General features: G+C 31.1%; 18 protein-coding genes across 22 annotated transcripts; 11 read left to right on the top strand and 7 right to left on the bottom strand.

Moving 5' to 3' along the window:
* The first annotated feature begins 6,182 nt into the window (after positions 1-6,182).
* Positions 6,183-29,638, top strand: LOC129911432 (protein cueball). Its single transcript, XM_055989239.1, has 4 exons — positions 6,183-6,666; positions 23,560-24,862; positions 26,860-27,163; positions 27,238-29,638. The coding sequence occupies exons 1-4, from the start codon at positions 6,597-6,599 to the stop codon at positions 27,340-27,342; spliced, it is 1,782 nt and encodes a 593-aa protein (XP_055845214.1). The 5' UTR covers positions 6,183-6,596; the 3' UTR covers positions 27,343-29,638.
* A 10,130-nt stretch (positions 29,639-39,768) lies between these two features.
* On the top strand, positions 39,769-40,251 carry LOC129909370 (pupal cuticle protein Edg-78E-like). The gene is made up of 2 exons (XM_055986456.1): positions 39,769-39,780; positions 39,846-40,251. The coding sequence occupies exons 1-2, from the start codon at positions 39,769-39,771 to the stop codon at positions 40,218-40,220; spliced, it is 387 nt and encodes a 128-aa protein (XP_055842431.1). The 3' UTR covers positions 40,221-40,251.
* A 1,031-nt stretch (positions 40,252-41,282) lies between these two features.
* On the top strand, positions 41,283-41,795 carry LOC129912147 (pupal cuticle protein Edg-78E-like). Its single transcript, XM_055990275.1, has 2 exons — positions 41,283-41,359; positions 41,422-41,795. Exons 1-2 carry the CDS (start codon positions 41,348-41,350, stop codon positions 41,767-41,769), a joined length of 360 nt encoding a protein of 119 aa, XP_055846250.1. The 5' UTR covers positions 41,283-41,347; the 3' UTR covers positions 41,770-41,795.
* Positions 41,796-50,321: 8,526 nt separating this feature from the next.
* On the top strand, positions 50,322-160,335 carry LOC129910893 (formin-J). 3 transcript variants are annotated; one of them, XM_055988488.1, is made up of 18 exons: positions 50,322-51,230; positions 74,351-74,446; positions 131,764-132,115; positions 132,241-132,400; positions 136,737-136,770; positions 144,060-144,207; positions 144,325-145,161; positions 145,503-145,564; positions 145,626-145,814; positions 145,879-145,979; positions 146,039-146,288; positions 146,354-146,480; positions 146,556-146,808; positions 155,169-155,465; positions 155,778-155,946; positions 156,011-156,144; positions 156,208-156,351; positions 156,416-160,335. In XM_055988488.1, the coding sequence occupies exons 3-18, from the start codon at positions 131,918-131,920 to the stop codon at positions 158,356-158,358; spliced, it is 5,046 nt and encodes a 1,681-aa protein (XP_055844463.1). In that variant the 5' UTR covers positions 50,322-51,230; positions 74,351-74,446; positions 131,764-131,917; the 3' UTR covers positions 158,359-160,335. The 3 variants fall into 3 exon arrangements, with proteins under 3 accessions (XP_055844463.1, XP_055844461.1, XP_055844462.1); XM_055988486.1 differs by having other exon boundaries at positions 156,205-156,351; XM_055988487.1 differs by lacking the exons at positions 50,322-51,230; positions 74,351-74,446 and adding exons at positions 126,733-126,816; positions 126,873-127,021 and having other exon boundaries at positions 156,205-156,351.
* LOC129909369 (probable serine/threonine-protein kinase DDB_G0291664) lies at positions 104,331-113,730 on the bottom strand. Its single transcript, XM_055986455.1, has 2 exons — positions 112,617-113,730; positions 104,331-104,630 (listed from the first exon to the last, which is right to left on the bottom strand). Exons 1-2 carry the CDS (start codon positions 113,100-113,102, stop codon positions 104,331-104,333), a joined length of 786 nt encoding a protein of 261 aa, XP_055842430.1. The 5' UTR covers positions 113,103-113,730.
* An 891-nt stretch (positions 160,336-161,226) lies between the features above and the next one.
* Positions 161,227-166,900, bottom strand: LOC129910897 (protein male-specific lethal-3). The gene is made up of 8 exons (XM_055988493.1): positions 166,651-166,900; positions 166,171-166,349; positions 165,893-166,053; positions 165,535-165,835; positions 162,846-163,175; positions 162,569-162,786; positions 162,426-162,510; positions 161,227-161,448 (listed from the first exon to the last, which is right to left on the bottom strand). Exons 1-8 carry the CDS (start codon positions 166,750-166,752, stop codon positions 161,319-161,321), a joined length of 1,506 nt encoding a protein of 501 aa, XP_055844468.1. The 5' UTR covers positions 166,753-166,900; the 3' UTR covers positions 161,227-161,318.
* Positions 166,901-174,983: 8,083 nt separating this feature from the next.
* On the bottom strand, positions 174,984-178,818 carry LOC129910894 (heat shock protein 83). The gene is made up of 3 exons (XM_055988489.1): positions 178,639-178,818; positions 177,570-178,515; positions 174,984-176,454 (listed from the first exon to the last, which is right to left on the bottom strand). The coding sequence occupies exons 2-3, from the start codon at positions 178,513-178,515 to the stop codon at positions 175,253-175,255; spliced, it is 2,148 nt and encodes a 715-aa protein (XP_055844464.1). The 5' UTR covers positions 178,639-178,818; the 3' UTR covers positions 174,984-175,252.
* A 2,672-nt stretch (positions 178,819-181,490) lies between these two features.
* LOC129910898 (UPF0235 protein C15orf40 homolog) lies at positions 181,491-182,188 on the bottom strand. The gene has a single exon (XM_055988494.1). It carries the CDS (start codon positions 182,032-182,034, stop codon positions 181,621-181,623), a length of 414 nt encoding a protein of 137 aa, XP_055844469.1. The 5' UTR covers positions 182,035-182,188; the 3' UTR covers positions 181,491-181,620.
* Positions 182,189-183,288: 1,100 nt separating this feature from the next.
* On the bottom strand, positions 183,289-187,803 carry LOC129910895 (heat shock protein 83-like). The gene is made up of 3 exons (XM_055988490.1): positions 187,668-187,803; positions 186,656-187,592; positions 183,289-184,781 (listed from the first exon to the last, which is right to left on the bottom strand). Exons 2-3 carry the CDS (start codon positions 187,590-187,592, stop codon positions 183,574-183,576), a joined length of 2,145 nt encoding a protein of 714 aa, XP_055844465.1. The 5' UTR covers positions 187,668-187,803; the 3' UTR covers positions 183,289-183,573.
* A 5,708-nt stretch (positions 187,804-193,511) lies between these two features.
* On the top strand, positions 193,512-206,394 carry LOC129910896 (cleavage and polyadenylation specificity factor subunit 6). Of its 2 annotated transcripts, XM_055988491.1 has the most exons (8): positions 193,513-193,872; positions 193,941-194,150; positions 194,215-194,670; positions 200,328-200,480; positions 204,610-205,097; positions 205,161-205,448; positions 205,508-205,576; positions 205,647-206,394. In XM_055988491.1, exons 1-8 carry the CDS (start codon positions 193,795-193,797, stop codon positions 205,855-205,857), a joined length of 1,953 nt encoding a protein of 650 aa, XP_055844466.1. In that variant the 5' UTR covers positions 193,513-193,794; the 3' UTR covers positions 205,858-206,394. The 2 variants fall into 2 exon arrangements, with proteins under 2 accessions (XP_055844467.1, XP_055844466.1); XM_055988492.1 differs by lacking the exon at positions 200,328-200,480 and having other exon boundaries at positions 193,512-193,872.
* A 7,015-nt stretch (positions 206,395-213,409) lies between these two features.
* LOC129910891 (bax inhibitor 1) lies at positions 213,410-220,025 on the top strand. Of its 2 annotated transcripts, none has more exons than XM_055988482.1 (4): positions 213,410-213,673; positions 218,889-219,342; positions 219,411-219,581; positions 219,643-219,755. In XM_055988482.1, exons 1-4 carry the CDS (start codon positions 213,615-213,617, stop codon positions 219,673-219,675), a joined length of 717 nt encoding a protein of 238 aa, XP_055844457.1. In that variant the 5' UTR covers positions 213,410-213,614; the 3' UTR covers positions 219,676-219,755. The 2 variants fall into 2 exon arrangements, with proteins under 2 accessions (XP_055844457.1, XP_055844456.1); XM_055988481.1 differs by having other exon boundaries at positions 213,415-213,673; positions 219,728-220,025.
* An 8,348-nt stretch (positions 220,026-228,373) lies between these two features.
* On the top strand, positions 228,374-235,700 carry LOC129910606 (protein ST7 homolog). Its single transcript, XM_055988041.1, has 3 exons — positions 228,374-228,736; positions 228,846-229,082; positions 233,901-235,700. Exons 1-3 carry the CDS (start codon positions 228,598-228,600, stop codon positions 235,031-235,033), a joined length of 1,509 nt encoding a protein of 502 aa, XP_055844016.1. The 5' UTR covers positions 228,374-228,597; the 3' UTR covers positions 235,034-235,700.
* Positions 235,701-239,587: 3,887 nt separating this feature from the next.
* LOC129910704 (eukaryotic translation initiation factor eIF1) lies at positions 239,588-246,001 on the top strand. The gene is made up of 3 exons (XM_055988192.1): positions 239,588-239,757; positions 244,809-244,966; positions 245,029-246,001. Exons 1-3 carry the CDS (start codon positions 239,730-239,732, stop codon positions 245,173-245,175), a joined length of 333 nt encoding a protein of 110 aa, XP_055844167.1. The 5' UTR covers positions 239,588-239,729; the 3' UTR covers positions 245,176-246,001.
* Positions 246,002-250,655: 4,654 nt separating this feature from the next.
* LOC129910145 (EKC/KEOPS complex subunit TP53RK) lies at positions 250,656-251,504 on the top strand. The gene has a single exon (XM_055987416.1). The coding sequence runs from the start codon at positions 250,728-250,730 to the stop codon at positions 251,409-251,411; it is 684 nt and encodes a 227-aa protein (XP_055843391.1). The 5' UTR covers positions 250,656-250,727; the 3' UTR covers positions 251,412-251,504.
* A 1,477-nt stretch (positions 251,505-252,981) lies between these two features.
* LOC129911263 (charged multivesicular body protein 2b) lies at positions 252,982-253,832 on the top strand. Its single transcript, XM_055988994.1, has one exon. The coding sequence runs from the start codon at positions 253,090-253,092 to the stop codon at positions 253,720-253,722; it is 633 nt and encodes a 210-aa protein (XP_055844969.1). The 5' UTR covers positions 252,982-253,089; the 3' UTR covers positions 253,723-253,832.
* On the bottom strand, positions 253,823-255,103 carry LOC129911262 (dehydrogenase/reductase SDR family member 4). The gene is made up of 4 exons (XM_055988992.1): positions 254,776-255,103; positions 254,309-254,711; positions 254,114-254,248; positions 253,823-254,050 (listed from the first exon to the last, which is right to left on the bottom strand). The coding sequence occupies exons 1-4, from the start codon at positions 254,823-254,825 to the stop codon at positions 253,880-253,882; spliced, it is 759 nt and encodes a 252-aa protein (XP_055844967.1). The 5' UTR covers positions 254,826-255,103; the 3' UTR covers positions 253,823-253,879.
* Positions 255,104-257,508: 2,405 nt separating this feature from the next.
* Positions 257,509-260,219, top strand: LOC129912015 (DNA repair and recombination protein RAD54B-like). The gene is made up of 2 exons (XM_055990096.1): positions 257,509-260,013; positions 260,076-260,219. The coding sequence occupies exons 1-2, from the start codon at positions 257,629-257,631 to the stop codon at positions 260,142-260,144; spliced, it is 2,454 nt and encodes an 817-aa protein (XP_055846071.1). The 5' UTR covers positions 257,509-257,628; the 3' UTR covers positions 260,145-260,219.
* An 8,941-nt stretch (positions 260,220-269,160) lies between these two features.
* On the bottom strand, positions 269,161-270,071 carry LOC129909958 (probable prefoldin subunit 4). The gene is made up of 3 exons (XM_055987140.1): positions 269,860-270,071; positions 269,535-269,753; positions 269,161-269,462 (listed from the first exon to the last, which is right to left on the bottom strand). The coding sequence occupies exons 1-3, from the start codon at positions 269,887-269,889 to the stop codon at positions 269,313-269,315; spliced, it is 399 nt and encodes a 132-aa protein (XP_055843115.1). The 5' UTR covers positions 269,890-270,071; the 3' UTR covers positions 269,161-269,312.
* Positions 270,072-270,398: the final 327 nt, after the last annotated feature.

Genomic DNA, 270,398 nt, shown 5'->3' with positions numbered 1-270,398 from the left:
TGGATCCGAACGAAGATATCGCTTGCGAATGAAAGAAGAAAACAAATACTTCGATTGCAAATAATTCTACAACCAGAAATCCTAGAAACTTTTGGTTTTCAGTTATGAATAGAGCCTAAAGAGGCCTTTCTTTTGATGTCTCATTTAATGGATTTGGACAATTTTTTGAAAATTCAGTTTTTTTTAGACAAGGGTACCTACCCCTTGGATAATTTTCGAAAATCTTAAAAATAAAATTGCAATTTTTTTAGCTGAATGCATGGCCTGTTTACTTTGATCTCATGTCTGTAAACCAAAACTTGTTTCGAGGCTGCTTCCGAATGAAGAAAGAAAAAAAAATATTTCGATTGCAAATAATTCTACAACCAGAAATCCTAGAAACTTTTGGTTTTCAGTTATGAATAGAGCCTAAAGAGGCCTTTCTTTCGATGAATTTGGAGAAAATTTTTGAAAATTCCGTTTTTTTAGACAAGGGATAATAGGTGTGTTTTTTTGTTTATCTATATAGATTTTGTGCAAAAAAACGACATCGAGATTTTTGAAATCAAAACAATTTACGTGTTAAAAACAACAAAAACTTTATCTGTATAGATTTTTGAAAAATCCAGATAATTATCCAGATTTTACTTTCTCTCGATAAAAACAGTAGTGCCAAGGTACTTTATTTGTTGTGTTCATACAAAAATATCTGAAAATATTAACAAAAAAAAAAAAAAGCGGAGAAAACGAGATTTGAAAAAAACTCTCATAGAAAAAAATAATCAAAAATTTGTTTGACATGGTTGCATTGAAATGTACAGTAGCGAGCAAAAAAAATGCAAACGAAAAAGGTTTAAAGAGTTTTGAACCAGAACTAAGTTACCAGATTTGGCAAATTGAAACTGTTTTATTTTCATTTAACAGAGTCAATTTGAGGAATATTTTACTCCAAAACCATTATTTGGTCAGAAGTCTAACCTAAATATGCATTTTTAGACGAGCAAAAAAATGCAAATGTTTTTATTGTTTGCATTTTTTTTGCTCGCTACTGTAAATATCTCGAGATATACGCAATGCACTTTTCAGATAAAAGTCTTAAATGGATCCTGATAAGATTGTTGAACAGATATGTATATAAAATTACCAAAGTTTTTTCGAAAAATTAGAAATAAAAATAAAAAAGTTTTCACATTTGATTTTTAAAAAATCGAAAAAAAAATTCAATATGGCTACCTTCAAACGCCTATAACACAAGAACGACGCAACCAATGTTAATGGTCATGGTCTTAAAATGTAGCTAAGAATATACAGATAATTTTTGGTTTTTTGTGAAAAAAACAATTTTTTTGAATCCAACATGGATGCCATGGCCATATGAAAATTTTTGTTTGCATCCAACATGGATGTAACGGCCTTCCCACTTCGGAGTTAAAATAAAAAAAAAACAAAAGCAACATTTTTGACAGACAGCTGCCAAAGTATATGTACAGTGGTGCCAAATGTTTGCATGGATTTCAAAAATCCCGATGTCGTTTTTTTGCACAAAATCTATATAGATAAACAAAAAAACACACCTAATTTTCGAAAATCTTAAAAACAAAAATTGTAATTTTTTTTAGTTTAATGCATAGTCCTGTTCACTGTGATCTCATATCTATAAACCAAAATTTGTTTCGGGACATGGATCTGAACGAAGATATCTCTTCCGAATGAAAGAAAAAAACAAATACTTCGATTGCAAATAATTCTACAACCAGAAATCCTAGAAACTTTTGGTTTTCAGTTATGAATAGAGCCTAAAGAGGCCTTTCTTTTGATGTCTCATTCGATGAATTTGGAGAAAATTTTTGAAAATTCCGTTTTTTTAGACAAGGGGTACCCCTTGGATAATTTTCGTAATTTTTTTTAGCTAAATGCATAGTCCTGTTCACTGTGATCTCATATCTGTAAACCAAAACTTGTTTCAGGACATGGATCCGAACGAAGATATCGCTTGCGAATGAAAGAAGAAAACAAATACTTCGATTGCAAATAATTCTACAACCAGAAATCCTAGAAACTTTTGGTTTTCAGTTATGAATAGAGCCTAAAGAGGCCTTTCTTTTGATGTCTCATTTAATGGATTTGGACAATTTTTTGAAAATTCAGTTTTTTTTAGACAAGGGTACCTACCCCTTGGATAATTTTCGAAAATCTTAAAAATAAAATTGCAATTTTTTTAGCTGAATGCATGGCCTGTTTACTTTGATCTCATGTCTGTAAACCAAAACTTGTTTCGAGACTGCTTCCGAATGAAGAAAGAAAAAAAAATTTTCGATTGCAAATAATTCTACAACCCGAAATCCTAGAAACTTTTGGTTTTTAGTTATGAATAGAGCCTAAAGAGGCCTTTCTTTTGATGTCTCATTCGATGAATTTGGAGAAAATTTTTGAAAATTCCGTTTTTTTTAGACAAGGGGTACCTATTGGATAATTTTCGAAAATCTTAAAAACAAAAATTGTAATTTTTTTTAGCTAAATGCATAGTCCTGTTCACTGTGATCTCATATCTGTAAACCAAAACTTGTTTCACTACATGGATCCGAACGAAGATATCGCTTGCGAATGAAAGAAGGATTGCAAATAATTCTACAACCAGAAATCCTAGAAACTTTTGGTTTTCAGTTATGAATAGAGCCTAAAGAGGCCTTTCTTTTGGTGTCTCATTCGATGAATTTGGAGAAAAATTTTGAAAATTCCGTTTTTTTAGACAAGGGGTACCCCTCGGATAATTTTCGAAAATCTTAAAAACAAAAATTGTAATTTTTTTTAGTTAAATGCATAGTCCTGTTCACTGTGATCTCATATCTGTAAACTAAAACTTGTTTCAGGACATGGATCCGAAGATATCTGCTTCCGAATGAAAGAAGAAAAAAAATATTTCGATTATAAAATAATTCTACAACTCGAAAAACTAGAGACTTTTGGTTTTCAGTTATGAATAGAGCCTAAAGAGGTCTTTCTTTTGATGTCTCATTCGATGAATTTGGAGACAATTTTTGAAAATTCCGTTTTTTTTAGACAAGGGGTACCCCTTGGATAATTTTCGAAAATCTTAAAAACAAAAATTGTAATTTTTTTAGCTAAATGCATAGTCCTGTTCACTGTGATCTCATATCTGTAAACCAAAACTTCTTTCAGGACATGGATCCGAACGAAGATATCGTTTTGCGAATGAAAGAAGAAAATAAATATTTCGATTGCAAATAATTCTACAACCAGAAATCCTAGAAACTTTTGGTTTTCAGTTATGAATAGAGCCTAAATAGGCCTTCAAAAAATTTTGAAAATTCCGTTTTTTTAGACAAGGGGTACCCCTTGGATAATTTTCGTAATTTTTTTTAGCTAAATGCATAGTCCTGTTCACTGTGATCTCATATCTGTAAACCAAAACTTGTTTCAGGACATGGATCCGAACGAAGATATCGCTTGCGAATGAAAGAAGAAAACAAATACTTCGATTGCAAATAATTCTACAACCAGAAATCCTAGAAACTTTTGGTTTTCAGTTATGAATAGAGCCTAAAGAGGCCTTTCTTTTGATGTCTCATTTAATGGATTTGGACAATTTTTTGAAAATTCAGTTTTTTTTAGACAAGGGTACCTACCCCTTGGATAATTTTCGAAAATCTTAAAAATAAAATTGCAATTTTTTTAGCTGAATGCATGGCCTGTTTACTTTGATCTCATGTCTGTAAACCAAAACTTGTTTCGAGACTGCTTCCGAATGAAGAAAGAAAAAAAAATTTTCGATTGCAAATAATTCTACAACCCGAAATCCTAGAAACTTTTGGTTTTTAGTTATGAATAGAGCCTAAAGAGGCCTTTCTTTTGATGTCTCATTCGATGAATTTGGAGAAAATTTTTGAAAATTCCGTTTTTTTTAGACAAGGGGTACCTATTGGATAATTTTCGAAAATCTTAAAAACAAAAATTGTAATTTTTTTTAGCTAAATGCATAGTCCTGTTCACTGTGATCTCATATCTGTAAACCAAAACTTGTTTCACTACATGGATCCGAACGAAGATATCGCTTGCGAATGAAAGAAGGATTGCAAATAATTCTACAACCAGAAATCCTAGAAACTTTTGGTTTTCAGTTATGAATAGAGCCTAAAGAGGCCTTTCTTTTGGTGTCTCATTCGATGAATTTGGAGAAAAATTTTGAAAATTCCGTTTTTTTAGACAAGGGGTACCCCTCGGATAATTTTCGAAAATCTTAAAAACAAAAATTGTAATTTTTTTTAGTTAAATGCATAGTCCTGTTCACTGTGATCTCATATCTGTAAACTAAAACTTGTTTCAGGACATGGATCCGAAGATATCTGCTTCCGAATGAAAGAAGAAAAAAAATATTTCGATTATAAAATAATTCTACAACTCGAAAAACTAGAGACTTTTGGTTTTCAGTTATGAATAGAGCCTAAAGAGGTCTTTCTTTTGATGTCTCATTCGATGAATTTGGAGACAATTTTTGAAAATTCCGTTTTTTTTAGACAAGGGGTACCCCTTGGATAATTTTCGAAAATCTTAAAAACAAAAATTGTAATTTTTTTAGCTAAATGCATAGTCCTGTTCACTGTGATCTCATATCTGTAAACCAAAACTTCTTTCAGGACATGGATCCGAACGAAGATATCGTTTTGCGAATGAAAGAAGAAAATAAATATTTCGATTGCAAATAATTCTACAACCAGAAATCCTAGAAACTTTTGGTTTTCAGTTATGAATAGAGCCTAAATAGGCCTTTCTTTTGATGTCTCATTCGATGAATTTGGAGACAATTTTTGAAAATTCCGTTTTTTTTAGACAAGGGGTACCCCTTGGATAATTTTCGAAAATCTTAAAAACAAAAATTGTAATTTTTTTTAGCTAAATGCATAGTCCTGTTCACTGTGATCTCATATCTGTAAACCAAAACTTGTTTCGGGACATTTCTTTTTTTTGATGTCTCATTCGATGGATTTGGAGAAATTTTTTGAAAATTTTGTTTTTTTTAGACAAGGGGTACACCCCTTGGATAATTTTCGAAAATCTTAAAAAAAAAAATTGTAATTTTGCATGTAAATGCATAGGCCGGTTCACTGTGATCTCATATCTGTAAACCAAAATTTGTTTCGGGACTTTGGATCCGAAGATTTCTGCTTCCGAATGAAAGTTAAAGCCTAGTACGCTGCTGAAGCGAAAAGAAGCCGCACGATATGTCGGTCAACTAGGATTTTTCTATGGGGAACATATGTCACTTTAGACGCCTGCGACTTACGTTCACACGAGTCGAAAAGCTTCGCCGCACGGCAAAAATCGACTGGTGAAAAGTCTTCATTAGCATTTTCGTTGTCGACTTTGGAGACTTGAAAATTTTTCGTTTCGCATCAGCAACGTACTAGGCTTGATTTAATTAGCAAAGTTGTTGCTGACTGTTTAAGGACTCCTGTTAAATTGATTTTTTTATTAAAAAAAAAAATAACTTAACAGTTTTCATAAATGCTTGCTAATAGAAAAAAAATATCAGTTTCATCAAAGTGGACAGTTTGATGTTTGAGCACTTCCTGCTTAAAAGCCCTATTAGGCTTAATAGAAGTTTTAACCTTGCCTTTAATTGTATCAGCCACATCCTTCTTACAACTTTTTAGGACTTCAAACTTTTTATAAATCCGTTTTGTTGAACACAAACAATTTTTGTTTCACTTTATCTCCGTTTTTGGGACATTAAAAAAAAACAAAAACATCCCAAACTACTTTGATAGTATAAACGCACCCTTATATTATCATTAAAAATTTCCCACAAAAATAAAATCCACAGGTAATCCACATGGTATAAAAAAAGAAGGTATGATCATTAGAAAAAACTCAGTATCGAGAACTGTCAAATGAAAGAAAAAAAGATGGCTACTTAGTGTTTTGACAGCCCAGCCCATTGAAATTGTTGTTGTAAACAAATTTGTCTTGGAAATTGTTGTTGCTTTTGACTTTGCCAAATGCCAGACGTCAAAACACTATTACCCCATTTTGTAAGATGGCGGCTCTAATGATCATACCTTGTCTTTTTATACCATGGGTAATCCATACAACATGGCAATGCTTTTAACTGTCAAAAATTAATTAAATTTTGACATTTATCTCTACTGCCGCTGCGCTATGCAAGAAATAATCCACACAACTTCACTTTAACCGATCTCTTCCTTGCTTTTGCTTCAACAATTTTACAGCAAAAATACACACGAATACGAATAAAAATTCCCACATCACATTTTACTTTTACCATTTATATATTCAATGATTTGCGCTGATATTGCTTTAGTAGTCGATTAAATTTTTACTAAACAACAACTTTGGTTTTTCTGTATCATCATCGTCGTTCCGTTCGCGTATCGTGTCACACTCGCGGTCTCACGGTTACACAAGTTGAGTGCGGTTGGTTCATGCTGTGTGTTTTTTTTTTGCTATCCAATCCAAAAATCCTACTCTCGAAGAAAATAAAAGAAAAACCTAAAATTTTTATTTTATAAATGTTTGAATAAATAAATCAATTTTTAAATTTTAACTTCAAAAATAATTCACAAAAAAATAAAAATAAAATGTACAAAAATACAATCCTAATAATTTTCAGTATGCTTTTATGCACGCGAACAGTCTTTTCCCAATGGGGTAAGTTTTACAAAGTTCCTTCAAAAAATATTCGTACTTATTCTCTTTTTTTTTTTTTTTGAAAGTTTAGGTTAGAATTGAAATGGTGTAATAGTTTTTTCTATAAAAAAAACTTTGCTAGCAAATAATTAAAAATCTATAGATACATTAGCAATTATTGTTGTCTCGCGAAATTAGATAATAAATCAGTTGCAAGCGAGTACCACCTAATTGCAACCAATTTCATTCAATTCACCTCATTACATAATTTAAGATATGAAATACGGATACACTCAACAACACTACGACAGTGTTGTCACCTGGAATCTATTTCTTATCAATGGAAACTTATCGATTTAGTATTTTCTTGTTTTCTATGAATTCTTAAATGATCCATGAAAAGATACAAAATAATTTTGTATCCATGGAATCCATCAAAACAGTAAAGATTCGAAGAGAAAACAAAAATGTGAAAGGTCATCGACGGTCTCTTCTGGTTTTACTTATTTGCAAATTGCCGGCTATAGTTCGCCATTCTGTCAATATCTTCTGTCACGTAGACCAAAGTTGCAGAATTCCCTTCCCTTCCCTTCCCTTCCCTTGTGAAACCATTAGAAAAAAAGTATCGTCAAGTAGTTGTTTCCCCATCGAACCGGGAAATCAATCAATAAAGTCTTGGTAAACAAAAACCAAACCATCTTAATATACAATCCAAGCTATAAACATTTAGAGTGGAAGAGGCTTTGGCTATATGAGTTGTGAAGTTGTGATTTATTTTTTTATTTAGATAAATTTTAATAATCTTATCTTGGGCTTGTTTTTTATGTTTTGTTTTTGTATTAACCTTGCTTTCACAAAATCGTAAGTGCGAAACGGACGAGACACACTAAACTAAAAAAAAAAAAAACAACAAAAATAAAACTTGCCATCGAAGGCAGCCAAGTGAAAAGTCGCAATAGTTTGGACGATTATTTCTAGCTACCTAAAGTCTCAACTCTCCGTCGTACGCACTTGTATTTAAAAATATGTATACTCTAACTAATTGACTATTTATGAATAAAAAAAAAAAACGCGTCAGTTGATGTGCCTATGTTTGATATTGTTTCTTTTTTGCGTATTTATCCACGTGGTAAATCTGCGGCATTTATAGAATCAGCAGTTGGTTGTTGGATGGAATCTTCTTAAATATTGTCTTAATTATCTTAAGTGAAAGCATTTCTCTTGATAAATTTAGAATTTGTATGCATATACATATTCTAGTAGATCTGCTACTTTTTCTAGAATTTCAATCAAATCTCAATTGATTTAGATATCTTGATAGTGCGGGATATTCCTAGCCAGTTGATGACACACTTTGAAACTTGTTTTCTTTAATTGAATTCGTGTTTCATTGACCCTAGTTGAACATTGATTTCAATTTTCTTTTTTGTTAACAATTTGGTTTTTAGATGATGATGGTGACGTTGAATTGATCAAGTTTATGTATATCGATTTGGTTTGCATTTACGTCGCCATTTGAGTTTAACATGAAACAAAAATAACTTGAATTGGGAAATATTTTTCTATCACTTCTTTCTATTTGTTCAGGCTCGCAAACAATAAAGGGTTCGTTATAAATCAAATTCATATTACCTTAGATCGCTAGATCTTCATCTTTAGTCTTCAATATTGAAGATGAAATCTACTTGTGTGTTTTTTTGTTACAAGTGGCATGTAGAGCAGTTCAAGTTTGCTCGATATGTTTCGACAAATGTTGTTTTGATTGATGTTCAATTCGGATCTTAATTAGAAAAGAGCCATTATACCATAAACCCGGATCAAAGTGATGTCCAGCTCAAAAAATAATAGCTGCGTTGCTTTGGAGAAATTTATCTACTGCTTAGTACTTAAAGCTGCTTTAAACTACTTTTACTCTATTGAAAAAGTAGTTCAAAGCTGTTTTAAGTACTAATATCATCACAGGTTTAAGCCAACCTAAAAGATATCAGCAAGGAGGCGTTTTTTTTCACCACGTCTTCAATGCAAATCGATGGCAGTTGATTAAAGGAGATATCGTCGGCACGAAGCCAAATTTGCTAATCTGCATTTTTGTACATTTTCACTTTAATTCGGCATTTAACTTGTTATCGGTCCATCTATTCACTGCTTCGACCCCAATCCTTCAATTGTTGCATATCAGCCTAAACTATTAATGCCCTTGTTGACTCTGGTGTATACAAAGTAGAGATCTTGGTTCTTTATTGTTTGTGTTATTTTAATAAGCAATAGAGCTAAATTTTCTTTATCCATTTCCATTTTTTCCAATGTACCTAATTCAAATATAAAGTATTCAATAGTTCAAAAATCCTCCCTATTTTTTTTAATGCTCGTACTGTGATCACCATATTAAGGGTAGATTTATCCCTTTAGTGCGCGCTTATAATAATAAAAAAAATCAAATACAACCAAATATTTTTCCAAAGCAGCTGAAACGTTTTGTTTATGTCTTTTGACTCTCTTAGGCCTAGTTTTTCATTTAAACAACTATTTTCTTGAGTTAACTCTTGATCAAGTAAACAAAATGCATACAATATTCTCCTTTCAAAATTTGTAGGCAAAACTATTTAAACCAATCTATCCGGATACTGGTATACACAAATCTTTCAAGTTTCTTGGCGGTTTTTTTGTACTCCACCATCTTACAAAATTTCAAATATGTATTTTAATTGAAATTCAAATATACGGCCGTATTCTGCTATTCGATTCACGTGAAAGTCTTAAGCGAAAAGCGTTTAAATGGGCAATTTTTTTTTTTAATTTATAAAATAGACGGAAACAACGTTTTGCTTTCGAAATTAAAAATTTTTCAAATCGCATACGAATTTAAAAATTTCCATTTTAAATGGCGACTTTAAATTTAATGGAGAGTGAATAAATTGGGCCTTAATTACGGAATCTTATAAAAACACAAAATTCAAATAATTTTTAAGAAATAATTTTTTTTGCACGCTGACCTTTATTCTAATCTTAAGTGAGTAAAAAATAAATGACAACGATAATTTATTCTATTTCCCCACTAAACAAAAAAATCTCAATTGAAATCAAGTCAAGAGCTTTTTTATCATTATATCAGCTGATTGTATAGTTTGATAAATTCACACCAAAGTTGAACTCTCTGTGCGTTGAAATTTAAGTAGGTACATACTTCAATAATAGTAGTTTCTGAAACTTATAAAATTATTTTTATTTTGATTTCACCAGTTGAAGAAAATGTTTTGATTTTGTTTGGGTCCTTGAATTTGAGAAATGTATGGGGTTTTCGTTTTAAAATTATATTTTGATCTATAAATTAATTTTTTTCGTTTGGATTTTTGCCCCAAACGAAAACCCCAACCCCATTAGTTTATGCAATTAAATATGAGGATCTTAAATAAAGTTACGAATTTTAAATTTTATGTCATATATGTATCTTAAGTTCACTAGTTCCCTTAATCAGGGTAAATTGCTGAGTGCAAATTAAGTCTCTTATACTTCTCGACCAAATCTATCAGTAACTGATAAGTTAATTTGCTTGTTATTGTAAATAAAACATATTTTGAAGAAAAACTAAAATATTGGCTATTGATTAGAAGATATTGTGTACTTAAACGATATGGGAGTGAAGTTTTTCAAAATAGCTACTTGCTACTTTAAGTTAGTCCAATGGAGAGCAAATTGAAATGTGTATCGACGATAAGAAGAAATCCGCCATTATGGGTCAACCATTTGAATTGTTTGTCTTCGGTTGGTTCCGTGCGACAAAGTTAAGAATCAAACAGAAAGTTGATAATAAAAATGCAGACGAAAAAGATCACATCAATTTCGAAAAAAATGGGGGATACCCTTTTGCATTATTAATTTGTAGATACTGAAGGTTATTGTTAAATTTTTGAAATATATTATAAAACAAATATTAAATAATTAAAAACTTATTTGTTTATATTTATTTGCAAAAGATGTTATCTATAGGATTTAAAATAAAAATAAACAAATAAACCAATTTAGGAATTCAGTAAAGTTTCCGGAATCGATAAATTAAAAAAAATACCTTATTTGAAATTCTGTTTATTTAACTTATGTTATGTATGTAGATCTAAACCACAAAATGTACTAACGCATTTAATTATCTACAACTTAAACTTGTTTGGTAATTCCACATTTCGTGTTACTCCATAATACCCTTCAATGCATTTTTAATTCTTAACTTTTATTTAAATACCGGCTCTATATACGGATGCGATTGGAATGCTACCTACTCTTTGTGTTTTCATGATAAACGAAGGTGATATTCTATTCGCCATTGATGAATTTCAATTGTTTATTTTGGTTATAGATCTTTATAATGAGATGGAATATTGGTTTTCATTTTCCTCATAAACAAAAAATTTGCATTTCAAAGTTTCGATTTTTTTTTTCGAGATAATACACTTCCTATCGTGTGTTCTTTTTTGTTGAAAATTTTGTCATCATACAATCAAAACAATTTACAATATAATACACGTCACATTGTTTATTAAAACAAAATTGTATTATATTTATATTGATTAGTGATGAGTGCAAATGTTTATTTTGCACGAAGCCGATCAATCGAACGCCATCGATCGAAGCTAGCCAACCAGCCATATTGTGGCGCCCCTTTTGATAGAGGTCAAGATTAAGCAAGAAATTAAAAACGATGTCACCCGTATAGTATCAATTTAATCAAATTTTTTTGTTTACTATTGCAATTATTATTTTTTTTTTCGTTTTCCCAAAACACATAATTTATTGTGAAATAGAAAATGAGAGATAGTTTAAATAAAAAAATTTAAAACATTTTGTATCAATTAATTTAATCAGATTTATGGGATGTAAACAAAACTTTAATAAATGTGGGAATTCCTTGAATTTTGTTCTATAATACAAGTTGATAAGGTTTTGGGGGATTTTAAAGGATTAAAAAAAGATGTCAATAGTGTTAAGTTGACACCCTCAATAAGAAAGTTCTTGGCTGTTCTGATTTTATTCGATAGCACGTGATTGAATTGACGCTACCACAGCGTCATGGTTTTTATGTATATGTACATGCAAAACAAAAAAAAAACAATACAAACTATCTATCTAAAAAGAAATTTAATTGAAATCAATTTAGAAGAAGATGTGTGTCTTGCCTCTTCTCTTTTTTTGTTTGTTTTTTTTTTTTTTTATTATTTTTTATTGTGTGTCAGTCAACTATAAGAACTATTCATTCAACACGTTTGTTTGCTATTTCTTTTGATGAGAATGAATTATTTTGCTTCAGCATATTCAATTTAAATGAATTAAATTTGCCTTTTTTTATCGTGTATCTTGTTTGTTGTTGTTGTAGTCTTTTCATTTTGTGAATTAGATAATATCAAATGATAAGAAATTATTGTATCTTCTTTGACTATGATGCCTACTATAAAAAGTTTACAACACTTTCGATTTAATTTTTTGACTTTTTGAATACAACTGAAATTTAGGTAAAGGTTCTATTTGTTTTGAAAAAAATTATCAACTAACCTTGATATAAAAAAAAACTAAATCTCAATACCTTGATTTTGTTTCTTTAATAGTAAAGTAAGTAAATGAGTATTTTTTTTATCATGTCTGATTTAAGAATGTCAAAGTGTTATTTTTTCAAGCATTGATTTTTATCTTTTTGAACGACTGGCAAATAGCCAGAATTTATTTAATATTTTTAGCACTTTTTTGTTATATGATAAAAAAAAAAAAACGAGTCAGGGGTCGGTTGTAGCGATCAGGAAAACGCATCAAGAAAAGTTGAAACAACATAAAAATTGGATAATTGGATGGGATTACATTTTCAACAAAAAAATTATTGTTCAATTGAAACATATTGTGTAGCATTTGTGTTGCACATCGAATAAAAATAGTAAAAAACCAATTCAAACAAATTTCCTAATTTATTGTCTTGATCGCTATAACCGACCCCGTAAGTAGAAATAGTATCTTCACAATAGCCGTTCAATTAAGTATGAAATATTGAAAAGATATGTTTGGCAAAGTTCATTAACAAAAGTCAGTGCCAACTTCTTGTGGAAGACGCCGAAATTCTTCACAGGTGGTGACAGTATTGTGACAGACTTCTATGTTAATAGTTTTCCCGACTGAATTTTTTAATGGTTTTTGTAAAAGAAGAAAATAAGGTAACGTCACAGTCGAAGAAATAAGTTTCGTGGGAAAAATTTTCAAAAGAGAAAAGGAGAGTGCTCTTCCTTGTATCAAGGTTTATATCAGGTGATCGAATGCTAAGAAAGAGAAAAGTTGGCACATTATGCTCCATGAACATCATCGAGCAAGTATTAGGTGAATGAACTATGAAAGGGGATTTTGCATTTTTCTCCCAGTTTTGGGATCATAAGAATCCTTCTACTGCTTTCCAGTGCCCTTAAGCATTTAAATATTTGGAGTTATCCGAGAGATGACATTTACCTATTTTTATGGTCAAGTGTCTCTTCGTGTCGAAGCAGAACTTGCAAGTGGCACTGTTGTGTATTCTCAATTTAAGGTAGCCTGTGGGAATATGTACCTCTTGTTATTTTCAGGTTGTTTCTGCTTAAGTACATGCTAATATTTTTTATATAATCAGAATGATCTACCGTTGTCATTACGATATGTACATATCCGTTCTGGGTTGATATCGTTTGCTTCACCTTGACATTGAAAATAAAAAAAGTGGTCATATTTGACGGTCTTGATAAACTCCGGTTAAGACATAAAATTACATCCGAAACTACTAGATTTAATCTGATTTAACTAAAATAAGCATTTTGGAAACTGGTGTTCGCGTGGTTAACAAACTTCAAGCTTACTTAAAATCAAAGTCAGGTGAGGTACAACAAACAACTGTTCCTTTGTGCGTTTTATTTTACAAGATTGGGATTCATAAAATTTTCTGCCAAGATTGGGATTCGTACAATTTTCTGCCGATTTTGAATGGTCCATTTTTTGATGATAGTGATACTCTTGCAGGTTTTTTCAGTTCCTTACAACAAGAGTTTTAAGGTTTCTTCTGCAAACGTATACAATTGTTACTTTTCAAATAAAAATTATTGAAAACTACAAGATTGATTTTTTTAAAAATATAACTGATAATTTGAAATGGGTTCAGCAACATTGTTTGTGGTCATTGGAAAGTCGAATTGCATATTGCAATAAGGAATTGCATCGTAAAGAATCATTAAGATGAGAATACACTTTTAAGCATAATTTATGTAACATATATGCAGAGCTGTTTCTATTCAAAAATCAAAAAGATCTGAGGAAGTCGAATGCATTAAAACGAGAAAGAATTTATTTCATGTTTCAAATTTTATAAAAAAAAAAAAAAAACAAACTGCGAATCTCAGCATTTTGTTATTTATATTCCATGCTTAGTTTGAAAACAAGCTTCTAGTTTTAAAGTATCGTTTTCGTTTGTTCGCTTATCGTATTTTTTTTTTTAAAACCAGACAGTCACACGAGAAATTATAAACAAAAAAACACACACAAACATTTCAAATGATCAATTAGAATGAACCAATTATAGTTCAAGCTGGCGAAAAACCTTCCAAGACACACTGCACGTGTAGATATCAATTTTAATTAAGATACGATTGAGACTGATTCATTTGATGCGGTAGCACTTTGATTCATAAATATTCAACATTTATGATTTTCTAATGACAGTTGTCTGCGATTTAATTCATTTATGAATGTATGAAATGTTGAAATGTGAGAAAAAAAAAAGAATGTGCTTAGTGAAAATTGCAAAGGGTTGTTGTGTGAAGTTTTTCAAATAACTTTGAGGTTTCTATAAAATTATGCACTTAATGGTCTTGTTTGTTTTAAGTTTTATTTTGTTTAAGTTTGTAATCTAATGAAAGCTATCAAGGTTTTTTAAAATTACTGCAATAATATCTGCAGTCATTTACTAAAAAGAATGGCACAATTATTTTTTTTAATTTTCTTAGTTTCGCTTCTAAAAGAAAAAAAATATAAAATAACATAATATTTACGAATAAGTTTGTCCAAGATACAAAGAATTAAGACTAAACTAATGATTGCCTTGTAAAAATTTTTAACATCTGTTTTTGGGAGACTTAATTTAAAAATTAAGTATTTTTTTTTTTCTTAATACGCATTTCTCTAACATAAATTAACAATTGATACAAGCGGTTACTGTTATGGCTACTTCTGTTGTGTAAAATGCATTTCGGTCAGATAGAACCGGAACAAAACTTACTAACAAAAATGCAACGTAAATTATGCGCTAGTCACTGGAGTATAAATTAACAAAGTTCAATATCCAACAAATGCTTACTTGCTATAAAACAAAAACAAATAATACAAAAAAAAAAGAAAACAAGAAAAAAAATTCAGTTTACATTTGTAGTTGAGTGAGTTGGTAGTTTCGTAAACTCTGTTAGCGTGCTTAAATTAAGAAAAAAAAATGGTATAAAATAAATTAGGTAATGGCTACATTGACCTTTCCAAGGTAACTAAGCAATAAAAGTTGTATCAGTCGGTCATAGGAAAATAGCGCCAACTTGGCAAAGAACTAAAAAATATATTATTGTGTTTTCTATTTTGATTTTTGTTAACATTTTTACAATTGCACTAGCAACCAATGACATGAGGCAAACTTTTATGTTTTTTTTTTTTTTTTAATTATTATTTATTAGTAATATGGCATTAACAAAAAATGCTTAGTAGTATTGGTTGTGGAGTGTTACCATCTTTCTTGAGTTTTTTGGATTTATAAAAAACCAAATCTACTGCGTAAATTTTTTTAAACATTTGATCCATAAAGGTCTCGGCCATTACAAAGTAACGGAGAGGACATAATAATTGTCTCTAGTTTATCTCGTTGGAGAATCAATCTACTTTTTTAAAACTTGGTGAGACTAAAGTGTTCATCATTAAGTGTTTTTTAAGACGGTAGCGTAGAAGTTTTTTTCGAAAAGTATTATTAACGGTACCATAGAACCATTTTTTAAAATTTTTGAATTTTTTTCTTAAAAGGTTTGATTAGTGTTAACAATTCTTTTTATACAGATGCACTTTATAGTTTAAATATAAAATAAAAATAAAACTTTGTAGAATTAAATTTTTAGATTTTTGAAAAAAAAAAATATTGTAATATTTTTTATTTTTTTAAATCAAATCTGAAAATGTAACCTTGAATTTTTTTTTAAATTTCGTGTTTTTTTCCAAAAACTTTTTTTTTTTTAAACTAGTTAAAAAAAAGTCGCCAACGGTTTTGAAAGATTTTTGCTAAAGATGAATCATAACAACAAAAACACAAAGTTTTGTTTGTACATACAACCTTTTTAATTTATTTCACTCGAAATTTACAAATGTAGTATCTTGATCGTTATTTAAAAGTTAAGACAATGCGAAATTAAAAGGCAAGTTCATAAGATTACCATTTATTTCAATCCCTTTTTGTAACTATGACGAACATAAATCATCAATCATAAATCATATTTCAGAAATTCATAACTATTTGAATTCCAATCGGCATTTTGCCAAATGTCTTTTTGCCAATTGTATGAATGACGAATTGATAAGTTGGGAATAAATAATAATAATAAAAACGAAACAATTCGCGAGAACAATTTGACAAAACAATAACATTCTAAGGGCCAATTTTTCAATAGTCAGATAAACCTCAGTTAGAGCTTATTCTTAGGAATAAAAGTTTTTTTTATATTGATATTTATTCCTCTGATAGTCTGACGATTAAAAATCAGGGCTAAATCAAATAAATGCCAACCGAAAATTTCCGGAATACATTTCTTCCTTAAGTTTTTATCATTGAAAACAAATTTAAAAAAAAACTTAAAAATCCTGTTATGGCCATATTACTTCACCATCAACTACTAACGCATTTTATTTTAACTGCTATGATTATTTTTACCATCAAAAAGGTACGTAAGACCCAGTCTTGCATTCTATTTTTTTTTTCGGGCTTAAATTATTTTACCTTCTTATCATTACCAATAATAAATAAAAAAAAAATCCGGTGTCCTTGGTCTTGTGGAGACATAATGCAATAATTGGCAAGAATCATAATAGGTCTGTGACCTCAGTACCTGAATATATGAATTACAATGTCTTGAAACATTTTCCAATAGATATCAAACAATCATTTAATTTAAACGGAAACTTTCAAAGAGCTTTAATAGTCTTTCATTTACTACTTTGACAGTAATTGGCTAGTAACATTTTGCCGTTTTATTTCAGACCTTGTGTTAACAAACTTTCATACCTAATCTTTGTTGGTCTAACAAGCGAAACTTCTTTCTAACAAAACAAAAAATCTTAGACTTTTGTATTTTGTAATAATACAAGCCTTGTAATTGATTACAAATAATTTCATTTTGTATGGTTTGTTTGAAAATCATTGATTCTGTATAGCTCTTAAATTATCTGGTTTGAATAAATTCAGACCTTCCAACAAATTAGCATCCTCATACTAAACCTGGTATTATCCAAAATAAATTTATTTTCTTCAACTTTCCAAGTTGTAACTTTTGTAATATTTTTAATAAATATACCAACAAGTGGGTGTTTTTTTTTTAAATAATTACTATGTATTAATTTGCAATAATTAAAACGTATTTACCCACAAAGACCTGAGAAAAACAAACAACAACTCCTCGTGTATTTTCATAATTATGAAAAAAAAGTCTATTTTGTTGCAAACAGGTGCACGATATAATAAATTCTCGTGATCTAATAAATCAGATCATAATCAAATTACCAACATTTGATACCTGTTGTGTCAGACAAATCAATTTCAAGGTTGATATCTTTCATACCGTTACAATTGTTTATTCAAATCTAGTCAAACGGAAGTAGGAAATTTCTATCTGAATTGATCATTAAAACGAGAAAATACAATCCAATCAAACAAAAAAAAAATCTATGTAAACAAAGCTTTGTCGCGTGACTTATTTTTTTTAATTATAGATCCGGTAGTTTAAGAGTTTAAGCGCGTGCCTGCAGCCACAATCGGTTCTGATGTTTATACTTTATAAAACTTTTACTACATCAAAGGTTTTTGAGTCACTTTCGAAAAGTATATAAATAAATATCGTTAAAATATTTTAGCGCCCGCTGAGAGGGATTCCCTTTGTTTTATTACAATAATGTGCTCATTTTAAAGAGACAAATCATCCTTGTCCCATCTGCGGGGGTTTTCCACAAATATTGGATACAGAAGCGTGGTGTTTGATAAATTGCATATCTGTATCCAAGTGGAATTCTGACGACAGCAATATAACGAAGTCCATTTTATTAACTGTTTTATCAATAAAAGATACTTTGAGAATCGTGACGCAAGTGCAAGCAACGTGGTTATAAGAATTATATCACACATTTACATTCGTTCAGTTCAGTTTTATTGTTTTTTTTCTGAGTTGTTTGAGTGGTCTGATTTGTTTTTCTCATCGTTTCTGGGTACTTCTGTTAACAGTGGTGTGTGAAGTTTTTCTTATCAGTTGTTTTTTTATTTTTTTGTAATATTTTGCAAAAATTTGTTTATTTTTAACATCTTGTGGCAATAAGATTTGTGTTTATGTTTATCTGCGGTTGATAAAACAATTACATATAGGCATAGTTTATATAAATGTTTTTTTCTTCTAATTTTCTATCAGCAAATCACATTTGAAATGTCAATCTTCTTATCAATATTAATTCAAAATATCTTCATCGAAGATTCATTTCATGGAATGGGCACGTTCAGGAAATATTAGGGACTAGATATTTAGGCAACGTCATTTTCTGAACGGAAATTTGAGTAAATTGACTAAATTAGTTTGGATGTAATGCTATTGTCAAATTCCGAAATTTATTTAAGATTTTTATCGGTCGCATGGGTAAAACACCAAACTTCCCTTAACTATAATGAATAAATAAAATTAATTATAACCGATAATGCACTTTTTAGTTGTTTTTCACACAAATAAATTTAATTTTGCTAAAATAATTCTTTAATTAAAAACAATCTGCTGTCATGTTGACAAAAAAAACTTTCCTAAATTTTTAAGGGAAAATTTTCTTGCCTAACTTTCCAGTCAGCTTTCCAATAAAATTACCTAAATTGGAAGGATTTTTTTTGACAGCTGACCAATCAGAGACCGAGAAATTACCTAAATATTTAGTCCCTAACGTTTCTGAACCTGCCCAATATTATAACAAAATTTAGGGAATGTTATAACAATCTTCTCATCCTTACACTACCAATCAATACGATGACACAGAACTGTTCAAAAACCTTGATACTCTTAAAATAAAAAAAATCAGATTATGATCTTATTTTAACGAAATAACACTTTTTTATAATAAATTTGGATACTTGATCCAATACCAAAACTCCACTTCTGTTAACGACATTTTTCCGTTTTGTTTTATTTGTATTAAAGGCTTCATTTCCTCCATACTTTTGAACTCCTATTTCAACCCGAAATGTTGAATTTCGACTCATTAAATATTAATTTATCCCAAAAATCAATATTTTTGTTTTCATATTTTTTGTGAAAATAACACTTGGGCTCTTGATACAATTTTAAAGGTCTCAACATTTTGGTGCAGACTGTGACTGTACCTGAATTTTAGTATCCGGAACGATTTACTAACCATGAATAAAGGTGCGCATTCTTACCAAATAAAATGCAAAACTGGGTCCACGTAAAAGTTGCTAAGAACGTTTAAGCTTGTTATGTTTATAATTGTTATAAAAAAAAAACGACTTTTATGGATCGGAACTTATCTTATAGTTTCTCATCAATGCCATAGTCTGAACTAGAACAAATGAGACTACACCGAAAGTACCAGCTTTTATTTACAAAAATTATCATCAAAATCGATTCACCCAATTCACACATCCTGTTATTTGAAGTCGACTAAAATATTAAAAGATGAAATTTAATTCAATTTTGTAAAAAAATTGTTTTTAGAGTTACAAAAACGTTAAATTACTACAATGGCTTTAATCTCTAAGTGAAGCATGCCATTTAATTTCTTGAAAAACAAAATTAAAAAAATACTTTTTTGTATATACAAATTTTGAAACATTAGAAAAAAATCAAACAAAATCATCGTTTTCAAAAAATTGGTCAATTTATTATTCTGATGCGTGATAATGACGAGAGAGAAATCTTGATCCGCTGAAAACTTCAGTCAAAGAAGTACTCCGATATACTATTGAAAGACCACCCTAATATACATATATTTTAATACAATCCACGTACATGTTCGAATTTTAATATAGGAATGTTAGTTATACGCTCAAGAGAAACCCCAGTTATGAATCATATCGAGAGTATTTTTAGGTTAAGTTGGGGTCGTTATAGTATTGTATTTATTTTTTTCGTTGTCATAGTTTAAAAACTTTAAAATTTCTGTATTATTCATTAATAATGTTAATGTTTTTTTTTTTTCTCAAAAATAAATACCATTATCATTGTCCTTGGATTACTTTAAAAAAAAGTTGAATCTCTACACGTTTTTTTCTATGTTTTGTTTTTCCTAGTTTAATGAACTTTTCCATTGAACTTGAACTTGATAGCTACTTATAGCATTGAACTTAAAGTGGTTTCAACTACAACAAATTAGAGTTAAAGTAAATGTTTTGTCTAAGTAATAGATTTCAAAGAGGCGGTAACCGGCATCAATATGAAGTGATTTGTTATTTGTATTAACTTGAGATATTGACCTTTGTTACTATACCTAAAAGGTTTTTAAAAGTTTGAAATAAAAAAAAAGAAAAACAAAAATTTGCATTCTGCATTGCAATCAACTTTTGAAACAAACCAATAAATATGACGTACAAGGCCAAATTAATTATTGTCTAATGACTCGGATTACCTTCGTCAATCTTAATTGCAATAAGACAATTATATGTCTTTGAACTTTAAAAAATTCTTTTCGTCTATGTAAATTTTAAAAATAACATTATCAAAAAAAAAAATGGGATTTTTTTATTGATTGAATTTTATAGGTATTTATTAAATGTCCAAAGTTCTGACCTCTTTTATAAGATTTGAGATCAATTTTAAATTACAAAAAAAAAAAAAAAAAATTAAAGTCAGTGAAAGACACTTAAATATTTCAAGTTCAGTCTCATGCGAGTTAAGCTTTTAATTCTTATATTGATTGTTATTTTTGTATCGCAATTACACAAGAATACCATAAAATTGGTCCCTTACTTCTTATCTGATTTTATCAAGAAACGTGTTTATCAATTTCAAAAAATCAGATTAAAATTAGTAGGTAGTAAACAATTAAAGTTATCAAACTACGTGCATTTATCGAAGTATGTATTTAAGTACACTAAATTTAGAATGAATCATTTTAAGAATTTGTACGATAATGTGTAACCAAATTTTGAACTTCATAATTGAAATGTTTAATGTAAAAATAACTTGTTTTACTTTCATATTTGGTATTAATATGCTTTTTTTAATATTAATAAGCAAGCCGTGGTGATTTTATTTGGAACGCAACTTTTGTGATAATCTTATTTTGAATAGGATTGTATAAGATTTCTCAACGACAAAAAAAAAAACATGTATCAATCGAAATAAACTTGTCAATCAGGATTCATAAAGCTTATCAAGCTGACAGAAGGATACCAAAGTGGTTTTTTCAGTTTTTATTAATTTTTTTTTTAACAAGCCAATAGTACTTACTTAAGAACTTCAAAAACTAAAATAAGAAATTTCACATTGCCCATTCCTTTTTGTAATATGGCTTCTTGACATTAGACTTTATTAAAATTCCGGTTGTTTTGATTTTTAGCATTAAGTAAATTAAGAAATGTTTAATATTTTTGTTTCTGTATCCATTCTCTGCATCCATTCTCTTTTCCTCTCCCGTAATTCTTTTCTTGTGTTTTTTCTCTTTTTCTCTACCTACCTCCCACCCCTTTATTCTGCTAGACAATTTTGGCCCAAACATTTATAAGCTGCTACTTGCCTACTAAAGATTATTCCCAAAAAAGACAAGTATTTGTAGTACACGTTTCTTAACATTTTCAGTTCGCAAATTGATTTTTCGTTTCCATAACAGATTGTCACTTTGGACATGAGTAAAAAATTATCAGTCATGGTCGATGATATCTTCGCTAATTAAATTCCAAATTTGTTAACTTTGCATATTTAAAAAAAAATCAAATTTATCCTTTTTTTACTATACTGAACCACAACTGGACTCAAACGCAGATTATTAGCATAATTTTAACATGAGAAAAGAACAAAAAAATTTACATTCATTAAAACTCTGGAATATTATGGTAGAGTAAAAAAAAAATTAGGCCTACTTGCACAAAGCGTTTTTTTGCGCAAAATGACGCAGCAGTTCCTTCTTGGGGAAAAAAAACTCAGATTCCCAAATCATTGTTTCGTAATCACGAGCGGTTTACATCTTAAAATTTGTTCAAGCAAATTGTGTTTTATCACAACACAAGAAGTTGAACTTTATAAATATAGACTGTGTTCTCGGTTATCTAAAATGTATTAGTCACCTGACTCAAATTCTAAGGAAACGAAAAAGTTCAAAACATCAATTTTCAAATGTTTACTGAACGTTATCAATGTATTAGCTTTCTTTTACATCAAAAATAAAAAAAAACCTCTGATTCTGACAGTTTTCAAAAGCCTATCAAGCTACTGAGGTAAATACTGGTTAAGATCAATCGATCAATGAAAAAGCAGATAAAACCTGTTTAAAAAGGAATGATTAAAAGTAATTCCAAAAACTGTAACTATTATCAGGAAACCAAAAAAAAAATAATTAATTAAATAAAAAGATGAAAAAAACGATAAAGTATTAACAAAAAAAACTTTTGATATTAATTTACAAGTAAAAGAAACTGAGTAGAGTATACCAATAACCTTTTTATCAGCAATGCTCACATAATAAACTCAAACATTTTCAAACTTTTATCTTAAAACCAGCCATTCGTTTTTTTTTTTGTAAACGATTCCATTTCTGCTTATTAAAATATTAATTGAGTACAAATACAACCCACAGCCAATTTCTGAAAAGAAAAAAGGGAATTTATTATTAACAAAAGTTAGAAATAAAAAAAAATAAAGCGATAAGATTCTTTTTTTATACCATGAACAAAAATACTAATGAATACCTCACTACGTCATCAAACACCAATTTTAATCATTAGCTAAAATTGCCATGACGCGAATGAAATTTGAGTTTGTTGTTGACCCACTGTTGTAGCTTAGTATAAATATTTGAAACTTTTCAAAAGTTCTCCACTTGATACTTCAAAAATCAAATCATGAATCGGCAATTAAATCAAAATTGTTGACAAGTCATTTTTCTTTCATTCTTTTATCGCCACCGTTCCTTAGAAAAAATCAATGATATTTAATATTACTCGTAGCTAAAGAACTTTGAAATGATGAGAAATCAAATATTTTTGATTGATAAAATAAACAAACACACTTAACCTTCGAATATATCACTATATTCAATCAAATCGCCTGAATGTTTATATGTCACGTGGTGGAAGCTCTAGCAACATTCGAAACGAAGATCCATCCAAGTCCATCCACTTCATCTTGTCAGAAACTCGAAACTACCCGAATAAGGTTGCCATATTCTTAAAATTGTCATAATTGAATAAGCTAAGAAAAACCATTTTCAATATTAGTACCGAGCCGAATCTGGAAATTGGCCAAAGTGATTGGTAATAGTTAACAGTCACATATCACAATCACAAAAAAGGGCAATGTGACTATTAACAATTACCTTAAAAGCTTCAGTCCCATGTTTTTGGAATCTCAGATACTTTAACTTCAAAATTCTTACTTTTTACAACCTACTTTACTGCCTCTTATTGATATCATTTTTCTTTCTTTCCAGATTTTGCAGTTGCAACCAAGGGACAAATAATTTTCTACGATGAAACATGGGCTGTTCTGGAGTCGGCCGCTCATCAGTTCAATTCTATGTCAGCTATAACATTTGACGAAGTTAAAGAACGCATTTACTTCAATGATCACCAGCACAATAATGGCAGTATATTCTCACTAAAGCTGCCTCTAGGCAAAGGCAATCCTCATATTATTGAAAATGTCTTAACAAGAACACCCAACGAATCCATATCCGGCTTGGCCTACGATCCGTTGGAAGAGAACCTCTATTGGACAGATAGTGGCAATAAGAAGATTTTCTACTATCCAGTGAATGCGCCTGAAGGCACTGAACCGAAAGTCCTTTTTAATTTCAATAAAAGTTCTACTATCCCAGATGGCATTGCCATCGATGTATGTCGACGCAAACTATACTGGACCAATTCGAATAATTCAGAGCCAAGTATTCATGTGGCGTCATTGAATGGTGAAGATGAAAAGACCATTGTCAACACTGGTCTGTACTTCCCTCATGGTATTGTTGTGGATCAATTGACTGATCGAATTTATTATGTGGTCGATCAGATGGGTGTGTTCTTTACAATTGAAAGTTGTAATTTAGATGGATCAGATCGAGAAGTCGTCTATAAGGGCACTAACAATGTTCCAATCAGTTTGACTGTGACCAAAGATGCCATTTATTGGACAGATGGTATACACAAAGCAATTTGGACTGTACCGAAACTAAATGCTACCAATGTGCGCCCGGTTAAGGTCAAAAGTAACTATATCGATGTAAGAGGAATTGTTTCTAGAGTTGGATTAATTTCTAAGCTCCGAACAGATAAAGATTGCAGGGAAGTTGTGAAGAAGTTGGAAAAAAATCTCTTCCCTCTAGACAACTACACTACCAAGAAACATGAAGAAAATCATGATAAAATTTGCCTCAGCAACGGTTATTATAGTAAAGTTAGTGAAGCTTGTGCGTGTAAGGCTGGTTTTAGTGGAGCACGATGTGAAACCTATGAATGTCATAATTATTGTGTTCATGGAACATGTGAAATTTCTGATGGATTCCCAAAGTGTACGTGTCAAATTGGTTTCACTGGAGAACGCTGTCAAACTTCGAAATGTAGTAACTATTGTATGAACGGTGGTGTTTGTAAAATTGATGAGGAAGAACCCACATGTGAATGTCCGAATGAATTTATTGGACGACAATGTTCGGTAAATGCAACGGAAGAGTGTGTACCATTTTGTTTGCTTATGCAAAAGGACATCGATGTTAATGTGCCGCGACATTGTTATAAAATGTAAGTTGTCGTCTTAATCAGTTTTTCATATTTAATTCAGTTTTATTCTTTATTTAGTTCTTGAGGGAAAAGTTATAAGATACATCTCAATAAGAACCAATTTGATGAATTCAAACCATTGCATAGTAAAATATCCTTCCTCTCTAAACTCTTTGGGTTTTTTGGAAGATTTATGAATTTTTCCAAACAAGCCTTACAAGTGCTCTATTGCTGAGAGTCCCTCTTAGCAAGTTGTAGGATTCTTGGCCATATAAATCAAATTTCCCTTAGAATTAAAGAAAGGTGCTTGAACTTGATTTTGCAAATTTTGACTCTGATGGTTATGAATACTTGACTGTATGAATTTCTTTTCGCAAATCTCTAAGAAGGCATCAATAGCTCTATAAATTCTTTCATGTGTTCAAGTGAAAGAAGTTTTTATGCGGTTTCAAAAACGCTCTATTGATTCTATTGACTTTATGATACACAACATCTATAACACTGCACAACAAGGTTTTGGATGAATAAACTATACAGTACTTTTCCAAGGGTTTTTGGTGTGCTGAACTCGAATCCGGTTTGAGAAACATTCTATCAGCTCTAGTTTTTAAAATATTGATTTTAGAAAATGCAAGAACACGTTTTTTGGCTGATAGCTCTGGTCAGCAAAATTGGACGTTTGGAAAAGTATTTTTTAGTTTATTCATCATACAAAAACTTTAATTTTGTTGTGCAGTGTAATCTTTCTTTCTCCATAAATTGAAGTTGAAAGTCCGCGATATAAACCTCCCAAATCAATAACATGCAAAAGAACTAAGATGAAAACAAAAAAAAAAGCGATTCGAAAAAATAATTCGTCATTTTATCTAAAGAAAATCCTTATCTTTTGAAATAGTGATGCACAAATAAATCGGTACGCAGCCTCCCCACTTCTATTCAGTTCTTACAAAAGTGCTCCTAGCTGCAAAAAACTCATGTATTGTATGTGAATTGGACGAACTTTGAAATGTTGTTCCTGTTTTAACTTTCGTCCATTTTTGCACTTACACACATCGTTTAGGCTATAGAATCAATCTAATTTGATAATGTTAGATCATTGCTTATTATAAGGTTTAGATTCTCTTAGATTAAAGGATTTAATTTTTTTTATAAATGTATTAATTAACAGACAAGTCCTTTCAAGTCGAACCTTTTCTAAATTGAATACCTATCGCATTATTTTTTTTTTTTTTTAATTCTCTCTTATTCGAAGTAATTTTGATATTCTGTAAAAGTTTGGAGTAGAAGAATTTGTCTATTTGTAATACAATAATCGAGCAAATTGCTGCAATTAAAAATGAATGCTTCAGGAAACTACTTAGTCCTCTCATATAAAACACCAATCAAAATATATTGAATTCCATTGATATGTACATCCAAGCTTGATCCTTTATCAGTCAGTATCCCGAGTCTGGCTAGCTTCTGAAAACGTTTTTTCACCCGGAAAATACCTGGCGCAGATCCATAACACATTTTATTGATCGGGGATTGTGACTAAGCGTTAGCTTACATTCTTGAAGATCATAGTTCGTTGCTTAGGTATTGTTTTATCACAAAACAACACCTAAACAGCTGCAGCCGTAGTAGCTCTTAATCTATTAAATGTCACAGAAGTCTACCTTCAAAGTACTTTTTCGATTATCCCGTTGTCAGCATTGTATTGCTTGATAAATATAATAAACTAGTGCAAAAAGGATAGGCAAGAGTCCAAATCAAATTCTAATGTTTATTGAAGTATTTATATGCCAAACCATTAACAACAATATATTGACGTAGCATTGTGTGTTTTTAATCCTAGTTACACTGTGGCGGTGTTTATTCAAGTAGCAAATATCTATCAGTGACTGATTGAACATTTAAATTTTGTTTCTTTTTAAACCGTTTTTTTTTTTCGAATTTTGCCTTCTTATTCTTAGATGATTTTTCTGAATATTATACCCAAATATAAAAGTTCTATATTTCTAATTTTTCCATTTCAGTTGTAAAAACCTCCATCCAGAAGATTTAGTTATTCAAAATCTTAAGAGGCCAGATGAAGTCTGTCGAGGAACATGGAATAAATCTATCATAGTTCTAGTTTGTGGTGCCCTTGGTGGCTTAGTCCTCATCTATGTCATAATTCAAGCAATTCGCCGCATCTATAAACCAGCAAGGCCAAGAATAAAGAAGACCTTTGTTGTACAAAAGAAAGTCTCACAGACACCATTAACGTGTCGACCCATAGCCACCGAACAATGTGAGATTACGATAGAAAATTGTTGTAATATGAATATTTGCGATACCGTAAGTTAAAATTGTTAATATTACTATAAACTAACAAATATAAAATAAATCTTGTTTTTTTTTTTTTATTTTAGCCCTGCTTCGATACAAAACTGTTGCAACAAAATATGTCTAAACAATCAAATAAAAAAGAAGACAAAGAAATTCTTATTAACAATATGGAAGATGAACTATATTAAGAAATAGAAAACAAAGAAAAAACAATATCCTAAGCCAAGCAAATACATAAATATAAGTTTTATATTTATTCCAATGCAAAAGCTGAAAAATTAATAAGAAAAAAACAACAGAATAGAAATCGAGGCCTTATCTTACAACCAAATAACAAAAAAAGAAAAAAGAAAACTAACTTAATTTTTTATTATTTTTGTTTTAAAAAAATGGCTTTCAATGAAAGTTTTTATTCGCAAGAAGGAAAGTAAAATATCGTTTTCATATATTATTTTTTTATAATTTTTTAAGTCTTTGTTGCGATATATAGTATCATTTATTAGTTATTTAAGAAAAAAACAAGAAACAAATATTTATTTACAAAATTAAATACATACAAATCAAATATTTTATTTTTGTTATATAATGTCGTTTGAACTTCGAAGATACGGCTAAGGATAGCTTGTAAAACATGCAATAATACACATTGAAAGTGACCAAAGCAATAATACATTATGAAGCTATTATAACTTAATTGGCAAAAAACTTAAAACAAAATTGTATACAAAATTGTAACTAAAAAAAACATTAATTGAAAAAATAACACATAAATTGATTTCGCCATTAAACTAAAGTCATTTTAAAAAGGCATTGATTTCTTTTTGTTTGGTTCGAAACTTTTTTATGGAGGAATGTCGTGTATATAGAATTAAAAGAAATAAATTCAAGGCTTAACATTGCGCTCTTGAAACTTTTCATGAACAAATCGAGTGATAAGTCACTGCTTGGTAAACCATAAAATCTCTTCTATTGTCATTTCTCTGAAATTCTGAATGAAACTCTGCAAGACTCGAAAGAATGAGGCAAAGATATAAGACCACGAGGGTTCTAAGAGCAAGTTTTCAGTGGTAATATAACTCAATGTAGCATCTTATCACAAAACCTAGACTCATAAAAGTTGGCTATATAACTTCTATCCGGCATTAAAAGACGGCTTTAGTCTTAGTTTCACTGCGAGATGAACTTACTCTGGATGAGTTGAACTATAGCTTTTGATATTTTATCCTCCATGTTTTCAGACTCTTTCACATGTCTCATTCCTTCAAAAATGCTCCTTTGCTCTTAACCTTGAGGTAAGAACTTTTTGTCTTAAAAGACCAGACGTTCCACGGTCGAGCATAGAGCCAGAGCACGTGGTGCAAGAACCATAATTGTCTGCAGACCGATTCGAGTTTTGAGCTTTATTCCAACATCTAAGTGGAGTTTGTACTTTTATTGCGGGTATCCAGAGTCAACATCAATAAAAAATTATCAATTCTGTATTTATAATTTTTCCCCTTTTTGTAAAATCCGATTGGAATAGTTTTTACATTCTGACGTTTTGCAATGGCAAATATTTTCTTGATACTGTCTCTAAAACAATCGAAATCAAATTTGAGGAGTCTTCAACTTGAAGCTTAAGTGTTTTCCTAGGCTTTCATCAAACTTCTTAAAAAGTTTGGGAAGGATTTTGACTTAAGTCAAAAGGTGATGAAATCGGATAGTGATGTAATCCGAACTTTAAAATGAACTCGATTTTTCAGGAGTAAGTTTTTAAAGTTTTAAGATAAGTGCTTGACTTCAACTGGGTTAGTTAATGAAGTATGATTTCTGTGACAAATTGAAGAATGTGTAATCCTAATTGATCGAACTTTATGCCAACATTTATTTCTTTTTTATTTAAATAGAAAGGATTTAACTCTCTTTATATAATTTGTACATTCTTAATAAACAACAAATGGTTAAATTTTAAACATATCAAAATTTAAGCTATTCAATGCATACATTTATGTACTTATTTTGGCTTTTTAATGGCACTATTAATATATTTGGAGAATATTTGTATATTTTGGGTTCACAATAAGACATAAATAAAAAAAAATAATTGCAGCTTCTTAGTTTGTATTTTTTTTAATTCTAGTTATTTTTTATTTTAATTTACTAATTACAATGTAAAAGTTCCTTTTCTTTGCTTTTTGTCTTCAAATTTGTAAGCTAGAATTAAAATTATTTAGTTTTAAGTCCATTGCGCACTGTTTTTTTTTTTTATTTAACACAACGAAACCAAATAAAACGAATTTAAGTTAAATTTGTAAATTCTTTTTGGTTTAAAATTGTTATTTTAAAAGAAAGAAAAAAAAAATAAAAAAAAAGTTCATCATGATTAAATATCACAATTAAAATCATTTTCTTGAGAAGAGAATATTAAACAATTACAAGTAACAACGACAACTGCCATTATTATTGATTTTGGTTTTTAAAAATTTTAATTTTGTTTTCCTCATTAAGGCCCAATTTATTCACTCTCCATTATTTTTAAAGGCTCCATTAAAAATTATAAAACTGTCAAATCGCATACAAATTTTAAAATTTCCCTTTTTTAATGGCAACTTTAAATTTAATGGATTGTGAATAAATTGGACCTAAAATAGTTAAAAGAAAATAGTTTTGTTTACAAAAATATATCTTCCAGTGCATTAATTTTGTTCATCATTAAGAAACTAAAAAAGACAAAAAAAGTGTAAATTTTTTATTTTATTTAAATAATGTACAATTGTACTTAAATAGTAAACTTTTTAAAAATTGGCGTTGTTTTGTTTGTAAAATATAAGTTTCATAATATAAAAGAATTATAAAGAGTGAACAAAAGCAACAAAAAAACATAAACAACATAAAAACAACAACAAGAAACTAATAAATGTAAATTTGATCGTTAAGTTTAACTAATGATAATATTAATGATGAACTTAAGAAAAGTTATTGTGATATTATTAAAATAGGTTAAACAAATATTTTGTTTATACAAATATAAATAAAATATAATATACAAAAATAAAAGTGAAAAAAATAGTAAAAAAAAAACGCTCAAATATGTGTGTTTTATTTCATATCTCGGAAATACGATATAAACCTGAGAACAAGCTGACTTATTTATCACGTCATAATTAATCGGATTTGAAACATTTTAATTCCGCTTCATCTGATCAACATGATTTGATTCTTTCGAAAACTGAGAACTAATTTATGAACTAAAAATCGGATTTGAAACATTTTAATTCCACTTCATATGATCAACATGATTTGATTCTTTCGAAAACTGAGAACTAATTTATGAACTAAAAATACCCTTTTTGGTTGAATGTTTAAAAAAAGGGTCATGAACGTATAGACTATAAATCGATAATTGAGACTTCATTCTCAACTAAAAAACTTATTGCAAAAAATTCAAGCGGAAAAAGTTAAAATTTCAACTTCGAACTATCGCAAGAATGGAAAACCTGACTCATAATACCAGTTGGAATTAAAAAAGGAAGGTTAGAAACAAAAACTGTTCAGACATCAAAAGAAAGGGCTTTTTAAGCTCTATTCATAACTGAAAACCAAAAGATACTTCGAGGTTTAGCTGCTGAATTATTGGTATCCAAAATTCTTTTTGAAATTGTAATGGCTCGTTCCAACACGAAATAAAAAGAAAGGTAGGCCTAAAAACTCCTGGTACAAGCAAATGCAAAAACACCAGCATTCAGTTGGCCTCAGAAACGGAACAATACAAAACCGGGAGGCTTGCCGCCGATTTCTGAGGTCAACCCGGCGAACCCCACAGGCGGATCACTAGTGTGAAGCAGTAACGTGGGAAGGTTATGATCCCCTCGACATCGAGATCATAACAGCGCCGAGAAAGAGGAAGAAGAAGAATGGCTCGGAGAGGGGTTATGCGCCAATTTGTATTTTTATATCTTAGATTTCAAGAAACAATAAAATGCAGAGAAAGTCCTGTGAATAATTTTTTTTTTTAATACTCCCTAGTGTTGTCTAATTTGATTGTACTTTAAATAATTCACTATACGTAACAAAATTTAAATTAAATGCAATATTGTAAAATATGTTGATTCAATATCTAATAAAAATTCTTACATGATGCCTATGTATGATTTATGATAGTATTAGTAGTTAATTTTGTTGAGCCTTAAAATGTTAAAGATGGAGAGAATATTCACAACGATGTTTCATATAGTAAATAGGCCCAACGAAAAGGTCCAAATGTCAGCATCTTAAGTTGAAACTACATAATGTGATTTTCAGGTGTAAAAATAAGCTATTTCAATTGAAATAGGAGAAAAACGGCAAATGTTCACTTTTGGTCAAAAATTAACAAATGATGAGGTCTTGTAGTAGTTGTTACTGAGTATTATATGATAGCATCCTCACTTTTAGAAAAAAAAAAAAAATAAATGATGTGCCTTTAGTACTAAGTTGTATGGAGAGCAAATGGACTTGTGCTGTTTATTTCCTGAACCCTTCAATTGAGTCTTTATATTTGAAAGTAGTAAAAAAAAAACATTTAATTGACTTTGTAAGACCAGGTTTTCGTGCTTGATCTTTGTGGGTGTGATAACACACTATTGTGTAGTATCAGTTTTCAAAATATCTGTCACAAATCTAGAAATCGCAGCTTTGTTTATTTATTCTGGGGCGCTTATACTGTCCAACAAAGATAAATAAAAAGACGTTGTTGTATTTTCAAATATAACAAACAATTTTATTTAAAAAATAATTGAGAAATTTAAATTACGTTAAATGAAGTAAGTTGGCAACCATAAACGTCGTTGAATTAATTTTGTTAAATTATTTAGTTGGCTTATTATGAGGACCCCTGGTGTAATATTTTTTTGAGAACGTTAGCGCTAGGCAACCATTGCTAAATGAAATACAATGAAATATCAAATAAGAGTGATTTATTTTGAATCAAGCTCTGCCTCTTATATGATTATTGAAATAATTTTAAATCAATGAAATCTATGAATACAAACATAAATTATTTTAAAGTGATTAAACATGAAGTATTAATTTTGAATTAACAATGATTTAAATACAATATTTACAAAATTAAACATTGAAATGAAAATTACAAGTATTAACAGTAAATATGTAGGTTGAAAAGACCGACAACTGCAGGATAACGAAAAACACAACCGATCAATCTGGTAGTTAAAAGTATTCTCTTTTATTCAAATTAAATCTACTCTACTCTATAACTATATCTTATCTCTATTTTACAAATACATTTACATCTACTTAAATTATCTTATCACTAGTTTTCTTAGGATTCTAAACTAAAAATAAGTGTACAAATAGATAACGACGCAAGATACGATACATCCCTTTATAACAGCCATATTGCTCACAGATGTGTGTCATAAAACACAATCTCTGAGTAATTACGGTTATGTTTGCAAGGGATCAAAGTTACCTAGCGTCGCTATTTATTTGTTCTTCCAAATTATCTAAAGATAATTGAACATACTCCCGCCATTGGCATCATTGAAAATGTGGCAATTTAATGGTGTTAGGGTTATGCTGATCTTCAGAAACGTCGTCGTTGGAAATTGGTAGAATTATTGTGGTAGGATTCGCTTTTATGACGATGCTGTATGCCGCAAGTGGTGCTTCTGCAAGATATATCAACTGGATACAACGATTTGAGATTGTTCACCAGTATCTTCAAGAGTTATTTCATCCTATTTTAATTTTACTTCAAGGAGGCACCGTGATGTCTTCATATGCCGTTTTTGCGAGAGTCCTTGACTCCATATGCTAAAAACGGTGTCAGTATTTTCTTCTTTCAGAACTCAATCCGATTGCTAGGATATGCAAGTGCTAACATCTGGTTGCCAATGGTACATCGATCGGGATTTGAATAGTCGATAAATAAGACCCTTGTCATTATTTATATCCAACATTCTTCATCGTCGTTTATTTACCATTTAAACTTGTCATAATATCGATCAAGGGTGATTAAGTCTTTTAAGCAAGTGTGGTATTACTGGAAAATTGGGAGCAAACCAAGGTCATCATCTCTTGAACATTCGTCTTTACTGGATTCGAATTTTATCAGTATGTAAATCCTAGATGATTCTATCAAATACTCCACTGCACTCACTGGTGATATCACATCAGCATACAATTTCACTGAATCAACCATTCAACTCTTGTAGTTATACCAATTCCATAGTCCATAGTAGTTGTTTTTTGGTCCGTCCAATGCTTCCTTCGGTTCGACGGTAAATTTAGGTGTAATTCTAAGATAATGTTATTATATTTCTTCTTATTATAAAACTTAATAAATAATGCCAGTTTACAATTTTTACAATATTTTAATTCAAACAATTTTTTAGTAAAGTCTATAAATTCTTCAATTATTCAAGATATTACAATGAATTAGACCGATTTTTTTACATTTTGAACCTGTTTGGAACATGAACTTAGGAAACCAAAATACTTATAAATTTTTATAAAAACACGAAATACCTACATGAATTTATTGTTCTCAACATGTACTACATCAATGAAATCATAAACAAGATATTTTTCTTAAACATTATAATATGTTATACAATTTTAAATGTTTTGTTTGACATATTTTAATTTCTTTTTCAAATAACTATACAACTTTTTATAATTAAATTGAATATTATATTGTTCAGTTAATTTATGCTAACAATATTGACTACAATTTATTTCAATTCATAAATGCGAGATATATTTTTCAGTTATAAATATATAACTTGTTTTGTAACCTTCCTAGGAAAAGGACGAGCAATGTACTTGAATTTGTCGAAGTCCCATTGCTTGTCCTTGCGTCTAGTGTGGGATAGAGGCCAATTTAGCCAAAGATATTCTTTGATTCCCTGCCACTTTCCCAGGGCATAGGTATAAATAATTTTTTGAAATGAATTAGTTTCATTTAAATAAAACGACAAAGTGTCATTAATTTTATTAAAATTAAAGATTCCTTTTAAATCTTTTGGAATCAGACTTAACCATCTTGATTTGTGATGGTTCATATTTAAATAATTGCCTTGAGGATGCAAGGTAACTATGAACTTTCCTGTTTCAAGTTCAATGCTTCTACACTGCGCTTGGGATCCTGAAAAGTGGAAATGTATATTATAGACCAGGGTCGATAATTTTTGAAACCAAAAAAAATCATAGTAGAATGAAACCCATTGGAAAAGGAGGTGAATATGATGAAAATTAAAGGAAAAATAAATTACGGGCGAGCCGAGTTCGGGAAGTGGGTGGGTTGAGTTTTTAATGGTAAAAAATGGTATATCTCGATTTCCCGCAAAACTACAAGTCCTATAGAAAAAAGTTGTATGACAAAGTTGTAGGTAATAAAAAGATCTACAACTTTTGTATCAACAATTTTTTCACATAACCTCAAAATTTATGTGAAAAATTAAAAAAACCGAGTTTCCGGTTTTTTATTTTTATCTTTTTTAAAAACAAAAATTTTTCTACGAAATTTGGTGAAAACTTACCTTATTATGCCCCAAATACACTATAATTTATTTGATTTAAAATATTTATTTGTTCACCTTATTTTGACTTAATACCAAAAAAACACCCTAATTTTCAATCGAAAATTCACGTGTCAAAATATCAGCTTTTTTCAAAAAATCGGTGGATATTTTGTTCGTTAAAATCTCTACTTTCCAATAGTGTAAACAAAAATTTACATTAGTATACCATAGTACATGTTCTCGCTAAAAGCAAAAAGCTTGAATTCGAAAATTTTTTTATCATTATTTAAAATTTTAGACTATTTATTAAAATTTACACTTAAATTACTCAAAAACCGTAACATTAATCAATATTACATGAAATCCTACGTTTTTTGAGTAATTAAAGTGTAAATTTGAATAAATAGGCCAAAATTGTAAACAATGATAAAAAAAAATTTTCGAATTCCAGCTTTTTTCATTTTTTGCATTTTACTAAAGCATGTTCTTTAGTATACTAATGTAAATTTTTTTTTACACCATCAGAAAATAGACATTTTAACAAACGAAATGCCCACCGACTTTTTGAAAAAAGCTGATATTTTGACACGTGAATTTTCGATTGAAAATTAGGGTGTTTTTTTGGTATTAAGTCAAAATAAGGTGAACAAATAAATATTTTAAATCAAATAAATTATAGTGTATTTGGGGCATAATAAGGTAAGTTTTCACCAAATTTCGTAGAAAAATTTTTGTTTTAAAAAAAGATAAAAATAAAAAACCAAAAACTCGGTTTTTTTTAATTTTTCACATAAATTTTGAGGTTATGTGAAAAAATTGTTGATACAAAAGTTTTAGATCTTTTTATTACCTACAACTTTGTCATACAACTATTTTCTATAGGACTTGTAGTTTTGCGGGAAATCGAGATATACCATTTTTTACCATTAAAAACTCAACCCACCCACTTCCCGAACTCGGCTCGCCCGTAATTTATTTTTCCTTTAATTTTCATCATATTCACCTCCTTTTCCAATGGGTTTCATCCTACTATGATTTTTTTGTACTTTTTAATGTTTTTGAAGGCATCGGCACTGGTCTATTACTACATGATTTAAAATAAACAATGAACATTCTCTGGAAGCCTGAAATTAAAATAAGTATTTTGAAAGTTAGAAAAACACCTTTAATAAAATTATTAAAATTATTTTGAGGACATACTCGTATTCCTACTTTATTGTTCGATTTATTAGTACAATATTTTCCACGTATAGTAAGCCATTTTATAATTTTAAGATAAAGGAAAGATTTCTTATTTAAAATCACAACAAGCAAATAACGATTATCGTACAACAATAATTTCCATTCCATAATGATTTCCTTGGACATACCAAAATATTGTTTAGAAATCTTGACAGAATACGTAGGAAGATCTTCATTTATTTTCGAATAAAAAAAGTTAGTGTAAGAAAGACTTTTTAAGCAGTATTTCAAAACACCAACTCTTGTAAAATTGGAGATTTCAATGTTTATTTTATGTTTTAAATTTATTTTAAATAAAAATTGAAGGTTTTGATCAATATTATCAAAAAAATACTCTTTAAAAACATCATAATTTGTTTTCAGCATTTTACTGTGTTTATTTTTAAATAATCCCTTTCGTACATTTACTTTTGAAATTGGAACACTTACAATTTTCTTCACTTTTTGTTCCTCGGAATCCTTGAATTCCTTGATCGTACAATTACTCAGGGAATTAATAAATGTTCCTATTAATTTTAGAGTTTGAGTTTCCATTGGAACATTAACTATAAAATCTTGTTCATCAGAACTTAAGCAACTAGAACCTATTTCTACTGCTGATGGGTAAGCAATCCCATCAAGTTCGTTTTCATTATATATCAGATTTAATTCTGAAATTTGTAGATCTTGAGTCTCACTTGGATTACCAAAGATCATACTTTGTTTTGTTTTAGAACAAATCAATAGGGAATCTACCCTTTCGACCTTTTCAATTTCTTCCTTATCGGAATCTTCATAGTTCGAAATCGGTAGAACTTTAATTTCGATTGGATCACTAAGGATCCTGTTTACTTCTTTACTGAAAATTGGCTTTTCATTCACCAAAGGACCATCAAGGGTCACATCATGTTCTTCCGCTTTGGAAGATACAAGTTTTTTATTAGTTTGAAGATTCACGTCATGTTGTTCTTCGTAAGAACATGCTTCGCTCGAAAGTAAGTGCTCTTCTTCAAATGACGAATCACTAAGGATAATCTCAGTTTCCGTACTAGGAACCTTTTTTTCTGCATGAAGCAAAGTATTGTGATTGCCATTGCAAATATCACAAGAACCTTCGCCACAACTTTTGCTTAAATGTTTGCCTTTCAAACATTTGAAACAAAGTTTATTTGCGATTAACTTCTTCAACTTTTTCTTGTAGCTCAATTTAATAAATTTGGCACATTGATGAGTGAAATGAAAGGAATCACATCCCATAGCGCAATTATCGATTGAAGGTAAAGATGCCTTTAAAATAGGCTTTTTTTCTTGATGGGCTTTTAAAACTTGAGATAAGCTATCCTCCAAAGGAACCTTTTTCCTTTGAACTTCTGCAATATTTGAGAGCTTGGTTTGGCGGGTTTCGAAAACAAAACGCTTTTCTTCTGTAGCTTTTTCAGGATTTCTCAAGTCAAAATCATTTTCTACTGACTCTTGAGAAGAACACTCTACAAGGGGTTTCCACAACATACACTCTTCTCGAACATTCGAGAGTTGCGTTTTGGAACCAAATGTAAAGTTTGTATTTTCACACTCTTCATTTGAAGCTGTGTCTGAAGTTTTTATAGAAGGGCAATTGGATGCAAAATTCCCGCTTCTTTTACCAAAGGTACAGTTTCTCAGTAATGTCCCTTGAGGTGCAATTTCCTCTAAAGGAACTAGTTTCCTTTTTTCTTCTCGCATATATGAGAGATATGTATCTGAAATACTTAGGATGTTTCTAAAAGAAGAATAATCCCCAACTGAATTAGTAAGAATTCTTTCGGATTTTTTAATTAAAAATTTGAGGTGTTCTGTTGTCTCATCCTCCGATCCAGTTTCTGACACATATTCATCAGATAACTGTTCGGCGCAATCTCTTGCCCTAAGAAGAGAACTTAAGCCTTCAGTGCCTGTTAGGAAGTCCTCCAAAACTTCCTCAAAGTTTTTAATGGCTCGTTTGAACCTACTAATCACTTTGCTCGACACCTTACTTATTTTTGAAGCCTCATTTAATTTACTCCAAAGGTTCTTACCCGATTGTATATTGTTTCTTACCTTTGCAGCGCAGTTCGTCCTAAAGTATTGCATGTTACCACTGGCTCGTAAATCTGAGTCGGTTTCCTCAAACAGCCAATCCCAGTGGTCCAGTTGTAGTTTCCATTCAGTTAATTGATTCCCTCTCTCCTCAAGGCTGGCCTCAAGCATTTCCCTTTTTAAGCTTAAAATATGTTGCCCGATAATATATTGGAGTTTTACAAGAGACATATTTTTAATTTATACGCGGAACACTTGGAGAAGAAAGAAACAAAACACGAACTTATAAGGACTTGTTCCTTATTAAACTTCGACTACACGCACTTTAGAACATTTTTTTTTTTTTTATTAATATTGTGTGCTCGATAAAACACTAGGGGTCACCATGAAAAGACCGACAACTGCAGGATAACGAAAAACACAACCGATCAATCTGGTAGTTAAAAGTATTCTCTTTTATTCAAATTAAATCTACTCTACTCTATAACTATATCTTATCTCTATTTTACAAATACATTTACATCTACTTAAATTATCTTATCACTAGTTTTCTTAGGATTCTAAACTAAAAATAAGTGTACAAATAGATAACGACGCAAGATACGATACATCCCTTTATAACAGCCATATTGCTCACAGATGTGTGTCATAAAACACAATCTCTGAGTAATTACGGTTATGTTTGCAAGGGATCAAAGTTACCTAGCGTCGCTATTTATTTGTTCTTCCAAATTATCTAAAGATAATTGAACATAGGTTTTGTAATCAGTGCATAAAAATCCGTTAAATTTTTGTTTTTGATTAAATAAATTGATATTTTTTTTGAAAAGAATGCAAAATGTGACTTATACCTACCACTTTCAAAAATAACGACTCAATTGTTTGAAATTTTTAGATCTTTACGTATATAAACTATAAAGGTCGCCGAAAACTGGAGACGGCCGTAAATAGGTAACTCTACCCTGTTACAAAAATAAAAACCTCGTTATATTACATACAAAATTTTTTTAAATTTTAGTGTAAATTCTTTTGATTTTTAATTCTGCTGGAAATGTAACATTTTTATTACATATGTATTTTCTTTTTCAAAATTGGATGCAACCATTTTCATTTATGAAAACTAGTACAAATTGAGAGTGAGAATAAACTGAGCAAAATACTTCTTGAGAAAAAGGCGACAGCCAAAGAATTTCGCATATCAGTCTTAACAAATTTAGCGTTGCCGTCATTTTCTAAGAAATGTTGTTTCCTTTTAAAGTACTTCTTTTTCTGACTCAACCAAACCACCACGCCTAAGCTTTTTGATGCATCTTATGCAAATTATCCTAAATTTGAACTTCCTAGTTTTTCGTTATAATTTTTTATTTTAGATTTTTCGAGTATTTTTATTTGATAAACATGCAATTTCGATAAAAATAATCTTTAATATCACTGCGTGATATATTTTCTGCATTTGCATAATCTCCCATCAAATAGCTATTAAATGTTCCAAAGGTGTTTATAAATTCATATAAAATGTTAAACCAGGTTAAACAGAACGCAAAACAATAGATTTCCATTGAAAATTTTGCAAAAGAAATACAAGTAAACCTGATGCTAAATTAATTCAGCGGTCTTGAGTATTTATTTAGTTTTAAACTAATATATTATGCATAATTATACCTGTCTATTTTGATGCATACTAGATCGACAAGCATGTGAAACCATAATGCATTGATGACACCATTTTTTAATATTAAAACTATTTTTTTATGTTTAAGTTTATTAGTATAAAAGCCACGATCGGGTTGAGATAAATTATCAGTTCCTTCAGAATAATCAAATAACCAACACAAAATGTTCAAATTCGTAAGTTTCAGTATGACTTTTATTCGATTCATATCTTTTCAATAATTTTCAATTATCATTTTAAGATCCTTGTTGCTGCCCTTTTCGGTCTTGCTGCTGCTGCTTCTTCTCCTTTGGACGAAGCTCATGCTGAAATCAAGTCTCTTGATAGCGACATCTCACCTGAAGGAGTCTTCCGTTATGCTTTCCAAACCTCAAACGGAATTGATGTTGCCTCTGCTGGTAACGCCGATGCTATCCAAGGATCATACAAATACGTTTCACCCGAAGGTGTTCAAATTGTCATGAGCTACATTGCTGATGGTGAGGGTTTCAAGCCATCCGGTGATGGTCTCCCAACTCCACCACCAATTCCAGAGGCTATTATCCGTTCTCTTGAATGGAACGCTGCTCACCCTGAACCAGAATCTAAGTCAGTGCAATATGCCAAGAGCGGTTAAGCTTTTTCAGTTGAATGTTCTTCGATATTAATAGTGGTTAAGAATAAAGGCAATTCTTGTTGATTTGCTAAACAAAAAATTATTTGATGGTTTTATTTATTATTTTATTTTGAAGCATTCAGGTATCTAACGGTTTTTTAACTTAAAAACTTACATTCTTCCGAATGTAAGGAAAAAACAATATTTGTTTTGCAATAGCTCAGCAATAAGGCATCCAAGAAACTTTTGTTTTTCAGTATTGAATAGAGTTTAGAGAGACCTTTCTTTTCATGTATCAATTTTTGAAAATGCCTGTTTTTTATACCTTGCCTGGTCTCCTAGAATTTTTTCCAAAAATCTAAAAAAAAAAATTTGTAGTTTTTTTTAGCTAAATGCACTGTAAACTCATATCGATAAACCAAAACTTTTTCCGAGACTTAAATCCAAAAAAAAAATACTTCCGAATGTAAAAAAAAACCATATTTGGTTTGCAATAACTCAGCAACCAGACATCCAAGGAACTTTTGATTTTCAGTTATGAATAGAGATTAGAGATTCATCCAAATCCATCGAGTGATACATACTCGATAGATTTGGATGACATTTTTGAAACTGCCTGTTTTTTAGGCAAGGTGTAGGTATTCCAAGACATTTTAAGATATTATTTTTTAAAAACCGCTTTTGAGCAAAATAGTTTTCTAAACACACAAATTTTGAAAAATGTTAAAAATTAATTCATTCATTTGGTTTCAAAAAATTGATTTTTCAAAAATAAATTTAATTTGTTTTAGAAAATCAAAGAACATTTTTAAAAAAATTTTTCTTAATATTAAAACTTAAATTACAAAAACATTTTTACCCAAAAATTTTCTTTCAAATCGGTTACGTCGTTAACTAGATAACATCAACACAACGGTCCAATTTTTTTTGTTATCAAAAGGTAGGGCTAAATTTATTCAGCGGTCTTGAGTCTATTCTAAATAAATGTATGTATTATAGTATCGAGCCAATTTGTGATGCATACTAGATCTTTGAAAAATCATGAAACTAATGCAGTGATGACTTCATTGACATCAAGGGTATAAAAGACCTGATTGGATTGAGATATATTCTTAGTTCTATCAGAATAATCAAATAAGCAACACAAAATGTTCAAATTCGTAGGTCTTGATAAAATTTGTGTGAAGTTGCTTTTATCTAATAAATTTTATTCTTATTTTAGATTCTTATTGCCGCCGTCTTCGGTCTTGCTGCTGCTGCTGTTTTGGAGAGCGATGTTCGTGCTCAGATCAACTCTCAAGAAAGCGTAATCAATCCTGACGGAAGTTATAGTTATTCTTACGAAACCGGAAACGGAATTGCAGCTAATGAAGCTGGTAACGCTGATTCTGCCCAAGGATCATACCGATACACTTCACCCGAAGGTATTCCCATTGAAATAAGCTATGTTGCAGATGCTGAAGGCTTCAGGCCATCCGGTGATGGTATCCCAACCCCACACCCAATTCCAGAGGCTATCCAACGTGCTCTTGCATGGAACAGTGCTCATCCAGAGGAAGAAGCTAACTAAGCAGCAGATGGCTAAGCTGAATTGTGTTAGATATTAATATAATTTTAAGAAATAAAGGCAATTCTTGTTGCTTTTGTTTAAACAAAAACATTTTTGGTGGATTTTGTTGGAGTTGATTAAGTTCGAAACAGTCAATTGTGGACAATTGTTTTTTGGTGTAGTAATAATATAAATTAATCTTTGATGGAAAAAGTGGTGAAAAGTCATAGCTTCTGTTAAGGCTCACACCAAGGTTGAACGTTCTGGACAACATCAGAAAGGCAATATCCTACAATGTTCTGATATAATCGCGACCTAGTAAATAAAGGTAGACCGAAAAACAATTTCTTGCAGCAAACATGAGAAATTATCGAAAGAGTCCCCAAACAATTATTTTACTTTCACTGGCACAAGTTCGTTATTTGCTTGTCTATCTGTGTGTGCTTCTGTTCCACTATACCTTCATCTATATAACGAGCTAGGACTTGAAAGATTGGATGGAATTGATACATATATTTTTTTTTTAATTTGTTGGGTTCGTCCTTTATAGCGAATATCTCTAATAAAAAGATTTCAAATTATTGCAATTTACTCAAAAACATCTGAAAAGATTGTGATTTAATTTGGTGTACATAATGCTCTTTATGAATTTAACAAATCTATAAGTTTTAGTTTTTTTTTTCAATCAGATAATGAAAATATTTTTTTTTTTTTTTTTGAAAACTTATACCTATTTTGATTATTTGGCGTGTACTCTGTAAAAGAGTGTTTTTCTTAAAAATTAGTTTTTAAAAAATAGGGTAAAGTGTGTAAAAGTGATAGGAACAAATTTTATATTAGAATCAGTAGATAGTGTAAATATATAAAAAATGTTAAGAAACTAAAACTCGAAACAAAGAGTTTTGAAATAAGAAACATCATATTCGATGTTTGAGAAATAATTCACTAATAACACTAGCCAACAATATTCAACTTTTTAAAATTTTCCAGAAAGATTTATAACAAAGTTAATAGATTTGGGTTCAGTAAGCTCAAAAATCATTTTGGTTTCTTTCTAGCAGCTCTAGTTTTTGAAATATGTATATATTTTCATATTGTATGTATTTTTCATATTTGGGGGAATATTCAAACTAATTTTTAAGTTTTCCTTATTTTGAGCGTTTATTAGAATTTTCCAAAAAAATTCATATTAAACTTAATATATTTGGGGTCGGTTAACCTAAAAATCACATTCATTTCTTTCTAGGAGCTCTATTTTATTAAATATTTTAGTTTTGCACATTTTGGGGGTAGTTTCTTACTAATTTTAAAGTTGTGCTTATTTTAACTGTTTGTCAACATTTTCCAGTAATTTTTTTATCGAACCTAATGCATTTGGGTTCACTAAGCCTAAAAATCACACTGGTTGCTTTCTAAGAGCTCTATTTTTTTTAGATATTTTCATTTTTCACACTTTGGGTGTAATTCCATACTACTTTTTTTAAGATTTTATCATGATATTTTTTGTGTGTTGGGCAGTGCAATCAGCATGAAAAATATTTGAAATAATTTGTATGTTATTGAAAAAAAAATAAAATAATTGGACACGTACATATCTGCCAATTTTTTAATTAGACTTAGTTGTTTGGCTTCTTTGTATAAGTATTATTATGGAGTATTATAATTCACAGTATATTCATGCTGTGAGTTTTATATAGTGTCGGTAAACATCGACCAAAATAAGGCGTCTTAGTAAGGGTACGACAGATCTAACTGATGAGCCCATTGTCGTATCTGGGCAAAACGCTTTATAAATTTTTGGAGTTGAGGTCACTTGAACTTATATTGGATAACATTAATTTAGTTCAACACTCTAAGAAATGGAACAAAAATTAACAATATACATCATTTTTATAAATTCGTCTCGATGATGTGGTTCACTATGGCGTATGAGTATTATTTTTGCTCACAAATTTTTTAACACTTTATACAAAAGTTTCGATTGCTGAAACAACCTATCGGCCTTTCTTGAAAAATGTGTGACTTTATTCAATTAAAAATCACATGAAACTGTGCTCAATGTTCATTTAAACTCGTAAATATTATCGAATCTAAGAACAAAGTGTTCCGCTAACACTTCCGGAATTTTTTTCTTGTATACAATTTTTAAACAACCATCAAAATATAGTTTTTTTTTTTCTTAAACAAAAAATCCTTTATGAATATCTGACACGACAGCACTGGTAAAGAATAGATAAATAAGTGTAATTCAAATTTGTGTTTGCACAAATAAAAAAGTTCACCAACCCTTAAATCTAAAAAATCTTATTCAGCAAATAACACACATTGTAATCAGATAATGCAGACTTTATCAAAGACAAGTTGTTGAACTGTTTTGAATCCTCTCTCAAATTTAATAATAATATCCATAACACATGAGTTTCAACTATAAAGTTATCAGATATTTGTTTACATGCAATTAAATAAATATTTCTTGAGTGAAACTCAAATTTATTAAATTGAGTTAATTTTATAAACTGAAACTGATTCTATTTTGTTCCCCGTATCAAATTGAGAGAGAGAAAAGAGGCCCACTCATTGAAAAAATGAGTGCCCACCATGTGGGACCTGTTGATTGCCTCGATGTGTGGGACGATCAACTATTTTCCATTTCTGTCGTAAAATTATACAATTAGGCGGTGTAGATAAACACAAACGAATTTTCGGGGATAAATTTATTTATACCTATCGAGTTATTAATTCATTGGCAAATAAATTTTCATTAATTGGAAAAAGTTAAATCTTAATGAATGAGAAAACTTCATAAATAAGATTGAATTGGAATTTGATAGTAAATTATAATAATAGGTATACTCTCTATTGATTGTGTTTTGTTTTGGTGTTTCATTAATTTGATAAATTTTCTACAAGACAATGAAAACTCTTATAAGTTACCTACATCAATAAATAAGAATTTTTTTTTTGAATTTGAATTAATTTAACAAATTTACAGCTAATAATGTTTAGAGCCGAAGTATAAATTATAACTTTCAAAAGCAAACGAGTATATTTTTTAGGTAAGATAACTTCTTTGTTTACTTATCTATATAATCTTAAATTTTATTAAAATAATGTATTGCATTATAAGTAGTTTTGGTTATTTTCTTTATTCTATAATTTTTTTCTATTAGTTTTTTGTCTAATCGATATTTCCATTTTCTACGAATTTGGTAAATTGATTATAGTAAATATGTTTTGTGATTTTTTGGTAAAACAAAGATTATTTTTACTATTGGAAACCAATTATTTTGTTCATGATTGCTCCTCCTGACCTGGTGAATCACATCCAAAAAATTAAAATAGATGCGTTTTCGAAATATGATTTTTTAAAGTTTTTTTTTGTCGTTGTTTTTAAATGTATATTTTCTAATGAAACTAAGCACAAATTTCTATCTAAAAAGTCACCTGAACGCCGAATAATTAGTGTTACAGAATAACTTTTCTGTCTCACCTGAAAAGCTTAAAGGGTAATAATACCTTGTATGTAGGATGTATACGATTTTTTTGATTTTAAAGGAATGGTATTAGTTTGAAACAAAAATCTTATTTTTGAAAAAAAAAGTCGGTCAAAAAAAAACTTTAATTAAATTTCAACCCAATCGGCTAAAAAATATAGAAGGTAGTTGGCCCGATGAAAAAAAAAAAGAGTTTCCGTTCATTCAGGGTTACGCTGTTTTTTTTTTCACTAAAAGAAACCAAATAAGCATATTTTATTACCTGTTAAATAATGTTTCTACATTGCTTTATATTCTGATGAAAATGACACTCGATTTCGTGCATCTTCTTCTTCTTCCTTTTTTTTTTCTCGGCGCTGTTATGATCTCGATGTCAAGGGGATCATAACCTTCCCACGTTACTGCTTCACACTAGTGATCCGCCTGTGGGGTTCGCCGGGTTGACCTCAGAAATCGGCGGCAAGCCTCCCGGTTTTGTATTGTTCCGTTTCTGAGGCCAACTGAATGCTGGTGTTTTTGCATTTGCTTGTACCAGGAGTTTTTAGGCCTACCTTTCTTTTTATTTCGTGTTGGAACGTTATATGATATTGCTTTTTTGACGGGGTTCTCAGGATCTCTCCTTTGAACATGGCAATACCAACTGAGTCGGTCGTGTTCAATTTTTTGGGAGATGGTATTTTTAACATGAAGGCTTCCTCGGATCTTCGTACTTCTAATTCTATCAAGCTTTGTTACTCCTACTGTCATGCGAAGCATCTTCATCTCAGCTGCCGTTAACTTACTCTCATACTTTTTGTACATTGTCCAACATTGTGAACCGTATGTGAGTGCTGGACGCACAACTGCGGTGTAGAGCCTTCCTTTCAGCTTAGGGGGCATTTTTCGATCACAGAAGATAGCAGAATTTTCCCGCCACTTCATCCACCCTACGCTTACGCGATGATTGATATCGTCATCACAAGTACCTTCGTTATTTATCATAGACCCCAGATATTTAAACTTTTCACACTTGGGAAGCACTACACCATTCAAATAAATGTCAGGAATAGGCCTGTGTGGATCAGAAAATGGGCAGCATAGGTATTCTGTCTTTTTCGCGCTTATGCGGTACCCACTACCTTCTAGAACATCCACCCATACATCAAGTGCTCGTTGCAGGGATATCGGGTCTTCACTTATGATGGCTCCATCGTTTCGATTTCGTGCATACAATATGTTTATAGCCCCTAAAGCCCAATGAATAAAAAAGTTTTTGAAAAAAAAATTAGCTCAAAAAGAAATTCAGAATCTTTGCAATCTTCGAAATTTTTGTACAAAACTAGGTCTGTTTAATGAATCTGATCCGCACAGAAAAGATCCGAAAAGTACAAGTTTTTGTGTTTCATGAAAAAAAAAACTCGCCCCAAATTGTTCTAAAATCTGTCATGATATGGTTCCTGAATTTTTTTAGCACATAAAAGTTCAAGTTTTTCTGCTCCTACTTTTGGGTTAGAGCAAGTAAGTGAAAAGTGTCAAATATCAGCTGTTTGTTTCATTGTAATAAAAATAAGAGAAAATAAGATTTTAAAAAGTGAATTTCTTGAAAGATTTTGTTTAATAACAAAAAAAATTACGGGAATATTAAAAGTGCTGGTAAATCATTTATTTAAGTACCTAAATAAATTTTAATTTTTGAAATTAAAACTTTGAAACTGATATAGACAACTGTCAATCTTGTTAAATACGAAGTTGAACTTTACTGTTCTTTCTTGTTCTGACAGTATTTACAAATTGTGCTGCCCTGATCTGTTCTATGCTAGTTTTTATCATTAAACAGACCTATTATTGGATAAATTATAAATATATGAACAAAAAAAAAAATCAAAATAATTAATCAATCCTTTTTCAAAAACTTGATTTTCCAAAAAATAAATTGAATCTTTTTGAAAATTCTAAAAATGTTTTTTCCAATATTTTGATTTTATGGTTAGTTAAATGCTTCCGTTGAAAATTTTCGTTGATATATACTGGGGCTACATCAACGTTTCCAATAGTTTAGAAATAAATAAAATACATGACTGAGTCGTATGAATTTGCTCTTGCATATTAAAGTACCTCTTTATTTTGTTGTACCTACTAGGCTTGTGTAGTTCGCGAACGAACTAGTTCAATGAACTAGTTCATCTTGGTGAACTAGTGAACTTAGTTCACTTACTAAGTTCAATTTAGTTCGCGAATAGCGAAAAAGGTTTGTTTCAACAAACTAAACAGCAACCTAAAGCAGTCGTAATATGACATTACAAAATAGCTTGCGCTCACCTTATATTATCATTTTTTTTATATATATTTTTTGGGTGAATGGAAGTCCCATCTGTATAGGGAATTTTCAAATTTGGTCCTGGTCTATTTGTCTTATACGACGACAGCGCCCTTTTAACCCGACAGACGTTTAAAGAAGGGGGGTGCAGAAACCAAAGTGCATATGAAATTGCATCCAATTCTTTGTTGAGCGAAATCAGTTCTTCTGCTGTACCTCAAGATTTAGATGTAAAACATCTTCTTCAAGCACCCCTTACTCTTATTTCTGAGCAAGAACAAAAAACAAGTAGCATCTTGGTCCTTGCATTACTATAATTTCCATTTAATGAAAGCAAAACGTACTTCTTCTAGACTTTTGTCAGGAACCAGAAAGCTCGACAAGTATATGAACGAAATTAAGAATTTTTATAGAAAATAAAATATTTACATATCTGTTATTTTTAGGTTGTATTTGTTTTATTATGTAGAATGCGTTAATTTAACATAAATTTGGATATAGTTTTTACAAACTAATTTTGTTTTTTAATTCTAACAAAACCGGAGTGATTAAAATAAATTGAACTAAAATGAACTAGTTCAGAACTAGTTCATTAGTGTGATTTGAACTAAAGTGATCGATCACTCAAATGAACTAAAGTGCCCAACTCTAGTACCTACTACTTGTAATGTAGATTTTTGGTTCCATAGTTCCAAGAAAATTTTTGTATATTCCAGTTTTTGTTTCAATTCTTTTTTTAAAATAAACCAAAATGTTTTTTTTTTTGGCGACAAGTTTTGAACAAGTTTTGTTGACGTGAAAGATCATATTATATCAATTTAAGCAAAAAATGACAACGACATTTTCAGTTAACTTTGAAAAGTTTAATTTTAATCTAAACCGTTGACCCATTTTTGAGAAAATTGCAATTTCTCGCAAATTTTGTATGTGAGATACACGTTCCAGGCGAATTAAAAAAAAAGAAACAAACTTTCAAAATTCATGAAAATCATCTGAAGCAAATTTAAGAAAATCTATCCATCCGTTAAGGTGGTAGAAATTTGTATAGATGGACGTTTAGACGCACAGCCGGCCAAACGTGAAGACTTACAGACTGACGCACGTAGGAGTATTGTCATCAAAAACCTGGCCATAATTATTTTTCGTGGTTTTTGTTATTATTTCTGTTTAAAATGAGCATTCCTACAAGAAAATACAATATAAACATAGTTTTTGTTATTTTTATTTTTTTACCAAAAACTAAAAAAAATGATTAATGGCCTGTACTCCGCCTGTCGACATTATTTTTCTCAAAATTTTTTCCTCATCCCTAATACGCAATTCTCAGTTTCTTTTCTCTCTTCCCCAACCTTAATTAAGATCACCCAAAATAAAATACACTAATAACATCAGTAAATTTAATTTGAAAATAAAAAACGTTGCATAAAGTAAGGAGTATTTTCTATCAGAAAGTGAAAAACTAATTGACCCTCGATTCTCTAAAGAGCACCTAAGAGCACCCAATTTTTGTTGCATTCTGTTAAAGAATATATAAACCAACTCATAAATTTCAATTCATAGCAGAATAACGGGGTATACTAAAACAAAATCATTTAAGTTAAAAAATAACTTACCAAAAATATCAAGTTTTTAAATACTAGTTCTAAGCCCGAATTAAAATAGAAAAAACCATCTAACATTTTCAAAACTTTATTAATACCGTTAATAAATAACTGAAGAAGAATTCTCCATTTAATTTTTTTTTAGATTTCTATTACAACACTTCGATATCGCATATAGAATAACACTTACCAAAATACTTCGAATTCAAATAAAATTGAGGTAGATGTAACAGTTAACTTTGAACTCATTTTTTAATAAGACACGATCGAAAAACAAAAAAATGAGTGCAGCATATTGACACATGTTTATTTTGCACCCACTTTGCCAAACTTTTTGGTGTCAATTTTGATTTGCAGAAAATCGACTTATGACCAGGTTTTTACTGCAAATACTCTTATGTGCGACGGCAAAGTTTTCCGTTTTAGAGCATACAAACCTGTACTTTTTGAATCTGCTCTTAGAAAAGACAAAGCTATTATTGCAGAACCCACTTTTTTGGATGTCCCCCTCATCGTCATTCGTCATGTCATGTGTGATTGGATTGTTCTCTGAAGTCCAATTTATATTTTTAATTATCCTAACCTTGCCTTATAGTACCTACATATGTACATCGCGATTAAAAACAAAACTTATGTTCTGACATACATTTCCTTAAATCATAAAAAGAATTATAGCCATTAAATAATTATACTTGATTTTATCTTGAAATATGAATGAAAACAACCACATATAGACAAAAACAAAATAAAAAATGATCTACATTTTAAAGGTAAATCGATTAATTCGCATTTTATTTGAATCTTGATTATATTACAAGTTTTTTTAACATCAACTCTTCATTTCTTATTTTTAAACTTGTGCTTCGCCCACTTCTCCGACAAATTCAGTTAATTTGCTATCTCTCCATTCTCATTTATTAATGATTTTGTTTTACTTACTGTTAATTTTTACGATCCATTTCCATATAGTGAAATTGAAATTCATTAACATCACTCATAAAAACTGCATTTTGTATCTTTGAGATACAAGAGTGACTCACTAGATGTAAAGGAACAACTCGGAATATCTTTTTTGTGAGTAAAGTTTCATTGAATAAAAATATCATAAAACTCGTTATAAAACTCCTCCGACTTAAATTCACTCAGTTTACCAAGCAAACAGTAGTATTGTGGTGGTGTGGGCACAACGAAGAACGCAACCGACAGCAGTGATAGATACTTTACTTTATCGAGTTGTTTTCATCTTGTATCTATCTATCTACTCGATGTCTCTATATTCAACTCAGACTTTTCGAACAAAGTTTTACGCGTGAAACAATCTGCGACATCAGAAACATCGTTACTTTACGCTAACCTAAAAGCTAGTTAGTTACTCGCGAGCGGTTCGATTGCGCGTTTGCGCCATGGCTTTTTCTATCTTTCATACGATTATACCCTTGGATGTTGTATGATCTCTTTTTTGCGTTCAACCATCATCTATCGATCTGTTTTTCTATCTAATTTTTTTTTTGTTTGTGGTGGGTGTTAAAGTAACAAAAAAATTTATTGGCAATCTTTAAATCCCATTTTTATCGAACACAAATTTTTAATTTTACTAAAATTTTTAATTAACGAATTTAATATATATCGACGATGGTCTTTTTTTTGTGTGAAACGAAAGTGAATAAATAATAAATTTTACCTTGATGCAAATGAAAATCGAAAATTCAATTCGAGTTATTCAAATGTGAAACAAAAATAAATGCAAATGATCGTTAATTTGAAAAATATACAAGGGAAAAAAAAAAGTTTTAAATATTTTTAATGAAAAATATTTAACAAAGAATTAAATTGCAAGGAAAAATCTTTGTTTTTTTTTCGCGTTTGTCTAATGAAAATTTGTCCCACACTCCAAAGATAGTGTTTTTATTATTTCTTCTGTTGAAGTATCTATTGATGATTAATACTCTCTTGTGTGTTAAAGTGACACCTTACTTACTTGGATGCATAGTTTGAAAAAAAAATATTAATAATACAAAAATAAAAAAAACAGAGATACATATATTTTTTATAACCCAGCCCACCTGTTGATTCTTATATTCTGCACATAAGGTATGAAGTACAAACGTAATATTATTATTACTCATATAAAGATACACTTTGCATGCAACATTTTAAAGTTAGTTCTTTGAGACTTGAGAATAGATATTAGATACCTACATGAGATGTATTTAACACCTTAAAGTACATTATTTTTTTTTTTTTTTTATTTTAAAAAATTGTGAAATTTAAAAAGATTTTCTTTGACACTGAATAGAAAAAAAAATAAAATTATACAATTTCTCCTGTTTTTGTATATCAGAACATGAATCAGAAGTACTTGCATTGATGCAATCATTGAGTAAACAATAAAAAATATTATAATGTTTGTGAGATTTTCATCAAGTTAATGACAATTATGAGAAACAATACAATTAATAAAGGGTGTTTTTTTTATATGGGTGTTAGAACTGTAAATACCAATATCATAAATGGAATGAACTTAAGTTATTGAGTTATTGGTCTATTTCCCCCGTTAACAACATGCTGTTTTTTTTACCAGCTAGAAATCTATTACCCTGCTCAACGCACAAAAATTTTCAAGACCATTGTTTATCATTTTTTATTAAATTTGGGGTGCTGATTCCGAAAACAACATTAGTTTTTCTCTAGCAGCTCTAGTTTTTAAATTATTCATACATGAAAAAATTAAAATAATTTTTTTTGTATTTTTATTTTACTTATTGAACCGAAATACATTAAATTCAATATAAATTTTTCCAGCTAAACTTAAAAAACACTTGTAATAATAAAATCTAAAAAAAAAAAATAGTATAAAATTACCCCCAAAATGTGAATAATTAAAATATCTAGAAAAAAATAGAGCTCCTAGAAAGCAACCAGTGTGATTTTTAGGCTTAGTGAACCCAAATGCATTAGGTTCGATAAATTTTTTTGGAAAATGTTAACAAACTGTTAAAATAAACATAACTTTAAAATTAGTACGAAATTACCCCCAAAATGTGTAAAACTCATAGATTTAAAAAAATAGAGCTTCTAGAAATAATTGAATGTGATTTTTGGGTTAACTGACCCCAAATACATTAAGTTGAATATAATTTTTTCTGGAAAATTTTAATAAACGCTGAAAATAAGGAAAACTTAAAAATTAGTATGAATATTCCCCTAAATATGAAAAATTAAATATTTCAAAAACTAGAGCTGCTAGAAAGAAACCAATATGTTTTTTGAGCTATAAGATTTGATATAAATCTTTCTGGAAAATTTTAAAAAGTTGAAAATTGTTGGCTAGATAAAATCAAGATATTTTGATGAATGGTTTTTGAAAAAAAATTATTGGTAGACAAGGGCCGAAGTCTTAAAAAATCAAAAACTCGGTTATTTGAATTTTTCACTTAAATTTTGAGGTTATGTTTTTATTTTTAGCACAAAAATTGTAGATCTTTTTACTACAAACAACTTTGGCATACAGCTGTTAGTTTTGCCGGAAATCGAGAAATACCATTTTTTACTATTTAAAACCCAACCACTTCCCGAACTCGGCTCGTCCGTAATTTATTTCTCCTTCCATTTTTATCATATTCACCTCCTTTTCCAATTGGTTTCATCCTACTGTTATTTTTTTTTTAGTTTCAAAAATTTATCGACTCTGGTCTTTGGGAAGATATTTTGTTTTCAAAATTCTATGTGGCTAAAATTCTATATTTCAATTAAAAACTCTAATCTAATATCCTGTTTTACATTTCAAAATTTCGGGGTTTGGATCTAAATTCTTTTTACAAAGTTGTGCTATCAAAATTCTGGTTTAAAAAATTCTTCTTTAAAAATACTGCTTGTTTAACTATTTTTTTTTTTTTTTTAATTTTGCTTCTTTAAATTTTGGTTAGAAACAGCATAATGATAATAAAAAAAAAACAAACAGAAAAAGAAATTTTTTTTAATATTTGCTGGCACAGTTTTGGCAAGCAGAATAGAATAAAAACAGAGGTTTGAAAAGAAGAATTTTGAAAAGCTAATTTTTGCATTGCGAAATTCTGTAATTGGTTATAAAGAAAAATTACTTTTTATAGTAGTTATGTGCTTTTTCGACTATCAAAACAAAATAATTGAAAAAAAAAATGTGTTACAAATAACTCAGCAAAATGACCTACTCAAAGAAACTTTTCGTTTTCATTCGTTAATAGATTTTAAAGATACCTTTCATTGATGTTTCATTGAAACCTTTGGAGGAAATTTTTTTCAAATTCATTTTTTCGGCAAGAGGTACCCTTATGTTTTTTTCGAAAATCTGAAAAAAGTGGTTGTCACTTTTGTATCAAAATGGATGGGCTTGTTCGCTACGAACTAATTTCTTCAAACTTAAACTTGTTTTGTTTCGAGACTTGGGTCTGAAGATATCTGCTTCCAAATATTTTAAAAAATCTATTGCAAATAACTCAGCAACAGACCCTCAAAAAAAATTTTGATTTTCAACAATTTCTTTTGATGTCTCATTCGAAAAATTTGGAAGGAATTTTTTTAAATGCATCTTTTTGGCAAGGATTTTTTTTTTCGAAAACCAAAAAAAAAAAAAATAAATTTGTAATTTTTGTTTACCTAAATGCATTTGCCTGTTCACTTTGAACTCATATCTCTAAACCAAAACTTGTTCGTTGTGACTTTAATCCGCTGATATCTGCTTCCGAATGTAAGGAAAAAATATATTTGAATTTTTTTTTCTTGAAAATCTGAAAAAAATAAGCTTATAATTTTTGTTTACCGAATGCATAGGCATGTTGATTATATGAACTCATATATTCAATTAAAAACTGATTTAAAAACTTTGATCAAAAGATATCATCTTCTTAATGCAACAAAAAAAAAATGTTTGGTTAGAAATATCCCAGGAAAGGAAGGAAACAGACCTCCAAGGAACTTTTTGTTTTCAATTATGAATAGAGCTTAAACAAATCTTTCTTTTGATAAATTACTTGATTTGATTAAGAAAAAAAAAATATGTTAGCCCCGGGGCCGCAGCCGCATTTGTATTCTGATTAACAATAAATTATATGCGACTAAAAATCGCAAGTTTATGGATGCACTGTTTTAATTTATAGCGACAAAGGCTTTAAATACCTTGCACAGAAAAAAACACATTAAGAACCTTAATATAATCAGAAAAAAACCCGAAAACTGAACTCTGTTATACCTTCCTCTAAAACTTAGACCTCTAATCTTAAGAATCCTTTAAAATTTCAAGAAAAAAAGCATAAAAAGGTACAATTTTGTCTGCCTTCAGCATAAACATTAAATCACTCCAAATTAATCACAAAGTCAGAAAGTGATGCAACCGCTAAGAAGAAGAACCCCAAAATTATATAGCCCAAATGTCTAGACATCATCTTTGAAGGTACTAAATCAGTTTGGCTTCTAAAAACAATAAAATAAAAATCAAAGCCTAGAACTTCGAACGGTTTATGACCGCTTAACCGGCACGTTCATAATATCATCGTAATTTATATATCTTTTCGGTTTTGTTCTTTTTTTTTTTTCTTTAATCGGAATGTCTGGTCTGCTCTGCAAATTTCAGCTATCCACTCTTTAATTCAAGAAGATTTATTCAGAATGGTCTTTTGAGGAAGACCCCTTCCAAAAATTCTTAGAATTTTGTGTCGTTTAACCTTCAGTCGATCAAATTTATTTCAACATTGTTTTTGCCGCATCCTCACATTAATAAAATTATTTATTGCGAATTTTTGTTTCATCAGTTCGGTAGAATTGGCATCAATAGGCTTTATATTCTTTGGCAGCTGCTCACGAGCTCAGTTTAGCTTTTATGCTAATTGCTTGCTATCCAAAAACAAAATTATCAATCGAATATTTTGGGATTATTATTGGTGGATTTCATTTACATTTTTGATTTTGCATCCAATTTTAGAAGAATAGTTTTTTCTTAAATTTTTTTTAGAAGGGTTGGATAAGATAGTCCATAATACATTTCAACATCTATAATTCTAGCAATTGGATAACTGCCTCCATTTGTGACTGATCTTCAATGAATCATCAATTTAAATTGACGGCATGTGCTCTTAAACAAAAACAATTGAATTCACCCTATATTCAAGTGTCAAAAACCGCCATAATGAGGTTCATCGAATTAATTCAATTCTAGGGCAGAAATTGTTCTTAAGTTGAAAAGACAAAATGAAAATAATATATCAATAGTTTCACAAAACTTGGAGAAATATTTAAGAAGTGGTTTTTTCTATTCTTTCTTTCTTGCAGGTAGCGTTATATTTGGGCCTTAATATTTAAGAAATATGAGTTTCCCAAACGCAACGTCAATTACTTTAAATTTAATATTTTTTTGAAACACCCATATGGCAACATTGTCATTATTTGTCTACAAATTTGGATCAATTAATTTTCAATTGCAATTTTCATTAGAAGTGTGTGTATAATAGTTTGCACTTTTTTTACCTACTCAACACAATTTTAGGTCTATCCGTCCTTGACGGATAACACTCTTTTCTCTATGCTCTATTTGACGCTATAAGTGTTAATGCACTAGATTATGTCGACTGAAGTTTTTGTTTTATGTAGCACATTGCTATAATGATGGGTACTTGAGATTGGGTACATTGTATTGTTATGACACGCCAGTCGCCAATCATACTGCAATTTATTGATAACCCCGATGGTCAGATAAAACAATAATAAAAAAATATTATTATTATTATTATCAACGATAACAATAGATCAAATAGATCGATGATTTATCTAATTGTTTGTTCTTTTTACAACTAAAGGGTGTTTTGTTTTTGGTCATGGAATTTAAATACTTCTAAAAAATTGTGTAAATCCTTCAAATGTATTTTTTATAAATTGAAATAAAATTTAAGATCTACAAACAATTTTTGATAAATAATATAGAATAACAAAAGACCATCAATTACATTCTGTTTGAATCATTCTAATGCTTTTATATTTGCTTAACTTGATGTAAAAATGACATCACCTTATGCATTTCAATGAATGCAAAATTTAGATGCATGCGCATAAATAACAAAAACTGTTTTTTTCAATTCCAAATTGAACGACTGCAAGTGGTTTCTATTGTTGGACTTTAATTTCTTAAGGAGTTCAGTTTCGATATGTTTCCTGTTACGGTTTTTAACATTCAAAAGAGCAATCATTTGACATGCACTTCCAAGGAGGAAACATTGAATGACACTAACTTTTATTTGTATAAATATTTTTATTATGAGGTGCTCAAGGAATTGTAGCTGGATTTAATAAAAATTACTATTATGCCAAATACCTACCTATATTAAATAAAAAAAACCCTTCAACATTTAGGAAAAAAACACTGGTCTGCAAGGAAATCCTCCTTTAAATAAAACTATACTTTTCTAAAGGTTTGTATGCTGATTCCAAATCCGAAGTCAGAATTGACCTAGCACGTCACGTTTTTAAAATATTCCCGTTAGAAAATCTCAAAAACCCATTTTTTTTGCTGTTTTCGAAGAAATATTTTGGCATAATGTAATCTTTTTCAATTGAAATTGATACGGTTTATGAAAGAACTTATTTTTTTCTTTCAAATTCAATTTCAATCATCTCAATATCTCTTTTCTTCTCCGAGATATCTTAATTGAAGTAAGTTTAGAAGGTTTGGCATATCTTACCATGAAGAAACTGATCTCTAAAAACTAATATATTTTTCTCCCTAGAACAAAAGTATATTTTTCTAATGGACTTTAGTGTGCTGATTTTGAATCCGAGCTCAAAAAATTTCGCCCAGCTTTGGTTTTTGAGATATAGTAGTTTTTTTGAGATTTTCTAAAAAAAACTTGATTTTGTGATACTTTAATGCGAATATCTTAAAATCCTGACGTAATAGAATTTTTTTTACTTCGGATTCTAACTCAGCATATCAAAAACTATAAGAAAAGTGTACTATTGTTTCTAGGAGAAACAAATCTGAAGCTTTACAAGGCAGTTTATCGAATAGTTTATTAAAAATAAGATATTAAATAGAAAAATAGTATATAAAATTACAAAAAACGTAAAAATTTTGCTTAATGTTTTTATTTTGGTTTTCTTTACATATTTGACTTTTTAAATATAATGGGTATTGATATTTTACATTTTCCTTAATTAAGGTGCTTTTGTTCATGTAGGATTTACTAAAAAGTGAAGGATTTCGAAATGTCTGCTTTTATTGTAAATCAGTATTTTAAAAAATGAGTAAACATGAATGTAAAAGAACACATTTGGTGTCGATAGGTCATATAATGAAGAATAAGTCATCCAAATTTGAGCTCAATGCGACAAATAGTCTAAATTATATACAAGTTCAAATGAATCTAAAAGAGGGATTTTTTAGAAACTACTCACATTTTTCAAAAATCATTTTTACAAAAATGGTACCTGATAGAATTTTTCTGATACCAGATTTAGATTCAGAAAAGTCTAATCTTTCATAATATCAAAAAATTATTTGAAGGAGAAAAAAAAGTTAAATTTTGCAGACCAGTGAAATTGTAAGGTATTATCTTAGCATTAGGGTTATAATATGCAACGTTTTCTAGAAATTATTAAATTAGTGTATCTTTTCACTATGCGTTACTAAATTTCAGGCAAAAAAATGTTCGTTCAGACGAAATTTACTCTTAACTATTCATAAGAGTCACATACAAATTTCACGTCGTCGCAAATCGCAATGAGTTGAAAATTTTGTTGTATAGCTACAGTTTTTACTCTAGCCATTTGACTGTTTCACCAAAATAGTTTTCGGATGAAAAAATGTGAAATTAACTTTTTGTATGGAAAGAGAAAGCATCACATTTGTACCAGAAATATTTTTGATGCTAGTTTTTAAGGCGTTAATGAACTCAGCCCTTGTTTCGACGACCAGAATTGGTTCAGCTGTAATTCAATTTCTTTAATTTCCAACCAATAAAATTTTAATAAGTTCAACACATCAAAGGTTGTCAAAGCAGGGTACATAATAAACTTAAGCATCTCCAATAACTCTTTAAATTATGAAAACCGTAGGTACCACAAATGGTTATGTATTTCAGTACATAAAATGGGACTTAACTTACTTATACCTCTTTTTTAGTGATGCAGTAGGTAAAACATTACGTGAAGTGCCCCAATCATTAGTAGGTACAATAATTTACAGTTTATTTAACTTTTCGAATCAACATAATCTTCATCTTCGTCTTTCATTAATCCCGTGCTGTTTTAATGATCTCGATGGCGAAAGGATCATAACTCTTTCACGTATCTGCTTCACACTGTGTGTTTAAATATTTTTTCACATTTTTTTAATCAAGTTTCAGGTTAAATAAGAAAGATTAGTAATTTTTGCGATTTTTTATCTTTATCTGTATCTGGCTTAATAATGCAAGGTCTTCAATATAATTATTGTACTCCTGTTTCGAAGGAATGTATTTTTAATAGATTTTGAGAAAGGAGGGATTGATATTTGAAGCATTAGATTCTATACGTTTTACCATTGGTTATTACTGTCAGAGTCAAGTGAATTTAATATTCATTCATTGCCTCTGAAGATCCAAACCAGATAAACAAATATATGAATCCATTAAAAGGAGAATTATATAATCCGAATTTTGTGAATTTCAGATTTGAAACCTTTCAATACCATTCACAATTTTTTGTAAGATTTTCCATCAGAACATCCATTGGATCATTATTACTACTGCCTTACTGCTTATCCTAACAAAAATTCCATTCTTTGATCTATTTCATTAGCTTATGTTGGTAGTTACACCGAAAAAGTTGAGACATAAATCACACCGAAAAGTGACTATGATGTCTTCATAGTCTTCAGAAAAAGATAGTTTTGGTTGCTTTTCAAATGCAACGCAGTAGGCGCTGCGCTGGTATAGTTACTAAGATTTAATTGAATGTTCATTAGATCAAAACAACTTATTTGAAGTTATTTAGGTCCATTTTCTTCACTCGGAGTAGAACAAAACTTGAGAATTTTTATACTAAAAATTCTCAAGTTATGTTCAACTCCGAGTGAAGAAAATGGACCTTAAAGTTCGTGTTAAAGTTTCAAAGTGAATATCAATAAACATTTGCGTTTACATCTCGATAGGTAGGTATATTCCCTTTGTTTCTTGGTTAAAACTTACAGGTTATTATACATTCAACAGGTTATACATCTATTACTATATCAATCCAGATTTATTGTATCTTACCACTTTACTTACTACGTAAAACTACGTAAAACTGGCTAAACTTAATCTTACCAATTGATTAGTTGCGGTTAAGACCTTCAATTTACTTTTGTTCGTTCCTTAGAAAAACCTCAAAAAAATCATTTCGAAAGAAAAATAATTACATACACTTGTATACAATGTGTAGGAGTTTAACCTCAGATTTATCAAAAAGATCTTCAGCAAACACAAGACAAGAACAGAAAAAAAAAATAAAAAAAAAAATAGAATGCAAATAATATTGTATTGTATTTTTTCAGAACATTGTCAAGAGAATAGTACCTAAGTTAAAAAAGCAAAATAATAATAAAACAACAATAACAAAGAAATTAGTTCTTTCAGTAGGTGTAAACGTGGATTTCAAATGCCCCCGCATTTTACTTGGGCGGTTTTAGTTTTTTTTTTTTTTTCTTTTTAACAAATGGACGTTGTCGTCGTCTACCTGATGATCATCAAACAGCAATAAATCAGTCAATTTAAATTCAATCAAGACTGATGAGGGGATTGATAGAGCAACTTAGCCATACTAATGCAAGTAATTTATTTTTAACAAACAAAAACAAAAAAAAATGTTTCTAATTGTTTCTCGAATTGGTAAGGGAACATTTTCCGCGATATATGGATTCTTCATCTTCGTATCGAAAAAAAGATAACGATGAAAGTAAATACATTTTTTTTTTGTGGTTTTATACCAAATTGAGTTTAAGATTATTAATTATTTTGTTTGAGATACATTTTGCAGAAGAAAATTATTTATTTGTTGAATGAAGTCAATGAATTTAATGGAAACCCACGTTTTTTTTTTCATTTTAAAAAACCGGCATGACTAAGAGATGGTTGGTTGTTTGTTGTTGTTGTAGATAAAAATATAGATGTTAAATGGTTATAGGACGGTAGCTTAGTACACTGCCGCTCATCTGAATAGGTTCACATTTTAGTTCATCTTACTTTTAGCCTGTCTTGGTATTTAATGCAATGGCACATCTTTTTTATATATGTAACGAGAGAACATCTTTATGCGCTTAGTTTAGGAGAAAAAAAATTGTCTTGGGGCCTACCGTTCTTCTCACACGGTAGCTAGACCAAATCTAGTCAAAAAATCAAGCATATTTTTTGGCTCATCTGAATAGGTTCAAAAGCAAAAAATGTTAATAAATGATGAGTTGCATGGGTCTGTTTGACTCAAAATTGTGTCTGTAAATAAATCTGATTGTGTATAACCTGTAAGGATGAAAACGGGTAGTGAAAAAATCTTTAGGCGCGGAAAAAATGGGGAAAATAAAAGAAGTCTTTGAATCAGCCCGAAACCAACGATGCATTTGGACAAAAACAAACGCAAGTTAAAATTTAGTAAGCAGTTATTTGCGCAATATCCAAGGGTATAGAAACAACATTAAAAGTCGATGCAACGTAGTCACAACATGGCCCGATAGATGTGCAATGATCACAACAGCATGACTTTGCGCTAAAAATTAAGCCGAAAACCGGTATAAAATGCAGTTTAACGACGGCAAAACGGGTTGTCAGAAGTGGGAAACATTTAAGAAGAACAATACTTCGCAAAAATTACCACTTTACAAACCATGAAAAGAAACTCGCCTACAATAAAAAAAAAAAAAAAAATATGTCGTGAAAGTCGAATTTGCAACCGGTGATTTTTCAAAAAAAAAAATTAATTTGGTGGGCGCTGAGGGGTAAATTCCTATTTTTATGACCTTCGTAGAGAGAAGCATTATTTTAATGTGTTTAGATAACTGTGAAGGCAGTGTCATTAAGTGCAAAGCTATTTCCTTCTACAAAATTTTCGATCTGCAATTTGTAACACAGTTTTTTTTTTACTATTGTCGGCGAGTTTCTTTCCGTGGTTTGTAAAGTGGTAATTTTTGCGAAGTATTGTTCTTCTTAAATGTTTCCCACTTCTGACAACCCGTTTTGCCGTCGTTAAACTGCATTTTATACCGGTTTTCGGCTTAATTTTTAGCGCAAAGTCATGCTGTTGTGATCATTGCACATCTATCGGGCCATGTTGTGACTACGTTGCATCGACTTTTAATGTTGTTTCTATACCCTTGGATATTGCGCAAATAACTGCTTACTAAATTTTAACTTGCGTTTGTTTTTGTCCAAATGCATCGTTGGTTTCGGGCTGATTCAAAGACTTCTTTTATTTTCCCCATTTTTTCCGCGCCTAAAGATTTTTTCACTACCCGTTTTCATCCTTACAGGTTATACACAATCAGATTTATTTACAGACACAATTTTGAGTCAAACAGACCCATGCAACTCATCATTTATTAACATTTTTTGCTTTTGAACCTATTCAGATGAGCCAAAAAATATGCTTGATTTTTTGACTAGATTTGGTCTAGCTACCGTGTGAGAAGAACGGTAGGCCCCAAGACAATTTTTTTTCTCCTAAACTAAGCGCATAAAGATGTTCTCTCGTTACATATATAAAAAAGATGTGCCATTGCATTAAATACCAAGACAGGCTAAAAGTAAGATGAACTAAAATGTGAACCTATTCAGATGAGCGGCAGTGTATTATAGTCAAGTTAAGCATTTCCGGTTATAGATTTAATTCGAAAATAGAACGTGACAGAGTGACGAATTGGATGTTGCTATTTGAACCTTTTCTGACATTTTTATTTATTGAATGTAGTTTATTTATAGTTTGATAACAAATGAATCAACTTTTGAGGAGAGGTTAATGTTTATTAATTTCCTGTAATTTAAATTTTCTTGAATTGTTAAGGGTTACATTTAAAATTTTCTTGGAGAAATTGATGATTGTTGTAGATTCTGAGCAAATAGAAGAATTTGAAGACGTTGGTAGAGCTTATGAGAAAAAAGTGATAGTCCCTAAGAATTTAGTTGAAATCTACAAATTTACCATAGAAAATGGGTAAAATTTGTCAATGTTTGATCAGTTTTTATCTGAGACATACTTTGGACAATATTCTGTTGCAGAGTTTTCTGCTCAACATTCGCACTTATAAGTTCAAACATTATAGAATCAAAGTTAAAGATTAATAAGAATGACCCTGACTTTTGCAGACAATAAGAGTACAAGACTTTGGACATTCACCAAAGACGTAAACATGAGCATATTTTCAAAAAAAAAAAAACTACGACAGTCGTGTTGTCTTAATAAATTCTTCGTAAGACATTTAGTTTCTTTTTTATTTAACGTAAAAAAAAACTTAGGTACGGCTGCTAAAAGAGTGAGCCTGTCACATTTTAGTAATTGGTTCCTCAATCGTGTGCTACTTAAGTCGTAGTATTCACCCACTGCGCAGGCGAGCCTCGAGGGTGAATCAAAAAGATGTTTAATTTATTTCTATAAATAAAAAAGTAAAAATACAAAAAAAAAATACACATAATTTGTATCTCTTTACCTAAATTTTGTTGTATTTAAATTTCCTTGACATTTAATTTAACTAAATAAAAATCCAAAAACACATATATAAATTTACTTTTTTTGAATGCAAGTGTAATATTAACTCCATGGGAAAAATCTCATACATTGTTTGTTTCTGTTGTTTCTTCAAATTCATGATTCACGATCGACCTTCAACATATTGTTCGCAAGACGCCACAAAAGGTTTTGTTTTGTTTTCTTTTTTTTTCATTTTATATTTATTTTGCAGACAAGTAAAAATAAAATACCTATACCTACCTCAAAATGTGGATGAATTTCAAAACCACAACTTTGTATTTAAATTAATGCCTACATGTTTTTTTTTTTTTTTTTATTTGGTTAACTATGTCTCACTACTTAATTTAGTTTTAGTGTAATCTTAAGAATTCGATAAACTTAAGTTTTAATTTTAATTATTATTCTCTCCGACTCTTTCCTCTAGAAAAATAATTTTTGATCTTAATTGAAGATAACTACTTCTTTCAAAGGAACTGCTAATTTGCTTTGAGTATAGACTTATTAACCACAGAAAACCAATAAAGTTAAGAATCATGTATATAAGATGATTTTTTACATCTAAAGGTGTAAGGTGTACTCGTAACTTGCATTATAACAGATTTAACAATTTTACAAAGCTCAAGTTATTAAATAGCGAATAGGTAATTGGTAGATCTTTTGGATTTTTCAAACAAATTGAATTTTTTTTTATGTTTAATAGAATAAGTTGTTAGATACAAAAAAAAAAAATAAAAAAATTAGTGAAAAAAAGTTGAAAAAAAAAATAAAATGCACGAACTTGCTCCAAGAGTTCAAGTAAGATAGTAAAATTTGTTCTTCACAGGAAGTAAAACAGAATTTAAAATGAATTTGACTTCAAAACAAAAATATGCTATTAGATTTCTTTTTTTAGATGCATTTTTAGAAGAAAAATAAATCAAAAAGTTAGAGCTAATTTTGTATAAGTAATAATTTTTTTGATAAATTAAAAACTAAATAAAATTGGTACCTATACCTTGTAGTAATTATTATTTATTAATCAACATGTAAAATCAGAGATCAATGCCTCTTTTCGAAAATTTTATTTTTCAAATAAAAAATCATTTTTTTAAGCCCAAAATTATTTTTTTTTTTTCAAACTTCTATTTTTCATTTAGGTAAGAATTCAAAAATTAAAAAAACGGTTTCATGACTTTAGAAAAAAATGTTTTTTTTTCATAAAAAGATAGAAACTAACAGTTAATTTTTTCATCGAAATCCTTTAGCCTTTTTTGAGAAAATTCAGGCTAAAAAATGTTGGTTAAAAAAATAAACAAAACAAAACAACTTTCAAACGCCATTAAAATCTGTTGTATGTATTATATTTTTAGAAAATGCTTACACGCATTTAATTATTGTACAGTTTGACGCATAACCTTACGACTGCTCTGAAACCTCGACATTTTATTTTTGACACAAAACAAATTCAAAATAAAACAGAACAAAAGCCAGATTGATTTTGTATCAATAAAATAAAAAAAATGTTAGTTTTAAAAAGGATATTGGGGGCGACCCTGTCACATTTTACTTATCTCTACCATACAAATCGACATTGATACACAAATCATATTGATACACTAGGGCGTATTCGTAACATTTTTTTTTTCAAATATTTTCCCGACATGATTTTCCTTAATATTAATCAATGCATCGACTAAAAAATGTACAAAAATATCTCTGATGACAAGATTGGCACTCTTGAACGGTCATTTTTGTGAAATCAATTCTTTCTTGACCAAGCAACGAATAAATATGTCTCAATCAATTTAAAATTATCGTTTGTAGGAAACCTATCATTTATCAACTTTATTTTTTGTGTCTTAGATGTGAATAGTTACTAGAACTAGAACATCGTTGGTCATTGTTAGTGTTCTATGTGTGCTGTGTATGTATATTTAATAGTTTGAGAAGCTGTGGTTAGGTATATTTCAGCTTTGTGGAACCTAACCAAAAAAATATATATCAATAAAAAAAATGTTGCATACATGTAGGAGCAATGAGTAAGCTCGACTTGGTGTTATATGAAATCTTTCCAAAATATGTAAGGATATTCTACACCTCTCCAAAACTGCTAAGGGTTGTTTTTTTTTAGAGTTGTTTTGTATTAGGTAGTTTAAAAAAAAAAAAAAAAACAATTATGAAAGAAAAAAAAAATGAAAAAATATAAAAAAATGACAAAAAGAAAAAAAAAGACATTGGTGCACGCACCGGTACTCGAACCAGGGGGTCTGAGATGTGTTCAGCATATCTATCCACTGGACTACGAGGCACCTAGAATCAACTTGGTCGTAATAGAAGCTTATAGCAGTTCTTGGTATGTTAGGTTGAACAAAAATAGGTAGAAAAAAAGGTAAAAACAAAAAAACAAAAATTAATGTTCAAGGACAAATTTTCTTATAAAATTTTCGAAATTCGAAATTTTACAAAAAAAAAATTCACATATACAGTGAAATATAATATCAAAAAAAATCTTAAAATCGGTGAATTTTGACCAAAAATGATAAGAAATATTACACATATTTTTGAAAAATTCAGAAATGAATTTTAAGATATTATTTGTATTTTTGTGGTCAAAAACCATTGATTAAATGACTAAACGGAAACCCAAATATTTCGTCCATGATTGTTTTGAGAGTGTATGTGTGAGGGAACCTGTGAGTCTACTCAAGGGTATAAATAGTTCCAAGAAAATCACAATCTTTCCTTTTTTTGGTGATTTTTTTTTGTACATTACACGTTATACGTTATATCCGAGTCAAAGATACAAGAAGTTTTTTTTTACAAGTGTTTTTTTTTTTTAAAAAAGTTTAATTTAAAGTTTTTTTTCAAGTTTTTTTCTAATACAAATAATTGTTATCTTAAAAAAAAAAAAAAAAAAAAACAATACCTACTTTTGTGCGCAAAACCCAATTATTTTAAAAGGTGAGATTTTTTTTAATTGAGTTGGCTTTACATTTTACCCTAATACTTGCCCTCGTGATTTTTTTCTACCAGGTGCTCCAGGTGGAGAAAATTCTAATTGTTTTAATTAACACCTACATACCTACATTAATTTGGTGTTTTATTAAACATTACTGCTTAAAATTAAAGGTGAGACATTTTTCGTTTACTCGCTCTACGTACCTAGATACGAACATGTAAATTAATGTAATTTTTCAATCAGGTGCTCCAGAGTAAAAATCGATCGAATTCGATTCGAAACTAAAAACCCGACCATCCAATCAGACTTTTTAAAGTCTAAAAGTGCTCTTTTTGCTAAGCCGCACAATATCGCCCAAATTCAGAAAAAAAAAAACTATTTGACTCGCAGCCTGAGCAAACAAAAAAAAAATCACCCCCAAAATCTCCATCTTGGCACCTTTATTTTATTTAAATGTGTAAAAAAATACATATTTTAATTTTTTTTTGATCCTGTTTAAAAATCCTGCAAGGACTAAATAAAATTAACAGCAAAAAAAAAATACAACACACACTCTCAACTCAACAATCAAAATCATCCAAACTTTCATCCTCGGAAAACATCCAGGAAAACATCTAAAATTGCACTTATAACCTAAATAAGCAATATCCAGGAAAAACATATAAAATCATCTTCTACCTGAGCCTTCATCTCATCACGTTTCAAAAAAAAAAATCATCACAAAACCTATAAAAGCTAAGTACCTAAAAATCTTTCTTTCAAGTAAAAAAATAAAAAAAAAAGTTTTATAAATCTTAAATTATTGCATATCTACTATTTGACCTTGTACATTCAATTCGTTCAAATTTCTTTTTTCTATTTTACCCTATTTTAGTCTAGCTTTAAAATAAATAAGCAAAATCATAACAAAACAACAACAAAAACTCAATCCTGCGATGGTGTGCACATTATCAGGAGGAAATGACCAAATGTGAATTATAAACAACGAAGAACAAAAATACAATTCACCACTGTAACACATAAAAATATGCAAAATTGCAAAACAATTTGTGGGGTAAGTGAGAATATTAATTTATTGATTGAAAATTTGAACGAACGAATATAATTTAATTTAATTTAAATAATTTTTAATTGTTGCAAATTTAAACATAAAAGATAAAGATATTTGAAAAGTGAAAACAAGAAAGATACGAAAGATAAGAATAATAAGATTAAAGAGAAAGATAGAAAAAATATATATAGAGAAAAAGAAAGAAAAAAAGTACACTGAAACTTTCTAATTGATCATTTTTTTTTGTTGACATTGCTAAGGAAGGTGTCATTGTGATTTTTTTTTATTAACTTTTTTTGTGATGATTAATGAATTAATATTGAATTCATATTAATTTGAAATTTAACTATAATTATTTTATAATCAAATTATATTTTTTTTATAAAAAAATTTGAACATTTATACATTTTTCTTTATTATCATTTTGGCTATAAGTGATTTGTCGAAACATTTCGTATTAGGTTCTATTGATATTTTTTTTAAAATTTTAATAAAATTTGTTGTACACTTCAATTAAGAAAAAAACATCTTTTATCTTTACTGAGGTTACTTACATATGGATGGGTTAATTTTATTCTGCATCGAATTTAGTCATTTTTTTTTTGTTGTGAATTTGATAAGATGACTTTTGCTATAAATTTTTTATTTTGGCTTTTTGAAGTTGAAACCATGATTATGGTTTAGGTTTTTTTTTTTTTCCAGGTGGATGTGGCTCTCACAAGAGTGAGCTATAAGGCGATAACGGCAAAATGAGAACTTAGTTTATTTTTTTTGTTTTATTTTGTTCTTTTGGGGTTGCTACAAATATTGAGGCCGTGGTAACTAGGTTGGTCACATGGACCTGCTCATAGAGTAGGAATGTGTGACACTATAGGGTGGGATAGTCCTCTGAGAGCAATACATCTGGCTCTCCTCACTTTCACAAGGAAACAAAATATTTTCAGGTTGTAAAAATAATAATGGACAAATCAGCTTCGCGATATTTTTCGTACAATTTTCAACGGCATGAAAACGTAACGGCCGTCCAGTTCCCTGGCTACAAGAATCCCCCCACCGACGAGCTAACCTTTGGCCATGCAAGCATGCCGCGCGGTTAGGGAACAGGACACCCATCCACTTTTGCTTCCATGTAGGTTTTAGAGTCCCTGTAAGCTCTGAACCCTACTGGTAGTGTATGGAGTGGGTGGTTTTGGGGTTGAAGTTTTCTTAAATTTTCATCTCCGACTCGACAACATCTCGAGAGTACGTTACACGTTATAAATGAACTATTGTTTTTGTAGTATTTATTTTTCTATGGTTAAGTAACTTTTGTTTTGTTAAGCCAATGTCTCAAAACATTTGTATTCTCAAACAATCTTTTTATCAAAAACCGACAGATGTCACAACATAATGATTACCAAACGGCCTTGATCTCATTTCACCAAGTCTATTTATCTATACAATTCTTTTGTCAAACATTTACCATACTTCTAAAATCACTTGTCTAAACTTGCTGATGCCTTTTGATTAAACTTAATAAAACGCCGCACACCATTGACATCTGAAAGAACAATATTTTTGAAAGGAGTGCTACCAAATAGAAGCGAATACAAAGTTCTTTAAGTTTATATTTTTTTATGATAAATAGCAAACAATTCAAATGCATAAATTATATAAAGCATTCGCTTTAAAAGGAAACGTTCAATATACAAAACAAAAACTTTCGCTGAAATAGTATCTCTTAGGTTGAGGCCGAATGAATAGAATACTTCTAACCACACAACATCATCAAGAGACAAGTATATTGAGGTAAGAAAATGTCGTTCAGAAGTTTTACATTTCCGTTTTTATTGACAACTTAATACATCACTTTTGATTAACCAACTGTGTAAACTTTTAGAAATATTTCAAATTCTCAGCAAGGTTATCCGGGTTGTTTGTGGTTTGAGACACAAACAAAATTACATCAAAAAGCGGTGATCTCGAACAAGTCTCTTTCTTATACAATTAGTATAACTTTTAAATGAGGTTATTCCATGGGATTAAATTGTTGATAATTACATGATATTTATGGAATTTGTATTAGCAGTGTTTCACTACCAGAAGTTTGCAAGCTAGATCGACGATTCTATTGGTTTATATCTAATAAGAATCAATTTTACTTATTGGAGGAATAAAACCGTCATCTTATTAAAAAAGCCCTGCACATTTGTATATTTTAGATTCTAATTTTGTTTTTTCCTTTTTTTGCTAAGATTTCCAAATATCTTCGGGAAAACAAATTTATTAATTATGAAAGATCATTTCATTTTGTTTCATTTTTTTTTTTTTTCAAAGAACAAAAATGGCATTGAAGACGAAGAGTGAGAGAGTGTTGTAAAAATCGGAAATGTCTGCGCCTTTTTTGATTACATATAGCAGGACTCAAAAAAGTTAATCAAGTCAAAGTTCCAAGTATCTAAAACTTGAAACCTGCTATTGTGATTTGGTATGAAAAGTCATTCTATTTACTGCAATTTTTCAATTTAAAATTTTAACGAAAACGTGTAAAGCTTCCACACATCTTATTAATGCATCGGTCGAACCGCATAGTATGTGAACAAACACCCTGCCGATAGATGTAAAACCTAAAAAAACGGCCTTTCAAAAATTATAAAACGGAAATGGAAATCTCTGTGGTTGCCAAAAATCATAATAAAATACTTTTTGTGAAACTCATAAAAACAAAATATAAAGGTAACTCAAATTTTAATATGAAGTCATAGCCCCGAGTGTACAGGGAAGAGTTTAGTATCAAATGAAGTTATGTGTCAAATATTTTCAAAATCATTCATGGGATGGTTGAGATATTTGAGGTTAAAATTGCTGATCTCAAAATAAAGATTTCACATATTTATCAAATGATAGGAATTTTGGTTTGCCCTTAAATGTGTGTAAAAAAGGGAAGGGAAGGGAAGGGGCAATATAGCAAGTCTATTGAATAATCATCACAAAACTATTCCAGATGAGAATATTTTCTCTTTTGAAACTTTTTAGAACATTATCTTAAAGTAGTCGGTCTCAAGTTTTAGTTATTGAATTTATTTTACTATTTAAAATACTTTGGAGATATAATTTCATGTTTGCAGAGCCGCAGTTATGTCAATTTTAATATAAATTGATAAACATTTTTATTATTACACTGGTTTACAAGGGTTTTGTTGCCGAAACAAAAATATACTTTTCTGATGAAGGTTTTCGGTGTGCTGAACTCGAATCCGAAGTCAGAAACAACTAATCAGCTCCCGTTTTTGAGATATTACGGTTAGAAAATGCAATAAAACGTTTTTTTTTGTTCTTCGGACCTTATTCTTTTATATAAGGAAAATTGTTTGAGCATATTTAGTTACGGTTTCTATAAGAACTGTTTTCCATCTTTATATACCTATCGATACCTATACGATCTTTTCAATATCTTTTGTATTGCCCGAGATATCTTAAAATGAAGTAAGTGGGTTTGGCTTCATATGTATATATCAAAAAGGAGATAATGACGTTATTAAATTTATAAAAATACCAAACAACTGAGGATATCTCGGGCAGTAAAAAAGATATCGGAAAGATTTAAACAGATTTAAAAAGGTGGAAAATAGTTCTTATAAAAACCGTTACTAAATATGCTCAAACAATTTTACTTATATAAATTAATAAGGTCCGAAGTACTGCATTTTCTAACGGTAATATTTCAAAAACGGTAGCTGATGAATTTTTTTTGACTTCGGATTCGAGTTCAGCACACCGAAATAACCGAGTGTTATCTATGCTTTAAAAAGCTTTTAAATTATTTCTACTTAGCCCAGGAAAAATAGATTTTTTCAAGGAAAAAATTTGTAACAGGCTGATTTTTGGCATACAGCTTGGTGTAAGGGTGGTTTACAATTTGTGAAAAGTCCTGAGGCTTACTTTATCCGCAAGTCCCATTATAGGGGGTCAAAGGTCACAACATTTTTGTTTTTAAAAAACGATAGGTTTTAGACAAAAATTATGTTCTACAAAATTGAAGCTGAGGCTATTTTACAAAAAATTGTCCCACAAAGTTTTCTTGTATCATGCACCGTTTAGAAATTATATCACTTCAAACACGTATAATGTTTTTCTTGATATTTTTATGTTTGTTATTTTAATCAAATTACATAGGATAGTTTGAAATGTTGTAATGTCTAAACGGTTAGTGATACAAAAAAAAAACTTTATATGACAATATTTTGATCAAAATCGTTAGTCATTTTTACTGATCAATTTAGTTTACAGATATTTGAGAAAAATACTTAATCTTTACAAACGAATATTTTTACACCTACAAAATAAATATCTCAAATTTTCAACTTCAATGTTACCATTTTGTATTTTCTAATTAAAACTAAAAAAAAATCTCAGAAAAGATGAAATCCCCATTTTAAAGTGGATATGTCTTTATATAATGTTTAAAAACAAAAATTATATATAAAATATGAATAAATTAATTCGACACATAAGTTAACATTGTTACTTTGCCAAATTTGGCATTGCCATTGCCATATATATTCTAGTACCAGATACAGAACGAGTGCTGTTTCTACATCTCCACCAGAGTGTTGTATTATTTTGTTCGTATGTGGCTTTAATTAAAGATTTCTCTACTATATTTTTCTAACTTACATTATATGTCATTAGTTTTTTGTTGGAAAAAAAAATCAATTAATTTATTCATAATATAATTTGAACTGACACAGATGCGAATCATTTTGTCGTAAGAGATTTTATAGACTCTTTTGTGTATAGAAAAAAAAATCTGTAACAAGCAAACAGAATAACTCAATAGATTTTTTTTTTTCTTTTTCTAAAAAAATATTTCATCGCAACGCAAAACAAAGACAAAAAATACAAAACCTGTCTAAGATGGAAAACCCATAACTAGTGTTACAATTAAAAGGGCCTTTGTGTTGGAAGTATTGATTGTTTTTTTTTTTTATTATTATTTTTCGATAAATTTTTAAGTACGGATTTATCTGCTTAAGATAAAGATAAATAAATATTTTTTTATCAGATAGGGCGCAAAGAGGTTAAAAGCGGCTTAGCTTCCGAAAAAGATAGACAAAGTACCTACAAACGTTCGTTGGTGAGTTGAGTACGCGTTTGAGCGCGACGACGAAGGTCATTCAGAAAGATACAGCGGACAGAGATACTTTTGCATGGAAAATATCTTAAACACACTTCAGGTAGATCCAGAGTCGGATTATCTTAAAGGGGAACTGTTTGAATATTATGGGCGATCCTTTTAGAAATACCTTTGAGTAAAAGTTTAAATAAATGAGCAATACACCGTTTGGGTTAAGTAAGATAAAGATAAGACTCTTTCATTAAAAGTAACAAAAATTAAAGCATTGAAGTAGGAGTATTTTCGTTTTCAGATTTCTTTGCAAGTTTGACATTTTTGAATCAATCACCGATATTTCAATGCCAAGTCCATCCCTGAAAAAGTTGCTTTATAACTTTTCTGTGTGGCTAAGAAATGTCTAATGTATAGTTTGCTTAGTTCGCTTTGTAAAGTATTGAATTTCTGAATTGGAACGAGAAAAATAGTGCTAAAAACGAAAAAAAAAATACAACAAAAACACTGACAAGTATCAAAGAAAGGTGTTAATACCGTGAAAATGTTTTTATTTTTTTTTTTTTGTTTGTTAAGTTTTGTCCGCCTTATAATAGTAAGCTAGTTCGCCTACACTTTTGTTTCCCTAGACGGAGGTCTAATAATAAAGTGTTTCAAAACTACACCGTTAGAAAAAAGTTAATTAACTTTTAGTATTTTTTGTTGTTGTTGTTATTGTTGTTGGTTGTTCATATAAGATTCGAATGGATATTGTTGATTGATTGTAATTTTATTATCCACCTACTCGCTGTAATAAGAGGGACAGTGGTTATTAATTTTAAGAAAATAATATTTTGTGAGTCATTCGATTGTGAGTGAGTGATGAATAGATGTCGAATGGAAAACCCTTTAACTAAGAGATTATGATCATTTATTTAAATAAAACATTTTTATTTTCTTAGTTAAGAAATATTTCAGGTCAGTTTCACAGTCGAGTAAGTGGCACTTAAGTGAACGATGTAAGAAAGTTGAATATCACTTCCCGTTTCAATGTGTAAATAACCTTATCTTCCCTTAACTTTTGTGTTGACTCCACTGATGGCGGGTTAAGGAAAAAATGTTGCACCGAACTATTATTTAATATATTGTATTTGTTATTTTTATGATTGACATAATTATATTTTAATTTTTTTTTTTTCAATCAACCGCAACTCTTGCTCAAGCAATTTAAAGTTGTCTGACCCGTGGCTTCAATAATTTCTTTTTTTTTATAGAGAATATTTTGTGCTGGAAAACAAACAATTACAAAAAAAAAATAAAAATAAGTTGCAGAAATCTAGTATCACTCTTTTTTGTGCCACTCGTGACAGAAGAAAAGACCATGTCTGTTTTAAAAAATAATTAAGTTGGAATGTTTATGAAATTTTACTCTTGGTTTGGTTTTATAAAATATTTGTAAATTTTTTTATAATAATTATGTATAGAATATGAAGAGGAAACCATATATTTATTGTAGAACTGTATCACCCTTGAAGGGTACAGTTCCTGAATTGCATTAATTTGGAAAAGTTATTTGCAGTGAAGTTGAAATCAAGATGTTTTACAATTAGGTAAAACACCGAAATTCAAGTATAGTTTTTTTTTTTTGGAACAGCTCACAGCAAATGTATCAACTGAGAAAATAATTTAAAAAAATAACACTGTTGCAGATTCTTTGTTTGGGAAGCCCAACTAAAAGTTTTCCACAAAAATCTTCTTCAAAATTCAAAATCGTCTTCAAAATTAAACTTTTTTTTTTGGTACCGAGACTAAACTATACATTGCCAAAGGTTTTCGGTGTGCTGAACTCGAATTCGATGTCAGAAATATTCTTTTACGTACCTACCATTTTTGCAATATTGCCGTTAGAAAATGCAAAAAATGTTTTTTGACTACTTTTGAGGTTATGCTTTCTGACTACTTTTGAGGTTATGCTTTAAAGTGGAAAACTGTTTAAATTTTTCCGATATTTTTTTTTTGTCCGGTATGTTTCATACATATATTATATCCTTTATGATATATAATACGCATATATAATACACATTTAATTCATCTTCCTTGTGAACTTTCAATTGAGCCTTGTATTGTAAGATTAAAATTCGGCTTGAAACACTACCAGATTTGTTATAATGCAAGTCTTGTTTTTTCAAAGGACTTACTTCTTTGATTTTGACCTATATTCACCACAGAAAATCAATAAACTTAAGAACAATGTAGCATCTTTTAACTCTTTAATTAACAAAGTATTTTAATATTGTTTCTACAATTTATCCCTTATTGCTAAAAACAATTTCTTTTTTAATTTTTCTTATTTTATTATTAATATGCTATTGCTTAAGCTTTGCATTTTTTGATTGATTCAATTTACTGCATTTTCTTTTCAGAACTGGGAAATACAATGTGCATTGTGCTTCATTTTAAAACAAAACAATATATTAACAGAGATTATCTCAGGAACTGAACCATTCCATTCATTAAAAGTAAGCTTTTTTTTAAACTATTATGATTTTTATTTCAAAGGATTTTCAAAACAACAATATAAAATTTTGTGTGCCCTTTTTTGACTAATTTGACAAATTAACCAGTAATAAAAATATGTTACAAAAATATTTAAACAATTTCAGCATGAATATATTTTACTTAGATCAATATTCGTTTATTTTAAAAAAAATATTATAAGTATTTTTTTTTTTAGTTTTTGCAAAACTGAAAATGGCAATACTGTGTTTGTTTATCTTACATAAATTTAGTAGTAATTTTCAAAGAGTCAGTAGCTTATGACTACCGTTGTGTTAACTGTTTGATTGTTCTAAAAGGCCTCTTTACAAATAAACGTCATGCTCTTGAGATACAAAGAAAAAAACCTATAAGTAGATAAACTAACGTACTCATGGATATAATTATTCTTCCAACACACTATTGGAACCTTTCCAATTCTATCTCTAAACGTATAGGTTCTAGTAATATTATATGAATAATATAACAAAAATAATAGACATTAAAATCAATACACTACGATTGTCATAAACTCAAGAGCTTGTCGGATATTTAATACGCAATTAAAAAATATAACTCAATGAACACATCAACTTTATTCTTCAAATGAAAGTTCAATATATTTTCAAGCATTATATTTTTAATTTTTTAATGATTATTATGAATTAATTTGTTTAGAGGCAATATAATTATTATTCTCAATCAATATTATTATTATTTTATTTGTCTTTGTGTTTTTTTGGATTTAAGAACTTCTGATTTTGTAAAAATTTAATTGTTTTTGATCTATTGTTTATTTAAATGTTTATTTAACCAAGAAAAATGAATGAAAAGTTGATTGATTTATTGTAAAATCTGACGTCTATATTTGGTTAAGTCAAATTTGCACATAAAGTTAAAAGGAACTTAATTTTTTTGGGATTTGAATTGGATATGGAGTGAATATGATTTTTGATGTAAAATAATTTTTTTGTTGCTACAGGCGTTATCAGACCTTTCCTAAACTTAAGCGTATTGTTGTTTCCAGTTTTATATTTTTTTAGTTGGTATATTGTCCAACAAATAATTCCAATACAAACTACTTGCTCAATTTAAATAAATGCAATACGGATCTTCAAGACTTCAAATCAAATTTAAGCTCGAAGCACAACACGTACTTTCCATCACAATTCATTCGCATGATTGACTTCAATTTAACATTTCCTATTTTTTTGTGTTGCGAGCTTCTTTAAAAAACCTAAACTGATTTCGACTGTAGTTGTTGTGCAATAATTTTTATGCAGTTCCATTCCTAATCATAATGAGTTATGTAACCATTTTCCAATTCAAAATGCGAAAATCCCAACCCGAAGCTATTGTTTGTGCTGTGCAGTCTTTTTGGTATTCAAATATAAAAATGTATACGTGAATCAAATAGCTGGCACACTGGCATCCCATGATCGTAATTGCAAAAGTAAGCATCTCAAATCTGATGATTTAATTTTCGCGCTTTTCCTATCATCATCTGCTCAATCGGAGTGATGGATTAATCAACCATCACCGTCACCGCTGCCGCCGCCGCTGTTCGTCGCCGCCATTTCGAATGGCAGCGGTCGGTCGCCATCCCATCCTGATATGCACTTTAATAGAATTAATGATGAGGTATGAAATTTGCTTGAGGAGTTGTAATACCAATTAATTGAAATGTCGTGAACAACATGAAGTACAATAAAGAGCTTATAATAAACTTAAGTATACTATGCATTCGATTGGAACGGAGTAAATATTAAACGAAGATAGAAATAATTTATTAAACGAAGTTATAAAAGCCTACAGGTGTACCTCTGTTGTTTTGGATAAACTCTTCTCATAACTTTATATTGATGGATTAGATTGCAATTGTTGATGCAGGTTAAATAATAAGTCAGCAATGTATCGTATCGCATAGATTTGTACACATACCTACCATAAAATCAATACATAAATGTCAGAATTCTGTTTGTGGTAATTTTAAAATTAAGTCACACTCCTCTTCTAAAATTGGTTTCGTGATGTTGTGTAAAAAAATTTAACATTATACATACAAATAAAAAGAAATTGATACTGAAAATAAAAAACCAGATTGCCACTTTTAGAATTCGTACGTGGCAACCCCTTTTTTCAAGGAATATGCAATTACTACTACATTACTGTATTCCTCGTACCTTTGGTTGAGTAATGTCGTTTTCTATTGACGAATCTCAGAATGATATTTGTGAATTTGACAGCTGAAAGGGGGGGTGAAGAGGGGAAATGGTGGACAAATCTCAGATTTCATGATCTATTTGCGTCCTGAGATTCAAAAAAATGACAAAAAAATGAATCTGAGATTCAAGAATCTGATTCTGGATTTTTATCAAGATTCACGCATACAAACACACGCACTTTCACACACACTCCTCTGTTTGACATTTGTCTGAACATTTGTTGTTGTTTTATTTTTTTTATACGCACAGATTTCGCACACAATTACAAAACTAGATTTCATATTCTATTTGCAGTGGAAAATCTGAGAATTTTACACAAAAATCTCAAAAGTCAATAGAAAACGACATAAGTAATGAGAAATGTAAAAAAATGTAGATTTAGAAAGGTAGAGTAAAAAAGGTATTTGCATTTTCAACATTTAAACACGGTTGCCAAGTAATTGCTCCAATTTTGAAGATGGCACCTGACATTTTTTCTATAGGACAAGTATTGGTTTCGTTTCGAAATTTTTCAATTATAGCTAATTACTCGAAAACGGCTCTAACGATTTTGATTAAACTTGCAGACGAAATATTCAAAGCAATTACAATAAAACTACATTTTTAGTTTTTCTCAAAAAGTCTAACTGATGAGCCCACTGTCGTACCTGGGCGAAACGCTTTATAAATTTTTGGAGTTGAGGTCACTTGAACTTATATTGAATTATATTCAATCACTCCACTTAAAATAAAAATAATTTTAATAATTTTTTATTATTTTTGTTATTTTTTCATCGTTATTATATAAGCCTGACCACTGGCATACATTTTCTAAGTGTCTGAATTTAAACAAATTCCCTTAGAATATTATAATTCACAGTATATTCATGCTGTGAGTTTTATGTCGGTAAACATCGACTAAATTTTAATAATAGTTAATGACGTACATATTTTTTTTTTAATTTCAAAAAACTTCAAAAATAGGATATTTATGAACTTTTAAACAAATACGGTGCAATCACCGCTATCCTCGTAATGACTAATGCTGACTGTGACTTTTATACCAAAATACATCAGAAAAAAAGCTGCAAAGTTTCAAGTCGATCATGATTGAAATTTAAAAAAAAAAATAGAAATGGAAGGGACAATGACTTTCAACTAAACGGGTGAAAATAGATCCCTTTCTTTTTTATACATTTAAATTCTCTACAAGAATTGCAACATATGTTACCGTACTCTTACTTTTTTTAATTTTGTTCGGTACACCGAAAAACAAAAAGATAATATTTGTAAATTTCGAGTTGAGAGTTATTTTTCAGAACTACGTGATTAAGGTAAATTTGTTTTTTTTTTTATAGTTTTTCATCCAAACGATGTATGCAACTTACCTAATTGTTTGTATCACAAAAAAAAAAATTAGAAAAAATATTTCAAAAAAGTGTACGTAAAGCATTTAATTAAAAAAAAACCAAAATAAATTATTAATCGACACATTAAAACAAAATTTTTAATTAATTAATCGATTCGTTTTAAAAAATTTAATTTAAAAAAGTTTTAATTATGGTTTCTATAAAAAATTATGGTTTATGAGAAAATCAAAATCATTGAGTATAGTATATGGTTCTTCATTTCGGTTAAATGGCAATACACTGCGCGTCACTTGAATAAAAACAACAATTTTTCTTCAGAAAATATTGACTGGGACTTTGGTGAGGTAACTTAGTAGATTTTTGGTTTTGCATTTTCAAAGAGGAACTTTTAACAAACAATGTTGTAAAAACAAAAAACCCAAAACAGAAACCGTATGGCTACTAGTTGCGTTTTTTTCGCAATACTTCACAAAAAACAGTGTTTTTTTGTCACTTGAATAGAAACAAACAACACTAGTTTTTGTAAAGCAATATTAAACTTTGACATTATTTTCACACCACCACAGACAATGCATAAATAGAAGCTGACATTGAAAATGCACTTGCACTGTACACAATCGTGGACCTAATTGGAGAAAGTGATTAAAGTGTTTGGTAACTTCTTATAAATTAAGAATATGACATTTTCTACAATTTAAGGATTGAATAATTGAAATAATCTTTCCATTTCATCCGAAATGCATCTGTTTTGTTTCTAACAAGACTTACAAAACTTCCGTCTTCACACAAAAACACAAAAAACAACACCGAGGTAAAAATTGAAACAAAAATCAACAAACAAAATATTTTGGTTTTCAAAAAAAGTCAATTCTGTTATTGTTTAAAACACACGTAAAATAAGATTTTTACAAAGGATTTTAAAAAAGGTCTCAAACTTCAGTTTTAACGCTAAAATACACTTATTTTGAAAAAAAAAAATACTTTTTTAGGGTCGTTAAAATTTGTTTGGTTATCTTAGTGTCTTAGATGATTTTATTGTTTAGCAAGAATTAAATTTACTTTTAGATTCCAAAATCGTTTTACATATTTCTACTAAAAATCTATACAACTGAAAAAAATCATAATAATAAAAAAAAAAATCATTGAAGACTTTCCTATAAATCCCACTCCCTTTTTTTCAATATACTCTTCTATGATGTTAACCCCTACGTAAATAAAATAAAAATTCTGCATAATCTTAAGATGATCCAACTATAGAAATAACCTTATTACAACTTTGTTGTAAGCCTACAAGATTACAAGAGCTTATATTTAAAATTATTGTAAACATTTATGTCGTCATAGATATTTTTACCATACGTCTAAATCTGAATCCTACACCTGCGTGTAAAAGACCATTATTCACTTTCCGTCATGCTCTGTCAATAAAAGCTTAACAGCCCTTCTCAAAGTCATGACTTCAATACGAATCAATCTCAATTTGATTCGCCATTTAAACGAATATAATTTGTAATCAATTGTTTAGAAAAACATAAAAAAAAAAAAACATTCATACATCTGTTTGTTTGTCAGTTTTGTTGTTTGTTCTTCACAATTCTCTCTTTAATCAATGATAGATAACTTCCAATAACTATAAGCTGGCTTAATTATTCGAGATTTTCTGAATTTGGCGCTGATGATGCCAATTAAACAACAGGCTAATATATTACTCATCTAACCTTAAAGTTTCATAAATCCCACCAATATAGACATTGTCAACTTAAACTTGAATCAAGACACGCATCGAACGTGGTCTTGATCGATCGGATACATAAATACGAGTAGAGTACATTGCTATAGAGCAATTATTTTTATTTTTTTATAATTTTTTTGTTTTTATTTTTGTGTGATGTTTTAGACATCGAAATGTTTACAATTGCAATGCAACTATCCACAACGACTGTGCGAGCAACATTTTAACGTTTTAGAGCTGTGGCTTTGTTTTGCACGCCGTTGAACCTGCCAACCCAGGCCGAGCCAAGTCTCAACTAACAACAACAACAACAAGCAACAAGCTCTAAACTAGCAAACTAGCCCCGGCTACCTTGCCTTAACTAGTAAACTTGACGCCAGCCGTCTGACCGATTTGGACAAAATCTAAAATTATACAATTTCATTCATTACCGAGTTCGAGTGTAGCAAGTATATTTTTGCTGTTTTAGCTGTTGTTGTTATTGTTTTCTCTGCCACCAGCCACAACTTTATACAATGCCACCTTGGATGCATTTAAATCGGATGAACTGAGACTGAGATTGAGATTGAGACTTATAGCAAACAGACAAAGTGAGTGAGGAGTGTTGCCGATGCGTTGAGTTGAGATGCTGATGTCGATGCTCAAGTCGAAGTCGCGAAGCCCAAGACACAACAAAAATTGAAATCAAAACTTGAAAAGAGGTTTCGCCTATTTTAGACTTGCATGAGGTCAACCGATCGGATAGCGCGCACTGTGTGATCTGCGATGAGTAAGTGAGAACTTGATGTTTCATAATACAAGTACAGCACAAAATAATAACAACAACAACAATGAAAAACTTCCAGCTAGATACATTTTGTATCTTGACTTGTGAGAGATACAATTTTGTATATTTTTGCTTTGATTTGTTGTTGTTGTTGTTGTTCGTGTTCTTGTTCGAGATCCAATGATTAGCCAAGTGCAAAAAAGTTCCTTTTTTTTCTCTCCCTCTCATTGCAGTCTTTTCTTCTGCCTCACAATGAATTATTGTGTCTATTAATTTTCTAAAGCCATCATACATCTACATAGCAAGACGTTTTTTTTTTCAGTATAAAAGATCATAATTATTAAAGACTTCAAGTGCAACGGCTAATGCGGTCATATTACATGCCAACTACTGGTGTATATAAATAAGAGAGTACATACATATATAAGAAAAAAATTGTTCTTTTATTAGATGGAAATACCTATATAAAAATAAAACAAAACAGCTACGTTTTTACATCTTAGGTGAGAATTCGTGATTCGTCATTTAAAAGCTAAATAAAGAATAATAAAATTTTTCATAATCTTCATGAAGCTTGGAATTCGGACTTGTGTCTCCGTTGCTATAGTTATGTTATTTTTTTACTTACAATGCACATATATATAAGCCTATGTAATATGCACATAGGTTCTACATATGTGGATGTTTTGTATTCGAACTCGAAATACTGATTAAACTTGACATTACTGTGATATAGAGAACACGAAAAACGTGGATCTGAAAATTCTGTTTGTCTGTTTATCTGTCTGTCTGTAAACTCACCCATCCGTTTATGTGTATATCGAAAGTAAAAAAAAATATCTTATAATAACTAAAATAATTTTATCAGATTTTTTCTTTTTTCAAATAATTTTTTTTTTATTTTTTAATTTTCTCAAAAATTAGAAGGTATAGAAACATTAATTTTTCACTATAAATAGAGGCAGTTTTTTTACATGAGTCAATTTTTTATTAAAATTCACAGTCTAAACAAAAATAGCAATTAATGAGTTTTTTTGTAATCTTTTTTCGTCTACTTTTAACTTTGAAATCGATTATTTCAAAAACAATTGGTTGAAATATGAAAATTAGAATTAAATGTACAATTATGCCTTTCGGAAATGGTATCAATTATAACTGTAAGTGTTGCCGTTGTTTTTTAATAATTTTTTTTATTTTTTTATTTAGAAAATTACCCCTCCCTCCTAAAGGGGGAGATAGACCCCAGCTCCTATAGTAAAAAATGATTGTATTGACCTCCTCTAAGAAAAGCCTTTTTTCAAATCCTCGCACCCAAGTTATCGTACTACGTGCCAAAATAACATTTTTGTTCCGTGCCTAAACGTTCGAATTTCTGTATTTGGGTTGAAATCGTAACCTGTTCTTTTTCAACCGATTTTCATAAAAAAATAACTCGTTCGGTTTGGAAATAAATATTATTTAAGAATGTGTTTTTAAAACAGCATGTTGTTTTGAAAATACATATATACTTTAAATTGATGTCGAAGTTGGGCAAATGACAAAAAAAAAAATGGAATTTTTTAACTTTGACAACTTATAAATTCTAGGTTTTATACATTTTTGAAAAGGTATAATTCTATCAGAAACTATAACAAAAATCAAAAATGGGTAAAAATTTGACTAAGCTAGAATTTTTTCCAATGCCTGAAGGTCCAAAAAACCGTCTTTTGCCCCTTACTCCAGATGTTGGGTGTGTTGAGGACTTTTTAAATCTCGTTTCGTAATCATTGCGACTAGCTTTACAAAACGTGATAGGTCTCCGCCCGCGTATATTTTGAAACTTGATTTTTGTAACATAGTGCATATAGCAAAAAGAATGATCTTAAGCTCTATCTCACTTTTCAGTACATTTTCTTGAGATAGATCTCAAGAAAATGCACTGAAAAGTAAGTGCTCATTGCATACGAGCCAGTGTAATAGAAAAATCTTGGTACTTGGTAATAGAACTGATTTTACAAATAAAAATCAATGAGGTGTTGGCTCACACTCCATAGCTTTTTTGCTCGGTTTTAGAGAAATACAAATCTAAAATTGCACTTATTTGGCAACACCGCCCTTATTTCACCACTTAAAGAAGACCAGAATATTGAAAAAATCTTATTCATTGAATTTGTGCAATAGCTGCAGAAAATTTTGTGTTTTTCCAAAATTTAAAATTTAATGGTCACCATGGTGTATGTGTAACATTTTTTTTACAAGTAATAATAAATTCTCATGTAATAAACCCAGTTTACTGTTGTGGAGCATTATCTGACAGTTATAAAGTGACAATCGTTGTATGGAGACCGCTCAATTACTCAGCTCACAAGGCTAGAGGTTAGAGTCAAATGAGGAAGCGTGTAGGTGGCAAGTATTTTTAAAAAATCACTGGTACATTACTATACTCCTCATACCTTGGTAGTTTGGTGAAATAAGAAAATGTTTTTAATGTCAAATAAAATATCATGTAATGCAAAAACTTAAAAAAAATAATTAGGTTAAGAATGTAAATAAGTAATAAAATAGTAACCCATTAAAATGATAAAAAATTACTAACCACATTATTTTTTTAATAAAAATATTATCAAGTAGTCAAATTGTAACTTAGGTTATTAAAATAATTTTTTTTTCGTCGATATTACAAGAAGTGTGGTTACACTTTTCTTCAAGACTAAAAAAATTTAAATAGTTCACTCTAAGAACATCGTTTTTTTTTTCTTTCTGGGGTACAAGGTATATATTTATACTTGAGCAACAAGTCTTTGTGTCAGTGAAATTGGACCTTTTTTTGTAAGATCAGGAATCTCCGTTAAAATTGCATATATGTTATCCAGTTCCACACAGTTACCGTTAGATTTAAAGTTGAAAGAGCAAGACTTCCAAGATTGATGTTTTTTTCTTATTCATCAGCTTTGTAAAAAGTAGCTTTGCCCTGATGAATAGTGAGTTCTGATTTTCACTTAAGTAAATTACAATTTGGTTTTGCATGATGCAGCTATTACTTTAAAACCACCGAAACAAAAAGTATAAAATCAAAAAATGATTTTCGCCCATTGTCATAAGTCTTTTTCTAGAGCAATGTGGCAATCTTTAACCACTTCAACTATTTGTAAATTTAAGGCCTCTATCTTTTTAATCCAAATGAAACAATTAATTGCCATGGAACGAAACTTCGTTTTATGTTTCAATACAGCAGCATGTTATTGTGATATTTGTTAAGTAAAAGTTCTTGACTGTAAAGTAATAGTCGCATCATAAAACAACATATTGAAATGAACTTTAGATACAAAAATATCGAAATTAAAATGTAACGCACCAGCAAAAGTATTCACTGAATATTTTTTCCTTTGCTGCAAAACTAAAACTTTAAGCTCAATCTTTGACTTTAACTCCTTTTTGTAAAACCTCTTGTTCAAAAGGGATACCAGAGATATTCAATTGTTCAATTTTTGTGTGCAGCATAAACATACTCATATAAAAAATTTCCACCTGAAAATCGTAACTAAATGTCAAAAAAAAGTAACTAAATTCCACCTAACTTTTCATGACACCTCACCAATCAGAGCCTTTCAAAATTCAGGTCTTAAGTTCAAGTGGCATGCGTTGAATGCAAGGATTTTTCTTTGATTTATAGATTTACTTATAAATATAAAAATCTACATAAACATTCATTAAAATATTGTTTAATTTATTGGAATGAAATTTATTCAAATTTTCTATTCTTTAACTGAAACTGAAATTAATTAATACTCAAGCTCTAAATGGTAATAGTGTACACATAAAGAATGTCGTTTTTGTTATTTGTTCTTCTAGTCCAGATTTATGAAATATTTCTTGAATTGACAGGCTAACAAGTATCACAATATCTGTGTCGCCAGCCAAATGGAACTTGGCACCGCATATATACATATATAGTATATTTACGTAGCATTCCAATAGAGTCCACATCCACTTTCAAGATTGCCTGCTTATATGCATACCAAGTCCCAGTTCAGCAGGCAACTTGTTCTACTCAAGGGCAACCAAATATACACCAGAGCAGAGTTTGGAGATCTTGTTTATTTTAAACGTTGTACTTCGTTATATTTGCGCACTTACATACAATGTTAATAATATTTTAAATTGTTTATTAATTTTTGAAAATTTTAAAAACATAAAAATCGCAACATCTGATAAGGATTTCCAATTTACAACTTTTAATCGTAATTGTAATTTTATACCAACGAGTTTTTTAGTATTTTTTTTTTTTTTTTTTTGGAAGGAAACACTTGTTTAATATGTTAAGAGATGATATCTTTGGCTTGTTTATATGTTACGCGCCATGTCAACTGTGTGTAATGGGCTAAGATAAAAGAGAGTTTTTGGAAATGTATTAAATGACCTTGAAATATTTAGTTTCCAAAATGGATGAGGGTGATGTTTTTTGTTATCTTTAAAAAAATATTAAATATTGTTGATTTTATCAAGTATTTTTTTTTTTAATAAGAAAATTAACAACCATTTTTTTTTTAAATAGATGCAATAATAATTAGGTAAGTTACAAGGCACCACGCTTCGGGTTCCTGCCAAAGCCTTATATGGTTTGCAGATTCCAAAAATTAAAGTGACCCTCTTTTGCAAGTACTTCAGTCAGATATCGGATATATTCAGACATTTTTCGCTGAAAGCTATTTTATGTTTGAAAAAAAAACTCCTAGTAAAAATTTGAAAAATTGAATATTCTTTTAAATCTTAGAAACATTTCTTCAGAACCTTTTATTCATATCAATTTATTTTTATACCCAATTTATTGATTTTATCCCAACAAATTGACACTGATCGTTCTGGCCTGAGGTGGCTGGCTGGTTGGCAAATAAATCAGCTCAACTCAGCACCCAACGTAACATAAAAAAAAATCATTCCAGGAAACCCTATCGTTCAATTAATTATATTTGCTGATGAAATTGAGTTCAAACTATAAGTGCATGGTTGTCAATCAAAAATACAACACAAGTAAGAAAAATTGCCTACGTAATACAAAATCGTCACGAAACATCATACAGTGATGTGCAAAAATTGGTGTTTTTTTTTTTTAATAGTAAATAAAATAATTCTTATTTACAATAAAAGCCATGTTTCATTGGTAAAAAAGAACAAAATCAAAGACAAAAAGTAAGGAAGAGAATCAAAATGGTATTTAGAAAAAAATAATTCTCTTAACAAATTTAAATATCAGAAAATATGATTTCAAAAACTCGCATTTTCTATTGTCAACTGCTTGCTTACATATTTATGAAAATGAGTTAAGTATGCAGAACTAATTAAAAAACAATCTATTTTTGTTTGGTGCTAACCGCATAACTCTAAGTAAACAATCTCCAAAGATATTCAATTGTCCTAACCACACTTAACTTCTTTTTCTGTGTGATCATAACGGCATAACTTCAACTTGTGCTGTTTTGACCAATCAAAAATGTTTAAACTTTTTAAAAAGCGTTTGGTCAAAACAGCACAACTCAGTTCCTTTGCTTTTTTGATATGACGGGAAAATATTTTAATCGATTGATTCGTTAAAAAAAAAAAAAAAAAAAAGTAAATCGCGTTAATTCCGAAAAATTAAAATTCTTAAAAAAAACTTATTCCAATATTGGCACTAAGGACACAACTCGAAATAATCTTATTCTTGAACGAAAAATAGTTTGGTCAAAACAACATATATCACACTAAAAACATTTAAATACGCTTAAAAATACTTAATTTGTGTAAATATTATTATTTAAAAAAAAAAAAATTGCATCCCAATATATTTGTATTAAATAAAACTGTATTTAGAGGAATTTTTCCAACTTTAAAATGCATTTATCTCAAAACGACGATGTTGGACTGATGTTTTTAATACCAAACTCCATAGATATTTTGTATTGTTTTTCATTGAAAAAATTGCGATTTTCTTTTCCATTTCGGGACCCATTTTAGGTAATGAAGTTACAGAATCTTTTCTTATTGGAATTGGTAAAGGACATTTTAAGAAGTATTAAATAAAAAAAAAAACAACATTAGACATTCACGGCATTTTTAAATTTTGATGGTACACACAGGCATAGCAAGAAAAATTCACAGATCAATTTTTAGACGTTATCATTGAAAAAAAAAAGGATTTTTTCAATAAAAACAATAAAGTTTTTTCTTAGATATACTCAATTGCCTCAAATTAAAAAAAAAATTAATTGAATTTTTTTTTCCAAAATTTTGAGTTAGAAAAACATTGTTTTTTAAAGCAAGATTAAGAGCTTTCTTTAAAAACAAAATAAAATTGTATTGGCTTTACAGGTATAGTACGTTATTGTAAGTGAAATCGTTGATTTTATATAGTTTTTTTTATAAACTACGTCATGTTTTTAGAAAATTGCCACTCCCGGCTTAACGGAGGGGAATAAACCAAAAATATTCATTTTTTAAAAGTATATATTTTCTCAAAAACGGCTCAAATGATTTTTTGATTGATTAAAAAATTCAAGACAAGGTCTATTATATCTTTTCATTAAAAAAGGCAAAAATCTCTATTAACAGTAGTACCTACCTGAAAAGAACGATTTTTTTTAATTTCTTACTATCTTCCAAATGAATGGTTCAATGTTAACGATTTTTTTATACAAAAGCATGACTTAAATCAAAATAAAAATTTTCAAAAACTCCTTTTGATTTTCTTTTTTTAAATCATACAAAATGGCCTATCAATTTTATTTTAAACATTGTTTTTCAGAATAAACTTTTTTTAAACGGCTCTAACGATTTTGAAAAAGCATCGTAATAATCTCACCTCATAGCTTTGCAGCACAATGAAAAATGTGGTTCTTACCTGGATTACCTTTTTTATGTATTTTGTTTAGCTGCATGTGCTTGACAAGAAGGTAGTTATATTTGATAACTTTTTATAAACTCGTAACTGGCCATAGAACATGGTAAAACGCTACTAGAAATCACTTGCGACATTTTGGGCTTATTATTTCACAGATCATACAGATCTGTTGTTTGGCACAGATAAATTGTTATCCAAACCTACTTCGCTACACACATTATTTTGGATTGTCATAAAAATTTTTTTGTAAGACGATTAGCGCTCATATCTTTAAACCTCTCAGAAAAACATACATATTTACAGCACTACGGTATCTAGATTTCAGATTTTCAAAAATTTTTGCAGTCTTAAATTTTATTTTACCAACAAAAATCGCAAACTTTTCAAATCAATTTTTTCGCACAGCACAGTATTTTTTTTTTATAGAAATAAAATATTCAGTACAAAAAAAAGTCGAAGAAACAAATTTAAAATCCATGCATGTTTGCTTTTATACTACTCACAGAGAGGCTTCTTCACCACACATTATATTCTAACCCCCAATAAAGATGGAAACCAAAACATTTTATGCAAATTGACAGCTCAGCACCAACACCAAACTATCACATCAACATCCCCACCATCATCACCGCATATTGACGGTGGCAATGATGACGATCGACAATTTGCAATAAAGAAGGACGCAATGTGGTTCAAATCTAATAGATTTTTACCGTTCAGAGTTTTGTTTTAATTAGGATTTGTTGTTGCCTCATCTATACCCACTACCGTCTTTACTGTTAATCATAACAGTTTCTCTTGTCAATTTAAATATCACACTCAGTCTGAGCAAGTCTGTGAATTTGTTGTGATCGAGGAATCAATTTAAAGAAATCACGAAGCTCGTAATAAGAACCAACCAACAGCAAACCAAAAGAGTCAAAGACGGATATCCGCGATCGTGATAGCAATATTCAAATAGACTCAAGACAGTTTCATTCTTAATACAAAATTATCTATCTGCATCGTAACATTTCAACAATGGCCGATACGAACGAAAGAACGTAGTACGTCAACGACTCCATCAACAGCTCAGATATCTAGATACCAGCCGAATCACCATCGATAACAATAACCACCCGCCGCACAGTGGTTCCCAGATGGAAAAAACCCAAAAAAGTGAAACAATTTTTTCAATTTTTTTGATTTGGTTTTTTGATTAAAAATATGTTTAAATACAGAATGCAATCAATTTTAATTTTTTGCATAGCCTGGGTCCCGAGTATACTTAGCTCAAACTAGATTCTTTAAAATTTTGGAAATTTCGTTCTTTTTTTCTGCAACTTTTGACGAATTTTTTTTTTAAGAATAGAGCCTTTTAAAAAAAAAAAAAAGTATGCAGTGTTGTTAATGGTATATTTGTCCTTAAGTCTACATTTACCGTTTGTTGAATTTGCTTTTGAATCAGAAGAACCAGAATATTATATGAAGAAACCTCTAGAGCGAAAAGTTTTTACTCTTTGTCGGCCCATAAAAAAAAAGCTCCACGATGCTCCACGTTCATTTTAGTATTAATTTAAAGCTTATAATACATACTATTTATGGTGTTAAAACAAATGACCCATATTGACCCATTCTCCTGTAAGAGCTTCTTGAATGTAGCAATGCGTTTCACTCAAACAGCACTTGAAATTGGCTTCTGGTATTACCGTTTCTAATTTAACGGCTTTTTTTTGTAAAATAAAGTGGTTTACATTATAAGAGGTCTATGTAGTCATCACTGATAAACAAAAAAATAAAGAAAAATAAAAAATTTTCAAAAAAAGGGAAAATATCAAAAAACGGTATAAATTTAACATATTTTTGAAAACTTTTAAATTTCTTTGGTTTATCTAAAATTTAACCTGTATTAAAACTTAAATGTTGAAATAAACTCAAACGAATTTAATTTTGCTTATAATCAACCATAGTTATAAAATAGCGGCACATTTTCTAAGAAACCGTAAAAAGGCCTATTTTGATAGCTTTTCTAAAATGATCTCAAATGTAAGAAAACATTTTTTTTTTAACAAATTTATTTGTAGAGAATTAAATGAAGTTTTAAAATGTATCCTTAAATTCTCTGTAAGGTGATCCGTTGTTGAGATATTGATAGTCAAAATCAAAACTTCGGTTTTTGGTTTGCAGTCTAAAAAAAATCGTAGAAGTTTGAAACAAAAAGAATTTTTTAAGCCAAATAAATAGCCTTTCTAAAAATGATAATCATTTTTTCGGGAACATCATTTTTTTAGAGAAAAGTAAAAACAAAACAAATTTGGAAAATTTTGGTATTTGAATAATTCCAGATCTAGTTATTTTACTATTAGAAATAAAATATTTAGTTTTTAAATCCTAAAACTAGACGAATGTAGCTTTCACATGCTTTTTGTTTTGTCATGATACGATCATTTTTTACTGAGATACAGCCTATCGAAAATCACTAAAAAAAATCACAATTTTTTTAGCTAGTAAGTAAGTAGTAAAGTGCTATAATAATTCTGAAACTTTTTAGTTATTTGCTTTCTCAAAACCTTCTTTGTATTCAGTTTTAATTAAGTTTTAAAAGTATAAGAGAAATTCACATCACAAAAAAACAAGAAAAGGAAACAAAAATAATGAATATACTCGTATTAATCAATACAACTTTTGAAAAAATGAGTAATTTTAAAGTACGACGCACAATTTTTAGATCACGATGAGAATTCGTTTTATTTAATTTATATACCAAATTTCAATCAAATCGGTCCACCCGTTCAGTTTTTATAGGTTTTTTCCACTTCCTCCATAGAAGGGAACCACTGTGCGCCGCTGCCTGCAGCCACCTCGTCGCTGACGGCAAAATGATTGAATTATTGCACGCATGCGCATTCTCTGTAAGACAAAACGACGATTAAGGGTTTGGTGACACTTTGCCGGCATTTAGATAGACTGACACGTCTCTGCAACAACGACGACGACTATACATTTACTAGCCATGAATTTAGATTTTTCTTTCTAATTAAATGAAAATTTTGTTTTTCCCTTTTTGTTTGTTTGTTTTTTTCGTCTAGCTTTTTTTTGTCCCCGTTCCCTCTGTGTGTCATACGTATAGAACTCCATCTACAGTGAGAATGGAGAAATATTGTTTTTAATGAAATTTTCACAATTTCCACAATTGGTGCTTCCGGCTTTTTGTTCATTCCTGCGTTGTGTTTGCGTCGTTCATTGGTTTACCATGATGAAGGCTTTAAGTTGACGATATAGACTTAGTCACTTGCGGGTGTCAATTTGACATAGTTGGTTCTTAAACCACAACAACAACAACGACAAAAAGTGGTTTTCCATATAAAGGTCTTGAGTTGTTGAACTTTCTGTATAGATAGTTTTGGTTAGAGAAGAAAAAAAAACAAACAAGCTGTTTTCGTGTGCAAGGTTGTCGTACTTCCCACTAGCATATATGAGTTGAGCATTGAACATCAGCACTAGCACTATATTGGAATGCAAAAATTGAAAAAAAATATATATATATATAAGAAGCTATTTTTGCTTGAGTGACTAAGTCTATGTATGCTTGCTTTGTGCAAATATCTGGGGGATAATCCTAAGAAAGGGTGTGGCAGAGGAAAATCTCACCATAACCGAGAGTAAATAGTCAACGGAGTGGTTCAAATTGTACGTGTTCTTATAGACTAAAACAAGCAAAATAATGTATATATGATGAACCATATTCCATATTTCGCATGTCTTCATCTTCATGTGAAGAACTATACAGAGAGAGAGCATAGATTTTTGGACATTTTGCAGCTGATTCATATCCAGAGTGATGAGTATATGGAATTCCATTGAATTTGATGGATGGTTTGGCAATTCTGTCTATGGTCTTAGTATTAAGTGATTTCTTTTTTTTTTTTGACTTATTTATACACTTCGCACGTCTTTGGAAAAAAGTGAGAGTATCTTTGAATCTTTAAAATTTTGCCGTCAAATGATCCGAAATTTGAAATTTTTGTTAAGTAAATTCACCTTTTATGAGCTTTTACACAAAGAACATGGTAAAATAAGTTGCAGCTCGAAAAAAAAAAAAAAACAATAGTGTTTCACTTTTTTGGACGTTCGTTTAAAGATATGAGTTGTATGCATTTGGCCTGATCCCTGATGTTGGAGATTTTACGTTTACTGGAGCTCTGGAGCGTCGATCTACCTCCGTTCTAAATGTCCCAGTAAATCTTTAATTTGAATACTTGCTTAAAAATTCGTCCATACGTTGGATTTTTTCAAAAGGTGTTGTTGCCTGCTTATTAATCTAAATACGTACTTCTTCAGAAAGCTGAACAAAGTTAATATTTCAATGAGGATTTTATAACGAAAAAATTCTGCTTTTCTCATTAAGTCGATGTAGTCAGAAAATCCTTAACATTTTGAAGATTTTTGTTGCGATGTTGGCCTACGTTTTTTCCCACTTTTTAAGTATAAAACTGCAACAACTAAATAACAGTACATAATTTTCGCCGTTCTCTTATCATTTTGAATGTTTTGGTGAAGCTGCTCGATGTTGAAAAGCGATGTTAGCCGCTACGCTGCTTGAAATGAGGTTAAGAAGTGTTTAGTTGAAGACCTTTCATCAAAAGGGGGGGGGGGGGGCAGGTTCTTATTTTTTCATTTAGGCAGATCTAAAAAAATCGCAGAAACTATGTACCTACTAATATTTTGTATATAAGCCTAGTATGCAGATCGAGCTAAATTTTAGCTCCCATACCAAATTCTCTTCAAAATTTAGCTGAAATAAAATGTATTAAAGAATTCCAGATGAGTTTCGCAGAGTTCAAGTTAAAAAATCATGTGTTTATTTCCAACAGTACGTTTTTTATCAGTCACAAATAAGCAAATAAAATGCAGAAAAACGGAGACAAAAATGTCAACTAAAGACTAAAGTTTAACGCCATCTGCGTAATAGATTTTAACTTAAACTTAATTAACCCTCTGTCGGCACACGGGTGCGAATTTGGCATTACAAAAATAAAAAAATTACGATTTTTCAAAAAAGTGGTCACAAAGAAGTCACTTTATAGGGGTGAAAATATTTTTTTTCGGAAATGTGAATACAATATTCGAATTCCTCGCAAAATTCTACATCAATTTCATATACGATTCTCTATAAAATATTGAGACCGAAAAAAGTTCTAGCGACATGAAAAAGTATAAACCAAATTCGCACCCGTGGTGTGCCCATCACGTCACAAAAAAAAACTATTAATCCAGTCAAATAAGGGTTTAACCTCGGAATGAATGTTAGTAGAAATTTTTTTTGCTCAATATCTTCCTTTTGCCATTCTATAACATATCTCAAAAGTCTAGAAAAATCTCATGTCCGCTTGTCGCGATTTCAAGGTCAAATCGCGAAATGGAGATTTTCAAAATTAGCAAAAATAGGCTATGGTATTATATACATATATGATACATGATTTCAAGGTATTTTTTAATGCTGATTCCAAAAAATCTAAAATCAAGACAATCTGACGTCTCTGGAAAAAGTTATACCTGTTTTTCATCTGTCAACTCAAATTATTATAACAGTTGCAAACTTACTGCCGAAAACCCCTAAAAGTTATGGTAGATGAACCAAATTTTGCATGAAGATTTTAGAATCCATCATTATTAAAAATCAAAACAATCCATTACAAAAAATATATATACCTACGAAATAATGGTATTTTTTGATGAAGGGGCAAATTTTAGGATATGCACTAAAGAAGATTCTTGTTCATCTTAGGAATAAGTGCTAAAAGGCTAATTTTTTCATTTTAATCTTTGTTTGGATATTCTTTAAGTACCCTCAAAAATCTAAAAAAAATCTCATGTCCGCAAGTCCTAATCTTCTTGGTTTGAAGATAAGGTGCAGATTTTAAAAAATTGAAAAACTACACTTCAGATATTTGTGTCAGATCAACATGAATAAGGTGCATTACTTTTCAGGGATGGTCAGGTTGACTTGTTTGTGAGTTTTGTTGGAATAATTGTTAAAAAATACCTTTAAATCATGTCGCTTATGTTGGTATACATATAAAAATTTAAACTTTTCTTATTAATTTTTTAAAATCTGCAACTTATCTTCAAACCAAGAAAATTAGGACCTGCGGACATGAGATTTTTTTTAGATTTTTGAGGGTACTTAAAGAATATCCAAACAAAGATTAAAATGAAAAAATTAGCCTATTAGCACTTATTCCTAAGATGAACAAGAATCTTCTTTAGTGCATATCCTAAAATTTGCCCCTTCATCAAAAAATACCATTATTTCATAGGTATATATATTTTTTGTAATGGATTGTTTTGATTTTTAATAATGATGGATTCTAAAATCTTCATGCAAAATTTGGTTCGTCTACCATAACTTTTAGGGGTTTTCGGCAGTAAATTTGCAACTGTTATAATAATATGAGTTGACAGATGAAAAACAGGTATAACTTTTTCCAGAGACGTCAGATTGTCTTGATTTTAGATTTTTTGGAATCAGCATTAAAAAATACCTTGAAATCATGTATCATATATGTATATAATACCATAGCCTATTTTTGCTAATTTTGAAAATCTCCATTTCGCGATTTGACCTTGAAATCGCGACAAGCGGACATGAGATTTTTCTAGACTTTTGAGATATGTTATAGAATGGCAAAAGGAAGATATTGAGCAAAAAAAATTTCTACTAACATTCATTCCGAGATTTACCCTTTTTTTCTCCTTATTTGACTGTATTATATTCAATTTTTTCAAAAAACATTTTTTTTTAAAACATTCATGAAATAATTAATTTTGCAAAGAGTTTTTTTTTTTAATTTCCCACAAAAAGTTTAGGTAATTTGGACTTTCTCATTTTTTAATGCAAGATTCTCTAATATTGTTCTTGTATATATTATGTAATCTATGGAGAAAAAAAGGTTACAAATCAAAGTTTTACCAATCGATTTTTTCGCATTTTTCTGGAAGAGCTGAATTAGCGTTTCGGTAAAAATTCATCGACTTTAAAATTACCATCTCTGTAGATGCGAAACCTAAGACGGCTTGGCTTTACCGGGCCTTAGAGAAAACATTCCGTTACCTTTGTAGCTTTTGATGTGCTTTAGTGGCCGTTTTCTTTCAATGAAAAAACACCATCTCAAAACCATACAAATTTCAAATGTCAAATTAATAAATTAACTCAAACAAATGAATTTTATTAAACCTCTAACTTCTGGTAGCACTTAATTTGCAGAAAGAAATTTATTGCACCATAAAAGAAAATAAACCTACTTCCCAGTTTCAGTTAATCAGTTAAATTTCAAAATTGTTAACTAGTGAATTCGTGGGTAATGAACAATTCTGAAGATATTTTTTTTATTTTGCGAAACGAGAGCCTCATTTAATAAGTGCTATAGTTTTTTGTAAAAGAAGTTGAAGGTCAGTTACCATGAAACCTATGAGTTCAAATCCATCATAAATCTTTCCCATAAAAGGCACAACATGTGTGTGACGAAAGCATGTCCAACAATGTAAATCAATTCAAATAAATACCTAAAACTTGTTCTCAGAATTTGGGAAACAGGAACAAATATTTCCACCTACGGTTGCGTTTTTTTTTTTAACAACCATGACACTTCCTCTATTGGCACTTTTAAATGGCTAAGAGCTGACAAAATAAACATCTCAAAAGTTATGATAAATATCAAAGTCGAGTAATGATTATTTTTAGCAAAAACACGCACGAGTTAAGTCACTGATTCTCGTGAATCTTAAAAAAATATAAAAACTTCTCCCAACGTGGAGAATTTAAAATGAAAACGCAACGCACAATTTTTATTAATAATCGGATCGAGATGATCTTGCTTTATTGAACTGAACTTAAGAACTGACTTAATGCTATGTTACATTTAATCACTTAACCTATGGTGCCGAATATTGTGTTTGAAAATTATACTGGATTAAACTGGATTAAATTATGTTTATACTGAGATGAGATTGTTCTTCTGTTTATCTTAACTCTTTTGTTTAGTCTGCGGTTATTCGATTATTGTTTAGGTATCTCAATAGGTACCAACTGTGTGGCCATAGGAGTGGGTACCTTTGTAACTCCCCCCGCCTTAGATTGAAGACTCTCCTGAGGCTTCATGATTTTAATTTCATTAAGTGGTATATTTATTTGTTCAGATTTTATTTCTTCGGCACATATCTTATTTATAATTTTAATATTCTTATTTTTATATAAATATTTTAATAAAAAGTAGCAAATAGCTATTACAGTACATATAACAATTATGGTTGAAAATGTAATCGTATTACGGTTATTCTTATATTCTATAAGTTTTATTTTATTTTGATGCTCTATATCTTGAATAATTAGGTCTTTAATAACAATTTCTGAGTCTATAATGCTCATATTTAAGTTTGGTTGTATTACAATTTTATGATTAAAAATTTGTATTTTGTTATGATATTGTTTATTATTTAGGTAAATAGTACATTTGTTAAAATTTATAATAAAATGTTTATGTAAATGGTATATTTTTTCGTTACAATTTTGTTCAATAGTATTTTCAAAATTTTTGACAATTAATAGACCTTTATCTATTTCTTCTACATAATTCTTGGTTTTATATTCAATTGATTTACATGGAGAGCATTCTATTGGCTTAATTAAATGTTTAAGATATTTATTAATAGGATAGATTTTATCTTCGTATTTTAGAACTTTTTGTTCTTCTATATTTGATATAATTGAATTATTTGAAAAAGGTATTAATCTTAAGTAGTAAGTTGGAAATTGTTTATTTAAAAATATTGGTACACTTATTATAATTATAAAAATATTTGAATTTTCCTTACCAAAAATGTTAATTTTGATTTCTTTTAGCTCATTCAAACCTATAAAATTTTCTTCAATTTCATCTATATCCAGGATTGATCTAGACATAATTCCTTCTTTTGCTGCATTTACATTATCAATAATTTTTTCAATTTCATTATCTAATTCAGAAATATAATTATGGAGTTTAAGTAATGTAATTTCGTTTTTAATTTCATTTATTTCGTCTCTAACGTTCTCTGTTAATTTAAAAAATTGGGTTTTTACTTCTTCTATGTTATCTCTAATATTTTTAAAATTGTTTTGAAAAATTCCATTAATAGAAATTTGTTGGTTGTAAGCATCTACTAATTTTTTATCATTTTTATCTATGATATCTAAATGTTCTAATATTTCTTCTCTATCATCGTTGTCCATTACTCCGTAAAGTAATTTAAAAATTGAACCTATTGGATTTATTAATCCTCTTCTAACTCTGTTATTTAATAGTGTTTTATTATTCTTTACAGAATGTTCATTAATACTTAAAAGCATGTTTATATTGGTTTGAATTTTCGAAATTTTATGAAAAAGGGATTGGTCGTTTCCTATAACTGATATAATATCGAATTAGTAATGATGAAACGCAAACAAATGTTACTAGCAACTATGATATGAGCAACTATGATACGAGTATAACGATGTTACGAATTCAAATGCCCCGAATTCAAATGCGACGAATTGTATGGAGGCTTTTTTTTCGTGTTGTATTCGATCTGGCAACAATAAGAGGAACGTTGTGAAATAATGATAATAATGGAACATAAGAGATGTTAGCTGATTGGTCAAACATTAGTATATAAGCCAAACAGAAGGTGGGGTTGGTTGAAATTTTTTTGTAAGGTCTCAAAGAATTATGAAGTCGTTGTCGGTGCAAAGGAAAAATGAAAAAATGATAGAGAAGCAAAAGAAATAAAATTGGAGGGGTGATTGCCATTGCATGTACATATGCTTGAAAGTAAGAAAGCTGGAACATTATAAACGTAAAGGCAAAAACAATGTAAGTAGGTTTGAGCATCTTGCAGACCTTTTAGAACAAGTTTTGGTCTTGTAAGGAGTTTTGTTTTTTAGATTTTAATGAAGGGAGGTCTTTACTAGAGCCTGTCGTAGAAGTGTCCGTGCATCTGTTCAGTTAAGGGTCCATTTGTTAGCTACTGTTTTGAAGTTTGATGATTTTTATGTGACTACATTTTTTATGTTTTAGGTTTAGGTTTTAGGTTTAGACTCAAATAATTTTGTTAATATATAAATACCTACATATCGTCGTCGGTGGAAAGCAAAATTGTTCTTAATCCACTTTTTACCATTAATGAGATAATGATGCAGTTTTACTAATTTGAGGGTGCTCTTTCCGAATTTGAAAAGCGTTTTTGTCTAAAAAAATTTCTGAAAGTTAGACCCGAGTATTCTTAATTGTTCTAGGTTCCATCATATTTTGTTCTAAGTCCACTTTTTATTTAAGGAAAGTGCGTAGATAGGTACTTGTATAGGAATTTTTCTATGTTCAATTTTGGTTTTTAGTAAGAAAAATAGAAGTAGGTTTGTAGGGTTTCTTCAAAAGGAAAAAACAAACTTTATAAAAAATATAACTTGAAATACCGACGAGCAAAAAAATATCACTTTCAATCAAATTGAAACTTAAAAATCGCTTTTTAGTGGGGTGGCTTAGCATTAAAAAAGACCTCCATTATGCACTACTTTGTGATAAAAGCGTGAAACTTATATCTTTGGTAGTACTTAATAGAAGAGTTATTTTGAGATATTGGACCAATTTGTATTCCATCCGGTATGGTAGATCCAAAAGTTTTTGTCTGTTGCACCCGCATTGTTGCATTTTAAAGTAAAGCTAATGAAACAATTTTATTAATAAAATACATGATTTCGAGGTAATTTCAAATGCCCGATCGAATAAAATCAATACCAAAATGTCTGAACCATCATGGAAAAAGTAATTGCACTCTTTATAAATAGTCATTTACTTAAAGAACAAGAAGTGAAGTGACATGATGGTCGAGACATTTTGGTATTGATTTTTTTCGATCGGGCGTTACAAAACACCTCGAAATCATGTATCATTTTACTAAAAATGTTTCATTGTCTATACTATGATATGCCACAAATCGAGTGCAACACAGAAAAAGTATTGTATCTACCCTTCCGGATGGAATACAAGGTGGCCCAATATCTCAAAATAACAAAATAACGATTGAACTATTTTTTAACGCTAAGCCTCCTCACTATAAGTTTTATGTTTGACTTCGTTCTACATAAAATGCTTCAAAAGCCAAGTTTAGCTATATGAGCAAATACGTGCGACACTTTCGTGCATTGTACTTATAATTATAATTACATATGCAGAACCTTCTCGTCAGGAGGCTATTGAGCCACTAAAAAAAAAAAACAAATATAAGAAACAAAATCTTCACATTTCAGTTGTTTTGGTTTGGTGGGGGGTTACTTATAAATTTTTATTTAGTCAAAGTAACCACCAATCAAAATTTTTTAAAATGACCAGCCAATAGAAATTGCTTTTCAAATATATACTTAACCTACCTATTTAAAAATTTTCGCAACTACAAAAAAAAAAAATCAAATTTCCTATTGGCTATTGCTTTGATAAATAAATTACAAAAATGAAACTGCCCCCACCAAATTGAAACGACTGAAAGTGAAATGCAAATTTGTGTTTTTTTTTTAGTGGGTCTCTGACCTCCTAAGCAGAGGGTGGTGTAGTTTGTATTACTCTTCTTCTATATTTTTAGCAGATATATATAATATAGATGAAAGATATCTTCATTTATGTGGTCGTATTAGTCTAGGTGGTAAGGTGATTGCGTCCCACTCTCACTGTTTTGGGTTCGCATCCCAAAAGTTACATATGTTTTTTTTTTAATTTTTAATTTTTTTTTTTTATTTTAAATTTCAAAAAATATTGCAATATAGCATATGCCATATGAATTTAAAATGATTTTTTTTTTTTAAGAAAACCTTGATAAATTTAAACGCGCAGTCTAATTTTCAAATGCTCAGAATGATCTTCAAAAATTTTTCAGCTTCCAACGTCTAGGTATATTCAAAAGAATTTTTGGGTACACTCAGGTGTATACGTACTTATTTTTATTACTTCAAAAGAAATGATAATATTTGAAAGCTTTTAGCATTTTTATTTTTGAACTCATTTTTATGTGGAATTAGAAGATTTACACTTTTAGTCCACGAAATTACATAAAAATTATAATTAATTAGTTTAGTTATAGGTTGTCATCGAAAAAAATTGATAGAATAGCGTGAGGACATAAAAATAAATGTTTTTTTTGCTTTTTTTGATGAAATTTGATTGAGTTCAAAAAATTCTAGCTCTTTTTGTAGATGTCATATAAGGATGATCGATACGAATATTTTAAGCTCAAACAATAGGCTTTCAGATAGTATAAATTTGTTTATACACTGTTTCAGAAAAAATTGCATTTAATAGGTGTTTTTTTTTTGTTTTTTTTGATGTAAATGATTGTTTTCAATGATATATTTTATACTTTTTGCGCATTGTAAAAAGTTAAAAATGGTTTTATTCTTAAGAAAAAGGGTTTTAAGTTGCATAATTTTTTTTAAGCTTTTAAAATAAAAAAAATTTATAGATTGAGAAAATAAAAAGGTATTTTTTTTTAAGCTTTTTCTTGTAAATTATGATTGTTTGAAATAAGTAAACACTTCAATTGACTCATTTAAAAAAAAAGAACACAATCTGTTTTCTGACGACGTTATCACGTAAAATCATCGTCCGTAAACTGGATTTTTTAATTGAATATCAATTGATAATTGTTAAATTTTCAAAGTCCATACCTACTTTTCATAAGATTTAAGGTAAAAAGTTTTTAAAAAATTAAGTGTCACTTAATTTTACACTCATATATAAAGGAGAGTGGGCATTTTGGCCCATCGGTGTAACACATTGAGACATACATCAAATGAAAGGTCTCGATGAGTGTATTATTTTTTTGTATGGGCACAAGTCTGTATCTCGTGCAGGGAAAGTGCATTGGTGCATTTTATTTTCAAAAATGTATGTAATAAAATTCATAAAAGTATACATTTTGACTAGACGTTCGATAAAATTGTTTGAAAAACATTACAAAACTGTGTTGGAAGTTCAGTTGGGCTATTCCATCACCAGTTTTCACCCATGACGCAATGCATTTTTCGTTTTTTAGAACACTTTTGTATGGGACGTGGCTCATTTGTTTAGATGCTCTATTGACTAGATTCAAAAACATAATAATAACGGTGTTCTGTTGGACTAATCCATCAACTGCTTTAATTAAAAAAAAAATGCATTTATCGTTTTTTATAGATTGAAATGCAATAACAAAAAATGTTTGAATAAGTATATGATCTTCTGTACTTTGAAGTCGTGTGCGAAACTACCTTGTTGGTTTTAAAATAATTTAAATATACGAAGGTTGTGACTAATTTTTCAAAAATGCAACTCAAACTACAAGTTACATATATTACTCAAAAAATGTTGGTAGGTATTATGAATTTAAACCACAAACCATACGACATGGATTTAGTCGTTTCTCCACCTTTTTTTGTTCTAAAAACACAAACATTTAAAATAACCTTGAATACATTTTTGAAAACAAAATGCACCAATGCACTTTCCCTGCACGAGATACAGACTTGTGCCCATACAAAAAAATAATACACTCATCGAGACCTTTCATTTGATGTATGTCTCAATGTGTTACACCGATGGGCCAAAATGCCCACTCTCCTTTATATATGAGTGTAAAATTAAGTGACACTTAATTTTTTAAAAACTTTTTACCTTAAATCTTATGAAAAGTAGGTATGGACTTTGAAAATTTAACAATTATCAATTGATATTCAATTAAAAAATCCAGTTTACGGACGATGATTTTACGTGATAACGTCGTCAGAAAACAGATTGTGTTCTTTTTTTTTAAATGAGTCAATTGAAGTGTTTACTTATTTCAAACAATCATAATTTACAAGAAAAAGCTTAAAAAAAAATACCTTTTTATTTTCTCAATCTATAAATTTTTTTTATTTTAAAAGCTTAAAAAAAATTATGCAACTTAAAACCCTTTTTCTTAAGAATAAAACCATTTTTAACTTTTTACAATGCGCAAAAAGTATAAAATATATCATTGAAAACAATCATTTACATCAAAAAAAACAAAAAAAAACACCTATTAAATGCAATTTTTTCTGAAACAGTGTATAAACAAATTTATACTATCTGAAAGCCTATTGTTTGAGCTTAAAATATTCGTATCGATCATCCTTATATGACATCTACAAAAAGAGCTAGAATTTTTTGAACTCAATCAAATTTCATCAAAAAAAGCAAAAAAAAACATTTATTTTTATGTCCTCACGCTATTCTATCAATTTTTTTCGATGACAACCTATAACTAAACTAATTAATTATAATTTTTATGTAATTTCGTGGACTAAAAGTGTAAATCTTCTAATTCCACATAAAAATGAGTTCAAAAATAAAAATGCTAAAAGCTTTCAAATATTATCATTTCTTTTGAAGTAATAAAAATAAGTACGTATACACCTGAGTGTACCCAAAAATTCTTTTGAATATACCTAGACGTTGGAAGCTGAAAAATTTTTGAAGATCATTCTGAGCATTTGAAAATTAGACTGCGCGTTTAAATTTATCAAGGTTTTCTTAAAAAAAAAAAATCATTTTAAATTCATATGGCATATGCTATATTGCAATATTTTTTGAAATTTAAAATAAAAAAAAAAAATTAAAAATTAAAAAAAAAACATATGTAACTTTTGGGATGCGAACCCAAAACAGTGAGAGTGGGACGCAATCACCTTACCACCTAGACTAATACGACCACATAAATGAAGATATCTTTCATCTATATTATATATATCTGCTAAAAATATAGAAGAAGAGTAATACAAACTACACCACCCTCTGCTTAGGAGGTCAGAGACCCACTAAAAAAAAAACACAAATTTGCATTTCACTTTCAGTCGTTTCAATTTGGTGGGGGCAGTTTCATTTTTGTAATTTATTTATCAAAGCAATAGCCAATAGGAAATTTGATTTTTTTTTTTTGTAGTTGCGAAAATTTTTAAATAGGTAGGTTAAGTATATATTTGAAAAGCAATTTCTATTGGCTGGTCATTTTAAAAAATTTTGATTGGTGGTTACTTTGACTAAATAAAAATTTATAAGTAACCCCCCACCAAACCAAAACAACTGAAATGTGAAGATTTTGTTTCTTATATTTGTTTTTTTTTTTTAGTGGCTCAATAGCCTCCTGACGAGAAGGTTCTGCATATGTAATTATAATTATAAGTACAATGCACGAAAGTGTCGCACGTATTTGCTCATATAGCTAAACTTGGCTTTTGAAGCATTTTATGTAGAACGAAGTCAAACATAAAACTTATAGTGAGGAGGCTTAGCGTTAAAAAATAGTTCAATCGTTATTTTGTTATTTTGAGATATTGGGCCACCTTGTATTCCATCCGGAAGGGTAGATACAATACTTTTTCTGTGTTGCACTCGATTTGTGGCATATCATAGTATAGACAATGAAACATTTTTAGTAAAATGATACATGATTTCGAGGTGTTTTGTAACGCCCGATCGAAAAAAATCAATACCAAAATGTCTCGACCATCATGTCACTTCACTTCTTGTTCTTTAAGTAAATGACTATTTATAAAGAGTGCAATTACTTTTTCCATGATGGTTCAGACATTTTGGTATTGATTTTATTCGATCGGGCATTTGAAATTACCTCGAAATCATGTATTTTATTAATAAAATTGTTTCATTAGCTTTACTTTAAAATGCAACAATGCGGGTGCAACAGACAAAAACTTTTGGATCTACCATACCGGATGGAATACAAATTGGTCCAATATCTCAAAATAACTCTTCTATTAAGTACTACCAAAGATATAAGTTTCACGCTTTTATCACAAAGTAGTGCATAATGGAGGTCTTTTTTAATGCTAAGCCACCCCACTAAAAAGCGATTTTTAAGTTTCAATTTGATTGAAAGTGATATTTTTTTGCTCGTCGGTATTTCAAGTTATATTTTTTATAAAGTTTGTTTTTTCCTTTTGAAGAAACCCTACAAACCTACTTCTATTTTTCTTACTAAAAACCAAAATTGAACATAGAAAAATTCCTATACAAGTACCTATCTACGCACTTTCCTTAAATAAAAAGTGGACTTAGAACAAAATATGATGGAACCTAGAACAATTAAGAATACTCGGGTCTAACTTTCAGAAATTTTTTTAGACAAAAACGCTTTTCAAATTCGGAAAGAGCACCCTCAAATTAGTAAAACTGCATCATTATCTCATTAATGGTAAAAAGTGGATTAAGAACAATTTTGCTTTCCACCGACGACGATATGTAGGTATTTATATATTAACAAAATTATTTGAGTCTAAACCTAAAACCTAAACCTAAAACATAAAAAATGTAGTCACATAAAAATCATCAAACTTCAAAACAGTAGCTAACAAATGGACCCTTAACTGAACAGATGCACGGACACTTCTACGACAGGCTCTAGTAAAGACCTCCCTTCATTAAAATCTAAAAAACAAAACTCCTTACAAGACCAAAACTTGTTCTAAAAGGTCTGCAAGATGCTCAAACCTACTTACATTGTTTTTGCCTTTACGTTTATAATGTTCCAGCTTTCTTACTTTCAAGCATATGTACATGCAATGGCAATCACCCCTCCAATTTTATTTCTTTTGCTTCTCTATCATTTTTTCATTTTTCCTTTGCACCGACAACGACTTCATAATTCTTTGAGACCTTACAAAAAAATTTCAACCAACCCCACCTTCTGTTTGGCTTATATACTAATGTTTGACCAATCAGCTAACATCTCTTATGTTCCATTATTATCATTATTTCACAACGTTCCTCTTATTGTTGCCAGATCGAATACAACACGAAAAAAAAGCCTCCATACAATTCGTCGCATTTGAATTCGGGGCATTTGAATTCGTAACATCGTTATACTCGTATCATAGTTGCTCATATCATAGTTGCTAGTAACATTTGTTGGCGTATCATAGCCGCTTTCCCTATAATATCTGCGTTTTGGTGTATATATAAAGTTAAGTTATATATAGTGTCTAAATATTCTTGTAAATTAATTCTGTGATAAATTCGATAATAATCGCTTATTATTGGTATGTCTCCATCTTTTATTAGGATGATTCCTTCATCTTCTATGTTTTCTATTTGGATATCAGCATTTATGCTTGTTATTTGACTCATAGTTAACAATGTTATAATTATAAAGATTGTTTTTCTGTTGAGTTGATTGAAAATCTGTAATAAAAGAATTTTATTGATTTTGGTTTTGTTGATTTGTGGGTTTTGGGATTTTATCTTTAATTGGTCCTTTAAAATACTTTTTCTGTCTTTTAATCCGTGTAGGATGGACTTTTAATTTTCTATTGCCTCTATTATGTCTAATATTTCCTTCATCGTCTGGTTTAATATCTACTTTTCTAAACTTTGGTTTTTCTTTATGTCTTACTTGACCATAATTTTTAATATAAGCTTTATCGTAGGGGTATTCTTTATTTGTTTCTCTGTTTTTATTATGATAATCTAACCATTGATTTTTCTTTGATTCTAATAATTTAAAAATTTCATTAATATCTACATTTCCAAATTGTACTTCTATTGGTTTCTTACCTATGGTTGAATGTATTGTATTGTTATAATACGTAGCTGCTTTAAGAATCTTTTCTGTGATTTCAAGATTCGGTTCCGTGATATTAAGTATTCTTATGTGTTCAAGGAGAGAAGAATGACATCTGCTCATGTCAGCATTACCTGTATGGCTATTTGGAGAATTAAAATGAATTGATAGATTTTCTTGTTCTATAAATTCTATTACATTAGTTGTATTAAATTCGTTATCTGCCACAATTAATTTGGGTCTATCAAAATTTTGAATGTATTCTTTTATCATTTCAACTAAGGTAGTTGAGCCTTTTTCTGCAGTTTCTTTGACGTATAAATGTTTTGAAAATTTATCAATTACTGTAAAATAATATTTCTTTTCAATGTGAAATATGTCTAAATGGATTATCTCGTTTTTATTGTTTGGTGTTACCGTATGTTTAAATTTTGGTTTAGGGGGTTTCCTATCATATTTTGCTAAGTTACAGACTTCGCAATTATTAATATATTCTGCTATTACTTCTTGAAGTTTATTGAAATAATATTTTAATTTTAGTTCTGTGTAGTTTTCATGGATACCTCTATGGTTAGTCTCCTCATGAATTTGTTTTATCTTTTCAAAGCATTGGGTTTTGTTAAGTAAATCTTCTGCTAATAAGGCACATTTTATTAGCTTATAATGTGACGTTGTAAAATTTGCAAACATTTTACTTTTAAATAATTCAAATAAGTTATCTTCTAATTCTGAATAAATTCCTAATACTCCTTTGTCAGGTAAGTATTCTTTTAATATTTTAATCATTTCATTGTTATTTATTTCTTCATCTGTAATGAAGATCTTTTTCTTACTATGCACTTTCTTATAAGTTTGTTCCTTTTCTTTAACTAAAATTATTTGAGTTTTAAATTTGTTTACTATACCTTTGTTTTCTATAATTTCACTTTCTTTGCTTTCATCATTATTAATTTCGTTAATATTTATTTCATTTTTGTTAACATTAATTCTCGACAGAAAATCTGCCACTTTATTTTCTTTACCTTTAACGTATTCTATATTATGATTATATTCATTCAATCTTGTTTTCCATCTTATTGTTCGTGAATCAGGATCTTTAAGATTACTTAACCAAACTAATGGTCTATGATCCGTTTTTATGTTGAACCTCACTCCATAAAGATAGGGTCGGAAGTACTTAGTTGCCCATACTATAGATAACAGTTCCTTTTCGATTGTTGCATAGTTAATCTCATGTTCATTGAGGGTCCTAGATGCGAAAGAAATGGGGTGATTATCTTGCGACAGTACAGCACCAATGGCTTTGTCTGAGGCATCAGTTGTTAGAGTAAATGTTTTCTTGAAGTCAGGATATCTTAATATCGGATGACTCGTAATCAAGGATTTTAACTCTTCGAAGGCTTTAAGAAAAGCTGGATCTTTTTCATTGATCCTTCTTCCTTTTTTCAAACATTCTGTTAGTGGAATTGCAATTTTGGAATAATTCTCGATGAATTTCCTATAATAACCGGTAATTCCCAGGAATGATTTAATTTGTTTTACAGTTTTAGGTGGACGTAATTTTTCTATGGCTGTTATTTTATTTGGATTTGGTTTTATACCTTTATCCGTTAAAATGTGACCTAAATATTCAGTGCTTTTGGAAAAGAATTTGCATTTGTCAATTTGTATTTTAAGGTTGCTCTTTCTTAATTCTTTGAAAATAAGTTTTATATTCACTTCCATTTCTTGTAAGGAAGTTGCAAATATTAAAATGTCGTCAAGGTACACGACGCATATTTTATTAATATGTTCTCCAAGAATTTCGTTCATCATTCTTTGGAACGTTGCCGGGGCATTTTTCAAACCGAACGGCATTCTTACAAATTCATAGTGTCCTTGGGGGGTGCTAAAGGCGGTTTTGTGTTGGTCCTTTTTATCGACCATAATTTGGTGGAAACCTTTAGCTAGTGTGGTAAAGTATTGGGCTTTACCGAGTTTGTCGAAAATTGACTCGATGTTGGGAAGAGGGAACTTGTTCTCATGAGTCTTTTCATTTAATTTGCGATAGTCTACAACTATTCGCCATTTGTTAACTCTCGAATTGTCTTGCTTTTTGGGTACTACCCAAATTGGTGCATTGTAAGGGGAATTTGACTTTTGTATGATGCCTTGTTTCAGCATATCTTTAACCTGTCTTTCCACTTCTTCTTCGTGTATTTTTGGGAAGCGATAAATTTTTGAAAATATGGGTCTATCGTCCGTAGTGGTTATACTATGTGTTGTGTTTGAAGTGCAACTTAGATCAGTGCCTTCTCTATAGAATAAGTCACTATTGTGTTTTAAAACTTTTCTGAGGGAATCGTTTTCTTCTTTGTTTAAATCTTTGTATAAGCAATCTAAATTATTTGTTTCTTTAAGTTCTTCGAAACAATTGATTTCCTGTGGACAGGCATAGTTAAAAAAGAGTGTTTCTTTAAAAATTTTAATCGAACCTTCCCCTAGATTGAGGATGGCATTTAAAGGGTACAGAATATTCTGTCCAATGATTGCCTTGAAACTTTTTCCGGAAAAATTTAAAATTTTCCACATCATTTTATTGTTTTTAGGTGCGTTGAATTCTTTTGGGAAGGATGTTTTGATCTGTTCGGTTACTGTTGTTGTACCTGTTAGACCAAAAATATCCTGGGGATATTCTAATTTGTACCTTGTACATGATTTTAGACAATTGGAGTCTATGCTACTGGTTGAAGCACCAGAATCAATAAGTACAGGTATGGTTTCGTTTTCGATGGTGAGATTTACTATGGGTAGAGGACCTCTGAGGCCTCCACCTGAAAATTTACATCGCGGCTTTCTGGTTCATTGTTTTGATTAATATTTATGCTTCTCGAGTTTGTATTTTGATTTTGGTTGGAATTATTATTGTTATAATTGTTACTGTTTCTATAACTATTATTTCTATTATACCCATTATTGTTATGAGTATTGTTATAATTTGAATTATTATTAAACCTATTGTAATTCCCTGTATTATTATTGTTATTATTATAATTATTATTATTATAATTATTATTATTAAAATTTCTACTGTTAGAATTTCTAAAGTTTGAGTAATTATTATTGGCGTTATTATTATTAAAGTTACCACTGTTTAAATTTCTGTTGTTTGAGAAATTATTATTATTAAATCTATTTAAGTTATTATTTGGATTTCTACTGTTGAAATTTCCACCATTGTTTCGGTTGGAATCATTATAATTTCTAGGTCTAGAAGGGTGTCCTTCTAAAAACTGTGGATTCGAATTTCTATAATTGTTTAATAGTTCGTATGCTTTTTGCATGCAATTTATGTTTCGACTAAGTACGAAACTTTCCTGATTTGTATTTAATTGAGAGCAGAAAATTCTAAAGAACATACCCTTAAGACTGGGTTCCCTTTTTCAGCAAAATCAAATCTCATGTAAAAGCATTTGTGTGTATTAGTGAATGTGTTTCGCTCTCTCGCCATCGAATTCTCTGGTTTTTTACTCTCAGGATGTTGGTTATGGTTTTCATTCATTGTCTCTTTGTGAGATCGGCATCGCACTCACGCGTGCGGGGTGACATGCAAATGGATGTAGGTATACTACATAGATCTTTATATGGATATTAGGGTGGGTCAAAAAAATCGAAATTCTTTTTTTTGATTTGGTACTCTGAAAAATCGATTGCTAGACACCTCTAGAATATACACACCAAATATGAGCTCTTTATATTAAGGGGAAGGTCCTCCGCTTTGCAATTTTCCATTTTTACATCAAGCTTCAACTAAAAAAAAATAATTTTTTTATTAATTGAGTTTTTAGCAAATTTCTTTTCAGATTCTTGTAGGAAATTGAACGCTTTACAAAAAAGGCCTTATACACTTTTTTCGTTTATCTAACCGTTGAATAGATATTTGAGGTCCAAAAATCGAAAAAATCTTTAAAAATTCGTTTTTTGTTCTTAATTTTGTAACAAATTGAAAAATTATAAAAATCAAACGCGCAAGACATATTCTTGTTGGAAATTGATTGCTTCACAAAAAAGGTCTTGTTAACTTTTTTCATTAATCTAACCATTCTAAAGATATTCGAGGTCAAAGTTAAAAAAAAATATAAAAACATTTTATATTTTTAAAAAATTTCCAGTTCACTGAAACTTCATTATTTTCAAATTAACAAGATATATTCTTGTAGGGGCTTAAACGTTCTACAAAAAATTCCTTGGAATCAAATTGATTGCTTTAATGGTTTAGAAGATATTCGTATCCAAACCAATGCCCACTGATTTCAATAGTTTTCTTATGACCCGTATGCATTGCGATTTGGATACGAATATCTTCTAAACGGTTAAAGCAATCAATTTGATGCCACGGAAATGTTTGTAGAACGTTTAAACCCCTACATGAATCCGTCTTGCTAAATTGAAAATAATGAATTTTCAGTAAACTGGAAAATTTTTAAAAATATAAAATGTTTTCATAATTTTTTTTTTAACTTTGACCTCGAATATCTTTAGAATAGTTAGATTAATGAAAAAAGTTAATAAGACCTTTTTTGTAAAGCAATCAATTTCCAACAAGAATATGTCTTGCGCGTTTGATTTTTATAATTTTTCAATTTGTTACAAAATTAAGAACAAAAAACGAATTTTTAAAAAATTTTTCGATTTTTGGACCTCAAATATCTATTCAACGGTTAGATAAACGAAAAAAGTGTATAAGGCCTTTTTTGTAGAGCGTTCAATTTCCTACAAGAATCTGAAAAGAAATTTGCTAAAAACTCAATTAATAAAAAAATTATTTTTTTTTAGTAGAAGCTTGATGTAAAAATGGAAAATTGCAAAGCGGAGGACCTTCCCCTTAATATAAAGAGCTCATATTTGGTGTGTATATTCTAGAGGTGTCTAGCAATCGATTTTTCAGAGTACCAAATCAAAAAAAAGAATTTCGATTTTTTTGACCCACCCTAATGGATATGGTGTTTGTGGACGAAAACTGGTTTGAAATTCAATATTTTCATGAAAGATTTCTGGAGTGTATACCTATTTATTTTTGAAATGAAAAAGAAACTTGTTTCCATGTTGCTGTTGTGGATGGCATTTGAGTTTTTTGTGTATCAGAGAAATTTTTTGCATTATAATAATAATTATAGTTGTTCAGCGGAGAAGCAGGTAGAGGATGTGTTATATGGGTGCATTGATATAATATACTTGACAGTATCCTTTGTGTAGTTTGTATAAAAATATGAGTAGATGCGCAGAAGGATTGATTTTCAGGTTCTTGCTCACTTTTGAGTTGTTCTTCGTTGAGAAATTTTTTGTCTCGCACACGCGCGTGCCGGCTGACATGGAAATGTATTTACTTACAATATATAGAATGTTTAGGTTCTTATGTGTATGTTGTTTGAGGATGGACTCGATATCAATCCAATTTACTTTCAACACCTTTTTAATAAAGATTTTTTTAGAGTCACCAATGCAATGAACTCAGTTCGTAACTGAATCGATTTTGTTTTTTATTTACCTATACCTACATTATTAGGAAACAAAAATAAGGCAGCATTAATAACTTATAAGTTACTTTTTTTTAAACCTTGAAATTAATTTTTCAATTATGTAATCAAAGTTTAGGGAAGTTTTCAAAAATAATTTTCAAGCTCAACACTTTGAAAAAAAATGATCTATTTTTTCAAACTGATATTTTATTTATAAATTCAGATAGGCATTAGCTACTTTTTTGCTTGTTTCCTCAGTAGGTGTAATTTTAAAAACTTTTTTTTTTGCTAAGGAAACATACTGAGCATCTTCACCTATTCAAAACTATTTCTATAAATACCATCAAGTGCATTCTAACCACAAATACACTTAGGTATATAACCCTTTACCCATTCCCCCGCGAAAATATAACTATTATACCTACAAACCTACAAAAAAAAACCGAATCCGCAACATATAAACAAGACAATGAAAAACAAAACTACATATTTATATTATATAACCCCGCACGCACGCGCGAGTGTAGTATAATAAACAATACAACCCAGAAAATATAAATATAAATATAGAAATCAATCATTGTGCACAAGCACATGTCAAAAAATGTCAATACACATTTTTACACACAAACAAATGCATACCAAATATCTAATCCTTTACCTATATCCCCGCACGAGCGATGTGAATATTACACAATGCAAAGAATTTCGCTTACACCAAAAAAAAAACCCAAAAGTGTCAACTCGCAACCGCGGGTGCGATATTATAAACACGAAATGAATTGTTAGAAAAAAACCCAAGAGTCAACAAGAACAAAACAACCCTTTTTGAAAAAAAAAGATAATGATCTTGCAAAAAATATCTACTATCTACCTACTCTCTGCAGCATCTTCATAATTTCATGAATGATTTCTGCCTGCCTGAGTGAGGAAATAGGAAACAAAAAAAAAAAGTATTATGTAAACACAAAAAACAAAAACAAAATATAACGAGAAAATGAGAGCGCAAGAGCAAGTTTTTTTCAATAAATAGAAAAGAACAGAAAAAAAGAGTTCATCAGCGCCAGCTTATGCGTGGCATTCTTTTGAACTAAATTTGCATGTGTGCGTGATCAATGGAATTTTCAAAGTAAAAAAAGCTAAAATAGACACTTTTTCAACAATTTATATTAAAAATACTGTGAGCAAAAATATTTATTTTTTTTTTGAAACTGATTTGAAATATAATGAAAAAAAATAATAAAAATAAATTGTGGATGCTTTGACTGCCCCTTCCTCAAAAACAGAATGCAAATATTGGTTTATTAAAATCAAATTTTTAGTGTGTAAATAAAAAAAATATTTTTTTTTGGCAAACGGGTTGCATGAACAACTTTATTAAGTTCTCATTAAAAAATACAAAAACATTTTAAAAAAATAATCACGCTTTGCCCCACGACTAAAATGCTAAAAAAGTGCATTTTGACACCTTTCCTTCAAATTAACCGTTCAAACTAACTTCAAATTAAATTTTAGAAATTTTATTGGATTCTCCTAATTTCCCTTTATTGTTTTCTTTTTGTTTCATCTAAAAACACTAATAAACGGTAAAGTTATTCTAAGAAGAGTGAGTAAAAAAACATGAAATTACAACAAATTAACGAAGCTTTTTTTCTAATAAAAAAAAAAAAAAAAAAATCTGTTTCGCGTACTGCATGAAAACACAATTGATCATTATAAAACAAAAAAAAAATAAATAAAAAGTTTATAAACAACGGTGCCCCAACCAAAATTCTGATTCAATCTAAATTTGCAGGAAAAAAATCATTTTCGACCCTTATAAAAATCGCACAAGAAATGTTTCTAAAATTGAATTGATGCAAAAATATTCGTACGTTTATTACCTTTTCAAAAAAGTAAGTTTCATAAGATTATCTTATAAACTGCAAAAGTAATACAACAATTAGTCAACCATCTTCCATTAAAATGCTATGGAAACCCCCCCTTAACATTCTCGGGTGAAAATTCATTACATTTAACCAGTTCAAAATTATATTTAATATTAATTCTATCCATTAATTCACACAACTTAAAATAATATATTTCTAGATTGTTGTTTCTTAAGCTTACTGCTTTTGTGTATATGTTGATATAACTTTCTTGGGGTCCGAAGTTTTTGATAAGTGTTTCTCTCATTGATGTCCATGTTGCATATGGTCCTAGCATTCGAATTGGTTGTTGAGCTCTTCCCTGTATTAGTCCTCTGACTACATTTTGTATTGTAAAAGCCTTTGTGGCTGGTGTTAGATATTGTAAGTTAATATCTATGTCATATATAAAGGATGCCACGTCTCTTGGCCCTTCTGCATTAAACGGTTTAACTCTTTGAATAATTTTTACTATTTCCATCTCTGGTAGAACAATTGTAACAGGTTTGATATCAGGTAGTTGTTCTTGCTGTTGTTGCTGTTGGTCTTGTTGCTGCTGTTGGTCATGTTGCTGTTGGTCATGTTCTTGTGTGTCTGGTTGTTGTTGTTGCTGCAATAACTGCTGCTGCCGCAGGAGTTCTTTCTGCTCAGCCGTCGCGTTTAAAAGAAGACTAATTTGTTGCTCCATTTTATGTTTATATTATGTAGTTTGTCGAATTTATGTGATTTTATTTATATTATTTGATCAGAGTTTTGGGTCGAACCTATCAGTCTCAATAGGTGTTTTCAGAGTGCGTTTATATGACTTTCCCTTATTAATAAGGTCGCACAACCCCAAATTTACTCAGTTTAAGATCAGAATAATTTTCTCACTTTTATTAGATCGGATTTTGGTTTAACCGATATTATTTATATTCGAGCGAGCGGATACTGGGTATCCTACCGACTGCGCCAGTTAAGTCACTGATTCTCGTGAATCTTAAAAAAATATAAAAACTTCTCCCAACGTGGAGAATTTAAAATGAAAACGCAACGCACAATTTTTATTAATAATCGGATCGAGATGATCTTGCTTTATTGAACTGAACTTAAGAACTGACTTAATGCTATGTTACATTTAATCACTTAACCTATGGTGCCGAATATTGTGTTTGAAAATTATACTGGATTAAACTGGATTAAATTATGTTTATACTGAGATGAGATTGTTCTTCTGTTTATCTTAACTCTTTTGTTTAGTCTGCGGTTATTCGATTATTGTTTAGGTATCTCAATAGGTACCAACTGTGTGGCCATAGGAGTGGGTACCTTTGTAACTCACGCATCTTTATTATATTCTTCAATCTCTAGTAAAACCGCAGCTGGTTCAAAGTATTTGGAGTTTGAAGTTTGAAGTTTGGAACCAATACACATATGGGTGCAAGAGCAGTGTCATTGTGCTGAGTTATAATGTCCATTACTTTGTGTTTTATTTTTATTTTAAATTGACATTAACATTGAATTGGCGACGACACAGGTATAATAATGGCATTTACCCGCATAGTCGACATCAATTGTGTAATAATAAGGCACAAAAGACCCAAAATGTTGTTTGTTTATTTGTCTGTGTTCGCTATAGCGATAATGTGATTTATCCAAAACGAACGACATTGACTCCGAAGACGTGTGGGCTTATAACTTTGATTCAAAACGTCATGTCATTTTGGATGAAGTTGAAATGTTAATGTACCTACCTTCTACCTATGCGTGGTTTTGGTTTATTTGTTTTTATTTTATATTTTTTATACAAAAAAAATCTATTTGGGATATTGCCCTGCAGCGACCTTGATTGGTAAATTAATGATTAAGATTTGAACGAATTTTTTTAGAAAAATACAAAAAAATTTGCACATCAAAACGAAGATTTATTTGTTGTGTGTTTTTATTTTTAATTTTTTTTTTTCTATTACGTGATGACCATTGAATGATGATGATGACACAGTTTATATTTTAATCTGCATTATTTGTGTTTTAAATCTTTTCTATTCAACGTTTTAAAAGCAATTTTTTATCGAATATAATCAACCGTGTGAAGTGAATTAAAATTTAAAGATATTATGATTTGATTTTGTGAATCACATTAAAATTCCATTGATCTTTCTATCTATTCATCACAAAAGCGGCAAGAACAAAGTGATACCTGCTTAAAGCTAATTTTGTGTGTTAAAAATTTCATTAAGATTTATCATTTATTTTTTTTCGAATTCATTGCTAACTCGATCTTAATCATGGGAAATTTACATCAAGCATCAAGTTTGCAATAGAAAATTAGCCAATAACTTTTATTGTTTATGATTACTATAGCTCATCATTAAGTGCATTCGTGATGTCATGTAAAATAAAGTTGCACAATTGGATAATCAAAAAATAATATTCTTAAGTTCACGTTCTTTGGATTTTTCTATCAAATATTGATATGAATTTATTATTCGCTGTAAAATGATTAACCTGGATAGGATATTGCAAAAACGTATGACCGAGTTTAGCATCAAGCTATATCTTGTCGAAAAGGCGCGTATTCGTTCCCAGTGATTTTCTGCTTTGTTGGATTAGAAACTACTTTTTTGACGTCTCAAAAAAGTCGTATTGGATCAAGTTTAATACCTTTTATAACCATAAAGTAATTGCTGATGTACCTCAAGGGTCTATTTTGTGTCCTACTAGCTTTTTGTTTTTGTAGGGTTTAAATAAAATCTCTTTAACTGTATAACTCTCAATATTTTAACTCATTACAAGTAGATACCATCATTAATTTAAAAATTGAAATCTCCACCACTTTTTTTTTTTCAATCCACAAAATGATTTAAATTACAATCGTTGAATAGATATTGTCGTTTTTAAAAAATCAAGCTTAAAAAAAAAATCCTCATGATTTCCCATCTCACAATGCCATCGCACCAATTCAATCCAATGGCAACATAAATGCATTGTCACCATTCTTGGGTGGTAAATTTTCTACAATAATTGAACTTTATGGCGTTTAAATTACAGCTGACCCAATATGAATGTGAAGCATCGCACTGTCTTCTTGATGCAGTTACATATTATGGACTCATTCATGCAACAAAGCGTGTGATGTTTCTTCGTATTCATTCGTAATACAAACGAGAACAAAATAAAAAAATCATTGGGATTCGGAAAATTTTTCAAAATTAATTTATTAAGAGTTCATAAATAAATATGATGCGCCACGAAGGGAGAAGGGAGGGGATGTGCTTCGGAACTTGGAACTAAGAACTTCTACTGAAAGGGAAGCTGCAGCCAGATGACTGCATATCAGTTAAAATTGTTTAAAGTATAAATCTGGCATTAGGGTTCGGATTTTAGAACTATTAAAATTTTAAACTTGTTCATTACATTACAAAGCCAAAAGGGGTGATTAGACAAATATCAATCTTTTGTTGATAGTTTTGGATCGATGTTTAAGTCATAGTTAATTCTGTAAACAAGTTAAACTCGAGTTAACTCTTGAAAATTCCCCTATGAGGTGAAATTTCCAAAACTTTTCGATAGTTACTTTTTCACAGAAAGTATATCTGTAAGCAATAACATACCAAATTTGTTAAGATTACTCGGAGTTTCTTATTTAGTTGGAAAAATAAAGTGAGTTAACTCAATAATTGGATTGATCTCGTACTCTAAAACAAACCTTACTAAGAGAAAAATTCTTCAAAAACTCGATTAACTTTGATCTATACCCCAGAAATTCAAAAGTTAAAAATTGACATGGGTCATTTTCTTTTCCTAGATCTCTAGTACAATTATTGTATAAAAATATCCGATCTCTGATCAACGCACTGTCCTCAATCGAAACGTCATTCTAAGAGCTCGTACAAAGTGTGAGAGTGAAGTAGGTATGACATAAAAATGTGTTAACCACGCCAATTCATAATAATTAGTGATTTTATTATACCTATATCTTTTGCGGTTTTGCTCATTTGTTTGCATTTATATGTTGTGTGGTTGATCGGATATATGACAGGCAAACGCAAAGTGTAATGACATGATTCAATGACACACAAAAAAAAAGTGTAGTACTATTGAGAATAAGCTGCAATAATAGCAGGCAGTCAAAGTGTGACAGATGGAATTCCAAACAAAAATAATTTTTATTGTTTTTTTTTTTTTTTTCTTTAGTTTATCCATATTCATAACAAAACTTTGAGTTCAAGCAGAGATCTTAAGACTTGAGAGCATTGAAACCTTCACCAATAATGTGCCCATGCCCATTAGCTTTTGGATTTTGAGCCCGTTATTGACCTTATGGTGCGGTAGAGATTAAAGGTGCTCATTTCAATTGGCTACTTAATTGGGTTTTGTGCAGCTTTTTTTTTTAGATTTAATTGTTGTTACTTTGTACTATAAGAAATAATATGGAATAAAATGCCATTAGACAATAGATTTTAGTAGTAAATCATTTTTAAAATTAAAACACTACTAATTAATATTATTAGCTATTACAAAGTATAAACATATGCAATATATGTATTCGGTTCCCTGAAACCCAATCCGAAGTCTGTTTTGCCCCATCAAGTCAGGTTTTCGAGATAACATCAAAAAATATCACGAAAAAAAAAATTGTTTTTTCTCTGATCTGGATGTACGAATATGTTAATCATATAGTTTTTGGGTTGCTGGATCCAGATTCGAAGTTAATTTTGCTCTATCACTTCAGGTTTCTGAGATATCTTTAAAAAAATGTCAAAACCAAAAAAAAACAAAAGTTCTTATCTGGGGGTGTGAATATGTTAGTCATATGTTTTTTGGGTGGCTTAAACCGAATCCAAAGTTTATTTTGACGTATCACGTCAGGTTTTTGAGATATCCTCAAAAAATGTCAGATAAGAACTTTTTTTATTTGTTTTGACATTTTTTTTTTTGAGAATATTTCAAAAAAAAAACTTCGGATTCGGGTTCAGCGACCCAAAAACTATATGAAAATAATAGTCGCAACCCCAGGTCAGAACTTTTTTTTTGTGTGGCTGTGTATATTTTATTATACCCTGACTCATGTTAACAAAAAATACTTTCTGAATACTACAGGTAACAACTTAATTCTTAGACCTTTCTTAAAAAATCTTTGTTGCTGATGCATTTATATTGAGTTGATATATTTTTTGAGTCTTCAGATATCCATAATCTAAGTGTTTTTGCTATTCCTATCCATGGGCTTATTTATATTTCGAAGTTAAAAAGTTTCACAATTTGTTTTTGAACAACATAACAAAGTTAAAAAATAATTTGCGCATAGATTGTATTGTTTTTGAGAAAACCTGGCAGCAGGTTAAGTTTAATAAGTTTAGTATTTTTTTTGCTTAACAATTTTTTTTTTTTCATTTACAGAATAATCATTTTTATCAAAAAAACAAAACAGACTTCCATGATTCAAAACGGGGTTTTATGGTTTTTTTAATAGTTCCTATGGCTTTAACTAAACGAAATTGAAATGGGACCCAACTGCAGCCAGCCAGCTTTCCAATACAAAAAGAATTATCAAAATTGATTGACTCTGTGGAAAGTTATGCGGTAACAAACATAAAAAAAAAAAAAAAAAAAAAAAAAAAAAGACGAATTGAATACCTCCTCCTTTTTGGAAGTCGGTAAAAATATAAAAGAATCTAGAATTTTGAAATATAGAATTATGGGTTTACAGAATTTTTGAAAACCAGAGTTTTAAAGTACAGAATTATGGTAAACAGAAGCCGAATTTTGGCACATACAGAATTATGATCCGGTTATCTGAAATCTTGGAATTTTTCCATTTTGCTCAACTTATAAAGAAAGGTCTCAAGCGACAACTTAAATGTTTGTCTTACTTGCTTTTATCTCTAGTGCCATCAGTGAAGACCCTTACTTCTAAATACCTTTTTCTTAATCATTCACTTTTACACAAAACAAATTTGCTAAAACCCAACAGCGATGATAACTCAACTTAACACCTTTTTATTCTCAACGTTTGAATTGATATTTAAGCGTAATCCAAATCTATGGTAGAAATTTGTTTAAAGTTTCCAAAATTTCTATCTTAAGGTCAAAAAAATGTTGATGTCCTGGTGGAAAACAATTTTCTCTCCCGATTAAATATACCTACTTAGTGAAACCATGTTAAATTTCTTAAGCTTTCTTGCAACTTGGTATTCGATAGGACCCATACGACATAAAACGTTCAAGGATATTAAAGTTATATTCATCTAAAAAAAAAAATAGTTATCTCGTTATTGAAGACCATAGTTTAATGTCGTTCCCAAACATCTTTCTTTTGTAAAAATATTACTAATATCTTTGTAAGAATTGACATAAAAAATGCGTCGTTTAATTTTTATCAGCTGCGTTATTGCCTTAAAAAACAAATAACAATCAATTATGTAAAATTACCTTAGCATCTGACTTGAAAACCAATTTTTTCTAAACAAAAACAAAAGCTTTTTATTAATAATGTACATTCAATTTAGCATTAAAATGGCATATTTATCACACGTTCTAGCCTCCAGCTATATATAGTTATTTGCCAAACAACTTAGCGAACAAATGTCATTCACTAGATAGAAGTATATGACTACCAGCCAGCATGTGGCGCTTCAAAACTTATTATTTCACAAGCATCATCAGCTCTCCAGCCTCAACTTAAAACTTATAAGATATAAGAGTAGCATTATGGATTGCGATTAAAACCACGATTTAGCGGTCATGCCAAATTCATATAAATAAAAGTATTATTTACTCGTATTATTTTTCATGTCTTGTTACACAACGATCGATGTAATTTGTCATCAACATAAAGATGTGGGAAGCAGGTCGTATATTCGAATATATTCGTGCGGTACGCATCGCTGCATCGACATCGAAATCCAAATCCAAATCAACATCGTTAATGATTTTTCCATCAACCATTTTCAATAAGTATCTTTGAATTAGGTATGTGGCTGGTGCAGGTTTTTTGCGACCAACGATAAACCAAACTAACAGCCACAACAACAAAAAAAAAACAAGTTAAAACTTAAGAGTGTTGTTGGACTGGCTGTGTGCCGTGTTGAGGTGACACACCTTTTGGTGGTAATGCATGGTGGCGGACACACGTTCACGCTTAGCAACGACCTTGCGCTTATTGCCACAGTGCTGGTGCAGTTTATATAGCGTGCTAGTGATGTATACTAGGTCTTGCTGCCTCCACTTCCACCTCCAGCTATATTTTCAAGATTTTTGTTTTTTTTTTTTTTTTGTATTTTTTTTTTTTATTTATCGAATCCACCGGTCGGATGTCACACCGGAGGATCACAGCGGACCAGACTTTTCCATAAAAGAAGTTGATAATTCCAAGAAAAAAAAAAGGCCGAAAATAAGGTCATTCAACTAAGTTGTGGGAAGTTATTAACTGAAAACATCGCTATCATGACTTAGCAACCTATTTTTTAAATTTTTGTAAAAGCTTTTAATTTAGTAAAAATGTCTTTTAAAATAAGTTCCACTATTTTATAGAATTGTTCCCACTGTGACGCCAAACAACGACAACTAACAACGATATAATTCATGGTTCATACATGCAGATCATTTGGCAAAGAAATAAAAAAAAAACAACAACAATTCATCGATCGATTGATTCCATTGAATCATTTGATCGTTCGGTCCGTCACCATCGATCAATATCGATCAACATCGGTTGACGAAGATGTCCATTCTGATTGCTCGGTCAGGCATTCAATTGTTCTTTGTTGAGAGGAATACAAGCGGTTTAAACTTATTTCCAGTGTAGACCAAGCACCTGTTAATTTATTACATTTTTTGTTTGTGTTTATTTTTTGTAGACTTTATTCTACACAAGTGAAAGCATATACGCATTTTAAGGTCATTTCTAGGTTGTTTTTGGAATTATGATAATAGAGGATAACCTCAAAATGTATTTTTTTTTTTCCTATAAAACACATATTACGAGTATAAAGAACAGGAAATGTTGTTTTTTTTTTTTTTTTTTTGTTAAAATGCGGAGTGCCCCCAGCAGACAGTACAAAGGTCAGGTACGTGTTGTGATTTTGTGTTGAGATGTTGTTGAAAGTTGTGTGTGTTTTGATTGAAATTTTTAAATGCGGTCAGTTGCATTTGATCACGCAAATATTAGCACGAAACATGATCAATAATAATTGATTTTTTATGGAAACAAATTATATTAATTAAAATGCTTTTATTCTATTATTATAGGATAAAAATGTCAGTTTTTTTTAATAATTAAATCAATCTTTATAGTGTTGAAGAGCAAAGAATTATTTACTGCGAGATTAAACTTGAAGTTGTAGCAAACATAGGTAAAATTTTTGCATTTCTTTTTTTTTAATTTGAAATTTCTCTTTCAAATGGCGCCCAACAATGGAAACAATTTGGCTACTAAATTGAAGCATAATTTTGTAACAAATATTTTAACGTTGTGCAGCGTTAAATGAATATCAAATATGTATCTTAAATTTAATTCCATATGCATTAGGGTGGTTATTTATTTCCTCTCATTTGAGTTTTGAAAATTATTAGATCTCAAATTGATTCAAAAATTAAATGGAAGACTGGGACGCATGAACTTGCTCTTTTGGTATAAGTTGAGCTTTAAAGATTTATATGTTAATATTAATTCGGTTAATTTTAATTTAATTTTAGTATGAATTTTAAAGGAATTTAATAAAAAAAAAAATAAAAATAAATTTCTTTTAAAAATTACGAAAACACCTTTTAAAATCCAAACGAAGTAAACTCTTTCATATATTGTTAAGCAAAAAATTTTTTTTTAATTGTTGGAGCCTTTTTTTTAATTTTTTTGTATACCTACAAAAAAAAATTGAAAGATTTTCAAAAAAAAAAAAATTTCAACAATAGATATGGTTTTCCAAAAACAGAACTTTTTTTAATCTAAAATTAATTTTTTTGAAAATTGTTCTCAACTTTAAAATTAGAGATATCAAAACGTTTTCGTACAATGGGTTACGTTAGTTGAAAACAGTTACATCGTCTACGAGAAGTCAGACATCAAGAAAACGGTTCTATAGTAGGTAATCCAAAATTGTTTGTTGACAGCATTATGCTTAGTTTTGCCGTCATTCTTCCAAGAGCAAGAATTTGCGCCTGTTTTTCAATTGCTATACAAAATAAATAGCTAAATACTAAAGTTGATAAACAGATGTAGATATTGAAGATAGCGTCTTTTATTTAAGCGCCCTGTCATTTTCACTATTCGCTTCAGAACTAGATTGAATACATCTTAATGATACCGTTTTTACCGACTTCCAAAAAGGAGGAGGTATTCAATTCGTTTGTATTTTTTTTTTTTTTTTTTTTTGTGTTTGTTACCTTATAACTTTGGACTGAGTGAACCAATTTTGATAATTCTTATTGTATTGGAAAGCTGGTGGCTGCAATGAGGTCCCAGTTCTGGCCATAGGAATTATTAGAAAACCCATAAAACCCAGTTTTAGCCATGGAAGTCTGTTTTGTTGTTTGATAAAAATGATTATTTACCTACCGAAAAGAAAGTGAGTCTCTCAATTTTAAAGTCGGTGGTCTTTTCAAATTTGTTTTTCCATTTTATTCCAATTTTTTATTTGGTGTCCCGCAGGGTAGTAATTTAGGTCCTCTTTTACTACTGCGTGCTTTTTATTCTTAATTTATTTGCAGATAACTTAAGGATTTACTTTTGCTCTCAAATTTCAAAGTAACGTACATAAAGAAATTTCCCGAATAGCACAGATGGGTTTTAATTTAGCAGATGTAACTCCAGTTAAACAATCTAATTGTTTTCCATTAATTTCAGAAACATATTCTTATACAATATTGTAACCCGAACAGCCGCATTTCCCCTCTTGATTTGCAACAAATTTGTGGCAATTCTGTTTTATAAAGGTTAAATTTTGTTATTTCTTGGTCTTATTTGTGTTTTCTGAACTAAAAACTGTTTCATGAAAGTTAACCTAATAAGTGTGCAACTAAGAATGAAGTCGAACATCAGCTTCACTTATGTTGTAGAAATGTTAAAGAAAGTAGTGACTTTTATTATTTTTGTTAGGATTTGTTATAATTAAATGAAGTGTTTGTTTTCGAAAACATCTAAAAAGTTTCCCAAAAGTTATTATTCTAATTCTCATAAAATGTTTATGTCTTATGATGTTATAAAAAAGATAAAAGTCCAAAGTTCTAAATCAATATAATACGTATAATAATTATGATTGAAAATGAAAGTTTTAGTCGTTTATGAACGGAAATTGTAATGCGATTACTATTTTTATCATAAAGATTAATGTTTTGCCTCTATAAAATTCACGCGCCACATAAATTATTGAAATTAGAGAAATAAATTGAAAATTAACAAATAATAATTTTTTGTATTTAGGTATAAAAGTTGGAAAAACACTGGGTAATGTTAGAAAATGGAATAAACATCCCTTTCCACTGAAATTTAATATGAAACAGCAACAAGAATATGAAAAATCATTTTAAAATTCATCACGTTAAATCATTTCGAATTTTGATGGAAGTCAAAATGGCGCTTGTTGCAAGAAACCAAACTAAAACAAGAGAATTTCAAATTAAAACTTTCATGTTATTAAACATATAACTTGAACAAAATAGAAACTTAATGTTGTAAAACAATCCCTTTCAACCATTTAACAATTTTGGTGCAACAGAGAAATATGCTAGTTTATAGTTTATACTTTGTCAGGCTTGCCATGGGTATTTTTTGTTTACATTTTTCCTATTTTCCACTTTAAGTGTGTTTTTATTTTAAGTCACATTAAACCTTCAAATGCTAATTGCCATCTTTTTTAAAAACACAATAAATATGAAATTAATAAAAAACAAAATGGCTGCAATCACTTTCGATTAAAAAAACATCTGACTTTTTAGGCATCTATTGAAATATGGAACGAATTGTTAAAAAAATATCAAAATTAGATATGACTTTTATACCTATGTGAAAATTGAATTTTGTATTATGTTGGTATTTGTAATAATATTAAAATATTTTTGTTTTTCCATCCAGAAATCTACAATTTTTGTTTTCTGGCCTGTAAATTTGTTTTATTGTCTTAGGCAACTCTGGCATATAATAACGTTTCGTTTTGCTTCCATGGATTTACAACTAAGAACTACAACTAGCATCATCTGTCAAAATGGAATTAACAAAAACTATAATTCGGAGCTCCAGAAACATAACTATAATATCATTTGGAACTCGTTGTTGTTTCAACTTCAATACATAAAAAAATGTTGTAATTCTAGTTCTATATTTGTTAAACCAAACTTTCAAAAACTTAAGTGTAATAAAAACTCTTGAACGAAAAACAAAACAGTTGAGCTACAGTCAGTGTCAGTAAAAAGTTAACAGTTTACATTTAAAATTCTTTTTTGTCTAGATTTGTCCATTAATTTTATTTTAATAGTTTGGAAGTTTTATTCATGTGTTCCTACTTAATGATTTTTTTAACATTAAACCGGTTAAATATTTGTATGAAAACGTGCTAAATGATTTCGCATGATAATAATTATTATTATAATAGTCTTAGATTTGAGAGGAATTGCTCTGCAATATGTTTTTTTTTTTATGTTTTGAACAAATATGATAAAATAAATTCATATACGTACCAATAATAATTAAAATAGCTAGGAAGGTTTCTTTTTTCTTTGAAAACCAATTAATGTGAAACTTTCATTAGACGCTGACTGTTTATCTTAATGTTGTAGATGAAAAAAAAATGGTTCCTTGACAGTTTGGTTTCACCAAACTGTTAATAAACCAGAATAAAACAAAAAACACTGGGTAAAGAAGAAGACAACAAAACATAGAATCGACTGAGTTACATTGATGTTTGATTCTTGTATCTGAAAACTTTTCTTAGTTTGACATTTGCTAAGCAAAACTATTGAAAAACCAGCATAAAACAGAAACATCCCTGAATGACAAAGATACAAAATCATATTTACTATTAAGTTACATTGATGTTTGAATGTTATATTTGAATCAGTTCTTGATTTGGCATATGTTTAATCAAACTTTCGGTAAACAAAAACAAAATAAATACATTTAAACATGAAATTGTATACACTACATATTATGTTATAACAACGATTAAGTGCTTAATTCTATGATCGTTTATTTGTTGTATGTTGGTTGTTTTGTTTCATTAAACAGTGGAACAATAACTAAAATAAAACAAAAACACCACTTAAGAAGGGATATGCCTGTATACTAGGGTGGATCGATTTTGTTTTTAATATTTTGATATAAACCATTGATAGAATGTTATCAAAAAGGTATGTCTAACTGAGTGAAAAATAAAAAAAAAAACAATCAACTTTTAAATACTTTTTTGTTAACAAATACCTTAACTAATTATGGAAATGGAGAGCTAAACAATTCATGTTTTTTAATTCATAACGCATTTGTTCAGATTTTTCCTAGAGTGAGAATTAAAAGTCAAATATAACTTTTCTTTCATATTTTACACTCAGTGACAACTTTTTATAAATGACCGAAGTCAAAAAAAAACTTAAGTTAAATCGACCCACCCTAACGCTCAATAAGGAAGTTCAAGTATATTTGTTTAATAAAGACATTGAATAAAATGTAGATTGTAAAGGGAAATAAAAAAGTTAGTGCTTTCTTAAAAATTGTATTGTTGGTACAAAAAATGATTTTAATTTGTCTTTTACCAACTACTTGAACCATTCCAATGTTATTTAAATATTTTGTTCCATCCTTAAATATTCTAATTAGTGTCATAGTTTGAGTGATGTTGTTAAATCGTTTTTTATGTATTTAAAATTATTCAAAACTAAAGATTTTAATTGAGTTACTCACTTGTTATAAGAGAATGCTGCATAAAGGTTTTATCAACATTTTAGTTGAAAGAAACCAAAATCGAAATTGAATAAGAGTAAATATAACTTTTTACCAACTTTTAACTTGGAGACTTGTTTATAATATCTAAACAACATCTGATTTTTTAAAGAAACAAGTTTGAACTTAATTAAAACCTATAAACAGCATTTCGAATAAAAAAGTTTCAAACAATTTTTTGGGTACAAAAATAAAACTGAGTTACAACGGCATTCGTTTCAGATAACCTCAGTATGATACAAATGCAACAAAAATCTTGTTGCAAATCGTATTTTGTGCTATTCGGGTTGACAATGTCTTTACTCGATTTGATTGCAAAGGAATAATTTCAATTGAAGCTGGTGGCAGTTCAAAGAAATTACATTTATTGAATTTATCTAGAAAATGTGCTGTTTGTTTTTCAAAGTTTTGTATTCAAATTGTGTACAAAGTTCAGGGTCATGATAAATATAGCAACATGATCAACACAATAAAATGTTATTTACACCATCTCATAAGTGACATCGATTAAGGTTATATCTAAATTAGTTTTTGAATTATTCAGAATGCATAAAAGTGTTATATCTATCTACCAATCTTTCCGCAGAAAATAGAAAAAAAAATTATACAATTTGTATGCAAAACTTTTATACACCTTTAATAGATATGGGAAATTTTCTTTGATGCCGACATTACGGTCATTATTGTACAATAAAACAAATTATTATTTTATTATCTCCCTGGGGAAGAGAATATTATACCAATAAAGAAAATAAACTTTGACAGATAAAATGACAGCTGGAACTGACATTTAAACAGATTGGCGGTACAATTTGCATAACGCACTTGACATGTCTGTTTACAGACACACCATCAATCGGTATGGCGCATTCTTACCTCAAATCCAATAATTTACAATTTGATTAGAAAATAATAATAATAAAGTAATAACTCATTTAATGAACGAGAAAACATTAACTTTGTCGGCTTATTCTGACAAATGTCACAATTATTATCTTTGAAGGTATGCGCATATTTTCATAAAAAGAGAATTTTCAAACCATGTCCTCCCGCCAAATAGAGATCCAATCTTTTTAGAACTCTCAAGGACTCACTGTACTACGATACAAACACAATATTTGCATTAAAAGTGAATTTCAGTAAAGTTGTTTATTTGTTTTCTTTTTCGACTTCAACTACCGCATTCTTATAACATTGACATTAACACCCGCGCCAAATCGTTTAGCAGTAAGTGGGTGAAACGCACTCGTGCGCAAACATTGCTTAGCGTTTAATTAACATGCACGCTGTTGCCTCTGGTTGGCTGGTTATTGTGGTTATAAGGTATATTGATTTGAAGTAAAGCTTTTGAATTCAAAATTTTACTGAGATTTGCTCGTTCTTTTTTGTTTATTCTATATTTTCTTCGTTTGCCTTTTCTAATTGGCTATCATAATTTGATTAGGTATGTCAATAGAAAAAGAACATAATTTAAATTTGTTTTGACATAAGGGTAAGAAATGACGTCTCTTGATTCTTTTTGTTTACTGTTTAGTATTTTTTTGTTAGATACAATGTGTCAATAAGCTGTCTATTATTGGTGCCTTGCTGAGACTGCACCTTTCTTTCAAGAATTCATGCATAATTCAAGAATGCTCAGAAGCAATACGTTTAAATTATAACGATGACAGGAATAGGCGTTTTCTTTAAAACTATGCGTATGTTTTGAATTTATAAAAAAAAAATTACAATCATACAAATAAAATAAAAAAACTTTTTTACAATACAAATTAATTGAATAGTTTAAAATAGAAGAACTGGATGTGATTAATTATTTTCTTTGAAAATCTAGAAAATCTGATTCAGATTCAATTGAAAAACAATCGATATCAATAATTAAAAACAAATGAGAAAAATTATACCGAATGACTTGAAACGTTAATTTATGAATTTTTATGATTAGTATCGAAGAAGGTTTTCATCATGAATAGGGAAATATCAGAAGACCCCCGAAATTTCACAAGTGCCTATTTTTGTTGTTGATTTTTCAGACTTAAGTTGGCTTTCAATAGCACAAGGAAAACAAAATTGGCAACAGTCTGATTTTTTTGTATTGAATCCCGGCCGTTAAACCCTTTATAATAAATCGACTCCTCCAGAATGAAACAAAATGCACAACTGCATTCCACGCTCTAGTTTAACAACAAATATTTAAAAAATTTTACAAAGGAAAGAAAAAAATACTTTTTAAATTAGTTTGAGCTCAAAAAAACTGCATTTCCAGTAAAAAAATTTAAAAAAAAAGTAAAAAATTAATAAAATAATAAATTTTCCAGAAAAATTGATTTTTCAAAAAAAAAAAAAAAACAAATTAGCTAAATAAAAAATTATTTAAAAAAAAATATATATTTTTTACAAACTTTTTTTTTGAATGTTTGGTTTTTGATTGATTTAAAATTCGTAAAACATATAACTCAATAAACGAAATTCCTTTATTTGGAAAAAAAACACCTTATGCAAATCAAATTCATTTTCTGAAAATCAAATTAACATTAACTTTACACTATAAATGGACCTCCTTGTTATATACCTAATTATGAGTCAGTTACCTCTTGCACAAGAAATCTGCTGCAAGCTCTCAGTCTAACTGAATTTTGGCAAAAAGGTTCCTTACTGAGACAAAGCTCGAGTCATAATTTTTACATGAGTATATTTTTTAAATAAATTATCCTTAACATATTGAACATTTTTTTGATAGACATAACACATATGTAAGTTTCAATGTTAATATTAATGTCAATTGAAACTATTCAAGTGATCTCTGCTCCAAAAATGCATTTTGCCCTGGATTCAACAGTAGGCTACTTATCTTTCTGCGCGAAACGTAAAAAAAATTAAATATAGAAGTTGAACTTATTCAAACGCTGCGTTCTTCATTTTTATTATTTATTCATAACATTTAACTACTTTAATAGTATGACAGCAAAAACATTTAACACTCTCTAAAAAGCATTAAATCAAACCAAATATATTATTAAAATTGAATCAATCGTACAAAAAGTGTGCTACCAGAGTAATTTGTAAGATTTTTTTATGATGATTTTTATGCTCAAGATCTGTTAAAAAATACAACAACAAAGAAACAACATCTTGAGGCCCTAAAAACTGAGCAATTAGTATTCCTTGATAGTGATTTAATTATTGTGCTTTTAGCCTTCGTATATTGAGTGCTAAACATCCGCCCCATCATTACCTACCTATATCTACTGTCTGATTTTATTGCTTTAAATTACTGTTCGTTCTCCATAATCATTAACGTAAACATAGCACAACGCACAACAAATGAATACCTATATATTTTTTTTAATCGTCTATGTTTATTTGATTAGGGTGACCATCTCTACTGTGTAAGATGTAAGTTGACGTTGGTTCTATGTTGATCATATTTGACAGCTTTAGAACAAACATATTCAGAGTATAGATTGACGGTTGGTTCTGTTCGTTTATTTTTTAAAAACAATCTGTCATACAAAAGTATTACTTTGTTTTCGAAATTGTGTATTTGAATAGGTAAAGAAAACTATGTTCGAAATTATTTCCAAAAATTCCAGAGAGCAGGAATTTTTAAAGTGCTAAACTGTGTTTAATTTCTTTTATTTTTTAATAAATAAAATACATCATAAGAAACAAAGATCCAAACTGATCATTATCTCTAAAATATGGTCACCCATTTTAAAATACATACATATAGAATGTGGGATATTGGATTTAAAACTTTTTTAACGACTTACTATTTGTATGTTATCTAAATGTTTGGCACTTGCCAAATGATCTAAACGTGCTGGTCCGGCTTGTGACTATTATGGGCACTATAGGGAAACTAATAAAATGCGTGCATGCATAATCAACCACTGATCTAAGTGACACTTACCCATTAAATGTATCTTTTAAGAAGCCTCACATTAATTTTGTTTTCAATTTAAAATAAAAATAAAAAACTGATGGCGCCATGAATATATATTCAATGCTATATTTTGACTGATGGAAACTGGATAAGCTATAAAAATACACCCATAATCGAACAGTTCCATCTTAGAGTTGTTAGATTGTTTTTTATTTTTTGGTTTGTTTGAATAAGTGGGGTAAAGAATATAATATCCACTTTTGAAAATTGAATGTCTCAATCAGATAATTTGCATTCGTGTCCACTTAATAAGCGTATAAGCAACAACCGACTTTTTGAGTGATTATCGATAATGCTTCAAATCTCTGCTCGCACGCCTCTTTCCTCTTTTTCACCATTGGAGTTAATTTTTTTTTTTTTGAATTGAACAGAACAAACACTTGAATGAGTAAATTAAGATTCTCGAAAATGTATAGTTGGGAGACGCGACGGTTAGTGCCTTAATTGAATGCGTGTGCATCCGCATTGCCGAAAATATACATCATACACAGTTTTGATTATTATGCACCAGAATTTAAATTCAAAAGATCATTGGCCTTCTTAAAAAAAAAAAGCTCGGAAATTTTTAGCGAATTTTGTCTGCATCGTCAAGTATTGAGTAGTTGTTGTTTTATTTTTATTCATTTTTATGGAACATGTTACAATTGAAAATAATTTTTAACGATTAACAGGATCACGTAGGAACATTCAAAATTTAAAAATGTCAAATCAATTGTGTGTGGAAAATGCAATTGTTAACACCTCTTTATTTTCAATGCAACATGTTCGGAAGAGAACGTCATTATAGTCCATTCCAAGAAGCAATTTTTTCGAGTCATCAACTTTTATGTATGGCACGTTGAGACCGATAGTGTCACAACTCAAAAATTTGATAACGACACTTCTGCTCTCTAGCGGCGAGTTTAGCAGATAGAGCCACGCTTTTTGGTACGAATGTAGACCTTGATCTTGCGAACTCGAATAATAAGTTCGACACTTTTTGAGTTGTGACACTTACCGTTTTAGCATGCGATATTTATATGTAGGTATTGACACTCTTAATTGTTTGAGCAGGTATCAAAAGGGACACGCGGTTTTGCCCAGCCAAGTTCTCTAACAACCTTGGCACTACACCTTTATTTACAGGAAACAATTCAGGCCATTTTGACCCCCCTTTACTTTCTATACCAAATATGTTCCATGAAACTTGGTAGAATGATAGAAGTGGTAGCTTATACAAAGGAACAAATTTTAAATTTCAGAATTTTAGACAGTGGGCGTGGTAACAGCCCTTTTTCGCTGAATTTTAATCAAATATTTTAGAGCACTTCTGATAACACTAGTTTAAAAAAAAATTAAGAAAATTTGGAAGTGCCGTTATACTTTTCGTATGGATTTGAGCCCAGAAAACTCGAAAATTGTAGGTACATATCTAAGAAAATGTTAATAGATAGGTTTCCATTCAAAGTTTTTTGTCGTTGTTTTTCCTATATATCTTGAGTAATAAACAAGCAATCTGAACGGAAAAACCGGTACCTGAAAGCTGAATGAATAAGCAAGAACACTTCTATAACTTTTCTGGGTCAGTCCTGATGTTTAAGTGCAATGTATCAAAATATTTTTAAAAAAATCGATTTTTTTTTTTTTAATTTTAGCCAAAAAAATGTCTTACTTTACTTTTATTTTTTTCAAACTATGTTATAAAGATATGACCATGTTTGGACCTAATAATCAAAATTTTCGACTATTTTTTTTTTTTTTGTTTTTTGTTTTTAGTTTTTTTCTTTAACATGAAAAGCAAGCCGAATTTGAAAATTTTTATCAAGTAGATAATAATCTTTCTACCTATGTGTATCCTTTTAAAAACATTTTAAAATTAAAATATAGTAAAAAACTTAAGAAAAACTAGTCTATTTTCTTCCTATGAGCATTTATAGATATTGAACATGTAACGGAGAAAAGAATATACATAATGGTCAAAAAAATTGAATACGACCAAAATTGAAAAAAATATGGACTTTCAAAATCTACTGTTATTGGTCTTTTTTTTTTTAATTAAAGCATTAAATTTTAATTTTGGAACAAAAACACTTAGGTGTGTAAGCAAAATCACGGATTAATATCCATTCAAATGAAACCAGACAGAAAATAGTCAAAACACCACACACTTTTAACTAAAGAAATCGTATAAAATTCTAGATCGCTACGAATGTTATAGGTATGATTGCCTTTCTTAAAAGAAATGAATGCGTCAAATTTGAATATAATACCCACCAACATGGTGTATTTCCTTTTTTTTTCAAAAGGTTTATAACGTGCATTATGTAGGTATATAAGTAGACTATAGAATGATAATAATTATAATGACGACAGAATGAAGTTAACGAAGCAATAGCCTATACCACCTAAGGACTTAATCCAATTCAAGAAAAAATTCTATTCTATTTATTATTTTAACCACGAAAGTTCTCAATATCATTAAAAGGTATCCATAACAACAATTAATTTTTATTACAGATCACATACGCATCATTCAAAGAATATAAAATCAATTGGATCTTACAATCAACTCCATCTAATCATCAAGCCAATCAAGTCACACACAAGAAACCTCTCTACACATCGACCGCAACGTTTAGATATTTTTAAAGAAGATAAAGATTTAAAAAAAATGACGCTGCCCAGAATGGACTCACGAATCGGATTAGACTATATTGTCGAGAATCGTGAATATGTTTCCAAACTAGGCGCAGCCCTAGACACCAATAATACCACAGTCAAGAAGCAAGTTTTCGAACTGCTGTCAGCCCTATGTGCTTACAATTCAGAAGGCTATTCTCGAGCGATAGAAACATTAGAATTTTATAAGGTAAGTCGCAAAGTCGAAATTAAAATTTAATTCAAAGTGTATACGAGAGTATGTCGATGCAATTGGTCACGATTGCAATTAACCATAATTCTTAATTTTTTTTTTTGTTTTTGTTTTTTTTTAAGAATCTCAAAAACGAACGATATCGGTTCAAAATAGTGATCAACGAACTAGAAAATGCGACAAATATTGAATATCAAGTGGCACTGCTGGCTTTCATCAATTGCGTGATTATTTCAGCGGCTAACTTACAAGATCGAGTCAGAATACGAAATGAGTTCATTGGTAAGTTGACGACTATTTAGAGGGAATTAAAACCTTCAACTTGATATATTATGAAACACATTTTTTTTTTTTTTAATTTTTTCATTTTACATTAAACACTCATCTAAAAGAAACTAAATTTAAAGTTGAGCTCGTGCACACCTTAAGTTTTGAATTTAATTTATGCGCAAGTTGCATAACTTGACAATGAAATTTGCAGAGGAGTTTTGCTGGTTTACATCAAATCATTAAAAATAGGCTTTAAATACTTGTACTAGTTGCTGATTGGCGCCATGTTTTTTTTTTTTTTTGTATCTTTCCTGCAATATACGCCCGCTAGCTAGTTAGCAAACTTGCGCAGGTGAATCCGCATTTGGAATATTTGATGTTTGATTTGCCTTTTTAAAAAAAAGCTATATACCTACCTATACTTGTGGATTGTATAAATATTTCTTGAGCTTTGTTTGACTTGCTGCTTTATGATTGATTTCATTGATATGCAGAAGTAAATTTCAATTTCTCTCTACTTACTAATTAAGGCGAGGAGTCTATAAATGGCATTGAATTAAATATTTGACGACCAGACCCAGACTTGAATGAAAGAAGCACCAAAATTAGTTTGTTGTATTTTAATTTTTTTTCTATAGCTTTTCCATGACGTCAATTATTATCAATAATGTGAGTATTGAGTATGGGTTTTTCAACCTGGACTTTGGAAAAAAAAACTTTTCAGCAACTATTCTTTCATTGCCAAGTGGCAACCGATTCAACACAAAGAAAAGATCGAATATTTTATTTATTTGAGATAAAATGCTGTGGATGTATGACACATTTACGTACGTACAATATTGATTGGCCGCCATTGATCCACAAATAATTATTTTTTGATGAAATGAGCAAAAATTAAAAATTCAGTTAGACCTTCATAGACAAAGTATACTGTAATTGCCTTTTGCCTTTTTGGATCGAAATCGAAATTGTTTTCAGGGTTCTACATCTTTCGATTGATTTTACAGTTTCGAATGCTTTTTTAAAACACATACAATTTAAATCAAAACCAGTTTTTATTCAACATGCTAAAAGTAAATTATCGACATGATAGAACTAATTTCTTTCACTGAAAGACAGTTTGTTCTGAATTAAGACCAAAGGTTATCCGTATCCCGTGGCGCAATGGTTAGAGCGATGGAATGTTACGCTCGAGGGTCTTGGTTCAAATCCAGCTTTCACTGCTACAAACTTTTAGGGGTACTGCTTCTTGTGAGGAACTAACAAAGCCTACAAAAGTGTTATTGTCATTTGTGAAAAAGTGCATCTCTGTTCCTCAGAAAATTGTAGGCCCCTTCCATACTTCATTTATTTAGAAGATCCATTGAAATTAAATTTGAAACTCGAGATGTTATTTATAAATCAGTCTTTAGAAGCAGTGAAAATGAAGTGACGTAAAGGATGTGACCTATTCACCATAAAATATTAAATGCGCTCTTAGATATTTAGTTCATGTTCATATTTATGCGCAGAACGAAATTGTAGAGTAAAAATTTCGTTATGCTTTTCCTTTTAAGTAGGAAGTGGATGATATTCGCACCACGTACGAGATTTTGTACACATTTTTCACACACATTTGAAAGTCCTAAACATTTATCTTGACTGAACATTTATCTTGATTGAAAAGTTAAGAACAGTTTTTTTTTTCGGATTTTTTTTAACGTTTTTATTTTTAACTCATTCTATTTGATTAGAATTTACTACAGGGACACAATTTCGCAAAAAAAGATTGCACGTACTACGAGGTAAAAAGTGAAAAAACGTACACAGATTTCAGCCAATATTTCGCTTTCTGAACTCTTTCCCAAAAATTGTATTGATTTCTAAATTTTTCTTTCTCGATACAAAAATCTTAATATCAATTTTATTAGAGTTAAAAAAGTCTTTTAAAACGTTTATAGTATCATTATCCTTTCGGAAAAACCACCCAAAGAACATATTATTCACGGGGTACGGCAACATATGGAATGTGAATGTTAAATCGAAAAATATTTTATTTTTGAAAACTTTTCATTGTTCATAAAACGGGTTCGTATAAAAATGTTTTTCAAATCGATTGGGTCTTTTTAAAAAAAATCTAAACTGAAAAAGTGGATTTATGACAGCTACCCATGATAGTGACTTTAACTTAATTTAATTTCAAACTGCAACAACAAACAAGAATGGGCAATCCAAAGGTAAACAAATGGCAAGAAAAGAAAACAACTTAGGAAAATAATAATTCAAATTATATTTTTTTTTATTTCTTGAAATATTTTTGCTCTCGGTTTATGAACAAAAATTGAAGCATTAAAATTTGAAATTTTATTATTTATTTTTTAAAAGGCTTTAAAAAAAGTTTTGGCCTTTCCAAATAGGTATAGCACGTCATTGTGAGAGCAACCGCTCGCTGATTTAAACCAATTTTTTTGTGGCTTTTTTATTTCAAGCAAAGTGCGGCAGTAAGAAAAAAAAAACGTTAATTGTTTCAAAACAAAATTTTAAAGAAAATTTTTAAAGTTTCACTCTTTTTTTGCCACAGTTTTTATGCTTATGTTAATCATAAGTTTTGAGTTTTTTGCCAATGCATTTCAAATTATTTCAATTTCTGTAAGCTTTTCTATGTCATTATATTCAGACCTAGTGCTGACTACTTTTGTAAAAAAAAAATGAAAAAACGTGTTGACAAATTTATCAAACGAAAGATCTTGAGAAAAGCTGAAAGGACCGCTACGACTATTTCTACTTTTTCCTTAAGGCAAATTTTGTTGTGTCATGTAATAATTTTCATATACGAATGACCGTCTACCTTACTTTTTGTATTCAATAATTTTTTCCCATTCGCAACATGATCTGTCAATCACACTGAATAAATTATAAATAATTATTACATAAATGTCTTATATGACATTTAACATTTGCAAAACTTCCCTACCATATGCTATCGCAACTATAAGATAAAAGTATGTAAATAAATCCAAACAAGCGTTGTTATTTTTTGCTTTTAATTCATTTACACATTTAATTACAATTAGTTTCGATTAATCATAAATCTTCTGAACAGGAACCTGTTCAGCAATTTGTTATTACCTGCCTGGCTACTTAAAGACAAACTCACCACAGATCGAACAGATAAACTTCTTCGTAATCCATCACAGGCTAATTAGCTACATTTTTCAGTTAAATTAAATCATAAACACCATGATTACAATTAACGTCAAACGAATGAATGGAATACAATTCTCCCAACAATTTTCCACAATCTCGAACGAATATCGAAGCTCTGTAGATTGACTGGAGAGCATTATATTCAAACGATTTATCCCCCCAAACAGAATAAATTACTTTGGGCCTGGCCGCACGCTGTATCTACTATGTAGCCCGCTGGCTGTTTTATTGTATCGCAATCGTGTCAGTCTTTGAACTTATACGATCTGTGTGCGGCAGAAAAAATGTAGGTGAGTAGACCTTTGCCGTCTCAGGTTCCGTCCGACCGACGATGACTATGACGACGGACGACCCAGTAATCAGTAAGTCTTTGGCCCCAGTGAGCGTGCCGCTTAAACTATGACTGAGCACAAGATTCATGGCAAAAACCTTTTGGCAATGTGACAAAAACTGTAATGATTATGTGCGCCTGCGCAACCTACAACAAAGTGGGCCTCAATGGACCTACTATAAGGTTAGGTATAATTCGCATTGCATTCTTCACGCCATTTGGTTTCAATTAGGGAACCTTTAGTGATCACGTTTTCTGACATTACAACGATGATGACGGCGACCGCGGCGGGCGATTCATATAATGTAAAAACCAATTGGCTGGGCAATGGATTTCCCTTACCTATACTCCTGGGCGCCGTGATTTTTTTTTTTTTTCTGGGACAGTATTTGGCATTGAAGATATTAATTTCAAGGTTTTTTGGGCTTGGCAATGTTTAGTTTTCCCAACACAGTTGTCATTTTTTGTAGTAGATTTTTTAAGCAATTGGAAGAATTCTTGTTAACTAGAATGATTGTCCTAATTTATTTTTTAGTTGGGTTTAAGGGAGTTAATATAAGGTTTTTGCAAATATTTATGTCCTTTAGATTAGGTAAGTTATAATAACAATTGATAAAATCATCTTATTCCTATTATCTAGGATTGATTTCATTAAAACAGAACAGTTATTATTGCATCATTTGACTTTATTAAGGATTTGGAAGTCATGGACGTCTTCATTATTAGTATCAGTAGAATGTGATAGTTTCTTACATTTTCCGAATTTTTGCATTTTTTCTTGTTCAAAAACATAAAAAAAAAACATTAATATTATATTTTTTTACTCCCCAGGTCTAAAGGTGTTACCACTCCTTAACAATTTAAGGTAAGTTGAAAATTTGTGAAACAAAAAAATCTAACAAAACACACCTTGTGTGTTTTCATAAAAAAAATGCAATACCTAATCTTTCCAATTTTGATTAATTTGCATTTAATTAGCTTTACTTAAAAAAAAATAAACTTAAGACAATATCTTTTTAGATTAAGCTTAAATGGTAGTTAATATTAATTCAGAAGGCGGAGTTTGAAAAATTTTAACAAGCTTGTTACATTTCATACATTGGTATTTGCAACCGACACAGTGTGGTTCGGTTGATTAGGTACATTTAATATACTTTTTTTTTGTTAAATGTTTTATGAAGCAACTTTTAAGAACGAGCAAAAAACATCTGTACCTATCATTTTTTTAGAGTGGCAATTAGAATTGGGGTAGTATGTTTGATAAATTTAGATTTAATAAATTTACTTTTTTCTAATATCTTTTGAATACAAAGCAACAGCTGTTTAAATAAAAGCTTTGGGGCATTAAAATTTAACCACAAAATAATGTTAAGTCAAAATTCGGGTTTTTAAAATTTCGTTTTTAAAATCCTCTATGATCAAAATTTTTATTTTAAAATGTTAATATAGCGAAAATGAAAAATATATAATTTTGATAATTTTAAAAAAAAGTGTACTTTATCTTTTCCTCAAATATACAGGGTGTCACACAGTCAACGCTATATGAACAAATTATGAGGATATTTTCTCACCTTGGCTTCATTTTTCTGTTCTAACTGTTTTTATATGTTTGGGGGATATTTCCTTTAAATGGGTCTTTCTTTACAACCTATTTTTTGTCTAACGGTTGTCCTAAAATTTATTTTCAACCAAGATTTTATGTGCAAAAATTGTCATTGTTCTTCTTATTTTGAAACGTTAATTTACTTTCCTAAAATTATTTGAGTTTTTTTTCGCAAAAAGGAAAAAAAAATAAGTGATACCTACATAAAAATTAAGACTTTGCCTTTTGTAGAAGAGATAAAATGCACGACTTCTGAAAATGCGTTTAAGACAAGGTATTAGAAAAATAAAAAAAAAAGATCTTGGAAATAACTTAAAAATGATCTAAGTATACCAAATTTCAAGAAAATTCATCCATCCGGATGTGCAGACGAAAACCAAATTTTTTACTTTTCTATCCAAAGGCCAAACATTTTGGAAGTTTTGATGATTTTGATTGATAATACAACAATTTATATTTTTACACTTCAAGGACTTCAAGAATGTCCTGCTGATAATTTTTGTGATGTAAAAAGCTAATTGGACTGTACTAAACCATTTAAAAGAAAGAGAATTATGGACAAAGCCCAACAGCCTGATTTTTTGGTTTTAAAGATTTTCATTAAAAAAAAATTACGTATACGCAACAGTGTCCCTTTAAGTTAAACTACAAAGAAATTATAAAACAAATATAACTGCTGGTCAAAAACAAAAATCAGTTTGTTTTTGCCTGTAACTGTGAGCATTATTCAAGTGGTCATTCGAAATTCTGTATGGGGCCTTAAATCTTGGACCCCTGTAGTACCTAACAAAGCTCAATTTGGCGTAATTTTTTCAAAAATTGTATTACTATTTAATAGGCTATTGATTATGTAGTTTCGAAAGGAACTAAGACGTTCACGGGTTTTTATTGCAGGAAGCGTTGAATGGGTTATAAAAGAAGATAAAACCGCGGAGTGCTATTAAATGAGAGCGTGGAAACTGAAGATAGGGGTGCAAAATCCATCCTTTTTGGTTTTTTCGATATACATACGTAGTAAACCAAGCAAAATTTTGATATATTGCATGTAAAACTTTTTGTAGAGAATTAAATTTCCTATTGGAATAATGTTTTTTAAAAATTGAAAAAAAAAAAAAATTTCCATACCACAATAATCGAAACAATCATAAAAAAATATCAAAAAAATCGATTTTTTGAGTTTTTTTGTTTTTTTTAGTTGTACATTTTTTTTGGGTTGAGATAGACATAAACATTGCTCCAAAGAAAAAAAGAAGATTAAATTTCCTTCAAAATGCTGTGCTCAATAAATTTTTTCATTGAAAATTAACCGAAGTATGCCCATTTTAATCTATCTTTTTTTCGCATTTTTAGTTTTACTCAAGTAAAACAGAAACATTTGAGGGGAAAGTACGATAACTTAAGCACCAAGAACTGATAATGAGATTTTGTACAGGAGTTAAATACAATCATTGTTTACTATGGGAGGGGGGGTCAATGTCCCCCCGTTTGGCGGGAGGGGCAATTTTCTAAAAAAAAATACTTAAAATTAAAAAAATTATTAAAAAACAACGGCAACACTTACAGTTTTGATTGATACTTTTTTCAAAAGCTAGAATTATAAACTTATTATTAATTTTAAAATAAAGTTATTTTAATCAATTGTTTTTGAAATACCCGATTTCAAAGTCAAAACTTGTGTAAAAAAAGTTTAAAAAGCACATTGAGTACAAGTTTCACAAAGACTGTGGACTTCAATACGAAATTGATCGACAAAGTAAACTGTTTTAATTGATTTCTTATCAAATCATGAAAATCATAATGTTCCTATGCCTTCTACTTTTTGAGAAAATTGAAAAATAGACAAAATACTTTCTTTATCGGAATCACTCGTTTATTACAAAAAGAATTGATTAAAATAACTTCATTTTAAAATTAATATTAAGTTTATAATTCTAGCTTTTGAAAAAAGTATCAATCAAAACTGTAAGTGTTGCCGTTGTTTTTTAATAATTTTTTTTTATTTTAAGTATTTTTTTTAGAAAATTTGTGAACAAATTTGTGATAATATTACAATATGTTATAGTCAGTTAAAGTTTCACTTATGAAGTTCTGGTCCTTGTGTACTTTTTTTCAAGGTTAAATCACCATAACAATTGATAGATTTAAAATTCGATAGTACCTCATAACTTCTTGTTTTGTATTATATGCAAAACACTTTGAATTACGCATAGTATTTTTTGCTACACTAAAGTTGTGAAAGTTGCCACTGAAAACAAAAAGAACAAAACAAAAATGTATTTATAAAAAAAAAAACTTATTAAGCATAACCAAAATGATAAAAAAATTAACTATTGTATTTTACTGCCATTTTTCAACAACCCTTTTATATAAACAGCAAATAAAAGTTCTATTTTTATTCAATACCTTGTGTTTAAAAAAAATATTAGTTTAACTAAATAATTCATTTATAAAGAATTGAATAAATTAATTGTATTTGCTTCTGACAAATTTGTGATAAGCGTGCTTGCTGATATAAATATGCATGACTACAATTTTTTTTTTTTATTTAACCTGTTTTTGTTTGTTTAACAAGCTAAAATGTTAATGTTTTGTTAAATCATTAACATTATTATGTAAGCTTGGTTGTTTGTTTTGTGTTTTTTTTTTTTTAGAAAAACAAATATTCCAAAAATTATTATTAAATAAGAATAAAATTTATAGTAATTGAATGTTAATCATATTATTTTTATATCTTGACTTCACAAATCCGATTGAATTATTGACAGTTAATTAGAATAAAACTGACAACAAAATGGCATGTAAAACATTAACCGCGTAGCTAACATATAGAAGCAATTTCAAAAAGATTATGGACTTAAATTTTTAATTTATGTGTGTGTGATCAATTTTATCAAAACAACTATATGACATGTTTATTTGTTTATATTTAGATAATAAAAAACAATATAAGCATCATAATTGTTAATAATTTATCTATTGGATTTTTGTTAACATAACTAAATTGTTATTTAGAACTTTTGTTTATATTTTTGTTGATACATTTTGTATGTATAATTGTTAGATCAAAACGTGGTTCAACTGTTACCAATGTTTTTTTTCCAACACGAGTATAAGAATACCCAACAGGATGTGGCATCACCACGTGTAGGTACTCTAAAAGCTCAAAGTCCTTTCAACTTCCTTAAAAAAAAAAAACTTTAAAAGCTTTCAATATTGAATAACAATCAGAAATAAAAAAAAAAATACGTGCGCACGCACCACGTGCATACCGCATAAGTTATCTATGTATGTATGACATTCTCAGCACATGTCAGCTTAAAGCGAATAAGGCTTGTAGCGTTATTTTTTTTTTATTTGCTATTTGGGAACAAGCTCAACGTCCTTTCGGTTGTGTTTTTATGTATAGTCCTTCCGAAATTTCGTGCAACAGAAGAAGAACCACAAACAAACAACAAGAAAAACAGCCAACACACACTATAACTTTACATAACACATTTGACCGTGAAAAAAAGTTTAAAGTTAAATAAGCCTAAAAGGATTTCTTGTATTTAATTCGAAATATCGGAACTTGGATTAAAACGTCGTTATATCTCGCAGTGTTTTGAGCAAATTACTTTATTAATACTCAAATTTGGGGTTGTGAATATGTTGTAAAATTGGTGCCATCATTGTCGTCGCCGCTGTTTTTCGACATCAAGCCGGACAATCTACGTCATAGGATTCGTGCCTCAGCATCCGTGACCTGTGACCGTGGACGAATTACGACAACAACCATTTGGCTGTGTATCGTTTTGTTGTTCCTTGAGAAATAGTGGAATTCTAAATTTTGGATTGATAGAAAATCTGAAGTGAGTGGATTTTTGGAAAGATTTCACGTGAATTATTTTTTCTTTAATTTTTTTTTAACTTCTGACTTCGTCATAAAGTATTTTTTTTTTTTTTTCGGAAGGCGACAACGACGACAGCGGCGGGCAGTGACACTATAGTTATTTGTATATTATTGATTTTAAGGTGTTCCCCATTAAATTTACTGCATTGCTGGAGTTATTCTCTTTATTTGTTCAAATCTAAAAAAAAGATAAGAATCGGGTCATAAATAGTTCATTTGCATGTTGTTGGAGATATTAACTCTTTGTACTAATGCTTCCGTGTTTCGCGGCGGCATACACCTAATTTTAGGTCAAACTTAATCGCTGATATGGTGGTGGTCTTAAATGTGGTTATATAGTAAAAAAAATCTTGTTTTATGCATAAATAATTTTGTGTTGTTCTTGTGAATTCGATTATGCATAATTATTATTATTTTATTAACATGGGCATTTAGAGGTGTTTTGATTTATTTAAATTTATTTGATTTTTGTTTAAATAATTTAACCTGTCATCGGGCAATTTTTCATTAAACCAACAACTTTGAAACAAAAGAGATTGTAAGATTGTTTTATTTGTAGAAATTTGTACATATATGATTTAAGACCATCAAGGTGTTTGAGATCTTCTAGTCTAATGTTTTGATTGCTTTTGTTTGTGATAATTCCCTAGAAATATATTATATTTATATTTCCTTTTCACAATCAATGTCATAGGGCTTTTTACGTAGGTTCAAAAACTTGGCAATGTAGCGAACTAAGGGCCAAGGTTTGTTTATTCTGTAGGAACAATATGATTCAGTATAAATTTAAGATACTGATTATTGAGAGGTCATGTAGGAGGCATCTTTTTTGTGAAATTCGTTCCACTCATCAATTTTAACAAATGAAAAAAATTTAAGACATTGTTTTATGATAATCTGATTAAATTCTAGGTGCTTAATAATAATCGCAATTCGCAATGCATATGGGTCATAAGAAAACTATATTGAAATCAGTGGCCATTGGTTTGGATACGAATATCTTCAAAACAGTAGTTAAAGCAAGCAATTTGATGCCAAGGAATTTAAGCCCCTACAAGAATACATCTTGTTAATTTGAAAATAATGAAGTTTCAGTGAATTGGAAAATTTTTAAAAGTAAAAATTGTTTTTATAATTTTTTTTAACTTTAACCTCGAATATCTTTAGAATGGTTAGATTAATGAATAAAGTTAACAAGACCTTTTTTGTGGAGCAATCTGTTTCCTACAAGAATATGTCATGCGCATTTGATTATTAAAATTTTTCAATTTGTTACAAAATTAAGAACAAAAAACGAATTTCTAAAGATTTTCTCGATTTATGGACCTCAAATGTCTACTTAACGGTTAGATAATTAAAAAAAGTGTATAAGGCCTTTTTGTAGAGCGTTTAATTTTCTACAAAAATATGTAAAAAAAATTAGCTAAAAAGTCAATTAATAAAAAACTAATTTTTTTTAAGTAGAAGCTTGATGTAAAAATGGAAAATTGCGAAGCGGAAGACCTCTGCATTAATATAAAGAGCTCATATTTGGTGTGTATATTCTAGAGGTGTCTAGCAATTGATTTTTCGGAGTACAAATTGAAAAAAAGAATATCGATTTTTTTGACCCACCCTAATACACATATTAGAAACCAAAGTATTCTCGCACGAGTCTGACTGAATGTTTTAAACACATAATAATATGTAAGATATGAACATAAAAAAATGATCACACAAATGGTTCAGTGATACTAACTATCTACTTAAGTTTTTCTATAGAAAGAAATGTTACACATACGCCCCAATGACCACCATTAAATTATACAGGGTATGCTGTAGATAGATAAGAAACATTTAAGAGGTGGTTCTTGAGCATATTCTATGAAAAAATGTTCTACTGTAAGCCTCTGCCCATGATTTAAGAAAACTCTTACTGTAAGGTACCTTGTTTAAAGTTAACGCTGATTTCTCTATTAATACTAATGGTAGATACTTTGTTAAGGTTTAAATTTTTAGGAGTGTTATCCTTGGTTTTGTATGCATGCTAGAGCCCGTTCTTTAAATTTTGTCGAAAAATTCTTCTGAATAAAATTAGGTGAGTCCGGAATTTTAATAGCTATTCCCGAAAGGAATTTACATTTTCCACTAAACTTGTTCGCCACCAAAATGTAAGTCAGAAGGCAGCTTACTAAAATGTTTAAAGTGCAGGAAATATTCCGAATGTGAACAAATTTTTACCGAAACTCATACAAATAGGGGAAAAGTGAAATTCAATTTTTTCCGGGTGGAAGGTGGAGTCTTGTTCAAGTGAAACTGACGATAGGGCTGAATGTAGTTTAGCTTTTATCAAAAAAAAAAAAAATGGAAACTGAAAGGATGATTGAATTTAAGTTGAAAAACATCTGTCTGATCAGTTAGTTTTACTGAATTTTCAATCAAAAGCTGTCGCCTTTACTTTGATTGATTGCAAAATTAGACCTTAAGAATATATTTTGAATTGCATTTTAGAATATTAAAACAAACTTCAATTCATTTGCCTTCTTTAATTAATATGCAAGAATTAAATTGACTTGTGCCGACTATTTCCTTTTATAGCAATTTTTTTTTTTTTTTTTTCAATAAATTATTTTCTTTTCTAATCGAGTATTAATAATTTTTTGTATTATTAATTAAATTGCAGAAAAGTCGCTCAAAGTGTGGGTGATATCATTGTGCAATTGGACGTATTCGACGAACAACGAGAATGCGACGAAGCACAAAGTCTACAGGGGCCGAATGGAATAAATTTAAACTCCCATCTTGATGTTTTCTCCGCCATTTTAGGACAGGTATGTAAATTTATATAGCTTTTCCGTCACATACGAGTATATAAATCTTTTTTTTATTAATTACAACAATTCATTAATTGTTTTTTTATTAATTTTTTTTTTTTTTTAACTAAACAGGTAGCTGACACACCTCAGGAGATACCATTTCTCAGTATACTGCAGCATTTGCTGCGAATAGAACCCAAAGAGGCGGTTAGTGATATTATTTGGGATACAACTGAAAAACTAGTCCATCGGGCAACCCTCCTCGAGAATCATGAAGACTCTGTGCGATTGTTGCGTTCACCCAGTGTACAAAAATTCACATGTCCACATTGTCGTGGCGAAGCAACGAGTCCGAGTAGAAAACAATCATCGGCCCCACTAATGCCGAGTAGTTTTCAGGTGACACCACCACCACCAGCGGCGGCAGCAACAACACACTCTCTTTCAAATTCACCACTCTCCCCCACAACTGGACGTGGAGGTGGAGGACCGCCTCCAGTGGCAGCACCACCGCCACCACCTCCTCCACCAATTCCTGCGTTTGGTGGCGGTGGTGGTGGTAATGGGGTGCCACCTCCACCACCACCTCCTGGGTGCAGTCGTATACCAGGACCTCCCGTCCCACCGCCACCTGCTTCGAATCTTTTGTCAAATAATTCCGCAGACAACCGGCTAAGGTCCACAACACCGGATATGGGATTCAATGAAACGTCTGTGCTATTACCACAACAGGAAACCCCTGCACCAAAGGCCAAAATGAAAACAATAAATTGGAATAAAATTCCACAAAATAAAGTTATCGGGAAGCAAAATATTTGGGCAACTGTCAGTTTTAATCATCAGCTCGATTGGACAAAATTAGAAGGATTGTTTTGCTTGCAATCAACAAGTGCTCAGGGCTCACCAAAGTTGGGAAGGGATTCGGGAACTGATACTCTGGATCGAAAGTCGAAAAAAGAAAATAGTGAGGTAAGTTTAGAAAATGTAGCAGGACTTGAAATTCTAATTAAAGAAATTACGTTACGTATTACGTAATGCATTACGTTTCATTTTATGTTATGTTACGTTGCGTTACGTAACATTTTACGTTACGTTTTCTTTATTTGAGCTTAAAAATCATAAAATTGTTTTCAAGTTTTCTTCTAACTTGAAATTTTAATGTAAGAAATTACGTTATGTATTACTTAGCTTGTTACGTTACGTTGCGTTACGTAATGTTTAACGTTATATTTTCTTTATTTGAACCTTAAAATCATAAAATTGTTTTCAAGTTTTCTTCTAAATTTTACTAATTTCCATTAATTTTATAGATAACGCTGCTGGATGGCAAAAGAAGTCTCAATGTCAACATATTCCTCAAGCAGTTTAGAACGTAAGTTATGACAAAATCTCTCGCCTTGTCCAGTGCATAATTTCATTCCTCAATTCTATAGATCAAACGAAGACATCATTGAACTTATTAGAAACGGAGAACACAATGCTATTGGAGCTGAAAAGCTTCGGGGTCTTCTTAAGATTCTTCCTGAGTTCGATGAATTGGACATGCTTAAATCTTATAATGGCGATAAAAATCGACTAGGTAATGCAGAGAAATTCATATTGCAACTGCTCGAAGTACCAAAGTAAGTTGATTTTACTTTTTTGTATTTAAAAAGATTCTTAACTTTATTCAATGTTTTCTATCAGCTACAAACTTCGAATAGAAAGTATGCTTCTGAAGGAGGAATTCGCTGCAAATGTCACTTATTTAGATCCTTATATCAATGCAATGATATTTGCTGGCGATGGTAAGAATATTTGTACTGTAAACCCCAACTTTTCCTTAATTTTGATTTTTCTTTTACAGATCTAATGAACAACAAAATGTTGCAAGAAGTTCTCTATATGGTTGTTTTGGCTGGTAATTTTCTTAATTCCGGAGGCTATGCTGGTAATGCAGCGGGAGTGAAGCTGTCATCATTGCAAAAGCTCACAGATATTCGAGCTAATAAGCCTGGTATAAATCTTATGCATTTTGTTGCAATGGAAATGGAAAAACAAAATCCGGAACTCTTGAATTTCCCAGATCAGTTAACAATGCTGGAGAATGCCTCCAAGTATGTACTAATTTTTTCACAAGAAGATCGATATTTATTAAATTTTGTATTGATTTATTTTATAGGACAACATCAGATCAAATAAATTATGAAATCAATGCATTGGATGTTCGAATTAAGAAAATCAAAAGACAAGTTGAACTGCCAACAACAGATATTGATATCAAAGAACAAATGACAGAGTTCTTGAGAGTAAGTTTTTTTTTTCAGAATACATGAGTTAAAATAGCATAGTTAAATATTTTGTTATAATTTTTATTTTTTAAGAATGCTGAAAATGAGGTTACTATTTTACAACGTGGAATGAAAGAAGTTGATTGCGTGAGATTAAAATTAGCTGAGTATTTCTGTGAGGATCCAGCTTCATTTAAATTAGAAGAGTGCTTTAAGATATTCCAAAATCTCGCCGATAAATTCAAACAGGCTGTGAAAGAAAATGAACGGCGACAACAGCAAGAGGAGCAAGCTACATTACGAAGAAAACAAAGAGAAGAACAACTTGCTAGGAGAGCTAGACAATGTAAGACAATTGATTTCTATTTACTTATTCTTAGGCTTATCGCGAAATACTTGTTGGAAGGTGGCAGAACATTGGCTACACGGCCCGCAAGTTAATTAAATGAATTATTCACTGGGGCGAGTACGTAATATTTTTATTTTCTTTTAAAAAAAACCTGTGTTGTTATCCGCATTGAATGTTTTCGTTCGGCCTTGCAAATAAGGAATAAGGAATTATGTTTCAAAATTTTAGAGGTTATAGCCAGTACTTTTGTGACTTCGTTTTGGGATTCAAGAAACAAAAATATTACGTTAAAATATTTATTTTGGTTGGAATTAAGTTTTTTATTTGAGATCAGTTTTTTGAGACATACAAAAATATTTGATACCAAAAATAGAGTGATGAGTTAAATTATGTATTTCTAGTGTTTCGAAAAAGAGCTTCATTCTTTAATTTAATTTATTGTATTTTTTAAAATCGCTGTTTTGTTAAAAAAAAAAAGCCTTTTTGGCTCCTAGAAGGACTAGTTTCGTTTTCAAGCCTCTGAATGAGGTTTTCGTAACATCGTTTATTGCCTTACAAATCTTGAAATTATACGTATTCCATTATGATCCAAACCAATTGTTTATTAACGTCAATCATCCACTGTTTGTTTTTTAAACAAAGACTCAAAAATCATTAAAAATGAGACGACGAATTTGATATCATATGACAGGTAATATCAATACAATTTACCGGACTAATTTAATTTCATTTTTTAAAACGTTAAAGAGATCTTTTTTTCGAAATTATTAATATTTTTTTTAATGAATTTACAAAAATTTGGACGTGATAGATTTTTTTCGAAATCAAAAATATATTCAGAAATATTTAATCCTTTATAATATCAGAAAATTATTTGAACGGCAAAATAAAATTTTGTTTTTGCAGACTAGTGTTACTATTTTGCCACCAATTATGCTCTAATTTAGCGGCACATGTTTTTTTTTTCAGAATTCGCCCAGTTTTCGAAATATTTACGAAATACCAAAAAAAAGGAACCTAAGCCCTTCTCTTTTACGATAATTTGACGGGAAGGGCTCGAAATGTGTTTTGGATTTATTTTCCCTTAGTTGACTGGATCAGAAATTATATTTTTAAATTGACTTCGATGATTTCGGAAACAGTTACATATGTACAAAAACATTTTAGGTCCGTCAAGATAGCACCCACACCCCCAAATTTCCAAAATCTGAGTATGCAATAATTTGTTGCTAATTTGTTGCTAATTAGTTGCTCTAATCCCGAATTTGTTGCTCCACCCCTTCCCCCTCAAAATTGATGGAAAAGGTGTGGGTGCTATCTTGACGTCAAGATAGCACCCACACCCATTAAAATCTCAACATTTAAAAAAACTGAGTACGCAATAATTTGTTGCTAATTTGTTGCTAATTAGTTGCTCTAATCCCGAATTTGTTGCTCCAAGATTTGACCTTGAAATGCACTTCAACAGTTTTCTCAAAAAAGCTAAATTCCCTAAAAATGAACGCACAGCGACAAAAAAGGTGTCAAATTAAAGGGCTTCTCAACACCTTTTCAAAAAGGTCTCATTCAACTTTTAAACCCATCTCCTTCATGTCCAAAATGCATTGTGGAACTTGTGGAACATATCAAAACGTCAAGATAGCACCCACACCAAGAAAAACTTACAAATTTAAAAAAATAAGTATGCAATAATTTGTTGCTAATTTGTTGCTAATTAGTTGCTCTAATCTCGAATTTGTTGCTCCACCCCTTCCCCCTTAAAATTGATAGAAAGGGTGTGGGTGCTATCTTGACGTCAAGATAGCACCCACACCCCCTAATTTCAAAAATCTGAGTATGCAGAATCTTAGGGATAATTTGTTGCTAATTAGTTGCTCTAATCTTGAATTTGTTGCTCCATGATTTGACCATCAAATCGACTGCAACAGATGCAATTTTTGTGGAGACTTTTTATATATAATTTTTTTCAAAAAACTAAAAATGCCAAATTAAAAACATGATTTCATGCACTGCAAAAAGTAACTTTAAAATTTTCCATCGCTTTTCATTCCAGCCTTAAAGTTCAAAAACTAGTCAACTCTCACCCCTAAAAGCGGTGTGGGTGCTATCTTGACGTCAAGATAGCACCCACACCCCCAAATTTCCAAAATCTGAGTATGCAGAATTTTAGTGTTAATTTGTTGCTAATTAGTTGCTCTAATCTTGAATTTGTTGCTCCATGATTTGACCATAAAATCGGCTGCAACAGATGCAGTTTTGTGGAGACTTTTTATCTATGATCTTTTTTAAAAAACTAAAGATGCCAAATAATAAACATGATGTGATACTCTGCAAAAAGTTACATTAAAACTTTAAATCGCAATCCATTCCGGTATTATAGGCCAAAAACTAGTTTTTGATGACGTCACTTCGACAAAAAAAAGTAGCACCTCAACGAATTAAATCCAAAAATCTGAAAAATCAGAAATTTGATTCTCCTGTGATGTTTAGATCTAATTTAGATACTAAATTTTTCCATTACGTACCTATATAGGTAGGTCCTACCTAACTAACAAAAATATATCACATCCATAATACCTATGTATAAATTTCAAAAATCTGAGTAGGTATACCTACCTACAGATATTACTTGCTACAACCAATAACCACTTAAGGCGAAAAAGAAAACAAAAATTAGGTCTAACTATAATGCTCCGCATTTTTAAATGTGCCGCAAAAACAGCCCAATCTTTTCTTAATTCGATGTAGATGGTTTTAATTTATCATAGTTAAAAAATTAGGAAGAAGAGACTTTTAATTGGAAAGCATCATTAGCGCACTCAAAAATTTTTGGCTTTACTCACTAAGTTCCTAAAGGCCTCAATCCCACATTTGACCCCTCTTATATTGCCCAATGTTTTCAAAATTGAAATTGAATTTTAAAAATTAAGCACTCAGTTGTTTTAAACAAAGGAATATGATAACAATAAGCATTATTGTTACAATTTCTTGAATTTTTAAAAACTTGTACAAATTGTGAATAGTGTGGGTATTTGTATCCTAAAATTTTTATGCATTTTTCCGTCTGCTAATTTTATCTATATATAGCCTTAATTTTGGAGAGATGCATTTCACATTCATTTAATTTCATTTACTACCACTATTACATTTCTAAAACCCTCAACGCTCTTCATCCAATCAGATCCCTACCTATTTTTTTTAAACAAACAAAATAAAAATTTATCTACCTATACTAAATAAAAAAAATCACACATTGATTTTCTTAAGAATAATCGCGTGTGTATACGTTGATTTTAATTTTGGCTCCGCCCTCGACGGCTACTTTGATGAAAATACACTATCCAAATCAGCAATACCTACACGCCTACACCCTGAAATGTTTCTTTCTTTAGTGCCTTAGTCGGTTTCAGAACTGCTCTGAGGTAAGTATGATTTGCGTTCTCTCGAGTCAAAAATATTATGACTAAGGTATATACATACATATACACATAGATATAGCTCGTAGGGTCTTTCTTAATTTCATGTGGATTTTAAATGTTGATATTAGTATGAAAGTTTTTTTTTTCTTTACTTTACGATAAAAATCGTTGCATACCTTAAGGGAAACAGTAAGAAAGTAAGTATTTTAAGCCCTGATTTTTAAATCGTTAGTTAGACTATGAGAAAAATAAATTTCATTATAAAAAGATGGGTGGCATAACAGCTAAAATAAATTTTCTTTATTTTTTAAACTTGGTTTTCTTTTGTTTGATATTGTAAGAACTATGAAATTATACAGTCTATCTAAAAAATTATCTTGAGTGAAAGGGTGATTTTTTTTAAATGGTAGGTATCATAACTAATTCATTTTCTCATGGAAATTCCGAATAAAGTAAGTCTATACATTTTTTTTCATGTGATAGGGTGTTTTTTTAGGTCTATAGAGAAAATGTGGGTTTATTTGAAAAAATGAGTAATAATAGTGGTATTCTATGGAAATTCAGCAATTATGGTACTTTTCAGATTGGAAACAATAAACTATAGTTCCTATAATAATAGGTACAAAGGGTGTTTTTTTTTTGTAGTGAAAACAAAATTGATGGGCTACCCTAATGAAATTTGGTAAAAACCTTGTATTAGCTATAGAACGCCATAACCACTCGGCCACCTCGTCAAGTTGTGGAAAGCCGGCAGATTGTAGTTAAAGTCAAATCAAATTCAAAAATGATTAAAACATTTGTTTGTAAGTTAATTTTGGGGGTAACTCAGTATTAAGCTTCACAATATTTATATAGAAAAAGTGTTAAGTGCAAAAATGCATTTCATCCGTTGGTAAAGAACATGAATATTTTTACCTTCATAGAGGTTGGAAACCGACTTAAAAAAAATCATTTCACAGTTGTAGATTTAGATGTAATTACTGTTACTGGTAGGTATCTTTTATTTTCATAAAAGCAGAGGATTACTCTCGAAGCGAGTTTGATTTTTTTTTATTTCGAATAGGTAGTTAAAAATTTATTTTGTTTGTTAAAAAAAAGTAAATCACGACCTGATTGAATGAAAAGCCTTGAGGTCATAAGCTGTAAGAAAGGCAGTAAATGAAAAGGACTGTGAAGTTTAAATGAGCCTGCGAAAAAAAACATCAACATGTAAACAAATGTAAGCAATTTGTACGAGATTTTAAAGGTTTTTCTAGGAGAATCAAGATATTGTAACCACAAATGCTTATTGTTGTCATATTAGGTACATAGGTACTAGGTATGTTTGAAAAAAAAACTGAGTACAAAATATGGTGTTTTTATAAAAAAAAATTTGGTCAAAGGGAGTTTTTTCGAAGAGATAATAAAATGTGCCAATGATTCATTTACTTTTTGTTTCGATGACAAATTGAACGTTTATACCTACTATCTAGGTACTTAGGTAAGTTCTTAGACGTTATACACGGTTCATTGGCTTTTTGGGACCAATTACTGTCTATTTGCAAAAAACACCCTTTCACACTCAATTTTTTTTTATACTTACTAAAACTCTTTAGTATTGCTTTATATAGCTAATACAAGGTTTTTACCAAATTTCATTAGGGTAGCCCATCAATTTTGTTTTCACTACAAAAAAAAAACACCCTTTTTACCTATTATTATAGGAACTATAGTTTATTGTTTCCAATCTGAAAAGTACCATAATTGCTGAATTTCAATAGAATACCACTATTATTACTCATTTTTTCAAATAAACCCACATTTTCTCTATAGACCTAAAAAAACACCCTATCACATGAAAAAAAATGTATAGACTTACTTTATTCGGAATTTCCATGAGAAAATGAATTAGTTATGATACCTACCATTTAAAAAAAATCACCCTTTCACTCAAGATAATTTTTTAGATAGACTGTATAATTTCATAGTTCTTACAATATCAAACAAAAGAAAACCAAGTTTAAAAAATAAAGAAAATTTATGTTAGCTGTTATGCCACCCATCTTTTTATAATGAAATTTATTTTTCTCATAGTCTAACTAACGATTTAAAAATCAGGGCTTAAAATACTTACTTTCTTACTGTTTCCCTTAAGGTATGCAACGATTTTTATCGTAAAGTAAAGAAAAAAAAACTTTCATACTAATATCAACATTTAAAATCCACATGAAATTAAGAAAGACCCTACGAGCTATATCTATGTGTATATGTATGTATATACCTTAGTCATAATATTTTTGACTCGAGAGAACGCAAATCATACTTACCTCAGAGCAGTTCTGAAACCGACTAAGGCACTAAAGAAAGAAACATTTCAGGGTGTAGGCGTGTAGGTATTGCTGATTTGGATAGTGTATTTTCATCAAAGTAGCCGTCGAGGGCGGAGCCAAAATTAAAATCAACGTATACACACGCGATTATTCTTAAGAAAATCAATGTGTGATTTTTTTTATTTAGTATAGGTAGATAAATTTTTATTTTGTTTGTTTAAAAAAAATAGGATGAAGAGCGTTGAGGGTTTTAGAAATGTAATAGTGGTAGTAAATGAAATTAAAATCAACGTATACACACGCGATTATTCTTAAGAAAATCAATGTGTGATTTTTTTTATTTAGTATAGGTAGATAAATTTTTATTTTGTTTGTTTAAAAAAAATTGGATGAAGAGCGTTGAGGGTTTTAGAAATGTAATAGTGGTAGTAAATGAAATTAAATGAATGTGAAATGCATCTCTCCAAAATTAAGGCTATATATAGATAAAATTAGCCGACGGAAAAATGCATAAAAATTTTAGGATACAAATACCCACACTATTCACAATTTGTACAAGTTTTTAAAAATTCAAGAAATTGTAACAATAATGCTTATTGTTATCATATTCCTTTGTTTAAAACAACTGAGTGCTTAATTTTTAAAATTCAATTTCAATTTTGAAAACATTGGGCAATATAAGAGGGGTCAAATGTGGGATTGAGGCCTTTAGGAACTTAGTGAGTAAAGCCAAAAATTTTTGAGTGCGCTAATGATGCTTTCCAATTAAAAGTCTCTTCTTCCTAATTTTTTAACTATGATAAATTAAAACCATCTACATCGAATTAAGAAAAGATTGGGCTGTTTTTGCGGCACATTTAAAAATGCGGAGCATTATAGTTAGACCTAATTTTTGTTTTCTTTTTCGCCTTAAGTGGTTATTGGTTGTAGCAAGTAATATCTGTAGGTAGGTATACCTACTCAGATTTTTGAAATTTATACATAGGTATTATGGATGTGATATATTTTTGTTAGTTAGGTAGGACCTACCTATATAGGTACGTAATGGAAAAATTTAGTATCTAAATTAGATCTAAACATCACAGGAGAATCAAATTTCTGATTTTTCAGATTTTTGGATTTAATTCGTTGAGGTGCTACTTTTTTTTGTCGAAGTGACGTCATCAAAAACTAGTTTTTGGCCTATAATACCGGAATGGATTGCGATTTAAAGTTTTAATGTAACTTTTTGCAGAGTATCACATCATGTTTATTATTTGGCATCTTTAGTTTTTTAAAAAAGATCATAGATAAAAAGTCTCCACAAAACTGCATCTGTTGCAGCCGATTTTATGGTCAAATCATGGAGCAACAAATTCAAGATTAGAGCAACTAATTAGCAACAAATTAACACTAAAATTCTGCATACTCAGATTTTGGAAATTTGGGGGTGTGGGTGCTATCTTGACGTCAAGATAGCACCCACACCGCTTTTAGGGGTGAGAGTTGACTAGTTTTTGAACTTTAAGGCTGGAATGAAAAGCGATGGAAAATTTTAAAGTTACTTTTTGCAGTGCATGAAATCATGTTTTTAATTTGGCATTTTTAGTTTTTTGAAAAAAATTATATATAAAAAGTCTCCACAAAAATTGCATCTGTTGCAGTCGATTTGATGGTCAAATCATGGAGCAACAAATTCAAGATTAGAGCAACTAATTAGCAACAAATTATCCCTAAGATTCTGCATACTCAGATTTTTGAAATTAGGGGGTGTGGGTGCTATCTTGACGTCAAGATAGCACCCACACCCTTTCTATCAATTTTAAGGGGGAAGGGGTGGAGCAACAAATTCGAGATTAGAGCAACTAATTAGCAACAAATTAGCAACAAATTATTGCATACTTATTTTTTTAAATTTGTAAGTTTTTCTTGGTGTGGGTGCTATCTTGACGTTTTGATATGTTCCACAAGTTCCACAATGCATTTTGGACATGAAGGAGATGGGTTTAAAAGTTGAATGAGACCTTTTTGAAAAGGTGTTGAGAAGCCCTTTAATTTGACACCTTTTTTGTCGCTGTGCGTTCATTTTTAGGGAATTTAGCTTTTTTGAGAAAACTGTTGAAGTGCATTTCAAGGTCAAATCTTGGAGCAACAAATTCGGGATTAGAGCAACTAATTAGCAACAAATTAGCAACAAATTATTGCGTACTCAGTTTTTTTAAATGTTGAGATTTTAATGGGTGTGGGTGCTATCTTGACGTCAAGATAGCACCCACACCTTTTCCATCAATTTTGAGGGGGAAGGGGTGGAGCAACAAATTCGGGATTAGAGCAACTAATTAGCAACAAATTAGCAACAAATTATTGCATACTCAGATTTTGGAAATTTGGGGGTGTGGGTGCTATCTTGACGGACCTAAACATTTTTTGTATAGAACTTTAAAAATACTCCGAAGCCACGTGCCAAATAATTCGGTTTCACGAAAATAAATATTTCAGTTCATAAACTTCTAACACCCACTCCCCCTCTGTTAAAATTATTACATATACCTATACGAAACTTTTCAACTTTACCTGCCCTTTGATATATCATTCCCAAACTTGTATGAAGCTTACATTATTGTCTAATTTCATAAATTTATTTTTCCAGTATCTCAATGTGGAACACCAGTTTCTGATCCGGAAAATCCCTTACTACTTGATCCATCATTCGATCCACGGTCAAGTCCAGCGTTTTCGCGACGAAGAATGGGATCATTCAACACGGGAATTGATTGTAATTCTTGGCGAGAAGATGGAATCTCACCAGATATAACACCAAATGGCAGTTTGCGCAGACGTAGAAGTCGAGTTTTAGAAGAAGATGATGATTTAATGAAATTCCTTCGAGCATCTGGACAAGATAATGGTAGTAGAGAAAGAAAAGCCTCTGCATATGGAAGTTTAGGTAAATTTTAAACAAAAATTGTTCATATCTTTTGCATGAGATGATACAATATTTTAATTTTTTTTCTAATTTTATTATAATTTTTAGATAATTAAATTTAACTTTTATAATTTGCAACTAAAACGAACAAAAAAAAATAAAACGTAAGAAATTTCTTGTGAACACAGATTTAGTATAGTTGTGTTTAGAAGATGAATTTTTATGTTTATCAGTTCATAAATTGTAAATACCCACTTTTCATTATTATTTGTTTAAAATATAAGTCCCGACTTAAAATTTTAAATTAAATAAAAAAAACGACTCCATTTTCAGATCGTTCATGGGCCAGAAAAGCAAGATCAGGAAGTGCGAGTAGAAAACGTCCGGAACTTTTGAACATCGATTTCGGTGCTGACCGTGAAAGAGCCAATTCACCATCACCAATGGCTGAAACCAAACCACCACCTGCCGCTACTGCTGCAAGCGATGATAATAAACCAAGGTAATTAGGAACTATCTTATAACCGTTTATTATAAGTTTTTAAAAAAATTATCAATAATTCCAGAATATCACGCGAATGGAGGCAAAAAATAGAATCGTGGTTGCAGTCAAATGAAAACGATGAGAAACAAAATGAGGAATATAAACGGAAACGGCGTCTTGTTAGCAATGGCCGGCGTTCGCTTGAAAACGATTCAGGTACTAAAACTAATTTTCTCTTAATTTCTGAAAATAATTAACACGACTTCTCTTTAATAGCAGAAAGTGAACGAAACAAATTAGATCCCCTACCAGAGGAGAAGATCTCAGTAAATGCCAACGGCGTAGAAACTTATAAGAGAGATTGGAAGCCATCCAAGGCCCTAGAGAAAACGGACATTGCCGGAACTATTCAGGCTATTGAAGGTAATACCATAAGCATTTTTTCCTATTACCCAAGAAACTATTCTAACATGATCCTATTTTCAAGATGTCAACAACACCCGCGATAAATCATCATGGAGAAAATCCAACCTCAACGTATCGAATAGCTCTGAAGAGGTGATAACTAGAGAAGACACTTCAACTCGAACTAAACCCTCAATCAATACTGAACAAGAAGATCGAAAATCCTTGATTCATATTCTCGGAGAACTCCCAGCATCAGATCGTCTACAAATCTATGTACGCCGTCCATCGGATATTAATGACATCGAAAGTAAATGCAAAGCACCTACACCAAATAGCAGTGATCCAAAACAACTGCCGCCATTGATCCTCGATATCAAAAATGACCCGTCCATCTATAAAAACCAATCACCAATAGAGAGTCCTGCAATAAATAGATTCATCACTATTCGTGATCGTCACGATGACAAATACAGTCGCAAGGAAATCGACTCTGACAACATCGAAACACCTCCAGTTGTTCGACGGGCTACACAAAACTCCTCTTTGAGACGGCCACTCTATGCACCAACTGTTGTCACACTCAATTCACCAACGACAGAATGCGATGGTGGTAAAATCAGTCCTGGTGTAGATCATTTGGTTGATAATGAACCAATTGGTCACTTTGATAGATTTTCAGCTGCCCGGAGAACACGTCGTTATAAACGACCTACTGATTACAGTAGTGGTACTGAAGATATATCTCCCCCAACTATTGATAGCCCTTCGAAAGATACCAACAAGAACCAAAGCATTCCAAATGAAATTGAAACGAAATTGAAACTCGATGATCTTCAAATTAAAAAACCTATAATTTGTGAAAAAACCGTTGCCAAGTTGGAAAAAGTTGGTCGCCATATTAGTTCGATAAATCAAGAAGATGTACGCGAAGCTATTCGGAATCTTAAATCACCCACTGGTGAGCCCGAGCGTATCTGGAGTCCACCGAGAGAAATAATAAGTAATGAAAAACCTGCCCCCACAACAACTGTCATCAAGGTTTCTGCCAATAGTCATGAATTGAATGACGAAGGATTCGAAGAAACCCAAAGTCTAGTCTCAGATACACCGTCACATGGTAAAGAGAGCACATCATCGTGTAACGATGTCAATGAAGCTGTCACAAAGCAGTCATCATCATCAACAACAACACGTTCTCAAGGCCGTACCAATAATAAAGAACCAGTCACAATCGCTAACAGTATAAGCAGCCATAACCCTAGTCGCGAACCTGCCGTCTCAAAGACAAAAACCAATCCCCAAAAGAATCAAATTCACAATATTTTGGAAAGAAACAAACGTAGCATGGACAGAGCCCGTTTGTTAAGAGCCAACCCCACGACAACATCGTCATCAAACACTCTGACGCTGCCATCGAATTTAACTCCTGCTGCATCAGCTGCAATGCGTCGTGCTAATTCCCTGCGAAAAAGTGATTCAGCTTCAAATAGCAAAAAAGATGTGGAACGTAGTAGTTCTAGAACTAGCTTGCGAAGTTCTCGGTCATCATTGAATAGTGGAACTTCAACGAATACTGTTAGACGTATGCCAGTCAAACCACTCCTAACAAACTCTGTTGAATCATCACCGAGTAAAAGGCCACTATCTGCGGCGAATTCATCGCGCAATCAGCAAAGAATATCAGCGAGTCGTAGTAGTTCGAGTGGATCAAGTATTGGTGCAACAATTCGAAAACCTTCATCAACGACGACAACGAGAGCAAGTTCTTCGAACTTGGGTGGAAGTAACAGTTTTAGGGATAGTAATCATCAGTCAGGAAGTTCAAGAGTTTCTTCGACTCCACGTAGTGCGGTGCTAGTAAAAGCTTCAGTAACAAATGTTAGTAGCAGTACGCCGACATTGATCAATAGACAAAGAAGTCCAACTCGCCCGGCAAGTGCAGCATCACGATTGAGTGGATTTATGCGACCAACAGCATCGAGTGCAACAAAACGCCTTCAGGGTGACAATAGGGGAAAATAGAAAATTTAAATGGTCTTCATACTAAACGAATTTCCTTAAACAATTTTTTTAACATTATTTTTAGTGGAATTTGACGACAAGTCTATTTGATGGTTAGAGTTAAATGGAATGGAGTTGTTGGAGTTGGAATTTCGATTTAACGGGGGTTAATTTCTATTTTATCTAAATTTGGGTTACCTGAAGAAATGTTGAGGGGGGAAATCATTCCAGGGGAATAAATTAGGTACACCTGGACGTTCCTGATTGCAACTTTCATGTTTCTAAAAACACTGTGCATGTATATAAATGAATAAGGAACTGACTGCATATCAAATTTCATATTAGTTGTCTTCTGATCACGGTGGATGACATCTAAACTCACTTGTTTGAATTCATTCGAATAGGATCAGCTCAGAAATTCAAAGTCTCAATTTGGTCTGGAAGATGACCCCTGGGCTGGTAGGGTAGGAATCTATTCTTCAACTTCAGTTCAAAAACAATTTGAAGCAATTTTAGAACTTAACTAATGTGGAATAGATATCTCCTCATGAAAGTACTGTATCAGTCAACTGGTTATCTTTGGTGATAGAAGTAAGTGCCAATAAGGACTCCCAATATTCAATATTACAAGAAAAGTGGGTGTTATTCCCTCAATTTTTATCCAAATTGTTGGAGCCGTTTGCAACCAATCCAAGAAGGTAGGAATGGCTACAGTATATACATAAGTCAAAGCTCGTCTTAGTGACAAGTTGTCAGTCGAGATCCCCTGCTCTCCTTTCCATGACTAATGTACTCACTGTCCTTGCGAGAAAGGTGGTTGGGGGTTAAGTCTTGTTTGCCACAAATTCTACGAACGGAGTTCCAAAAGACAATCATCTCTAGGAAGAATGGATTGTTCTGCCCTATTTCGGAATTGTGGGCATCTTCGCCGTTTATTAGTTTGGATGAGTGGTCTTTCCAAATCCTCAACTTATTCTCTGTATACATGAAAAACTGTAAACTGTCCTCAAGTTTATTGGTACTATCGTTTTCAAGAATATTTATGTGACTCGATACTCAAACTAAGGTCATTTTTACGCTTAGGACCTCTTTTTTTCGTTTGCAATCATTTACTACTTTGAAGTTAGTCAAACAATCGTCAATGACCTTGATAGCTTCTTGACTTTCAATAAAAATAAATCAATAAATTGGCATTCGGTTTGTTCGCTATTGTTTGATTCTGAAGCATTCTTCGATTACTATCACGCTAGCATAAAAACACTAGAATGATAAGAAAATCTTTGGTTTTTGCTCCTACAAAATAATCCATTTTCGAACTATAATTAAGATTGATTTATGTTCCATCTTCTTATGAGAACGTTGTCACTTCAAACGAAATAGCTTTCAAGACTACATGCACTTGTCTCAATTCATTTATTGCAAAACCTTATTGGCTGAGTAATGCTCCAGGTGGTTTCCATTGAAGACGTCGATAGTAAATCGTTTAGTCTGAGATTCAAACTGTTCAACTAAACTGCATTCCATTTAAATTTTCTTTTTGTTTAGTTCCACTAAAAAATAAAATAAACAATATAAAGCTCATGGGAGCCCAGGCCTAGTATACACAAAATATGTATAAAATTTAAATAAATACTATTTTTTATACATTCTTTATAAAAAAAAAAAAAAAAAAAAAAACAAAACTTAACAAACAAAATACGTAACTTTTAGAAAGATAAATAAAAAACAAGTAAAAATTAAAACTAAAAAATAAAAAAACAAAATAGTATTATTGAATAGCACAAAGGAATCAAAACTCATTTCTTCATCAATCTTCTTAAAAAAAATATTCTATTAAATGTCACAAAATAAGAAAAAGAACAAAAGAAAAAACTTACATTTAATGAAACAATAGTTAACTCTCAGTCTCAAATCGAACTTATTTAATAAAATCAAAAAAAAAAAACAAAAAAACACTGTCCGTTGTTAATTAAAAACCGTCCACAAATCGAATTTCTCGCACATAAGTTAAGCAGGACAATAATCAAAATTGTGTGCTGTTTCCTTTGCTGTTAAATTGTCTTTTAAGCAAAGCATACACAAAATGTTATATTGTTGTATCCTGCCTGTTAAATGTTATTAATTTAGACAAACAAGATGAAACAATTTAAACAACTTTTTAAAAGTTAATAATGTATAATAAAAATTATTATAATAATTAAAAAACCACACACAAAATACCAAATGACATTCACAAAAATTAAATTTTAGAATAATTTATTAATATATAAGTAAAATAAAATATAACTAAAAGGTGCCGACGATAGCGAAGAGAAAGAGAGAAGGAATTGAAAACAAAAAAATATGCCGTACGGTGTATACCGAATGTATAATATTTTCTTTATTTTTTATCTCTTAAATATAATTTTATTTTCTTAACATATCATTTTTCCGAACAAAAAAAAAAAATACTAAACTAAAAATTATTTTTCTTTTTTTGTATAAATAAGACATGCAAATTTCTACTTGATTATTCAAAATTTTATAATTCTAATTAAAATTAACTTTCTTTTATTTTTGTATTAATTAATTTTAAGCGAACAAATTAAGACTTAACAAAATATTATTATCATAATAATTATATTCTCAAAAAAATAAAACTGGAATAAACAAGCCATAATAATTTATAATTAATTACTATTCTTACTATAAACTTACTTACTACTCTTGTCAATAAAAATTTGCGACAAAAAAATTAAAACATAATGAGAGACATTAAAAAAAATATCGATTTAGAACTTTCACTAACTATACATTGAATAAAAAATGAAAAAAAAATATAATAATTTATTTCATTATTTTTTATACATAAACAAAAAAATTGTTATTTAGAAAATTTAAAAAAAAAGCTTTAAAATATTAATAAAAAATATATATTATGTAAATATATAGTGAAAGGAAGTTTCCTTAGTAAAAAATATATAATTGTTTTATTGTTTAAATTATGTTTTTGTAGCAGTTGCAGGTTCATCGGTTGGTTTTTGGTCGTCAGAAGGAGATTTTTCGGGCTCCATTTTAGGTTCCTTAAAGTAATTATGCTCTCCAAACCATTCTTTGCGGGATTCCAAGTAACTGCAAAATATATAAAATTAGGGATGTTTGCTTTTCATTTATTTGTTTTTATTTGTTTTTTTTTTATCAAAACTTGTTGATTGTAGTGTTTTATTTTTTTTTTTATCGTGAAATGATTCTTATGGTTTGTTGATTGATGGGGAATGAATTTCTTGAACACTTTTGACACTTAAATTATGTTTATCATTTTTTTAATCACAGTGACAAGAAAAGCAACAGAAAAACTTATTTAACGCGCGTTTGAGAGATATTATTGTGTAAACAGGATTCAAGCTGTATTTACACTGGAAACAGTGGATTTTTTTCCTGAAGCTGATTTTAATTACATTTATATTTTGTGGCTCAGTTTTTGGTATTGGCTTTTGTCGGCCATACTTGCGATTACATTATATTTAATCTCCTTAAACATTTCAAACTTTTTTCATGAATTTTATTATACCTGGCCCAGCGCATAACTTGATACAATTGGGTGTTTTCTATACAATCAACTAACAGCAGGATCTACTTTGATTCAATCGAAGGTTTTCGAAAAGAAATACGCTCCCCTGATATACAAGTTCGTAGATTGAACCTAACTAATTCGCAAAAAATTTATAAACTACTCAGAATTCGATTTGTGAAAAGTGCTTCGCTATGTTCATACTCATGATTTCAATATGCTTATCTTAATCTCTCCCCACAAGAACCAAAATATGTAAACTTGTCTGAAGGTTTGAAGGCAATAATAGCTGTGTTTTATTTTCCTCGTGATCCGGATCAGATCATTAATTTATTTGTGAAACAATAACAAAACAAAATCCTGTTTTTGTTGTAAAGCTAATAAAAACAATGATCTGATCTGGATCACGAGCAAAATAAAACACAGCTAATATAATGTCCGAAAATAAATTCAAATAAACTGTATAGTTAGTATGGTTTAAGATTCAAATGTTTTTTTCTTTATATTTAAATCAATTAAATAAAATTCTATTACTTACTGAACAAATGAATCCAAATGCTGCAGCAATAATTTGAGTTTTTCTTCAGCTATGGTTGTTGCATTCAAAAATTCTGGTAATTTGACTGAAATGAAGTTGAGATAAATTAAGTCATTTTATAACATGGCAAAGAAAACACTTACCAATAAGTCGAGCTAAATGTGTTGCTCCAAAGATCATAGATGGTGCGGGATCAGCATTTGAAGGTAAAATTTGCCAAGAAAGAACTTTTTGCAAAAAATCTTTGGCTTGTGGTGGTATACTCAATGCCATTGGTTGCAAGGATTTAATGTAACTCAAACTAGAAGTAGCAGCAGTTGCTTGTAATGGAGTTGATCCACCAGAACTCGTACTTGCAATGCTGAAAAAAAAATTTTGGTTTATTATTTTTTTTTTTTAATAAAAATTACGCTGGCTTACCTTGACAAGCAATTTTCAATTACTGCATCGCAATCTTCACTGCGATGTGATCGTAGTTTTCTTTTTTGTGGGTCCTCAGAAGTGGTAGCAGCTTCTAATGGGGGTTGTGACTCAGAATTTTCTAAGGCTGCAGATGAATCATAATCTGGTTTGGGTGATAGAAAATCCGGCGAAAGACCAGGGGAGGGAACATAAGAAAAATTCTTAAGATTTTCTTCTGAAAGTAATGATATTGCATATTCTTTTTCTTCTTTGTAGAGAAGATTGTCGGCTAATGTGAAGTCAAAATAAATACGTAAACCATCAGCAACTTCTTTCAAGATGGAAACTCTGTAAATTAATTAAACAAATAATCAGTATAATTAAAAGCTGGCTAATAATTTTAATTCGAAGATAAAGATTCAAAAGACATTTGAATTATTTATGGCGTTTTCGATTGGCACTCCGGAAGCGTCCGGAATCATTCTGAAAGCGTTTTATTCGCACAAAACTAATAGTTTTGTGTGAATAAAACTTTTTCAGAATGATTCCGGACGCTTCCAGACTTCCAATCGAAAACGCCATTAGAAAAATTGAAATATATTTATATTTTGTGGTATAATGAAATATATTTCTTCAAACAGAACACTATGACGCGTATTGGCAGTGGAAACCTTTAAGAGAAACCCCCAAACGTAAAGGTATGAGGATTTAACAATCAGATAGTTTTTAAAACCTGGGAGTAAATAATAATTATAATTTAAAATAAATATATATCATGTATCATTCCTGTATCATTCCAGGATTGCAGTTTACTTATGAAAACGATAAATATTTACAATCGTTTAATAGGATTTTTTTTAGTTCCAATAAACTGTTATTAAAATAAAACTAGAAAGTAATAAATAATATGACCATAGAGCAAAATTTGTGATGAAACTAGAGAAAAAATTCGGTAATGTTTGTCAATAACTTTCAGACTCAAGATTAAAACTGAATGCATGAATGCTGAATGGTATGAATTGGTAAATGTTGAAAAGGGTGAGAAAAAGTTCACCAAGGGGTTGTCATTCAGGTACCTGAGGTAGTGATGAGTAAACAAGTTTGCGGTCTAAAAGCAGAAGGATCATATTAAGTGAAAGACAGTTTACGCATAGACGTTTGTAGGTACATAAATGTATTTCAACAAAAAGTAAAGTTATAAAGAGGCAGTCTTTTGGTGTAATTTTGATTGTATTTATTTTTATAGTAGTCATTCGAGTTAATCGCATAATTTTATCATGATTTTTTTGTAAATGGATTTCAGGACTGCCCTTAAACAGAAGCCTTCTTGCCATTTAGTGTTAGACGTTGGAAGATGGATGTAAGGCCTCGACATCAAATAAGACCCAATAACATGAAAATGAAAAATTTGAGCTTATTTCTTTTTTTGAAATACACAAGTCCAAATGCTTAGTTTGGTTTTAATTAATTTTAAAAACGAATAAAAACCATTTAGCATTGATTTCAGATTTTAAAAATAAGATCGAAGGATAAACTCATAAAATAATTCGTGCAATCAATAATTTTGAAACAATATCGAAGAACTCAATTTGGGGAACTCAAAAAATGTTTATCACCCCGGATTACTTACAGGTTTTAATTAATAGCCCTGTTCCATTCGAGGTGGTAGTTTACTACTAGTAGATGTTTTGGTTAATCTAGTACTATCATCTACTCATGCTCTTCTTCCCGAGTAGATACGATTTGTATTGAATTCGTTGAAAGTGCGTTCCATTGAAAATCGCTAGTAAACTACTAGTAGTACTTTTCCACCTCCCAATGGAACAGGGCTAATATTTGGCTTTATTAGTATTACTATTTTTATTTTGTGTATTATTTAGTTTGGCATTATTTCGGGTCACTGAAGATTCGATCTTGACTCAATTTTAACTATTGAACAGACGAAAGTTCCGTTTTTCTTCACCAAAAATTGCCATCTTTCCGATTCTGTACCTACAGTACATTCCTATTTTTTAAAAAGAATTAAAACAAACAAATTTCGAGTTATCTTAAAATTCAACAAAAACGCATTTTTCTAAGTATGTGAAAAAAAATTGCATTAGCCGTGTTTTATTATTACTCAGTATTTTACTGAGTAAACATTTTATGCTGTAAACAACATCTATTGATTACTTTTATTTATTTACAAATAATCCTTATTGTTGAAGGGTCAAAAATGTATAATTTTAGAAAAAAAATGTCTCTGTAAACCAATGAATAAAAAACTTTTGTCTATCCTTAGCAATTATTTGTTGTTGTTTCCCGGGCAAAATTTTACTGAGCTAAGTACTGAGTTACCAATAAAATAGCTTAAAACACGGATATTATCTCTGGAAACACAATAGGTATATCCATTACTTTCATTCTAGTATTTATTTCGTTAAACTACCGATAGATAGTACAATTGACGACAATATTTCGTCTCGCAAAAGCGCCTAACCGAGAAGATATTATGTCGGTCAAATTAGGAATTTCAAGGTATAAAGACAACCCGCTACATTCTACAATGTACTATCAAAAGATTTGGTCACAGTAAATCTTTACACTTTTAACATTTTTTTATTTATTTGTGCTCTTTTAAAAATTCTATTTATTTTCTTTATACCGTCTCGGCTCTTATGTCCTTAAATAAATATAATAATAAAAAAAAAACTTTATAGAAACTTACGTGTTAACAATTTTCTCAAATTCTCTTTCCTTTTTATCCGGTCGCAAATTAGTATTTCGTCTCCTTGAAGTCTCATTTTGTGATGCCGAAAATACTAACTTTACAGCACTCTGTTTAACAAAATTTTCCAAAATACCCAAAACTGGTATTCGCGCTGGCAGAATATGTTGTTTGCCATTTCGCACAGTCATTTCATAATCAAACTCTAAATACTGCTTTAGGCGTTCACTCACCTTAAGCAGTACACGCTCATCGTCATGAAAGCTCTCGACGGAACTGCTGCAAGATTCTGTTTCACACTCTAAATGAAAAGCAATCTATGTATTCTAATTACTTAACTTAATGTGGTTTTACTAACCGTCCCTCATTAGAAAATCACCTTCATGTTTTTCCAATGTACTGCTGGAACTAAAATTATCCTCCGATGAGCCACGATGTCGAGTCTTAGGAGAACTATCTGATTCGTCTTCTTTGCGTGCACGCTTCTTGCTGCGTTCTTTTCTATACAAATATGCACCTCTGTGCCAAATAAAAATGTAAACCCAACAAATACAACACAAAAAAAACCAACAAAATCTCAATGAGTGAAAGTGTTTTAAAAATATCCCCCCAACCAAACCGGGTCAATGTACTTACAATTGTAATTGGGCCTTCTCGGCCAAATCTTTTTGCAATTGACGATTTTCTTCGGTGTCCTTGAGAACGAAATCAGAGTTGACTTTTCGATCCCAAGTCGAACTCCATCCTTGGAAGTGGATTTTATATTGGGTGATCTTTCTGCCACGCTTGTCTTTGGTCTCGTACGTACCTAAAACCTAGAACCGGCAAAAAATGCACAAGATAAAAAAAAATCACGAGTACAGAAGCAAGGTTATACGACGACGATTCATCTTCTTTTTTGCGAAATGAACAGAACACACACAGGAAAAAAAACAAGTGCGTGTCGGGTCGGGAACGGGAACGGGAAGAGAGAAGATAGCGGGCAAGGCAGATGGCAGACAGCAAAGTAGAAGAAGAAACCGCCACCGAGCAACGGCAACGGACAATGGCAAGCAAGCAATACACAAGCGAAAAACAAAACAACAAATCGCCAATGTAGTTTTTTTTTATACACACCTTTGAATCGTATAAAACTTTTGCTTTTGTTGGATCTGGTTCGTAGCATAAAACTTTTTCGCCTTCGGTGAATTTATACTTTGGGCCTCTGGTTGACACCATTTCCAGATAAACCTTTTGAATATTGTTTAAATACTTGTAACATTAATTTTATTGAATTAATTTTTTTAACTTTTCGACATTTTTTGTTGTTTTTTTCATTTTTGGGAAAATTGGAAAATTTGCGAAACAACAAACATGCCGGTTTGATGTTTATATGACATTTTTGACAAGTGGTATGATTAATGCCTAACAACAATGCCCACTTTTTAGAAGAATGCCCCAGGGCTAGAACAGTGAGTCAATTGATTGCATTTACATCTGAATTGATGTTTTACTTAATTTTTTTAATACATTTTTTATTGTTGGGAGTAGAAATACAAAATGCAAATATCCGTCCTGATAAATTAGTTCAAAGTGTGAAACTACGGCACTAGTAGTATAACCGTTCGCGTACACTAAAACCGAATTATCGGCCGACATCGGGTCGGAACTACTCGGACGACTTTCTCGGACGATCGTCTGCATACACTGCTTCCGGTCTAGGACGTCGCTGCCCACAGTACACATAAAAAGGTAATATATTCCGAACTGACATTGGTCGCCAGATTGTCAAAACATGACACTTTGGCGACCAATGTCAGCTACCGAATTCTTAATTGTTTAAAATACCGACGAAAAACGCACAAAAACCGATAAACCACGCACACCACTAATTTTTAAACAATTATTTACCATTTTCCGCGATGAAACACGAAGAAAATTTGTTATTTTTCAATTTATAATATTTTTAAATGACATTTTATAAATTAAAACAAAAACAAATTTCCTGTTTACTGCGATTGAAATATAAAAATTAAAGGCTGACCTGACAGATTGGTGCCCATTTTTGACAAACAAATTTTGACAACGTTCGGAATATATTACCTTATTATGTGTACTGTGGTCGCTGCCGGTCTGTATTCTGACTTTGTGAAACTTGAATAATTGTTTTCAATGGAATATTTTGAAGAAATTTATATTTTTGAAAATTCATATAGCCAATTTTTGCAAAGAAAAGGCTTTTAGCAATATCTATGTATAAATCAACCCGACAACGGACGAAAAATCCAAACAAGTTCGGATTATGCCGGTTGATCGGTTATTATCGGGCGTCAACGTACGTCAACGGACGATGTCACTTTCAGTGGTGTACGCACTTTCTTTTCTTTCTATGTGCTTGGTTCTATCGGCCGAGTTCGGCCGACAACGCCCGACTATAATTCGGCCGATGACGGATTTGGTGTACGCGAGCCGTAAGCCTTGTAGGTACGCAGATCGTGTAATTGCAGAGCAAAAGAAAACGCGTGTACTTACTAAACGAAGGTTAAAACAAGAAGAAGGTTTATTCGATAAAACAAAATGAATGTTCATTTAAAATGAACATGTTCAGAACACATACATATATAGGGACTCTTAATAAACGATTATGTTGGTTTGATGAAAGGCTTCAACGCCGCATATTGTTATTCCAATACTCCTCCTTAAGAGTCATCTATTGTATTCCCATAGCCGTCCGGAAAGTTTCCACCTTGACTTTGTCCAGCGGCTTCGTTAGGACATCTGCGATTTGTTCTTGTGAACATATATAGTTGACTTGAATTTCGCCTTTAGCGAGAACGTCTTTCACAAAATGGTGACGAATGTCAATGTGCTTCGTTCGAGGGTGAAACCCATTATTCTTTGAGATATCGATTGCACTTTGATTGTCGCACATAATTTGGAGAGTGCTACGCTGTTTCGTAATTTCATTTCGAAGGCCATTCCACCAGATGGCTTCTTGTACTGCTGCTGATAACGACATGTACTCCGCTTCGCATGATGATAATGCAACAGTATGTTGCCTTTTGGAGCACCACGATATAGCTCCTCCTTGAGCTAAAAACACAAAACCTGTCGTAGACTTTCTGTCTTCTATGTTGGCTGCCCAATCTGCATCCGTGAATCCAATGACGTCAGGACTTTCATCTTTTTGGAATGTCAGCTTTAACGAGGATGTTCCACGTAGATAACGAAACAGATGTTTTACAGCTAGCCAGTGTTCTCGTCCTGGTTTCGAATTAAAACGACTTAAAGTGTTGACGGTGAAGCTTATATCCGGTCGGGTGCATTGGGACAGATACATGAGGCATCCGATTGCCTCCTGGTACGGGATGTTTTCCAATTCACCATCTTGGGCTGACAACTTTAGACTGGCATTCATCGGTGTCTTCACTGGTTTGGATTCCGTCATTCCAAATTTAAGTAAAATTGATTCAATGTACTGCTCTTGGTCCAAAGCGTATGAATTTTGACCCTTGGTGATACGCATTCCTAGAATATGTGTCGCTGGTCCAAGTTCCTTCATTTTCATGTCGTCCACATATACAGCTAGTATGAGGACATCGTTTTTATTAATCCTGTAGTAGACGCATGGATCAAAACTAGATTGCAGTAATCCGGACGCTTTTAGGGCTTGGTCCAGTTCCATGTTCCATACGCGACTGGATTGTTTGAGTCCGTATAGCGCTTTGTTAAGCATACAGACTTTTGATTTATTTGCTTGGTCCACAAATAATGGGGGTTGCTCCATATAGATGGCTTCTGATAATTCACCTTGCAAAAAGGCGGTGATGGCATCCATCTGCTCTATTTGAAGGTCAAGTTGGGCGGCGAGTGCAAAGAGATACCGCAGGGAACTGTGACGTACAACTGGTGAGTACGTTTCGTCAAAATCCACCCCTTTCCGCTGCGAGTATCCTTTGATCACAAGTCTTGCCTTGTGTCGGTCAATTTGACCAGTGACGTCTCGTTTGGTTCGATAAACCCATTTACATTTTATTGGCTTACGATGATTTGGTAGATCCACCAATGACCAAGTGTTGTTTGCCATCAATGACTGGAACTCTTCCTCCATGGCCAACTTCCATCGGCCTGCATCTGGTCTCGATAAGGCTTCTTCGGGAGTCGTTGGGTCTTCCATGTTTTGCTGTAAGAAATTCTTAGCAGTATTTTGATTTTCAAAAGAATTTATTTTAGGATACTTGCCTTGGGGTATGCGCCTCGAATCGTGAGAGTTTAGCACTAGTTGGTTTTCAACCGAAAAAAGTCTATTGGGATACGATTGAGGCGCCACAAGTCCAGATTCGAGTTCGTCATCTGCTGTAACATGCTGGTTCATCTCGGGTTCGCAGTCATCATAGAGATCGTCATTGTCAGAAGAAGAACTAATGTTTTCGCCTGTGATGTAATCTTTATATTTTTCTGGTATATGGCGCTCCCTTTCGCTGCGCCTTAATTTTGTTAACTTTGAGTTAGGTTGCTTGGGCAGCGCATCGACATTGGAATTGGGGATTGCCACATCTGGATCATTCACAATTGGATTGAATACATCTGAGTGGGAGTTGTCACCTTCGTCTAGGCTTAAACCATCCTTACAAGACATCGAGTTGTTGAGTTCAACACCTTCTTGGAGATTATTGTCGACTTCGTTGAATAAATTCAATTCAACAAATCTCGGAGTTTTAGGCGCACTGTTTTCACTGCATTGTTTTACCATCGGATATTTTCGTGAAGATTCACCATCGCAAATATCTTCATTGATGAAGGTTACATTGCGGCTCTTGAAAATAATATTTTTGATGGGATCGTAAAGACGATAACCTTTAGTATTTTCGTCAAATCCGGTAAGTATGCATTCATGTGCTTTCGGGTCGAACTTTTGTCGAGTTATCTTAGGGATGTGTGACATGACTGTTGTGCCGAACACTTTTATGAGTGATAAATCTGGTTTGAATCCAGTCCATGCCTCTTCAGGAGTAATGCCTGTGCCTTTGGAAGGTGATCGATTTAACAGGTATACAGAATATGCTACGGCTTCCGCCCAAAACGACTTCGACAAGTTGGCATCTGCAAGCATGCATCTGGCCTTCTCTACTATCGATCTGTTGTTTCTTTCGGCTAGCCCGTTCTGCTCTGGCGTATGAACGTTTGTTGTCTGGTGGTGGATACCCTTTATTTTAATTATGTTTTGAAATTTCGAGTTTAAGAACTCTTTTCCGTTGTCTGAACGGATCTTTTTGATTTTCTTACCACTTTGGGTTTCAACAAAACTTATAAATTCTTGAAATTTTTCGCACACTTCGTGTGCTGACTTCGTTTTTAAAACATATACAAAAATTTTTCTCGTAAAGTCGTCAATGAATGATAAAAAATAACGATTGCCCCCGAGAGACTCATGTTCCATTGGACCACAGATGTCCGAATGCACAATTTCTAAAATTTCATTAGCTCTCTTACCTTGCTTTTTGAAGGGTAGTCTTATTTGTTTGCCGATAGGACAAATTTTGCAATCCTTTTCGACTTTGTTGGAGAAATTTATTCCATTGGCTAAGCCGTTATTTAATTTGTTCAGGCTGTCGTAATTAAGGTGGCCCATTCTTCTGTGCCAGAGTTCTCGGGTTGTTGTTGAGCCACAAGTTAGTGCTTTGTTCGGTTGTGCTGTGTCTAATCGAAATAAATCATTTGTTAGAGTACCAGTTGCAATTACCTTTTTATTTTGATCGAGCACTTCAACCCCTTTGCTCTGAAATACAACGGTGTGACCTCGCTTTACAATGCGACTAACAGACAACAAATTTGTGGTTAAATCGGGAATGTGCTGCACATCCCTAACCTCAACAAAATCGTCATTGCTTATGCCAGTTCTCATTAAAATATTGCCGGTTGATTCAATTTTCATTTCACCTCCATTTGCCACGATGACTGTGCCTGTCGTTCTTTTTGAATTTAGAAGAACATCGGGCAACGACGTCATGTGTGATGTTGCCCCCGAGTCGAAGAACCATTCATCGCGACTTCCAAGGCCAATTGTGGAAAGCGCCACACCAAATGCATTAAATTTCTTACCACCGTCGCTAGAATTAACTTGGCAATTCTTTGCTATATGCCCGAAGTTGTTGCACCGTCTACATTTCGGTCCTTTCCGCTTTTGTTTGTTGTTGGGTTGCCACTTTTGGTGTTTCGACGAGAAAAGCGCTGCATTATCACTTTCTCCGGGCTGCATCTCTTGAAGAAGTTTCGTTTTGATGGCGTCACCTGTAATGCTGGTGCCAGAGTTTTCAAGCGCCATAATCATCGGGCGATATTCTTCTGATAAGCCCGCCAAAAGTAGCGTACCTACCCACTCTTCGTTGATTGGGAAACCAATACCGTTCAACGCCTGTGAAGACGATATAATTTCGTTGACATAGCGATCCATCGAACCGCAGTTTGACAAAGAAGTGGTTATCAATTTTCGAAGTAAACCAACACGACGCGTCAGACCATTGTCTTCATAGGCATCCGCCAACTTCTGCCACATATCTTTCGCTGACGTGGCGCTCTGAATATGGATGTAGCAAATTGAGTCAATCGCAAGGGTAATTTTGCTTCTTGCCCTTCTGTCTTTGTCCACGTCTATAGCAGTTTTAGGCTGTCCGTTCTCGTCCAAGTCATATTCCATGACTCCGGACCACAAATTATCAAGATCGAGAAAAGCTTGCATTGCAATTTTCCAATTGCAATAATTCTGCCGTCCAAGCAGCTTCTCGAACGAAAGGTTGCTATCCGACTTCGACATCTTCCGAGTTTTCAAAAAAACTTATTTGGGAACTTAAAAAATTTATTGAATTTTTTTTTATTCTTCTTTTTAATTAATAATGGTTGGGCACATAACCTGTAATTGCAGAGCAAAAGAAAACGCGTGTACTTACTAAACGAAGGTTAAAACAAGAAGAAGGTTTATTCGATAAAACAAAATGAATGTTCATTTAAAATGAACATGTTCAGAACACATACATATATAGGGACTCTTAATAAACGATTATGTTGGTTTGATGAAAGGCTTCAACGCCGCATATTGTTATTCCAATAGATCGAGCTAAGTTTTAGCCGAGATAAAATTCCCATTCAAGTTATCGATAATTTGTATGGGATAGATTTTAGCTCGGCTAAAATTTTTCGATAATTTGTATGGGAGCTAAAATTTAGTGCGAGCTGCGTACCAGGCTTTAAGCCTGGTACGCTGCTCGCGCTAAATTTTAGCTGAGATAAAATTCCCATACAAGTTATCGATAACTTGTATGGGATCCATTTTATCTCGGCTAAAAATTTTCGATAATTTGTATGGGAGCTAAAATTTCGCGAGCTGCGTACCAGGCTTTACAGAAGCAAAAATATTCGGATCCTCGATTTTTCTCTATTGTTCGCGATAAATTTTAGCCGAGATAAAATTCCCATACAAGTTAACGATAATTTGTATGGGATCCATTTTAGCTCAGATAAAATTTTTGGGAATTTTATCTCTGCTAAAATTTAGCGCGAACAGCGTACCAGGCTTGAGCGAAGAATTTGCCAAAATTCTTCTGAATTTATTTCCTATAGCCTGGTACGCTGTTCGCGCTAAATTTTAGCCGAAAAACACAATCACAGAATCCGTTCCCAATGAAAAAATGCGTACAAATTCTCATTACGGAGGGATTCTGGGGTGCTAGCACTTAACTTGCTACAATAAAATAAAAATTGACTTGATTCGATAAAATCTAGTAAAGGCAGTAGCTAATTTGGTCCAAGCGACCATTTTTTATAGAAAACTATATTTGATTATGTCGAATTTCTTTCAACAAAAAACAATCGAATTAAAATCGATTTCAATGCGTTTTACGTGCCGTAAACATTGTGCCGAGTATGTTTTACTGGTTGTATATTACGTGATACGAAACGAGCGGCAAGTCAACGATAGTGAAGTTAACGATAGTCACGACAAAGAGCGACTATGCAAAACGAGGAAGTCTTAGGGCCAGTTGTACAAATATTTAATCCGTGGTTCAGCAACTTTTATCTTCTGAAATTGGTGGTAAGGTTGCGTTTTAGAACTCTTTCAAGGTTCACATATGTAAAAATAGCCACATACATGCTTGAACCGAAGTTGAATCGCAGCTAATCCGCCGAAATCGGTGGGTTAAATTCCTGATCCGAGGCTGAACCACGTTTGTACAACTGGTCCTTAAGCCTGGTACGCTGCTCGCGCTAAATTTTAGCTGAGATAAAATTCTCATACAAGTTATCGATAACTTGTATGGGATCCATTTTATCTCGGCTAAAAATTTTCGATAATTTGTATGGGAGCTAAAATTTAGCGCGAGCAGCGTACCAGGCTTTAAGGTCAAACTAAACCGAAAAAAAATATTTTTGTGAGGCTCACATGCATTCTACCAGCAGACGCAATAATATTTTTATGACAGCTAAACGAAACGAAAATCAAACAATATGAAAATGGCAGTCGTAGAGATTAACGAGTATCGTTGAAGTAAAACGATTATCGTAATACGTAGTCGCATTTCAACGAAAACGAAGTAGTTTCAACGATAATCGTTTTACAAAATAGGGCCCTGAACAAAAAATCAATTTCAAATCGATTTCTTAAAAAAAAAAATGGACAAAAGCCAATATTCGATTGCATCGACCACACTTTATTCAAGGTATTCATATCAAATCTACTATGAATGAAATTCGTGATAAGACCGATGTAAATTCCCATGCTTGAAGCAACGAAATTTCGACTAAGCTTTTTGATTGATTCACAGAAACATGGGTGCTTTCATAATTGCATGGTTGCTTTGTTTACATGCGGTCATTTGCGATCAGACTAATGTCAGAAAAACTATTTGCGCATGTATTTTACTTTGAATTTATGAACACTTTTTCTGATTTGCGACTTTGCGTCATTTGTCAAAAATTTTAAGTTGCAATTCAACCTCTTCTGCAAAATTAACAATATATTATCTTAATTCCATCCTTTAAGAAAAAAAACTTTTTTTTAAACATTTCTGTCAATATTTACAAATTTATTATATGGAGAAATTCGCGGCTATTTTTGTTATTTTGACTTGAACTTTGAATTTCCAATTAATATTTTGACAGAATTGAGAAACAAAGAAAAGCTGTATCATCTTTTACGTCATGTTCCTTCTTTCTTTAAGTTTAAATTCATTGCGCATGAGAATTTTTTCATTTGCACATTTGCGCTGCAAATATTTGCGTTTTACATTTATGAACACCTGACATTTGTCATTTGCATTAATGAAAGCTTTGCATTCGTCAGACTTGCGCAACCATGCATTTATGAAAGAGCCCCATATTCCCAAAACCCAAACTATTCCCAATTCATCATCAAATCATTTCAGCTTCAAAAAATATTCGCATTAGGAGTTAAAAAAATAAAAGATAACAAAATTTTTTCTTTTAACATTTATTTTTATTTTATTTGTTATAACTCTAAAGTATATAAACAAAAATAAAAATATCCCTATCTTCAATCAATTTATTTAAACTGAAAAAAAATAAAAACTTCTCCATATTAACATGACGTCGCCGTGCCGCTATAACGCGGTAATAAACAAAAATGGAATCCTTTAGTTAAAATTAGTTTGTTTAAAGTATCTTAAAATTTAGTTTAAATAAATTACTACTTGGTTTTCTATAAACTATCAACAGTTTCAGCTTCTTAATCGACTTCCTCCATGTGTGAAGCGTCTTCTATGTCATTGACTAGTGGTGGAGCATCACCAGCACTCTGTACATCTTCAGTCGCCATTGGTTCTTCTTCATCAAGACCGAGACCCAATTTAATCATACGGTAGATTCTTGAAGCATGAACTTGTGGGCTGTCCAATGAGAAACCAGATGAAAGCAGGGATGTTTCGAAAAGTAAGATGACCAAATCCTTAACAGCTTTGTCGTTCTTATCGGCATCGGCTTTTTGGCGGAGAGTTTCGATGATTGGATGATCTGGATTAATTTCCAAGTGTTTTTTGCCAGCCATGTATCCCATAGTGGATGAATCACGCAGGGCTTGAGCCTTCATGATACGCTCCATATTGGCTGACCAACCAAATTGAGAGGTGACAATACAGCAAGGAGATTCAACCAAACGATTTGAAATGACAACCTTCTCAACTTTGTTGTCCAAAATCGACTTCATAACCTTGCACAAATTCTCAAACTTGGCCTTGTCCTCTTCGCGCTTCTTCTTCTCCTCCTCATCTTCTGGCAATTCCAAACCTTCCTTAGTCACCGACACCAATTGTTTGCCCTTATATTCCTTCAAGTGTTGAATGACATACTCATCGATTGGCTCAGTCATGTAGACAACCTCAAATCCACGTTTCTTGACACGTTCAACAAAGGCAGAGTTGCTCACTTGATCCTTAGACTCGCCAGTAATGAAGTAAACATGCTTTTGGTTCTCCTTCATGCGACTAACATAATCAGCCAATGAACAGTAATCATCCCCAGATGCCGAAGTATGGAATCGCAAAAAGTCGGCAATTTTGGCTCGGTTATTGCTATCTTCATGAACACCCAATTTAAGATTCTTGCTGAATTGGTCATAGAACTTCTTGTAGTTCTCCTTGTCTTCGCTCAACTCTTCAAACAACTCCATGCATTTCTTGACCAAGTTTTTGCGGATAACTTTGAGTACTTTATTTTGTTGGAGCATTTCACGAGAAATGTTCAATGGCAGATCCTCTGAATCAACAACTCCCTTCATGAAGTTCAAATACTCTGGGATGAGATCGTTGCAGTTGTCCATGATGAATACTCTGCGCACGTATAACTTGATGTTGTTGCGCTTCTTTTGGTTTTCAAAGAGATCAAATGGCACACGACGTGGAATAAAGAGAAGAGCACGGAATTCCAATTGACCTGAAAAATAGAAAAAATGCAAATTTAATTACAAATTCATAGACAGTTTAATAAGAATTTGATTCAGTTGTAAAAAGGGGGGTTTTTCAAAAACTAATCATAAATTTTTGATGAATCATTATAAAAAGGTATTTCAAGTTCACGAAAAAAATATTAATAATGTGGTGCAAGAAATGTTTCTTTTTTTTCATTTTTGAAAAATTTCGTTTTTGAATTACACCCTTGTATATATAAACTAGTTTATATATACAATGATTACACAAAAAATATCTAAATCGTGTTTTTTGATTATAGAGTAAAAATTTAATTTTTTTGTATTAGGGTGGCTCTTAAAAAATGTTATCTTCTACAGTTCCTTGTGAAATAAAAAAAAAAAAATAACGTGGATATTTATTTTGACCAGAATATCAAAGAAAAAAAAAATTGGCATTAGGGTGGTGCAAATTTTTTTCTTTATTAATTAAAAAAAAAATTGATTTTCACTACAAAAAAAGTTTGTAAAACATGATTTATGAAATATAATTTAAAATTGGATAAATTCGCATTAAGGAGCTCAGAAAAAGGCTACATTTTTCATTTACTCTTGGAATGCAACCAAAATTTATTTAATTAATTCTATATGAAGTTAAATTACTATAGCAAAAAACGCACTTAAGCCTGGTCCTGGTACGCTGTTCGCGCGCTTAATTTTAGCCGAGATAAAATTCCCATACAAGTTATCGATAATTTGTATGGGATCCATTTTAGCTCAGATAAAATTTATCGATGTATAGGAGCTAAAATTTAGCGCGAGCAGAGTACCAGGCTTTAACAAACTTTCTGTACACTTAAACCCATTTTTTTTTTCAAACTCAAAACAAAAGCTTTTTTGAACACCCTAATTGGAAATATTTTTTTCTATCGATCATTTGTTTCAAATTTGAATCGCACGTTTTTTTTAAATCCACTATTAAAAGAAGAGGGTATGTATTTTGTTTGTGCCACCTTAATGTAATATATGTGTTATTTCAGAATTGGTGTGTGTTGATAAATGTAACAAGGCAGAAAGACGATTTCCTACGTTTATGAAAATACCCAAGTATTTAACAAGAAAACAAAAAAAAAAACCAACTCACCTTCAACAGAAAAGTGCTTCACAGCCAAATGATCTTCCCAATCATTGGTCAAAGATTTGTAAAACTCGCCATACTCCTCCTGGGAGATGTCATCTGGATTCCTTGTCCAAATCGGCTTAGTCTTGTTCAATTCTTCATCTTCTGTGTACTTAACTTTAACAGTCTTCTTCTTTTTCTTATCAGCATCTTTGTCAGCATCCTCATCTTCACCAACATCTTCAATCTTTGGTTCATCAGTCTCCATTTCCTTCTTCTTCTCTTCATCATCTTTCTCAGCTTCATCATCACTTACTTCCTGATCACGTTCCTTCTCAACAAGCAACTTAATTGGATAGCCAATAAATTGGGAATGTTTGTTAACAATCTCCTTGATCTTGCTCTCTTCCAAATAATCAGTCTGATCCTCTTTGATGTACAAAACTATCTTTGTACCACGTCCCAAAGGTTCAGAGCTATCTTGGCGAACAGTGAACGAACCACCAGCAGCAGATTCCCAAACGTATTGTTCATCATCGTTGTGTTTTGAGGTTACTGTGACTTTATCGGCAACCAAGTAAGCTGAATAGAAACCCACACCAAATTGACCAATCATGCTGATATCAGCACCAGCTTGAAGAGCTTCCATGAAAGCTTTGGTACCAGATTTGGCAATGGTACCCAAGTTATTGACCAAATCAGCTTTGGTCATACCGATACCAGTATCGATGATGGTTAAGGTTCCGGCGGCCTTGTTTGGAATCAATTTGATTTGCAAATCTTTGCCACTGTCTAGTTTTGTGGGGTCAGTTAAGGATTCATAACGAATTTTGTCCAAAGCATCAGAGGAATTGGAAATCAATTCTCGAAGGAAGATTTCTTTGTTCGAGTAGAATGTGTTGATGATCAAGGACATAAGCTGAGCAATTTCAGCTTGGAAAGCAAAAGTCTCACATTCTTGTTCAGGCATCTAGAAATTTCAGGAAAACATAAAAATTCGATATCAGAAAATTGCTTTGCTTTTCTTCATAGAATTTTACACTCTTTCTGAATGAAAAATTTGCAGTTTTTCTTTTTTTTTTTATAAACTTACCTTGATTTTTTGTTTTATTCTGCAAACAACTTTTAAATAACTTCTTTATTCAAAATTTCACAAAATTTGAAAAAAAACACCAATATTATACTGGTAAAGTATAGAGAGAACTTTCTTCGCTACTTGTGTAGAGATTTGCACTTGTACGCTTTTCTTTTTGAACTGATGAATTGGGGTGGTATTCGCCCGGTTTTTATTTGTTGTTTGCGAATTTCGGGAAAATTCCTGACTTTTCTAGAACGTACTACCTCTACATCCGGTTGGTTTTCATGTGTGGATTGTGTGTTATTTTGAATTTATTTTTTATATACAAATTAATGGAATGTGAAAATGTATTTTATAACAAGTTTAGGTTGAAATAATATTAGTTTAATTCATAAAATAGCATTGTTTAGTTAAAAATAATTAATAAAATTGTAAAATAAGAATAATGACACACAGCTTGACTAGTACCAACACAACAGAGTTTGTCAAACTGTGATATATTTGTGTGGAATGTGAGTATGCGTTTTAGGTATCTGCAAAAAAAGTACTCGCATGAGATTTGAAATCATTTTAAAGCTAAATGTCATGAGAGAACATGAAATATGACATGAAAATCAACATTTTTGTAGTTTTTAACAGTTCAATTTTTAAATTTTGAATAAATATGTAATTTTTTTGGTATTTCTCTTTTGAAAATGTTTATTTTTTGCCTGCAAATTCATCTTTCTTGTGAGTATTTTTTTTAAATGTTTTATAATTTTGTTTGAATGGGGAACGCATAACATTTGAAATGTCATTTTATTTGTTTACATGCAGCTGTTTTTGTGTTGTGCGTCAGTTTCCATGACTTTTCGAGAAAATTGTAGATGAATTTGTGGTGTGATGCTGCTTAAATTGATTATTTTATCAATGAAAATTCTGGAATAATCTGTCTATTGTAATGAATGGCTTACTAAACAAAATAAAAGTGTGTCATGAGAATTATTTACAAGAATTAAGTATTATTTTATGTTTATAAAACCAGAAACATAAGCCGATTGCATTTTTATCACGAAATCAAGGTCATGGTTTTTTTGGTTTTATTTCAAATGTACATTTATCTGTATATGATATGCAGAGTGAATGTATGTACATTTTTGTAAATTTGAAACCGAAATAGCCAAAGAAAAATCCAGATCAATCAATAATAAATAAGCAAGAATAATTATACATAGCTAAAGTAAGTATGTAATAAATAAAGGGAAAATGACCATTTATGAATTATTATGGATGGTTGGGCATTTAGAGTTTTCGAAATAAATGTGTATTCCAAATGCTATACCAACGAAATGTAGTTCATAGAAGGCAAAGCGAGCTATCGTTTATCATAATTTACATGCATATCCTTTTCAAAGCTTTTTCTAATTAAACCATAAATTACAAGAAAAGTGGGTTGCTCCCCGTTTAATGCAAAAAAAGGGGGTTAACAGAACTATGTATGTACTTATTTGTGTCGTCACTTCGTCAGCAGGGTTCAGACTTTACTTCGATAAAAGTAGATTTAGGTAGGCACTTCGTTTGCGGGAAAAAAATAAAATCTACTTGACTTCCCCACTTCTCTTTTTTTAGGATCAAGGATCTATACTTCAATTTTGTTGGTTGAAAAATATTTTTCAAAGAATAAATTTGGAGGAGAGAATTAGAGAAGGGGATTTATGTAGCTTCAATTTTGAATCTGGTGGGGATATTGAGAAATAAAGCTGCACTGAAATCTCAAAAGATGAATTGAGGTCAATTCGAATTCAAGATATGTACATATAGGTAAATAAAATCAAAGTGATTTTGAAGAATTCCTGACCGTTTTACCTACATAACAGCAGCGTTGCCACCCGCACATGAGAGGTTTTTTGGAAATTAACATAATAAAAAAAAAGTTGAGAAAAATAATTTTGTTAAAAAATAATTTTTTAGAATACATTTTTGTGATGAATGTTCTGAAAATTTTATTTTGAAATCTACTTCCGATATTTTGAATCTGCTTCACTTTTTTTTCAAAGTTGCTTCGAAATTTTAAAAACTGGCATTTGTGGTGTTCTGGGCTTTGTCCGAATGACCTTAGAAGAGGGCGGCAAGCTTCCCGATATTAAATTGTTACATTTCTGAAACAAATGTAGGTAATGCTGGTGACTACATTTGCTTGTATCAAAAGTTTTTAAGACCTTCATATATCGGAAGGTGCAGGATTGATCTCTAACTAAACCATCAAACTTCTCAAGCCAGTCGGCCGATGCACACTGGACCGAACATTACCCGAAGAATCTTGCTCTCAAAGGAACCCAGAAGGTTTTCATCCGCTCTTGTCAATGGTCATGCCTCCGCCCCATACAGCAGGACAGGGATGATCGAAGGACCTAGTCTTTCAACATTTCGAAGCATTTCATTCTGAATGTGGATTTCATTAGAATCATGTCTTTTTCACACCTATGCGATACACCCATTGTGCTCATTGCAGGCTATGAATTCGTCTCTTAAGTTAAGTGGAATATTTATAAAGTCCGTCACAGCATGAATTGTCGTATAGTCTATCAACATAAATGTAGAGTTTGATCTCCTATATCAATTCATAATTATTATATTTTGGGTATTTAAAAGTACTTTCTGTTTTCACTTCCTTGGTGTACTGTTTGGTAATCCTATTACGATATTACACATTTCCCGAAATCAGGAAAAATAATATAATTAAGGAGAATTTGGAGCTTTATACTTTTATTTTATTTTTGTCTATAGACTATGCAAAATCGGTCAATTTGATTTAATTAGCTACTGAATTTGTCTATTCTTAAGTATCTTCTATTTCTTATATGTACAAAAAATATTATAGAAACAACTGTTTGTTATGAATTTTATTTAATCATTTAATTAAAAAATAATAACATTCAAATTATAAAACTACAAGTACAAAAGTTTAAACTAAAAAAACTGGACAGTTCAATTCGCAATATCATAAGGAAAGTGATATTAAGTTTGAGATTCCTTTTTTAATAGTTCTAGTATTGCCTCTGGTGTCGTCACTCCTTTACTGACTTGAATGATTTTATTCCTCGATCGTGATCCTTTGTCCAGGCTAACATCACTTTTACGTAGTCCAAGAACTTTGGACAAGTATTTTACCAATTCTGCATTTGCTTCGCCTTCAGACGGTGGCGCAGATATTTGAACCCCAACACCTTCGCTGGTTATGTCGGTGATGTTGTTTTGTTTTGCTCCAGGCTTAGCTAAAATCTTAATGCATATATTTCCAGTTTTATCCAGTTGAATTGGATCGTTGTTGTTGGCTATTTTCGTCTCTGAAGCAGGAACTACCGGCGTTTTCTTATTTTTACTCTTGGACATTGTTCGAATTATTTGTTTAAAGTACGAACAATTGTTCATAGATTCAATATATAATTATATCCAAACAAATGTACTAATTGTTTATTTATTTATGTAATTAATTTAGTTTTGAATTTAACTATTTAAAAGCCATAATAGGTAAATTCAACTTTCTGATTTGTGTTTTCTGAAATTGAGAAATGTCATGAATTTTGTTTACCTTTAAAACGTCAAAAAATGACAACTGATTTGGTGAGTTCATGTTTCTGAGAAATTAACAGTTGAGATAGAACAGAACGAGTTCCTACGTTCTCGATACACACCATCTCTTTATCGATTTTAAAGTCACCCATGATAGCGTAAATAGAGACCAGCTGTATAGAGCCATAGCCATGTCGCGTCTCGGCATCATTGCCAAACTCATTCACCTATGTAGGATGACCATGGTGAATTCTCTGCTCTCCGAAATCTCCGAGTGTTCAGGTGAAATTCGTTATCTCACTTGAGAATTCTATGTGCGACACGCCTATTTCCTCCTTTTATTGAACAATTATTCACATGCAGTGGAGTGGTTCACTCCTTTTTCATTCAAGTTTGGAATGTCCTTATCCATTTTTGTTGGGATGCACGACGTAAAAAAGTGAATTTAACTTCAATCGGTGAGGTATCCGTCGGAGTGGAAATTTGTCCGATTTCATACGAAACGGAGAGTTTCTGCCTGGCGGAAGAACACTTTAAAGTATGATTAGTATGAAATCGTAGAATTATCCGCTCCCACGGACACCTTTCTAGGAGAAAATATTTCCAATATGAAAAAATTCAAGTCAGGAAAATGGCTTATATTTGATGTATTTTTAAAAAATACTTAAACACTTACACAAAATGAAAGGAAATTTTCATGTAGATTTACGATGCATTGCATTTTCCCAAAATTGGTTTAGGTGGACACGTCCTTGCTTCTTTTCCAATCTGCATACCTACTTTTTAATTTTTTTTTGTACGTACACTTAACGTTCAGTTCCCATCCCATAATCAATAAAGGTTTCAAGTAAAGGGCTAATAGCGGCCAGTTTGATAACAAATCGACAGTGTTATAATAGAAGAACGTATACATATTCCCACTACGGTTCCGATTGTTTTTTTCGGTATTCGTAGCATAACAAAATTTTGAAAGATTTTTTTAATCATACCCTTCCGCTTCGACTTCCAGCCGAAGAAACAAAGCAAAACTAGAATTATACCCTTCCCGTTTATCTCTACCAGAAACGACAAAAATGTATCCATACTTCCATTTAAAATTAAACACAAAGAAAATTTCTATAAAGCCTAAAACTTTATTTCACACCAATTTATAATAAAAAAAGAAGAATTAAAACTTTAAAAAGCCTAATTGCTAAGTTTTCAAAAAAATGCAGTGGAGGCTTCGATGCCACTATAACGCAGCATGGCCATAATGGTGGGGTTCCTAAAATGAGTTTGTTTTTTGTATGTGTTAATGTTGATCCTATATTTGTTTAGTTTATATATGTGAATGGAATCTATTATTGTGCTGCAAGCGCTCGGTTGGAACAATATTTTATAGTTTTTTTTTTTTTGTGTTTAATCGACCTCCTCCATGTGTGAAGCATCTTCAGAATCCTCAACAAGTGGTGGTGCGTCACCTCCTGCAGCAGCAGTTGGTTCTTCTGTCGCCATTGGCTCATCGTCGTCAATGCCAAGACCCAGCTTGATCATGCGGTAGATTCTGGAAGCATGAACTTGTGGGCTGTCCAATGAGAAACCAGATGAGAGCAGGGATGTCTCGAAAAGCAAGATGACCAAATCCTTGACAGCTTTGTCGTTTTTATCGGCATCAGCTTTAAGACGGAGTGTATCGACAATTGGATGATCTGGATTGATTTCCAAATGTTTCTTTCCAGCCATGTATCCCATGGTGGAGGAATCACGCAAAGCTTGGGCCTTCATGATACGTTCCATATTGGCTGACCAACCAAACTGCGATGTGACAATACAGCATGGTGATTCGACAAGACGGTTGGAAACGACGACCTTCTCGACTTTGTTGTCCAAGATTGATTTCATAACCTTGCACAGGTTTTCAAACTTGGCCTTGTCTTCTTCGCGCTTCTTCTTTTCCTCCTCATCTTCTGGCAATTCCAAACCTTCCTTGGTTACTGACACCAACTGCTTGCCCTTGTATTCCTTCAAGTGTTGAATGACATACTCATCGATGGGTTCAGTCATGTAGACAACCTCAAATCCACGTTTCTTAACACGTTCAACGAATGCCGAGTTGCTGACTTGGTCTTGTGATTCACCAGTGATGAAGTAGATGTGCTTCTGGTTTTCCTTCATGCGGCTAACATAGTCGGCCAATGAGCAAGCTTCTTCACCTGAAGCTGAAGTCTGGTAACGCAACAAATCAGAAAGTTTAGCACGGCTGTTGTTGTCCTCATGGACGCCCAATTTCAAATTCTTGCTAAATTGTTCGTAGAATTTCTTGTAGTTCTCTTTGTCTTCGGTGAGTTCTTCAAACAATTCCATGCATTTCTTGACCAAGTTCTTGCGGATAACTTTGAGAACCTTGTTTTGTTGGAGCATTTCACGAGAAATGTTCAATGGCAAATCCTCGGAATCGACAACACCCTTCATGAAGTTCAAGTAGGATGGAATGAGATCCTCGCAGTTGTCCATGATGAACACACGACGAACGTACAATTTGATGTTGTTCTTCTTCTTTTGGTTGTCGAAGAGATCGAAGGGCACGCGACGGGGTACAAAGAGGAGAGCACGGAATTCCAATTGACCTGAAAAATAGAAAAAGTACAAATTTAATTACAAGTTCATAGGAAGTTTCTATAATGTCGTTTTCTATTTGCTTTTGAGATTTTTGTGCAAAAATCACAGATTTGTGAAAGTGCGTGTACTTGTGTAAATCTTGATAAAAATTGAGATTCAGATTTTTGAATGACGATTCCGTTTTTTTTTTTTAATCTGAAGTAGCAAATAGTTCTGAGATTTTTCCCACTTTTTTTTTAGTTGTCAGATTCACAAATCTGATTCTTACTGGTAGACCAGAATGTGTGTCTGTGGCTTGTGTCGCTGTCAAAGTTAAAAAGTATGAAATTAGTATATTGGTGCCAGAATACGTAGCTGTGGCTGTGGCAAGGAAATTCGCTGTGGTACAAGTCGAGTCGACTTTTACTTCAAGCTACAAGCGCAATGACTTTTGACGTTTCTAATGTGGTTGCTCAGTTAATATTATTTTTTTTTCAAGGCAATTGACATTTCAGTGCGCCACATAATTCTGTTCATCTTTTCTACATTTTGAGCGATTTTATTTGACATCTTGTACCACGGCGTTTTTCTTTGCCACAAGCGAATTTCCATTCTGTTCAGCCAGTTATGTGGATTTTTATTTCAAACAGAGATTTTTGTAACAAATTCAACTATCTCTTGTAAATTCTATTCAAATCTTTTTATTTTTGTATAATTGGGCAATAAATATCTTCTTTTTATTTTTTAACTATTTTGGAGTCATCACCATAGAAATCATTAATAAACAAATTCAGATTTTTCGTTTGTTTATTTTTTTTTCTCTAACATTTCTTTCATTCAAACAAGCATGATTTGTTGTTATTTTTGAGTATGGCAAATTCAAATTATTATGCTTTTAAAAAACTACAAGCCTAACTAAGAGTGCATATTACAGAAAGATGAATTCATAAAAATTTCAAAGCCAAGACTTTTTTGTCACAAAGCAAGGAAGATTGATATAATCGCTTTTTTTTGCATCATAAAAATTAAAGGACTGCATTTTAATTGCAGTTATTTCACTACCAAATAACTAATAACCAATTATGAAACAGAAATACTCAACATACCTACTTGTAAATTTGCTTGAAGTTACGATACTACTTGTAGTTATTAGTCATTCGAATTTTTTATGAAACAGAAATTTGCTGATAACTTACAAGCTACAAGTAAATTCACAAATAATTATTCAAAATTCGAGATCTGGATAATTTGATCTCAGATCAATACAAAATGATATATTTTTGCAAATAGAATATGAGATACCAGTACCTATTTCCCAATATTTTTTACAAAAGATCAAAAATAATTAAAAATAAAAATTGATTTTTTTGTGACAAATGGAAATTCACATTAATCTCGCAAATAGAAAACGACATAAGAATTTGACTCAGCTGTAAAAAGGGGAGTTCCCCAAAAGCTAATCATGGTCATAATGAATCATTATACCAAGGTATTTCAAGTTCCAACAAGAGAACTAAATTGTTCTAGAAAAATTCACACAAACAATTATTTGTGGTAAGCTCTTTGTTAACTTGCAAATAATAAAAAAAGTGTACAAGAATTAAGGAAAAAAATGTTTGAACTGAAACTTCTAGATACATTTTAAGGCAAAAACACTACTGTGTGTCAATGACTTGCAGTTTTTGCAAGCAATGAATACAATGAAAACCGCAGTTTACGCCTCAAGTGCGGTTTTCTAAGCTAAGATAAGAGTGGTCTAGAAATTTCTTTTAAACAGCATGGATTGGACAATTTTGATTTCAACACAATGAAAATTATTTGATTTAATCTAAGCAAGCATGAAAAAATGTGCTTTTGAAAATTAGATATATACAAACAAGAAAAAAAAAACAAAGCAACTCACCTTCAACAGAGAAATGTTTGACGGCTAAATGATCTTCCCAATCGTTGGTCAAGGATTTGTAGAACTCGCCGTATTCCTCCTGGGAAATATCATCGGGATTTCTTGTCCAAATGGGCTTGGTCTTGTTCAATTCCTCATCTTCAGTGTACTTAACTTGAATCTTCTTCTTCTTTTTCTTATCCTTGTCAGCGTCCTCATCTTCACCAACATCTTCCAACTTGGGTTCGTCTTCTTTCTTTTCGTCTTTCTTCTCTTCTGACTCATCGGCAGCTTCGTCATCGCTGACTTCTTCATCACGTGTTTTCTCAATCAACAATTTAATAGGATAACCAATAAATTGCGAGTGTTTGGTGACGATTTCCTTGATCTTGCTCTCCTCCAAGTAATCGGTCTGATCTTCCTTCACGTGCAAGACGATCTTGGTACCGCGTCCAAGGGGTTCAGTGTTATCCTGACGGACGGTAAATGAACCACCAGCAGATGACTCCCAAACGTATTGTTCGTCATCGTTGTGCTTGGAAGTTACAGTTACTCTGTCGGCAATAAGGTAAGCCGAATAGAAACCGACACCAAATTGACCAATCATACTAATATCGGCACCAGCTTGGAGAGCTTCCATGAAAGCCTTGGTACCAGACTTGGCAATTGTACCCAAGTTGTTGACCAAATCAGCTTTTGTCATACCGATACCAGTATCGATGATGGTCAATGTGCCAGCGGCCTTGTTGGGAATCAATTTGATGTACAATTCCTTGCCGCTGTCCAGTTTTGTGGGATCAGTCAATGATTCATAGCGAATCTTGTCGAGAGCATCGGACGAGTTGGAAATCAATTCTCGGAGGAAGATTTCTTTGTTCGAGTAGAACGTGTTGATGATCAGGGACATGAGCTGAGCAATCTCAGCCTGGAAGGCAAAAGTTTCTGTTTCTTCTGGCATCTAGAAAGAGTTGAATTTTATTTGATAAATTAATTAATTTACTTGTTAAATATTATAATTTCTGTTTTTAATTACCTTTGCAAGTTTAGTTTTTTATTAACTTTTACAAAAATTAGAGAATTTACAGTCAAATTGCGGCCGGCACTTCTATACGCACCACGCTTCTTTTCACTAATGTGCAATAAATTGACAAATTATCGAGTGGTGTTTGAAAAAGTTTCTGGCGAGACTCGATGCTCGAAGGTTCTAGAAGAAATGCTGGTGGAACCGGATACTCGTTCGTAAATGCATTACAATTTGCACTGTTTGGTTGTTTATTTTTTGTGCCAGGTCGAATTTAAATTTTTATTTAAATAATAATTTACAACGGCCATTTTTTGAAAAAATTGAAAAAAGTGAACATTTTTAAACACATTTTGTGAGAGTTTTTTTTCGGATCACTAAATTTAAAATAATCGGCCTTATCACGTATTTTTTCGTATCGGAAAATTTTCTATGATTCCCGGATAAAATAATCACATAATCCGGTTGTGGTGACGATTTGTATGAAATTTTCCACTACGGACTGATTCCGTGATGTCACAGGGGTGACATTCAGGCCATGAAGCAAATCTTTCGCACACGCGAAAACGTTTGTTCGCTTATGAGATACAGAATGTCACCCCAGGTTTTGCGCGCGTTTTGGACGCATTTCGGACGCGTTTTAGACGTGTTTTGGACTTGTTTAGGACTCGTTTTGGGCGCGTTTCAGACGCGGTTTTATACTATGTTTCCACCTCCCTTAAATCCGAGATTTAGCTAAGTAGATTTAGTATAAATCTCGAGATTTATTCTAAATCTCGGATTGAAAGTAGGTGAAAACCTTGGATTTAGGCTAGGTGAACCTAAATCCGAATTTTAGCGAAGTGGATTTAGAATAAAGCCTTAACTACATTGGCTCAAAAAGTGAAAAAGTACAAAAGTGAAAATTTTCAAACTCATTTTTGAATAATTTTTCGGGCTCGGAAATAAAAACAAATGATGCAAAAGGCTTATTTTTTCGTCCAAAAAACATTGTGTATACTCTTTTTTACAAAAAAATTGCGTTTGCGAGAAAAAAAATATTTTCACTTTTGTACTTTTTCAAAAAGTGGTGTATGTAGTTAAGCCTTAAATCTCGAGATTATTGGTGGGTAAGCAGTGGTTCAGCCATGGATCAGGTGATTTTTAAGGGACAAAGTGTTGCTTTCTCACTTTAATCCGAGTTTTTTGACAGTTCAGCTAAAAGCTGGTGGAAATTAAAATGGTTTTCCCAAATGATTGGAGTGTTTTTTTTTTTAATTTGTTTTGGATGTGTTTGTGATGCTAAAATAATAAATAAAATAATACTTTATTAATTTTCATATATGGATACACAATTTTCTCCAAAAAAGAAAAAAAAAACATAACAAGAAACAAATAAAACAACCACCCAAGAATCCTCCTCGTCCTGATCAGATAACTTGATGAAGGTCCGGCCACCATTAGAAGTGGCAAAAAACTATTTTCACTAAAATAATGGCTTATTTTTGTGTATTTTCTTCCAAATCACAATTAATAGATGGACGATACATTTTTACGAACTTTGTGCTTGAAGCCTGGTACGCTGCTCGCGCTAAATTTTAGCGGAGATAAAACTCCCATACAAGTTATCGATAGTTTGTATGGGATCCATTTTAGCTCGGCTAAAAATTTTCGATAATTTTTGTGGGAGCTAAAATTTAGCGCGAGCAGCGTACCAGGCTTTATAAAATAACAACAACTGACAGTGACATTAGGTATATATGTATATACTAAAATTTTCTTGTATATAAACCTGAACTGGGGTTCAGCTGACTCTCACTTGATCCACAACTGTACAACCCACTCGAAGTTGAACTTGGTTCAAGAGTTAAAGCCTGGTACGCTGCTCGCGCTAAATTTTAGCTCCCATACAAATTATCGAAAATTTTTAGCCGAGATAAAATGGATCCCATACAAGTTATCGATAACTTGTATGGGAATTTTATCTCAGCTAAAATTTAGCGCGAGCAGCGTACCAGGCCTAACTCGAGTTCAGCTGATCCGTAAGTTCACCCTCAATTTGTACAACTTGCCCTTAGGGTAGGTGGAAACGTAGTATTAGATGCGTTTCAGATGCGTTTCGGACGCGTTTTGGGCGCGTTTGTGCCTGGCTACACAGTGATTTTTCAATCGATTGAAATATCACATGCGGTGGCTACACACTGTTGTGCCCAATCACGTTCCACTTTTACATTTTCTAGGAACAAATGTCAAAAAGAGGAAAAACTGAGAAATGGAACTGTACTGCCCTCAGAAAATTCAGTTCCCTTCATGAGCACCTTCCCCCTTCACTCTTCATCCCTCTTGCCTACAAAATCACTGCTTAGGCGATTGAAAAATCACCGTGTGTAGCCAGGCACTTAACTACAGGTGTGTTTTTTATTACCACCGGTCTAAACTGGACAAAAAAAAACGCCTCGGGGCTTAACCTGAAATCTTGGCAGCACTGTATATTGAATGTTCCGAAAACAGCAGACACAATAAAAATTTAGAGTTGTCATATTTTTCGCTTTCGTCTTTTTCTTGTATTTTTCATGTATGTTTTACAAACAGATATAAAAATGTATGCTAGCAAAACTAGTTAAATACATTTTGTCCTTCCAAACGTCATTTTTCACGTTTGTAAACAAATTCTAAGCAATTTATAAAAAATTAGTTTGGTAGCACAGATTTAAAACTGTTCAGGAAGTTAAGCCCAGAGAAATCTCCGGGCTAAACAACTAAGCCCAAGGGGCTAAGGTGTTGTTGTATTTAACATGTAAATTGCTAAGCCCAGACTGCGTTTTTTTTGTCCAGTTAAGACCGGTTGTAATAAAAAACACACCTTATACTATGTTTCCACCTAGCCTAAATCCGAGATTTAGCTAAGTAGATTTAGAATAAATCTCGAGATTTATTTTAAATCTACTTCGCTAAATCTCAAATTTGGGTTCAGCTTCCCTAAATCTAAAGTTTTCACCTAATTTCAATACGAGATTAAGAATAAAACTCGAGATTTATTCTAAATCTACTTAGCTAAATCTCGGATTTAGGATAGGTGGAAACGTAGTATTACATTGGCTCAAAAAGTGAAAAAGTACAAAAGTGAACATTTTCAAACGCATTTTTGTATAGTTTTTTGGCATGAAAAATTAAAACAAATGATGACAATTTGTATACTCTTTTTCACAAAACAATTGCGCTAGCCAGAAAAAAAATCTTTACAATTTTGTACTTTTTCAAAAAGTGGTGTATGTAGTTAAGCCTCTATAAAGGCCTTCTGTCACTTGAAAATACAAGGCTTCTTTAGAACGGTTCAAACAGGTCTTATAAAGGTCTTCTTTAACTGATATTTACAAGGCTTCTTCTTAACACTTCTAGATAGCCTTAAGGAGACCTCCTTTCTTTCCAAAATAGCTTGTGGAATCGAACAAAATGGACCTTATGCAAGTAAAGTTGTTACTTGGGTGGTAATACGAAATCTTGTGAAAGTGACTCTCACTTCCGCCGCAGTGGATCTGCCTCTTCCTAAATAGGCATGATTGGAAATTTCACTGCTTTTTCTGTTATGAAATGGTAAGTCAGCTATTACATGAAGCCTCAAGAGGCTTGACTCTTTTTTCTAATTTTCTTTTGATAACACTGGTCTGCAAGGAAATCCTCCTTTAAATAAAACTATACTTTTCTAAAGGATTTTTGTATGCTGATTCCGAATCTGAAGTCAGAATTGATCTAGCACGTCACGTTTTTTAGATATTCCCGTTAGAAAATCTCAAAAACCCATTTTTTTGCTGTTTTCGAAGAAATATTTTAGCATAATGTAATATTTTTCAATTAAAATTGTTAAGGTTTATAAAAGAACTTATTTTTTTCTTTCAAATTCAGTTTCAATCTTCTCAATATCTCTTTTCTTCTCCGAGATATCTTAATTTAAGTAAGTTTAGTAGGTTTGGCATATCTTATCATAAAAAAAAACTGATCTCTAAAAATTAATATAACTTTCTCCCTAGAACATAAATATACTTTTCTAATGGACTTTAGTGTGCTGATTTTGAATCCGAACTCAAAAAATTTCGGTCAGCTCTGGTTTGTGAAATATAGTAGTTTTTATTGAGATTTTCTAAGAAAAAACTTGATTTTGTGATACTTTAATGCGAATATCTTAAAATCCTCACGTGATAGAATTTTTTTGACTTCGGATTCTAACTCAGCACATCAAAAACTATAAGAAAAGAATAATTTTTGTTTTAGGAGAAACAAATCTAAAGCTTTACAAGGCAGTTTATCGAATGGTTTATTACAAATAAGATATTTCTAAATAGATAAATAGTATATAAAATTACAAAACACGTAAAAATTTTGTTTTATGTATTTTATTATGGTTTTCTTTACATATTAGACTTTTTAAATATAATGGGCGTTGATATTTTACATTTTCCTTAATTAAGGTGTTGTTGTTCATGTTAGATTTACTAAAAAGTAAAGGATTTCGATATTTCTGCTTTTTTTTATAAATCAGTATTTTAAAATATGAGTAAACATTAATGTAAAAGGACATATTTGGTGTCAATCGATAGGCCATATTACGAGGAATAAGTCCTCCAAATTTGAGCTCAATGCTACAAATAGTTTTAATTTAGCACGAGTTCAAATAAAACTAAAAGGTTGATTTTTTAGAAACTACCCACATTTTTCAAAAATCATTTTTACAAAAATGGTACCTGATAGAATTTTTCTGAAACCAGATTTAGATTCAGGAAAGTCTAATCTTTCATAATATCAAAAAATTATTTGAAGGAGAAAAAAAAAGTTAAATTTTGCAGACCAGTGTAATCATTCTGTGAGGCGCGTACTATTACACGATGCCTCTTGAGTCCAGGACTCAAATTTGACATTTCTCTTTTGATTTAAAATTTGTTGTTGTATTGCACCAAGAAGCAAAAAGAAATGAAAGAGAATGTTGAAAAAAGGAAAAGTGGAAAAAGAAACGTCAAAAAAGAGTCTCAGAATTCCGACCCACGACTCTAGTCGGATAATTTTTTGTTTCATCTTTTTTCTCTTTTGCACCCATTACGTTTGAAAAGAGGCGCGCCTCTTGAGGCTTCATGTAATAGCTGACTAAGAGCCGATTTTTCCATCTTCTAATAAACAGTCAGTTAACTGTTCGACGAATAAATTTATTAGGCTCATAAACAATCGGATAACAACATTGAATTTTTCAATCAAAAATAATTTATTCTACAGAATAACAAAAAAAAATTGTCAAATTAAATAATATTCAAAACTAAACGTCTTTTTTATTTATAATTGTTTTTGTTTTCTTGTGTTCCTCTGGATTCTTTGTCAAAATTATTTCAAAGCAGCTTTGACAATTGACACAGTATTTTTATTGATATTATTCCTTAGAATAATTTTTATTCGTCTCTGAAAGAAGCAGATAGTTTTATTCATAGGAATAAGCTATATCTGCCTGTTGAAAAAATGATTTTTTCTCTATCAGGAGAATAAGTACTAACTGACTGTTTAACTGACTGTTGAAAAATTGGCCCTAAGAATATTATTTTAATTTAAAAAAGAAAACATTTTTTTATTTTCACATGGCTCGGCCAGGAATTGATCCCACGTACATCTGCATACGCGCTCTCTTATTTTTCTATACGTTCGATCGGCCGAGTTCGTGTTCGATAATTCGGCCGATGACGGATTTGGTGTACGCGAGCCCTAAAAATCGTCGAATGTAAACCCTGACATAAGAACAACGCATTTCAAATCAAACTTGAACACCCTTTTCTTCTGTGTATAGTATATCCATCTCTTTCACTCCTCGGCAAATGTCAGCGAACTCGAGCCATTTCGCTGTTTTCTTTTCACTGGGCACAGTGCACAGATAGATAAATGCAAAAGTGTTCTCTATTTCTTTCAAAAGAAAAAAAACTAAAATATTTCCAACTTTTAGCAAATTTATTCATATTTCTGATATGAAAAACTAGTAATTTTAAATTCCAAGTTCAATCAAACAATGATTATTTTCATCTAATTTGAATATAAAGTGAAATCCCAAAAGTTTTTTATTTAATTCAATTTTGCCGGTGACCGACCGACCATAGTTGTGGCGTTTTTGTGAAGAGGAAAAAATTTTCAAATGAAAATGGCTGACGGCGTGGTTATCGATTTGTATGCCGATGATCTAGATGAAAAAGATTTTAGTACTCAACCTCAAGTAAATAAAATAAGCTTTTACAAATTTTCTCAAGAATCTCTACTATAAATGAAATATTTTATCCTTAGGATGATTTTAATGCGGAGGGCGTAGATTTGTACGACGATATCAGCGTACCAAATGATAATGTTGCAGTCGTTGATGGGTCCTCGGTGGCCTCTTCCCAAGCTGATGATAATTCAGGGGCTACTTCGAATGGAGTTTACCATCAAAGTGGTAGCTTAACTCCAAATCACATGGGTCGACGATATCAATTGTATATAGGAAATTTGACATGGGTAAATGCAAACAAAACTTCAATTTGAATACAATACAAGTCTGATAAAATGATTCCATTTTTAGTGGACAACTGATCAAGATATATCAAATACTATGCGCGACATTGGTGTGGCTGATTTTCAGGAAGTAAAATTCTTTGAAAACCGTGCCAATGGTCAATCGAAGGGCTTCTGTGTGATTTCACTAGGTTCTGAGAATAGCATGCGCATAGTTATGGAGCGTTTGGCCAAGAAGGAGTTGCATGGACAATTACCTGTGGTGACATATCCAACGAAACAGGCACTCAATCAGTTTGAAAGCCAACAAAAGACACGACCGGTTCCTCCCCAGCAGAATGGTCCTCGAGGTCCAGTTCCGAATATGGGAGGGATGCCACAGCATCCGATACAAGGCGCGCCACCGGGCCACCAACCCCGAATGATGAACCCCAATATGCCACCTGGTCAGTTTCGTCCGCAGCATATGCCGCAAAATATGCAAGGCCCTCCAGGACCTAACCAAGGTCCACCAAGAATGCAGGTGAGTCTATTTTATATATGTTTTCTTTATATCTTTTGTCTGTAGAGTAATTTGGTAGATAGATTGGTTGGTATATTATTTATTTATTTATTTCTTTTTTTTTTCTAAAAGAAAATATTTTCTTGGGTCTGATGTGGAATTGGAATTAGCATGGTAATTTATGTTAAATCATAAATTGGTTGAATTTTTTTTAGATTTCGGATTTTTTGAAGTGATGATCATAAATAGTTTATGATCATTTTATACTGTATTAATATGCAAAAACTACTTAAATTATTGATATATAAGAAAGATACCTAAGCTCTCACAAAAGTTCAAGACACTTTTTGTTAGGGAAATAGCTCTTTGGCCTTTTTTTAAATTCACGTCAGTTTACCCTATAGTCTAAGAGCCCACAGCAAATTTTTGGAGTAGAGTGATAACCAAAATGTGAGTATGCATGCGTTCTTATAACGAATTCACAAGTCTGGCAGCTTTAAATTGCAGCCTTCGGGAGGTTAAAAATCGCGAGTTTTCCAATTAATGTGAGTCAGCTAAATTGACATAAATTCATATTCTGAATATAAGGACTGCTGCTTTGACATTTTCCCTAAGAATGAAGACATCAATCTTGACGATGCGATCGATAGAACTCAACGCAGGGTGGCGTTGAAAAAATTCGAAATTTTTTTTTTTTAAAGCATGGCAACCCTATGCATTGACAGGATGTCGCCAGGCAACCTATGTGCAAATTGTTTTTTTTTTTTTTTACACTACCTTTCAGAAAATATAACTCTCAACTAGTATAATGATGAGGGTAGGTCCTATAGCGGGATCTTCTACTATCAAGTGAAAAATATTTTTTGTTTTTACCGGGTAAAAAAAAAAAAACTTAAGATATGAAAAAATTAGTAGGATGTAGAGAATTTTGTAAGCTTTATTTTTTACTTTGCCATCTGTAATACAAATAAAAGAGATATGATAAAAAAACTGTATTGGCGCCTCTTTTTATCAATATTACCGATCCGGCCCTGGGGGTAGAGCTCAGGACTTTCACTATGTTCAATAGTGTTCCTTAATTTAGGTCATCACCAATTTTCAGCTTTTGTCTAATAAAATTGGCTTTTTGCCTTTTTTTAAGCTAATTTGACTGGACTAAAGTTCCTTTAAAATATTTCGGAGTTCGATGGTTGGAAAACAAAAAAGTATTTAGAGAGATGCTTCAATATATTTGATGAACTCAATCAAACATTTTTTCACTTTGCAAAAAAAGTCTTCCAAGAACGCAGAATGTTGAAAACCTCAAACACAAAGACTAGTTCTTCGAGCCAAAGCTTTCAATTTTGTATACTATTTTCATTTTCCAAAATAAGCGCGTCGAAACATTTAGCTATAGCTGAACCGATATGAATTTTTTTGTACGCAAAAGTCAAAACTTACATACATTTAATACAATTTTTAGAAATTAGTCATTATTTTTTTTTTTGTTTGGGGGTTTGCAATTTGATCGATGATTGGAATAAATTCCTAACACTTTTATAAAGTCCAATATTGCACCCAAAAACGAATAAATTCTCCGAAAACGGGAGAAGATTTTTTTATGGGAGAGATTTTTTTTTTGATTTTTTCCAAAAAAAATATTTTTTAATTCACCACAACTGTAATCCAAAATCGAAAAAAAAATATATACTCACCACGATTGTTTTACTCGCAAAAACATGGTGCATCCCATTGTCATCTGTTCACCACAACCATTTTTTTTTTCAAGAAAAAGATTTTTTTCACCACTTATTTTTTTTTATCAAAAAGAACTGTATTTACAGTATTACTGCTTTACAGAAAAAATAAAAAAAAAACTATTGTATTTTCGGGAGACGAACCTCTGATCGTCTGGTTATTACGTAAGGTTCTTAGATTTTTGGAAGTTTTTTCTTTCGTAGAAGACCAGACGAGCAGAGCTTCACAGTATGTTATTCCAACTTTTTTTAAGTCAATCCGTATCTACATGATAAGTGTGAGTAAATGAGACAAAAAAAAAATTTAAGATATTTAGACAAAAACTTTAAAAACTGAGCAACATGAAAATTTGTAGTTTTTCCGCTTGGGCCTTATAATATAGCAAGGTACTGTAGACTAATACGACTTCTAATAACATGATAAATTTTATTTATATAAACTGTTTTGGAAAAATTGAATCAGTCATACTTTTAAATAGCTTTAAAGATTATCAAACTGTGAGACGATTTTCGTCTTTTTGATTATCATTTTAAAAATTACGGATTACTGATTTTTCAATCATCATTTAGACTATCCAGCTGCTAATGTCAATATTAAAAAAATAATTGTTCCTAGGAATAGCTCTAACTGAGGTTTATCTTACTATTGAAAAATTTGCCCTAAGAATAAGATAAGAAATAAGAGTTAATATTGTACAAATATTTAAAAGTATAACTCAAAATACTACTTTTTCCTTCTATAAATAATACTGAATTCAAATTAAGACTACAAAATTAAATGAAACGAACGCATTTAATGATAACACTGGTCAACAAGGTTTTTGTTACAGACACCAAGATATACTTTTCTATAGGTTTTTTGGGTGCTGAGCTCGAATCCGAAGTCAGAACAATTCTATCACATCACGTTTTTGAGATAATCCCATTAGAAAATCGAAAATGCCGCTTTTTGCCAAATTTTCGAGATTATTTCTTAGCTTTTGGTTATTTATTTTAAATACATTTGTAACGTTTTCTAAAAGAACTAAATCTTGCCTTTCTAAATCCGTTTTAATCTCTAAATAAACATGAGATATACCAAACACATTGATTTCAACTTAAGATTTCTCAAAGAAGAAAAGAGATATTTAAAAGATTTCATGAATTCATGACCGGAATATTTCCAGACGGGTCCAATACTTAAATTTTTGTATCGAGGAATAACGTGACATTCTTGACTTTATGACAAAAGCCCCATCTTGCATAAATAGTTAAGCTCTGATCGTCTGGTTATTACGTAAGGTTCTTAGATTTTTGGAAGTTTTTTCTTTCGTAGAAGACCAGACGAGCAGAGCTTCACAGTATGTTATTCCAACTTTTTTTAAGTCAATCCGTATCTACATGATAAGTGTGAGTAAATGAGACAAACAAAAATTTAAGATATTTAGACAAAAACTTTAAAAACTGAGCAACATGAAAATTTGTAGTTTTTCCGCTTGGGCCTAATAATATAGCAAGGTACTGTAGACTAATACGACTTCTAATAATATGATAAATTTTATTTATATAAACTGTTTTGGAAATATTGAATCAGTCATACTTTTAAATGTGAGACTGTGAGACGATTTTCGTCTTTTTAATTATCATTTTAAAAATTACGGATTACTGATTTTTTAATCATCATTTAGACTATCCAGCTGATAATGTCAATATTAAAAAAATAATTGTTCCTAGGAATAGCTCTAACTGAGGTTTATCTTACTATTGAAAAATTTGCCCTAAGAATAAGATAAGAAATAAGAGTTAATATTGTACACATATTTAAAAGTATAACTCAAAATACTACTTTTTCCTTCTATAAATAATACTGAATTCAAATTAAGACTACAAAATTAAATGAAACGAACGCATTTAATGATAACACTGGTCAACAAGGTTTTTGTTACAGATACCAAGATATACTTTTCTATAGGTTTTTTGGGTGCTGAGCTCGAATCCGAAGTCAGAACAATTCTATCACATCACGTTTTTGAGATAATCCCATTAGAAAATCGAAAATGCCGCTTTTTGCCAATTTTCGAGATTATTTCTTAGCTTTTGGTTATTTATTTTAAATACATTTGTAACGTTTTCTAAAAGAACTAAATCTTGCCTTTCTAAATCCGTTTTAATCTCTAAATAAACATGAGATATACCAAACACATTGATTTCAACTTAAGATTTCTCAAAGAAGAAAAGAGATATTTAAAAGATTTAATAGGATTTAGAAAGACAAGATTTAGTTTTTTTAGAAACGGTTACAAATTTATTTATAACAAATAACCAAACGCTAAGAAATAACCTCGAAAACTGGTAAAAAGCGGCATTTTCGATTTTCTAACGGGATTATCTCAAAAACGTTATGTGAAAGAATCTTTTTGACTTATGATTCGAGCTCAGCACACCAAAATCCTATAGAAAAGTATACCTTGGTTTCTGTAACAAAAAAAGTTTAATTTTGTTGACCAGTGTAATTGGTGATTTGAAAAAAGCTAAATTAAGTCTTTTAAATAAAATTTCCTACTAAAATTTTATAAATTATAATTCATATGTTGTGAAAAACATAGAACGATGCATTTTTTTTATCTAAACATTCAATTAGAAGTTAACCTAAAATTTGTATTGCCAATAGTTTAAAAAAATATAATATAAATCTAATTAAATTACATACATATATTAGTAAACCAATTCTTTGTAGTTAAGAAGATTCATAAGGCCAATGGCTTTTTTGTTAATGCTTTCATATTTTTCTATTTTTTGTAATTTTAGATTGCACTAAATATCACTTGTAAATAAATAAAAGATTCATAAAATTAAATAACTTTTATAAACGATTATAATTTGATAAAAATAAATTTTCTCCTAAATTATATAACTGTTAATTAAATCATAAATTTTTAGAACAATAGCTTGTTTGAAAATAGTCTCTTTTTTGTTTATAACTTAGCTTAAACTTTGTAACATTTGATCTTTTTTCCTTTTCTACTCTCATGCACACACACATACATATGTACATATTAAATATTTTTTTAAACAATAATTTTAATTTAGATAAATCCTAGAACATGATTATAAAGTTAATTAAAATCAATAACATTGTTAATTTTGTAACAAAAAACACAAAAAACCTAAAATCTATAAAAATAAAATTGCACCTGACTAAATATACAAATTTAAGGTGTGTTATTGTTCCTTTCCGATTAAAATTTTTATCTTTCCCACCTTAATTAGTTTTTCATTAGCAATATTTAAGTAAACAAACGGACTTAATACATTATTCTGAACATATCAAATCAAATTGAATTCAATAACTTGCACATGTTGTTAATGTTAAAGTTCCAAGGTTTCAAGAAATAAACAAAACTTTTAAAAACAATTAAGTATTTTGTATTTGTTCGATCATACTTCTTCGCTTATACACTCCCGACAAAAATATTTCTAATTTTGAGAATAATATAGTATAAAGTTATTCTTTAGACTACGTACTAGTAAATGTTAAAGAATACATAATACAAATGTATTTGAAAGCTTTTTGTTTTTTTAATCAATTTTTGAAAACATTTTTACGTGGAGTTAGCAGGTGGCAGTAATAAGTTTTGCACCCTTAACTGACGATATAATGAAAATCAAGCAAATTAAGAGCAAGAATAATTTCGATTTCTTTTTTATTATTTTTTATAATTCGTTCATAGTCTTTGTAATTCCTTGACAAAAAAAAATATTAATTTAATTTGAAAAAAAAAAAAAAAAAAATGTATTTTAAGCATGATAAACATTCGCAATTTTCAAAATTAAAAAAAATTTTAAAAACGTATTTTTTTGTTTATATGTAATGTTTTCAAATCAAAAATTAAAAAAAAATAAGTAAACATAAAATGATTTGTTTAAAAAAAAACTATGTTAAATATTATTCATTATCTATAGCCACCACCAATGCACCAAGGACCAATGGGACCGCAAAATCAAATGCAAGGCCCACCCCGCTATCCTAATCAAGGTCAATGGAATGGCCCTCGTCCAAATGGACCAAGACCAGGCCCAATGAATGGACCACCTCATCAACAAAGGCCCCAAATGGTAATCTAATGATTTAGAAAAAATCTATTTTTATTATTTATGTAGTTGAATAGCAAAGTTAATTTTAACTGACATTACTACATATAAATAATATCCTTTATATATTAAAAAAAACTGAATCGTAAATTTAGTCATATGTTATAACAATTTTTATTAGAATTGATGTTAAAAAAAAAAAAAATAGATTAAGTGTACAACATCTTGGCTTCTCTTAAATTGTTAGAATTTTCTATTAATCTGAAAAGTGTGATAGCTTATTTTTTCAAAAATAAGCTGTTAAAAATGCTCAGGTATTTCTTTTCATCCATTCATCCAATTTCATAAAAAAAAAAAAATTGTCAATGAGATGTTTGGTACTTTATTTCCTAAGCACTCATTGAATTTCAAAGAATCGTGACTTGAGTTTATATGATTGTATAAGCTGATTAACAACCGGCTAAAGTCATGTTATAAATCAAAACGTATCGCTCTTACACATTTCTACAAAATACATTTTTAGATAGTAACTAAAGCAAATTATTAGGGAACCCGGCCGAAAAGCTCTGATTTTGACGATTTTTTTTTTTCAAACGAAGGTAATTAAAAATACTTTAAAGTCTATAGATTAAAAATTGCCGGTGTTGCCGTATTGTTTTTTAAAATTAAAATTAAATTTTTTTTAACAAAACCATTTTTTTGCTTAAATTTCATAAAACAAATGATAGCAAAAGATTCTCTAGGTAATTTAAGGAAAATATATAAAAGGCAGTAAGGGACAATCTTCCATCGTTTAAGCGATAAATGCAATTTTCTAACATTCTGATCTCAAACACAACAAAAATATTTTGAAAACAACGGCAACACCTAAAATATTTTAAAATACTTTTTAAAAAAGCCAGAAGCTCATTCTTATCTCTTAAATTTAAATCCACTAAATTTAATCAAGACTTTTCGAAAAAATGGTCCTCAAACTCAGAATTAAAAAAAAAATGTTATTAGAAAAATTTAAAATGACTTTTTTCCAAACTTTTTCTAATAAAATATGAATTTATTTAAAAAAAATTTTTGGCCATAAATATTATCAGTTGAATTTCGAAACAAAAAAGGTAAAATATATCACACTTTTGAAAAAAAAAAAAAAAAAATGAAAAATTACTTCAATTTCAATGGTTTTTTTTTATTAAAACTGAATTTTTGCATTGAAATAATTAATTTTCTCAAAGACTGTGGTAAATAGGAACTTTAAATTTTTGCTATTTAACTTTCAACAGTAAGGGTTATTAAATTAATAAAAAATAATTTTATGTTTAGATGTTGAACTTTAAAAAAAAAATAAGTTACATTTTTTTTTCAAAACTTTTATTAAAAAAAGTTCTTCGAAAATGAAATACTTTTTTAATTTTTTTCATAAACCGTAATACATATTGACATTTCCTTTTATAATTTGAAATCATAATAAATGCGGCCAAAAAAATTTGAAAATAAATGCATTTTATATTACGACCAAGTTTAAAAAACGACATGTTAAAATTTTTTCAATAATTTTTTTGAAAATATATAAAATTTTAATATTAACAAGTACGGCGGTGGCAAATATTTTTGGAACTTGTTGCATTCGTTTAGTAATAATTTCAATGTTGACACAATATTTAAAGAAAATCAGTTCGGTTATTATGAAAACAAGGGAGCGTATCGGAATCCCGCTTTTTAAAATCCCGTTTTTCGAAAATCCCGAAAAAAAAGTTTCAAAATCCCGTTTTCTAAAATACCGCTATTTTAAATCCCGTTTTCTGAAATCCTGCATTTTAAAATCCCGTCAAATCCCGAAAATCCCGATTTTTTTACCAAATACATGCTTAATTCACAAATAAAAAAATCATGAGAAATAGACAAAAAATTAGTAAAACAAATTTTTTGCCCACACAATATGTACCTCCAACACATTATGAAAACGGTATTTCTTTTATAAAAATTTAAAGCCTTAACATGAGTTCACAAGTAAAAGAAATTTCATTTATTTAAATATCAAAATTGTTGAAATGCATCCAAATTAGGGTGGGTCAAAAAAATCGAAATTCTTTTTTTTGAATTGGTACTCCGAAAAATCGATTGCTAGACCCCTCTAGAATATACACACCAAATATGAGCTCTTTATATTAATGGGAAGGTCCTCCGCTTTGCAATTTTCCATTTTTACATCAAGCTTCTACTAAAAAAAAATAATTTTTTTATTAATTGACTTTTTAGCAAATTTCTTTTCATTTTCTTGTAGGAAATTGAACGCTCTACAAAAAAGGCCTCATAGACTTTTTTCGTTTATCTAACCGTTGAATAGATATTTGAGGTCCAAAAATCGAGAAAATCTTTAAAAATTCGTTTTTTGTTCTTAATTTTGTAACAAATTGAAAAATTATAATGATCAAACGCGCAAGACATATTCTTGTTGGAAATTGATTGCTCCACAAAAAAGGTCTTATTAACTTTTTTCATTAATCTAACCATTCTAAAGATATTCGAGGTCAAAGTTAAAAAAAAATATAAAAACATTTTATATTTTTAAAAAATTTCTAATTCACTGAAACTTCATTATTTTCAAATTAGCAAGATATATTCTTGTAGAGGCTTAAACGTTCTACAAAAAATTCCTTGGAATGAAATTGATTGCTTTAACCGTTTAGAAGATATTCGTATCCAAACCAATGCTCACTGATTTCAATAGTTTTCTTATGACCCGTATGCATTGCGATTTGGATACGAATATCTTCTAAACGGTTAAAGCAATCAATTTCATTCCAAGGAATTTTTTGTAGAACGTTTAAGCCCCTACAAGAATATATCTTGCTAATTTGAAAATAATGAAGTTTCAGTGAATTAGAAATTTTTTAAAAATATAAAATGTTTTTATATTTTTTTTTAACTTTGACCTCGAATATCTTTAGAATGGTTAGATTAATGAAAAAAGTTAATAAGACCTTTTTTGTGGAGCAATCAATTTCCAACAAGAATATGTCTTGCGCGTTTGATCATTATAATTTTTCAATTTGTTACAAAATTAAGAACAAAAAACGAATTTTTAAAGATTTTCTCGATTTTTGGACCTCAAATATCTATTCAACGGTTAGATAAACGAAAAAAGTGTATAAGGCCTTTTTTGTAGAGCGTTCAATTTCCTACAAGAAAATGAAAAGAAATTTGCTAAAAAGTCAATTAATAAAAAAATTATTTTTTTTTAGTAGAAGCTTGATGTAAAAATGGAAAATTGCAAAGCGGAGGACCTTCCCATTAATATAAAGAGCTCATATTTGGTGTGTATATTCTAGAGGGGTCTAGCAATCGATTTTTCGGAGTACCAAATCAAAAAAAAAATTTTCGATTTTTTTGACCCACCCTAATCCAAATATAAGTTAAAATATATTTAAATGAAATTTCTTTTGATTATGTAGTGTGTACTTAATTTAAGGTGTTGTGATCATTTTATGTTATTATTAATCTATCACGATTTGATTGTTCTTCTGAAACTTTAAAGTAAATATTAGTTAGTTAATTGATTTCTTTTTAGTATCACATTCCTTACTTTTTCTTATTTTTTTATATATTATATTTTTTGTTAAAGCTTTTAATTAAATGCGTTTAGAACAATGTCTCATTTTTTAATTTCTTTTAGTATCCCGATTTTGCAAGCAAAACTAGTTGTTTTATTTTAAAAAATCGCGCGATTTTTTAAAATAAAACAACTAGTTTTGCTTGCAAAATCGGGATAATAAAAAACGGGATTATCAAAATCGGGATTTTAAAAAGCGGGATTATAAAAAGCGGGATAATGAAAAACGGGATTTTAAAAGCGGGATTTTAAAAAACGGGAATATAAAAAGCGGGATATCGAACCCAACCCTGAAAACAATGGGCATAAACGTCCCAAAATTTAGTCACGAAATGTTAATTATGTAAGATAAATTTTTACTTTAATTATCTTACTAGTCATTTGGAGTGAAAAATACTAGATTCATTTTTCTCCGTGTACAGATAAAACTTTGTACTATATACACTTTCAATAAATTTTTTATTTTCTCTCGTTTAATGACGAAACAAAAGTTTCCATTGAAAAGGATGTTTAATTTAAAAATTTCTCATTTTGAAAAATATTGTTTAGTTCCAGGGACCGCCTGGTGGTATGCCTCCACGTGGACCACGACCGGACTGGAGTAGACCTCCCATGCATGGTGGTTTTCCACCACAAGGTCCTCCTGGACCCCCACAAGGTCCTCCTCATATGCAAGGACCCCCTCGTGGACCACCACCACAACAAATGGGAGGGCCTGGAGGACCTCCACATGGTGGGCCAGCTCCTCATGTTAATCCTGCATTCTTCAATCAAGGTGGTGGACCACCACAACATGCTGGAGGACCACCGATGGGTGGACCCCATGGTCCACCGGGACCACAACCTGGCATGGCTATGCCTCATCAAGGTCCTCCACACTTTGCTCAACAAGGTGCACCAAGAGGTCCTTGGCCCGGTGCACAGGCTAAACCAGCTGGACCCTTCCCGGAGCAAGCCATTGTTCCGCAATTGAATGAAGTTGAGTTTGAAGAAATAATGGGAAGAAATAGAACTGTTAGTAGCTCAGCTATTGCAAGGTTTGTTATATTTTTATTTAATTCTAGAAACTATTTGGCTTAAACTTTGAAATGCCGTTTCAGAGCGGTCTCAGATGCTGCAGCAGGAGAATATTCCAGTGCGATTGAAACTCTTGTCACTGCTATCTCGCTTATTAAGCAATCCAAAGTTGCTCATGACGAACGCTGTAAGATATTGATCAGTTCTCTTCAGGACACACTTCATGGCATTGAAACGAAGAGCTATAATCGCAGAGAAAGATCACGCTCGAGGGAAAGAACTCATAGATCAAGACCAAGGCGCGAGCGATCATCATCACGTTACCGAGAACGGTCTCGAGAGCGAGAAAGGGAAAGAGATCGAGAAGCTGCGTAAGTTTTCAAATAAAGGATTTATGAAGACGAATAACAAAATTTTTTTTTTTTTGTAGAAGCTACCGCGAACGCTCAAGAAGTAGAGAACGTGAGCGTCCAACTGCAGATCACTACAGAGACGATAGGTAAGTATTTCTGATAACCATTATTATCCACTAACAATTATTTAATCAAACATACAATATAAAACTTTAGTTCTAGCAGATCGGCACGACCCCGGAAGTCGCCTGAACCAGTTGTTGAGGTGGTAAGTGATCCACCATCTAAACGCAGTTATTACGAAGAAAGGTATAGGTCATCAGATCGTGACAGAGATCGTGAGCGTGATCGTGAACGTGACCGTGATCGCGATCGTGACCGTGAGCGTGAGCGCGATCGTCGCGAAGAGCATAGGTCTCGCCACTAAATTCGTAAAACTGAAGAAGTTTACGCCATTCAAAACCGAACATCAATAATTCAGCATAAAACATAATTCTATGATTTTACTATTAACTATGGAATCCCTATTAAGATTATTTAAAAGTGAACAAAAGACCAATGCTTCAATTGAAAAGCAATGGCAAGAAGTTTGTACTATAAGACAATTATTCAATTATAAAAACAACAGTAGTTCTAAAATTCAATGTTTCATCTATGCGGCATTCTTCTGAACGAGTTTCATCAGTAACAGCAATATCAAAATTCACACAATTTAAGAGATGCAAACAGAGTTCAAATCACAGCAAACGGTGAAAAAGAAAAGCCGAAAAACAACTCGAACCCACATCAAACAGAGCCTTCATCAACATGGACTCATCATAAGAAGAATGTATTGAATTTCTTAAATAAAATATATATTAAATGTTTATTCCAACAAAAAAAAAAGAAAAGAAAAAAACACTGTATTGTCTTATTTGTGAAAATAATTTCTTCTTTTTAAATTTTATTATTTTATATTTATTTATTTATTTGTTTTTTCTTTTATTATTATTATTATTATTATTTTATGTTAAAAATGGGCAATTGAATGCTTACACTTTGCCTTTTTGCATAATGTACGAATTGAAGCAAGCTATTTACTTGTAATATCTATGTACTATAGCGTGTAACAATAACGTTTCCCAATCTTAGAATTACATAGTTAAAAATTGAACCGAATGTAAAATGTGTATATTCAGTTCATTAATATATTGATAACTTTTAGTATTCACTCATTCATTCCTGACACAAAATTATAATTGTGCCATCTCGCTTTTGTATGTATGTATGTATGGTATATTCATTTATGAATACTTTGTATATTTTTTGTGTACACAAAAACTCATTTCAATTTCATTATAGACGAAGCTACTTTTTCTTTTCCGATTAAGTACATTTTGTATCTTAGGTTTTATTTTAAATAAGGAACAACAACAAAAAAATACAAGATCACTTTGTCGATCATTTTTTTTTTAACGAACAAAAAAAATGTAATTTAAAAAACTTATTTTACCAATATTTATTTTATTTTGTGATTTACTACATTATATATAATATATTTATTTTAATAGTTTTGTTTTCCTATAAACATATATACGTACAACATAATATCTAATATTTCCACAAATCGTGAGCATTTCTTTGTGTTTTGTTGCCCTCTATTGTGTGAATCAATTGTTAGTTCACTTAAAAAAAAATAATATTTAAAGTTTCTCCGCTCACATTCACTCGATCTAAATTTTTGTTTACACAAAATAACTTGAAGTAAGATGACTTTTATGTAAATTTTCTGTGATAAATCTGTGATAAAAAGAACACATACATACAGTATATATATTTATTTATTTTTTAAAGAATATTTTAAGTAGTCGATATTTTAAAATCGGATAAAATGATAGTTTATAATAATTGTAGAATAATAGTTAACTAACTAACCTATATTAGGTATTTAGATAGGAAAAGCATGCTTAAAATTACTAACACAATCAGTAATTCTATCATTGTATCCATTCGATAAAATTTTCGATTGCAGAGATTTGCGATGTTTTTATTTTTTATTGTGTTTGTAGTTTTCGTCAGTGAAAATTAGACGCGGATATATATTTATAGTCGTGTTTTATTGTTAACTCAGTAATATATCAGTAAAATTTTGAACGGTAAACAACCACAAATGATTGCTAAGGATTTGTTGTGGTTTACAGAGAACAACAAATGATTACAAAGGATTGGTTGTGGTTTACAGAGACAAATTTGTTCTTAACTTTTACATTTTTACCCTTTAACAACAAAGTACATATATCTACTGATAATAAATAAAAGTAATCGTTTGTTGTTGTTTACAGTGCTAAATGTGAAAAACTTCAGTACTAAGCTAAGTACTGAGAATAAAACACGGCTTTTATTATAACCAACTTTGGTCCCTTTTTTCAAAATTTTAATATAGGAAAAGATTTTCAAATATCAGGAATCTATTATACTGCTCATCTTGAAAAATTTAACGAATGGTTACCTAAATAGAGCTAGGTTGGTAGGTTAAGATGATAGTTGTCTGTTAATAGTCCAAATCGACGCTTTTGTTCTGTTTAAACTTTAAAGCGATAGATTTTTCTAAAATGTATTCATTATTATGAAAAAATGTTACAAGTAGTTTAAGGAAACGTTGTAAATTGCTTCGTTCTTTTGGGGACATTTATCTACTATTGAAAAGTAGTTCAAAGCAGCTTTAAGTACTAAGCAGTAGATACATATTCCCAAAGGAACGCAGCTAATAATTCATTTGAAAATTCCTTAAGTATTCACTTGACACAGTGGCAATAGTGTTTGATAATCGCAAACGATGATACAAATACGACAGTCCGCTATCATCTTAATCTTAGCCGATTTTCCCCTTGTATTTTCAAAATCTCTTCGGTACTAGCACATACAAAAATTAATTATAATTTATAAGCGTTTGTCCATATTATTCGGGTTGATACTTGCGAAAGGTTAGTTGACATATAATTTTTAATACCCAATTGCCCTTATTGCGAGTGTCGTTGTCTTTCTTTAGACGACTTTTTTTTGGATAGTCGATCATCGAAAAGGAATTTTGGCATTGTGAATCTCTATTGTGAACGCAATTTTTCGTTTTATTAAGTTCGATCATTTTCGTTTACAATTTTGCTATCGACTCAAATCATGTTCATAGTTCACAATAGCAGACATTTTTGTAGAAAGAGATACACAATACAAAAAAAAAGATATTTATTGATTTGATCGACTTTTGACCATCGAAAGTTAAACAACACTCGCAACAAGGGCCAATAGCTCACTTTTGCGTTTGCAGCTATATTCAGGTTTTTTTGAAGGATGCAAAAATCGTGTTTGTTGGAGATTGTATAAATTGTATAAACATTTTAATTTTAACAAAGATATCTCAAGTGTCTACGAGGTTGTTTCTCGCTGTATAAAAAAATACTACTTTATTTACTTGCTGATTTAAAATTAAAATCAGGAATCTACAAGTCTCGAGACCATACACAAAATCTGGGTTAATTTTTAATATAATCAAGCTGAAACGTACAAGTTCAAGAATTATGTTAAAATAAAACTAATGTAAATGTATATTCTTTTTTAAGTAATTTATGCGAAGGGTTTATGGTATATGTAAAGTTTTTAATTTGATTTTAAGAAACCATAAGAAAACGGTAATTATTATATTTGTATTTCTTAAATCCATAATTCTTAACCAATTTTACGACTAGTAAGTTCAAATTTGACCCAAAATTAATTTTTTTTTTTCGAGAATTTAGCATTCAGAATTTTAAAAACTGCTACTACTTTTTTTTAGGTGAATCTAGTTTTTTAACTAAACAATAATGATTATTACTTTATCGAATACAGAGTGTGAAATTTCAAAAAAAAAAATTAAATTTTGGATCAGTTATTTTTTCGTGCTTTAATTTAAACGTTAAGAATTAGAAGTATCAAAATTTAAAACCAATCTCCATTGTCACATAAAAATTATTTCTTATTAAAATTTGAACAAAAAAAAAAAACATTATCATGTCAAAATCAGAAAAAGTAGAAAACGGCAAAAATCATTTCCGCGCAGTGAGGCAGTTAATACTCCTTTTAAATTAATTTATATGATCACTTTAAGATCCTAGAGTTTGATTACTGTTATTTTTACACAATGAAAACATGCTGGCGTAAAAAAAAATTACGTCAATTATGTAGCGGATGAGCTGGCTATTGCCTAGTAAGAACAAACTTAAAAATAAAAAAAAAATTGCTCAACTATGCTAAAAGGCAATATTTATATTCGGCCGTAGCGAGGTCCGTCGGAGCGGAAATTTGTCCGATTTCATAAGAATCGGAGAGTTTTTACCTGTCAAAAGCACACCTCGATGCATTTGTATGATATCGGAGAATTTTCCGCTTCGCTAAACTGGACAATTTTACAAAAACAAAATTATTAATGTGTTCATGTCATTTTCAAAAAATGTATTGTTTAACGAAGTAAAATATGTATTTTTTTATGGCTTCATAAAAATAAATCATAGGTCGACAAATTTATGCAAATTGTAAACATTTGGTAACAACAAGAATCGCTATATAGTTTTCAAAACCAAGTATTTTTTTATTTAGATGTATAATGTTTTGTTTTTTTTTTTTTATAAACAGAGGTTTTGTTAGTGATGTTCTTCATACACTAATAAACAAAAAATTAAGCTGTTAAAAATTCTCAATTTCCCCAAATCAGTTTTGCAAATGTTTAAAATAATAACGTACAAAAATATTCTATTATATTTTTAATAATTTAATATTTTACTGATTGTTGTTGTATATTTCTTGATTTCTTGACTCGCTTATTAAACTAATTTTGTTTTTCAAGATTTTTCACGGTTCAAATAAATAACAATTAAACAAAAAAAATTAAACTTCGATAAAGACAATAAAGCATCAAGAAGTTGAAGAAATATGCATAAACGAATATAAATTAAGAGTTACAAAATGAATGAACAAGGCATACAGAAAAAAAAAATTGAAAATTTAAACCGCCCAAAACTTATCAAATTTATTGTCAATATTTTATTAGTGTGTAACCTAAAAAATCTTTAAGAATACTATTTGAGCACCGATCTTGGAATACAATATAGAAAACTCCCAATTTGGGGAGTCTGCGTCGACTGTATTTTAAGTTTGCACAAATGTTTGTTCATAAGTGTATAAAAGGTCGAATTAAATCAAGGACATATAAATTTTACACACATCATGATAAATGTTCAAAATTACAAAATATCTAATTTTTGTGGAATCAAATTCAAATGTGTTTAAAATCGCGTTGATTTTATATTTGCAAAATTGTTTTCGAATTTCGTCAATACAAAATTTATAACAAGCTCCTATTTTTATAAACTGAAGTTATACAATCACAAAAGACTTCCAATTCTGTAAAACGCACAAACAAAAAATTAAAAAGTGTAATTTTAAAAGAATACGTTTAATAAATAATGGTAAGTAATATTGTTGTTAAATTTTTATATACCTTAAAATTTAGATGTAAGATTTTGTTATTTTCTTATTTTTAAATGATGTTTTTATTTTTATTAAAGAATGTTTAAAACATAATGAGAAAAATCATTTTATTTATATTAGCCTTATTTATAATAAGGTACCTAATCTTTCAATTTATCTGGGCATGTTATCCCTCTTTCGAAATTAGGGACCGTTTTTTATTGTAAATAGAATCTATAGTATGAAGGTTAATGTTTTAGGGTTCTCGGTCACCATCGTTTGACTATCGTTTTCGTTTAGCTGTCATAATATGATTGCGTATGCTGGTAGAATGGAAGTGAGCCTCAAAAAAATATTTTTTTCGGTTTAGTTTGGCCAAACGACTTTATCGTTTTACATAATCGCTCTTTGTCGTAACTATCGTTTACTTCAGTATCGTTGACTTGCCGCTCGTTTCGTATTACGTAATAGACCCCCTGGTAAGTGGTGGACTTTTATGCAATGTCAAATTCCTTTGAACAAAGAAAATCGAATTAATATCGATCTCAATGCGTTTGACTTGTCGTCAACAATGTTTTGAGCATTTTTGACAGAACAAAAAATCGATTTTTATTCGACTTTTTTTTAAAGGAACTCGACAAGAATTATTATTCCGAAGTAGTACCCATATGATCACCGCGTAGATGGCCACTCCCTTTTTTGTATTCATGAGAGTACTATATGTAATTGTGGTTCAATCGAATGTTTTCCATTGAAAAGCTTAGATGGAACCAAAAAAGATGGTTACGTTACTTGATTGTATTAACACCTCCCGATCGTATTAACTTCATGTTCGGGTTTGTAATAATCGGCCTTATCACAAACTATAGATTCACTAAGAATATCGAAAAAAAAAAACAATCAAAGAATCTGTTTAAAAAGACTTGGACATTAGCTGTGTTTTTTTTTTGGCACTGCTATCCATATCCGCAGTTGGCGCTTACATGCATTACAAAAACAACACACACCTGCCGATAGGATTAGAAGCTAAGCCAAGCTGAAGATAGAATTTTGACGAATTGTATAAGTTTACGTTTTCTTTTCTCTCGGTGAGTGCATATAATTATTTCATCAGTGTTGATATTTGCGAAATTCTACTGCGGATCGATTTGCCAAAAAAACACACACATTGGGACTTAATACCAATGTATTCACATTCCATTAATTATAAAACTTTCAGATCACAAAAATAATTTTAAATTTCCAGTCCACTATTATATTAACAACCCTCTGATCGGAAATGTGTGGGATTTCATCCGAATCGGACCGTTTTTAGGTGTCGGATGGAATCGGAGAATTTTCCTCTACGACGGATACCTCAGTAGGTTTGTATAATCGTATACGATTACGAACAAAAGTTGATATACTTGCGTTATATGTTTTATAATTATATAATTATTTTTTTACTGATTAGATAAATACAGCCAAAAAGAATTATAACCTCACGAACCACGGCATGCGATTACGATCATACGTTAACGTGTTGACTATTGCTGTCTCTATTCAATCAATAGAAAAATACACGTTAACGTATGATCGTTATCGTATGCTTTGATTCGCCCCCTGAATAAAAATCCCTAACAATCTTTTATATGCGGAAAAGTAATATATTCTTCAAATTATCTCGTAAATTCTTCAATTCCACTTGTAAAACAGTGTACTTAATCTGCCTTATAGCGAACTCCATTCGTATGGATAACAAAGGAATTCGAAGGAATTCGTTGATTTTTCAATCGTCTAATGGGAACTTTTCACGAGTTGATTTTTGCCGTGCGGCGAGGCTTTTCGACTCGTGTGAACGTAAGTCGCAGGAGACTAAAGTGACAATCCCTATAGAAAAATCCTAGTCGAACGACATATCGTGCGGCTAAAATCGACTCGTGAAAAGTGGGCATAACCAGTCAGGTTGTCGGTATGAGGGATGAGAATTTTCCTTATTTTGAGGTATTTTCCTAGAAAATGTAAATTGGAACGTGATTGACCACAACACTGTGTAGCCACCGCGAATGGTTATTTTGCATTTGCAGTCGATATAATTTCCAATCTCCAAACGCGAAAAATACAAATATGTATCACAATGGCATAGAATCAAATAAGGAAAAAATCGGACATAGCTCAAGATCAGGGGTCGAATCACGGCACACGATTACTATTATACGTTAATGTTTTGACTATTTCTGTCTCTATTTAATTAGTAGAAAAAGAAAGGGACACATTAGCAACCATGCGTTAACGAACGTATGCCGTAATTCGACCTCAGATTATGCTCTCAATTAAAATAGAAAAACGTCCATTATATTTCGAATATTTAAAAAACCTGGAACGCATCAACAATTCATATCCCACTGAACGTTTTCAACTGACGTGTGTTTTGTAAACACGAAATTTCACCACACCTTCACTACGATTTCACCATAAAAAAATTAACGAATCACACCATCACCCCTACTTTTCATTTGGACTTCCCAGATTTCATTTATCAAAAAATACTTTACAAGAGAACAAGTGAAAAACAAAAAAAAATTAAAAATAATTAATATTTCAACTCGAAATTGAGAACAAATTTTATTTCTTTCGATTTATTTGACATCGTTTATTATTAAATTACAACAATTAAATCAAGTCAATTGTGTAAAAAATATATACAGCGAAAAAAAATCAGGGAAAATGTCAACCGCAGCATTCCAGACTTTTGAGCGATTTTCGCAAAGTTTAGGACGTAAATTGTAAGTATTTTCTTTTTTATTAAATTTCAATTAATTTACCCCAAGAAATTTATGCAAGTCATTCAATTTAAAATTATGCATAAAACAATCAAAAAAACAAGTCGACATTATTATGTGCAAGGTCTAATTAGATTTCCATAACAAAAAAAAAAAAAAACAGGGCTATTAGACTATAATTTCATTTACCTGCCGGACTATTTCCCCTAGTATTTTCTTAATGACAATTAAAAAGTTTAATCACTGAATGTACCTATACTTCATCAATAATTTGTGGATTTCAGCTTTATTGGCCTTGTTTACCTTTTTTTGAATTTTTATTATTATTCTTTAATATACCTACCTCTGACGTGGCCTTTTATAAGATATATTTATAGACTAGTCGGCTGACTTAATTTGTTTTCTTGTGACACAACTGTGAATTATTTGTACCTATTGTAGGCATATTCTAGAATGTTTAACAAATTTTATCATTCAAATATTATGACCTTCTAGGAAGGGTAAAGATTAGTGATATGTTCCATAGAAATACAAATTTGATTACAATCTCAAGTCATCATACATTTACACCCAATTACTTTCCCTTCTGAAATCAAGAGATATTATTTGCTTGTCATGTTTGTTTAGTGATATAATTTTAAAAATATAAAAGGTTCGAAAAAATATACTTAATACTGCATCTGTCTGGTGTATACCTACAAGAAAAACAATTGAATACCTATGCAAACTAATACTAAATTATAATTTTTATGTGTGTGTATAATTAGACCGAGAGCCGGGAGCAGATTTCTTGCGTGAGAGGTAACCGATTCATATGAATGTCAGAGGTAGCGTGGGTCATGGTGATGACGAATACCTTAGTCTGCCTGCATTTATTTGGGCCGTTGTCGAGAAAAAGCGCATCAAAAGTACCATTTTTCTGAAAATCGATTTAGTGAGGGTAACCACTTAAAATTTATTGATAACCAACGCCACATACTCACTGATAACAAATATACCAATGGCAGACATTTTAAGTGTGGCCAAAGCCCCGGCAGACTGTCCCGAAAATGCGTTTTTTTTGGCGTTTTTAGACTTTGGGGTAACCACCTAAAATTAATCGCATCCTGTAGCGGTGGACTCCCTGATAACAAAAATACCCATGGCAGACATTTTGAGTGTGGCCAAACCCTCGGCAGACGGTTTTGAAAATGCAGTTTTTCTGAAAATTGATTTATTTAGGGTAACCACTTGAAATTAGTCGCATCCTGTAGCGGTGGCCTCCCTGATAACAAAAATACCCATGGCAGACATTTTGAGTGTGGCCAAACCCTCGGCAGACGGTTTTGAAAATGCAGTTTTTCTGAAAATTGATTTATTTAGGGTAACCACTTAAAACTAGTCGCATCCTGTAGCGGTGGACTCCCTGATAACAAAAATACCCATGGCAGACATTTTGAGTGTGGCCAAACCCCCGGCAGACGCTCCCGAAAATGCAGTTTTTCTGAAAATTTATTTATTTTACTTTTTCACATAACTCGCGTATTATTGGACCTAGCAGAAACAATTGTATAGCAATCGTAAAGCTAATTGAATTTCCTACAGAATATGTTAAATAAGTTTTTTCGATTAAACCTTCGGTTTAAGAGTTAGGGTGGTTTTTTTTAAGCAAGTCAAAGGGTGATTTTCTTATTTTCGTCATATCTCTTTTATTTGAGCTTTTTTTAAAATTAATTTGAAGTAAAAGTTGTACATCTTTTTATTACCTTCATTTATTACATTAACCGTTTTCGATCTGTAGGGAAAAAACTTCAAAAAGTTTGCAATTTTTTATATAGCAAAAAGGTTCTACATAGTACAGGGTAATTTCCAATAAATGTAACAAAAACCTAGGCGTGTAGGTTGCACTCAGGCAAGAAAAAAATTGTATAGTTTTAGGCGGGGAGGGGTAAAAAGATTACAATTTTTTATATAGGAAAAAGCTATATAAAAAATGCAAACTTTTTGAAGTTTTTTTCCTACAGATCGAAAACGGTCTGTCAAATCGAAAAACCGTTAATGTAATAAATGAAGGTAATAAAAAGATCTACAACTTTTACTTCAAATTAATTTTTAAAAAAGCTCAAATAAAAGAGATATGACGAAAATAAGAAAATCACCCTTTGACTTGCTTCAAAAAAACCACCCTAACTCTTAAACCGAAGGTTTAATCGAAAAAACTTATTTAACATATTCTGTAGGAAATTCAATTAGCTTTAAGATTGCTATACAATTGTTTCTGCTAGGTCCAATAATACGCGAGTTATGTGAAAAAGTAAAATAAATAAATTTTCAGAAAAACTGCATTTTCGGGAGCGTCTGCCGGGGGTTTGGCCACACTCAAAATGTCTGCCATGGGTATTTTTGTTATCAGGGAGTCCACCGCTACAGGATGCGACTAGTTTTAAGTGGTTACCCTAAATAAATCAATTTTCAGAAAAACTGCATTTTCAAAACCGTCTGCCGAGGGTTTGGCCACACTCAAAATGTCTGCCATGGGTATTTTTGTTATCAGGGAGTCCACCGCTACAGGATGCGATTAATTTTAGGTGGTTACCCCAAAGTCTAAAAACGCAAAAAAAAACGCATTTTCGGGACAGTCTGCCGGGGCTTTGGCCACACTTAAAATGTCTGCCATTGGTATATTTGTTATCAGTGAGTATGTGGCGTTGGTTATCAATAAATTTTAAGTGGTTACCCTCACTAAATCGATTTTCAGAAAAATGGTACTTTTGATGCGCTTTTTCTCGACAACGGCCCAAATAAATGCAGGCAGACTAAGGTATTCGTCATCACCATGACCCACGCTACCTCTGACATTCATATGAATCGGTTACCTCTCACGCAAGAAATCTGCTCCTGGCTCTTAGACTAAATATACACTGATTGTAGAAGCAAAAACATGTGAAACATTTAACAATCAAAATACTTCTGAGAGAATAATAATTTTGATAAGGCAATAAAAACAAAGTATAGGTACCTCTTAAGAACTAAGGAACACCATTGTTGTAATAACGTTTTTGGTGTGTTAGATAGGTTCTAATAGGACTTCAGTATTATATGCCTACTATTTCTTGCGCCCCAACCCTCAAATATTTTACTATGAAGTAAATTTTGCTCAAAAGAGCATCGCTTTCCCCCATTCGAAACCACCTGTAGATAACTTTCACTTAGTTACTTGGTTTTCAGATCCAAAGTTTAGTCTCTACAATTTTATAAGTAGGTACATATCAAGTTCAGAGTTCAGTTTAAAAAAAAATTATGACAAAATTATAGCTTCAATAAATAATAACAAAAGTACCTACCTACTCGTACAACACCTTTTTGAATTTTTTTTTGTTGGACAGAAAACGTTGAAGTTGTTGTGAAATAAATGATTCGATGATCATTAAATAATAACACTAAAACAATGTCATCGTTTAACTGCAAAATATTTTAATAAATTCTCTTTGTTGTTTCTGTTTAAATATAAACCAGCTTTCTTTCAATTTATATCCGTTCCGTTTCAAATTGTCGGTTCCAGAAGTTTTACTATAACGTTTTAAATTATTTCATTAGATATAATTATTATACTATTACTATTGGACAGTTAAAAAGAAAGCGTTTTGTCGACAAACCGGTAAAGCCACCGGATGTAAATCCCAATCCCACTAAGAATTTATGGCGGTATGTGAAAGATAAAATCAAGATGATTTTTGGTAGAGATTTCAGAAAACAAGGGAAGCAATATTATATGAATTTCTATTTTCCACAAAAAATCAATTATTTTTGATCTTTTGTCAAAAAATACCGGGAAATACTGGTACATATTTTTCAAAATTTGTGACCAGGTTTTTTTTTGGAAAAATTACTAACACAGTTGCGAATACAAATAAATCTCTTGTCAATGTTAATTTGTCACAAGAGATCATTGGATTCTATTTCAAATGAAAATCGACATTAGTTAAAATATTTTGAATCTATCCCTAGTAGGTGTTAAGCTGTTTGTTTCCTTAATTTCCTTAAGGGGCCAATTATATGTACCTATCATTGAAATCAATCCGGGAAAATTTTTGAATGGATATTTAACTGCCTTTTGATTAGAAATGCAAATTATGTATTGATCGATTGGAAATGACACAAAGAATTTTTTTTTAGAAAAATAAAGTTTAATTGGTATAGTTATTTTGTGCTATAAATGTGTTTTTCTTTTTCACGGACGGAAAGTCATTTCCCTGAACAGCTGATTCATAACATCAAAAAATGAAACGATGGGTTCCACGGATTTGTGTTTCAATTTCACACAGTTTCACTAATACATTTCTGTCAGATAAAATTTATCGGCTGGATTTCAACCAGGCACACTGAAATTTTCAATGATAAGAATTTTCAATGACAGGAATTTTCAATGATTGCTATAAACGACCTATCGAAAAAATTCCAATGATTGGTTTCAATGATGAAAACCAATTATAGCTATAACTGGCCCCTAAAAATAAGAACAGTACTGTATATTCTAACTTCAGCAAATAGTGTTATATTTTTAATCATTAGTATTTTTCGAAACCACAAAATCGCTGTATGGTTTTTAAGTTATTTTTTGATAGAAACCCCTTATTTAAAAAAAAATATTATTTCTGGTTATTCATGAGTACATCCCCCGTTACGTACAGACAAATATGTCGTCGATTGCGGCAAAGTCAACCAAAGACACTCATATCTAAAAAAAATTGAACTCCTCCAGAGAAGCAACTAAGATATATGGAGCTCGGAGAGTTAATGTTTAAAGAAATATATAAAACTTGGTCTTTTAATGCTAAAAAAAACAAGTAATTGTAAGCCTTAACTTATCGTACAGTTTCTGTAATAAATTTAAAAAATTAGTAAGATGTACATATCTTAACATAATAAAAATGATAATTGTCACCAACAAGAAAACCTCACGTTTTTCCGTTGAATACACCAAAACAAAGTGTTCTAGTTCCAACAAATTCAATTAATTTTAAAAATGCTTAACACTTCAAATGTTAATATTTTGATCAAAACTGTGTCGATGAGACATTTTAGTTCGATTTCATTTAATACAATAAAAAAAAAAAAACAATTTGTCCGATTCGACTCTTTGATTGTGTCAGTAAACAGACGAAAACATTCTTTTAGTTATTAAATTTAAGAAATCGTTAAGAATAAGTATTTATTGTTTTCTTAAATAAAATTTCAGTGAACCGGAGGTGCGTTATCATTTAATGCGAGTATACTTATGTCTTGGTGCAACAACAGCAGCATCAGCGGCCGGTGCCGTATTATTTCTGACCGGAATCCTTGACACCGGTATATTAGGTGCCTTGGCTTCGTTTGCTCTGGTTATGTGTCTTCATTTCATCAAAGACAATGGAAAGAACTTTTATCCACGTTTAGCAATGCTTCTTGGCTTTGGACTATGCTCTGGACAAGCTCTTGGACCTCTACTCGAATATATTGTACACTTGAATCCAGCTATTATCGTTTCAGCCCTAAGTGGAACAGTTATAACCTTTTTAACACTATCCTTGGCTGCACTTTTGGCTGAACAAGGAAAATATATTTTCCTCGGTGGTTTGCTGGTCAGTGTTCTGAATACCATGGCATTGTTGAGCATTCTCAATATTTTCATGAGGTCATACATAGTGGTCCAAGTAAGTTGTTAAATAATATAATCTCAAAATCAATTGTTATTTTAAAAACATAATTTCTTTCTTTCCAGTTCCATCTTTATGTCGGACTTATTGCAATGGCTGCTTTTGTCCTCTTCGACACACAAATGATCATTGAAAAATGCCGCATGGGCAACAAGGACTGCATTCAACATTCGTTGGATTTATTCTTCGACCTAATCAGTATGTTCAGGAAGCTGTTGATCATTCTTACACAAAAGGTCAGCTATATTTCTTATCTTGTATAATCTATTTCAATTTTTTGTTTTCAAAATCATTCAGATGAGACAAATAGTCGAAATTGTCTATGCATAATATCAAAAATTCAAGAAAGAAAAAATAATGATTGATTCGTTTAATATTTCAGGAAGAAAGACAGAGGCAGAACAAGAGACGAGACTAAAAAACATCCGTTGGCTGTTAAAAATTTACAGTTTTCTTTGTGTTAAATGAAAACATTAACGATAATTAACAATTTTTGGAATAAGTTATAGGTTTACTTTTGAATTTTTCTTTGTTCGTTTATTTAAGGTAATGCATCTGTATACAACAATTTTGGTAAACTTGATGTTGTGTATATGATATAATCGTAAAGACTTAAGAACAAAACAAAAATGCATTACAACTAAAATTAATATTAATAAATACAAATTCTAAAAACAAAATTGAAAACGTGTTTTTAATTTTTGACTCGATAGAAAATAAATTGAGACGAATTTTTTGTTATCCAGGGGATTATCTTTATACATAGAACATCAAAATTATCTATGAAACCAATGAACGACAAAATCACAATTAGGTAAACAAATAACGGAAAATTGTGGGCTATCGTTCATAAAAAACGATTCCCTGGGACTGTTGTCCTTGTTTCAAACATGGGTATAAGAATGATGCCAAGCGCAAAGGTTTCGGAAAAATTTCAAGATGAATTAAGCTGTTATTTCATATTTTTATTTGTTCCCTGGAAATAAATTCCGAGGGAGACTAGCGATCTGACAGTAAATTCGTACGCAGTTGGAACTAAATTTTAGCCGAGATAGAATTCCCATACAAGTTATCGATAATTTGTATGGGATCCATTTTAGCTCAGCTTAAATTTTTCGATAATTTGTATGAGAGCAAAAATTTATCTCGAACTTCGTACCAGGCTTAAAGGCTTGGCCACACCGGAGGGTATGCGGTATAGCGGTAACGATATTTGTACTAAAAAAATTCCACACCTGAACGTTGATGTGTCAGTTTGGAATTTTTTTCATACAAGTACCCTCACCGCTACCCGTACCGCTACCGCATACCCTCCAGTGTGGCCTAGCCTTAAAGGCTTGGCCACACCGGAGGGTATGCGGTATAGCGGTAACGATATTTGTACTAAAAAAATTCCACACCTGAACGTTGATGTGTCAGTTTGGAATTTTTTTCATACAAGTACCCTCACCGCTACCCGTACCGCTACCGCATACCCTCCAATGTGGCCAAGCCTTAAAAGTAAAGAGTTCTAACCGCAGCATCTTGTGATGGGAATTTTTAAATATTTGGAACTATACCGGTGTTCAAAATTTGAACTAAAAGCCAAGTAGTTTCAGATGACAAATCGAACCGCCATTTTTTTTATCACAAACGTAAACAAACAACGATTTTAAAATTCTGAAAACTAGACAGCGCTGAGGTCACTACTTTACATTTAATTCAGACTCTGACGGCTAGCCATCCGATATTTCGTTTGTTTTCCCAGAGTGCATAGGTCAGAACGGATGGACGCCATTTTTAGAAATACAACAAGTAAACAAAACTGTTTCCAAACTCTGAATGCTAGGAGGCGCTCAAGGAGCTAAGCAATACGGCTTGCAGTATACCGTCACCAATGTGCACACAGATATTTACCGCTTCATAACTACTACCTGCCCTTTTACCTGTGTTGAAGTTAGAGATTTTATACTTTGTTATAAAATACTTTGTTTATTTAATGTTATCATGTTGTATTGTTTTTATATGTTTGTTTAATGAAATTAAATTAATTATTACTGTTCAGAATCTTAATATATCAGGTTATTAGGCTATTGATTATGTCGAAAAAAACAGGGTAATAAGGAACTAAGACGTTCACGGGTTTTTATTGCAGGAATCGTTCAATGGGTTATAAAAGAAGATAAAACCGCGGAGTGCTATTAAATGAGAGGGTGGAAACTGAAGATAGGGGTGCAAAAGCCCCCTTTTTGGTTTTTTCAATATACCTCGTAAACCAAGCAAAATTTTGATATATTGTGTATACAACTTTTTGTAGAGAATTAAATTTCCAATTGGAATAATGTTTTTTAAAAATTGAAAAAAAAAATTTCCATACCAAAATAGTCGAAACAATCATAAAAAAAATATCAAAAAAATCGATTTTTTGAGTTTTTTTGCTTTTTTAGTTGTACATTTTTTTTGGGTTGAGATAGACATAAACATTCCTCCAAACAAAAAAAGAAGATTAAATTTCCTTCAAAATGCTGTACTCACTAAATTTTTTCATTGAAAATTGACCGAAGTATGGCCATTTTAATCTATCTTTTTTTCGCATTTTTAGTTTTACTTAAGTAAAACAGAAACATTTGAGGGGAAAGTACGATTACTTAAGCACCAAGAACTGATAATGAGATTTTGTAGAGGGGTTAAATACAATCATTGTTTACTATGGGAGGGGGGGTCAATGTCCCCCCGTTTTGGAGGGAGGGGCAATTTTCTAAAAAAAATACTTAAAATTAAAAAAAATTATTAAAAAACAACGGCAACACTTACAGTTTTGATTGATATTTTTTTCAAAATCTAGAATTATAAACTTAATATTAATTTTAAAATGAAGTTATTTTAGTCAATTCTTTTTGAAATACCCGATTTCAAAGTCAAAACTTGTAAAAAAAATGTTTAAAAAGCACATTGAGAACAATTTTCACAAAGACTGTGGACTTCAATACGACAAAGTTAACTGCCTTAATTGATTTCTTATCAAATCATGAAAATCATAATGTTCCTATGCCTTCTACTTTTTGAGAAAATTTAAAAATAGACAAAATACTTTCTTTATCGGAATCACTCGTTTATTTCAAAAAGAATTGATTAAAATTACTTCATTTTAAAATTAATATTAAGTTTATAATTCTAGCTTTTGAAAAAAATATCAATCAAAACTGTAAGTGTTGCCGTTATTTTTTAATAATTTTTTTTTAATTTTAAGTATTTTTTTTAGAAAATTGCCCCTCCCTCCAAAACGGGGGGACATTGACCCCCCCTCCCATAGTAAACAATGATTGTATTTAACCCCTCTACAAAATCTCATTATCAGTTCTTGGTGCTTAAGTAATCGTACTTTCCCCTCAAATGTTTCTGTTTTACTTAAGTAAAACTAAAAATGCGAAAAAAAGATAGATTAAAATGGCCATACTTCGGTCAATTTTCAATGAAAAAATTTAGTGAGTACAGCATTTTGAAGGAAATTTAATCTTCTTTTTTTGTTTGGAGGAATGTTTATGTCTATCTCAACCCAAAAAAAATGTACAACTAAAAAAGCAAAAAAACTCAAAAAATCGATTTTTTTGATATTTTTTTTATGATTGTTTCGACTATTTTGGTATGGAAATTTTTTTTTTCAATTTTTAAAAAACATTATTCCAATTGGAAATTTAATTCTCTACAAAAAGTTGTATACACAATATATCAAAATTTTGCTTGGTTTACGAGGTATATTGAAAAAACCAAAAAGGGGGCTTTTGCACCCCTATCTTCAGTTTCCACCCTCTCATTTAATAGCACTCCGCGGTTTTATCTTCTTTTATAACCCATTGAACGATTCCTGCAATAAAAACCCGTGAACGTCTTAGTTCCTTTCTAAACTACATAATCAATAGCCTATATGGGCCTTATCACGAAATAAATACAAAATCATTAGGCAATTTGTATTAAAGAAAAAGATGTCTGAAATGAAATACAATATTGAAAAGCTTCGGGGAACCGAAAATTTTGAAGACTGGAAGTTTTCTGTTGAAGCTTATTTCCAAATGAAGGGGCTTTGGAAGGCTGTTTCTGATGAAAGTGAGAAGGATGCAGCAAAGCTCTTAAATGCAAAATCGGAGCTTATATTGCTTGTTGAACGATCCATTTATCCTCATATAAGGCATTGCAAAAGTGCTAAAGAAATTTGGGAATCTCTCCAGAAAATTTTTGAAGATTCTGGTCTTGTGAGGAGAGTTGGGCTTATTCAGAAGTTTTGTTCTACGAAACTGAAAGATTTTTCTTCCGTAGATGCGTACGTTAACGAAGTGTTAAATACAGCAGACAAGCTCAGGTCTATAGGTCTTAAACTAGATGAAGAATGGGTAGGATCCATGCTTATGGCTGGTCTCCCCGATGAATACAAGCCTATGATAATGGGAATCCAAAGCTCTGGGATTTCTATTACTGGGGATAGCATTAAAACTAAGTTGCTTCAAGATGTTAAAATGGATGCGAGCCATGACACTGCTTTTGTTGGCAAGAATAAGAAAAACTTTGGGAACAAGAATTTTAAAGGTCCTAAATGTTACAACTGCAACGAATTTGGGCATATTGCTACTAAATGTCCAAAAAAGAATAAGAACCATCAAGAAAAGAAGACTGCGATGTTAAGCTGTTTTTCAGTCACAGCTCTTGAAAAAGATGAATGGTATTTCGATTCGGGAGCATCAGCTCATATGTGCTCAAATAGTGCATATTTTTCAAGTAAGATGGAAAATCTTAATTCTGAGGTAATTGTTGCAAATAATTCGAAAATGCAAGTCCAAGGTATAGGTACAGTAGAAATGAATGTGTCAATTGGAAAATTCAAAGAAAGTGAGGTTGAATTTTTGGAGGTGCTTCACGTTCCTGACCTATGCATAAACCTTTTATCTGTCTCGAAAATTGTTCAGAACGGTCTTTCAGTCATTTTTTCCAAGAATGGATGTCTAGTTAAAGACCAAAGAGGTGCTATAGTTGCAACTGCAACTTTAGTGAACAATATGTTTCGACTCAACAGGCCAACCAACCAGAGTGCATATGTTACGAAAAATTCAGCTTCAAACCTCGAACTTTGGCATAAGCGTGTAGGACATCCAAGTATTGAAACCACAAAAGTTATGATTCCGAAAGCAGTGCAGAATATTGATTGCGATAGTTCAAAAATCAATTGCATTACATGTATCAAAGGTAAAATGGCACGCCAGCCATTTAAGTCAATTGGTACTAGAGCAGAATCAATATTAGAACTTGTACATACAGATCTTTGTGGTCCGCTTGAACACAAATCAATTGGTGGTTCACAGTACATGCTTCTTTTCATTGATGACTTTTCAAGAAAAGTCTTTGCATTTTTCATTAAAAGCAAGACTGAGGTAGCGGAGAAATTCCTTGAGTTCAAAAACTTTGTAGAGAATCAGACTGGTAAAAAAATTAAGGCCATAAGAAGCGACAATGGCAAAGAATACTGCAATTTTAAGATGAAGAAAATATTAACAGATGCAGGTATTCAACATCAAACAACGGTTCCATATTCTCCACAGCAAAATGGGTTGGCAGAAAGGATGAATAGAACCATCATCGAAAAAGCTCGTTGTCTTCTCATCGATTCTGGCTTACACAAACGTTTTTGGGCTGAAGCTGCAAATACGGCAGTTTATTTAACAAACAGAACACCTTGCAAAGGTACAAAAGAAAAAACACCTGAAGAAGTTTGGAGTGGAAGAAGAGTGAATCTGCAACACCTTAAAGTTTTCGGTTGTCAAGCAGTAATTCATATTCCCAAAGAAAAGCGAAAGAAACTCGATGCCAAGGGAAAAGAAGTAATTTTTGTCGGATACTCAACACACTCGAAATCATATCGCTTTTATGATACCAAGATAAGAGAAGTCATTACAAGTCGAGATGCAGTTTTCCATGAGCAAATTTTTCCAAAGGATGGTAAGACAAATGATACATCTTATTGTGATATTTTTACAGGATGTGATTCAGTGGGGAATGAAAATGAAGATTCATCAGAAGATATTAGTAATGAATTATCAATCCAGATAAGTAATGTTAGTGAAAATTCATCAGAAGATACTAGTGATGAAATACCAATCCAAATAAGTGACGATTCGACTAGTGAAAATAGCTTTTCTGATGCACAAAATGATTTCATCGATGAAGAATCTCCAGAAAGAATCATATCTGAAGAAATATCCGAAGAAGCAATAAGACGATCTACGAGAATAACAAATCCACCAGAAAGATACGGTTATCTATCCTACATGGCTAGCGACAGTGACGAAGACCCAAAAACAGTCACTGAAGCAATGAAAAGTGAACATATGTCTGAGTGGAAAAAAGCAATGAACGATGAATATGCAGCTCTTATGAAAAACGATACCTGGGAATTAGTTCCATTACCAAAAGGAAAGAAAGCTATAAATTCCAAGTGGACATTTAAGACAAAAAAAGATGCAAGTGGTAATGTTGAAAAATATAAAGCTAGATTGGTCGTAAAGGGTTATTCGCAACGTCAAGGGATCGATTATCAAGAAACATTTTCTCCAGTCGTAAGGTACACGTCCATAAGGGTACTTTTAAGCTTGGCTGTACGCTATGATTTGGATATCGATCAAATGGACGTTGTGACTGCCTTCCTACAAAGCGAACTTGACGAAGAAGTTTACATGAATCTTCCAGAAGGTTTTGATAATGTTCAAAATAAAGTATGTAAACTCAAGAAATCACTGTACGGTCTCAAACAAGCAAGCAGGGTTTGGAACAAGAAATTGGACGAAACATTGAAACAAATTGGGCTTTTACAATCAAAAACCGATCCATGTATCTATTACAAGACGAAAAGTAAAGACAAGACTTTTGTCGCTATTTACGTTGACGACATACTGATTTTTACCAACAACAAAGATGAAAAAAGAATAATCAAAGAAAATTTGGCTAAATCATTCGAGATGAAAGATTTTGGAGAAGCTAAATTTGTGCTTGGCATGCAAATAACACGCAATCGAGAAGAGGGAAAGTTGTGGATAGACCAACGGACGTACTTAAAAAACATCCTCAAGCGTTTTAATATGGAGGATTGTAATCCGGTGTCCACACCCCTAGATATCAATCAGAAACTCATCAAAGAAACATGTCAACCAAGTAAAGAAGAAACTGATTATATGAAAACCGTTCCATACCAAGAAGCAATCGGCAGCATTTTATATGCAGCACAAGTAAGTCGCCCAGATTTATCTTTTGCAGTGGGGGCTTTATCAAGATTTAATAGCAATCCTTCAAAATCACACTGGGGAGCGGTTAAACGACTTTTTCGTTATATAAAAGGAACACTAGACTATAAACTGGAATACTCTCGTGACAATGAAGGATGTCTAGAAGGTTTTTCGGATGCTGACTGGGCTAGTGACTCCGATGACAGAAAATCTACTACTGGTTACCTCTTTAAATACCAAGGGGGACCTATTTCATGGAATGCAAAGAAACAACCTACTGTCGCTCTCTCCACCACAGAGGCTGAGTATATGGCTTTAGCCTCAACATCTCAAGAAGCGCTTTGGCTTCAATCTTTATTGCGAGAACTCATAAATTGGAATCAAGAACTAATATTACAATGTGATAACAAGAGTGCAATAAACCTCTCTAAAAATAACATATATCATGCACGTTCAAAACACATTGATATAAGGCATCATTTCGTTCGAGATCTTGTTGAAGAAAAGAAATTAAAAGTAACATATTTGAAAACTGAAGCGATGCCTGCAGACGTGATGACTAAAGGACTTCCTGCAACAAAACACAACAACTGTTGTAGATTTATTGGTTTTTTAAAGGTATAAAAATCTAGTGGGGGTGTTGAAGTTAGAGATTTTATACTTTGTTATAAAATACTTTGTTTATTTAATGTTATCATGTTGTATTGTTTTTATATGTTTGTTTAATGAAATTAAATTAATTATTACTGTTCAGAATCTTAATATATCAACCTGTACCCCTTCCGTATACCATTTTGCCTTGTGAGCTCGTAAATGCTCTTCATCAGTGAAAGCGTCTTATGGGAGTCCCCACACCAATAAGAGAAAACACCTTCTTTATCGCTTTGGTTTGGGAGAGACTTCTTAAATGGCAGCCACACAGAAGTAACAAAAACAAATGTAAAATGGAGAGTCATTTGTGTTAAAAACAACGTCGATGTTGGGATTTGAACATTTCAAATTTTGACAATCTACATTTCAATTTCAAGCCTTAAGCCTGGTAAGCAGCTCGCGCTAAATTTTAGCTCCCATACAAATATTTGTATGGGAGCTCAGATAAAAATTTTCGATAATTTGTATGGGAGCTAAAATTTAGCGAGAGCAGCGTACCAGGCCTTAACTACAATAGCCTTAAAATTGAAAAAGTGGGAATGTTTTTTTTATTTCTTTCTACTGCTATTTGTTTTTGGCAGAAATAACAAAATTGTTTTTTGAACCTCGCTCTCTGCACTTAGAGGATATAATATATGGAGTGCTTGTGCTGTTAGTTCCGTGAGTTTTTATAGAGGGTTCTAGTTTCTTTAAGTTTTTCGATGAGTGCATGCCTCCATTTTATTTTCATTTGATGGCTGTCATCAACAAGCGTGTTTATTTACAGCTGTGGAACCGGACTCGCACTGAAAAACGAAGCCAGCGACCCCTATCCATGCATATGGCGTTACAATGTATTAGGTATAGGAACAAGCACTCCATATATTATATCCTCTAAGTCTCTGCATCATTATTTTAAGTTTTTCTGTTGGAAAAACTATCACAAAATGCGTTTGAAAATTTTGACTTTTTCATTTTTGCAAAAGGGGCCGTTGTAGATATACACCAATCTCCAATTATAAAAGTAAACATATGCGACCTAGTCGTATCCTTTATTTTCTATTTACGATCTAAAAGTAGCCCACTTCCAAATATTTGCTCAATTCAATTTTACCAAATGCCACCAACTTCACATTAAAACTTTTGCTGTCAGAATCAAAAAACTCGAAAAGTCAAACTTCTTTGCGATTTATAAAAAAAATTCTTACTCGAATAATTATTTCAGACAAAAAGATAAAATTTGTCGCCTAAAAATCACATAAATTAATTAATAACTACAAATCCTATCATATATTCTATTAAAGTAATATAAATAATTAAATTTTGGCTCATAGATGTACAGGAATAGAGTGTTAAACGAAGTCAAATCGAAATAAAGATGTGGGATTCCTCGATGTTTTTGAGTACACTCACTCCGAAGTTTTATGTTGCACTCACCGGTACTTCCAGTTTAATATCTGGATTAATCCTTATATTCGAATGGTGGTATTTTCGCAAATATGGTACTTCATTTATTGGTATGGTTCTTTAAAAAGTTTAATTTATAAATGCTTTTGCTAGTTCACATTTGCTTCATTTATTATTTTATATTTATGCATTTATTTTTTATTAATAACATTCTTTTAGAACAAGTTTCGATTAACCACATCAGTCCGTGGATAAATGGCAGTGACAATCAGTCTGAAACAAATGGTACTAATGGAGGGCAACAAATGCCTGAATGCAAAGTTTGGCGCAATCCATTGAATCTCTTTCGGGGAGCTGAATATCAGAGGTTTTATTGGACAACTAATAAGGAGCCCCTCACTTATTATGATATGAATCTTAGTGCACAGGATCATCAGACCTTTTTTACATGTGAAGGTAAGTAATGGTTGATTAAAAATTTTTCTTTTCTTATTTTTATTAGCAATTTTAATAACTGTTGAATGAGGAAAGGGCATGTTAACTTTTCAGTGTGTAGTAGAGAAAAAAAGGTCCTTTTGTTATATTTTATTTTAAGATTTGCATTGAAAAGAAATCTTTTCCTTCCTTAACACTTAAAAGTATTCAATAAGATGGCTTACATGTTCCCTTGTGTCCGCAACATGCAATCAAAAATATTCCGTGATAGCATATCGCGAATTTCTGGTTGTTTTTATTTAAAGCGAAAACAAATTTAATTTAAGGGTGGTTTTTTTTTGCGTCATTGTCCATTGTGGATTTGAGCCGTAAATAACAAGCTTCTCCAGCCAGCTCTATTTAAAGCTAGCTGCTTCCAGTTTCGCAAGCAAAGTTGATTGAGTTTACCTAAGTTGAAGTCCAAAAATTTGCGGGCCAGAGCATTGTTGTCCAAGACCACATGCCTGCTGAACTTGGGCTAGGTAAGTGTCCTTGTACAACCTTCTCAGTTCGATGGTGTATCTTCTTCTCTTATCACCATCAATGCATTTGGGACCAAAAATTAACCGGGGAACTTTTGTCTGGAAACAATCCAAGGTGTTTTCATTCGCCTTCGTCGAAAGTCCATAGCAGGATTGAAATGATGTTGTTGTCGGTGTTTATAGCGGAGTATAGATAGACGAAGTCTTTTATTATTTCGAAATATTGGCTATCCATGGTGACGTTTTTTCCAATACGTCGATGTTGAGTGTCCTTTTTTGATTACTGCATATACTTGGCTTTGCCCTCATTGACTCTTAAACCCATTTTTTTCGGTTTCTTCGATTATTACAAAAGCGCTAATGACATCACGGTGTGTTTGTTCTTCCGATTATGTCAATATCGTCGGGATACGGCATATAAAAAAGACTGGACGGACTTTTGAAAGATAGTGCCTCATGGTGTTCTTTGCCGGAGTTTTGTATGATTCTTTTAAGGATGATGTAAAAGAAATCGGATAACAATGCGTCCGTCGGCTTATTTTGACCTCTTTCCTATCCTTTTAGGTTTGCCGAATTCAGAATAGACGCCAAGCAGCATGGTAGGAAAGAAACCTTTTAAAAAGAGTCCTTAATTATTGTTTCGCAGCTTCTTTGTACATTACAGTACTAGATTAGTCAGTCTTGCTGTATATACTCAAAAGCCGTATTGCTCGGATTTTCTATCTTTATAAAAATGAACCTTATCATCGTTTAAAAACTTCTCATCCGAGTATTTAGATCCTGAATGGATTGTTGACTTGATAGTTTTAATTAAAATCTCATAATGGAATGGTGTATTCTCTATGTTACTTGTAAATTAGGGAATGAATTCCGAATAACAGAGTATCTTATTTTCTGTGAGAATCAGCGTTGCCAGAGCCGGCTTTTTATCGCCGAACAAACTCCTTGAACATTTCACTCGCTCCTAAAAATTGTGATTTCCGATTTTAAGTCCGCCAATGAGCATGAAAACCAAAATGTATGAAGAAAACCAAAAATAAATAATAATTCTAGAAGTCTGATGAACTAAACTTATTTGAAAGTTAAAAAAAAAAAAAATAACTTACAAAATAAATATTGTATGCGTTTTTTGCACCAAGGCGGCTATTTTTCCTCTAAAATATTTTGGCAACAGGATAATGATTACATGGATGTTCTTGCGGCGCACACACGGCAAAATTGATCGATCGAAATTTTTGATGTTCTTTTATGCTTATTTAACCTCGTGCTTAAATGTTTACTGAACTAAAAAACAGCAAAATTAATAATATACCGTTATTCACTTTTTTGCTAGAAGCCTCGGTACTTGATGAATGTGTTTCGTTACTCATGTACCTCAGTTAACATGTGTGGCGATCGTGTTCTTATCACTGTTTACTTAAAGTATAACTTTCTGAATCTTATACAGGGTGTCCCACAGTTATCGCCCCAAATGAAAACCATGGATTCCTGAGGTCATTTTAAGTCGAAAAACTTAAGACGTAATTTTCTCGTTTTCGTCCCGTTTTCGAGTTACCACGGTTTTTATGATTTTTTCTCTCTTGTCCTTTAACTGGCCTTATCTTTGCAAAACTACGTTTGATTTGAAAGATTTTTTTTTGCAACTAATCAAGAATTTATTGCAATTTAAGTTTGTCTCAAAATTTTTTTTTCTGCGGACAACCGTTTCTCCACAATTTTGCATCAAACACAATTTTCTTTGTTTTTTAAGTTGTTTTTTACACTTTCATATCATTTAAGTCAAAAAAACACGTTAATGAGTATAAATTTTTTGTGCTTTTTATTAAAGCCCAGTTTATTTTATTAAAAAAAATAAGTTTTATTTCATAAAAAAGGCTACTGAAAGTAATTAAAAAAAAAAAAAACAAACTGAGTGAATGAAAAAAAAAATAATCTTAAAATAAAAAATTAATTTAAATGAATTAAAAACTTTTTCTGAGCAATTGTGGTTAAGAAAAGAACAAATAGATAAAGCTCAGAAAAAGTTTTAATAAATTTAAATTAATTTTGTATTGAAAAATTATTTTTTTTTTTAATTCACTCAGTTTTTTTTTTTTTTTTAATTACTTTCAGTAGCCTTTTTTATGAAATAAAACCTATTTCTTTTATGAAAATAAACTAGGGTTTAATAAAAAGCACAAAAAATTAATACTCATTAACGTGTTTTTTTGACTTAAATGATATGAAAGTGTAAAAAACAACTTAAAAAACAAAGAAAATTGTGTTTGATGCAAAATTGTGGAGAAACGGTTGTCCGCAGAAAAAAAAATTTTGAGACAAACTTAAATTGCAATAAATTCTTGATTAGTTGCAAAAAAAAATCTTTCAAATCAAACGTAGTTTTGCAAAGATAAGGCCAGTTAAAGGACAAGAGAGAAAAAATCATAAAAACCGTGGTAACTCGAAAACGGGACGAAAACGAGAAAATTACGTCTTAAGTTTTTCGACTTAAAATGACCTCAGGAATCCATGGTTTTCATTTGGGGCGATAACTGTGGGACACCCTGTATATTTTATATTTTAAAGAACGGCCTCTTACAAGTAAGTTCTCAGGTTTTTGGTAATTTTTATAAATATAATTTAATAATTATAATGCATTAGGTAAATAAGATCTATCAAATTAATTAGAAAATACGACTTTCATATTGAACAAAAAAAAAAGTTCCAGGGAGTTCCCTTTTTTAATTTTAATAATATTGTTCTTTAAGACTTTTAGAAGGTACACACAAAATTTTAGTTATCACTTTTGATCACTTTGGAAGTTACCGTTGCTTTTGTTTACTGCTATAGCGTAGTCCATTGAAAATAGTTTTTTTTATATATAAAAATTTTCAAATTTTTTTTCATAAAAGATTTCGGTATTCCATTGAAGAGGGAATATTGATGCACTCATAAAAAAATAGTTTTTTGAAGATCTTTCCCAATAATAACATTAAAGTTAATGAAACATTTTTGTAATGTTAATATCACAAAACATCATTATTTTGTTATATCTCTGCTCAGACAACTTAGTATGTAAATTATTTGTGTCCACCTAAATCGTTACTTTTACCGTATGTGCGGCGTTTTGAGACATCGACGTCATTTCATTTATAGAAAGGGTATTTTTCGATAAATACATTCTTCGAAATTCACAAAGAATAGGACATTTGCCTAGAAAATTAATTACGTCTTCTTTTACGTTCATGTTGCATAAACTGCAATTACTTTGTAGATCTAATCTGTAGGGCATGAAGTTGAGTTTAAGTGTTTCCGTTCTCGCTCGAAAAATTTTGCTAATGTCATGAGTTGAAAGTTTAACTAATTATGGAAATAATTTTCGGGACCTAAATTATGTGGCAGGTTCTTATAGGTTTCTCGAGTTTCTGATATTCTTGCTCTGTTTGTATTATTTAAAAACATATTTTCGTCTACCGTTGCAATCAAATTGTATAGGACTCTCTTCTATTCCTCTGGTCTGTTCTCTTGTAGATTCAACGATAAATGGTGCACATCAGCTAAACGATACAGTTCCGAAAACACCCCAGATCTTGATCTGAATAATTTCAACATAATCCTTTTTTGTAAATTAAAATCTTCTTGGTTCATGTTTCTTAAGATGTAGTCACAACACGCTCTTAAACTTCTTGTACAATTCCTGATTCTACATAAATAGCATACATACGTCGAAACGTTACTTGGCAGATTGAACAATCTTTTGAAGTGGCAGTATCTGGAGACCCCACAGTAACCCCAGTATGAAGCAAATACGTGGGAAAGTTATGATACACTTAACATCGAGATCATAACAGCGTCCAATGAAAGGAAGAAGAAGATCAATATAATATGCATAATACACCTCATGTGGAATTATCTATATTCCACGTGTTCAAAAATGCTGCGAAATCTTTATCTGAAGCAAAGATAAAATTCATTTTTCTTCTCTCTTGGTACTTTTTGGAACATTGTTTCGATAAAATAGACATTCGCACTTCTAGACGTATTGACACAAACAAAAAACTTTTGTTCAGTCGACTTAAAAGAGTGTTAAACAGGCTACCCGCCCCTTTTCTGTTCTCCCATATTAAATAAAAAATAATCCACATCGGTATATTCATTGAAATTCACCTATTAAGGTTAATCCCTGTGTCAGTTATCAGTTGATTTCATGAAATAATTGTAAAAAGTATTCTTTTTCGCAGAGCTTTTAACGCGAGTCGTAAAATTTCATGTGGTCACTTTATTTAGTACTATCATAATTCAATTCTGTTAAATAATTAAAGATAATGTGTTGTTTTAGGTGATGCTGGCAAAGCTGAGTACGAAATTATGCAAACAGCTTGGCGAGAACGAAATCCTGTGGTGCGAATAAAGGCCGCACATAATGCTCTAGAATTAAATACAGAATGTGCGCCGGCATATATTCTTTTGGCTGAAGAGGAAGCCACAACAATTTTGGAGGCTGAAAAAATTCTCAAAACAGCACTCAAAGTCGCTGAGACAAATTATAGAAAGTCACAAGCAACTCAACACCAAGGTGCCATAGCCGAGGGAATGCATCGTCGTGACACAAATGTTTTGATCTATATTAAACGCCGTCTGGCAATGTGCGCTCGAAAATTGGGCAAACTTAAAGAGGCAGCAAAAATGTTTCGTGATTTAACCAAGGAGATTCCATCGATCATGAATGTATTGAATATCCATGAGAACCTAATCGAGACACTACTTGAAATGCAAGCATACGCAGACTGTCAGGCGGTGCTAGCCAAATACGATGATATTTCGTTGCCAAAGTCGGCGGCAATTTGTTACACAGCAGCGCTCCTTAAGGCCAGAGCTGTGGCCGATAAATTCTCGCCGGACATTGCATCGAAACGTGGCCTCAGCCCGGCTGAGATGAGTGCCGTTGAAGCGATTCACAGAGCTGTGGAATTCAATCCACATGTTCCTAAGTATCTGCTTGAGACTAAACCACTCATTCTTCCGCCAGAGCATATACTCAAACGCGGTGATTCAGAAGCACTTGCTTATGCGTTCTTCCATCTTAAGCATTGGAAGAATGTCGATGGAGCACTCAATCTTCTGCATTGTACATGGGAGGGGACATTTCGAATGCTGCCGTACCCTCTTGAACGAGGCCACCTCTTCTATCCGTATCCAACATGCACCGAGTGTGCCGATCGTGAACTCCTACCAACGTTTCATGAAGTGTCGGTATATCCGAAGAAGGAGCTGCCATTCTTTATATTGTTTACGGCTGGCCTTTGTTCATTCACAGCTCTTCTGGCGCTATTAACCCACCAGTATCCCGAACCGATGGGCATAATCGCACAAACTGTACTTAATTGGATCTCGTATCCTTTTCAGCTGATCAAGGAGAGAATCGAGGCTATTTGGCCTTGCAATCTGCTGCAACAGCTGTCGAGAATTTAGAGGGCTTTCGACTACCAAGAAGCTGAGCTGGAGGGCAAAATGACAGCGATAAATAAATAAGCGCTACAACAAATGCATTTAATGTGATTTTGTTTACATACAGATTAATCTCTCTTGTAACAGGTGTTCTTTTGTTTTTCTTTTGTAATGACATTAATTTATTTAATCGAACACAAAACTCGCCCTTTCCTCCTTCTCTGTGAAAGAAATTATTATTTTTGTTTAAAAATGTCTTTTTATATTAACTCGTGTGTTCTCTATCGAATCTCGTTTTTCCTTGCTATTCTTAATTATTAATACTCGTAGTACTATGTATTTCGTTTTTCTTTTTATCCAGTGTTTGACTACAAAATCATAAAAAGATTATTTTTCCTAGCACTGGTTTATTTAAAGCAAATTATTAAAATAAAAAATATTGGAGCCCTTAAGTTACAAAAACAAAACAAAAATTTAATGTATCTAAATTGAGTTTGACTAACGGTTAAGATCTATATTTGGAAGACTAGCATGTGCTAAATGGGATTATTCAGAATGACAATTTTTTTAGTTTTATGTTTTTTATATCTTAATTTATTGTAAAATATTCAATGCGTGTTAATTTATTTCCACTTACAAAAATATGTAAGTAAGTGTAATACAACAAAATAAATGTCCATTTCAGTAAGTACATGTGTCTCGTTTATTTTTCTATTCTATCATCCACTAGTTTTATAAGGGAGAACATGTAAAGATTGAGTTTTATCTTGAAGTATTCATATTGAATAGATGTTATTATATTCAATTTGAGAAATGTGAATTTTGTTATCTGAACAGTGTGTCTGTTGATATAAGGCTTAACTGTTAATCTAGATGTGTGGTTTCGAGCCTAGTACACGAAACGAAATTTTCCATACAAAAATTCGATAAAGAAATTTAATTTGTTTTGTTTTCGCTTTAAAACTTATTTTCTTGAATTTTTTTATTTGTATTTTTAATATTTTTACTTTACTTTGGTATTTTTTGGTAAACATGTTCGCTGTTGACTTTGGAGGCTTCAACATTTTTCGTTTCGCTTCAGCTGCGTACTAGGCTTTAGCAAGCATTCTTTAATGTATACCCTAGCTTCAAGTTCAACTTTTGAATCACATTATGATTTTTTTAAGGTTGAAATGCTGGGACACGTTACTAATTCAGCCGAATGTAGTCAACAACCAAAACTTCCTTCAAATATTCAAATATTTTTTTCTTACATCTGAGGCAGATATCTGCGGACCAAAGTCTCGAAACAAATTTTGGGTTATAGATAAGAGATCACAGTGAACAGAGGCCTATACGTTAAGGTAAAAAAAACTATATATTTTGTTTGGATTTTCGAGAAAAAAATCAAGGTTAACCCTTTAAGCCTAGTACGCTGATGCGAAACGAATTTTTTTTTCGTTTCGCTTCAGCAGCGTACTAGGCTCTACCGAAAAAAAAATAATTTAAAAAAATGTCCTACAAATTTATCGAGTAAAAAGAAAGGTCTTTTTAAGGTCTTCTTGAAGTTTTGGTTTCTGAGTTATTTGCATCCAAACAATTTTTTCTTACATTCGGGTTGCGGACCCAAGTCTCAAAACAAGTTTTGGTTTACAAATATGAGTTCACAGTGAACCAGGCTTATAGAATTTTCCATACCCACCGCTAGCGTTTATGTCCTGTCACTGCAAAAAGTTGCTATGGTTTAGGACAGCCATTATAGATTCAGTTGTACTTTCAAATATTTAAACCAAAGTTGAACAACTTTTATCTTTTGAATTTCGCAGTAGCAGAGTATAATTAGTACTACTAGATTGTCATTTCTAAATGTGAAAATAAGCAAGTAGGTGCTTGAACCACAGTTTAACTACAGTCAAGCCATCGATATCGGTGAGTTAAAACCTTGAACCAAGCCTGAACAAGATTTGCACTTAATGCAATTCCCATGTACTCGGGCAGAGTATCTACAGTAAAAATACTAGATGGTTTTACGGCGTAAAGTAATTTAGTACTTTCATTAGCCCTGTTCCTTTGGGAGGTGGCAAAGTACTACTAGCGATTTTCAATGGAACGCACTTCCAACGAATTCAATACAAATCGTTATCTACTCGGGAAGAAGAGCATGAGTAGATGATAGCACCAAAATCTACTATTAGTAGACTACCACCTCCAATGGAACATGGCTATTGTCTCATGTTCTTCACTCTCAAGTGAGTAGGTGGGAATTGGATTGGTTTTCTAATTTGTGCTCCAAGTCGCTAGCAAAATCCCTGTTCCTTTGGGTGGTGGCAAAGTAATACTAGTAGTTTACTAGCTATTATCAATGGAACAAATACAAATTGTATCTACTCGGGAAGAAGGGCATAGAGAAAGGAATACCTAGAGATAGAGACGCTACTTCTGGGGTTTTTCTCTTCGACCCTACAAGCTGCAATGAGAGAAAAAACTCCACAGTGCTTAGGGTCAATGTGGGTAAATGTAAACAGGGGTAAATGAAAACATGGCTCATAACAAGCTTCAGTTAAATCTATTTGATGCATCTATAAGTACAAATCGCGGACGCATGTATCTTTTAACTAATACGTCAAGCTCATTGCTGTCAAGAGAGAATTCATTCGACGAGCGTATTTTCCGTGAAAGATAATTTTTTAAAGTGCCAAACAAGTCGTTAGTCTTTCAGAAAAATTAAATATTTTTGCAGATTCAATTAAGTCAGTATAATTTGCAAATACTTTTTTGTTTTTAATTTTGATGTAGTTGATGTCAAATGACAGTACAAACCGTGCGTTTACATTTAAACGCGCGTTTATAGTTCAGTTTCCCAACTATAAAATTAACGTGGCGTTAACCCTTAACCTGACTATTAAATTGGTTATTGGTATGGACAAATATTTAAAGCTCAGTTAAATATTTAACTGAGCTTTAATTTTGATTATTGGTAAGGCCCTATGTGATACAAGCAAATTTTAAAATACAGGACATTTATGTCGATTTGCATGTGTTTACATTTACCCCAGAATATTTTTCATAATGGGTAAATGTAAACAACGTATTCTGGGGGTCAATATAAACATACATTTTTGGTGAAATTATTGGTTTTAATAAAAATAAAGTATTTTAGTCAATTACTATTGCTAAAGTGCCGCGGAGTCACATTTTAAAGTAGCCAACACCATCATTTTCAGTGGATGATGTTGCAACATCGGTCTTTGACGTAAAAAAACAAAAAATATTACGTTCAGAGCTGCTCAGGATGCATATTGGGCGCCTATATAAAGAATCAAAGGAAGAAAACAAAAACTTTTATTGGAATTTGAAAAAGTTTTTGTCAAATACCTTCTTGAACGTTTTTCAAGTTGTTATCCATATGATAAAGAGGAAATTCTTAATTTTAAACTACCGTTTACATCTACCCCGAATTTGTAAAAAAAACACAAACATGGTGGTATTTGTAAACATGCCACATTTGACAGTAATGTAAACAATTTGGGAAATATTTGTTTTTATTTTTAAAGAAGAATTGCCATCATTTCATATTTGCATTTGAAGATACCATTCAAGTTATTCCGTGAAAACATATAAAAATCTAAAGTCGAAAGAAAAAAAAGACATGAAATTGCTTACATTTACCCACATTGACACTATATGTGGTAGTTTTCGCGTGCATTTTAAATGGCACCAACACATTCAACTATGGAGTTTTGCTCAAAACAATTTAAGTGCCCAATAAGACGAATTAATTCATAAAATAATAATAATAAATTCAAAACACGAACCTGTATTTTTATTTCTGTACATATTTACTGAAAGGTGGGTGTCTGGAGTGAGCTATTTAAGCTTTTCAAGTTCATACACAAACCAAAATCATGTTTAAATTCGAAACATTATATATATATTTCAATCCATGAAAATACTTTAGTGACATCTTTTGGTAGATCTGCACTTCAATTTTCTGCATAAGGTTCAAACATAAAATAAACTAGCGATCCCAGCGGTGGCGACGCAAAACAGAAAATTCTACTTCATGACAGTACTATAAGAGTATATATACAATGTTATACCTTTCACACGTATTCATATTCACAGATAGGAAAACAAGAGAAAAATCAGAGAGATGTATACCAATTATCTGAAATTAAATTTGCGGGTGTTTTAGGCAAAGAGGGTACGAGTCGGCTCTCTAGGTATTCTTTCCTCTATGGCTAAAGTATTCAGAAGTAGTCTTGCATCGAAAAAAATGTACTAAAGGCTAGTCCACACCGGAAAAGGTACAATGCGGTAGCGGTACGGGTAATTTTATGAAAAAAATTCCACTATGGAATTACCACTACCGGATATACTGTGGTATAGCCTTTATAACAGTGATTTTAAAAGTTTTAAATTAAAAAAAATCCATTTTTGTCGGTTTTTGAAAAATCACTCTAGTATGCGCTTGGCCTTAAGCTCATTAAAATTGTACTAGAATACTTATGAACAAAAATACTAGTTTCATTTCCGAACTCTACTTCAAAATGTCAAAAACCACGCCATCATTTTTTATTCCGTCACTTTTCCACGTTACGTCACGTAGTTACTTGTCATTAAAAAAATAAAAGAGTTCCATATTTTCTCATCTCGACACGAGTTCAATTGAAAACACTTTCTTCAAATAAATTCCATTTGCGAAGTTTTATTTTTTGGCCGTGGTTAATTTATTTATCGTATGTCCATCCAGAATTTAAACACATTTGGTAAGAATTTGTGATTTAATTTAAAAAAAAAATATAAAATCCCTTATTTCCGACTTGAGAAAAATAATTTGCGTACCTCGTCATAGCACCAACTAAATTGACTCAATTAAAATGGCTGCCGATTTTGCTGTGTGTTTCACCATGAATTCCATTTTTTTTATAATTTCTTTTTAAAAATAGCTACAATTTTATTTCTTCGAAACAAAAAAATACAAAGAAAATATTTTTTTTTTCGAATTATTTCGAGAATATTTGTAGAGTCTCATGAGAAATAAATGTGGGTTCGGTCGAAGGTAACACAGTTCATTGTCACGGCCTTTTAAAAAATTCCTGGCTATTTTTTGTGACGTCATTAAAATGAATCAAATTCCTCAAATCGATGACATCGAGTTTCATCTGCACTTTCCAAAAATAACAAAATTTTCTATCAAGGGGATAATTATTAAAACAAAATTGTTATACATATATGAAGGTATAATGAAAGAAAAATGACCTATTTTCATAAACGTATATATTATGCAAAATTGTATCTCGGTACCATGCCCTACAAAATTATGTACATTTTTTATTTATATGGGATGGGCTGCGATTTGAGAAATTCAATTTATTTTTGTACGATTAGCATTGTTTTGTATAAACCATTATCATTTTAATATCCGAATGTCTTGTTCTGACCTAATTATTTAAATGAGCCTGTAAAATCTTTTCCTTTCTCTAAGACTCACCTGAATAGAATACTCTTCTTAATTTAACAGGTGTCGACTCTCACTGCTGCATTTTGAGATGCGGTATTATATCTATGATTATACTTAGTTTTTTTCTTGGTAATGCTCAGACACTCAACACTTATAAAGGAGGAATTTAGTTGCGTGGATTACTTTCAAAGTTTCCTATCCTTTCAATCGATTAATAAAATAAATTTTTTTTTTTTAAATGCTATCCTTTGGTTTCAAAAGAATATTGAGAACCAAGCGGTAGGTATACAATATTAGATTTTTAGTGAAAATTTGATTAGTTGACGAAAGATGTATTTGACAAAACGAAGTAAATTACACCAAGAAGAAAAGAGTGGGGTAGAGAGGGGAGATTTCGACACCCTAACAGTTAATGAATTTTAGTTATTTAACTAAATGAAATATTTATATCTTTTTGTTTGTAATTTAACTTTATATCTTTTTACCTAATTTTTAAAGGAAATTCTTAAAGTTACAACTTGTTTTTGAAAAATTATAACACAAAAAAAAAAAAAGGAAATTGGCAAATCCTCCCCCATCAAGGGAGCCTTCGTCAACCTCCGGCATTGGTTGGGAGATCAAGTCAAATAGAGAAATTTCAATCTAAAAACAAGAGAAAAGCTCAATAATGCAGAAATATATTCTTATTGAATGTAATAAAGTTTACTTACGGTAATTATACAACCTGGATGACCAAGCTTTGCTCGGTATCTTTAAATGTTATTAGATTACACTGTGCAAGTTTTTTGAAAAAAATTTTTGAGACAGAAACATTAACTGTTTCGCCCTATTTTCAATACTTCTAAATTATTTTACCAAATTATTTTAAACACAATTTGAACTACAAGTTAAGTTTTCGTTTGACATTGGATGTAAACAACGAATTAACATAGTGTTTGGTAGATATCGATAGTTTCCATTGTCGATTGTATCGATATTTTTAAGAAAAAACTATCGATAATAACGGTAGCCTTGTGGTATAATAATTTGGAAGTATTGAAACTATCGATAGTTTTGTGAAGTATCGATATACTCGACATTTTTTTGTTATCAATGCTATCGATAGTATGTCAAAGTTTAACCAACACTAAATTAACAGTTAAATTAATTTTTAATGGAAAACATGCTATGTATTTGTGCAAAAGAGAACAAAAACAGCGAAAAAACGATAACAATGTAAAAAATTTCGATTTTTTTAAAATTTTTAAAAAAAAAATCACTAAACATTCAAATAAATTGTTCAAAATTGTTTACAATGTCTTTCTACTGGTAGCAAATAACGTTTGAGCAGAATTATTAGCAATATAAACAATGTTTTTGATTGAAAAATGACTAAAAACAGTGGAAAATTCTCAAAATAATTGAAAAAACTTTCAAAAAAAATTTTGTTCGAAGTCGTACCGATAAATCGAAAAACTAATGATGCTAATGGATTTCTCGGGTCCGAAATATGGCGAAACAGTTATTCGCGCGCCTGTCAAGAATTTCGACTTGCACAGTGTTATTTTTGGTGAAAAAAGTATAAACCATATTTTTCGTGGCATTCTAAGGTTACGTGGGTTACAAAAAGTTATCGTTTTTTTACGTTTTAAATACATGAACAAATTCTCTGTAACTATTCCTAATATTAAGTTTAGAAACATCAACCTTGACAATTCTATTAATAAAACTCCAGATAAAAGCTATTTAAAAGAACCATTTTCATTAATTAGTGTTTGAGTAAACAACACGTAAAACAAAAATAATCAACTCTATAACAGTTGTCATATTTGTACTACAACGACAGAAAAACGACTTTCGTTCTTAGAGCAAGTTGTTTTCGACCAACGTTTTAGTACAAACGACATACGTAAAAAAAGTGAATGTATGATCTTCTTTTCTATCTTGATGCACGAAGAAAAAAATAAGTCAATTAGAATGATACAAAAACGTATTATTCAATGTATTCATACTACCAATTAAAGAAATAACTTAATAGTTTCTATACATGATCAAAAATGTCTAAAAAAAAGATTTCGCGGTTTTTTTTGTGTCCGCCGAAAAAAATAATATACGAGAAAGTACTTCCGAAATTTTGGTTTCGCCTAGGGGAAGAAACCCTCAAATGTCCATCGAAATCTTTAAAGCAGTTGCCAAAAAAATCTTTTATATGGGAAATGTTGATGTGTTAGTGGGCGGATTTTTTCTTAAAGTGCATCCAAAATATTTTACTCGTCTAGAGAATCATATCCTGAAAATTTCATCGAAGTCCTTAAAATTGTTACCGAAAAAACTTATATGTTAAAAAAGTGGGCGTGGCAGTGGGCGGATTTTTTCAAAAGTACTTCCAAAACATTTTACTCGCTTAGAGGAACAAACCCTGAAAATTTCATCGAAATCGTTAGAATCGTTTCTGAGAACCCAGTTTTATATATACATATGTATATACATATAAACATTTTTAGCTCGTTATAAGATGATTAAAAGATTAAGGGTATTCACGTAACGAGATAAATTTCCACTTTGTAGAAAATAGACAATTCCGCAAAAGGTTTAACTGAACACCCCAGCAGAAAATAATTGCGTAAAAAAGCTGTTTGTTAAACGTCAAATTGAACTTATATAAAATTTGTTCAATTAAGGGCCAATTTTTCAATAGTTAGTTAAACAGTCAGTTAGTACTTATTCCTAAGGATAGAGAAAAAATCAATTTTTCAATAGGCTAATATAGCTTATTCCTAAGAATAAAACTATCTGCTTCTTTCAGAGACGAATAAAAATCATTCTAAGGAATAATCTCAAAAAAAATATTGTGTCAGTTGTCAAAGCTGTTTTGAAAGAATTTTGAAAAAAATACAGTGGAACACAAGAAAACAAAAACAATCATGAATAAAAATGACGTTTAATTTTAAATATTTTTGAATTCGACAATTTTTGTTTGTTATTTTGTAGAATAAATTATTCTTGATTGAAAAATTCAATGTTTTTATCTGATTGTTTATGAGCCTAATAACTTTATTTGTCGAACAGTTAACTGACTGTTTATTAGAAGATTGAAAAATTGGCTCTAAAAAAAATAAAGTCAAGCTAATTTTGCAAATAGGTACTATGCAACAATAAAAAAAAGTAATCTGCTCAGATAAAATAATATTCTCTTTTCAATATTAACATATTTTATGTGTGGTTATCTGAATAATAAGACATAAATCGCGTTCAAAAACATATTCCAGATACGGGTATATCCCAGATAGCCTATCCGATAGGTGATTGAACACACCCAAAGTTTATCAGATTTTTTTCTACGGTTTCTCCTTCAAATTTGTGAGATAATATTCTATGATTTGCAGAATATTTTTCCCATACGAATTTTGACAGCTCATTTCTACCTATAGAAAATTCTACGGTTTCTATGGGTTTTCCGCGCTTACGTTAATACCCCTATTATATTTTGTTGTTGTTTTTTTAATCGGGACTAAATTGTTCTTTTAATTTCGTACTTTTTTGAAGCACCTGAAGGAGTTTCTGCAATATCTGAATAAAAAATTAAGAAAATGTTTCCATATTTGAAGAGTTTTCCATTTTTTTTTTTAAATGAAATCGGATTTTTTAGGCCAAACTTCAAATGTGGCCTTCTATGGAAACTGCTATTCTTATATAAAATAACCGTTGAACTGAACTTCATACAAACCTTCTTCACTTGGTCTTTTTGTTTATTCACTCCTTATTTTGTTTCAATTTCGAAATTGAAGCTGTTTAGGTCATGTTCAAAGATCAGCCCAATACATGGTTGAATCATAGTTGAACCACATGTGCTTATAATTTAATGTTAGCATAGACCTTGTGCTCATTCATCTACTTCGTCATTTTTAGGTTTTCTTAAATGTATAAGATTTTTTTCCGGCTATTACTGCAATAGTAGGAAAACTGGTAGAAAATGGTACAATTACCCTTTTTCAATATGTATTTCAATTTGTATTATTGTATTTATTTTCAAGCAAAAAAAAATCACGAAATTGTAGTTTAGTTCTTTTCAATCTCGTGAACGTTGGATTAGAAAACTACGAAATCTCGCAATGCACCTTAAATAAGAAAAGGACAAATGTCACTTTAATTTGGCAAATCGGTAATTAAATAACTAGTTTATTCATAATAAGGGGAGCGTACGATTGAGCCAAAGATAGATACGGTTCACTGAGTCTTTCACACTTTAATACTGCCTGCTGAGAGTATGAGTAAACTAATCATAGGCTTGTAATTAGACTTCTAATTAAACTTAAGCTTCTTTCTAAGCAAAAGTACGTTGAAATTTTATTAAATTTGAATTTTCCTATCTTATAGACCCCTTTGCTGATGCAATCAAGGGTGCTGATGATGATGTACAAGACGGGCTTGTACACATAAGAATTCAGCAAAGAAATGGTCGTAAGACACTAACCACAGTTCAAGGGCTATCATCAGAATATGACCTGAAGAAAATTGTCCGAGCATGTAAGAAGGTAAGATATTTTGTTTTTATTAAATTTTTGGATTTATCTTTATAACTTTGAAATTATATCAGGAATTCGCATGCAACGGCACTGTCATTGAACATCCAGAATACGGTGAAGTTCTCCAGCTCCAGGGCGATCAAAGAGAAAATATCTGCCAGTGGTTGACAAAATCCGGACTGGCAAAGCCCGATCAGCTTAAGGTGCACGGTTTCTAAGAAACCAAAATTTACCACAAATCGTAACATGAGATTTTCCATTTATTCAAATATTATGTTAACAAAGAATAAGGAATTCTTCGTGTAATGCTAATTAAATAATTTTAAAAGAACAAAACATATAATAAACAAAAAAAAAGAAGAAAGAAACAAAAATAAACAAATTCTAAAAAACAACATAAAACAAAAAAAGAAGTTTAAAATCAGCAAAACAAATACAAAATAATAATAATAATAAAAAAAATGTTTTCACATACAAACTAAGAGCGTGTACATCGCTTTATTGATTTTCTTTTTCCTTTAAATGAAACAAAATATTTATAATAACATATTTGTAATAACTTTTAATAAACTTTAAAAAAAAAAACAAAAAAAAATAGATGAACAAACAAAAACACCACCTTCACGTTATTTGCAAAAACGCTTTCAATCTTATGAAACTTTAAAATTTTGTGGAGATTTTCTTTTCTTTTGAAACTTAACTTTTTATGAGCTTTCCTGTTTTTTGTTTGTTTTCATTTAATTAGTGTTACCATTTGTTTTCGTATAATTTATAAATCCTAACAAGTTAATCAGTATGATGTTCCATTTAATCTCTAATAATACCACAGTCAAAATTATTGAATTGACTGCTTGGAGTATGAGTTATATAGAAATTAAAAAAAGTATTTAATAAAAAAAAAAAAAACAACAAACAAGTAAAATACTAAAGGAGAAAATACAAACAAGTGAGTTTATTCATTATTCGAGTAGGGTAATACATACATAATTTTATTAGTTAATAGATATGAATGAAGTAATTAATAAAAATATATTGGAACGTGAATGTCTTGTTATTTCTTATGAATTTCGACTTTTTATATGTAATTAAAAATATGTTAAATTTGATCAAATCGTTAGAAAAATTATGGTATGTTATGTTTGTTCGTAAATTTTCGAAATTGTAAAACTTCCTAGAAATACCTTTTGGCGTATGTAGTGGTGGGGGTTTCTGCTTTCAACTCTAGTTTATACCACCTTACAATCTTTTTAAGGGTCTTTACACTTTGACAAATTCCAGTCATGAGGAAGTGTATCATTTTACCTTAATCGGATAAGGCAATAAATAAATATACTTTCAGGTGGCAATGAAACCCGAACAACCGTAAAGTTTTCTTTCTCAATCATTTTTTATATCAAAGAAATTAATCAAAAAAGGATCTTCTTTGGAGATGGAAAAATTGAAGTGCCCTACCGGAGGTAACTATTTGTAATCTTTTTCTAAAAGCCAATTGTACAAATTATTTCAAGGTTATTTAGCCTTATCTCGAATAAAAATTCCTGATTTCTCATTTTGGGAACTTTGCTATCAAGTTCAATAGCGAATAATTTTTTCCAGGGAACTTTTTCATAATTTGAATGTAGAAATTTCCGCAAGTAAGTTGAGGGGCAAAAAGTTGTTTGAGTTCAGATAAATAATTTATTGGGTCGAATTACGATCATACTCGTACGTTAAAGTTTTGAATATAGCTGTCTCTATTTTTTTCAGTACAAAAATATAGAGACACATAGCGTCAATACGTTAACGTGTGATCGAAATCGTATGCCGTAATTCGGCCCCCGTATTCGAACCCATCTGTGGAAAGCATATTGAATTAGCAATCCATCTCCTTAGCCAATCGGCCACCTCGTCAAGTTTGAGTGGACTGGCAGTTTGTTGTAAATGTCAAAATATGTAACTTCGAAAATTATGAGCATTGCTAATTCCTATTGTGACCATACGACAAAGTAAATTTTCATACGCATACGCCGCAAAAAAAAGTATTACATAAAATTAACTATTTTAAAAAAGAATATACATTTTAAAACCACCAATTTGCGTTTATTGGAAAATTAACTTTTACATTTTTAAAACTAGGTGACAATAGATAGCTGCGTTTTATTATGATGATCCATATAGATACAAAATAAAACGATTGGATCAATACGGAAGAAGAATTGTATCATTGTATATATACACTAGCCCAAAAAATTAAGGGAACAAAACAAAAATCGTGTTTTTTTAGTTATTTTCGATAGGCTGTACTGTATCTCAGTAAAAAATGATCGCATCATGACAAAATAAAAAGCATGTGAAAGCTCTATTCTTCTAGTTTCAGGATTAAAGCCTGGTACGCTTTTCGCGCTAAATTTTAGCTGAGATAAAATTCCCATACAAGTTATCGATAATTTGTATGGGATCCATTTTAGCTCAGATAAAATTTTTCGATAATTTGTATGGGAGCTAAAATTTAGCGCGAGCAGCGTACCAGCAATGAGCAGCGTACCAGGCTTTAAATGTTAAAATATTTTCTTTCTAAGGCCTGGTACGCTGCTCGCGCTAAATTTTAGCTGAGATAAAATTCCCATACAAGTTATCGATAACTTGTATGGGATCCATTTTATCTCAGCTAAAAATTTTCGATAATTTGTATGGGAGCTAAAATTTAGCGCGAGCAGCGTACCAGGCTTAACGGTAAAGCCAAAACCAAAAACCATACTTTTGACTTTGACTATCAATATCTCAACAACGGATCACTGTACAGAACATACAAGGACACATTTAAAAACTTCATTCAATTCTCTACAAAGGAATTAAGTTTGCTTTGTTAAACAAAATGTTTTCTTATTTTTTAGATTAATTTAGAAAAGCTATCAAAATAGGCATTTTTACGGTTTTTTTTTGGAAAATTTACCGCTATTTTATTTCTATGGGTGATAAGATTAAACTGAGGCTTAATTATTGAAGCTTCATATACCTGTAATTAGTTTGCAAAGTTTCAGACTTAAAGCCTGGTACGCGGCTCGCGCCAAATTTTAGCTGAGATAAAATTCCCATACAAGTTATCGATAACTTGTATGGGATCCATTTTATCTCGGCTAAAAATTTTCGATATTTTGTATGGGAGCTAAAATTTAGCGCGAGCAGCGTACCAGGCTTAAGCCTGGTACGCTGCTCGCGCTAAATTTTAGCTGAGATAAAATTCCCATACAAGTTATCGATAACTTGTATGGGATCCATTTTATCTCGGCTAAAAATTTTCGATAATTTGTATGGGAGCTAAAATTTAGCGCGAGCAGCGTACCAGGCTTTAAGGCTTAACTACATTCACTTTTTGATTTCAAAAAGTGAAAAAGTGAAAAATACACACATACTACTAGCGACATCTTCATACGAAAATGAGTATCAAAATTGTGTTTAAAACTTTAAGATTATCTGTCATTTTTGTGAAAAAAAATTGTGCAGTTATTAGTTTTTGTCTTGCGGTCAAGATGTGAGTACTAAACATTTTTGTTTTATTTCTTAAGATTTTATAATTTCTTTTAAATATGTGGGCATAAAGAAACTTCATCATTGAACTGTATGCATTCATTTCCGTTGTTCATCTAGCTCATCGCCACCGCTGGAAAAGAAAACAAGAACAAACCAAAGAGTCCCCGCTTTTCCGAGAAGCATCACGACATGGTGTTTTCCAATTTAAGCCTGGTACGCTGCTCGCGCTAAATTTTAGCTCCCATACAAATTATCGAAAATTTTTAGCCGAGATAAAATGGATCCCATACAAGTTATCGATAACTTGTATGGGAATTTTATCTCAGCTAAAATTTAGCGCGAGCAGCGTACCAGGCTTTAATTGGATTTTGTTATTGCGCTATTCATGCAAATATAAATATTGGAAATAAACACCACTTGCTGGGTGATGGTGTGGTCCAGTATGATAAGCTTTAAGGATAGATTTATTCTTGGAGTAGGAGATTGTGATTGGTGGTGGTGTTGCGGTGGCCGATAGAAATTTCTTTTTGGAGGTTACCATCGAACTAATACCGTCTCCTCAGTCGGTCGGTGGAAAAGCAACGAAACAAAAAAGAAACCAAAGTGAAATAAGCAATTATTATGTATCTTTTAGGCCAAAGAAAAATTTTAAATTGAAAACATGTGTTCGGGTTTCATTTATTGTATTATACCGATTGTATCAAGATATGTGGCAGGAGGGCTACAGGTTCCAAGGCTATAGAAATGATATATTTTTACATCAAATCACAAAGGAAAACCTTTTGAAATTACAACAAACCTTTTAAAAGATTATGTTGGATTGGAATTTGTTTCGAATTTATAAATTTTTGTTGAAATTTTTTTTTGTTTACAACAAATCATCTGTCAAAAAAAGGCATGTTCATTGAAAATTATCCTTTGCAACGCCATCTAGCAATCATTTTCTTAAGTTGTTGGTTTGCATGTATTGGTGTTTTCAAAAAGTGAAAAAGTAAAAGTTAAAAATGTTTTAACTTTCACTTTTGTTTTTCTGAGATGAAAGATAGAATTTTGCAGTTTGTTGGTGAAAGACAAAACATTTTTTCACTTTTGTACTTTTTGAAGTTGAATGTAGTTAAGCCTTAAAGCCTGGTACGCTGCTCGCGCTAAATTTTAGCTCCCATACAAATTATCGAAAATTTTTAGCCGAGATAAAATGGATCCCATACAAGTTATCGATAACTTGTATGGGAATTTTATCTCAGCTAAAATTTAGCGCGAGCAGCGTACCAGGCTTAAGCCTGGTACGCTGCTCGCGCTAAATTTTAGCTCCCATACAAATTATCGAAAATTTTTAGCCGAGATAAAATGGATCCCATACAAGTTATCGATAACTTGTATGGGAATTTTATCTCAGCTAAAATTTAGCGCGAGCAGCGTACCAGGCTTTATTCATTAAAGCCTGGTACGCTGCTCGCGCTAAATTTTAGCTGAGATAAAATTCCCATACAAGTTATCGATAATTTGTATGGGATCCATTTTAGCTCAGATAAAATTTTTCGATAATTTGTATGGGAGCTAAAATTTAGCGCGAGCAGCGTACCAGGCTTAAGCAGTTTTTCTGTTGTGAGAGGGTTTAAACTTTTGAATCGAAATAAAACACCCTATTTCTGCAGGTCTAAATGACTTCTTGTAACTTTTTTATGAGCAAAAATCAAATTCTTTTGAATTTATTTGATAATTTGATTGAAAAATATCGTCTAAATTTAAGATAAAATAACCCCAACAGAAAGCAGGATCTTGTGTTACGAGTACAATTGATCCAGATCGACATGAATAATAAAACACGGCTAATGATTTTCCTTGTTATCCTTGAATGCAGTTTAGTAATTTCAAAATTAAAACAAACAAAAAACTAAAATTGTTAGCAGTAGACCGGTATTTGTGGATAAAGCCTGGTACGCTGCTCGCGCTAAATTTTAGCTGAGATAAAATTCCCATACAAGTTATCGATAACTTGTATGGGATCCATTTTATCTCAGCTAAAAATGTTCGATAATTTGTATGGGAGCTAAAATTTAGCGCGAGCAGCGTACCAGGCTTAAGTTCTAACTTTGACGACTTTGGCGCTACATGTGTAGCCTCCAATTTATAATATCGTAAAAAATATACTCATCTGGCAATGATATAAAATTGATTGTCAGTTGTTGCTCAATTTGACATTTTCTGACAAACACAATTTTTTGTTGTTGTTTTCAAATTCATATTTGATATCATAGAAATGGAATCTGAAGAACTTTTAACCCAGGGAGCAGAAGCCCGAGTTTATATTGGCAAATTAAACGACGAAAAATGCATCATAAAAGAAAGATTTATCAAAAAATATCGCCACCCAGATCTGGATAGCACAATTACTAAACAACGTATCAAAGCTGAAAACAATGCCATTACACGATGTCTCGCCGCTGGAGTTCTAGCACCAAAAGTTCTTCAAGTCAATTATAATTCCAAGAAAATCTACATGGAATATTTTGATAAAGCAATAACATGCAAGGAATATATCAAGAAGATTGTCTCAACTAAATCTATCGCTGAATCGGAAACTAAACTATCAGAGCTTTGTGTGGCAATAGGAGTAATTCTCAGCAAAATTCATACTAACAATATAATTCACGGAGATTTAACAACATCTAACATTTTAGTTGATCCGAAAGTAGATGACTTCAGTGAGTATGAATTGATTTTAATTGATTTTGGGTTGAGTCAATATAGCCAGAGTCCTGAGGATAAGGGGGTCGATTTGTACGTGTTGGAGAGGGCTTTACTTAGTACACACAGTCAACAGCCTAAGCTTTTTGAAATTATTTTGGCATCATACCAAAAACAGACGCAAGATGGTGAAGCGGTTATAGCAAGATTTCAAGAAGTGAGGAGACGTGGTCGTAAGCGAAACATGGTTGGTTAGTAATATTAACTTGAACAACTCAACCAACATTTTGAATCTTTTGAATTTACACTACTTGACTTGCGATTAATAAAAAAAATAAAAAGTTTACAATTTAGTATTTTCTTAATAATAAAGTTATTCAAAATTAGATTTCGTTGCTAACAGTTTTCTGTTTCATAGCTCATTAAGTAAAATTTGGAGACTCGTCCAAACTCTTTTGAGTTCTCAAAAACACTGAAAGATTCTAGCATAGCTTCCATTTCAATTGCGAAGATTCTTTCGGCCGAGCCAAATCACACCGTTATGTATTTATATTATAGAAATCAGATGGTAGGTGGTGGTGTCCTTTCGTATATTAAGTGAGTGAGACTCCAAGAGTGAGACTAGCTGGGTCAACCCACAAACCACAATCACCTTGATGTCAAGTTGGAATTATTTTCTATTTTCTTTTTGTTTTTTTTTTTTGTTAAGCTGGTCGCTGTCTAGGTTCGTAGGAAGATGTTCCTGATGTTTCATAGAGTTGGTTGTTACATCGAAAACCATTTGGCCTACACTACGAGAAAAAAAAAACTATTTTAATAGTTAAAACCGGGATAACTATCCAAAAAAAGTCATTATTAACTATTTAAATAGTCACTATTTAAATAGTTATATGTGACTATTTGAACAGTCAATAATGACTATTTTGAATAGTTATCCCGGTTTTAACTATTTAAATAGTTAATTTTTCTCTGAGTGTATAGATGACTATTATAAAGAGAAGGTCCTTCTCTTCCACATTGCCCATTATGGTGATTACGAAAACACGACAGGCTGGTGCTTCGCTGTTCATACGTTCCACTGGACTCAGTCATCTTAACCGCTGAGTTTTAATTTTAAGCTTTCTGACGTATAGCACATATAGCTCGTTTTTGTATCTTCTTCTCCAGACTGAACTAAACAATTCCCGAAGAATCTTTTATACAAAGAAACCTAAAAGGTTTCCGCTCTTGTCAATGTCCATTGCTCCGACAGTGCTGGAATGATAAAGGTCTTGAATAGGGTTTCCTGGTTACTTTAAGAGACGGATTTACTGATTTAATACCTTTTAGGGCCAATTTTTCAATAGACAGAAACCTCAGTTAGAGCTTATTCCTAGGAATAAAAGTTTTTTTTTTACATTGATATTTATTCTTCTGAGGGCTAACTGACTCTCAGGGCGTAGTCGGAAGAAGCAGCGATTGGTAAGATAAGAGTGGTTTTTCAGGGGTCGAACTACGGCATACGTTCGTTAACTATTGCTCTCTCTATTTAATACGTTAACGTACGTATGCCGTAGTTCGACCTCAGGGTTCAGCTTACGGCTGATAAATGAAGTTTAATATAATTTATTTAGCATTCTTGCTATATTGAAAGAAATTGGATCATTTGTATCAAAACACTTAGGTGTCTATCCCATTTGATGTTTGGTCGAACTTTCAAACAATTTTTTTTAAAGTTAATTTTATTTTTATTTACAACTGTCTGAATACTTTTTCATGCATCTGTAGATATTTTTATTGTGCTGTCAAAATCAGCTGTGCATACAGAAAACGTTCATTCTTTGTTGTTGTTAAAAAAAAGAAAAACTGATTTCATCTGTGAAATGAATCATCAGCAGCAACAGTAGTAAATAATTTTTTTTTATAAAAAACAACTTTGTGGAACAATTAAAATAATGTTTAATAACTTTTTTGGAAAACAACCTACGGTAAAGGAGCAACAACGTGAAAATGATCGAAATCTTCGCAAAGCAAGTCGAGATATCGAACGAGAACGTCGCAAACTAGAAGACGAAGAAAAAAAGCTAGAACTCGAAATCCGTAAGAATGCCCAAGCTGGAAATAATGATGTGTGTAAAATTCTAGCCAAACAATTGATCGAGATAAGAAAGCAAAAAAGTCGAACATTTGCTGCAAATAGTAAAATCACTTCGATTGGTTTCCAAAATAAAACAATTGGCTCGAATATTGCTTTGGCCGATGCCATGAGTACAACATCAAAGACCATGGCCGACATGAATAAGGTAATGCGTCCCGAAGCTATAGCAGCTAGTATGCGTAACTTCCAACAAGCTAATATGAAGATGGAAATGACTGATGAAATGATAAATGATACATTGGATGATATGTTAACCGAATCGGGTGATGAAGATGAAAGTAATGCTGTTGTCAATAAGGTGCTCGATGAGATTGGTATTGAAATATCTGGAAAGATGGCAAACATTCCATCGGCAGGCGGAGAGCTTGAATCGAATAAAACATCTGAGAAGGATATTGCTGCTCAGTTGGCTAAGCTAAGGTCAACATAAACCTGCATTGTTTTTTTTCTTTATTTTGTAGGTATTACTTTTTTGATGTTGTTTGTATGGGGAAAATTTATGTTATTATGTAAAATAAAAAAAAAACGCCTTAATCTTTATCACCAAATGTTTTATTTTCCACTACCCTCGTATTAAAAAATTAAATTTACAATCTTGAGTTCATTCCTCCAGAAGCAACAATTCCTTCACCTGTAATGTAACTAGCATCATCGGACACTAGAAATGACGCTACACCTGCAATTTCGTCAGATTCTCCTAACCGTCTCAAGGGAATCCTCGTTAATGCTTCTTCATGTGCGGATTCACTTTCATAAAGCTGAAAAAAAAATTTGAATACCAGAAGTTTGTAAATAAGAAATTTAGATTAAATGCAACTTACCGCTCTTGAAAACTTTGTTCGAATGATACCTGGGGCTATACAATTAACACGAATTCCTTCAGGAGCAAGTTCTTTGGCTGCTGCCTTTGTTAAACCAATAAGGGCAGTCTTACTCACAGAATAAGCACCCAGCAACTAGATTAATTAGTAGAAACAATTGACTTGGTTAAATTTAAATTCATTCCAAATAAGTACCTCAAATGGATCGTAACCAGCAATAGAAGAAACAAAAACAATATTTGACCCTTTAGACTTTCTCAAAAGAGGCAACGACTCTTTGGCCAAGAGAAATGATGATTTAACATTAACATCAAATATTTTATCCCATGAAGACTCATCACAAGTTAATACGCCACCAACTGTAGGATTAGCAGCTGCGTTGGACACTAAAATATTCAATTTTCCATACTTTTTAATGGTTTCTTCGAACAGTGATTTTCTATCTGCTGCTAGACCCACATGACACTTGACTCCTAGTACTTCCAGATTAAGTTTCTTAAGACTGTCAACAGCCGAATCAACATTGCTTTGCTTACGACTGCTGACAACAACACTTGCACCGTCTTCGGCTAAACGTTTTGCTATTGAGAATCCAATTCTAACACAAATTTTATAAAGACAAGTTTTAAGAAAATAGTTATATAAATTCAATATTGTGCTACCCATCAGTTGAAGCTGTGACAATTGCAACTTTTCCTTGTAGTCTTTTCATTTTGTTTGTAAATGCTTTGACTTGACCGTTTAGTCCTCACTAGACTAGATACAGATCGTACTTTGAACCCAATGAACTTATGAACGTGTTTTATTTAATATGAACGGTTCTATCATCTATCTAATCGATAGTCTTTACTAATCCAATCGATTGTACTTTCTGACCCAAGAAAATATAAAATAATAAAATAAATGCACAGTTTTATGTTATTTTTTAAAATGTTATCAGCAGAAAAATAATAAAAAAAAAATACATGAATAAATCCTAACCCAAAATGAACTGAAACTGAGTCGGTGTTTTGAGAATTCATTTATCAATTTTTTGATGACATAAGGGGAAGTTCACATTTAAGCGAATTATGAGTTTTTCCAAACCCACGCATATTTGTCGTCGCGACCAGGGTTCGGACTTTACTTCGATCGAAGTAGATTTACTTCGATTTTGGGAAAAAAATAAAATCTACTTCCCTACTTCTCTTTTTCAGGATCTACTTCTATTTCTTGATTGAAAAATATTTTTCAAATAATAAATTTAGAGAAAGGGATTTAACTTCAATTTTAAATCTGGTCGAGGCAATGAGAAATAAAGCTCAACTGAAATCTCAAATGATGAATGAAGGTCAATTATTCTTCGAATTCAAGATATAAATAAAGTTTATCAAAGTAATTTTGACTGATTTTGGAGAATGCCTGATCAAAAATTTGTTAGATTATGCTGAATTAACCGTTTTACCCAAAGCACCGTTACAACTACTAGATGAGAAAGGTTTTTTGGAAAAGATCATAATAAAAAAAGTAAAGAAAAATAATTTTCTTGAAAAATAATTTATTTAGAATAAATTTTTGTAAATAAATGTTCTGAAACTTTAATTTTGAAATCTACTTCCGAAATTTGGGATCTACTTCACTTTTTTTTTCAAATTTGCTTCGAAATTTTGAAACTGAAGTCCGAACCCTGGTCGCGACAGAATACATTCAAATGTGTAGGTTTATGGAATTTCTTTCGTTTCGCCATTAAAGCCTGGTACGCAGCTCGCGCTAAATTTTAGCTCCCATACAAATGATCGAAAAATTTTATTTGAGCTAAAATGGATCCCATACAAATTATCGATAACTTGTATGGGAATTTTATCTCGGCTAAAATTTAGCGCGAGCAGCGTACCAGGCTTCAAAAACGAGTTGCTTTTGAAGGGTTTCATACATGGTATAATAAGACAAGGTATGATCATAAGAGCCGCCATCTTACAAAATGGGGTAATAAGGTTTTGACGTTTGCATTTGGCAAAGTCAAAAGCAACAACAATTTCCAAGACAAATTTGTTTACAACAACAATTTCAATGGGCTGGGCTGTCAAAACCTTAAGTAGCCATAAGTTTTGACAGTACTCGATACTGAGTTTTTTCTAATGATCATACCTTCTCTTTTTATACCATGGGTTTCATAGGCAATATCCCAAACCAACATATTAGCTGCGTTTTTTTGGGAACATTTATCTAGTTCTTAAGCCTGGTACGCTGCTCGCGCTAAAATTTAGCTGAGATAAAATTTCCATACAAGTTATCGATAACTTGTATGGGATCCATTTTATCTCGGCTAAAAATTTTCGATAATTTGTATGGGAGCTAAAATTTAGCGCGAGCAGCGTACCAGGCTTTAGTACTTAAAAATACTTTGAATCACTTTTGCTCTATTGAAAAAGTAGTTCAAATCAGCTTTAAGTACTAAGCAGTAGATAAATATTCCCAAAGGAACTCAGTTATTTTTGTATTTCCAAACTTTCACGTTGGTTAATTTCCTAGTTGAAAAAAAACAAGGGTGTTGGTTTCGGAGAGCCTAAAAATATGACAGGTTATTTTTTTTTGTTACCTGCTCCATTGGAGTTGGTAGTTTACTCGTGAGTAGAAATCTAGAACAACAACTACACATTCCTATCTCCTCGAGTACAAGATCATGTGTTAAAATTGTATTACTAGATATACTCATGAGTAAGCACCTCTAATGCAACGCGTTGGCTAGTACTACTACAAACAACAAATTATCTTCTGCTCGAGTAGATAGGAATATGTAGTTGTTGTACTAGGTTTTTACTCATGATTAGTCTAAAGGTATAACTACATTGGCTCAAAAAGTGAAAAAGTACAAAAGTGAAAATTTTCAAATGCATTTTTGTGTAGTTTTTCGGGCTGGAAAATTAAAACTAATGATGCAGAAAGCTTATTTTTTGGTCTTAAAAACAATTTGTATACTCTTTTTCACAAAACAATTGCGCTAGCGAGAAAAAAAATATTTTCACTTTTGTACTTTTTCAAAAAGTGGTGTATGTAGTTAAGCCTTAACACTGTCTTACTTTAGCTACTACAGATACGCGTTATTACCTGGCTACACCGTGATTTTTCAATCGCCTAAGCAGTGAGTTTGTAGGCAAGCGGTATGAAGAGTGAAGGGGCAAGATGCTCACGAAGAGAACTGAATTTTCTGAGGGCAGTACAGTTCCATTCCTAAATTTTTCTTCTTTTTGACGTTTGTTCCTAAAAAATGTAAAAGTGGAACGTGATTGGGCACAACAGTGTGTAGCCACCGCCTGTGATTTTTCAATCGATTGAAAAATCACTGTGTAGCCAGGCATTTAGTTTAAAGTCGTAAAGGTCGATGTAGTAGTGCCCTTAAACCGTTTGAACTCCTGCCCATAACTTTGGTTGTCAAAAGTTGTTTATTTTGAAATTTGAAAGCCCGCGAAGTTTTAAAAATTAAACATTTCTTCTTCAATCTTCACATAAAATCCAAATATTAAAGAAATAATAAAATGCGTCGTTCTGGGGCTCCATCAATGAAATCTTCCCCTTTTCAAAGAAACATATTCCCTACAATTGCTTCAACATCAAGAACTTCTCAAAACCCACCACCACCACAGGACAATGAAATCTCTTCATCAACATCAAAAACTGGTAAAGAAAATTACAACCACCAGCGTCAAAATGATCATGACCAAAATAACAAAATCCTTTACAATGTTGTTTGGCGAAAGATCACAACAAAAAAACACAAAACCTGGGAAGGTGACGGGTCCCTTGAGGTAAGAGGAAATATTTGTGTTCTTAAAAGTGAGACTGGTCAATATTTGGGTACATCGAATGCAATTAAAACCGAAGAACTTAGCGAAGGAGCTTTTTTTGTCATCAGTGGCAAAGAAGTGGAAATCCAAGAAAAAGTCACAAATCTCAAAGAGTTCTATGCAAATAAAAAGATTCTCAAAGGATCTTCTGATGAATGGCATGAACCAGAGGAGAAAAAAAAGAAAACCCATCACAGTGTCTTCTTTCCAATGCTTCATCTTACTGCACCGAAGATGACAAAAAAGGTGCCATCTAAAATAAAAACTCTGCCAGAGATAGATGTTGAGCCTTTGATTCTTCCCAAGCCGGAAGACGAAAAAAGGTTCAACAAACTCAATCGTGCTGTTTACGAAGTACGAGTCACACCAATGTTGGTTCAGCATCTGCGTCCACATCAGAGGGAAGGCATTTGCTTTCTCTATGAGTGCGTAATGGGTTTCAAAAATCCAGGTTTTCATGGCGCCATTCTGGCCGATGAAATGGGATTGGGCAAAACCCTCCAATGTCTGGCACTATGCCATACTCTTCTCAAACACGGTCCCTTCGGAGGTGATCGAGTTCTGCAGAGAGTTCTAATTGTCTGTCCAAGTAGTCTTACATCAAATTGGAATAATGAAATCAACAAATGGTTAAAAAACGAGCGCATGTATGCGTTTGTTGTCGATGCGAAACACAAACTGCATCAGTTCTCCCATCAGAATCATATTCCATTTGTCATTGTCTCGTATGAAATGTTTCTAGGTCATTCTGATGAATTCAAAGTTCTTGACTTTGATTTAGTCATCTGCGATGAAGGTCATCGGTTGAAAAATAGTGCAACAAAAGTTTCAATAGCACTCCAAGGAATGAACATCCAACGGAAGATCATTCTAACAGGAACACCGATACAAAATGACCTGCAAGAATTTTTTACTCTTGCAGATTTTGTTAATCCTGGAATCCTTGGCTCATATCAGGAATTCAAGAGAGAATTTGAAAATTCTATTGTTCAAGGTCAGGCACAAGATGCTGATGAAGAGACAAAATCAAAAGGTTCTCAGAGAGCTGCAGAACTTAAGTCAATATCGAAGAAGTTTATTCTCCGACGAACCCAATCTGTTAATCAACAATATTTGCCAAAAAAGCGAGAGTATGTTGTATTTGTTAAACCATCTGAGTTACAACAATTTCTATTAATCAGAGCTCTAGAACTGTGGGAATCACAGAAGGAGGATTTGCTCAAAAATATGAATCCCCTTCAAATTATAACGATTTTGAAGAAAATTTGCAATCATCCATCTTTGATATCTCGTTCAAAATCATCAAATGTGCTTACGAAAAAGTTAGAAAAATTCCTTCCCGATTGGTCAGAAATGGGACCATTTGATTCTGGAAAATTGGAATTAGTTCAAAACTTTTTGACTGATATTGCAGCTTCTGACGAGCGTGTGGTTCTAGTATCAAATCACACTAAAACTCTCGATATGCTACAGGGACTCTGTGATTTTCTTAACCTCGGCGCATCACGACTGGATGGAAGCACAGCGGCGAGTGATAGAAATTCTATTGTAAATAAATTTAATGAAGAGTCATCTACCTCGAGAGTTTTTCTATTGAGTGCTAAAGCTGGAGGAGTTGGTTTGAATTTGTGTGGAGCATCACGTTTGATTTTATTCGACAACGATTGGAATCCAGCGACAGATCAACAAGCCATGTCCCGAATCTGGAGAGATGGACAGAAAAAAGATGTGAAAATATATCGTTTGATTACGGTGGGGACAATTGAAGAGAAAATATTTCAAAGGCAGATTGGTAAAACCAGTTTGGGTGGATGTGCCTTAAAGAATAATGATGTAGGAGAACCGACTGAGGAGTTTGGTAGTGAAGCTTCGGTAAAATTTTCAGTTGAAGAAATGACTGGATTGTTTGGACTTCCAATGGATTTTGATGACTGTGCTACGCACGAAAATCTATCATGCTATTGTAATGGAACTGGAGAAGTTAAGTGTAATGAAGCACTCAAAGACTCTCTTCAAATAAATGAATTGATGCAATGGCAACATTATCGGAAACCATTTTCAAATAGTTTTCTAGAAGTAAGTTTTTTTTTGTTTATCATTCTGTTGACGATTGAAGTTATGTATTTTAATCTTTTTAGGAAGCGTGTCTTGGGTCATCTGCCGAAAGTATTTCATTTGTATTTTCTTGTCAGACGAAGTTGAATTAGAAGTGTAGTATGATATTGGGAAGGTATGAAATATAAACAAATGGAGTTAAAAATATAAATATTTAATTATCAAAACTTTTCTTGTTACATTACTTTCTAAAATTGAAAGCAGATATAAGATTCACTTATGTTTTGTCTTCTAGTCTCTGCCTAGGTCTTCAATATAATTTGAACAATATTCTTTGATTTCTTTAAAAAACTAACTAAAGCAAATTATTAGGGAACCCGGCCGAACAGCTCTGATTTTGACGATTTTTTTTTCAAACGTAGGTAATTAAAAATACTTTAAAGTCTATAGATTAAAAATTGCCGGTGTTGCCGTATTGTTTTTTAAAAATTAAAATTAATTTTTTTTTTAACAAAACCATTTTTTTGCTTAAATTTCATAAAACAAAAGATAGCAAAAGATTCTCTAGGTAATTTAAGGAAAATATATAAAAGGCAGTAAGGGACAATCTTCCATCGTTTAAGCGATAAATGCAATTTTCTAACATTCTGACCTCAAACACAAAAAAAATATTTTGAAAACAACGGCAACACCTACAATATTTTAAAATACATTTTTAAAAAGCCAGAAGCTCATTCTTATCTCTTAAATTTAAATCCACTAAATTAAATCAAGACTTTTAAAAAAAATGGTCCTCAAACTCAGAATTAAAAAAAAAAATGTTATTAGAAAAAATTAAAATGACTTTTTTCCAAACTTTTTCTAATAAAATATGAATTTATTTAAAAAAAATTTTTGGCCATAAATATTATCAGTTGAATTCCGAAGCAAAAAAGGTAAAATATATCACACTTTTGAAAAAAAAATGAAAAATTACTTCATTTCAATGGTTTTTTTTTATTAAAACTGAATTTTTGCATTGAAATAATTAATTTTCTCAAAGACTGTGGTAAATAGGAACTTTAAATTTTTGCTATTTAACTTTCAACAGTAAGGGTTATTAAATGAATAGAAAATAATTTTATGTTTAGATGCTGAACTTAAAAAAAAAAAAATAAGTTACATTTTTTTTCAAAACTTTTATTAAAAAAAGTTCTTCGAAAATGAAATACTTTTTAATCTTTTTCATAAACCGTAATACATATTGACATTTCCTTTTATAATTTGAAATCATAATAAATGCGGCCAAAAAAATTTGAAAATAAATGCATTTTATATTACGACCAAGTTTAAAAAACGATATGTTAAAATTTTTTCAATAATTTTTTTTTTCAAAAATCTGAGTTCAATTACCATTCTTTCAAAAGCCGTTCATTCAATTAACTTAATTTTAATTTTACATGTATGACTAAGCTTCTAGCTTTTAAAAAATGTATATTTGAATATTGTAGGTGTTGCCGTTGTGTTCAAATATTTTTTTTTGTATTTGAAGTCAATTAATAAGAAAATTGCATCTATCGCTTGAACGATGGAAGATTGTCCCTCACTCCCATATATTTTTTTTCCTTGAATTTCCTAGACAATCTTTTGGCATCAATTAATTTATGAAATTTAAGAAAAATTTTTGAAAAAAATTTGTTTTTGTTCACAAAAATCTTCAATTAAATTTAAAAAATTAAAACGGCAACACCGGCAATTTTTAATCTATAGACTTTAAAGTATTTTTAATTACCGACGTTTGAAAAAAAAGATCATCAAAATCTAAGCTGTTCGGCCGGGTTCCCTAATATTGCCAATTTTTGAGCTTTAGTTACTCCACTAAAGCGAACATGTACGAAAAATTATCCAAGTCGTTTCAAATTCTCTCAATCGAATCAACCTAGTTCCAGTTAGGTCAACCTATTGAGAGAACTCTTTATTTAGGCTGTGACGTATTCAGGACATATATTTTAAAGTAGCGATACCAATATTTCGTCTATTAAATTATTTTAGGATCTTGCTCTCCACACGGAAGACTCCAGCAGGAGTAGGGTAATTGTTCTACTAAGGAGAAATAAATTTTAAGGCAAATTTTTTAAGAGTCAGAAACTGATAGATATAAGATGACGATTTATAAAAACAAAATAAACCAAAGCCTTAAACATAGCGCTTTAACAGAAGAGATAGAAACTATCTATATAAGAAGCATTGTTTCACCGAATAAGTGTACAAAAAACGATCTCAATATTATTTTTTGCGGGTATGGTCTTTGTATCGACAAAGGGAAGACAATATCTCTGAATGCCAATATCTTCTAAACCAAAGGTTCTCAACCTTTGAGAGTGTGCGGACCCCTAACAAAAAATATTATCAATTGGCGGAACCCTTTCAAGAATAAATTTAATTTATTCTTATGTATAAGAATCTTAAATTAACATCCTTAAACCCTGTTGCTGACTGTGAATCCTGCCCATTTGGCCGGAGCGCATTGTATGGAGAAAAAATCAAATTGAAAAAAAAACATACCCCCGCAAAAGTTGCATTTGGTTCAAGAACCGCTAGGGGTCGCGGTCGCGCATTCGAATTTGAAATTGCAAAAAAATAAACAAACAACAAAATGGGCTTATAAAACACATAAATCTTATATTAAAAAAAAATTGTAATTAATTAATGCATTAATTCTTCTTTAAACAGCCTCCATCAGTGTTGCCAGAGAATTTTAGAGGCAAGGAGCCGAATTTTAGAAGTCTTAGAGCCAAAAATCGCCAATTTCAAAAATTGTTCATAAAAACTCATAATAATGTGTTTTGTACCATTTTTTTTATCATTTTTTTTTTCAACTTCAAATTAACTTAGATTATATGATAACATAAACAAAAAATAAAAAAAGAAATAATACTCTGTATTAAATTTATTAGACTTCAAGTTAGATTCTTTAATTATTATTTTAGTAATAAATGACAAAACAAATATATCTACATTGTGGAAAAGTGGAAACAAAATATGAGGCGTTCAGAATAATAACGGGTTAAGTCCATTTGAAATTTGTGCATTACTCTAAACTTTGAGAAGCTATTTCTCAGAAACTAAAGGAACTTTTGAAATAAACGTTCCACAGATCGATAGCTCTATATCTCCAAAATGTCTTTCTTTAATTTTATTTGACATAAAACGAAACCCTTAATTTTTAAGACCTTAAAACATCCAACCTAAAGACAAGTGGACTTGGCCCATTATAATTCTGAACTCCTTATATGTATATGAATGAAAAAAAGGTACATTCACAATTCCGCTTTTCATCAAGACGTCAGATTCTACTTCGAAAAAGTTTAGTTCTACTTCGAAGACTTTTACAGCCTGATCATAATAATCAAGTTCTTTTATTATAAAAGTTTTTAATTTTAAGGAGCCAAAAATCGCCAAATTGAAAACTTAAGGAGCCAAATTTTGATAAATCATATAAATAGCCGGTCCTGGCAACACTGGCCTCCATTAGTTATTCCTCATTGCAATCGAACCCAGAAAAAATAAGCCCAGAAAACAAACGATAGATCAGGGCTTACGGAGAAGAAATATTTTTTAAATATTTTTCAGTTAAATACTTATTTTTTTGGTTTTTGTTTAATTTAGTTCCTTAATTAATTCTATATTAGTATCATTTTTTTTTGTTCATGAAAAAATGAAAAAAAAATGAAAATTTTAGTATCAACTCTATACTGAAAAATTTTTTTTTGTTCATGAAAAAATGAAAAAAAAATGAAAATTTTAGTATCAACTCTATACTGAAAAATTTTTTGTTTAAATATTAAAAAAACAAAACAAAAATAATATACCTACCCCCTAGCGGTGGGAAATAAATAAAAAAAATATTACATTAGTTTTAGGACTATATGCAACTTTTGCGGGGGTAGAATTTGAATTTCCAGAAAATTAAATTTCATTCCGGCCTACAGCCCATATTATTACATAAAAAAGCATCATTTTTTTTTGTTCATGAAAAAATGAAAAAAAAATGAAAATTTTAGTATCAACTCTATACTGAAAAATTTTTTGTTTAAATATTAAAAAAACAAAACAAAAATAATATACCTACCCCCTAGCGGTGGGAAATAAATAAAAAAAATATTACATTAGTTTTAGGACTATATGCAACTTTTGCGGGGGTAGAATTTGAATTTCCAGAAAATTAAATTTCATTCCGGCCTACAGCCCATATCTTATATATATAATTCTCCTGTGCGTTTGTTTGTGAGCCTACTCCTTCTAAACGACTGGACAGATTTTTCTGAAGTTTGGTGGGTGTGATAAGGTCCATCAGAGACAGGTTTTGTTTCATAATTGGACCCGGTAGGTGGCGCTGTTGTCGAGTTGTAGGAAAATTGCATATTCTGAACGAACGACTGGACAGATTTTTGTGAAATTTTGTGTATGTGATAAAGTCCATCCGAGACAGGATTGTTTTATAATTGGACCCGGTAGGTGGCGCTGTTGTCGAGTTTTAGGAAAATTGTATATTTTGAACGAACGACTGGACAGATTTTTGTGAAATTTTGTTTATGTGATAAGGTACGTCCGAGACAAGTTTTTTTTTATAATTGGACCCGGTAGGTGGTGCTGTTGTCGAGTTTTAGGATAATTTCATATTTTGAACGAACGACTGAACAGATTTTTGTGAAATTTTGTTTATGTGATAAGGTCCGTCCGAGACAGTTTTTTTTTATAATTGGACCCGGTAGGTGGCGCTGTTGTCGAATTTTAGGAAAATTGCATATTTTGAACGAAAGACTGGGCAGATTTTTATGAAATGTTGTGTATGTGATAAAGTCTATCCGAGACGGGTTTTGTTTCAAAATTGGACCCGGTAGGTGGCGCTGTTGTCGAGTTTTAGGATAATTTCATATTTTGAACGAACGACTGAACAGATTTTTGTGAAATTTTGTATATGTGATAAGGTCCGTCCGAGACAGGTTTTTTTATAATTGGACCCGGTAGGTGGCGCTGTTGTCGAGTTAGGAAAATTTCATATTTTGACCAGACTGGGGGCCAATTTGGTTCTGTGAAAACGTGAATCGAAAAAAAAAACTTTTTCACTTTAGCTTTCAAACACTCTTTTCACTTTTTCGATTCATTTGAAACGAAAAACGATTCTCATCCTATGATATCACAAATAATTTAGTGAAAAAAATATATATTTATATGAATATTTTTGATGTTTGTTTTCATTTTTTCACAGAACGAGAATAAAATGAGTGAACAAGTGAAAAGCTTTTCGTTTCACTTATTCACAGAACCAGAATTGGCCCCCTGGAGAGATTTTTCTGAAATTTGGTGGATGTGATAAGGTCCATCCGAGACAGGTTTTGTTTCATAATTGGACCCGGTAGGTGGCGCTGATGTCGAGTTATAGAAAAATTTCATATTTTGAACTAACGACTGAACAGATTTTTTGTGAAATTTTGTTTATGTGATAAGGTCCGTCCGAGACAGGTTTTTTTTATAATTGGACCCGGTAGGTGGCGCTGTTGTCGAGTTTTAGAAGAATTGCATATTTTGACCAGACTGGAGAGATTTTTGTGTGTGGTATGGACCCAGTAGGTGTCGCTGTTGTCAAGTTATAGTTAAATTCCATATTTGAAGACCGAATGACAGTAGATATAGATTTTTATGAAATTTTGTGTGTGTGTGTGTGTGTGTGTGATAAGGTACGTTCGAGACAGGTTTTGTTTTATAGTTGGACCTGGTATGTTGTCAAGTTATAAGCAAATTCAATATTTTTTTATATTTATAAAAACAAACATGAATTAACTCTTTAAAATGTTAGTCCCGCAAAGAAAATTGTTTACCATCAGTATATCTCAATTAAATTTATGACTGCATCTTAAAATTTGTTTAAGTTGTTTCAACTACCATTAATACAATTTCCGCATAAAAATCAAATGATTTATTTTTTTTTTAAAGAAATATTTCGACGTATAAACGAATAGAATTAAGACGAAATCTTTTCATTTTTAATCGTTTTTTTTAAGGTTTTATCCTATTGCTATTGTTTCGGTTACTGGCTCCAACATTACTCACACGGTAACGGTTTAGAAACGAACAAATACAAACTTCAATGAAACCAAAATATGTAAGAGAGAGAATACTATTTTTAAAGTGGATTAAAAATGAGCGTTGAAAGTGGATGCTACATTCCGCAAATAAAAATTTTGGAAGTTAAAACGAAAGTCAACAAAACAAAAACAATGGTTGTTTGTATAGTCGGATTACGGACGATAATTTTACGTGATAACGTCATAAGAAAACAGGTTGTTTAAACAAAAAAAAGTAAAAAGATCGTTCTTGGTGTTGGAATTCCAGGCCTCTGGTGCAAAACACAAATCATTAACAGTTTCACAAAAGAAAGGGAGAATGAGTCATATTTTTCTATAATGGCAGGCGGGATTCATCGATTTAGGCACTTTTTGCAAAAAAAAAATAAGAAGTGAAACCAGAGCCAGTTTTTGTATATTTGTGAATTATATAACCTTTATTGGTTGAATAAATTCCGATAAAAATTTGAAATAGCTGTCAAACAAATGATTTGCTTTGTTTAATATTTTAAACAGTTTTACATATGTATGTACCTATGTGTAATAGGAAAAGGTTAACACATTACAAAATCAAAAATTGGAAATAAAACTTGGAAAAGGGGGAACGAAGTCCGCCGGGTCAGCTAGTTATTACATAAAAAAGCAACTCATTGCCCTTTTGTAAATAAAATTAGATGCATGTATCTATTGAAAAGGATAAGAAAACGCAATAAAATGGAGTGAAGAAATTAGTAAAAAAGATAAAAAGAACAAAGTTCGTTGAGCGTCACATTAAAATAATATTAAAGACGTATTTCTGATGTTAATGGAAAAGCTGCCGTGGACCCTCTGAAATCTTACGCGGACCTCCAGGGGTCCGCGGACCACTGGTTGAGAACCGATGTTCTAAACGATGGCAGCTATGAAAAAGCACATCCTAATATTTTTTATGGAAAACATCATGGGCTACAGAAACTGCATTTTAGAAGAGTTTAGTATAAAAAAACAGTTATTTTTGATTTTTGTCCAAGTTAAAAAAAAAATTATTTTTTTTTATTATAGCTCTGAGAAATAAAAAAAAACACTACTATGAAAATTTTGTTTAGATACTGACCATTTGACGAAAATAGACAAAAAAAAACCATATTTTGTATATATACCACTCTTTTAAAGCATTATCTTTAGCTATTTTGTGGAAAACGATATAGTCTATGATATGAGTTAAAAATACATATGAGTCAAAAACCTTATATTTTATAAACTAGATACAAAAATTCGCAATTTTTGAATTTTGACCAAATCAATTTTTTTAAAAGACTACTTTAACAAAAAAAGGTAGTTATATAAAGGAGCACATTATCTACCAGTTTTATAACGACAACTTTTCGATAGGACTCATCATTTAAGAGTAATAGGCAACAACCGATATGTTCGACATTTGATACATTTTAAAACCACGATATCTTCTAAACGATATGTCGTAGAAATAAAATGCACGACTGGGGTCGCACGTACTTGCTCTTGCAGCTCAAAGCACTTTTATGTTAGTCTACTTGTAGATTTTAAAAGCTGGATCTAAATTTAAAAAAAAATTGATATTGGGGAAGAGCCGACATTTAGGGCAAAATTATGTTGAATGAAAAAAAATTTTTTTTGTTATTTGACTTTTTTGAGAAAAAATAAAAATGCAGTTTTATTGCCACTGCTTTAAATATTACGTATACAAAGTTTAATCAAAATCGTTAGAGCCGTTTTCGAGAAATTCGTAATATCGTATTTTTTTGTATGGGAGGTATACGTTCTAAACGAGATATAAAAAAACAAAAAAAAACCAACTTTCAGAATTCCATAAAAATCATCTATACCAAATTTGAAGAAAATCCATCCACCCGTTTAGGCTGTGGAAATGTGTACAGATGGACGCACAACCGCACAGACGCACAGACGTACAGACGCACGGACGGAATTGCGAGACCCACTTTTTTGGAATTCTCCATCATCGTAATGTTGGTTTTGATTAAAACCTCAATTTTTTTTTTCGACACGAAACCAATACTTGCCCTATATAGAGCAAGTAAAAAAAGTGTCATAACATTTTTTTTAGGGAATTACAAAACCTACAAGACATCCATATATTTCTTAGATAGCTTGTCCCGCTTCAAAGTTAGAAAAGAAAAACCCTACATTTTCGACATTAAAACTTGAATAACTTTTTATGTACACATGGGACTTTTGACATTTTACTTAAATCTACATTTAAATGCTCTGTACGAATTTTCAGCTTTATGCGAATTATTTCCGGGTTGAATGCCTATTTTGACCGGACTAAAATTCAATTCAATTTTTGGATTTTTTCCAAAATCAATCAATCAATAAGATCATGTCTAAAAATGCATTAGTCACGTAATATATCATAATAAGAGGCGCTGCTCCATCAAAAGCCAAGTACTCATGAGTACTTAAGTTCAAATAAAAATTTCTAGTAAAGTTCATACTCATGAGTAGTTTACTACCTTTAAAGGTGGTTATTTGTTGGAAGGACTTTATCGACTAGAAAAAAAAAATCACGCTGTGAAGTAGTCAGACATTCTCTTGTGAAAAACTACAGAGATCAAATAAATATTTTTATCCTATTCAATCCCTGTTTTTTCTTGGAGATAGAAGATATGATTTAAGTTACTGGCTGAATACTATGATGCAATTGTAGCTGTAGCTTGTAGTTCTGTCAAAATTTTGTTCAAGGAAAACCCTACAAAAGTAGGCTGCAACTGAGGTAAAAGTTGAGAATTCTTGCGCTTGCTACAGTCACAGCTACACCATTGTATTCATGGGGTGAAACGGAATAACGTTGGGATGTTTTAAACTAAAAATTCTTCGATTGATACTTGTTTCAGTATGCTTCAATGATGAGTGATGGAGCATATCGAGGAACTATGAATTATTCCAAAAACTACATATTCTAACTTGCAATGAACCACGCAAATCAGTTTAAAAAAAATTCTTTATGATTCTTGTAGCCATATATTATTTGTTGGCCTTCACTTTAAAAAAAGAAGAAAATAAACATAAAAGAGCTAACAACTTCGATTCTAAGCGTTTGTTTTTATTTTGGTTTTATGAATTTTACTTTTTAAAAATTCCCATTAAATAGGTATAACGTGTGTGGTGTATTAAATGTCATAAGAATGATCTGCGATTAATTAACTTATTCCTCTTAAGTCCAACAGTAAAAATCTAATCATCGCTCTCCAGAGAAATGTTGCTTCCAAATCGCTGGTATAAATGCGCTTTAAGTTCGGCCATTTCCGATTTGATTTCGTTGCTTTGCTTCTCAATGTTTTTAGCTTCCAACTTGATCTTTTCCTTAGCCTCAGCTAGAAGTTCCTTTTTAAGAGGAAACACAAAAAAAAATTATTTACTTATCGAAATTGTTCATTGTCTGTATTGGAAACTAACCTGAGTTTTGGAAAGATTATGAGATAGAAAAACTTCGCCAAACAAAAATGGAATCATTTCATCTTCATCGAATAATTCAATTTCTTCACATGCCTCTTCAAGATTTTTTAATTCATTGTTTCTTTGTTCGAGTTCGGCTTTTAGATCATCCATTCGGGCATTGTGTTTAGCAAAACGATTAATTTTTTGTTGATCTTCGAATGAGATGTGAACATCGTCCTGTAGAAAAAAGGAAAGAGGTTATTTGGTGAGATGAAGTCATTTTTTTAGGGACAAAAAATAAACTTAGGATTCAAATGTTTAAAAAAGTAAATAATTTAATTACAGCTTGAAGATTTGCAACTTTTGCGGCCATTATTAATCAAGTTGTTTTAATTGAATTTATTGGAAAAAGGAGCAGATGATGAAAATTTAACTTTGGACGGCGAGGAAATCGGAGTTTGATTCACGAGCGAGAAATGTCAAAATCTGTCTCAAAACAATAAAATCAGGGATACCAACATTAAATTAGTGTCTGAGAATTCTTCCTGTTGTATGGTAATGATTTTATGGGGGGTATTGATTTTAAAAATGGGCATTGTTTCAATGTTTATTTCCTGTTTCCGTTTTCTTATTTGAAATTTAAACGTTTTTTCTATTTTAAAAATACATACAAGTGTGTAGTGCAGTAAAATAAAATAAAAAATTAATTAAAAGACAATTTTTTAGTAGCTAGATAAACCCCAGTTAAGGCTTATTCCTAGGAATACATTTTTTTTTATATTGACATTACATATTTTTATTTTTCTGGTAGTCTAAAGCTATGATTACACGGTCAACGAAATGGGTCAACGCGTTGACTCTGACGTAAAAATGACGTCACAA

Source organism: Episyrphus balteatus, chromosome 2, assembly GCF_945859705.1.
Source record: "Episyrphus balteatus chromosome 2, idEpiBalt1.1, whole genome shotgun sequence".
Lineage (NCBI taxonomy): Eukaryota > Metazoa > Arthropoda > Insecta > Diptera > Syrphidae > Episyrphus > Episyrphus balteatus.
The sequence above is the reverse complement of the archived record's forward strand: the minus strand, read 5'-3'. Positions and strand labels throughout refer to the sequence as shown.

Excerpts from the sequence above, each read along its gene's own strand:
- LOC129911432 (XM_055989239.1), top strand. The coding sequence starts at position 6,597 with ATGTACAAAAATACAATCCTAATAATTTTCAGTATGCTTTTATGCACG. Across the intron at positions 24,863-26,859 it reads CCGCGACATTGTTATAAAAT|TTGTAAAAACCTCCATCCAG; the intron begins GTAAGTTGTCGT and ends TTTCCATTTCAG. Across the intron at positions 27,164-27,237 it reads ATATGAATATTTGCGATACC|CCCTGCTTCGATACAAAACT; the intron begins GTAAGTTAAAAT and ends TTTTTATTTTAG.
- LOC129909369 (XM_055986455.1), bottom strand. The coding sequence starts at position 113,102 with ATGGAGCAACAAATTAGTCTTCTTTTAAACGCGACGGCTGAGCAGAAA. Across the intron at positions 104,631-112,616 it reads TCAACATATACACAAAAGCA|ATTTTCAATCAACTCAACAG; the intron begins GTAAGCTTAAGA and ends CTTTTATTACAG.
- LOC129910893 (XM_055988486.1), top strand. The coding sequence starts at position 131,918 with ATGACGCTGCCCAGAATGGACTCACGAATCGGATTAGACTATATTGTC. Across the intron at positions 145,565-145,625 it reads TTCCTCAAGCAGTTTAGAAC|ATCAAACGAAGACATCATTG; the intron begins GTAAGTTATGAC and ends TCAATTCTATAG. Across the intron at positions 146,481-146,555 it reads AAATGACAGAGTTCTTGAGA|AATGCTGAAAATGAGGTTAC; the intron begins GTAAGTTTTTTT and ends TTATTTTTTAAG.
- LOC129910897 (XM_055988493.1), bottom strand. The coding sequence starts at position 166,752 with ATGGTGTCAACCAGAGGCCCAAAGTATAAATTCACCGAAGGCGAAAAA. Across the intron at positions 166,350-166,650 it reads AAGTTTTATACGATTCAAAG|GTTTTAGGTACGTACGAGAC; the intron begins GTGTGTATAAAA and ends TGCCGGTTCTAG. Across the intron at positions 166,054-166,170 it reads GAGAAGGCCCAATTACAATT|AGGTGCATATTTGTATAGAA; the intron begins GTAAGTACATTG and ends TATTTGGCACAG.
- LOC129910894 (XM_055988489.1), bottom strand. The coding sequence starts at position 178,515 with ATGCCTGAACAAGAATGTGAGACTTTTGCTTTCCAAGCTGAAATTGCT. Across the intron at positions 176,455-177,569 it reads GAAGCACTTTTCTGTTGAAG|GTCAATTGGAATTCCGTGCT; the intron begins GTGAGTTGGTTT and ends TCTATTTTTCAG.
- LOC129910898 (XM_055988494.1), bottom strand. The coding sequence starts at position 182,034 with ATGAACAATTGTTCGTACTTTAAACAAATAATTCGAACAATGTCCAAG.
- LOC129910895 (XM_055988490.1), bottom strand. The coding sequence starts at position 187,592 with ATGCCAGAAGAAACAGAAACTTTTGCCTTCCAGGCTGAGATTGCTCAG. Across the intron at positions 184,782-186,655 it reads CAAACATTTCTCTGTTGAAG|GTCAATTGGAATTCCGTGCT; the intron begins GTGAGTTGCTTT and ends TCTATTTTTCAG.
- LOC129910896 (XM_055988491.1), top strand. The coding sequence starts at position 193,795 with ATGAAAATGGCTGACGGCGTGGTTATCGATTTGTATGCCGATGATCTA. Across the intron at positions 200,481-204,609 it reads ATCAACAAAGGCCCCAAATG|TTCCAGGGACCGCCTGGTGG; the intron begins GTAATCTAATGA and ends AATATTGTTTAG. Across the intron at positions 205,098-205,160 it reads AGTAGCTCAGCTATTGCAAG|AGCGGTCTCAGATGCTGCAG; the intron begins GTTTGTTATATT and ends ATGCCGTTTCAG.
- LOC129910891 (XM_055988481.1), top strand. The coding sequence starts at position 213,615 with ATGTCAACCGCAGCATTCCAGACTTTTGAGCGATTTTCGCAAAGTTTA. Across the intron at positions 219,343-219,410 it reads GGTCATACATAGTGGTCCAA|TTCCATCTTTATGTCGGACT; the intron begins GTAAGTTGTTAA and ends CTTTCTTTCCAG. Across the intron at positions 219,582-219,727 it reads TGATCATTCTTACACAAAAG|GAAGAAAGACAGAGGCAGAA; the intron begins GTCAGCTATATT and ends TTAATATTTCAG.
- LOC129910606 (XM_055988041.1), top strand. The coding sequence starts at position 228,598 with ATGTGGGATTCCTCGATGTTTTTGAGTACACTCACTCCGAAGTTTTAT. Across the intron at positions 228,737-228,845 it reads ATATGGTACTTCATTTATTG|AACAAGTTTCGATTAACCAC; the intron begins GTATGGTTCTTT and ends ACATTCTTTTAG. Across the intron at positions 229,083-233,900 it reads GACCTTTTTTACATGTGAAG|GTGATGCTGGCAAAGCTGAG; the intron begins GTAAGTAATGGT and ends GTGTTGTTTTAG.
- LOC129910704 (XM_055988192.1), top strand. The coding sequence starts at position 239,730 with ATGTCCATCCAGAATTTAAACACATTTG. Across the intron at positions 239,758-244,808 it reads CCAGAATTTAAACACATTTG|ACCCCTTTGCTGATGCAATC; the intron begins GTAAGAATTTGT and ends CCTATCTTATAG. Across the intron at positions 244,967-245,028 it reads TTGTCCGAGCATGTAAGAAG|GAATTCGCATGCAACGGCAC; the intron begins GTAAGATATTTT and ends AAATTATATCAG.
- LOC129910145 (XM_055987416.1), top strand. The coding sequence starts at position 250,728 with ATGGAATCTGAAGAACTTTTAACCCAGGGAGCAGAAGCCCGAGTTTAT.
- LOC129911263 (XM_055988994.1), top strand. The coding sequence starts at position 253,090 with ATGTTTAATAACTTTTTTGGAAAACAACCTACGGTAAAGGAGCAACAA.
- LOC129911262 (XM_055988992.1), bottom strand. The coding sequence starts at position 254,825 with ATGAAAAGACTACAAGGAAAAGTTGCAATTGTCACAGCTTCAACTGAT. Across the intron at positions 254,712-254,775 it reads GTCACAGCTTCAACTGATGG|AATTGGATTCTCAATAGCAA; the intron begins GTAGCACAATAT and ends AATTTGTGTTAG. Across the intron at positions 254,249-254,308 it reads CTGGTTACGATCCATTTGAG|TTGCTGGGTGCTTATTCTGT; the intron begins GTACTTATTTGG and ends TAATTAATCTAG.
- LOC129912015 (XM_055990096.1), top strand. The coding sequence starts at position 257,629 with ATGCGTCGTTCTGGGGCTCCATCAATGAAATCTTCCCCTTTTCAAAGA. Across the intron at positions 260,014-260,075 it reads TTTCAAATAGTTTTCTAGAA|GAAGCGTGTCTTGGGTCATC; the intron begins GTAAGTTTTTTT and ends TAATCTTTTTAG.
- LOC129909958 (XM_055987140.1), bottom strand. The coding sequence starts at position 269,889 with ATGGCCGCAAAAGTTGCAAATCTTCAAGCT. Across the intron at positions 269,754-269,859 it reads AAGTTGCAAATCTTCAAGCT|GACGATGTTCACATCTCATT; the intron begins GTAATTAAATTA and ends TTTTTTCTACAG. Across the intron at positions 269,463-269,534 it reads ATAATCTTTCCAAAACTCAG|GAACTTCTAGCTGAGGCTAA; the intron begins GTTAGTTTCCAA and ends CCTCTTAAAAAG.